The 249,403-nt window shown below is 44.9% G+C and overlaps 10 protein-coding genes across 18 annotated transcripts in view; 5 read left to right on the top strand and 5 right to left on the bottom strand.

Moving 5' to 3' along the window:
- The first annotated feature begins 6,359 nt into the window (after positions 1 to 6,359).
- On the top strand, positions 6,360 to 40,492 carry PHAF1 (phagophore assembly factor 1). 3 transcript variants are annotated; one of them, XR_015806306.1, is made up of 19 exons: positions 6,360 to 6,429; positions 6,798 to 6,925; positions 11,537 to 11,619; positions 15,408 to 15,491; positions 19,393 to 19,436; positions 19,728 to 19,807; positions 24,366 to 24,460; positions 26,807 to 26,904; positions 28,510 to 28,622; positions 30,634 to 30,767; positions 31,378 to 31,461; positions 32,154 to 32,236; positions 32,994 to 33,037; positions 34,952 to 34,995; positions 36,363 to 36,421; positions 37,962 to 38,034; positions 38,463 to 38,566; positions 38,670 to 38,928; positions 40,252 to 40,492. XR_015806306.1 is itself a non-coding variant. In XM_088171906.1 (18 exons), the coding sequence occupies exons 2-17, from the start codon at positions 6,862 to 6,864 to the stop codon at positions 38,550 to 38,552; spliced, it is 1,272 nt and encodes a 423-aa protein (XP_088028032.1). In that variant the 5' UTR covers positions 6,360 to 6,429; positions 6,798 to 6,861; the 3' UTR covers positions 38,553 to 38,566; positions 38,670 to 40,492. The 3 variants fall into 3 exon arrangements, 1 of the variants encoding a protein (XP_088028032.1); XR_015806307.1 differs by lacking the exons at positions 38,670 to 38,928; positions 40,252 to 40,492 and adding an exon at positions 37,215 to 37,310 and having other exon boundaries at positions 38,463 to 38,511; XM_088171906.1 differs by having other exon boundaries at positions 38,670 to 40,492.
- B3GNT9 (UDP-GlcNAc:betaGal beta-1,3-N-acetylglucosaminyltransferase 9) lies at positions 38,602 to 57,137 on the bottom strand. The gene is made up of 3 exons (XM_014880804.2): positions 56,797 to 57,137; positions 50,057 to 50,099; positions 38,602 to 49,243 (listed from the first exon to the last, which is right to left on the bottom strand). The coding sequence occupies exon 3, from the start codon at positions 49,177 to 49,179 to the stop codon at positions 47,932 to 47,934; it is 1,248 nt and encodes a 415-aa protein (XP_014736290.2). The 5' UTR covers positions 49,180 to 49,243; positions 50,057 to 50,099; positions 56,797 to 57,137; the 3' UTR covers positions 38,602 to 47,931.
- A 2,417-nt stretch (positions 57,138 to 59,554) lies between these two features.
- On the bottom strand, positions 59,555 to 71,689 carry TRADD (TNFRSF1A associated via death domain). The gene is made up of 5 exons (XM_014880828.2): positions 71,630 to 71,689; positions 70,115 to 70,266; positions 67,336 to 67,613; positions 64,895 to 65,087; positions 59,555 to 63,950 (listed from the first exon to the last, which is right to left on the bottom strand). Exons 2-5 carry the CDS (start codon positions 70,254 to 70,256, stop codon positions 63,643 to 63,645), a joined length of 921 nt encoding a protein of 306 aa, XP_014736314.2. The 5' UTR covers positions 70,257 to 70,266; positions 71,630 to 71,689; the 3' UTR covers positions 59,555 to 63,642.
- HSF4 (heat shock transcription factor 4) lies at positions 67,610 to 98,521 on the top strand. Of its 3 annotated transcripts, XM_088171905.1 has the most exons (16): positions 67,610 to 67,852; positions 68,407 to 68,515; positions 69,871 to 69,954; positions 75,201 to 75,427; positions 80,272 to 80,380; positions 81,450 to 81,577; positions 82,397 to 82,521; positions 84,343 to 84,418; positions 85,837 to 85,901; positions 87,546 to 87,645; positions 88,356 to 88,480; positions 90,259 to 90,483; positions 91,711 to 91,822; positions 93,116 to 93,181; positions 94,686 to 94,792; positions 95,852 to 95,988. In XM_088171905.1, exons 4-15 carry the CDS (start codon positions 75,350 to 75,352, stop codon positions 94,743 to 94,745), a joined length of 1,269 nt encoding a protein of 422 aa, XP_088028031.1. In that variant the 5' UTR covers positions 67,610 to 67,852; positions 68,407 to 68,515; positions 69,871 to 69,954; positions 75,201 to 75,349; the 3' UTR covers positions 94,746 to 94,792; positions 95,852 to 95,988. The 3 variants fall into 3 exon arrangements, with proteins under 3 accessions (XP_088028031.1, XP_088028030.1, XP_014736315.2); XM_088171904.1 differs by lacking the exons at positions 67,610 to 67,852; positions 68,407 to 68,515; positions 69,871 to 69,954; positions 75,201 to 75,427 and adding an exon at positions 75,438 to 76,273 and having other exon boundaries at positions 94,705 to 94,792; positions 95,852 to 98,521; XM_014880829.2 differs by lacking the exons at positions 67,610 to 67,852; positions 68,407 to 68,515; positions 69,871 to 69,954; positions 75,201 to 75,427 and adding an exon at positions 76,297 to 76,729 and having other exon boundaries at positions 94,705 to 94,792; positions 95,852 to 98,521.
- A 1,253-nt stretch (positions 98,522 to 99,774) lies between these two features.
- DNAAF1 (dynein axonemal assembly factor 1) lies at positions 99,775 to 111,580 on the bottom strand. 2 transcript variants are annotated; one of them, XM_088171901.1, is made up of 12 exons: positions 111,299 to 111,580; positions 110,062 to 110,182; positions 109,138 to 109,229; positions 108,085 to 108,306; positions 107,214 to 107,380; positions 106,839 to 106,960; positions 106,188 to 106,372; positions 105,455 to 105,712; positions 104,746 to 104,846; positions 101,994 to 102,062; positions 100,522 to 100,873; positions 99,775 to 100,244 (listed from the first exon to the last, which is right to left on the bottom strand). In XM_088171901.1, the coding sequence occupies exons 1-12, from the start codon at positions 111,426 to 111,428 to the stop codon at positions 100,147 to 100,149; spliced, it is 1,917 nt and encodes a 638-aa protein (XP_088028027.1). In that variant the 5' UTR covers positions 111,429 to 111,580; the 3' UTR covers positions 99,775 to 100,146. The 2 variants fall into 2 exon arrangements, with proteins under 2 accessions (XP_088028027.1, XP_088028028.1); XM_088171902.1 differs by having other exon boundaries at positions 100,522 to 100,870.
- On the top strand, positions 111,374 to 117,065 carry HSDL1 (hydroxysteroid dehydrogenase like 1). Of its 3 annotated transcripts, none has more exons than XM_088171903.1 (5): positions 111,374 to 111,446; positions 112,461 to 112,693; positions 113,315 to 113,760; positions 115,643 to 115,870; positions 116,783 to 117,065. In XM_088171903.1, exons 2-5 carry the CDS (start codon positions 112,465 to 112,467, stop codon positions 116,888 to 116,890), a joined length of 1,011 nt encoding a protein of 336 aa, XP_088028029.1. In that variant the 5' UTR covers positions 111,374 to 111,446; positions 112,461 to 112,464; the 3' UTR covers positions 116,891 to 117,065. The 3 variants fall into 3 exon arrangements, with proteins under 3 accessions (XP_088028029.1, XP_014736329.2, XP_014736328.2); XM_014880843.2 differs by lacking the exon at positions 111,374 to 111,446 and adding an exon at positions 111,609 to 111,678; XM_014880842.2 differs by lacking the exon at positions 111,374 to 111,446 and adding an exon at positions 112,024 to 112,141.
- Positions 117,066 to 117,604: 539 nt separating this feature from the next.
- On the top strand, positions 117,605 to 141,926 carry MBTPS1 (membrane bound transcription factor peptidase, site 1). The gene is made up of 23 exons (XM_014880818.2): positions 117,605 to 117,661; positions 119,401 to 119,893; positions 121,039 to 121,296; positions 121,723 to 121,926; positions 122,301 to 122,411; positions 123,645 to 123,754; positions 124,143 to 124,259; positions 125,195 to 125,262; positions 125,805 to 125,907; positions 126,600 to 126,751; positions 127,571 to 127,732; positions 128,227 to 128,371; positions 129,396 to 129,584; positions 130,163 to 130,335; positions 130,938 to 131,053; positions 132,983 to 133,139; positions 133,904 to 134,028; positions 134,431 to 134,508; positions 136,036 to 136,176; positions 138,577 to 138,708; positions 139,202 to 139,328; positions 139,988 to 140,118; positions 141,124 to 141,926. The coding sequence occupies exons 2-23, from the start codon at positions 119,707 to 119,709 to the stop codon at positions 141,318 to 141,320; spliced, it is 3,183 nt and encodes a 1,060-aa protein (XP_014736304.1). The 5' UTR covers positions 117,605 to 117,661; positions 119,401 to 119,706; the 3' UTR covers positions 141,321 to 141,926.
- Positions 141,927 to 144,585: 2,659 nt separating this feature from the next.
- Positions 144,586 to 148,951, top strand: SLC38A8 (solute carrier family 38 member 8). The gene is made up of 10 exons (XM_088172255.1): positions 144,586 to 144,925; positions 145,111 to 145,410; positions 145,625 to 145,778; positions 145,924 to 146,028; positions 146,316 to 146,373; positions 146,596 to 146,710; positions 146,842 to 146,989; positions 147,075 to 147,274; positions 147,432 to 147,486; positions 148,714 to 148,951. Exons 1-10 carry the CDS (start codon positions 144,586 to 144,588, stop codon positions 148,808 to 148,810), a joined length of 1,572 nt encoding a protein of 523 aa, XP_088028381.1. The 3' UTR covers positions 148,811 to 148,951.
- NECAB2 (N-terminal EF-hand calcium binding protein 2) lies at positions 148,881 to 222,100 on the bottom strand. The gene is made up of 13 exons (XM_014880770.2): positions 221,578 to 222,100; positions 212,898 to 212,922; positions 185,127 to 185,235; positions 166,543 to 166,568; positions 163,774 to 163,871; positions 153,785 to 153,921; positions 151,481 to 151,599; positions 151,284 to 151,363; positions 150,922 to 150,978; positions 150,693 to 150,805; positions 150,304 to 150,381; positions 149,858 to 149,949; positions 148,881 to 149,676 (listed from the first exon to the last, which is right to left on the bottom strand). The coding sequence occupies exons 1-13, from the start codon at positions 221,773 to 221,775 to the stop codon at positions 149,648 to 149,650; spliced, it is 1,161 nt and encodes a 386-aa protein (XP_014736256.1). The 5' UTR covers positions 221,776 to 222,100; the 3' UTR covers positions 148,881 to 149,647.
- An 18,845-nt stretch (positions 222,101 to 240,945) lies between these two features.
- Positions 240,946 to 249,403, bottom strand: part of OSGIN1 (oxidative stress induced growth inhibitor 1) — a 10,801-nt gene continuing 2,343 nt past the window's right edge. The window contains exons 2-6 of one of the 2 annotated variants that reach the window (XM_014880821.2): positions 247,435 to 247,540; positions 244,885 to 245,021; positions 244,372 to 244,563; positions 243,962 to 244,053; positions 240,946 to 243,312 (exon numbers count right to left, since the gene is read on the bottom strand). In XM_014880821.2, coding sequence (XP_014736307.1) covers positions 242,319 to 243,312; positions 243,962 to 244,053; positions 244,372 to 244,563; positions 244,885 to 245,021; positions 247,435 to 247,519 — 1,500 coding nt within the window. In that variant the 5' untranslated portion in view covers positions 247,520 to 247,540 and the 3' untranslated portion in view covers positions 240,946 to 242,318. The remainder of the gene's footprint in view (positions 243,313 to 243,961; positions 244,054 to 244,371; positions 244,564 to 244,884; positions 245,022 to 247,434; positions 247,541 to 249,403) is intronic. The other variant, XM_014880822.2, reaches the window with a different exon arrangement.

The following is a 249,403-nucleotide window of genomic DNA, read 5'->3' as shown; positions in this document are numbered from 1 at the left end:
GTTACTGAAGCAGATGACTGGGGTGGTTCTGCTGCTGCTGTTGCAGGATTTTGGAAGAATTTCAGGTCTTTGACCCCACAGCAGTGCTGCACAGGGGCAGTGACCTCCTGAGGAAACCCTGGGAGCTCTAAGCTCGGAGGAGAGCTGAGAGGTTGGTGAATGGAATGCGAGTTTGCTGCTGGATTGCAAACAAAGCGTGTGGGGGGACAGCTCTTACCAGAAGACAATTCTTAATAAAGAGGCAGCACTACCCAAAAATACCAGACTGGCCATCACCTGAGAGCCAGGAAGGCTGCTGACTATCTCACTTCCCAGAATGATGTGACATCTACCCAGAGGAAGCACCAGGTCCCCTCCTACCCCACCAAGAGCTGAACAGCCCTGTCCTTCACAGCACTCCAGCCCCTGCTCCTTGCTGGCCCCTGCACGGGGCAGCACCACAGTGAGACACCTGCCCTAGAGGTGAGACGCTAAAATTCCCTTCCAGTACCATCCAGCTCCTCACTGGCCTTCCCTAGTTGCCCCAGGCAACCAGAGGGTTGCCACCAGCCTGCAGACACCTGGGTAGCCTGTCCATGGAGCCAGGAGCCTGTGCCCACAGCTACTGCAGCCCAGGAGGAAGAGGATAGTTGGGATGCTCAGCCCTGCATGAGAGCCGGCTGTGATCCTGCTCCAGGTCACAGAATCATACAACGCTCAGGGCTGAAGAAATCTTAGAGAACATTTAGTGCAGCCCCCTGTGATGGGCAGGGAACCTTCCAGGTCATTTGCTCTGGCTGTGTTTCAGGTCTAGGGGCCAGGGTGAGGAGGGAAGGAAAGGTCAGGCAGAGTTGCATGCACACACTGTACCTGAGCTGCCCAGTGATTGCCTTCTGCTCAGGTCAGAGCTGCTGCTGAGGAAGCCCCAAACACTTTCTTGGCAGCGACAGCCCCGTCCCAGAACCACTTGGCGGATGCTCCCACACAGATGAGAGGACAGATCCTCTTTTTGGTTCTGCTTTCAGTTCTGCTCTGCAGAGTACATCTGGTGTATGACTGCTGGGACCTGGTGCTGGTGGTCCTGTGGGCTGCGTGACTTTCTGAAACCACTAACCCCAACAAGGTGCCTCATCACCAGCTCCTTCAAACCCGCTCCACATCCAGACCTCTGCATCCGGGGCAGGATGTGCCAGCGGGACCACGGGCACTGCAGTGGGAATGAGGCTCAAAGAGCATCTCTGTTGTTGTTTCTATTCATCACAGCCCATAAGATTCAAGTCACACCCCCGCTGCTCGTTCACCAGAAGTCAGTGACAAAATGAGCAGGGGTCTTCAGGGGCTCTGAGAGGGTCCCTGACGGAACCCCAAGCACTAGGTCTGGAGCGGGTTGGTGTAGGGGGCTGACACCCCTCCCTCCTCCTCACAGTATGCCCCATGGCCTTTTCTCATCATCAGCAATCAAACATCCCTTTTGGAAATATATCTGGAGATGAAACAGAGCCCAGTTGAAAGCCCTGCCACATGTGCAGCACTCCTGGATCCATGAAGCCTTGCAATAAGGGCTTTGGGGATTCTGTAGAACCCCCTAAATATTGCCTCCCCCCACAATAAAACCTGCGCTTAAAATTACTTCATTTTTACAGAATCCATGTGCTTTTCCCCAGGGTAAATTTCCCCACCAGTTTTCAAGGCATGATTAAAACCCCCAGTGCCTGGCTGGGCAGCAGCTGAAGGCAGGATGCAGCAGCCAGCGGCTCCTGGAAGGACAGATTCGCACCTCGCAGCAGCTGCTGCCCCTGGCTCAGCTGATCAGTGGTGACCGACCCGGGAAGGAGCGGGTGCCCATCCCCTGTGCCCGTGTCCATCCCCTGTGCCCGTGTCCCTGTCCTGCCTCATCCCTGCTCCTGCCCTGCACCGCGGCGAGCTGCGCTTTGCACCCTGCCCACGCCTGGCAGAAAGAGAAACCAACATCTGTTTCTAATGAAGCCGAAGCCAATTTAGATCAAGCCCTGCACGAATCAGAGCTTTTTAAATGTACCTGGAGATCTCTGAAATGCACATAAAGTGTGGCGGCCGCCGGGCGGGGGGCGCTGCCCTGGGGCGATGCAGGGGAGCTTGTGGTGAACAGCCCCTCCCGTGGCCAGATTTTACTGCTGCTCCCCTTCCTCCCCTGGAATGCTCCATTCCCATCCTCCTCCTCAGCCCTATGAAATGCCCTGTGTGGTCGGGCAGCGGCTGTGCCTCTGCTTGCTCAGGGTTTAAGGTACCATCTCATCAGCACCCTCGGGTGAGCGCTGGGACCCTCCCGTTCCTGCGCATCTCCACACACCAAGCACCGCGCAAAAATTCAGCAGAGCTTTTGCAGCTGCCAGAAGACCAAATGTGGGATGTGAGAAGTGATGCTGCTGATCACCGTGGTCCTGGCTGAGGGCGAGCTGTAGCCTTGCCATGCTCCCCGCAGCCCATGCCAGGCACGCATCACCTCCCTACCCATGGCCAAGCACAGAATCACCTCCAAAATCTTTATTGTCGTTGGGCTGCACAGCCGCCGGTCCAGCACACCCAGCAGGGAAGAGGATGCTGCCCTGGAGCATGTGAACCGCAGCTCAGGGAGGCTCAGGACAAGGCTCAGGGCAGGCTGGAGGCCGTGTGTGTGCACAGCCCGGTAGAAAAAGGCGCTTTGTGCCGCCCAGCCCTGCGGGGCAGAGCAGCGGGGCAGCTCCTCGCACCACGCTGGGATGCTGATGCTGCACATCCCGCCCGTGTTCACCTCGGCCGGCGCTCAGCGGGCTCCAGGGTGATTGCAAACCATCCCGGCAGGGCAGGGCAGGACATGCTCAGATCAGGCGAGGAGGGGAAAGTGCTGAGCCAGGGAAGAACGGGGCAGGGGGTCTCTCATGGAAGGTCCGGGCTCGGTGCTGCCGGCATCCCCTGCCCGGCACTGATGGCACTGCCCAGCTCGGTGGGAGACGAAACCCTCGGCTGTGGTTTAAATCCCCCTGAAGGGGTGGGATAATCCCCTCCTTAGAGAGCGCAAGTTCCCTCTTGGAGCTGCCAACCCTGCTTGGACCCATTCCTAAGTGCCAGCCTAGAGCCTCGCAGCAGGAAATGCACCTCCAAAAAAATCAGAGCAACTTCAGAGCTTCATAGCAAATATCTTTCCTCCAATTGAATCAGTGCTCCTAAGGCTGGGATCTGCTTCCAACCCCATTTTTACGAGCAGCCACAGGGCAGATTTCCTCACAGACCTGCTCTGTGCTGCTCTTGAATCCGATCGGGAGAGGGCAGCTCTCCTTCGCTCTGCGCACGGCTGCATCCCACGCTGCCAGCCCGGGGGAGTTTTTGTCTCTCCTGGTCAGGGAGGTGACTTTTGTAATTTTCTGCTTCCTTTTAACCGGCGGGATTGAAAAGCCCAGCTCTTCTCAACCAACATCTCCCCGCAGACGTGTAGAATTTAGAAAAAAAAAAAAAAAAAAAATCTGAACAATTTTAGAAAAAATCGGTAAAAAAAATTAACCCCCTATAGCTGCTGATCTCACTCCAAAATGTGATGCCGTCGCAAGGCTTTGGTAGAATCATCTCCGATGGATACACCCACTGCCATTCATTCAGTCAGGAACATTAACAACAGAGCCAGGCTTTAAAAACTGATCATAATTTTCAGAAAGCTGTGCATTGCTTCCTGAGCCCTGGGGCTGAATTTTCCAAGGAGTGCCCCATAATCTGGAGAGTAAGAAAGGTACTTTTATCCTTTTGAAATTTAAGTTTTGCCTGTCACGAGCAGTTGCCAAAATGATGGTGCTTTGCCCAATCTGCCTCAAAAGTGCCACCTTGCCTGGAGTCACTGGGGGGCTCCTCCAGTCACTCTGGGAGGTTTGATTTCAGCTGTCCACATCGGTCTCCACATGGGACCTTTGGCAGTCTGAGTTTATGGTGGAGACACACAAAGAACCTCCATCCTATCATCCCCATGTGGATACTGGCTGCTCCTGGCCCTTGTGTCCAAGGGAGAAAACATCCCCATGCCCATGAGCAGCTCACAGGTGCCTGCTGGGTTTGGGGAAAAAGAGGTGTTGGGGGAACTGGGAATTTTCAAAACTGGGAATTTTCATAATAGGAATTTTGATAACTGCTGGCTCAGCTGTGCAAGAAAAGAAAAGAAAAGAAAAGAAAAGAAAAGAAAAGAAAAGAAAAGAAAAGAAAAGAAAAGAAAAGAAAAGAAAAGAAAAGAAAAGAAAAGAAAAGAAAAGAAAAGAAAAGAAAAGAAAAGAAAATTACCTAACCCAGCTTGCAGCTGGATTTCCAGGTGGGAGAAGTTCTCCAGGAGACAGGAGCAAGCCAGTGCTCAGTGGAGATGGGGCTGACCCTGGGGGTTTCCACCCACTGCCACTGAAGCCGGGGTTCAAAAGCAACCCTGGAGCTGCTCTCCTTTTGCCCTCCTGGTAATGTCAGGGGTGTGTTTGGAGCTCGGGGAGGAGGTGACAGCTCCTTGTTAATGCATTGGCGAAAGTTTTAAAGAACAAAGCCCCAGACCTGGAAGCACCCGGCCCTTCTCCACTTAGCCTGGTGTTTGGGTTGATGTGTGAAAACGGGTGGCAGCAGAGAGGCACATTTAGAAATAATTTATTTTTTTCTGCCATTGTATTTGGCCTTTATTCCCCTCGTTGAATTCGGCTTGTACTCATAATATTTATATTCTGCTAAATGAATGAGGTATGTAAAGTATCTAGCTACATATTTATTCTCTCAAGTACATTCCTGATGGGTGTCGCAATATGAACTTACATATAAAAATACACTAATAATGTATATATACATATATTTATATATTTCATACATCTACAGTGAGCTGGAGAGAGGCAAGTGGCTCATAAGGATTAGCCCTGCTCCCAGGAGAGGAAAGGCTAATTTCTGTTTTTGAGCCAATAAAGATGTGTCAGAGGGCTGGAGTGAAGGGGAAACATTGGCAGCACCTCTGTGCTTTTCAGCATATTAAGATGTCACCATGCTTGGATTAAAAAAAAGAAAAAAAAAAGCAAGCAAGGCATGAATAATAAATAGAGCAACATGCAGCTGACTTCAAGGGAAAACTAATTTCCCTGGGGCTTGCTCCATACCATATACATTAAAATTTCACCTGCTTTGACAGCTCTGTGACCTGAAGAGAGATGCTGAGAAATGTGGTGTCCATAGCAGAGCCTGGCCAAGGTCCTGCTGCCAAACACAACTGAGATTTCCTCTCAATGCTTTGATCTCCCCTGCCAGCCATGGCTTGCTCTGCCTGTGGGAAGGAGCCACACTGCAAACCTAGCTGAAATTATGTTTGACTTTGTTTTTTAAAAAATATGCAGCCCTCAAATTTCTGTGCTGGGCTGCCTGAAGGGTGTGCTTTACTGATGTTTTCTGTCCTGCTATGGGACAGTCCATGTGATGGGGCTGCCCTGCTGCAGACCTTGCTGGGACATGGTGGGCACAGGGATGGGGTGTGAGGCCAGGCTAGGACTTGGAAGGATGCAGCAGAGGAGAGGGGATAGAAGATGGGTATCACCCAAAGAGAAGTTTTTCTGCTACCACTCTCAAACAAATATGGAAAAAATGCATCTCTTCCCACTCTCTGCCTCCCCTGAACCCTCAACCTGCCAGCAGAAGGAATTACAGCTGCTTCCACACCCTCTGCACCCTCTTGAATTTCCATCACTTGGAAATCACTCCAGAGGAGGTGTCACTTTTTGTGAGCATGGCACGGGTCCATATCCTTGGCTTTTCTCTTTTAGTTCTCTGCTTATTTGGGCAATGTTTGACCTGGTGCCTTTTATCTTGGATCAAGTTTCCACCATCAAAACAAGGGCAGGTCTGATGTGGGCTGTCCCAGGTGGTGGCACTTCAGTTTCCTCCCCAGCACTTGGGGTCCTTGGGTGTGACCAAAGCAGGTTCCTGCGTGGTGAGCCCCATCCCAAGGGAAATGTGGGCTTTCCTGGGGTCAGAGCTCTTGGGTGGCAGTACTCCAGTACTTGTTTTCTCAGACAACACTGCAAAGCCAATGACCTCGTTCCTCCTTTCTTCCTTACTGAGTCACTCCCGAGCTCGTTGCGGTTACTTTGCTCGTGCCACTGACGAACTTCGCCTTAACTCTTCTTTCCTCCACTCTGGCCTTTCAACTGGAAAAACTGGATGGCTCTGGGTTGTGGTTTGGGTTGGTTATTTTGTTTTGAATCTCGAGGTTATCGTAACTGGGTGTAACTGGGGCTGCTGCTGTAGGTCTGAACCTCGCCTGCCGACGAGGCCGGGGTGGGACTCGAACACGGGGCTCCCCCTCCCCGAGCCGACGCCTTCCCCGCTCGCCCACGGCCAGGGGGCGGGGCGAGGGCGGGGCCGGGGTGGTGAGCCCCGCCCCCGCGCGGGCGCGCCTGACGACAGCTGCAAAGCACTTTTTCAGCAGCCGCAAGTGAGGTGAGTCGCGGCCCCGCGGCGCGGGGGGGGTCGGAGCCCCCCCGGCCCCTCGGGCCGGGCCGGGGCCGCCGGGACGAGCGGCGGGGCCGCGGCCGCTCCCCCGTCCCGTCGGGACCGCGCCGCCCGCGCTCCGGGCGGGGCGAGCGGGCGGGGGGCGCGGGCGGCGGGGCCGCGGGGCGGGGAGGGGCGGCCGGTTGCTGTAGCGGCGGAGCCCGCGCCTCCCCCTTCGCAGCCCGGCGCGGGGGCCCCGCTGTGAGCCAGCGCTGCCCCCGGGGGTTGGGGGCGGCGAGTCCCCTCAGGGGGCGGTGGCGGGGCCGGGCTCGGGCTGCGAGCTTCCCTCCCGCTTCCCACCCGCGTCCCTCCCGCAGGGGTCCGGCGCAGCGACCCGGTGACCCGCCGTGCCAGCCCGCGGCCTCCGCGCTACCTGAGCCAATGCTAGATCTGGAGGTGGTGCCCGAGCGGTCTCTGGGGAACGAGCAATGGGAGTTCACCTTAGGTAAGTGTGGTCCTTCCTTTCCCCGGCCCTGGGCGTGAGCGGGGCCGTGCGGGTCCCCTGGGCATCCGGCGTCCATAAGGGCTCTCCCAGCGCTTTTGGGGAGTTGGACAGAGAAAGGGAGAGAGAGGCAAAGCTCATCTTTTGCTCTCGCTAAAAATGCTAAAGTACCAGCTTTAAGGATTTCCTTGTAGTTTATAGTTTCATCTTCAGCTTTTGCGTGCTAACTTGGGCTTTGTTTATCTGATTGTGTGCTTTCATCTGCTCGTTTGCTTTCTTTTGTCTTGCCATAGAAGACTTTTAAATAACTTCTGAAAGAGGAAGCATGAATGTGCTGATTGTCACCTGAATATGTGTCAGGTGATATTGGCAGCTTTAGCTGTGCACTGATACTTACTGTAAATGCTGTGCTTTTCTGTACAAACCCTTCATAAACATGACTCGAGTTTCACAATTTCTTTGTGTTACTGTTGGGTTGCGAAATAGTGGAGAAAGTAAACTTTAGAGATATTTTCTCAGGGTTAGATAACAAGTGTTTTTCTCCCCAATCATTTATATTTTTCGTCTTGCTGGGTAGTCCTTCCCTACCGGTTACTGCTGTACTTACTGTGATGAGAAAGAACTTTCCCCCAGCTGATGCAAATTTGGCTGGTGCTCAGGCAGGACATTTAAATGTGCAGTTGAAATGAGGTGATGTGGATTTTTTGGGTGACCTGTGTTTTGAAGCAGGTATTGGTAGTCCCTGAAACCCTGAGAAATTGCTGTCGATGTCACATCTCAGTGTTGGCCTCTTTTATTTCCGCTTTCCATCACTGCTGTAGCTCTGTGAGAAGTTAATGGTGGTAGGAGTTTGGTAGATGTAAACAAGGCACTGTGTGTCAGCCCTCCGTGCCTGCCTGCACTTGAGTTACACTTTGGGCTGCTGCTCTTGTCACCTGTGACAGCGAGGGGACAGACTGTTCCTAAAGACGTTGTTACACTGTTGCCCTGAGCTAGGTTGGACCTGAGGAGTGGTGCTGTGCCTTGGAGTTATTTATATGAAACCCATCAAACACAAAGGGCTGTTTATGCTGCTGTGACTTCAGTCAAGTACAACTTGATGGTTACAGACAGGGCTAAATGGCTTTTGGAGGCTAATTATAGCACCTCAGGTCCCACCCTTTGAAATCTTGGTGAACTCCTTGTACCTTAAATGTTCTGTGCTCTCAGCTTTGTGTGACCTTCTGCCATCCTTTAGAGCCTTTGTTACCTGGGGAAAAGCAGCCTCTAACTACATACCCTCCCTGTCTTCATAAATAGAGAATACCAGCTCCCCTCCATTCTCTGTATCAAAACAAGAAAAGGAAAGAGAAAATGCTTTTCCTTTTCCCAAGGAAAGCCTATTAATGCAGTCTCATGGTTCAAATCTTATGGTGTCTCTATGTGCATGCACACACCCATGCATATATGTGAGAGAGAGGAAACTCAGCTGAATTTCTTGGAGTAAACAGAGCCACCACGTGATGTGTCTAATATATAATTAGCATGACCTGCTGGTGTAGAGCAGGAGGCTGGCTAGGTATTAGGATACTTTGTCGTGCACCAGCGATGTTGTGTGAAGACTGTCCCTGCTGACAAAGCTGCTTCAGCTGTGTTAGTGGCAGCAAGGTTGGTGGTGCTGGTGTAAATGGGACTCTCACTGCCAGCACTGTTCTACTCATTATTTGTTTAGCTCTGCTCTTAGCAGAACTAATGGCAGTATTCCTGAACTGCTGCTGACTCTGGCTTCCAGTACTGTGCCCACAATGGAGATGACTGAGGGGAAATGCCAGGAAAATTTTGTACATGACTTTTTGGATTCTGTTTCTGGCTCCAGTATTGACTCACTATGTGACTAGAGCATAAAAAATTTAACCAAGACTGAGTTTAGATACCTGTGCCACTGCACCTCTTGGGCTACATTCCTGCTGTTTTAAGGGAGAACAATTAAATACTTATTCTGTAGTGCCTATAGCTATATTATTAGAGTTTGAGATGTGTAATTTCTAGGGCATACTTGCATTTCTCTTGTGCTTTATACTTTCTTTTCCTACCAAGTTTCATGTATCTTTATTTAATGCATTGTGGTTCATCTTAGGTTTTCTTGTGTTTTTCTCCTAATCTTTATTCACTTCTCTATCCCTATCCCTTCAAGCTACACAGTCTTAGCATAGGCTGATGCTTCAAGCCATGATGTTCCTGAGCAGTGTATGTGAGAGAACTGTACTGTGCTGCTTTTATCACTTCACTTTAGAAGAGGGAAAGGTCTGTGACAGGGGAGCCCTAGCACTGCTCTTTGTGGGCATTACTGCCATGGCTCAGTTTGGTCTGTGCTGGAAACCATGTTTGCTTCCCCATTCCCCCTGACTGATGAGCAAGGGAAAAAGAATTCTTTGTTTTCCTCTTTGACTGCAAAGGCTGACGAATGTTGAGGAAAAAAGGGATGTTGTGTGTGAGAAGACTGGAGAAAAATAACCCATTTTTGTACTCCTCCTTTGACGTTCTGCAAATGGAGGCAAAGGGAGGATACTGGCTGTTCAACACATTTTGGGTCCTGTAAACTGTTCCTGGAGAATTTGGGTTGCTCACTGTAGCTCTGCTAAGCAGCTGCATGGCCAGATCTGTTTGATTCTCAGTTACTGAAAACTGAACCAAGCCAGTCCATGTCCATTTGCTTGCAGCCTGAGAAAGCTGTGAGTAAGAGAGTCACATGAGCCATCTGTTTGCACACTTACCAGCCCAGGATTGCATCAGTTTACATCAAACTGCAGCCCCAGCTCAGTGTTTTTGCATTCCTTGAACCGGGTGCTTTTTGACTGAAGCCTCCCGGGCTGCTCCACCATGGGTGTATGGGCCCTGTCAGCTGGGCTTCAGCCTGTGCCACTGGCTCATTTTTTAAATGAGCTCATGGTCTTAACTCTGCAAGTCTTTTATGAATACTGACTTAGGACATGAGTTTTATACTCTTCCGTCAACCTTACATTTTTTTCTGGATTCATACTTTTTACTGGGTTGAGAAATGAGGAATTTTTACAGCAGCATCTTTGATCTTAGCTTCTTGCTGCTATTCATATTTCTGTTCCATTTTGAAAATATTACCTAATACATAATAACTGTCGTCTTCAACCTTTGCTGCCTAGACTACAAGGCAACTGCTATTTCCTAGATAATAGGAAACAGTGCTGCTTTATTGTGTGGCTCTGTATTTTAATTTCATTACTGTTATTAAAATAATAACTCTTCTTTTTTACTTAATATAATCTACTGATGTATAATTTCTAGCTGCAAACCAAAATGTCCCCAAGTTTATGGGCTAAGGTGAAAACCAGTTTTGCAGACATGTTTGTATATGGTATTTTCAAATTGAATCACTGTAGTTCTAATCTGTACATCTGTTTTGCCAAAACTTGATTTCATTATTTCACCAAAGCTGCAATATATGGGCACGACAATGAGAATGTTATTTTTGGGGGTTTTTTTTTAGTGTTATGCCATTATTACTTTAAAGCAGTACCCATGGTGAGCTAGGCGTGTATGTAAGCTCTATATGGAAAGAGATTTTTCTCATTTTGATACTGAAGATAATGTCTAAAAGGTGCTTTAAAACATGACATACTGTCTGAGTTTGAGAGGTATAACAAGTAACTAAAAGTTTTGAATATAATAAAAGTGGAGGTTCTGAGGTGAATTACCCCTAATCAGGCCAACTTTCTTAACATTTAAAAACTAGAAATAGAAAAGGACAGGGCAGTTAGTAGGAAAATAAAACTTCACAATTATGAGCTCATAACCCTGCTTTATAAATGCCTGCCTTGAATCCAGGAATGTGATCACATTTCATTTGGAAAGGCAACAAAGCTTTTTAGTGTGATAAATGATGAGATGGTGTGGTGCTATTTTTTTCTGCAGAATCAGCTGTTCCATTCTGCTTTCAAAAATTTATAGTTGTACAGATAAGATATACACTAAGGAAAGGAAAAAAGCCCTTGAAATCGCATGAGAGGCTGAGTGACTATAAGTGTATTGCCTCAACTGAACTAAACTTTTCATATGTATATCTTGTCCAAAATGAGAAGATAAAGTTTCTTCCTTGACACGAATAGAGCCGTATCAGCAGCTAATGTGGCCCCTTAGGTCTAAGGAGAATCATTGCACTGTTAGTATTTGCATGTGAATACCCAGTACTCCATCAAGGCTAACGAAGAATTGTTTCAGGAGCTTATTGAATGTGCCTAGGAGTGCTCTAGCCAGCTGTAGTGGGGTTTGATATGGGCTGTTTGACCAGTTATTGGACTGATGACCCCAAAAAGCTTTTATGCATAGGCTGTGGCAAGCTCTTTACTTTTTTCTGCTTGAATTTTGCTGTTTCATTTTGTGTCTAGAGGTACTTTTTTCATATATGCCTAACAACTGTTTCCAAACACCAGGTCTGTGCTGATACCATGACTCAAGTCAGCTTGTTTGTTGACCACATACCTTTCTGTTGTAACTCCGTGTTTGCTGATGGTGGTTTGGTTACCTCATGTGTAACCTTGCTGTTAAAAATCTCTGTTAGCTGGTCTCTGCACTGAAGAAATGCACCTTTTTTATTTCCAGGAATGCCGTTGGCTCAGGCTGTAGCAATTCTTCAGAAACACTGTCGCATTATCAAAAACGTCCAGGTTCTCTACAGTGAGCAGGTGAGTAGTGCATGGGCTGGCTAGGAAATGCACTCATGGTGAATTAAGACATATTTTGTGCTCATGTACACATTGTGTGAGTTGTGGGGCTACTTGAAATTGAACTACACCAATTTATTGCCACCACATGAGAGATGCAGCTTTTCCAGGTTTCATGTCAGATGAAATCACCCTCAGTGCAGCAATACAGTGATTTAACAGCTCTCATTTTTGTATATGCAATGGAAGAGTGGCATTGTTTTGCCTTTAAGAAGTGAAATGTTATGTAATTAGCCAGACATTTAATTCTAGTCTATTTACTTTATCATTGTGAAGTGGTGCAATTTGAAGAACTGAATCACTTGTTACTTTCTGCTTTTGTGTTTGGTCCAGTGGTGATGAACCCCACAAAAAAACCTTCCACACCTTTTCTCTGCGTGTGCAAGTTTGTCTGCAGAAAGTGGGTGCAGTGATTTAAACCAGCTATAAATGTTTTAATCATTCTTCATAACTCAACATTAAGTTCCTGATGTTTGACTTTCATCAAAAAGGGGACTAGAAGTAAAACCCTTCTGCTAGATCAAGTAGAATGTGTTATTCTGATGGAAGTGTAAGGGGAGATAGGACAAAGGAGTCTCAGATGTCTCAAAGGACTCTCCAGATGTTTTATGTGCAATGCACATTAATAAGAAGATGGTAGTCATATGTTGCAAATTACAGCTATTTGCATCAGGAAAAAGGCAGGGTCTGTACAATGTTACTTTGTATCAAAATAAGGATTCAGGCCTTGTGCATTTGCAGTGAATACTGAATGGCTAAGAACGACCTTGACTCTGGTGTTCAGTGCTGGATACATATTTCATATTATTAAAGGAATTATCTTTTTTTTTCACTTTATGTGGATTTATGGGTTGTATGATGGTTGAATTGCAAATCTGGCTCCTTGTGATTAATGCATGGGAGCATCCGTCTGGCAGTGAACATACTCCTTGTGTTTTGTATTCTTTGCAGGTTTTTAGCTTTCCTTACCACAGTGCATTTGAATTATTTCTAGGGTTGTTTAGATAAATGATGAGATTCCTGTTCCACTCAGATTGTAGAATCACAGAAGGATTAGTGGTTCAGTGCTAGCAAGCAGAGGTGTACCACTCCTTGGTTTTTTACACCTCTTGAAAAGTTGTATTGCTCTTGACAGTGTACACTGAACTTCTGACTGCAGAGGGCAGGGTTAGTGATTTGGGTTTTTTTCCTCAAAATGTAATAAATATAAAGATGTTCTAGCATCTGCCTAGTCTAACAAAAAATTCTTCCCAACTTTCTGGAATTGTTCTGATGATTTTTTTTTTCTGTCTATTATTGCAGTTCAGTGCCTGATATTTTTTTTCACACACCACTCAGGGCCTGCATTTGACTGTCTGGCTCTGTCCTCACCCGTGTGCAGAGTGTCATGCATTTCATTAGCAGCTGAGCACAAAGAGCTCAGTTTTTAGAAGATTCAAAGCTTTAAATTTGCCGTGCACAACTTCTCTCTAGAAAAACTGTACCTGAACAGCCTTCATGTTTTTCCTCTTTGCCTTGTAAAATAATGCCTTTGAGCACAGTGATCAAATGTTTAAAGCTGTTGAGTCTAAAGCACTGAATTTGTGATCCTGGAGCTCCAGCAGTGAGTATTTCCTTTCAAAAATTTATATGGCAATTAAATGCAATTAGATCTGCTCATGGTGCTCTCTTTAACTTGACATAAATGGGATGGCCAAACTGTGCCAAAAAAGCTTGATGAATCCTTTTCTGTCAATAAAAGAATTTTAACTCATTTTTGGTCAGTTTAAGTGGAGTACTAATTGCCTTTGTTTTCCTGAGCTTCTTCCACTGGATTTTTGGTTGATGGGATTGTTCAATGATACTGCATCTTCAAGTAGATTAGCAATATAAATGCACATCTGTGGTGCTTCCTTCAGGAAGATCTCTCCTGTTGCTTCTTGGCATCATCTTTCATACTTGAGGTTCTGTTTTGTGTTTTAAAAGTCACATGAACTAAATTTGTGCCCTTGAATCTTTCCATGTATTGGAAAATATGCCAGCATAGAACAGAAGCTATTTGCTGTGCTAATTATCAGGCTTTTCCTCAGATGTTTGGGGGTTATTTTCCACCCACTCAAAAGTACTTGTAATGCTCTCGTTAATTTTGGAATAACCTTATGAAAACTGTTTAGAAACCAATGAAATGCAGAGCACGTCCCATAGCAGAACAACTCTGCTGGTGTATTTGAATGCCAGATTACAAGGTTTTTTTGTCTATCTGTAGTCTTTCTAAATTAGATGTATAAGGGATTAGAAAATGACTGTCACGATCAGCATTAGGCCTTTTTATCTCTAGCTCATAGTTCTGTTGCAATGCTGCTTCAGTTCTACACAGAGCCATAAAAGCTTGTCAGCAAGAGAGAAGTATTGATGGCATTGTGTGAAATATTGTGAAAGTTTCATGTAGGAGAGGCTTGACACACCAGATCACTGGTGTTCAGGAAGGATGAGCTCAAACTGGACTAACTTCAGGAAAAGCTGCTGCAGTGATCCAGAGGAACAGGAGAGCTGCATCACAGGGGATGGAAAGCCCCAGGGCTTGTTTTGGCCTAGTGATGTGAAGTCTAGGATCTGATTATTTGGCTGTATGGTTTGGGAAGGGGTGGAACATACACATGAAAATGCTCAGAAAATATCAAGGCTAGAAGACAGTGCTGATGTGAGAAGATGGAGGATGAGAATTGGGCTTTTGACTGTCAAACCCCGGAGTTCCTCTCAATAGAACAAAGTAAGATAGCTTATGCTTAATTCATGAAAGGGCTGCATAGTGTGGCTGCACTTTAGATGCCTTTATTTGCCCCAGTTGTCCATCCCCATTCTGTCTTTTGCTAAAAAACTGCCTGGTGCAGTTCTCAGGCATGAATCTTACTGCCTGCCTGCCATTCAACCTTTTTTTTTCCTCTGAGGAGACAGCTGTGGGGGATAGAGCATTTTGAAGCAAATGTGCTTTAGATGGCACATGATCAAAAAGCTGAACTGGGGCCAAGTGACTGTGTGTGTGTGGATTGCACTGGTAGAGCAGAGAGGAGCTTCCCCCGTGGCCCAGCAGACTGGGAGGGCGTAGAGCCTATACAGACACCAGGAAAGGCAGTGGAATGTCTCCTATTGACTCCAGCAGACTGCAAATTAAGCCTTTAGTTGTTATGATTCACAGTAACTAAGGAAACCTAAATTCACAACATGAGAGTCTGAAGGCTTCCTTTTGAGGCATAAAAAAGACTGTGACAGTTTGATTTTTGAAGTGGAAAGCCATCTCTTTGTCAAGCACATGCTTGGTTCTGATGTGAGACTTGGTATTTTTGTGCACCAAGAATGCAACAGAGGCTGTCCCTAGACGATGTCTCTGATGCTAAACTGGGAATGTTAATTTTTGGGGTGGGGTTTTCTTGGTTTCTGTTTTGTTTGTTGTTTTTTTTAATGGAGTTGAGGGTTATATTGTTTTGAGGTTATTTTTTTTGTATTTTCCTCCACTTCCACTAATCCTTTTAGGGGTTTTTGCAGGGCTCAGGTATTATACAGGCACTTTTATTCTTTTCATAAGGAAGCTGAAGGCATTGAGAGGTTTGGCCAAATGTATTTTAGTTGTGCTTATTCATTGAACAAATGATTGTTTTCTGAGATGGTTACTTTAGGAAAACGAAACTAATTTATACTTTTACAGTGATGTATATCTTAACAAAGAAGTCTTGAAATTAGAAGCCTAACAGCTTTTTTTCTTTTGTTTACAGTCACCTCTTAGCCATGACCTCATCCTTAACCTGACTCAGGATGGAATCAAACTGCTGTTTGATGCTTTCAATCAGAGACTTAAGGTAATAAAACACCCCTCCTGCAAACAGCCAATGCACACCAAACCCCTGGGATGTATTGACACTTAACAGAGCATGAGTATGTGGCTCCTTTAGACACTTAATTTGTCTTACATAGAGTGCTCTCTTGAGATTATGAGCTGCATTTCTTCAGTTTGGGATTTAAATCTTTGTTGTTGGAAGTAAGGCACCCTTACCTGTGTTCTGGGGATGTACAAACACCACAGGAGTGTGATGGTGCAGTGTGGTCTCGCTTGCATTAATGCAAACCAGAGTGTTGTTTTCTGCCCATGCTGTTCCTTTATCTGGGCTGCCATTTTACTTATGAAGTTAAACTTCCTCCCATTCATAGTTTTCATTTAAGTTAGCTTTGCAGAGTACTTGAGTGGCTGTGAGTGTGTGATTCCCCCCAGAAAGCCACATCCAGGCCTCTTGTGAGTAGCTGGCTCCTGCACTGACTTCAGTTTGTTCTAGCTGAGTTTCGATTCTTGCATTTGATGCCTTCAATTCTGCTTTTGTGCTTTTAGGTGACCAAGAGTTGATCTGCATCTCTCAAGGATGCTTAGTGTAGTTTTTATGCAAAATAAAAGGCAGGCTGTTCACTGCCTTCCCATGGCATTTATCCTTGCAAAGTATCTGTAATGGAAGTGGTATTTTTTTATCCATACGAAGTGAGCAGCTGTGGGACTGTAGAGGTACAACTAGAAAATTTTGGAAACCTCATAACTGAAGCCTTTAAAATATCTGTGTGTAACTTCTTAGTTATTCAGAGTGATCCTTTCAGCCAGACCAGCTGTGCTGAACAATTGTCACTGCTTCTCACCTTGTGGGTGTAAATTTCTCTGTGACAGAAGTGTTTAGGTGTTGATTTGGCTAATTGGGAACTGCTCTGGCTGTGCTGCTTGACATTTGAAAGCAGAAGTGTGGTGTTATGTGTGATACTAAAAAATTGAATGCTTACAGTTTAGGTAAATCTGGAATATGGTGCTCACATCCATACTTGCAGGGTTTAGAACGGTGGTAGGTGGAGCCCTCTGCCCTTTACTCACATCTAAAATAAAACCAGCAGAAAAATACCACTCCCCAAAGTTCTTACAAGAGCTTTTCTTGCCTTTCTGTATTTCTTGCCTTTCTATATTTAAAAACTAGTTTTAAAGAAAAAATAGAAATCCCAAAGTCTTCTGGTATGTGTTTCTAGGTTTGTTTCAAAAATAAAAAAAAAATCCAGGAAAAACAATCTCTTCTGTTTTGTTGTGGTTCAGTGGTCTAGTGATACTTCTGTTTGTTTGTTTGAGCTATGAATAGTCAAGCTGTGTAAATGCATACAGTGCTATGAAAACTTATACTTGTAAAAGTGTTCAGGAAGCTTTCTACAAGAAATTCAATGGGATCAGTTCAGAAGTGAGCAACAGGACTTGTTAAAGGGTACAGTAGGTATAAAGTAAGTGGTGCCTGTTTTTAAGATAGTGTGACTCTGTTTTCAGTGTTGCTCAGCAGCAGCAAAACTGGAAAAATCAGGAGGCCTTTATTCTCTTTGTGTGTTGTTTTATTTTTTAATACACACTTGCTAATAAATTTGACTGCAAAAGAGGTTGAAATACAGGCTGCTAAGATGGAAAATCTTGGCAATTCCATGGAGGATGGTGCAGGAATAAAGTCAGCAGTATTTCTGAGAAATTTCCTCCCTTTTTTCAGGGAGAAGGGGGAAAGACTCACCATCAGTAGCCAAAGCATAGCAGGAGATATTGCTTTCAGAACCTGGTCCTGGATCTACCAATTCACATCAGCAATTTTAGCATTAAGGTCTCATGTGTGCTCCCTCTGAGATGGAGAAAGAGTTGTTTCATAGCATTGGTCTGTTATTGCTGGTAATAGACATCTGAACAGTTTTATAAGTCTTAGTAGTAATTATCAAAACAGTGAGTGTGAGGAAACATCAGCCTTTACTCATTTAAAGCAACTGTCTTCTGACTGTGTAGTAAACCCATCACTGAGCAGTCCTTGGTCTTCTCAGTTTATGTTCTCTGGACATGGAATCACACTGATCCTTTTGTCAGTGTAGCTGCTGTAATTTAGAAGAGAATTTTTTTTTCAAATGCTCTGGCCTGTTCTTCATTATGACTTTCATGACCTGAGATCCTTTGACTGCCATTAATTTTTGCTAAGTTGCACTCGTTTATTCCTTTGTTGGTAAAAAGAAATGTTGAGCTGAGTTGATCTGTTTGAGTTGTGGGAAGGGGATTGTTGGCAAACTGGTTCCTCTTGGCTGCTGTTTCTCTTGGGGGAACCACATTTGTGCCACTGCAATTCTTTGTGCACTGCTCCTAGTTGTTCAGCTCATCCTTTTGTCTGCACTGTGCAGTTTCAGCAGAACTTCAGGAGGGTGCCCAGTGCACACAGTAGTGGCTGCAAAACAAGATCTGGGGTGGGGCTGGTTCTCTCTATTTTCAGAAAAAATTTTGTGGAGGGAAAAGATGTGCAAGAGCACTGAAAAAATGCAAAATCACTCCTAGCTTTTCATAAAAGTAGCCTTTGTTTTTTAATAGACTTTAACAGTAAGGGAAATCTGGAGATGTCAACTGCACTTGAATTAAAATACTAGATAACTAGGTTTTTCCAAGAAGCATAATTCCAAGTGCATTTTATTAACAAGAAAAATATGTTTGTTCTCTTGTTGGTTCTGCCAGATTGTTAATTTGTTACTTGCTGTGTGCCCTACTTGTTGCTTGTATTCTGAAATGCCATTAAATGTTGATTTTGTTTTTTTCTAAATATATATATAGAGGTAGTGGTTTAAGCATTGCAAGTTGTTTTATTTAGGGTTATTTGCTGGGCATCTCCCAAAACCAAGACTTCCTTCTCAGCTGGTGATATTTTTAGGCTTTAAAGCCACACTTGGTAGCAAGCTCCCTGGGAAATTCTGCTTTATTCTCTTGCTGAAGAGTGTGTTCTGTCAGAATTTGCGAATGATTTGTTGAGGATTATACAAAACAAAAACTGTGTTTTACCTTTGCTTTACAGTGGTTATGGGCTGTATGTGTTTTCCTGCTGACACAGGAACACGTATGTAGGGTGGAAGAAGCTTGTGTTTGTCCGTGGCTACTTGCCAAAAATCATCTGCTTAAGGCACACTATAGCCTCAAAATCCAGTGACAGTCATAAAAATCATATGACATCAGTCTCAGATGTGTTTGCAGTAATGTATTCAGAAGAAAGCATCCGTATCAAATATTTTCTGCAGAGAGGAAAGCCTGGAATATCCAGTAAGGTCTAAAATATTTACTAAATATCAGAACTGGGTATTATGGCTTGCCCTGATTTCTTGTGGGCTGTTCTTCTGATTGTCTTCGGTAATGCTTAGCGAGGTTGCAAGATATCTTATGTATAATTGAAATGGGATATTACTGCTAAGTCTTGCTGTGTTCATCTTTGCCTTTAGAACAGCTAGAAAGTTACAGCAGTGCAGTCAGCATTAGGACTTTGTTCCCTGCACAGCCATTCTTCAGGGTAATAGGAGCAACCCAAGGACTGGCCCATTGACATTCATCAGAGGATTCCCTAATTAGCTAATCCTTGCTGTTGCTTTCCTTTGAATTTAAAAGTAAACTTTGTAGAAGTCAAGATCTCATGTGTCAGTGACAGTATTTCTTCCTGCAGGCAGTACTGATGTACATGGGATATGGGGGTTCTCTCCTGAACCCAGAGTTGTTCAGTCCTTATTTCAGATGTGCAGTTGCTGAGTCAGTTTTTGAACTTTGATGTCTGACACTGGCTTATCTTGGCAGAGTTCTGTAAGAAGGGGAGCAAGCAGCACTAGCTAGTCTTGCCTTTTGATAAGGATTTGCCTCTGTAATGTTTTGCAAGTGTCTGAACTATGGCAATGTTTCTATTTCCTGTGTTTCAGGTGATTGAAGTTTATGACTTGACTAAGGTGAAGTTAAAATATTGGTAAGTGATTTAAGACCTCCCATGATTTCCTCTTGGTTAGAGTGGCTGGTTTTACTAATTTTTTTTAAATCCCGAATAAATTTTTTCAATTGTTCATTTTGAAATCAAAAATAGCTGTCATAAAAGGGGGTGCATTATCATCCTTTCTTGAACATAGCACTCAGTTAAATTACCAGTTTACTCTTCTGTCTTGGAGACTTCTTAAAATTTAGATGTGATATTGCCATTAGTAAATGTTTGTAGCATCTGTTTGGTTTCCTTCAGGCAGATTAATTTTGTTTTCTTTTTCAGTGGTGTCCATTTTAACTCTCAGGCAATTGCTCCAACCATAGAACAAATTGATCAGTCGTTTGGAGCAACACATCCAGGAGGTAAGCCAAAAGATTTCTGGGAAGCATACCTAACCTGACAGACTTCTTTCTAGGAAACCTTTCCAGTATGTCTGCCTAGAGCAATGTGTAGGCAGTTCTGTTGTCATCTGATCTGGAGCTGTGTTCCAGAATGTTCATGTTCTTACAGCTGGGAAGTCATGTAAATGTATTGTCAGTTCAGTTGTGACTCTTTTTAAAAAGTGAAATGGTGAGGCAGAGAGTCACTGGCACCGAGTGGTGTGTTCAGATGCCATTAATGATCTGTTTTGAGCTGCCAGTACCAGAGAACTGTGAGCTTTGTTGTTGATGCTGTTGTTGTTACACGTCCTTATGCATGGTCAGCTCTCAAGCATCCTTGGGGATTGTGTATACCATGAGCACAGACATTTGAGCTGCTCTCTGTGCAGAGTCAGCCAGGGCTGTTTGCTCAGTCTCCATGCCCTGTGAATGTGGTTATACCCCTGCTGGGCAGCATCAAATCTGAGCTGTGTGTAGCTGCTTACGTGTCCCCGAGCCCCCCTCCTGTACTGGGAGCCATGGGGAGGTGTGAAGTCAGTCTACGTGCAGCATGAGCAGAACCAGGACAAGTTTGTTTAACCTGGCTGAACCCACTCTGACTCTTGCACAGCCACTTGGCTGTTCCCCATCTCTGCAGCAGGAAAAAGACTATCTTTAAGCTCCTTGTTTATATATGAAAACGAAGAGTGTATTTCAGGGGATTGTTGGGCTATGAAAATAAGCCAGTGCTGGAACTTTGAAGAGGATATTTATAATTAAACTGCTCGGGAACTTTCAAGAAATGGAGCCACAAACTGGCACAACAAGGAGGAGCATTAACTCCATATAGTCAAGATACCATTTTCAGAGCCTCATTTTCTATTTTTAACTTAAGCAGTCCATTTGTAGTAGTCAGGCAGATCCCAAACAGGCGAGTGTTCTTTGTGATGGATGGTGATTGCATACCCAGCCTTTGTCTCTGCTCTCTGCAGACAATCTCTTGCACATAACAGAACAGGATTTATTAACTGGGGAGGGTCATGTGGGTAGAGCAGTATCATTACATAAAAGCCTGCAGTAGTAGATGAATGTCAGATTGAGATAAATGAAGCTTGGAGCATTTCTAGCTGCAATACAGAAAGGACCAGAATTAACCTTCTAAAATTTTGGTCCTGACATTAACAGTTCCTGTTACACAGAAGCTCTGAAATCTATGGTTAGATCTATTATGGAAATGGTGTGTACAAGAGATTGTAGAAGAAAGGTAAAAGCAGTTCTATGTCCTGAGTGGCTTATCATTTTTATTTGTTCTGTAACTGTGGTTTATTTGCAAGTATGTAGAGGTGGAGCACTTCCAAAATTGTGATAATATGAACTGTAAAAATACATATCTAGCCATAAGCATTGCCTGTGGAAGTGATCACATGTTTTATTACTGCATAAAATCGTATGCAGACACTGAAAAACATAGTTTGGCACCACGTGTCCTTGTGCTGAATTTGCAGATCTTGTGCACCTGTCATATTCAATTAAGACAACTTATACACTTGCTTCATCTGGTGATAATTTTTCATAACATCTTTTCATCTAGTGACACATAGATAAGAAAATGTATTTATTAAAATGTTGGCCTCTATTACCATTTCACTAATGTGTTTGCTTATTCAAGTTTCCTCATTGGAAAAATACTTTTTCCATTACCAGCCTACTTAGCAGAGGTAAATGCTCTGTATTAAGCTGCCTGTCACAAACAGTTTGAACTGTATTATGCAACACAAGTTTTTGGTAACTCTTTTCTTCCTTTGTGTTTTCTGAAACAGAAAAGGTGAAGAACCAGAATGGTTTTCATCATGTGGGTGGGGATGGTGGTGTTTTCATGTCCCGCAAAAATTGCAGCTGGGGTGGGAGGAGAAGCCTTTCTCTTCATGTGACCAAGTCACCAAATGCTAGTTTTCATGAATGAAAGGAATATTATCATCCCTTTACTTCTCTATGCTAATACTCCAAATCCCCAATGCAAGCACTTTAAACATATTTTGTTTATCTCTGTTAACCTCCACTAGAATTTCAAAATGTTGTCTTTCTCTTAAAACCAAGGTGGTTGCAGCAGAACTTTTCTGCAACAGGATACAGTGGTAGTTTCAAAATAAATTTCAAAAGGTTAGTGACAGTTTTGTGTTGAAACCGCCCTTCAGTGAGCATTTTTGGTTTTGCCAGATCAGTGGTTTTAGAAAAGAAGAGTCATCAGAAAAAATCAACCAGCTTCATTACTTTTTGGCTAATGTTAGTTTGAAACATTGCAGTACCTTTGTCATGGGGCTTATTGAAATACAACCACTTTGGAGGTCAACAACTTCATCGAAGCCAAGATTTTTATCCCACATTTCCATGATTCTCTGACCTGACCTCCTGCTGGGAAGGGCCTTGCTTTTGCCAGTGGCTCTATTGAAACCACATCCTGTCCTGAGTCCTCATGGATGTGGCTTTGTGCCGAATGGCATTCAGCAAGGATCAGGGCTGTGGGGTTGAACTCAAGTCATAAGATAGAAGGAAAAGTCCTCCTTCCCTCCTACCACAGTGGCCTTGCAGGGATGGAGGGGGTTGCTGTGTTCTGGCTCTGTAATTCCTGGACTTCAGCAGGGGCCCAGCCTCCCCTAAGATTCCAGAAAAGTCTTGTGCTTGATACCAGTAAGAATTGACTTTTGGATCTGCCTCTGCTTTTACCAAAGCTCTGTCCGTGTTGCAGCCTTGCTGGTGTTGGTGGCTTTGTCCTGTCAGCTCTACAGAAATATTTCCCAGCTGGTCACACTCTGCTGCCTTCCTGAAAGGCAAACCTCCTCCCTTTCCCCGGAGGGCAGCAGCAAAGAAACAGTCTTTTTGCTTCTATCAGCAATTTTGAATGGAATTAGCAGGGTACCTGTCTGATAAAAAAAGTTTAAAAATCATAATAAAAAAAAATCCTTACCTAGTTCAGTCATGTGGTTGTCATCTATGGTTTTGAGGGAGACATGAGAGAACTTCCCAAGATTAAGAAAATTCCTTGCCCTTTAAACCTAAGCATCAACAAACATTGCAGGGGATGGGAACTGATGTGATTTGTATAATCAGATATCACGCTTGGCATGACTAGGGGAAAAATAGTTCTCCAGCTGGCTGTGGGCTTTGGAAAAGATGTATCATAATTTATCACATGAGAGAGATTTGTATAATTTTCCTGCCGATCAAAACATTTCCCTCTCTCCACACGTTTTCCTTTCAGTGACAAGCGTGGAAAAGACTCTTAGCCAGCACATTCTGTAGAAAAGGCAAATGAAGACTTTTGAAAGCTTAATGCTTATTGCTCAATTATTATTTTTCTGTCCTGGGTGGCCTGGCATTGTCCAGATACCTTGTGATATGTCTTTCAAGTTGAACATTTGAAAGACACTGTGGGAGGGAGGGAATAAAATTTTTCTTTATATGCATTTTCTCTCTGTGCTATGTCACTTTAAATTTAACATCGTAAGAAAAAAGGGAATATTGAGCCTTTGGTATTCCTTTGGTAAAATGGAAGAAAGCAACTTCTCTTGTTAGAGGGTTTCTTTATTGTTTTTAGCCTCTGGTGTTTTCAAGTTGTCAGCTCCTGTGTGTTACTAGAACGCTCTGTTCCCCCAGTGGCTGCTGGGCACAGGTTGAAGTTTGTAAAATCAATCCCAAAACAGTTCCCAAGCTCTCAGTCTTCTGGGATTGTTTTTTAATCTTTCCACAGTCTCAAAAAACAATATGTCAGAGTAACAGTATGTTAGAGTAAGTACTGGGAGGACATTTATTGTTGTTCGGAGTTGATGTTGTGCAATTGATTGCAGTGAATCAGGACATCTCGTGACGTGGTGACAGCTGGAAGTTCTGTGCGTGCTCTAATTTATTAGTGCTCTTTGTGGGAGCTGACTGGTTGGCTGCTGTTTCTGGTGAGGCTATTTTTAATTATCATTGTAAATGGCCTAGGACCTGGATGTCTGAAGCATTTCCTCCTTGGGCTGTTACCCGGGAACGCACGGAGCTGCTCCGGGCTCGGGAGCTCCTCTTGGGAGGAAAGGTGGAAGTGCAGGTCCCAGGGTGAGCTCTCCTTTGAACTCCCATTCTTGCTGCCCCATGGTGTGAAAGAGGGAATTACCAGTGTTCCGTGCACATCTCTCTCAAAGACGTCCTGGTTAATGCTCTACAATGTTTTACATAACAATGAACAGAACTGTTTTGTACTAATAGTGGCTATTTAAACTACTTCTAGAGATATTAAGGTATAATTGATTGTGTCATGTTGTATAATTGTATTGTTAAGAATAGGTTAGTGCCTGCAGGCTTGCAGAGGCAACTGTAATGAATCTATGGTTTCTCTTATTGCTGTATTTTTACTGCATCAAATTAAGAGCAAAACTGTTACAGTCCAGTGTAATTGTGTTCTTCCTGCATTCTGACTGAGATGTGACAAATTCATTGAGGTGATGAAGGTACTCTTAGATATGAACTGGAGAATTCTTAGATTATTTTGGTAACTCTGATTTTACTTTCTTTTCCCTTTTAGTATATAACTCAGCTGAGCAGCTCTTTCACCTCAATTTCAGAGGACTGTCGTTTTCTTTTCAGTTGGACTCCTGGACTGAAACCCCGAAGTACGAGGTCAGCAATCATTCTTAGTTCTTGGATGGTCTTTTTGCCTCTAAAATACTTGCAAAGTATCACATATGTTGTGTCTTGCTGTCTTTTGCAAGCAAAAGAAACCAGTAATATGGAAGGAATTGAATTCCTCAGTTGTGTTCTTATTAATGTTATGAACCCATCTCAAAGTTAAAATTTTACTTCCTGTTGACAAAAGGAGTTTTGCTTGCATCATGAACTGGAACTAGCAATTCTGTTGGTGAAAGGAGTCTTCTAAAAATATGAGTGCTGTCTATGCAAATGTATAAATATTAAGCAATCTACTGGGAGGCTGTTCTTTTATCAGATATTTTTGAATCTCATCAAAGTGATTATGCAACTAAAGTAGGATAGACTTCATAAAATACATTTTCATCTTAAATGTGCTTCATGATGAGTGCTTTTAGCAAGCCAAATGAATGAGTTTTATTTGTAATGCCTGTTTGCATATCCACCAAATGTTTGGATGAGTTACTGAATAATTAAATGCATTACTGCATTCTTTGAAATCTTTGGAAATCCCTGTCTAAAGTGGAAACAAGATCAGGTCCTGTGTGGTTTCTTTCTGTACTAACAAAAATGTATGTGTAACTTGTTTTGTGTGAAGCTGAAAATACTCTCAGTTGTATAATCTGCTTTTACCAGTTAAAAAGCATTAAAATAAAAGAGCATATAAAGAGCCAAAACAAAGAAGACATCAACCAACATGATGACACATGTTCTTTGTCACAGCCTAATGCTTTAGTGGTTGTGGTTGACATGTCACAGGGGGTAACTGGGGGAAGTTATTGTTTAGCAGTAGTGAAGGTCAGTTTGGTTTCACATTGGAAGGTGAATAGAAACCTAATAAGCTAAGCAAAAAGAATGCCTCAGCAAAGAATAGTTTCTTTTCATGCAAGAGTTCCCAGGGCATTGATGAATGAAATTGGTAAAACAACTGACTTCCTCAGTAGTTTGGCTAAGATTTGAGAAGATCATGAAACATCTTAAGTTGGAAGGAACCTGTAGGGATCGAGACTAACTCAGTTGTTCTAGTGAGGTTAGTAAAATGTTCTTTGCAGGGAGTGTAATGCCAAAGTCTCCCTAGGAACAGGTAGAAGGATTGTTTTGAAAACAGAATGATATGAAACAGTCCACAGGGAAGACAAGTATTTATGGAGATTTTTACAGAGGAACATTAGAAAAGATTGCAGAGTGAAGCCAAGTTTGAATCTGTCAGAATGTGTCAAGTTCGGGGAAGATCGTACAGGAATGCTAAGCTACTTAGCAGAGCAGTGTAATCTTCTGCTTATGGAAATGGAAGAACTATGAAGGAAACTTCAGAGTTTATTGTATAGCTGGAAACAAGCTGCAAGTGAAGAGAACATGAAAACCTTTTCTCACTTCAGTAATCTGAAGTCTGACTACTTTAAGAAGCAAAAGGTATTAATGTTCTTGGCAAATTCGGGAAGAGAATTGAAATTGGGACATCTCTAGAGTGGAGGTTTCCTTCCTAATTCCTACAGCAGTGAAAGTCATTGTTCTAAGTTAATTTTTTCCTAAGAACTTTGTGTGTGTTTACCTTATGTGATGTTCTGCTAAGGTAGACCAGGTAACAGTTTGCATATTGTGCATCCTGTTTTTGTTGACTGCTTGTGACAAAGGGTTTTTTCTGCCTGGTGACATCAAAATATGTTACTGGTCTTGAATGTCCTGTCATATTCAGAATTGAAAGGAATTCCTTCTTCTAGTGCAGTTAAGAGTCATTCTGACTTCCTTAGCATGCTTTCTATTTGATGAGAGCACTCAAATCCCTGTCAAAACAGTATGTCTAAGAATGTGGTGATAAGGAGAGTGGAAAATGTATTTAATGAACAAGTTTCTGTTAATCAGATAAGGCATCTTGCAAAACAGCAAAAATGTTAAAAGGTTGAAATTAATGCAGTGGGAGACAAAAAAGTGAAGTTTTCCTTTAAGACGGATGATTTTTATTTTTTAGACCTTAAATGCAATGTATCAGTACAAATACTTGGAAATTGCTAGCTGCCAGTGATCAAACCAAGGAAAAAATTGAATTCTCAGTGCACACAGCAGCTAATTGTCAGACTAATGGCATTTTTTGATGAATAAACATAGTGAGTATTTTGCCCCAGCTTGGGAATCTAGGAGTGGTGGAATATAAAGAAATACCACCTTGAAGGTTGGGTTTTTCTGTTATTTTGCCCCTTTGTCTTTTGCTGGAGACTTACTTGAATTGGTAAACGTATACTGTATCTCTAAAGCAATTTCTGACCTAGAGCTGCAATGTCTGCTGTGCTGTGTAACAAGAATGATTTTGTGTTTCCACAGCCTAACTTTGCCCATGGTCTGGCCTCGCTGCAAATTCCGCACGGCGCGACTGTGAAACGCATGTACATCTACAACGGGAACAGTCTGCAGGACACCAAGTGTGTACTCGAAAAAAAGAGCTGCTCGTGCTCTTCCCATCATTTATTTGGTGCTTTGCCATTGCTAAGTAGAACTGTATCTTTTTTTACTTCAGTTTGGGTCTTCTAGTAATTTGGTAATGTGCAGAATGCCTTTAAATGCCAGCCTCAGTCAGATTTCTGTAGGTGTTGTCTTCAGACCTTATAATCAAATGCTGGTTTGATTTATGTTGCTGTAAAATGAGCTTGGTTCAGCTGTAGTAGGCAAGTTCAATTGACCTGAAAATGAATTAATTAAATTAGGAAACATTATGAATTTAATAAGACATGTTTAGGCTATTCTGACTCTAGATTTTGTTTGTATGCTAATGACCTCTCCCTAAGGAAATCAAACTTGGTGTAGGCAGTCTGTAAGCTATTAGCATATTGATAATATTTATGTCATGGCAGGGCCCTATCAAGGGTCTTAAGCTCTCTTGCTATACAAAACTAATAAAATATGCCATATGCATAATCTGCCATATATTCAATGTATTTGGAGATACCTAACTGAGCTTACTATTTCAAAGGCCCAGCTGGATGGGGCTTTGAGCAACCTGGCCTAGTGGAAGGAGTCCCCACCCATGACAGAGAGGCTGGAATTAGGTGATCTTTAATGTCCCTTCCCAAAACCATCCTAGGATTCTGAGATACCTAATGTTAGAAATACCCAAACTGGTAAGATGGTATTTTTTTGCAGAGACAGTTGAGTTTTAAGACCAGGAGATAAACACATCCTTGGATTATTCTAAGGGAAGGACTCCTCCTTAGAAGGGGAGGGAGCGTTGTTTATGCAGACATTGTCTCCTAATTAGAAATAAGTGCACTTGAGATAAATGCTGTTGTCTGTGCCCATCTGTGACATGGGGAGCTTTAGTGAAAGCACTGATTGTTGCATGGGGCTCTGTTGTGTGTGTTAGAGAGAGCTCAAAGCCTGACTTTTAGCTCATCAGTCACCCAGAGGAGGAATTGACATAAGAACAGGGGATTTTAGGGAGCATATACAAGCTGATACACAGAAAATATGCCTTTCCATTAAAAATATCTCACTCGGGGCTGTTATTATTTTCTAAAATAATATTGTTGTTGAATTAAATTGAGAACTTTCCCCGTAAAGCAGCACAGTTGCATTTGGTGTACAGATGATTTCATGTTCTGGGTGTTGAGGTAGCCTCCCAAGAGCAGTGAGAGCATCATGGAAAAAGCTCTTCTGCTGCATTTGGGTGATATGCCTAGGTCAAGGATTCAGTTAGCTTTAAAAAAAACTCTGAGCTGACATTCCTCATAGGAGATATCCAAAGGCTAGATACAGTTTTGTAATTCTTTAATTCTTGGAGTCTTTGAAACTTGCTGGTTTTTTTTTTCATTAATGGTAAAGATCTTGCGTGTGAGTGCTGCCTTGTTCTTCTTCCTTTTCCCCCCACATTTCTGATCCTTCTGTTTGATACAACTTTTAATCTTCAGTCTCAGTTACACGCAGCTTTGTCAAAAACAATGTGCTCTGTTCTAGTGAGCCGGTACTAGCTTGTTACAGGAAAATTTGAAAGTGAAGCAAATCCCATGCCCATTTTGTATGATTGGTTTCAGGGCTCCCTTGATGCCTCTCAGCTGTTTCCTTGGGAATGTGTACGCTGAGAACGTCGATGTTCTGCGAGATGGAACTGGACCCTCAGGTTTACGGCTTCGCCTGCTCACTGCAGGTACTGGAGACACTCTGAACATTGCACTGCCTGTTCTCCTCAGGAAAAGAAGGGAAACCTGTGTAAATTAAGCACAGGTTATTTGTGATGATTTAATAAGTGATTTTAAAGTGTTTTATCTACCGTATTTTGAATTACTGGAAACAAAACCCAGTTAAATCCTTTTGAAAATGAACCTGCCTGCTGCTGCATTTTCCTGACCCTGGAGAAATCGCTGAGAGCTGGAGCCCTCACATGTTCCAAGTCCTTAGAATCTGTTTGCAGAAATGGAATTTGTCTCCAGGTGTATGTGTAGAAGAAAACATATACTGTTTCTAAACAGATCACTGTTCTCAGTACATCACTGAAAAAATGCATGACAAACCAAGAAACCTTGTGTATGTGAGCATTTTCTGAGATTTCAGGGAGCTGTATGATGTTGATATTCTTGTGATTAAATATGGAAGGCTTCTAAAAATGCCAGCAAGTGACTATGTTAATTCTGCAGCCTTAAACTGCACTTCCAATTCAGTTCTGTTTTAATTTACTGTAGGAGACAGTGGTGAAAGTGAAGAGAGGCTGATGAGTCCTTCTCCTTGTAGGGGCTTTCAGAAATTTTTTAGAAATTAGAAAGATATAACAGCTGCAAAGGAGAATTGTTCAGTCACCATAACTTGAGACTTGGCAATGTTTTTAAGAAAAAATACTGAAATCTTTTTAACAATTTTCATTACAAGGCTCAGCTTTTGACCTGTTCTGATTGTTAGCTTTATGTATATCGAGGAAACACTTGGAAGACATTCACAATATGCAAAAGTTGGAAAAGAGAAAATTATAGATGAAGAATGAAAAACTATTAATAAAAATGGAGCAGATATTTTCAAGCTACTTTGCTTCTCTCACTACAGAGGAAGATAAGGTAGAACTGTCTAGTGCAGAGAACATATATCCTCATTTACTGGGGAAGGAGTTAGCTATAGCATCATGAGTATGTAAATCATTTTGAGAAATTGGATACTTAGTGTCAAGTTTTAATAAAATGTCTATGCATATGGCTTAAAGAAAATGTTGTCAATGAGTAAAATAATGATTTTATGATGTTCAGACAAAGTTGCAGAGAGGCAATCTGAACATGTGCTGTTCTTATCTTGCAAGTTTGTAGAAACTCTTGCAGAACATAATACACACCTGTTCTAGCTCAAGTTTTTCTGCCCATGTATTAATTTGAAGTTACTGTTGCTTAAGAAATCCAGGATGACTGAATTAGTTTTTTCTGATTTGTTTTAGTGGGTAACTAGCTCCATAAATAATGCATAGGGAGGAAAGCTTAAGTGTGTATTTAGAGCACATCCTGTTTTTTGCAGTAACTGCTGCATATGTGTACTTGCAGTTCTTGTAAATGAAAGATGCTGCATTCCTGAAAGCAAATGAGCTCACAAACTGCAACATCTTTCCATTTCCTAACATCTAGTAACATATCAGCAATTCATCTGTAATGGCTGTTCAGATCTGGTTTTAATGTTGTTTGCACAGGGATGTACTTGCTATTGATTTAGTAAGTTATGGGAATCTTGAGTAAAGAATGTGTGTTCTGTGATACAGTTAATATGGATGAGGGATTTTACTTTATGTGCTTGACATTTTTAGCTGGAGATAAATCTCTAGCTGCTAAAGTAGAATATTCTAGGGGTAGAAATAATTCCTGGTATTTACTGCTAATAGCCACCTGATCAAATTGAGATGGGCTGGGAAACCAAGTCATGTCCATGTGAATGGCAAGGAAGTGAAGGTAGTATGGCTGAAACTGGACGTTAAAATGGAGAACCATGCAACAGTCAGCACATGCACTGCTCTGATAAGAAATGTTTACCCTGTTGCAAAATAAATGGTTAAATTTAGTTTGGCACTGTTGTCTGAGGGATGCAGCTGTTTGGTTTGTGATAAATAGAGGAGTGCTAACCCTTTGGTGTTGATTTACTGATGTATTGTGTGGTCAGGAAGGATGCATGTGGAGTTGTTTTCCATTCCTCAGGCTGTGGCCCAGGTGTTTTAGCCGATGCCAAGATGCGGGTATTCGAGCGCTGTGTGTACTTCGGTGATTCCTGCCAGGATGTGCTCAGCACCTTGGGCTCACCACACAAAGTCTTCTACAAGTCTGAAGACAAGGTGAGGGAATTCATTCAGGCACAGACTTCCTTCTGTGGGGTCTCAGTCTCATCGTAGTGCTTGTGTTTGGCAAGCTCAGTGAAGCTGGACTGCCATGTTGCACCAATCACAAGTGCTCGACATACTACTTGACATAGTAGATGAGGCTGAATCATTATATAATAGGTTTTTAAGAAGCTTTTTAAAAATCTAAGTTGGTGCAAATCTATTTAAGTTTATTTAAAAAATCGAATTGTGTAATGTTAACTGGTTTAAAAACTGTTACAAATGGGAGAACTTTTGTATCCAAATGTGCCTTACCAAGTGTGTGCTGCCTATTTTTTTCACTTATAGTGTATGTAAAATAACCTCAGCATATACTTTGATCTTTTCCTAATCTTTTTACACAGCATCATGTAAGGAGAACCTTTGAGTTCTGATAACTGAAAAAGCTGATGTGTCACTGTGCCTGCTGCAGGCAGGTGATAGTCCTGTCAGGAAGCACACTGTCTTACATAGTTGAACAAAGGCTTCAAATGAGATTATAGCCAATTGTTTGAATGTAGAGATTAATTAAAGGCATTTATCTTTGGGCATTACTGAATGCATCTGAAAAGTGTGTTTCTTGCAGATGAAAATCCATTCGCCCTCGCCCCATAAGCAGGTCCCATCGAAGTGCAATGACTACTTCTTCAATTATTTCACACTTGGAGTGGTGAGTGGAAAGCTTCCCTAAACAATTCATATAAACTTCTGATTTAGTCACACAGCAATCCTTTCAGAAGGCTAAAGGCTTTGGGAAGTGAGAGGCTGCAAAACTCTTGATTGCTGCCTTAGGAATCTCTGGATATGAAAAGCTACACTTGACTTTCCTTTAACACTTACAAATCTAATCAGCAGTATATTATCTCCACCAGTGGATGGAGAGCTCTTTGCACTTCTGCAATCTCTTAGGTTTTCTCCTTTTTCTGTCGTGCCTGAGCATAGGTAACTAGCTCTTGTTCCTGAAATCCATGCCCCTGTACCACTGAGGCAGGTATGCCAGAATATCAGTTGTGAAAGCTTGCTGAGCTGTGGAGTGTAGTTAAATCTTTGTGTTCCTTCTTGCAGCTGTTTTGCTTTAGTCTGCATTACTGTAAATAGTACGCAGAAAACAAGACTTCCTTAGAAAACTTGCCAGCATTAGCAAATGAAGCTGCAGTTGTGATTGAATGCTGGAGGAAATGTGTCATTTGAATTTACAAATAGTCTTATTTTCAAATACTACTTTTCATAATTTGATTCAGTTCCAGTGAGATAAGTATATGTCACTCTATACAAGTGCTATTTTAAAAAAATCTCAGGTTTGTTTAGGGAAAGCCATCTTCCTACCCAAATTGCTTCATCTGTCTTTTTTGTCTTCAACAGGATATTCTCTTTGATGCAAACACTCACAAGGTGAAGAAATTTGTCCTGCATACAAATTATCCTGGTCATTACAACTTTAACATGTGAGTGTACAGAACTCATCTATTAAAGAGTACATTAAAACAACTGAAAAGGAAATCTTATGTTCTCTATAGAATTACAAGATTTTTTCATAAGTCTCTTTGGTGTATCTAGTAACATGTGGAGGTTTCAGACATCATTAGTAACACTTTTTAGTAGTATTATCTTTTTACTTTTAAATGCCTTTATATCTACTGGCAAGTATGTCTTAAAGCAGTGAATGAGATAAGGTAGTTCTTGGTCCAGGTATGATGTGTGAACTTGGCAAACTTTGCATTAGCAGAAGTGCCCATTTACTGGTAGCTGTGTTGCTGTTTTTTTCCTAACATGATTTCAATTAGTGATTAAAAAATCTCATGCTTCTGAACATGTTTTCAGTACTTTCTAAGTGTAAAGTCTTTAGAAGGAGGAGTATGAGTCAGGGACGGGATGTCTGATTAAAGCAGTTAGTGACAGAGAAATCTATAGTGCTGTTTCATAGCTAAATATTTCTCCATCCACTCTGTGTAACAATAGAGTAATTTGTGCTGAAGGACTTCTTGTGTCCTCTAAAGAATTATATTAGGACATTCTCAGACTGCTGCCTTTTTTGATATGGAAAATCTAAGAGAACTTAATCTGCTGTCATAGATTCTCACTTTCATTTCATTATTGATGTGACTTTTCATTAAAGAGATTATTAAGAGCTGTAAGTCTGTGGCTGTGCAGTTTATCTTGGCTTCTCTGTTTTCTAATAGCTTTACGATTTGCACTTTCTAGTTACCATCGCTGTGAATTCAAGATTCCACTCGTCATTAAGAGAGGTGAGCATTTCCCTGCTGTCCTGCTTCAGGGGGCACAGAATACTCCAAGGAGAGCTGGGATCAGTTCTTGTCTCTGTCCTTCATTATCAGAGGATGCTAAAAGTGACAGTCATTGAGGCAGAGAAGAAGTGTTGGGATTAGGCTTCTATTTAAGTGGAAAAGACACTTCAGGGCAAGGTAGCAGTTCTCTGATTTTACTTACACTACCTCCTCACTTATTTGGATCTGCAACATCACAATATCCCTAATGCTACTGCTCTGCTAAAATCAATTACCTTGTGCCTTGAGGCTCAAAATCTGTAAGACAGTGTTAGTCTGACCTCATCTGTCCAGTCCACTGGTATTTAATATAATCTGGTTTATCTGGAAATGAAAATTAGCATCCAGAATATGTTGGCTCTGTGTGCTACAAAATACATCTGTCTGTGTTCACCTGAAAATCTACTTGAAAAAATAAATCTATAATGAGTAGTGCTGATTTGGCAAGGTACTAAGATATTCCCAGTTCTGTGCAAGTAACTAATCTCAGCAAAGTAGGGGGACCTTGTCTGAAGATCACAATGACTGAAATAGACTTCTTCAACATAGGAAAAAACGTGTACTGGGAAGGTATTTGGATAATCCCGAGAATGGCAGATGCTGCCTAGGTTTTGGCCAGGGATGATTTCCTCATTCTGATTGGTATTTACTACATGCACTTTGCTGTGTTAAGTGCAATCCTCCTGTGGCTGTCACAGTAGTTTGAGCATATGGAGGATTAAAAACCTGGAAAATAATGTTTGTGTATACAGGCTTATATGAAAGTTGATTTGTACTTAGAAGAGAATGAGCATGAAAATTCTCGCTTCTAAAATTATTTTCCCTTAGGTTATTTTAATTCAAAGCATTAATTTGCGATTAATTTTACTTACCTCAAGTAGCTTTATAAATTTATTCTTGAAGTGTCTGTTGTTTTTGTCTATTTGGCATTTCTAACCAGCTTTTCTGGGCTCTAGCTTATGTCCAAGACATGTAACAAGTTGTGAACAGATGTTATAACAGTTTTGAAGAGCCCATCTTCTTCCCTCTGGTGGCAGTGCCTGATGCAGTTTTATTAGTTCCCTTTTGTAGTTCAAGTTCAGATGATAAATTAAGATCCAGAGTTCAAGTTGCACAGACACTGAACTCTCAGCACAAAGAGAGCATGTTTAGAGATGAAAAAAATACAGAGGAGCAAATGGTCTTTAACTTGGCTGAAAGCTGTGTTTGACATGTTTAGTGTCTAGGTCCATTCCCACTGCTTTGGGAATATGCTTTCAATATTTAAAAGAACCCAAATAAATGTATATAAGATATGTATGAAAGTACTTGAAGCCACTAGCAAACAGTTTCTGTTTAAAGGCTGTAATTGTAAATGCAATGATGTCTTTCTATTATTTAATAGGTAGGCTGTAGTTCCCAAGCTCTCTGCCATCTTTATTTTGGAAGAGTTTTAACTGATTTCAGGCCTGCCAGCTCCTGAGTCTCCAGATGTCAATTTTAGCCAGCTTTCCTTCCAAGTGCAGTGGAGTGTTTTGGACTTAATGAGTGGCACATCATGTTACCTCCTCGAGTGGCTGTGCTAGTCCTGTTAGCTTAGTGCAAAGAGGTGGATTTTCTTTTACAGTGGTGTTCTATATAAGATTAAAGCTTAAACTTTTATAATCTTAAAGTTGGGACTTGCTGTAAATAGGGAGGTTCCCTTTATCACCTTAACTGGCATGTAGTCAGTGTTACTAACAATTCTGATTGCTAGAGAATGCTGATAAATTTGTATATGACCTGATCTAATGCTTCTGTGTCTCCTGCTATCTGAATTAACATGCCAAAACAAATGATTATGTAGGGAACTGTTCAAGCTTAAGCTATAAAAGCTTTTCTGTTTTTGTTCCTCAGATAGTGCTGATTCACAGACAGAAACATGTACAACATACAGCAAGGTAAGCCTGTGCAGAACTGAGTGTTTTCCTGATTTTCTTAAATCATCTAAATGATTCATGCCAACTTTACAATGCACTTCAAAGAAATTACAGCAGTGGTTTACTGTTGTTTTAAAGTGGAATAGTGGAAGTCCAAAAGTTAGTGTGAGTCTTGTGTTTTACATATTTTGGTGTGTTAAAAGATTGAATTCGTTCATAATAGCACACTTCAAGTAAACTAAATTACTACATTATGGCATGGCTTGCATTTTAACGCAGCTGCAGGTAGAAATAGTGAAATAAATGATAGGGGAAAAACAACAGCAGTAGTGGCTAAATGTTAGCTGGACACATGTTGCTAAACAAAAGTCTCACAGAGCTATTGTACTAAAGACAACTCTTGAAGACATGTACTATTTAACAACAGAGTCCAGTGCCCTTCCACTTTCTTCTGAAGGGCACCAGTAATGGGGATGTTTCTTAGGCAGCAGTCTTTCAAAAATGTCACTGCCAGTGTGGCACCTCCTGATGACAGCAGACTCCTTGAAGACTCTACAGCCTTACCACCTAAATGACCTTCCCAGCTGGGCAGTTGCTGCTGCATATTTAACAGCTGCATTAAGTTGGAGAACTTCTCAAGAACTGTTCATCAATGCCTCTGTAGTCAACATTCAGCCAGGATCAGTGCTACTCTCTTGGTCCCTGGGGTGCCCAAATGAAGGCTTTCCTTGGTGAATTTTGGACCCCATACTGGGAAGAAAAATTGGAGTCAGCAAGCTGGAAGATGCCATTCTGTGATTTTTGATTTGAATTAACTTACTCCCTTCAGTGCTTTGTCTTATTTCAGTCGTGTGTGTGAAACTGCAGCTTCTTGGAGTCTGGTTAAAGTGAGGAAAACTGTTGGACACTTCCCAATCATTAAATATTGCAGCTTTCCTCTTCCTCAATATTGTTGCTTAAATCAAGGAAAGACTTTTGGGAGAGGTAGCAGTGGGGCTATTTTTCCTCTCTGCAAAGGTATGTAAGAGGATATTTTGTTGAAGTTTCCCACAGCTGCTTTGGTCTCTGAGGTGTCCCTAGAATGCCACAAGACTTTCCAGCTACATTTTATCCATAAGACCAATAGAAATTTTTATATTAATAGCTCTAATTCTAAATTATTTTTAGACGAAAATGAGACTATACCTTAAGAGAATTTACTAGCTCTAGCAATGGATAATTCCATTACTGAGTATGGCTCCAGTCACAAAATACTTCTGTAAATACAACCTCAGGTTTATTCAACAAATAGGTTTGTCTCAAAGAAATGTGCATGGCACTCTTCCTAGATAAAAAGAAGAGTTTTCTTGTGCCTCATTTTAACACACATTTTATTGATGCATTTACAGTGGGACAGTATTCAGGACCTACTGGGGCACCCTGTAGAGAAGCCAGTGGTACTTCACAGGTAAAAACCTCTTGCTTGGAAAGGATTTGGATTTGCTTGGGTTGACAACAGAGGATGAGGAGGAGTGTTTATGACACTGGTTACTTTTGTACTGCTTTGCTGGTTGAAGTTTCAGGGTTTTTGGCCACTAACAGGACAAGATAGCTGCTCTCAGAAGAAATAAACTGACATGCTGAGTGAAAGCATTTCCAAAATTCCTTGAAATGCAAAATCCAGAGATGATATCAGAGAAAACAGTGTATTAAAAAGTCTTTCTTTATGAGTAATAAATAGTGTAGAGTTTTTATATATGAAGTATTCCAATAACATGACATTATATAGCACAGTATATATGTATATGATAACATATGTAACAGCAGTTTGTCTGAAGCTAGTCTTTTATGAACATATATGGTTTTAAAGTTTCCTTAGGCTGACTGAAGATCGAATAGCCCTTAAATTTGCTGTGTTACTGCAGCATTGAGGTGGATATGGGGTTAAATGGGCATGATCTGTTTGCAGAGTTATCATTTTATTATATGAAACCATGGGTTTTGTCTCAAGACGAGTGTAAGCAATGGGTACTGTGCAAATACCACAGCAATTTGAGATAAATTAATGTATTTTTATCAGACTTTCACATGATTTTGACTTTTTTTTTCTTTCCCCCCCCTTAATCATTGTGCCCTTTGTTCCACTTTACTCCTGTATTATGCCAGTGAGATGATTAGATCAGAAGCCATGTGAATGAAGTAAAGCTAAGGTGAAATAGTGATGACATAGAGCCCTTCTATTTTTTCCATCTGTGTTGTAGAGAGTAGTTCAACCAGAGAGCGCTTTACTGAGCACATCTCAAATGGCTCAGACATGCAATTTGAAAAACTGACCAGTTTACAAGAAAGGACAAAAGGTAAATATTCATTAGGGGTTTTTTTTGGCTGTAATCTAAAATCCATTGCAGTCAACAGACATTGTCAATGTACAATCCAAAAATACTAGAAATAACTGGAAGACAAGTGGTAAATAGTTATTGAAAAATACTGTTTAATAAAACTTGAATTATTCTAGTTCAGCATCATATAGGTTAATCTTCTTAACATGCTAAATTCAGTTGAATAATAGACAGTATATAGTAAATATAAATAATAGGCTATATATAATAAATATGTATGGTAGAGGTTGAGACACAAAGGGAAGGATCTTGCACAAAAGTAATGTGTAATAAGGAGCAGGGTGCTTCTCTCTTCCTGTGTATCTGGGGGTTTTTTAGGGTTCTTCCTGTTCAAGTTAAGTGCAGGAGAGTTTTCCTGTAGAGGTCACTAGTGGCTTTTTGATTACTTTATCCCCAAGTGTTATTAATGGCTCTGTGACATCAAGCAGAGTTTCTTTTGGCTCACTTGGAGTCTAGCAGTGGTGTTGCATAATATAGATATTTATTTTGATGAAAGCCATGATAAAGATGCTGCAATTCAACTTACGTTGCTGACTAGTTATTCTTCTTTAAGATGCTCCTGATCCTCACGTATCCATTTTAAAATGTTTTCCCCTCTTTGCTGTTCAGGTCATCATCTCCGAACAACACTAACCCATTTGGGTCAACCTTTTGCTTTGGACTGCAGCGAATGATCTTTGAGGTTAGGAAAAAACCCTTTTATTTTTGTCTGAGGATGGGAAGATGAGGAGTTTGCTATTGCTACTTCGTATTGCAATAAAAGCCATTGCTTGGGAGTGATGTAATTAGTGCCTGTTGGCAGAAAGAGGGAACTTTCCAACCTCTTCTCTGAGGTTGTACATTTGCATGTTAGAGCTGAAGCTTCAAGTTTGTCACCTGGAACTCACACTAGCAGGAGATACATTCACATGGCTGGTTGGAGCAGAGGATGTGTAATGGAAATCTAAGACCCTGTTTTTAGGAACTAGCCAAGAGCTTGTTGCTGTCATTTGTTGTTGGGATTTCTTTCTTCAGGCAGATCATTTCTGTATTCACCCTTTTAATACTTCTGATTTTCTGTTTAGTGTAGCACTTCTTTTAACGTCCCTTTTCCCTGCTGTGCTTTTGCAGGTGATGCAGAATAATCACATAGCTTCTGTTACTCTGTATGGCCCCACACGGCCCAGCAGCCAGTTGAGAACGTCGGACCTTCCCCAGTGAGCATCCCCTGCAAAGTCAGCTAATCTCAATGCTACAGAATTAGTACAGCGTGCCTTGATTTGCTGCCACTTATAATATGGAAAGCACGTTATGATTTTATTTTTTTTTTTCAATAAGCCTTTCCACCCAGGAGCGGTGTGGAGAGGAAATTCTCTCAACCCTTCATCATGGGGCATGGAACTGTTGATGGAGGAAAGCAGCTTAGGTGCCTGTGCCGTCATTTATTCCTCTCCGTTGCCCTCATCCTATGCAGCACAGACCTGAAGAGACTGTCCCTCCTTCTCAGCTGGCAGAAGGGGGAAATGGAAGAGGGGCACGTAATGACTGCAAGAATTAGAAGCACAAACTTTCTGAGCCTTGGAGCATCTGGAAGCAGGTATTGATTTTAGTCTGTTTGTGTTACTGTATTGATGTGGTGGTCACATTTTAAGAAAACGTGTGTGTATATATATATAGATCTAAACACCTCGGTATTTCTGTGGCTTAGGACATTGTACCAAGTGTGACAAGGATGTATATATGTCCATGATTTCAGGCACCACATCTTTGTGTAACTTTAAACCAAGCAAGTAGCATGTGCATAATACTTGGTTGTAACATTTGCACTACATACACTTTAATTACTTGATAAACGTTTATCTTCACTGAGGAGCATCTGTGTACTGGGTGTGAGTGGGGTGTGGTGGTTATTTAATGTACACTGCGCATAAAGCTTATTTATACAGTGGATCAAATTTATCCACCTTTCTGCACTAATATGTACTTGATATGCTGATACAATTTTTTTCTGTCATGGCTGGTTTACTAATTTTTTTCATATGCAATTTCGAAAGAAAAGAATTCTGGAAGTGGTTATTTCTATGATTGAATTATGTTTTAATGAAAAGATTTGATACAATTTTTCATACTCGTGAAAAATTTAACGAAGAAATAATGTTGCCTCATTTGCCTCTGTTCCAAAATCCTTTATCCCTACTCTATTTCCTCAGAGGAAGAAAAGCTGTATATAATGGTATCTCAGAAAGAAATTCTGGAATTCCGCCATCACCGAGATAACCTTTTCTGTAACTTTTGATGTATGATTTTAATTTATGCCAAAGGTTTAGCCAAAGACATCCTCGTTGTAGTTTCACCATTTCTGTACATACATGCTAACTGCACACCCCACCCCAGCAGACAGGATATAGGCTTCTTTCTAGTTGGGAGATGCTGCTCGCGACATTTTATCCCAGGAGGATACTTTAGGTTTCTAGTTCTCTTACCAGTCTTATTTGGGAGAAATAGGTGGTCTGTCTTTGAAATAATGAACCCTTTTTAAAAATGGACAAGAGAAATGTATAATTTTATCCCATTTTTAATATTTTGGTGTCGCAACTTGTGATACATAGATGACAATTTTGTGAGTTTTACTATGTGTGTACAGATTTTTGTAAATATGACATTTTTGTAATTTTAACTCCATGTACAGTGTAATCCTGTATAGTTTATCAATGAATGAGAGATAGGAAATCGAATGTTAACTGAAGTTTTGGATCCTGGACCAGTAGCAGGGATAAATGTGTGTGTGTGTGAGACATTCTTTGCCATTTAGTCTTCCTGTATACTGTGATACTCTAAACTGTTTTGCTAAAACAAACAAAAAAGCCCCATGGAGAATCTAATGGATAAGGAAAAAGTTACTGTTTACCTTTATCCCTAGGTGTCACTCCTGTTGAATCCCTGTTCAATCTGTGCTGTCTCCTGTGATCGTTGCTTGCTAAGAAAATTCTATGCCTCAATCTTCCTTTTTGTTTCCTCTCTAATTTTAATTTCATTTTACATAGCCCTTCTGTAAATTAAATGGAATAATAATGAGCATGTACACTGAAAGAAAAATAAAAAGAGACTCTCAGTTACTGTTTTTGTGTTAAATACAGTTGCTGGGTGTTTTTGTAATAAAAGTCATGGATGTTCTTGCTTTTTCTTTCTTATAAATTAGTTATTTTATTTTACTGGTTTTCAGACATTGTATTTGAAGTACCAGTGTATAGTGACTTTATAGCCAGTTCAGTATGTTTTCCAAAAAAACAGTAACTAACAACTTGATAGTTACATTAAAGCGTTTTGCAGGGTTTTGCCCTGAAGTGGAGAAGGGAAGTCTATTTAAACTGTGGTTGATAGCACCGTGGGCTTTGTATTGTGTTCAGAAATGAGATTGTTACGCTCCTGTGGGCCCTTGGGGATCGTGGAAATCGATGGAGCTTCAAAGAGGGGGAATATTGCACAGCAGGAGGGAGGAAATGCCTGCAGTGAAAGCAGCAAATGTGAATTCTCCTACTGTGCCCAAGGGACTTGACAGAAAATCTTTGGGAGTCTCTGCCCTGGAGCAGCTCAAAGGTTAATGCAGGGCACCAGGAATGGGACTCGTTTGTCCTGCCCGGGCTGTGTGGGGCAGGCAGAGCCCTTGGCCTCCCCCTGCAGCGTCCCTTGGTGCTGGAGTACAAACTGACCTTGCCTGCTGCTTGGCTCAGTGTGCTCTTGCAGAATTTTATGAACTGAGATGCTGTGCATGCTGATTCTTGTTACTAAAATGTGACAGCAATCCTGAAGCTAACTTCAATTGATTTTAATTCATCCTTTTTTAATAAAGGCTCCAAATAAGCTGCAAGAGGAGATAAATCCTTGATGGGATGATTTGAGTAATGGTATGCAGATGCCACCAATATCCTGCTCTCAAGCATACTGAGTTAAATTTCTTCAGAAGAGTGAGGTCAGGCCTGCTGCTGTAGCATGAACCCTGAGACTTAGGACAGGAGCAGCAGCTAACTGAAGGTATTTAATAAGTACAGTGGCTTCCAGCTTCACTTGTAATGCTCTGGTGAGTCCAAGTGACTAAAATAATATTGGTAATTAACAGTTCTCTCTTAACAACCCATATACTTTTCTAGGTCAGCCCTTTGATATTGAAAAATTCTCTGCACAAAGGCAGTTTTGCATCTTGGCTGTTGCTGCTGGCTGAGCTCAAAGCATTTGACTTTTGGGAGAGGCAGATCTGAAGAGGAGAGATAATGTATAAAGGAGCTGCTCTTATGGGTTTCCTCACCCACCCTTTGTGAATGCAGCTGTTCACAACTCTCTTGTCTGAGATGTTTTGATTTGTTTGCTCTTATCCAGACTAAGCCAAGCTGTTCCTGAACTGATGCATTAGAGAAGCACTGTGGAGCATTTAAGGACTTGCTGGCATGAGAAGTTTAGCAATGGGTAAAGGGGACTGATGCTGGGTTTGAATCAGAAAGAATAGAGGAAGGAGTAGAGGAGCTCTGGGGGACAGGGCAAGGCAGTGTAGCAAGAAGGGAGGCTGGGACAAGGCAGTTCATCTGAACCAAGAGCTGCTCTGTGCAAAGGGCTGCTCAGGGGGGAGCAAGGGGCCACCTCTGATCCCCTTCCCAAAGGAACTGAGTGATTTGGGCTGCATCAGATCCCATTTTGCCAGGTGGCCTTGTTCCTTGAAATAATCCTGTGTGGTTTGATATAGATCCTGCATGATGGCAACATGTGCATTGGTCCATCATTTTGGTTTCATATGATAAAACTGTTTGATATAAAGTTAAGTACAATTGCATTTTTAATAAAACATGTAGTGCATATGATCCCCTTCTGATGTGTGCTGTTTTCCTTTGTAAAGAAGTGAAGAGTTTGTGTGTGTCTGCTTAACTTGAATATTGCAGTACTGTCCACAATATTTCATTTGTTTACACTTAATAAAAGTGATGGTTGTGCCTTTCTTTGAGGAGATGAAGCTGGCATTTCTTCCTGTATTCTTCAGGCCTTCAAGTAATCTCTGGGCTCCTGTGATGGCTCCAGGCAGTGCCACAGATAAGTGCTCCTGTGTAATACTAGAACCCTCTGTTCCCCAAAATGCAGTTCCTGACAAGAAAAATCAATCTTCTGTTGCCAGGAACTGTCACATTTTTAATTCTAAACAGATTTTTTATTTTCCTGAAAGAGTAATCATATGGTGTGTGAGAACTGATTCATGTGATCATGATCGTTCATATTGCAGAGCTCCCATCCAACCTGTTTAAAACCAAATCCTTCAACACTGGAAGATGGTGATTCATCATTGCTGGAGGTTAGGGGCCAGCTGCTGTTTTCCCGAGGGAAATCAAGGGTGTTGCTGCCCCCTTCACACTTGACTTTCTACCTGCTCTTAGAACCTGTTTGTCACTTAACTACTCTAAGCCAGAAGTTCTGTTAGGTTTTTGTGTTTGGTGACTCAAAATGTACATTGACTCACACATGCAAATTTACTCTCAGTGGCTCTTACTTTGAAAGAAATGCTATTTTCCAGCCCTCTCTGCTTGCTTCTCCAGAGTATTTGGGCAAAGACCAAGTTGTCTGATTTGGCACAATTTCACGTGGGCTGTGTTCAGAATAATTTTTGATGTTATGATGCAAGAAACATTATTCTATGATAGTTACAATTATTCTGTGCCAACTTTTGCCCAATAAACACCTTTTTTAAAACCCTTGATTACACCAGTGTAAAGCTCCCTCCCCTCTGCCTGACTGTCAGACACAATCTGACACAGAACATGTAGCCAAATCAATACCTCACAGTGTGTCTGAGGAGTTAAAATACTGGTTAGTTCTGGTTGGTTCTTTTCATGGAAAGTGTGAACCAGGTTGCTTCAGAGGGAAGGTAAGGCTGAAGTAAAATAAGGGAAAATAAAAGATGGAGCTTACTAGAGATGTAACTCTTAAGCTTTAAAAATAGGCTCAGTGAAGCAGAGCCCATTAAAGATTTGTGTTACTTGGAGGGCTCAGGTGCAACCTAATACCATATTCTTTGCCTATGTGAATTTTTGCTGTAACTAATAAAGTCACTGTTAGCATGTTTATCTACCAAACCTTATATCACAAGCTCTTGTGGTGTTTATGGGGATGTCTGTTTTTTCAGCAGGTAGAATTATTTTTCCTTATGATCTGGAAAAAACAAGTGCTTGAAACAGCAGGAAAAGTAAGCTGGAGTTTGCAGAGTAGGGCACTCACTGTGGTGTAAGATTCCATTATTACAGTAACTCTGTTCTGGACTAGCTGTAATGGTTTAATGTAATATTTTCTATCTCATACATTACTGAATTCCCCTTTAAATTTTACTCCTTTAGTTATTTTAAAGTACTGCATATTGCAATTCTGGAAGCTAATTTTAAGTGCCTTAATGCTTTACACCCACACCATATATATATATATATATATATATATATTCCACTGAGTGCATAAGTTTCATTCTCATATTATTATCCTTCAGAGAGAATTTTAGTTTAAATACCAATCACAAAAAAACCTGTATGATTATGCAATGTGCAGTCTAATCAACTCAATAATCAAACCAGCCTGATTTGCTCTATTCCCTTTTCCCCTCTGCTCATCTCAGAAAAACTGCAGCCCAGAAATCCTGAATTTATCCTGTCCCTTGCTGAGTAGCTCTGCTGCATCCACAAGTAGGGAGGCTATAGAGATTATTCCACCCTTTTCTGCTTCTATGGCTGTAGACACCATTTGTCTTATTGTCACACCTTGATTGCCCAGCTCAGGCAGCCCCCCCGGGACAAGGTTACTGCAAACCTGTGTTATGTTTTTTCCAAGGTTTTAGCACATGGATTGTCAACAGATGGGCTGGGAAAGGGAGGGGGAGAGAGCAGATCCGTGAGCTGAGTCTGAATGGTTTGGAGAGAGCATTGGGCTGGCCAGGAATGTGGGGGAGCTGTTTGCCACTCCTGGAGGGGCTCGGTTGTGCTCCTCCTTTGGGTTCTTCTTCACTTTCCCCTCTCATTCCTCAGTATGTTTTTCTTACTGATCATAAGCCTAGAAAGTAATGAATTGCATTTAAAGGTTTTACTGGATTTTAAAATTGTGGCTGCAGTTAGTAGCATCATTAGGGAAATGTGGTGGACTGATTTTCTGGGCTGCTAGACCTGCAAGTCCAGCTGGAAGAGGTTCAACTCAGCAGATCAGCAGTTTTTCATGCTGGGCTTTGGGATATACTGTTTTTCTCTCTGATGTGATGGTCTTTCAGCACTCCCCAGGGAATGTTCTCAGTTCTGATATTTACTGAAGGTTCTCTGAGCCGTTTGATTATTTTGTACTGTTTGAGTTTGCAGTTGAGGTTTGCTTCTGAGAACCTGCTGTAGAAAGATGAATAATTAAGCTGCAGACAGGAAGCACAAGATTTTAATACTGAATTGCTTCAGAGTCCTCTTTGGCTTTCTTTTTTATGATGTCTGAGTCTGCAGTGGTTTGACCAAATGACGGATCTTGGCATTTGCTACCAGTTCTTGTGTCCAGAGATGCACTTGGAGGTGCTGAATGTGAGGCTCAAGCCAGCTCTGCTCATTAGAGTGACCAAATCTGGCTACTTTTGTACAGCAGGAACAAAACTTGACTTTGTATGGATCCTTAGGACTCAATAAAACTTACTGTACTATAATAATAAAACTACTAGTTTCAGAAATTTATACTGAGAAAGTCTGCTTGCCTTGTTTGCTACCGAACCCACTTTGGATGATTTTATGTTTTCCTAGGTTAGTCATAAAAAAAAATTGCCAAGCAAAGATTTATAGCAAGACTGGTGCACTCAATTAGCCAGTTAATAAAACCTACTCAGAATGTCATTATGAGAAGGATGGTTTTGGGTTTCTGCAGTACATCAGAAAGATCAGTAGAGGGTCCTTCCTGCCAGTTCTCATACACACCTGGAGCTTTAGGATTTTCTGAAAAGACTCTTCCTCAAGGAAACAATCTCCAGCTGGGGTGAAATCAAAGCCTTTGCCTTCTATAGCAGTAAGCAGAATGCAATAAACTGCAGGGGTTGCAGCACGGCTCTCAGCATTCCCCCAGAGCATTATGCTCACATATGGCATCTGTGAACTTCCAGCTCAGCTGCAGAGGCAAATGGAAACTTAAAGCCAGGTCAAACAGGCCATGCAGCAGAGGCTGGAGAACAAAAGCAGGTGGATCTTTCATCAAGAGAGACTCTGGTATTCAGTGGATAAAAGAAAAAAGCTATTCTATAGACTAAGATAATGGAGTGAACAGTTTAGTTCTGTTTCTGCCATCAGGGTATGTGCTGGCACAGGCTGTGTCAAAACAGATGTTGAACAAAATGCACTCGTTAATGCTGTGTTGTGGATAGATTGCAGATCTGAAGATATTATAGAGGGAGAAGCCAATCTCTGCATCTTCAAGTAAAAAAGGAAAACCTTAATAAGGACTGCTGAACCTGACTAGCTGCCTCATAGGAAATTGCAAAGTAAATTATGTTTATTTTTCTGTCATTGCCATTAAATCAAGTCCAGCATAAGGAAAGACTTACCATTTTATCTAAAATAATGAATAATGTATTTTTCATGTTACTATCTTCATGAAAAATCCCTGTGGTTTCAGTCTTACAACAGGTGTACAGGTGTACACATGTGTGCAGGTGTACTTGACAAAGTTACTTTGACAACTAGAGGCACGTCTGCATGCTGTTTTTTAATGATGGTATAAATAATTTCCCAAACTGTAAACTACTCACAGGTAATACATTTCTGTACAATCTCATAAATACACAAGTATCACACATTTTAGCAGACAGGGGCGACTTTGTCCTACCAGTGAGGCTTTGGCTTAGTCCCACAAACTCCTTGTGAAGTTCATGTGAACATTTTGTATTTCAGGATTGCATCCTGAAAATATCCCAAATGTAGAAATCTTTCCATTTCTATATAGCTGACCTTTTCTTGGAAATACATTATTGTAAGGCTTGACCTGTTGATAATTACTAATGTGTAAAGCTGTTATTCAGTCTGCCATAGACACTCCCAGGCTGCTGTTCTCTCTGTGCATTGTTAGTACCAGTACTGAGCCCAAACTGCTGCGGGGTGGGAGGGATCTTACACACGGATATGAAATGCAGCTGTGAAAGGAATTTTGGGCTTTTATGACTGGTTGTAGTTTCTTTTAAAGCTGTGTGGATGTGCCATCCCAAGGGGTTCTCTGATGGACGGGAGTTTTGTTGAGGGGGTAAAAACTTGTAAAAGAATTAACAAACATAGTATCAGAGGTGAATTCAGGCTCTTTGCCCCGTGAATTTCATAGCTTTTTAACCCTGATTTAGAGGAATTCAGTTCTGCTTTGATGTCTGATAAAAGTATAATCTTCTAAGGTGGTCTGCTTGTAGGCAAAACAAAATGTATTGAAGTCTGGACTATACTTTGAAAATTTGAGCAATTCAGTGTTCCTGTCTGATGCTTAAAATACATACAAAGTTCCCGACTGAGCCTTGGAAAGCTCAACAGAAAGATTGCTGCGTGGTTTTGATTTCTTGCAATAAATTTAGATGGACTTTTATTCTGAAATCCTTTTGTCTGAAAACTTTCTCCTTTCATGTGACACCCACAGCAATCTGAAAGTCCTGGCTGCTCTCTGCAGCTCACGGTGCTAAGCAAGAGCACCAAGATCTGTAGAAACCAGTCCACTCTTTGGTTTGAAGCAGCTCCCAAATGTGATGCAAGCAGCAGCTCTGTGTGGGGTTACATTTATAAGTAAAGGCCAAAGGATCTCTCCAGATGCAAACCTTCTGAAAATCTAGGTCAGATTGTGAGAGCATTTAAATACTGTTAATGACTTCTGAATTTTCCCTTAATCAGCCAGCATAGTGCAGAGAGCCTGAGCTCAGGGAAGTGCCAAAACCTGCTCCACTGCTCCCTGAATCATGTCAGTAGAGCAGGTATATGAACTGAGAAGAATGATGAAAAATTAAGACTCAAAGTGATCAACTCAAAGTTCTTGTCTTTTCTCTAAAGGCCCTTTGTAAGTCTACTCATTTCAGCAGCTGTTTGTTGTTGTCTTGTTAGGAGACCTGTGGAAAACCAACCAGGCAGCAGTGATGTGATTGGAGCAGACACTAAGGGGACTCGATTTCCTGTACCCTACTTATTGTCTGGTCATTTTTCAATGAGTCCAAGTCAAGTTGACAATGATCCCTGTGCTCCCCAGTGTCTGTTCTTGTCCTAGGTCTTGTTTCTTTCCTGACACTTCTAACCATGATGAAAAATCTCCACGGACTTCATTTTTCAATGTGCTTTTAAACATTGTCCCACTAAGCACTACTATAATCCTAATAAATAATAATAAATTATAGATATGTTATGATTATTTAGACTCTTTAGTACAGAAGGACCCACATGATATGTACGTGCAAATGTGGAATTTGGGCAAATTCCTGCAATTGTTGTCTTCTCTTAACATTGTAAATAAGCTGTGCTGAACTCCTCAGAAGCTGGTTTGTTGGGCTGTGTTGGTTCCAGGTTCCCTTTCTTAGCTGGTTTGCTGTGTGTGCTGCACTCTGCCTGCATTATCTGAGGGGTGACCCTGGTGTTGTTATCTGAGCTTTCTTCTTCCACTGGAAAGGCTTCTTCACCTGCTTCTTCTGAGTACAGGAAAGCCGTGGGCTGTGGAGCAGGTTCCACATTAGCCAGATCTCAGCAACTTTCAGGCTATGAACTACCATGAGATCTTTGTAAAAACAAGGATCAAACGTCTGTAGGTGTGGGGCAGCAGAAGGCTTGACAATGCCAAAGGTCTTGAATCCTTCGTGTAAAATGGGCTTGAGGTTGATTCTCTGTAAGCACATGCCCAAAAAGACATCATCAATGGGGAACAGCTCCACCTCTCTGCAAGCCCTAGAGAGCTTCCTCATGGTGCAGCTGGACAGCAGAAACCCTCCTCCTCCAGCGTAGGCAGGGTAGATGCTCAGCCCATACATGGTCTCTGGGATGTAGTATTTGCTCTTCTGCACACGGATGGGACGGGCATTGTAGATGATGTCCCCAACAAAGAGGTCTTCAGTGGGATCGTGTCTCTTGAGGAAATCAACAATGTTCTCAACATTGACAAAAACATCAGCGTCACCTTTAAAAATAAATTTCACGTTGTGGCAGAATTCAGCAGCCCAGCTCAGGAAGTGAATCTCCTTCAGGGTCAGGTTGAAGAAAGTGTCCATGAAGTCCCAGAGTAAAATGTCCCGGTATGTCTGACTCTCCTGGTGTATCAGGGTCTCCCATGTTGCCAGCACTGTCCTATTCTTTGGTGTTCCCAGCAGGAACACTCGCTGGATCTGCTCCCCATTCACCAAACCCTCCCTGCCCCATGTTTTCCGGACAATCTCACGCCTGTCAAAGTCTTCAACTACTGATTTGATAGCAATGAGCAGAAAGGGACCTCCTGCTGGTTTTCGGCATTTCCTGGGCTGGTTGATGAGGAGATTGAAGTTCCTTTTATCCTTGTTTAGGAGATAGAGCTTGAAGTTGAAGGCAGAACCAGTCAGTGAGGCTGGAGTTGTAGTTTGGACTCTGTTTTTGGCTACTTCTGTTTGTCTCATGACAGGAGTAACCTGGGGTCTGGGTGCAGTTGTCTCTGCTGGCATCAGCCTCCGAGGCTCTCTGGGACTGGAGGATATTTTTGGTGCTACTGGAGGCTTGTTCTGTGTTGGTTCCTTCTTTCCTGCCGGGACTAAATGTTCCAGTTGGGAGTAGAGCAAAGAACAAAGCGCTACCAGCAAGAAGAGGGTGCAGATCATATCCCCTTTGAGGCGAACTCTCATTGTCTCTCCGGTGTTCCTGGCACTGTTAAAAGCTGTGTTTGAGCTGCCTGGCACCACTGTCCATCTGTAAATAAACACACAGTGTGTCAGCAGTGAGGATTTGGCAGGTCTGAAGCCAGCAGGCAAGACTAACTGAAACATCATTTAAAAACCTAGCAGCAAAGCACATTTTACTCACAGAAGCACAGAGATGTTGAGGAACTTGTCAAAAGGCACACGGGGTTGCAAACGCACTGCTGATCCCATTGCCAGCTCTGTGACTTGGTTAGTTCAGTCACTCAGCAGCCATCCATCATCCTGAAAACCACTCTCTAAGCACAACCCAAAATCCTGCATCCCTTACCGCTGAGCATGTTTTGTCATTTCAGAGATTTCATTGGGAAAAGCGAAGTGAAAAATGATGAATGATGCCATTCTCCCATAAATAATTACTTTTTTTTTCCTAGGTTGGCAGCCATTACTTGCTGCTTTAACCCTTTTTGACTCAGACCAGGGAGGCCCAGAGCTGACTGCTGAAGGACAGATTCTTCATGGCAGTGTGCTGCTGGTGTTTCCCTGCACATGGAACCAACTTTTGTTAAACCAACTGTGATTTGTATTGAAAACCAATACATTGGTACAATCTAGAATTCATACAGGACCTTTCTCCTGCCAGTATTCTTTATAAACTATTAAATAATTTTAAGTAACTTCCATTAATAAGGTTAGAAGAGGCCATGGGTATTTTTCCTCTGCCAAATCACCCTAATCCCTAAGTGAGAGGTGGGGAAATAAATCTCAGTATGCAGAAGCAAGACAGAGCATGATGTTAGGAAAATTTTGTTCATGTATGATAGATGAAGCTGCCTTTTGAAATACAGGATTTTTCCTCACTTACACTTTTCCTGGAGATCTTCTGTCTTATTTGATCAGTTCTTCAACTGCAAACAAAATGAGAATGAAAGAGTAGTAAGAAGGCAGCAAGCAGCAGGGAACCACAGTTTAGGGAATGAGCTGTTCAGGTGTCTGTAGCTGCAGCAAAGGCAGAGCTGGACAGAGGGACCCCACAGCTGCTCCAGGAGGAGGTGAGTGACCATCACCCTTCCTACTGTCCTCAGCAAGAAGGAAGTTGAGCCCCAACCAAAACTTTTCCCACAGGTGCCCATATTTTATACACCCACTATAATGTATCATGTTCATACCATGTTCAATTTGTGGCTCTCTCTCGCCTGTGCTGTACTAATAGAAGCTAGCTGGGAAGGTATTACAATTCTCTGTCTTGAATTAGCTGAGATGATATCTAAAGATTACTTCTAGGATAAAAAAAACTGGAGAGGAACTTCTGACAAGGGCATACAGTGATAAGACAAGGTGCAAATGCTTGGTAAGAATTTGGTGACATCTGCTTTCAGCAAATCTCCTTTTTCTGTCCTGGATTGGATCACCTGCTGTTAATGATTGTTCATTAACCATCAATTTTGTATCAGCCATAAAGATAAGTTTTCAAACTCAAAATTAGATTGGTGGGTCTGTAATTATGAAGTAATAAAACTGTGGCACCAGGGGTACCTAAGCAATATTTCAAGACTTATGAGGAAGAAAAATTATTACACCAGTTGATTTCTTGGCCAGACCCTTTAAAATTCTTAGATGCACATTATTTTGACATCATTATTTAAATACTGTGCTTTTTCATTACTGGTTAACTTCACCTCCAAGTTACTGTTGAAATAGAGAGTATTTTATCATCATAGGCTATTGCATATCTTTTTCCTAAGTACAGCTCCAAAATGTTTACTGACCTCATTTGCTTTGTCTCCATTATTTATGAAATAATTATTTTGGAAAACAAATAATATCCATATATTATATCCAAGACATATCCATGTCTTGCTGTAAAGCTCTTTGCATTCCTGGTGGATTTAAAATCACTTTGGCTTTGTCCTGATGACCATGGGTTTTTTCCTTAGGCCTTTTTTCCTGCCTTTTTCTGCCCTTTGATAGAAGCTTTTCTTCATTTGTTCTTTTTTTGTTTTCCTTTCACTCCTCTCTTAGGCGAGGCAGATGTTTTCACTGGCAGAACTTTGATACTAATAGCAGGATTGAACAATTTTCTCAGATGTCTTGTAAACTGTTGTTCACATGTTTAGAATATTCAGGGTCTGTTTTCTGTTTATGTTCTTTCTGCCACGTGGCTTGGCTTATAACTATGTTCAGCCTCATGAAACAATCCCTCCTGACACGTATAGGATGTCGGTTTACATTTTATATCTGAAGGCTCATATCTTTCTTCACAGTAATAGCAAATTTCTTTTTCCTTTTCTATGCAAAAGTTTGATCTTATTTCAGTTGCCAGGTTCCAAATGGTAATTAAGGAGCTGGATGAAAGTCCTGACTTTTTCCTGTGTTTAATGTTATCGACAAGAGTTTGGAATAAAATGCGTGTGTCATGAAACTCGTAATTTCCATGGCTTCCAGATTTATACTGCCAGCATCTCAGAATCTGGAAATAAGTGCTCTTGGAAAAGCCAAAAAAAATCTTGAATTGTTACAAGCCTGGGCTGATAGCCCAGATTTTCCTCTGTGTATTTTTTTATTGAAAGTAAAGGATCCGAAAGAGTGATTTCCATGCTGAAATAAAACAGTTCAGTGCTCAAGATAGACCTCTCATTTTTAAAAGAAGTTGCCAGCCCTTGAAGTGATTCCTTCATCTAATTATATGGATTTTCCAGTCTTTGTTAGATATTTCCTTCTTTGGAAGGAAAATACCCTTGATTATTACAGTGGTGTAAGCTCTATCCACGGATGTCAGTGTGGGAAAAGCTGTTCTGCTCCAGAATACAGAGGGACTGATGATTCTGGCAGACACTCTGGTATGTCCTAAAGCCAAAAGGATTATTCATCCACCTTGACACCAGGGGAAAAGAATTACAGGGCTATCAAATTGAGCAGGAAATATTTGATGCCAAATAGAAGAGATGAGAGCACAGCAGAGTGTTTCTCAGCACAGCACATCCCTGAGTGTCTGTATCTGAGGCAGATCCACCTCTGCTGTGGGGAACCTCCATCCAACCTGGGAACTGGAGCTGGGCTTACAAACTTCTGCATCACTCAGTGCCTTGAGGAATGGCCTGGCTGCCAGCACTGCCTCCCGTGTCCTCCAAGCTTGGAAAAACAGGCAGCTGTGCCTCTTTGTGTTGGCTATCTGGGGATGGATACAGAGGAGTGTTGAGTCTGACTTGATGGGGTCTGACTGGGATCAGGGGATTTGTCTCCCCAGGACAGCGGGGTCCTGGGCAAGGCTGGGGATGTTGCAGCCAGGGCTGAGCACCAGCAATGTTGGAGTGCTGAGCTGGGCAGTAGGAGGAGGCTGGCAGGTCCCATATCCATGAGGTGGCAAGACGAGGAGCCATAAGTAAAGAATGAACTGGAAGAACCAAGGGGGCACAGCCTGCAGAGCCCAAGAGAAAACAAAAGGCTGGGAAGGTGGAAGTGGCCAGAGCTGGGCATGGCACCCTGATGAGCATCCAGGCAGGGAGTTTGACCTGCACTGTTGCACACTCGGGCAGAGGGCCCATTCCTCTGCCTGGTTTTCATTTATTTGAGAGGAGGATTCCAAAATATGGCCAAGAACAGCTGCAATAAAAGCAGTCAAGTGATGATAAAATAAAAATATATTGCTAGCCCTTCATTCCCAGTTGAATGATGTTAAACCTTGAGCTCATCCTGGAAATCTGTTTTCTTTGCAGCAGTCATCACATCTCCATCACTTGGTACTTCTGCTCAGGGCCAAAGCGGGAAAAAGTCCTCTGGATCCTGTCCCCAAATTCAGTCAAGAGTCCTTGGTAATTCTGGCACACTGCTTTGTGCCTTGAGGAATGGTTATTTGATCCAGCCCTGGGAAAAGCAGCTGAGATAATCAGGCTGAAAACATGGTGCACTGAGCACAGGGGCACAAAATCAGCAATGAGCTTTGCTGCCACTCATCCCAGCCTGGCTCACAGAAACATCCATCCCCACCAAACTCAGCTGTGGGGTGTCCTCAAATCACCCTGCTCCCTGCTGCAGGGGAAGTCCAGCTCCCTCCTCACTCCCCTCCTCACTGCCCGTGCTGGAGCTGCCACTGGAGGTTTGGGTTGGGCAGCAGAGGGACACTGTGACCATGCAGCATGCAGGGCTGTGGTTGCTGATGGAGGTGTCTTATCTGTCTCTCTGTAAGATGAGTGTGGGATCCAGCCTTGATGGGTTTGATGAGTTTTTTTTGTAATCACCAGAGAAGATTGTATAATTCTGGGTGGTGTGGATACTTTGAGGCAATGCTTCAGGTTTGGGATATTTGTTTTCATTTCATGTTGGCTGAATGCATTTTACAAGAACAAAGTCATCTTGTAGCAGCCAGTGCTGGATACTGAGACCTGCCCAGGCTCTGGCCTGCCAGGGGAGAAGTGTGTGAACGTGTCCCTCTCCTGCCTCGTTTACAGGAATTTTTCCATCCAGATTCTCTTGGCAAGAGCAAAGAAAACTCCCAGGACCCTCCTCACCTGGTTCCTCTGCCTCAGAAGAGGAACACAGAAGAAGGAACTCCTCTGCCTCACTCAGAAGAGTGCTGACACTGTTCAAGAAACAATAATGACACACCCTATGCCCATCCTGCAGCTGAGCTGTGTAAAATAGACATGTGCAGGTGAGCTTTCTCCCACCAGAGCAGGATGCTGACCCCAAGAAGTCTGCACTGCCTGAAGCCCTGGAGGCTGCATCTTCCCACTGACACCCTTAGTCCCATCCTCTGAGCCCGAGTGTTTGACTTGTGTCTGCACCAGTTTAGTTTAAAAGTCTTGCTGAACATGTGGACATGGTAAGCGTTGTCTGAGGTGAGGAATCACACGTTTTGTCCTCTTCAAGCTGCACTGAGCTGCCGTCCTTCTCCTACCCTTCTACAGGAACATGAAGTGCAAAGGCCAAGGCTTCAAGTTCTCAATCTTGTGCTTGGAAAACCTAATCTGGGTTCTTTAGGGCACCCACAGGGAAATGTGTCAGCTTCCAGCACTGACACATGTAGGTCATGTAGGTGGGGTTTGTTCTGCCCCACATACAAAAACTTGGGTGAAACAACTTGAGTTTCATCATATAAGCTGGGTTTGAATTGTTTGAAGAGGTAAAGTAGCTCTATGTGTTGGAGGAGGGGAAGAAACTGTGTTCCACTTCTGTGTTTGGGTGTCATGTAATAGCTTTTATTCCTGCATGATTTTGGGGCTTTGGGTTTGTTTGTTTCTTTCTTTCTTTTTCTATCCCCTCCCCCGGCAAAGTCAATAACCTCATCAAAGTTATTGCTTTAAGTGGCCCTGGTGTTCAACAACTCCTCTGCATTTCAGGGTGTTTGTGAAGAGGTCTCATTTGGAGTGACAGGATTATAAAGTGATGCTGAATTATTTGATCTTCTTGATTAGAAGACAGAGGTGGCTGAAATACAAAGACCCCTTATGGCGTGTTGGTAAGTGCAAAGCCCTAGAGAAATGAAGTAACCAAAACCCTCACTGTGCTGCCTTACCAGATAAAATCTCATTCAGCTGCTTACAAGTTCTGAAGTCCATAAACAGAGAGCAGGCTGTGGGGTTTAATTAGCTGAGTGTCTTGAGAGCTATCCCAGGAATTGGGTTCATGAACCAGAACCAAGGGAGCACAGTGAGAGGGGCAGAGGCTCAGTGCTCAGCTGCACACGATGGCACAGCTGGGACACTGCTGGCAGTGCCACAGTCACAGCACTGCAGCATCACTGCTGCTGTGACTTGCTGCAGCACCTGGAGGCAAAAGCTCTGTTGAGTCAAATACTGAGGAAGCAGGTAACAAAAATGCAGGCCCTGCTCCAAAGACAATTTCCAACTTTCCTGTCAGAGCTGCTTTTCAGGGCATTTTTGAATTTTTTTTCCAGGCCAGAGCAAACTAATGGATAAGTTCCATGCTGTTACAGGACAGGGTGCCTTATTTATCTGCTTGCCCCAGTCCTCAAATATGTAGTTTGATCAGCTTCCCAGTTTCTCCTGTTGGCACTGCCAGCCTTCCCTTTGCAATGCTGGTCACGTTGGATAACTGCTTGCAAACGGCTGCTGCAGTTGCCTCCTTTCACCTTCCACCCCAGTCACGAAGCTTTTATGAAGTGTACAAACCCAAACACAGAGGAGCTGCAGAGCTGCTGTGTGCAGGGGTCCCAGACAGGAACTTGTCTCTCCTCGCTGGGGACTGGTGTGGTCCCATGGGAGCCTTGCTGAGCCTGAGCAGGACCAGCTGCCTGCAGGACTGAGCTCCAGGGAAGGCTGGCTGCCAGCACCCTGCTCCCCTCGCCCTGCTGGCCCAGTGTCAGTCACTCAGGTACACGTGGCACAGTCTGGGGGCTGCAGCTCATTTGAGCACCGTGTGATGCTCTCCATCCCTTTAGGGACAGGACATGCCATGGGGGCAGTGCCTGTGCTGGGCTGTGCTGTGCCAGGCACCAGGGCTGGGCCCCAGCGACCTGGGGAAACTCCAGCAACCTGGGAAAACTCCAGCTCCCTCTGAGCACGACACCGCATCCCTAACGAGAGTGCTCAGCAGCCTGCGAGGTAGGAGAAGGCAATGCCCAATGACCTTCTGCAGGCTCAGCAGCCTCCAGAGGTACTTTCCTATATTCAGATGCAGTTTTGCTCATCCATAGTCTGATTTTCAGAAAGGCAAAGGGCTCCGCAGCTCAACTTACATCCTGAGTGCTTTGGAGAGACAAGGCCCCTCCTGAGTAGCCAAGGTGAGGAACCTGCCGTGTCTCTTCCAAACATTAATTATCTGGGCCCCAGGAGGGGAATAAAGCCTTGCAGGCTTGTGAAGGGGTAAGAAACAATCCTCCTGAAATGAACATCTTCCTTTGCCAGCCCTCCCCAGGCTGCAGAGCTCGCCACCTCTTCAGCTCCCAGACCCTCTTCTGATAAATAATTTGCCCAATGCACCCCAAACCCAAGCAATTGCAGTGCAGTAGCATGGCTGTATTGTTACACCCCGGCTCAGCTGGGAGAGGGAGTACCCCACTATTTTCAAGATGTACCCCACTAATGTCAAGATTATACCCGACACATAAATTTCTCAGAATCTGTTCAAAAGCTATTAAAAAATATGATCTGTAACTACATGTTTCATAGGGGCTAAATTATTTTCTGTCTTTGTGATGCCAGAGAGCTCGAAAATTCCCATGTTTTGCTCAAAGCATACCAGAGTGTAACATGGGGAAGATTCATATCCTTTTACTGATGAAGAATAGCTTGTAAATGTAAAGTGCCACCACTGGAACATGTTTGTGGTTGGGAGGAAACCCTGTCTCAGAGCACTGCAGGCATTGTCTGAAGAAGCCCCACAGTTCTGTAAAAACAAGCTAAACATTGAAAGTTTTTTGGAATGTAAAGAGTAGAGCAGATGTCTCAGGGCTGGAGCCTGCGTGCACAGAGCCTGCAGCCGACCCTGCTGCGTGTTAACCATCACGGTCCAGGCTGCTGCGTGTAACAACAAGACAGAAAAGCTGGGACCAAAGGGAAGCAGTAAGGACAGACTCCAGTCCCCGCTGCTCGCTGCACAACTCTCACCAACCCACCAGATCAAACACACTTAATAGATACTTACATCCCATTTGATAGCGCTGATCCTGTGTCCCCTCGGTACTGTCTGTGCAGGGCTGCCAAGGAGGCACATCTGGATGTAGTTAGGAGCGGCATTGCTCAGCCTTCCAGCGGAGCCGAGGGAGCCCTGGGGGCGCGGAGCAGCGCGGGCGGCTCGGGGCCGTTCGGTGCTGGCGGAGAGCGGGGCTGGGACCGGACTGGGACAGGACTGGGAACGGGGACTGGGAGCGAGTTTGAACAGGACCGGGAACGGGGATTGGGAGCAGAGCTGGGACGGGGCTGGGACAGGGCTGGGAACGGGGACTGGGAGCGGGGCTGGGACAGGGCTGGGAGCGGGGATTGGGAGCGGGGATTGGGAGCGGGACTGAGACAGGGCTGGGACGGGGCTGGGACAGAACTGGGAGCGGGGATTGGGAGCGGGATTGGACAGGACCTAGGAGCGGGATTGGGAGCGGGACTGGGAGCGGAGTGGGGCCGGGCTGGGGCCGGGCTGGGAGCGGCCCGGGCTCCGTGCACAGCCCCAGCTCGCAGCGAGGGGAGCTCGGCGGGCAGGGCGAGCAGCCGCGGCCCCGTCCAAGCCCTGACACGTGATGGGGCCGGGGAGCGCCGATGGCTCCGGCGGGACAGGGCGGAGGAGGCGACAGGGAGAACGCACGGCCAGGTCGGGGACTTTTCACCCATTCCGGAAAAAAGCTGGGTTTTTCTTTGCCTCCTCCCCCGCCCCCCGTAAGTTTTTTCAATAGGAAATGTACTAATTTTTCTGAGTTTCTTTTTCTTTTCCTTCTATACTTTGGCTTTTTTCTTTTAATTCCTTTGTGAGTATTTGCTTCTGCAAGTAGTCAAATTGAAAAACAGAGGTTGGATTCAGCTTAGAAATTAAATCCATGGGAGGATGTATGAGCCAAGCAGTGCAGAGGCTGAAAACAAATTTAAGGTTCCCTTCCAAAACCTGCAACAAAAAACCCCCCAAACCCCACTTATTTATTTATTTATTTGTTTGTTTGTTTGTTTATAAATACTTCAAAACAATTTTTATTTGGAGCCAAATCTAACGTGCCATCACTAGTGATCTGCCAGCTGAGTGCAGCCATAGCATTTCCCATCCCTGCGGCTGTTTCTTTGTCTCTCCATTGTAAACAATGACCCTTATTCCTCTAACAGAGGCCAAGTGTCTGGAGAGTGCCCAGACCACGGCCACTTTGGGAAGCAAAGTTTTTCATTTACTTGTCATAAAAGCAGGTTTGATCTACTTTGTTGTTTTCACCAACACCTCTTTTTAAAACAATATAAAAATCCCTTTTTGTAAGCATCTGTGCTTTTTTTGATGTATTTTTTATTTCAGCTGAAATGTTGTGCTTTACTGAACACTGTCTCATGAAGAGTGGGTTCTCGATGGGCCACCCTCGGGCCCTGCACTCAGGTGCTGCAGGCTGGGAAAGTCCTTTCCTCCTGAGCCACAGCGGGTCCCTGCTGAACAGCACAGCTCACCAGAAACCTCAGCTGTAAATGTTCCTTAGCTCCAGCCTTCCCTGTGCCAGCCCAAGGTACCTCTGCTCTTTTCTTCTGCAGCAGCAGCCCCGGGTTATTTATCATCCCTGCTCTGTAGGGAGGCAGCTGATGGTCACAGAGGCAAAGACCAGGTCCTGACTGCCCTGGCTGTGGAGGGAGGGAGGGAGACTGCTGGGACTGCTCTCTGAAACCACCAGGGACTCACAGCAGTTATTTCCACCGTGATGCCTCAACCAGGTTTGGGGACCTGCCACCCTGCCTCCTTTTTTTCTTGCTCCCATGGAGTGAGAGTGAACACAGAGGCTTTCATTGATGTGTGCTGCCTTTGTGACTGCTGTAGCTTGGAGAGTCAAGCAGGGAGCTTGGAGATGGAGGAGTTTCTCCATGGGTGCTTCTACTTGGTGGTTGTCTCACATGGACCATGGATCCAGGGCTGGTTTATTCTTCCCCCTGCCAGCAAAGGTGCCCTTGGTCCATCCTGTGTTGTGTCACTGTCTTAGAAGACTGGGTCAGTGACCTTCCTCAGTAGGTCAGCTCTGTTGACCCCTGTTGGTGTGTCCTTCCAGCTGCTGTAGGGCAGAGCCCTTCTCCCCTCACTGTTCCTGCAGGCATCAAGTCATGCAGTTGGGAATACAGCTTTGTGGTAGATAAAAAAGGGCTGATCTTGTGATTTTCAAACAGTAAGATTTAAAAGATTCAGGGTAAAATACATCTCTGCTCAAGTTCATGGCAAAAGCAATTTCCCTGGATTCAGCTGTGAGGTCAGTCCTGTGCAAAGCTGCTGGAGAATTTATATCCCAGCTCCTTGGCTCCCCACCTATGGGGCAGCCTTGTGAGAGAGCTCACTGGTAGTGAGGCACTTGGGATTACACTGGTGCTCAGTGGCCTCAGAGGATTCCCAGATATCCAACAGCACTGAAAGAAACACAGTGAGCTCCTCCAGGTGCCAGGGGTGGGATAAACCTCCCCTTCTTGCCATGCTGCCTGAAAAAGGCTCATCAAAGCAGTAACTGGAAACTGAACAAACACGGAGGAGGCTTGGCTTGGTTTTGTAATGAGAGCTGTTCCCTTGCAGGTGGGACACCAGCCTTGGCATGTCAGGAGAAACGTGTGACTTTGGGCAGAACCCTGCTGTGCATCCACCCTCAGGCTGGATGCTCCTCTGGAGCTGGTGATCACCAAATGTGGCCAGAACTTCAGTGACCTCTGTTCTTACTACTGCAGTTAAGTGTTCAATGAAAGACTCTGAGGCATTTTTCATCAAAAGTATATATTCATTTATAAAAAAGAACAGGGGGAAAATATATATATATATATACCAAAGAGCTTTTTCTGTAAAAAACAATTCCTTAGAGGCTGAATGTCCTAGACCCAACTATGCCTGGCATTGCAGTCCATTGCTGTAGATGGCTGGTCCAGATCTGATGCTGAATATCATGGGAATTTGGAATTAGAAGGTCAGCAACGGATTTTTCCACTGAAAACTAAGAGACATTAACCACACATCTCATACAGGTTTCTATTAGAGATGTACAGCCAGCTCTCTTCAGTGGGTTTAAAATTCAATCCAGAGAAGAATAAAATACATATTTTTTGACTCTAGGCCTTAAATCGCTTTACTATATGAGTCCATTTCCATACCAAAGACACATGGCCAGACCCCAGTCCCGTGTAAAGCACACACTCCAACATGTGGGTTAGACTCAAGAAACCCTCTTGATTCTTCTTCTTGTACCTCTTTGATTTAAGGATATCAGATACAATACCAGAGATTCACCAGAATTTTCAGTTAAAGAAAATCAGCAATTTAAGTGAATTTGAGGCTCCTCATTCTGCCCATACTCACTTCTGGTTTTAGAGCCTGTGGGCAACTGCCAGGATGTGGTTCCTTTGGGAACAGCAGAGGGGAGACAGTGACCCAGGCAGCAGGACAGCTCCTCAATGCTGAACCTGGCTTTGAAATGAATGGCAAAATAAACAGATCTTTTCCTTTGAGACCATTTTGTATCAGGGTATCCTGTCAGGTTTGCTTCTATCAGATGACTCATGTCAAAGTAGATCTGGTGAGCATTTTAACTTCACTCTTCTCTTTGTTATCATCTGTTTGAACACTGTAGGTCAGCTATGCCAAAACAGATCATTCGAATTCTCCTTTGGATGGATCTTTTATTCCTTCTGGCAGACTGAAGGGAGACTCCTTCAAATCTGAAACATGGTTAAAACTACAAAAATAATCTGTACCAAAAAAAAAAAAGCCCTCTTGGATCTCTTCCTGTAAGCACATTTTGGCCTGATTTCTGCAGCTTTTTTATGTTTTTTTTTTTCTGTTTTAGATTTTATATGTAACTGATTAGCACCTTTGTTTTTAATATTGCATTTAATTCTGAAACACTACCATCACCCCTGAATTTTTTGTTTTTCACAGATATATCTCAGTATATGGAGAAAAGCAGTTACTGTGATAAGGCAAATTTCTCCAGCAGCACCATGGGAGGTATGAAACAGCCACTGCTCTGTCCTAAACCATGCCATGTGCTCGAGACAATTTCACCATGGAATATCACTGAAAAACCCTTTTCCTTCAAGTCTCTGCAATGAAGGCACCTGTGAATGCTGTTAGATTATGATATTCCAGAAAGGCTGCCAGGGGCTCCAGCAGTTAATGGCATTTCTGACAGGGAATATGTGAGTAAGAGGAAATACACATGCCAGTTACTGGCAGAAAGAAAACGCACAACGTTTGCATTCAGAAGAAAGTATTCATGGTTAGTCCTCTGTAAAAGAGTAACAGCAGCAAAAAAGTTTTCTGGACTTGAAGTAGATGCTGAATTATAAGACTTTCTCATTTTGAGCATTAACAGCTGCTACAAAAACTAGTAATTCTCATTACTTAGTGGTTGCCTTGTAACTGTATGTGCAAGCTGTGCACATGAATAGCTGTTCTGAGAGCTTAGAAATATTCATTGCAAATGAGAGCAGGCTATGCAGATGACCTTGTTTTCTTAAAGAAGTAATTTCTACAAAATCAAGAGCAAACTCTCTTGCTCTTAAACTAATTTTCAAGTTTCTGATATTTTAAATTTTTTTAAAATACAACTTGTCAGGTGGGTTTCTGCCAAACAGAGTTCCCAGCTGAGATTCAGCAGGAAAGAGAAATCCTTTGAGGTATAGTTCCACAGCAGCCTAAATTAGCTAAGATCAGCACCACTGTGTTGGTCTCAAAAGCAAAACAGTTAGAGAAGTAATTGCTTCATTTTGGGAAGAGCACTGGTACTACTAGAGTGGAGCAGGAATTGAGGAGATGAAACGGCAATGGCACTGATATAAAATGGCTTAATAAAAGGTGGTGGAGCCAGTCTTTGCAGAGGTGGTGCCTGCATGAAGTCCTGCTTCTTTGGAAGCTAGGGGCAAGATGCAAGCAGATTCCCTCACACCCTGAAAACTCCCCATACTTAACCCCCTTCTTTTCCTTTCCTGGCTCCTTTCCCTCAGGGGTTCAAACTCTGCAGAAAACAATTCAGGTTTCTCTGGTTTACACTAAGGATGTTATACTCAGCTCATCTGAGGCATGTGGATCCCAGCTGGCTCAAAGCAGGCTACCTAAATCCTGCCCATCCAGGTCTCCAGGGACTGATGCTCAGGTGTTCCAGCAGAAGGTACAGGAATGTCTCCAGCCCCAGCAGCTTGGATCTGAGCCCACACCTGAATCTGAGGTTATGTTCCTCCTTACTGAATGACAGCTTTGACTCCAGGGAAGGAGTAGGATGTGAGTTGTGGTTTAAAAGGCCATCGGGCCCTGACTCAAAGTTGTTCCTACCATGATTGCTAAGAGCCTCATCTTTGCATGCACACACAGACTTTGTGTGTGTGGCCCTCTGCATCAGAAAACATTTCCACGGCCCACTGGCTATTCCCACAGATGGGAAGGGCAAGAAAGGATAGAATTAATGGAAAAGTATTAGTAAAAACCTATCAGGAAAGCACTGGGAATATGTCAAAGATAATTGAGCTGCTCTTGTGCTTCATGGGACCCATGTCATGCCAGACATTTGTTGCTCTGTGCTTTGTTATGGCAAAAATGCAACTTCTCTGTTGCAGTCTGCATCAGCTATACCAGGAGACATTCAGCTTCTCCCATGGGAACTGAAAGCAGGAGTCAGCCCTGGGGTTTGGGAGGTTTATCTCTTAAACTTTTTTTACCCTAAAATCAGTGCAGGTAAATCCAGGCACGGTGGCAGCTGATGCTCGATTGTCACACACTGACAGCAGTGCCAGGGAAAGGCTCTCTGTAGATCCTGACACCTGTGGGACACAGCAGGGTGAGCTGTCCCCTCCAGGAGCCCAGCAGGCTGAGGGTGGGTGGTTCGGAAATGAGTGAAGGCACGAGCAGCCAGCTGGGGCTGGTGATTGCTCAGCTCTGTGGTCTGAGGACAGCATTTGATGCTACAATGCACCTGAGAGCAGCAGTTCCAATCCTTGCTCCACAGGTAACTTGCTGATGAGGAGACTCTTTTCCTTCCAGCACTGTGTTTTGCCTTCCATAGCTGCAGGCTCCCCCAGGCTGGCAGACAAGAGCTAATCAACACATTACTGTCTACCACAGATGAGAAAACGTTGACAATCATTGTCGGAATTTGAGTTTGTCCATATTGTTTGTTCAGTGCCTGCCATTTGTTGTACAGCAGCGATCTTTTGCCCTGTGGAAGATTATGGCTGCCCCAGCTAGAAGGAAAGTCTTCAGGTGGTGAGAGGTGTGAAGGAGCATAGATAGAGCAGGGTAGAACAGACACTCTTGCCATGGATGTTCTTTGTTCTTCAAACAAAGAAGGAAAATAATGTAAAGTTGACTTTTCCTTACTTTCCCCTTTGTCTTTACTTGATGTCATGGCTGAGAGCAAAAATGTTTTCAATATAAAAATATATTTCAGCTCTCCAGGTGATGGCCCTGGACACAGCCCGAGAAGCAGTGGCATTGTCTGCTTCCCAGAGAAATTCTGAGAAGCCTTGCTTGCTTTTCTCCTCTGCCTCATTTTCCCCTAGGGCTCTCTGTCACAGTCCTGAAGGAAGTTACTTTCCCTTCCCTCAGTCCTGAAGGAAGTCAAGATGAAAGCCTCTCACCAGTTCACAGGAAGGTAGTACTCTATTTCTGGAAACACAATGAAATAAGGAAAGTCAGAGGTCCATACTGGCTTCTGCAAACACAGAACCTCTCCCCTGAGCATTTCCACCTAGATGGAAACCTGTGGTGACATTCAGGGCTTTACATTCCCAGACACTGGCAGCAGTTTCATAGAGTAGCTAAAGCAGGAAAGCCCTTAGCAATGGCACTGTCCTTTGGGCTCTAGGAGCAGTCTTCACTGGCATGGAGGCCCAAGAGCTCCTCAGCCAAGCTGACCAGACCGTTTTCTTCCAGGGCAGCGATCAGCCGCGCTATCGTGGCCTTCTTGCCCTCGGACTGGATGAACCTGAGGAGCATCTGGTAGGCTTGTTCATAGAGTCCCTCTCGGTCGTACTCCAGCGCCACGTTGTCAATGACAGGGTCACGCAGGGCCCGGCAGGATTTCTGCAGGGAGCGAGCCACCTGCTTCCACTTCTTGGACACGGACTTGGCAAACTTCTGGTGGTCGTCTGGTGTGATTGTTCTGTCGTCTGCAAGGGGCAGAGGCCAGGTAAGACACAGAAGTTTCATGGCTGATGTGATGCAGCGTGGGCTGGTTCAAGGTTTGGTCGATATTCTGTGGAGCAGGGAGTCTGAGCTCCCTGCCTTGCCCAGCTGTTCCCTTACAGAAATCCTCCCACAACAACAAAGCACCTGGGCTTGCCCCTGCCCTGCAAGCTTGGCAAGGCCTATTTTCTTTTTTTCTCCCTCAGAACTCTCCTGTGGTTTGCCAGAACTCTTTTTTTTTTTTATTTTTTTTTTTTTTATGGAAACGCTCTTCATTTGTTTTAGCCTTTCAAAAGCAACTTGGTAAGGCCTTTCTGAAAAAGTCCCCTGTTCCCTACCTAAACATCCTCAAAACACTGAAATGCTGACAGGAGCTCTCTCTTCAGCTGTTTAGCACTGGAGACTGTACACAGCTTAAGCAAGCTCAGAAATGATCCAGCTTAGCTCAAGCTGATACTGCTATATGAGACTCTCTGAAAGTTCTCTCTAGGGACAGACCCCAAAGCCAGCTGGTGAACTGAGGGAGCCTGGACAAATCAGTCCTGTCTGAAAGCAGGACTGAGGGTGTCCATGGCAACTTCCCCAGTCTGATCCAACCTACACTATTAACTCACTCAACCAAGTAACATGGAATAAGAGAAAAATACTCTGTATTTTTCCTTTCACTATTAATTTTAAAATGTGAGGAACCTGGAAGGGACACAGACTCTGAAACATCTGGTTCTGTGCCACCCCAGTAAAGAAAACAGGTTGAAGCCTGGTCTGAAGCCCCATGGCAATATCTTAGGACTACTGTAATTCCTTTCTTATGGGATGCTGTTAAAACCTCGGTTTATCTGAGGTAGACCCCAATATGTAGTCACGATAATTCTCCCTCCTGGGCTATGACACAGACCAAGGGCTCTGTTGGTCAGCTCTAGCTACTCACCAAACTGCTGTCCCTGAAAGATGAAGGTGAGTTGTGTGGGAAGGGAGCTGCCTTGAGGAGGATAAGGCTGAGGTGGGGACTTCAGAGGTGAGCAGTCTTTTCCAGCCACATTGTTGTTGGTGCTCTGGTGAAGCATCAGGCTCTTGAGGCATTCCTCCAGCTCCGTGATCTCCTCATCTGGCAGGCGGTCAGGCTGTAACACAGACAGCATCAGTGAGTCCTGCCAGGGCCACCACCCTGCAAAGCTGCAGCTGCTGGTGTCAAGAGAGGAGTAATGAGATATAGCATGAGCTGTCAACCAGCCAAATGAGGTGGTCTAATGGAGCTCTGGCTGTAAATGTGTGGATTTGAATCTGTAATGTGATATGAAATAGACAATCTCTCCTCCCTGGGTTTCTTACCTGCAGGAGTGAGTGCTTACAAGTTGCACAAAACTGCTACTAGCCCATGTTCATTTCCAGCAGCCCTCAGCAAGAACTGGGGTGCACTGCAGGCAGCAAGGCTTCTCCCAACTCTGTATGAGGCTCAGACCCACAGAACAGCGTGACCTGGTCCAACAGCTCATGGCCACCCAAGCAGGCAGCTCCTGTTACCCACCTTCTCTCTCTCTCTGCCTCTCTGCTCCATGAAGTTTGCTGTTCCTAGGTCCTCACCAAGCCAGTTTTTTCTCTATCCAAGAGAAAATTAGTCTGACCTCCAAAAAGCAGGTAATGAGAAAGGAGTAAAGAAAGCAAAGCACATGGGAAGAGTGAAACCTGGCAGTGCTGTACCTCAGTCAGAGGTAGACACTGGTTTAGGTCACTTACAGCAGGTACCCAGCACTGCTCTTAGCTGCTGAAGGCTGGCTGTGCCCCAGTGCCATCTTTCTGCCTGTTGCACTGTTAGGCTGAGTCACTTTTGGGGAACTGAGAATTAGCCCATTTCTTTTGTCCAATCAGTTAGTTCAGCACAGGGAGGGAGCAGCAAGCCATAGTTCACAGGGTAGGGATATCACATATTGTTTGTTTCAGGGATGAAAGGTTTCAGTTTCATTCTCTGTGCTTACAGAAAAGCAACCTGGCAAAACATGCTCTTGTGCCTAATATTCCTGAGTAGATATTGAGTGCCTGTTTCTCAGTACCATTTAGAGGAACCACAGCTAAAGTTCCAGATGGAAAAAAAAAGAGGAAGGGAACAAGTCAGTGAGTTTAATCACGTCAAGTGCCTTGTAGTGAGATGACAAGATCTCACTGTTCTTGCAAGCAGTGCCAGTGCCAAATTGTGCGATGTGCCAGATGTCAGATGAGAAAGTCTATCTTCAGAAGGGCAACCTACTCCTGCTGGCAGCAGATGCTGTGTGTCCCCACTCTGATACAAGTTTTTGGTTTGATGTGCAGTGTTTGCACTCACTTCCATTGCACATTTCCAGGTGCAGTTACCTTTGCCACTCTGGGAGGAGGTGGTGTACGAGGCAGGGGAGGGAGGTGCAGAGCAGTGATGGTTCCACCCAGGACTGCTCCTCTCTGCTTGCCTCACAGTTGTACTGAGGCACACTTGTGCTGTCAGCTGCACTGTCTAGAACTCCTTGTCTTAGTGGGGATAACAGCCACACTAGCTGTTATACACAGAAGGCACAGTGAATTAGCAGGATCTTTACAGCCTGCTTTAGGTAACTCTACTGCCCTTCCAGAAAAGTGCACAGGTCTTTTCTGAGGAAGGGCTGAGCTATTTCTCCACATTAGAGTTAGGAGCTGAAGGAGAGAGAAGTTTGTTAACCCAACATGCTGCACCAGAACAAGATATGCACCCACCTTTGCAAAGTCTGTGCCACCCCTCCTGATTGCTGCCCAGCCTCCCTCCTGAGACAGGGAATTGAAAAGTAAGGAATAGTTCATCAAAAACCAAGGCAATGAGGAATGCCTGACATTTACATGCTTGCAATAATGGGGAGGAGAGGCAGACTGCTTTGTGATAAATGGAGCCAGGACTTGCAAACAGGGTGAGGGGTGCAAGGCTACCAGTGATAAGTGATAAATCCAAAACCCTAAACCAGCAAGAACTAATCTCAAGGCCTGGAACGTGCTCAAAGGGCTAAGACGCATGCTCCAGAGACAAAGTTGAAAAGTCCAAGTGCGATGAAGAGTTTGGAAGCCTTCATCAGAGACCCCCGACGACCCCTGAATTGGGGAAGTGCAAGCACAAGCGGACTTTTGGTTCATTTGAATACGAAGCGAGAATAGGCGGGACTGGCGGGGCTAGGACATGAATATGTATTAGACGTACTGTGTAATCCTAAACTTTTAGGGAATAAATAGAGCAGTAGTTTGAAGTTTCGGTGTTCATGCTTTGGGAGGAATTATCCCCGTGCACCTCAGCGCTGAATAAATGCATACCTACTTTATAACTCTCATTTCCTGCCAGTCATAGAGTCTTTTCCGCGTATCACTCCCTCTCCTGCTCACCTTTTCTCTGTAGATGCATTCCAGGCAATGATCCTCATCCTTCAGCATCTTGTCAAGGTGCTCACTGCCAGCCTTCAGCTCCACTTGGAGAGGCACCGTGGTTGTGGCCAAGGAGAGCTGGAGGTGACTCTGGAGGGATTTCTGGAGCGCTCCTTCCCGGTAGCTGCGCAGGAACTGGCGGCAGTTCTCCCGCTTGCAGAACTTGAGCTGGACTATCAGGTGGGGGTGGCTGCAGTGCACTTTGAGCATGTCCACACCATTCACGCTGCCAGTGGAGTCTGGCAGGGAGAAGGGAGCACAGTCAGAATCCAGGCATGAGCCAGCCCACCCAGACCCACGCCCATCCACAACAAGCCTGCAATGGAGGAGGTTTTGAATTCACTTTGTGATAAAGTCCTCTGCGATGGAAAAGTGTGTTAAACCAAGAGGGAGGATCAAGTTCATGCTGCCCTCCCACCACTGATCTCCATGAAGCATGTATGGTGTCCAACTGAAGATGTATGGAATTACATCTCAGGTAATTATATCAACACTGCTTATTAGGGCAGGTTTTAAATTTGAGGTTCCATTTCCAGGGCAGAGATGATTATGATAAACTGGCAGCACAGCAAAGTCTTATAGATGGAAGTTCAGCTCAGGGCTCATTCAGCCTTCAGTCCTTGTGACTGGAGTCTTATGCAGTGATGAATGTCTTGGAAAGAAACCCAGTGTCTCCTCTCCAGCCTGTGCCTAGAGGTAACTTTTGTCTCTCTGAACATTTAAAATATCTCACAAACAGCAAATGACAGATCCAGCCACAGGGATTAAGCTGCTTGAGATTGGGCCTTGACTTGTTATTTTGCACAGAGAATTAATTAATAGTAAAATCTAATCAAGGAGAAGCCAGGGATGTACCCTTTAACATAAGTGTAGGAGGAGCATGACCGATGTAGAAACAGAAAGTGCCAGGACTTCATTCTTCCTTCTCCCAGAAGAATTTAATTTTTATTAGCTGTGCTCATTATCCTTATTGCCATAGGATTATATGCTGATGATGAATTCAAAGTATGTGTTTTTCTCTTTTTTTTGCAGCAGAGGCCTATGTGAGGCTGCTGTAGTGCTTCCAGACCTGACTGAACCTCGTGGGCTGTCACTGCATAGGGCTGTATGGAGGCACCAGCTCACACTGGCACTACATCAGGTATATCTAAACCACATGTCATGGCATGGAGGACAATATTAAGGCAAGGCAGACTTGTGTGCTCCACATTAAGCAGGACAAGTGACATTGCATTTAGAACTATAGTAGCTAACAGTGGCATTACATTATCCTGTTTGCATCTGGTCTAGTTTGGACCAGATGTGTAACTGACACATGGGTTTAGGCACCTCGAAAAGACATTTTAATTCACTGTGGATGATTTTTTAATCACTTCCTTAATGTTTTGCTTTTTATGAGTGCTTATTAAACAAAATTTCCATAGTAGGGGAAAAGGGCAGGGGAGGGAGAGCTGCACATACATGGAAACCTTTATGAAGAGTGTACAAGACAGCTGTAAAGCTGCCTCAAAAGATGGGACTTTGCAGGCATTTCTGCATGAAACCTCAGACAGCTTAAGATTTCATGTCCTTTTCAAGTCTGAATAAGCATGGTAGGATTCCAGTTTTGTGAGCTATCCTTTAATTGTGTGAGCAGATTCACATTCCAGTGCCACAAAGCAGCCACAAATCAAAGCTAAGTGGACAATGGTGTTAGGCTGCCTGCTTCCTGTTTCCCGTATTTGGAATGAGCTTCAAGACAGGCAGGCCTGTATGGGATAAAATGACTTGGCATGATCTCCAGAAGAAACTGAGAATAGTTAGATAAGCCAAATTAAACAATAGAGTCTCAGCTGTGTGACAGGTAAAGAACACCATGAGTCTTTCTAGATAAGTGTGATAAACTCCTCAAATTACTATCATCCTGCAGTGTGCTTGGTGCAAGGGTGGGTAGAGAAAATATAGTTCTATGGCTTTTTGCATCTCAAGTCATTTTTTGATGTAAACAGGGTTACATACACCTCAAGCTAATGTGTGTCTGTTCATATCAGAATTTGAATAGAAATGAATATATACTGGCTATCACTTCGTTTAAAAACCAGCTTCCCAAAGCAGAAATCATGTTTCTATGGTGGTATAAAGACAGCAATTAAATCTTCTTTCATAGCAATTGCAATCTTTTCCCCTCTTACATAAATGGGTTTAAACAAACATTCATAAAGTTGGATAATTTGTAGGATGGTTCAAGTTGGAAGGAAGCCCAGGAAGTGTCTAGCCCAACCTCCCATTCAAAGCAGGGTCAGCTCTTAGGTCAGAAGCAGTTGCTCAGGGCTTTATCCAGTCCTGTTTTGAAAGCCCTCAAGGATGGAGAATACACAGTCACTCTGGGCAACTGCCTGTCTTAATGGGGAAAACATTTATCCTATCTGCTGTCTACCTCTCATTTCAATTTGTGCCTGTTGCCTCATTCCCTGTGCACCACTATGAACAGTGTGGCTCCATTTCTCCCTCCCACAGGTATCAGCAGGCTGTTGGTAGATCCTCTGAAACCTTCTCTTCCCCAGGCTCAACAGGTCCAACTCCTTCAGCCTCTCCTCCCAGGTAAAGTACTCTAGCCCCTAACCATCCTGGTGAACTTCTGCTGAGCTTGCTCCACTTTACTGCCTTTCCTAAACAGAGTGACTATGAGCTTTCCTTACCCATGAGGGTAAGATTAAAGAAAAGCATGGCACTGCACACCAAGATACCAGAGGATGGGTACCTGCTAATGCCAGCTTCAGGGCCTTGAACACACAAGGCTTCTTCTGGGAGCTCTCGTAGAGGGCCGGCAGAGCGATGGTCTTGCAGGTCGACTGAAGGAAGAGGTAAGCGCTGCCAACCCAAGGAGCAGAGCTGCCTGCCATCTTCAGCACCCTACAAAATCACACAGGCAACTTTAGAGACCATAGGGGAAATGGCCTGAAGCCAGGGGAGTGCTACAGCACAAACACGACTTATGGGGATTTACTCTTATTTCTTAAGAGGAATGTGGATGTTGCTAAAGCAAGCGTAAGCTCTGAGGGGTTTGCTGTTACTCTGCAAAGCACACCACAGTAGGACACCGTATCCCAAAGACAGCAGCTCACAAAGCTTCGCTTTCATTTTCCACCGGAGTCCATTCATTTTATAGTCCAAAGATACTCGGAAGCAGAGTTTCAGTCCCTGTGCTTCTGACTGACTAGCCAAGCTGGCAAAATGTGAAATGACTGAAGTGCTCCAGGGACCTCCCAGCAGTCCGGTCTCTGGCATGTTCCCATGGACTGAAGCCCTATTGCAACCAGAGACGTTCTCCGTAAGTTCCTGGTCCCCTGAATGTTCACAGGACCCAGAGCATTTGTAACAGGACACTCTACACAGGCTGGACAAGGGTAATAGTTTTAAAGTAAAAGAGGGTAGATTTAGATTAGAATCAGGAAGAATTTTTTTACAGTGAGGGTGGCAAGGCACTGGCACAGAGAAGTGGTGGATGCCTCATCTCTGAAAATATTCAAGGCCAGGTTGGACTAGGCTCAGAGAGACCTAGTTGAAAATGTCCCTGGTCACCACAGAGGAGTGGAACCAGATGGGTTGGAAGGGTCCCTTCCATTCGGAGATTCTGTGACTCAGGGGGTTCCCCTGTGCTTTGTTTAAGCCCTTCGTTCTTGCGTCTCGGCAGCGTTAACCCAGAGGGTGAACCTTCCCGTCCAGCGAGCACTGCCCCAGCCCAGTCCCCGCTCGGCGGTCAAACCGCTGTGGGGTGCTTTAAACAACCAGCCCCGGACGGTAAAGTCACATTTGGTCACGGTTATTGCCTTTTCCCTGACTCCTGCGGGCGTCAGGCCGCTGGTGCTCAACTCCCGTCACAGTCTCGCTGGGAGGGGGCTGTCCCTAAGGGAAAGGCGCTGGAGCAGCCGCCAGCCCCGTCCCGCTGCGCAGTGCCGCCCGCGGGCCCGGCGGCTGCCCCCGCTGCCCGTGTCCGCTCGGTCCCGGTGTCCGCTCGGTGCCCGGTATCTGCTTGGTCTCGGTGTCCGCTCGGTGCCCGGTATCTGCTGGGTCCAGGTGCCCACTCGGTGCCCGGTATCTGCTCGGTGCCCGGTGCCCGCTCGGTACCCGCTGCCCGCTCGGTGCCCGGTGTCCCCCAGCCCGGCACCGCGCCGGTCCGGCCCTGCGCTATCCCGGCGGCCCCGCCCGGCCCCAGCCCCGCTCCCCCGGCCCCGTCCCGCGGCAGTCCCGGCCCGCCGGCCCCGGGCGGCTTTACCTCCTCAGCGCCGGCCTCGGCCCCGACACTTCCGCCCCGGGCCGCGCCGCTCGGCACCGCGCTGCGGGCGGGGAAACGGGAAGGCGAAAATAATCCCAACAGCCCCTTGGAATAGCCGGCGGCATCGCACTTCCCTTTAATCACTTCTGTTTGCCCAGGCCTGCCCCAGCTGGAGCCGGCCCGAGGCCTGCGCGGGGCAGGGGCTGCTGCAGGGGAGCTCCGGCCGGGGCTTGTCGGGCCTCGATGCCTCCGGTGTCCCCGCCGCAAGGCCGCCCACCCAGCTCGGTCTCTTGGTGTCTCGTGTGGATGAGGATATGACACCTGTCAGAAATACTCTGTTCAGGTGGCTCCAGAGCTGCCCAAGGGCTGGGATGTGTCTCTGCACCCTCAGGGATGGAGGCGAGTGCGGTGCCTTGAAGCCCCTGCATGGCTTGCGGCTGACACACGCGAGGCTGCCGGGCCCGGCGGGTGTTGTCAGCTTTTCCCCGTGGTGCTGCTAAGGAGGGCTTGGATAGGTAGAGACAATGAAGCAGCATTTCCCGAGGCCATGAGAGGTTCTGTGCCGGTCAAAGCATGGTTTGGGTCTCCACTGTGTTATAAATTTACTCATCCCAATGGGGTAGGTTAATCAATAAGGCAATTTATTAATTCGTTGATAAGGAACGGGCAAGCAGCGCTGGGGACGCGGGGTGTTTAGGCTCCGCCAGCACATCCACCCTACCCCTGGTCACTGTCCCTTTGATAGGCAGTTTCTGGTGGGGTCACGTCATGCCTACTGTGCTGGGGCACAAGCCTGAGCAAGCCCGAATACGTTAGCTAGCACTTTAAGCAGCAATGGCTACAAGCCCCCTCTAGGTCTGGATAAGGCTCCAACATGTTGTCAGGTTACATTCCTAGCAAGCAGGTAACAGCAGCAAGAAGTCTGTTCGTGTTCACACAAGCCCACGTTTTCTTTATACGTTAAAAGTGGATACAATTCATAATTATAGTGGCAAAATAATAAAAAATGCATGAAAACAAAAAGCCAACAATTTACAGCAAAATGATTTAAACAAATCTAATGAAATCATTAGATTTTCCTGTGTCTCGTGTCCATGCTTTACTTTGGATTTAGTATTTTTGTTTATATTGGTCTCACGGTGTATTTTCATAATGACACGAATCACTATGTGACATCTCACACACAACTGCTCGATCTCAGGTAGCAGCCTCTGCCCAGGCTGCATCTACCTTGCATAGGTGCCCTGGGAGCTGAAGGATGACAGCAGTTCCCTTGTTTGTCCTCAAATGGTGAAAAGCTGGCGTGGGCCTGGAGCCAGATTTTGGGCTCACGTGCAAGCTGCAGTCACTCTGCCTTGGCAGTGGTTTGTGCAAACTGGGGGACTGAACTGCAAAATAAAAAAAAAGCAGGAAGCATTTTAAAATGCTAAAAATACCTATATATCTGATGGTATTTTACAACAACAGTATTTTAACAATAAAAATTTAATTTCTTTCCTAAAGGAAAAATGTGATTTAAATAGATCTGTAAAGGGGTTAATCTGGGCTGGATCTCCTGGGAGCTCTGGATCACAGGGTGAGATCGAGGGGGGCAGGCAGTGCCCCCAGACCTCTTCAGGATCAGCAGACGTGATGGTGTCAACGCTTCTGGAAACAAAGCATTTACTTGCTAAGAGTTTAAGCAAGTGAGTTCATACATTTAAGGTCTCATGGGGCTAAATTAAACTGAACATCCCAACATTTTACTACAAAAGCCAAACCTGAAGCACTGCTGGCTCCCAGAACCAGGTGGGAACCATAGCATGATTACTGAGGGGAGCATCACCCACCCATGTCCTGGAAATGTTTTCTCCTTGAAGCTAATCTGCCTGCTGTATATTGTGGGGATTAAAAAAAAATGGGTAGCTGAGCCCCAAGTTTCTCCTCTGCTGACTCTTGCTGAATGTGTGTCTTTTGGGAGCATCCCATTGGCAAAATCAAAGTTCTTGATGAGCACTTGGAGTTTCATCTTGTTGTTTCCCACTTGGGAAATAAAGATGGCAGTGAGGGGAGGGGCTGGGGCTCAGCTGGCACAAAATTGGGGTGTTAAGATTCAGTGTCAAGTCTGCCTGGGAGGATGGGGCTGGGATAGGGCAGGCTGTCCTGAGCTGTTGGAAGGCTAAAAGCACACTCTCGCTGTCTATGAGGTTCACAACCTTCTTAATGACTCCAAAGGCTTCAAGGAAATCATAAAACAAAAGGAGCTGAACACACGAGATCTCATTTTGCCTTAACACTTTGGCAGATCTGTATTAGAGGCAGTATTAAAAGCAGTTCGAAGTAGAAAAACAATGTCCAAGGTGATTATCAGAGAAAATGGCAAAAGCTGCTGAGTTCCCAGGAAGGAAGCAGGACGGTGTCACTTATGTCTCTTGGTGGCTGTAGCCAGGCTGGGTGGGAAGGGGGTTGTTGCTGATATGATGGTAGATAAGATAGCACAGCTGCTGTGCTGCTGCCACCTCACACTCCAACTAAGGAGTCATGCTTCAAAGCAGCACATTCTAGAAAAATGTGCAGTTGTGTTTGCCTTTTTGCATGTCTGCTCCATACTTGCTTCATGGGTTTCACCTCTGACCCGTCTTTGAGGCTGTCTTGGTGCACAGGTTTTCATTTAAATGAAACCTGCACTGCTGAGGTAATGCTGTAACTCTGGGACCTGAGGCTTCAACAGCAAGAGGGCATGCCATGAAATTCAGAGTGAGATTGTGAGACTTGGCCCACACTGCAGTGCTGGCCTGGGAAGGGGAATGTTTGCTTTCAAAAATCTCTTACTTGGTTATGACAGGGCTGGAAAAACAGGTCGTGGTAGTTTTGTTTGTGCAGAAATCTAGAAGACAGGTGCAACACATTTTGCAAGAAGGCAAATGGAAAAGTTAGGTAATGATCTGATACTCTAAACCTTCTTCCCAGGCACTTATTCTTCTGCATTATAGGAAAGGTTGATTAAAATACATCTTTTCCCTTATTATGTCAGACATTGTAAGTGCAGTTTCTGCGAACTGGAGTCAAAGTCAAAAAATATTTTTTTTCCAAACTGCAGCATCTCATCACAGGCAAGGACCACTGTCATTAAGCTGCTGGTTTCTGCTCTAGGCCTTCTGTTGCACTATCAGTAAAAAATGGATATGTGAGGCAGTTTTCTGTGCAGAGCTTCTGCTTGCAAAGAGGTTTTTCCCCCACAGTTTGAGAAATCTGTCTCAGCTTTTTGAATACCAGTGCAGCAGTACCAGAAAATTCCCTTGCATTTTTTATTACTCAGAGTAGCAAAACCTCACTGTAGGAAAAAAGACCTTTTTTCCCAAAAAAGCTTTGATCTGACATTTTTAGCTCTTCAAAAGTATCACTCAGCTTCTTAGGTTTGATTGAAAAAACCTGTGAAACAACTGACCAAGAGATTTTCATAAAAATATGGTGAAATTTCAAGTTTGATTTTTTTTTTAACCTCCTCTGTAGTCCAGTTTGATTTGTTAGTTAAATCCTAATGTGTGTCTTTGTCCCTTTTTAGTTGATGTTGTTTTATTCTTCTCAACAGGGACTCTTGAGAATTAAATGCAGTTTTGGAAGTTTTCCCATGTTTAAATCTGACCGAATTGTCAAAATGCCTGCTCCAGTGCCAGAACTGTGGCAAGAACATCCAAGGAGAAATCCTTGTCTGAAAATTGTATTATCATTCTCTTTGAGATGGATACAGAGTTTTCCAGGTCTGCAGACAAAGGGCTGCAGCTGTTCCTTCCAGCTCTGGCACTTCACAGAGGTCAGGTAAGAGGAATGGGGTCCTCTGTCCAAGCACCTTTGCAGGAATAACCTGATCATTGCTTCCAGGGCATGTCAAACATCTGCTCCACTCTGCTACAGCCCTGCTGACCTTGTGACTTCTATGTGTGATGATGTTATCTGGCATGACCAGCACCTGCTTATGTAAAATTTGTGTTACTTGCTGGGTTTTGTCAGTTGCTAATGGTGATTTGGGTTTCAAGGGAAATACCACATTCTTAGATACACTGTTCTAAGCTGCCCTTTGAAAATGGCAAGAAAAAATTAATGCATTGTTATCCTTATCATGACACTTATCTTGTCTCTTCTCACCTCCTGACTCTTTCAGTATATTTGGCCTTAAAGGACTCTGTAGGCATCAGGTGAGAATTCTGCTTCATTATTTAGCAGGAATGTTGAGCTTTGCAAGTTTTTGCTAAGGACCTCAGGAAAATTTAATGTTGATTTTATATTTTATTATGTTATTTAAAGAGCAGTTTCTGAGTTGAAATGACCCTGGCATTAAGCCAGACATGTATTTAGAGCTATCTAAAGTTTTTATATTAATGATAAAACCATATTGTGCAATAGATTCTATGTGTAGCTGTTTTTAGCATCCTCTTTTCTCATGTAAGAGCTAAATAATTTCTGTTCACAAATAACATAATAGCTAAACCTGCTTACAATTTTGACTTTTCAAAGTCTTGCTGAAGGTGTCCAGCCCTGAGTCTGGCCAGCTCTCGTTCGTCTGTGCAAGCCAAAGTTTAGGACAAGAAAATTGTAAAATGAGAGCTCAAGTGCCTTCACAACCCTGGGATTTCTGTGCCTGGGTGTCCCCCAGACTCTGGGCAGGTGGGTTTGCTCTGGTGACTTTGCTCACCTCCCAGCATAAGGTGGGCAGCACGTGTTGCCTTTGCATGACGCTGCGTATTTATTCACAGCTCTGCGAGATCGGCTGCAGTGCATTTTCATTCTGTGTATTGTTCTCTGGGGCTGGTGATGCCATCCCATTGTGCTGAGTTTTTAAGAGTGCGAGCAGCAGTGCTGATGTGACTCCCTGGACGCCTACTTTCCACTGGCCTGGGATAAAATTGGGTGGTTCATTCTCTGTGGGACGCAGGCGCGTGCAGGGAAGCAGGCGCTCCCAGGGCAATGGGGTCAGTTTAGCTGGGACACTGCAAAGCTATGCAGGATTCACCCAGCTCTCTGGTGATGGATGGATACTCCAGCAATGTCCCAGCCTTCCTAACAAAACTCTGGACGCTGGTGGAAGACCCTGAAACAAACCATCTCATCTGCTGGAGTTCTGTAAGTACAACAGATACTGGGTGTCACTAATGCCTGCAACAACAGGGAAAAGCCAGGTGTGAGGCCTGAGAACTGCATGGCACTTTGCTTGGCAGGTGCTGCCCAGTTACTGGTAGAGTGCAAAAACCAGGATTCAAGTACAGGCACTTTTGGATATACTTGGTATTATTTATCTGAAATATTGTGGCTTCTCTGCTTCAGACAGGCAACTTTTGTGGGTGTTTTAGTTATAATATTTACACATTTCACTTGAAACATCCTAAAAAGTGTCTTATGTTCTAATTCTAAGAATTCCACATGCTTTGAGAGAAATGTTTTTCACCTTGCTTGAATCTGCAGTTCCTTAACATTTTCTAGGAAATGTGCAAAGCCCTTAAAAAGTTTCACTACTGTTTGGTATTATCTCACATGTGTTTCTTAGCAGCCTCTCACAAATGTCTAGGTAGAAGGCATCAGATAAACAGCACTCAGACTCAGACCTATAATTTAAATAGATCTCAGACTGGCACCCTAAATCATTTTGGAACAGTTTAACTTGATCTTTCGATGAATCTGTGTGATGATCATGGTGATATGGGTATATATTGTCTGTACAGTTTCATAGGGATAGATTGCTTTGCTTTGGCTTCTTATTTGTAGCAGAGGCATTAATATACTAAGTGCAATCATAGAAATAAAATTATTTGTCCCCTTTATACAACACTTTGATACCACATTGTGCTTTTGACCTAAGACTTGCTGCAAATAACATGATTTATTTTCAGCAGGGAGTTATTAGATAAACTGTGTGCATAAACTTGTTCTCCAAAGTCAAGAATCTGTAACACAAGCAAATTTAAAGGGGGGTGGTAAAAAAAGTCTAAAGCATCCTTTTTTATATATACGTTGTGTCCAGTAAAATTTTTATTCAAAACCTGAGACAGGATTGGAGCTGCAGTGATATCTGTGACCATGGTTGTTTGATGCTGGTATTACATGGCCATACCTCTGAGAACCACCAAGTTTGGTATCATGTGTTTTAAATAAGGATTTTAAGGCTAGAAATTATTTTCTAACCTGTGTAAGTAGTCCCCTCTCTGTTACGCTTAGAGCACTCTTATTTTTGACTGACCACCACCATGCTCTGCTTTCCTGCAAACTAACATAGGCTGCTACTACATCCTTGGAGGATTTAGTAAGGCTTTTAGGTATCTAAATTTCTCACTGTTGCAAGTACCCATGTTTCTCATATTCTTCAGCTTCTATACATTGATGATGTTGGAGCTGAGAGATTGTGTGCATACCTAAGATTTCTGGGTGTAATCAGTACTTCTAGAAAATAGGACCCATAAGGACCTGTGAACTGTTTCTTAGAATGAAGAAGAGATGAAGAGAAAATGCAGTAATGGTTTATATATACACTAAAGTCTGTTGTAAAGTGGAAAGGAAAAGTCTGCTCTCTGTATCCATGGTAGATTGGGCAAGAAGTAATTAAATTAATTTTTTAAATGGAAGATGCAGTAAGGGAGAACTGGCAAAGTCCTGGACTAGCACTCGACATGTCTGTCCTGGTGGTTCTGTCAAAAGCAGTTAAGATAAGCATCTGCCATGATTGTCGTGCTGCAGAGTCAGTTTTGCTTTGGGCAGAGAAGACACCCAGAGTTTCTCTGAGCTTGTGCTCCCGTGGTGTAAAGCAGCCAAGGCACAGCTGCAGTGTGGGAACAAACTGGCACATGCACAATTCTTCAGTGAACACACAGTAACCCCAAAGTCTCTTGTGTCTGTAGGAACCTTTCTGAGTGTGCCAGCTTCTGAGACCATTGTGGCCCTGAATTCAAAGGAATGGCCTCTCATGAGAGGCCATAAGGATTTGTTGAGGTATACAAAACTCTCGTGCTTGTCATTTTCCATCAGCGGGTCCAGCTTGGGACACACAGCTGTATCCCAGAGTAAGGGGGCAGAAGCACAAGGGAAGCAGAATAAACCAGCTCAAGGCAGTGCAAGGTAAACCCAAGGCAGCGTCTGCAGTGTTGGGAAACCCTGGTCCCTGCTGTCCTGTTGCAAACTCTATCTGTGAGGATAATTCCAGCATGCAGGTTGTCAGTGAATCTCTTAAGTGCTTGATCAGCTTTTGTTTCTGCTGCATGGGGTAAGGAATGATAGGAAAGACCCCAAAAATGTTCAAAGAGCACTGTTGAGGCACAGTCATGTTCAGTGTTTGCAGTAGTAAGCAAGAAGCAAGAAGTGCAGCTGCCCCAAGGTCCCATGTTTGTGGGTGTTAATTGTTAGAGCTGCTGAATGAGACTGAGCACAGAAGCAGCTGGCACCATATGGTGATGGAAATGTAGTGTATGGCAGCAGGGTTTGCCAGCTGGCCGGTTTCTGGTGGCCATGGGCAGGCTGTGGGCACACACCAGCCCCTCTTTAGTCACTGATTGCACTCCCTGTTTTAGAGACTTCCAGACTTCCCTGAGTGCACCCTTGCAGCTGCGCCCTGATGAGTGCGAGGTGGGACTCACAGCACTGGTACCCTCCTACTGCACACAGAGCCCGAGGGCTCTTACAAAACACTGTCCTGTGTCACCAAGCAGCCCCTGTGGGATACCCACCCAGGCTGACACACCTCTGACTGCTGGTAATAGCACTGAGCACTGCAGGAGGATGACTGTGGTGTACTACTCTCAGACCTCTCCCTGCCAGCATGGTGCAGGCTCTGCTGTCTTTAGCTCTTATCCCTTGAAACTCAGCTGCAGCTGAGGCAAGTCCCTAATATCTGCTGATGTCACTGCACTGATGTAGCTGTCAGCAGGTAGAAGGCCAGGCAGGGAAAGCACATGGCCTGCAGTGCATCTTCTCTGCCAGCAATCCCAGGCAGTTTGCCTTGTTTGGCAGTCATGGATCTTTGCAATGCAACCCCAGAAATGGAGGATTTATCTGAATAACATGTGTGTTGTTATCTTGGACTGCAAAGCGTGACCATCAACATTTTGTGGGTTGCCCTTGTGGCTGTTTACTATTGAAAATAATCAGTAAAAGGTGTGTAGAGCTTTTGGTGTCTCCAGAGATGATTTTCTTCTTGCCTTGCTGTGTTTCTGGTGCCATGTCTCAAGGCAGTGCTCCCTCCAGGACTGCTGTGCTCTGGAGCAGATGGATAGGGGTTAGATCTGAACAAGGAGGTGATAATGGCAGGGTTATAATGGCAGTTCCCACTTTCAGGGCCTTCTTAAGTCTTGAGTCTTTCTATGAAGTCCATGCAAGAGCGGATGATCACAGACTACCTACCAGCTATTTGGGTACAAAATTCAGTGGTTTGTTTCTCATGTCCAACACTCTCAACTAAGCAGTGACAAAAAGTAGAAAAGGATCAAACCTGCAGCCACAGAGGCCTGACTGTACTGAAACTGAAAGGAGCACATCTGTCATTGAGGCCTGTTTTCGCTCTTCTCAGCTTCAAGGTGACAATTCAGAGAGCAAGACTTCCCCTGCTGTGGGACTCCTCCTGGGCCCCACTCGTGGTCAGGGACACTCCCCTGACTTCGCCCTTGTCCTTATGTCCTTTGCAGAATGGCACCAGCTTCCATGTATTCGACCAAGGCCGCTTTGCCAAAGAGGTGCTGCCCAAGTATTTCAAGCACAACAACATGGCCAGCTTTGTCCGGCAGCTGAACATGTGTAAGTGCAGCTCCCAGGGCCAGGACATGTGGCCCCCACAGATATGGGGGGTGACAGGAGGCGTGGGAGAGAATTGTACAGAGAAAAGTTTGGGGTCTAATCACTTGTTGTGGCATTATTGATTTTGCCAGAGCATCTGCCTTTCAGATCCCAGAGCAGTGATCTCCTTGTGTTTATCTTAAATTCCAGCGTGGAATTTCTGTTAGATTACATTTCAGGGTGTGAGCTAAGAACTTCCACCTACCAGGTGTTCTGCTTTGTTTGCATTGATTTAATGATCTATTATTATTCATTTTCCATTTTATTCTACATGGAGCTATATCCGGCCACCAACTGTGACACCTCCCCTGAATGTGCTGCTCTTGTGGGTCGTGTGCCCTGAGCTTCTCCCTTTCACCAGGCATATCACTGAACTAGTAACAGACAGTTCTTCTCACTGCAAACCTTGCCTTGCTGATCAGACATTTTTACCCTTTAAAGGAAGTTTACATGTAATTTTCAGTCACTTCAACATGACTGTTCTGATAATTCTTGGAATTTTTTCAATGAGTAATTAAATTCCTTAGTCAAGTTTTAACTTTGCTATTTCACTCTATAGTAGAATTTTTGTAAATTTTAGGCCAATCCTTGAATACAGCTTAGAAACCTTTTGAGGACTTCTGAGAAGTACTCAAAGCAGATTTCCAAATGTGCACATGACCCTTTTTTTCCAAAAGCAGCACCTGCTGATGGTCTGTGCCTTTGAAAACCGTTCCCCTGAATCCCTGTGGCTTGCAAATTGAGACAGGAATTCCCTAGGAGCTGGCATTTCAGCTCCTGGCAGACCAATGTGCCCGTGGTGAAAAGGCTTTCATGGCATAGGCGGCAGCAGGGGTGGCCAGTGGGATGCACAGGGCTCTCCCTTGCCCTGGGTTTCTGGTAGATATGGCCCAAAAGCATGTCCAGATGTGAGCACTGGCAGCTCAAAAAGTGTGGAGGGTGATCAGAAATGGCCTCGAGCGTGATGAGGGTGGGAGGTGGAGGAAGTGCTGGGTCCTGTCAGCCCATCAGCTGTGTTCTCTCTGTGCAGACGGCTTCAGGAAGGTGGTGAACATCGAGCAGGGGGGGCTTGTCAAGCCTGAGCGGGACGACACTGAGTTCCAGCACCTCTGCTTCCTGCAGGGCCACGAGCACCTCCTGGAGCACATCAAGAGGAAGGTGAGGGGCACTGTGTGGACAAGGGGAACAGGCACCTGACAGGTCCTGCTCAGCAGAACTCCAGCATCACCCCGGTCTTGTTTCTGTCCTCCTCACACACACACCTGGGCTTGGCTTCTTGGTTTTCAGGGCTTGGCTTGCTTCAGTTTTGTCTGTGTTTCTCTGCTCTGTTGCTCTGTATCACAAGATGTTTGTGTAGTGCTGCAGGGTTTGCTTCCCACTCCTCTGCCTTTGAATTGTTACTGCTTTCCTGGAGAAACACCCTGCATAAGTCCTGCAGCCATCAGCTGTCCTCAACAGCCATCTCTTTTTCTTATACAAGAGACAACCTACTGCTGCCCTCTGTTTTCTGTCTTTTAACCTGTTATTAATACCCCCAAAGTGTTGTTCTCTTACTGAATTAGCATAGCAACTTCTAAAAAGGGACTTGAGCAAAACCCTTTTGGAAATCCAGATGTGGTATGTTAATTTGAAGCATTACGTCAGATTCATCCCTGTAAAACATGAGGTTTGATTGATCAATTCCTCCCTGATACTCAAAATACTTTTGTTTTCCCCCAGACTGATTTGAAATAGGTCCTCACTCTGATAAGGAATGTAATTCTGCCAGCAGACCCTCTGTATGAATAGATTAGTCCTGCGCTTTGCTATATTTGGCTCTTGCAACAGTACCCCTAGGATAGTTCAGACACTTTGGCATGTGGCCTGTCCTGGTATTTCAGCTGGTGACAGTCCTGCACCTGTGCCACCACAATGACTCTCTATGTCCATGGCCCTTCTTGCACAGGTAAAATCTACCTTTGATTTTTTTCTCCTCAGGTGTCAGTAGTGAAAAGTGAGGAGACCAAGATGCGCCAGGAGGATCTCAGCAGGTTGCTATACGAGGTACAGATACTGAGAAGTCAGCAGGAGAACATGGAGTGTCAAGTGCAGGACATGAAGCAGTGAGTTGAATCCTACTCAGGCTGCTTCTTATGGGCATTTGCTTCTCTGGAGTGGTGGCTCGTGGGGAATGGTTGAAAGGAGGAGCCTTGCACACTTCTCTTCCCAGGGAACCAGGGACTGACCAGAGATCTGTTGAGACAACAATATGTAGGATTTTATGCACACCTGATCTACAAAATATGGATTAATTCTCAGCCTCTCTATCTTGTTTGTTTTCCCTTCACAGATTAGGTAAGCAGAGAGAAGGTCAGACAGGAAATATGTGCATAACCTGGGGACTTAGATAACTGTTTCCTCCAGATGGTGGAAATGGTGGTAAAGATGTAACTCTCACGCATACAAGAGTCCTTGGCAGAAATGTGGTGGAGTCCACTCCAGCTATTAAGAAATTACCTTTCTGCCATCATTCACCTCCAAAATTCATGACTGGCCTAAAAAATATAGTATGTTATAATATATAACATAAGAAATTCTGTATTATTTAGTCCATGGGCTCATCTCCCTGAGGCTGTGTCATCTGACATGGCCAGAATTGTTGGGTAAGAGCAAACCAAGCTGATGCAATGCTTCCTGCATGTGGCTGCCTGACCTCCAGTTGTCTGAGACTCTGGAATTTTCTGACTCAGACATGGTCACTAAAAGATTAGGAAGTGGATATGGTTTTATAAATCATGTACTTGGAGAGGTTTTTTATTTGTCTCCAGAATTTTAATCTTTACTGAGAGCTTTGTTTAAAAAGCACTTGAATAATCATATAGACCCAAACCCTTTATTTTATAAAGAGAGCTGATATTCATAAGCCACCAGATGACACTGTCATTCTGGGCCTTGAGAGAGCACTGCATACTGGGAAACTTCATTCCAGACCAGCACCTTATGTTCAATGGATACATATTTTTATCCGACATAAATTTTTAATGACTCCCACACTTAGCACATGCATGAGTTTGCACTGTGAAATCCAGATACAGCAGCAATGAATTCCTGGGCTTGCATTTGATTTAATTTTTAAGGAGTTCCAGTATTAATGATTTGGCCTTGATTTTAATTTATTCTCCCTTTTGATTTGCTTGTTCCCACCCTCCGCCTGGCAAAATTGCATTCAACCGATGAAAAGAATATGATTTATATAAACTAAGACAGAAGAGAAATCCAAAGCTGGATCTATGTTAAGAAATTCACACTGGTGAAGAACAATTAGGACATAACTCTAGTACAAGCTGTCAGGAATGGTGCTTTGCTGAAAATCCTGTCAGTACCTGTGCAGAAAGTTCACTGCAGAGATTCTTGCTGTACAAGCTGTTCTACTGTGCTCTTCAGATCTCTGGACCTTACCTTCCCGGTTCTAGCATCCATCCACACTAGAAAGACTAAAAAGCAAAAGGATCTATCAGTTTCACCTGTATGGTAGGTTTTGCTGGCCTGACAGTTTAGGTACATCCATATACTCTAGAGATAAATTGGCTGGCAAAATGTTTTGCAGCATGGAAATAACTCACAGTCACAACCCAGGCCTTGCTGAAATTCTGAGTTTGGCCCTAATGTTCCACAAATACATGTGTCCTCTTGTTATCTTCCCCTATAGATGTTAGCTTCTCTTTATTTGTTTTTCCTCCATGCTTTGGTCTATAGTTCTTTTGAGGTCAAAGAAGAAGGAAGGCAATTGTGTGACCTTATTTGGGACACCTGAAAAGAGTTCAAACAGTGCAAGAGCCCGGAAGTGAGACAGACTTTGCACAGTTGAATCTGCTGTGCATCATGGCAGCACCAGGGGCTGTTGATGTTTCTGTTCTCATGGAAAATTTCTGTTTCACTTTCAGACAAAACGAAGTTCTTTGGAGGGAAGTTGTTTCTCTCCGGCAGAACCACTCACAGCAACAGAAAGTCATCAACAAGGTAGTGGTCATATGAACTCCAGACTTGTTTGTGCTGCTTGGTCTGTGACCTCCTCTGATTTTTTTTCTTGTCCCATAATCTCCACACTATGATATGGCAGTGTAATTATTTTCCCTTTCTTTTAAGTTGTGTGATGCTTTTATGTGTCCTATGGAAACAGGTCATTAACAAAGCACAGACTGCACCCTTAAGCAACAGATTTTAGTTTTCCTGGCAGTGCTTTCTGTGATGTTAGAAACCACTTTTCTATTGAAATCCTGAGCAAGAGAGCACAACTCTCACTAATTGCCCTGTGTTGGCTGATTCTGGTTGTACCAATGCCTTTGGGCTTCCCAAATCTTCCTCTTCCATTTGTTCATGAGGGGAACCCCACTCATGCCAGCACCAGTGGGAAGCTGCAGGTGTCAGAATTGGCCACCCATCGCACCACTGGGGGAATGTAACAGCAACTATTACATTTTCTGGTGTTACTGGTGTAGTTGGAATTACTGTACAATCTTTTAGACTGCAGAACCATCTCCCTTAAAATCTAGCATGACCAGTATAGAAAAGGCCTCTCCAGTGATTCCTGGATGGTGCTGACATGACTGAGCACGTCACATATCCCAGTCCCCATGTTCTGACCCTCACGTGGCATCACAGTCACAGGACTGGACAGAAATGCACGAGGCTATCAAGCCTTCCTCCAGCTCTGAGGCTGGACCAGCCACATGCTTCATTGTAGAGGCTTTTATGCAACTCTATTTTGTTATATTGAGCAATGAGTAAGAGCCAGCTGTGATATATAATAATAATGCTCTCTTTGTTTGGAGGTCAAAGCAGAGCATTAAGTTCAAGCTGACCTGGGAATATGTTGCTAAGTGATTCCTCTCCAAAGCTACTCTGCTTCCTTTTTAGTGTCCTGTTATATCAACACTGACATTCACAGAGCTGAAAAACTCAACTGGAGCTCAGACCTCCATCCAGGCTCTCTGTAGGGAGTTGCCTCTTTCACTTGCAAATTCTTTGTCAGACTTTACAGCATCTCTTTTAAATGTCTCTGAAAACTTTAAGGGATCCAGGTCTAACTCCAGGCCTAGGAATGTTTGCAGGTGCACTTCACAGGTCTGTTAGGACCAGCTGAAGTTCTTCATGCACGAAGTGGAAAAAGTGCTGAGCACATGCATCCAGGAACCTTTGCACAAAGCAGGCACCTGGCTGTGTCTCTTGAAATCCAGGCAGGCTGTTTGAGTTCTTGGACAGTTCATTTCTGTTTCAGGCTCCAATGTGTCACACAATTTGGCTCCTATATTCTATGGCTGCTCCCAGCTTTGGGGTGGTGTTGGGAGGGAGGAATGTGTGAGATAAGAATGGCTGCGAGAGCAGGGAGTGCTGAATCACTCTGCTGATTAACACCGGATTTTGATCTCTCCTGACAGCTGATTCAGTTTCTGTTTGGCCAGCTCCAATCAAGCCCCAGCAGCACTGGGATAAAGAGGAAGCTGTAAGTACCCGTGTGTGGTGCTCACGCTCACGGGTGCATAATGCTGCCCCCTCAGTAAAAGCACAAGCTCAGCTCGCCCAGGCAGGCGGTCACCGGACCAGGGCTCCATGGTGATGGGAAATGAATGGGCTGAAGTGCAGAGTCAGACCTGCTGACAGGCCCCATTCACTGCTCTTTAGAGAAGCACCATGTCAGCTCGTGATCTTTATTTGGGGAACACAGCACGCAGTGGGACATGGGAGTGCTAACTGGGGGGAGGCCAAAGGGCAGGACCCCACTGCTGGTCCTACAGGTTCCAGCTTTGCCACTTGTCATCAGTAGGAGCAGGGCTGGGCCCAGCTAGTCCACAGACACCTTCAGTTTGACCACAGTCACTGAATGTGGTGTGTATCTAACACCGGTTTGGTGGTGTTAACCTGCAGTCCTTACAAAGAGAAAGGTGGGGAAAAAATTTAGCTGAGAGGTATCTTTAGATAGGCTCTGCAAGGCAAGTGAATAGAGTGACTTGAATTAGGAAGCTTAGTGCCTTTCAGGAGAGCAGCTGTGCCTTTCTTGCCCTGTGGTGCTTGTGATTTAAAGAAAGGGAACAGACCATTGAGTGGAATTTGCTGAGGACAAGGACCTGCCTCCAGTTCCCACCTTTATTACCTTGTGGCCTTTGACAACTTAGAAAGTTCTCCATGCTGCAGAGAAAGGAGCCAGACCTCCCAGAAGCAGCTCAAAGCAGTCAATTTTCATTAAGTCAGTTCTTGACTGACTCCTCTTGTGAGGATTGTATAGGCAACACAGGATTGAATGAGCCCATAATCTGTACGAGCAGGGTTAAGTGCATCTCTGCCTACCCCCTCTGCTGAGCCTGTTGGAAGAGCTGAACACTGCAGATAGCAAAGAAAAGGGCTCAAGGAGAGAATAGCAGCTGCTGAGTTGCTGAGGTTCATGACTGGGGAAATTTTCCTCCAGTAGAGTGGGCAAGTGGAGAAATGAGATGCCAGATCTGATCTCTGATTTTCATGGTCAAGGGTGTGCCCTCCCTGTAAAAGCTTTGCAGCCCAAGAAATGTCTTATACCACTGGTGTTTTGTAAAAAGGCAAATAATTAGTGAGAAAAGGGCAGAAGAGCACATAACTACCTTCACAGCAACTGTATTGACCCCCCTATGATGAGGGATCACACTTCACACAAACAACTGCAATTTGCAAAGTAATTTGAGTTCCTGCTTCCTTGGAAACACAGAGGTCTGTCTTCCAGAAACCTCAGCTCTTGTGTGTATATCTACATCCTTAGTGTTTTACTTCCATGGTTGTCCTGCCTCTCTTCTAAATGGCTGCAGGAAAGGATGGTGTGCAGCCTGGAGCTATTTGGTGCAGAGCAGAGCACTGCCTGGGGACTCTGGGTAGATTTGGGCAGGATGGGCAGGTCAGCATCCTTCCCTTCTCTGTTTGGTTAATGCTCTTTTTTAATGGTGACCTCCTCTAAAACTGATTTGGCCTTCCTTGCCCATAACACCGGACAAGAAAAACTCTTATGGCTGAGGAAAACCAGAGCACAGAGGGGAGAAGGGCTCTTGGCTGAGGGATGTTTTGTATATGAGCAGCCAGGAGCCAGTCAATGCATGCTGGAAGACAAAACTGTTTCTCCTCACAGACCTCTGATGCTTGACAACGGGATCTCGGCTCCACCAGTGTCCAAGTTCAGCCGGCATTTGTCAGCAGAGCCCCTCCACGACCCCTATTTCATACAGTCGGTGGGTTCAGCCCAGCCTCTGAGCTCTGTGGGATGGCTTTGCCCAGGGGGGAATGTTTGAAGCAATAATAGAGATTATGGAGTAAGTAATCTGGCAGGAGTTTGTCAGTGAGGAAGAAAGGAGGTTTGCTAAGCTGGGTGACATTTAAAACTCCTTCAGCTCCCCAGTTTCATGGATGCCTTCGTGAGGGAGGCCATGGCTTTGGTGGGGAAAGGCAGACCCTGCACACTGAACTCTCCATGTTGTTACCCCAGCCTGGTTCACCTCGAGGGAAGAGAGGAAGAAGTGAGTTCTAAAAGTGGGATTTTTGTATCCTCTGAGGAATCCCCACCATCATCAGAGCAGACACCAGACATTTCTGTCACACAGTTAAAATATGTGAGCTGGCATGAGAGACTCACACAACCCTGTTGGGCTGTGTTGGATTGTTCCCTCCAGAGGAAGCTGAGCAGTCTTGGCAAAATGTCAGACATGGTAAAACCTCTTGGTTGCTGACACTTCACAGCGTTTATTTCACACCTGTACCTCTGTGCGGTTGGGGGAAAAGTGAGAGGAAATTATAATGTTGCACAGTAGGTAAAAGTTATCTTAGTTTCCATACAGGGCGGACTCAAAGTCACAGTGAATAAACCCTAACCATCTCATATAGGGCCTTGGACTTGTTTTGGGGTCAGAAGGACAAATCTATACGACTTTTGCTTTCCTCTTAGCCATCAACAGAGCCTGCCTCTTGCTTAAACAGCCCTGCAATCACTGGAGGACCCATCATATCTGATGTTACTGAAGCATCACCATCCAACATCATGAATATGCAATCCCCTCCTGAAAATGACAGGTAAACATATTTGTGATTAAAAATAGGGAGAGTTGGGTATAAACATGCTTATGCAACTCTTCTTAAGAGTTTTTGTGACTCTAATTCTGCCAAAGTTTCTGTCTGATGCACAAATCTCTATAGAGATATGTGATATATCTCCCTTTTCCAGTTTTGGAATACTTTTTTCCAAATACTTTTTTCCAGTTTGCAAAGTGGGTCAGATTTTCAGAATTAGAGGGGGATAATAACAGCATAACTTTCAAGACAAAGTCCTGAGTTTCATGCTGAGAACTTCCACTCTCCTCTTTGAGAAATATTCCATGTTTCTTTATATTTTGTCCTTAGACTTAATCAAATAATGAGATACTAACACTTGTTGGGTTTGTTGAGAGAGAGAAAGGAGGGTTTCCTTTTGGCTTTGGCAAAGAAGAAACAATCAAATTGTACATCTAAAAGCTAATGAGAACAGAAAGGTTGCATCACAACAACTTCCGATGTTTGACAACTTTTCTGTGAAAAGGCCCCAGTAACTTAAGAACTGAATGCAGAGGTATTTTAATGCTTATCTCTTCCTGCCACAGACATGCAGTGTATTTAGGGCTAGTAGCAAAATAGCTAAAGCTATGTCAGTGGAAAGTAAGTAGACAGATGAATCATGGAAACAGTTTCTCAGGCTTAGAGGCAAAGCAGTTATACTCTAGAAATTGCCTGTAAATCTGTTGCATAATTGAAACCACAGCCATAAAATTAACTAGAAGCATGTAAAGAGCTTCAGATTTAAAAAAAACAAACCTGGAAGCCATTTCTAAAGCAGAAAATCTTTAGTATAACCTTCAAGTTAAGTTGCTTATTTCTACTAATTACTGAGTGCCATCTGGTGGCTTCTGATCTGTGCTGTGTCTGCACGACTTCAGCATCTGAGCCAGCCATGCCCCCAGTCAGTTCAGGTGTGGTACCTCCTAAATCAGCTGTGCTTCTGGTGGGAATTTAGGCCCCACGAGGTGAGAAGATGATCTGAAAGGAGTGTTGAGGAAAGCTCTGTAGTGTCACATGCCATCCCTGTTATCTCCGTGCCTTTGTCACTTCGACTCCAGGTTGGCTCTGTGCAGGTTCACGGGGAGCTCTAAAGTCTCCTACAAGAAACACAGAGTAGGTTTTTACACACAAAATGTTTCTAAACAAAACTTCACTGTCATTTATCCATCTGGAAATAATGTAGAGTGCCTCTCCCATTGGAAAAGGCAAACCTGTGCCTCTAACCAAGTAAAACATCTGACTATGACTGTCAGATCTCAACAGCTTCTGTTCAAGTCCTGCAGGGCCACAGGATCCTGGCCTGTGTCATTGGGATCTCTAGAGTGCTTGCTGATCCAGTCCTAACTCCTGCATGGTCCTGATGGTCCTACCGATCCCATTCTTATCTCTAGCGTGGAGACTTTTCTTTTTCAGGGGAATCTCTCTAGCTCAGTGTCCCTTTAACCTGTCGCTAACACTCACCCAAGAAATGATTTGTACACAGAAATTTATGTTCTGTATTTGCCAAACAATTGAATGGAGCAAATTCATTATAGCTGTGACTGATGAAGTAACTGCAGATATTCCAGCTGAACATGTTTCTGGAACCTGCTGAAAACAAAAAGAGGCTGCTGGCTTCTTTTGCCCATCTGAGGAAATGCAAAGACCTTCTGGGGCAGTTTGATGCGAAGTGGAAGCAATGCCTTGTGCTCCTGCCCTTGCCAGTAGCACGAGACCTTTGCAGAGCAGCTGTGTGGTGCTCAGCCTTGTCTTTGATGCAGGGAGAAGTGCCTCATGCTGATCAAGGAAGAGCCAGTGAGCCCTGGAGTGAAAGCCAGCACGGAGCCCGAGGTGCCCCTGCCCGGCTGCCGGGGCTGCTCCGAGCCGCCGGTGCTGCCGGTGGCCATGGTCCAGTCTGTGCTGGAGGGCAAAGGCAGCTGCGGTGCCGCCCCGCCAGGGACCTCCCAGCCACCCGAGAGGAGAGGCAGGAGGGCACTGCTGGACAGGTGAGGGGAGCCTGGGAGAGCTGTGGCCCTGCCTGCTCATGGCCCTCTCCTCCCACTCCCATGGTGGGGAGGGAGGGGACTTCAAATAGCCAAGTGCAGCCTAGGGAGCTCCATCCCGTCCCTGTGGCACCTGCTAGAGAACCCCTGAATGCCAGGGGATGGCTCACAGAGGTAGGGGGCATAGGGATCACTTGCTTGAAGGACCCAGCAGAGGAAGAACTGTCAAGGATGTGTATCAGAGCTGTGGGAGTAGGAACAGGCTTTTTGCATTCAGAGGGATTTGCCCAAGGTCCAAGTGAAAGCTGGAGCCCAGAGCAGCATCTGTGGCTGCAGGCATGCACTGGACTGTGCTGCACCCCTGCCCAGGGGATTGGCACTGTGACATTAGGCTCAGCCCCAGGGGGATCCCCGTGAGCCACTTGTGGGGCTGTGCTCTGAGACTGAAATCCCAGCAGCACCCAAGCCATGGGTGGATGATGTGGAACTTAACTGCAGTTCATTCTTGATGGCAACTGCAGCAATGTAAGGAGGACCGTGAGGGAGTGGAACCCAAAACACTCAATAGGGTTATCAGAAAACTTCCATTTTCCTTTAAGTCCTTACAGAGAATCAAATTCCTCCTTCTGAACCCACTGTGTGCTTAAAAACATATTAATAGAAGAAAAATAATCCTTCTTTTAAAGACCTGATTTTAAGAGAAAATTTTTATAGCTTTTGGGGAGTTTAATCACAGCAGGGCCTCACTGTTGCTCATTTAGCTGAATGCCTCTAGTAAATGCAGCCTGCAGGGTAAATGCCTGCAGCTAAAAGTCACTCCTTTAAAGAGCATTAGTTAACAGTAATTCAGGCATCTTGGACCGAGGAGAATGGCAATGCAGCCTGTTCTGGTTCCAAGTGCATCTCTAAAAGGATTTTTTCTAATGAAAGCTTTAATTTTCCCAGTGCCCAGGAGAGGTGCACAGAGTATCCATCCCCAAACCATGTGTCACCCAGGGGAGGGATTATCTCATTTGTTTTACCATCTGCCCAGTCCCCTGAGTGCTCTGCTGAGTTGTACTCTGGGATTAAACCAAGTTTTATGGCATAAACCCAGGCTGATGGTGGGCTCTTGGTTTTCAGAATGAGATTTAAACATAAACACCCTTTCAGAAGGCTGCTCAGTCCTGTTTTCTGTAGGTATCCATGCAAGTTTCCTTTGTGGCAATATTTCCCGTTGTGTTTTCTCAGAACAGATATTTCAGACCCGTTGGAGGGCAGTGACTGGAGCCTGGAGGGGCTGCAGCTGCTGCTGAGGAGCCAGCACAGCCAGTACAGCCTGGAGCCTGCCAGCCTCTTGGATGTGAGTGTTGCTGGAAAGGATCAGGTCCTGCTGCTTGTCCTCGTGTGGCATTTTATCTGCCACATGTAGCCTGTGGAGTCACAGCTCTGTTTTTCCCTGCTCATAAAATTTCAGCTTGAAATTGTGCATTTTTTTTAATATATGCATATTTGAACTTCTCGGAGCACAAAACACTGCATTGGGTAAAGAAATCAACATGAGATCTGACACATTTATATAAAATAGGTTTAATGTGACTCTCCAGCTAGTTTGGTAACTGCTTGGTAGGGGTTAATTTATTTTCAACATATTCTACATCTTAGATATTCCTAGATTGTGTTTAACTTTTCCTACCTTCCCCTCTTCCTCGTATTCTATAAGTGTAGCCAATGTAAAATCCTCTCTCTGCTGAGGTATTTATTAGTCTCAGTTCTTAGATCACCTTTCTTTAGAAATGGATGGGGGCTTTTTCTTAAGCAGACATGCAGAAATAGGAAGGTTTGTTTATTTCTCTGTTGTACATATAATTGGTATATAAAAGATTTTTGCCAATAATCAAATAAATCTGTATGTAAGAAAAAAAATCTATATGTCAAATATATGCCCCCTTGAGGAAGTGCTTCAGATAAAGGCACGTTGTAAGCTTGCACAGATAAACAGAACGAAAAATAATTTAAAAAAAATCAATCTTATTCTCTTTAAGTCAGTTCCCAAGTGTCTGTGGTTGATTCTGGCTTTTCAGAGAGCTTTTCTAATGGCCTGCTCTATCACTGACCGTTGGTTTCTGTTTCTTGTTTCTCATTAGAAAGTGTTTTCCTATTACCGACACACTTCCCTCTTTGCAACTAATGTCACAAGAGTGAGAATGAATCATAAAATCGGCCCCAGATCAACACCTCCTTTTCCCAAGTTGCTCAGACTTCTCAAGAAATTGCCCCCAAAGCCCTGATGCAACAGTAACCTCCCCTCTCCTACTAAATTCTGGAACGCTTTTAAAAGTCATATGAATATGGGGGTGTCCTAGGACTCAAGAGCAGCAGAAAGGGCTTTGATTTGTATGTGCAGCTGCCCTGGTGTGTGACAGGAGAGTGGCATGGTGTGTCTGTGCTGTCCCTCCCCTGGCAGGCAGCAGGGCTCATGGATGATGAGCACAAGTGCCCACAGCCCAACCCAGCCGTGCCACAGATCAGCACAGGAGCCTTTGTCTGCAGCTTCAGGCAGTGCAGGGCTGCACCCTCCAGCAGGCACGGGAGGGCATGAGCATCTCAAACCATCACACCTTTCAGAGCTCTGCCTGTATTTTTGTCCCAACAGGTCTTTAATCCCAATTTATCTCTGAGTGAGTGGAATTTGACTGAAATGGAAGCCGGTCTGTCCCCGGTAAGAGCTGTGTATTTCTGAAATATGATAATAGCAGTCACAGAGCCCCAGAATGTCTGAGGTGGAAGTGACCTTAATGTTCATCCTGTTCCAAACACCCTGCCTACTGCAGGGACACCTCCCCTAGATCTCCTTGCCTGAATAATAGTGGAACTATGAAGCAGAGCTTGTGCATAACTGAGGAAGTTATTTCATAACTAGAGGGGAGAGTGGGCTAAAGCACAGCACGTAGGCATCTCCTGGGGGCAGCATGAGACTGCTGTATTATACTCTTGACCTGTTTTTCCCACTCAGCCAGGCTTTGTCTGGATAAAAGCTCTGACTGACTGTTGGTGTCCTGGAGTCTTTAATTGCAACTGGCTGCTTTAAACTTTTTTCAGTGAGAATGTCACATCCTACTAATACCATAGATTTATAAAGTTCCTTTGTGCCAAAGCTCTTTATAAAATATGTCTTTGCAAATTGCAGCCATCCCTGTGTGTTTCAGGAGCAGTGAAATACCATGCAATTAGAACAGAGGTTCCTGCATGAATAAACAAGGAGAAATTGTTTGGCAGTATTTGTTTGGAATTGATACTTACACAGACATTTCTGCAATGCAGAAAGAGCAGGTTTAATAAACAGTGAAGGAAACCATAGGCTCACATAAGCTTTAAGGTTGGAAGTGTATTGCATGGCTGGGTTCTTTTTCCTGTGTCATGGAGAGTGAATTTTCAGAGCCCTTGCTGGCAACCAAGTTGGATGAAGGCTTGAATGGTTCTGCCAGATATCTCTACAGATGCACAAATAGAGTGTTATCTACTCTAATGAAATGCAAAAGATCTCTAAGCCTTCTTCATGGTATCAACATCCTTTTGAGTTTTACTAAATTTGAATTTACTAGGCAATTCCACTTCCTGAGTGTTAGGAAGGAGAGTATCTAAGAAATAGTTAACATTAATTAGCAAGTGTTGGAAGCAAGGGCTGTAACCTTATAAAAAGAATTGCACGAGAGAAAAGTCCAGGAAAGGAGGCTGCAATGTTCAATAGTTCAGCTCTTGAGCCCACTAAATTTCCCAGGAGCTCTTGCTTGTCCTACAGAAAGTCATGAGCATGGAAAAGCCTGGAAGCAATATGTGCAGGAGCTCTATTAGGCAAAAACTGGTTTCACTTTAAAGACAGTCATAGGAAAATGGAAAGAAAATCTCTTTGTTACTGGCTGCAGAGGGCTGTGAATTTGCTTTGTATGGCAGCCACAGAGACACCAGCCTGGCCCCTTATGTGACATGAGCTTCACACCATATTAGCCAGTGCTGAATAGGGGATTGCACCCCCACAGCCAGATCTGCCCTGGAGCCCATGGTGTGGCTGTTTTAGTGAAGTGCAGTGAGGCTGGGAGGAGAGGCTGGGCAGGGAGGATGGCTGCTGTTACTGGTGGGGGTTGTGCAGTGGGGTGAACAGTGAGTGCTCAGACATGGCCTAGTTCTAACAAGCTCCCCTGTCTTTGTATGATTGTACATTGTAGTTTATATTTTTGCATCAAGATGCAGCGACTCACAGTGGATCTGGAGAAGAGTGCAACTGAGCTGCCCCCAAAAGCGTTCAACCCACCATTCAACAACACCTGCCCAGGTAGGAGCACCAGCAGCTCTGGGGACTTGGTAGTGGGATGTTTTTCAGGCAGCCACATATGAGGTCCAGCATTGATAGCTTGCCATTTGAGGGAGAAAACCACATCTGACATTTTGCTTTCATGATTGTCAGTCAACAATGCTTCCAGAGCAGCTGCTAAGCCAGTTCTGAGCTGTGGGAAGAGGGTAGAGGATAAACTGAGGTGTAAATGGAATTGAATTAGTTTTGCAATGGGTCTCCATCATACTGTCAGTGCTTCCATTGTTTCCTCTACTTGTTCATTGCCACCTCAGAACGTGATCTCAGTGGGTAGGGGTGGTAAGAGCTGTACAGTCCTGGGTTTCCTCTGGTTCCTGCTGCAAAGGAGGTGCCCCAGCCTGAGGCACAGCTTGTGTGTCTCTTTCTCCAGACCTTTTAGCAGACCTCAATGGAACAGTCCAGCTGAGCCACTTGCTGACTGATAAAGTGTGTCATTGACCTTGGATAGGAATCCAGGAGTGTTGCCTTGGTTGTGGAATCGTGATGTATGTTCATGTTTTGTTCAGCTGGGACAGACCTGAAAGAGAAGCTCTTGTGAGCCCCAGTTTGGTGCTGTAGCCACCTGAGCCCGCCCCAGTTTTGATTCATTGTGTGTCATTCAAGGACTTCCAGGCTCAGCCCCTTTCATGAGCACCTCAAAGGCATTAAAAGCCCGGGTACACTGAAGAGAGTCCTTGAGCATCCCTTGTTTGCAAAGCCTTTCTGGTCCTACAAAGAGGGAGAAAGACACATCTTGAGTGAAGGAGAAGAGCAGCTGCTCACATCCTGTTCTCAGTGTCTCCAGCATTCAGCCATCCCTTTTTCACTTTCGAAGCGTCTCAGTTTTCAGGCAGAACCCACCTGGTGACCTGAAAAGACTCCCCTTGATTTTAATGGGCTTTTGAGTGAGTCCAAGTGACTTTGCAGGAGTGAGGCTTCTCAGTTGCTGCTGCAGTTGGCATTTGTCACTTTTCAGTTCTACATGTGTAAAACCTAGCAACCTGCCTTCCAGAAGCTGAATTTTCTGCTGTCTATTCCTAGGGAAAGATGTCATTCCTGAAAGTGCCCAGCAGTTCCTCCTCGACCGTCAGTCCATCTTTGGGAACGACCTCATCAGCTTGCCTGAAAATTCATCACTTTATGTTCCTTCTGAAAATATAGCTTCCTACATGTCCTCTGTGGGTGTCCAAGGGGATATCCCTCTAAACCTGAGTTCTTCAATGGACAACAGCCAGTGATTTAGCTTCCAAGAAACAAAAACTCCCTCCCACCCATCCAAGCATCCACAGCTTTGAATGTAAAGAAACAAAACTGACTCAGAAATCTGCAAGAGAGTTTATTTTTGTGCCTTGTTTTGTTTTTGTTTTTTTTGAGTAGATGGAAATGGTCAGTAGCTGTTGCATTACCCTCCCTGCACTTGGATTTCAGTGTTTTTTAAAACAAAATACTACTTCTGGTGCTTCTCCGAGGGGGAGTAAGAACTTGCCAGGATTTTTTTTCCTTGAAAATGCTTTAAAAATTTCAAATATTTTAATGAAATTTAAGTGTAGAGTAACTTGAAAGTTCATCTGAGACTTCATAAAATAATGATCCTGACTAGTGCCTGCAATGGTAAACTGTTGGATTTTACTGGGGCAGCACAGATGAGCTAAGATGCCTGTTGTTGATTCTGGTTTTTTAATAGGAAAATAGTTCTACATGCCAGTCCAATGCTCTAAAAAGATTTTTTATCCATTCTCTGTGTTTGATGGGATGCACCTGTTCCTCCTAGGGTGAGTAGGAAAAAGATCTCTTGGGGTGTGTAGAAGCTTGTTTTCTGAGTGACTCCACCAAGAATGTGCCTCTGGCTCTTAGGGGAGCTATAGACCATCACAGGCTGCAAAACATCCCATGCTGAGTTGAGACATTTTGTTGTTTGGGATTTGTTTTGCCCCAAATTTATTTTCTCTTACATAAAGGTGGGGCACTCCATACTTTAAAAATAGAAAAGGGACAGACTTTTCTGCACACACAATTTTCCATGTGCAGAGAGGGCTGAGGGAGTGCACTCTGGGTTTTGGTGCTGGCTAAGTATTCCATGTCCAGTCCAACTTTTTTTTTTCCATGGCTTTGACCTGTTCTATTTCCCCTGTGGATGTGCCTGTTGGTTTATTGATGTATAGAATCTGATTAAACAGTTTAATTTATTGGATCCCCTTTTCAGAAGAACTCTCAGCTGCTCAGTGTAGGAGAGAGGCAGAATGGTTAGTCCACCATGTCCCACAAACTTTTCTTCTGTCCTTTGTGCATCTGAGACCAGCCTCACAGGCTGAACTAACCTTCCCCATCCATGTGGTTTCTGACAACTGAGTTTCTCAACAAAGCAGAGCTTTGTTTTTTATGCTGTAGTTCTAATGAGAACGTATTATTTATCTCAGTATCTTCTACCTGAGTTGCTTTTCCTTAGGAAGGTTACCCAAATGCAGTAGGACAGACCCAGGAAATTCAATTAACTCAGGCCTCCTAAGGGCTTAGACAGGGAGGTTTAAGCTGTGCCAGTATCATTTGAAGAAATGCTCTGCCTGCCTTCATTGCCAGTTCTTGGTTATGAACCACATTTCTGAGCATTGTGGTCAAGCAGTAGCCCACCCCAAAGTGTAGCTAATCAGTCAGACGAGTGCAGGCTCAAAATCTCCTCAATAAGATGAGCATTTTAAAAATGGACCTTCCTGTCACAGCCCTTTCCTCCATCCATTTATCACTATGTGAACAAATGTGTTAGTTCAGAAACATTCACTTTTGAGCACATTTTTGCCCAGCTGAATCCTGTGCTGGGAGCTGTCACTTGGTGGTGTGGTCTGTGCAGGAGCGAGGTTGTGAGAGCTCCTGAATTAATCCCGGCCACTGTTTTTATGTTCAGGACTAAGGGAAAATTCCAGCAGCCCCCACTGGCCTGGTATTTAGATGATGTGCTTGAGTGTATACTGGACAAGGTTTTTCTTTTTGACAGATTTGTGCTTAGAAATTTCATTTAGATCAGCCCATTTCCACCGTATTTTGCCCTTTCCGGTGATGGAAAGTCTTTGAGTTGCACTCTGTTTAATTCTTTTCTCATAGGGAATTGAAAACTGCCTGGTGTCTCCTGACACCAAGAGTGTATGTTCAAGATTTGCACCCTCCTCTGAACTTCCACACTCTAGGCTGCTGTCACGTTAACACTGAATGTACTGATGCAAAAAGGTATTTAAGCACATGCTTAACTTCAAGCTCCTGTAGTTTTGCTGTATTTTTATGGAGCCTGTCACATGCTTGAGGCTGGGCATACGCTTGTGTCTGACTGGATTGTCTGGTTGGGGTTGGGAAGTGAGCCCTGGGGAGAGCTGCCTGTGGGCACAGCCAGGTGCAGCTCAGCTCTGGCTCTGTCTCAGGCTGTGTCCTACAGGGCAAACTCCAGCCTGTGCTCGTGGGGAGCAGCCTCTCAGGAGGGGTCGTGGGGTTTTCTTTAGGCTTTTTGCTCTGCAATAAACATGAGATTGGAGCTTGATGGTGAGAGAGGAACCTCGAGGAAGAGCACTCAGGAGCCATTCCTGTGAAGGAAGCTTGTGTTCCTCAGCTTTTTACATTGTTAATTTTACTTGAAGGTGATGTGCTGAGACTGCGTTTTTGCACTATGCTGTACATTTGTAAAGTTTTACAGAAGACACTAATTAAACGTTTCCTTTTTCTCATTTAGTCCTGCTTTGGTGTTTCTCTCACTCCCTTCCTCTATCCCTTACTCCTTTTCTCCTTCCCAAGTCCTCAGTGACAAGTGCAAATCGTTTCTAAGCATTCAGAAATTCCCTTGTGAGGGCCCAGGGGTGGGTTGTGGTCACTGTGTGAACACACAGGCGCTGGGGAGGGAGACCTCCCATGTAGAATGTTGCCAAGGAAACATAGCTTGGAAAGCTGCTGAATTCTTCAAACTAAAATGCCACTCAGGGTGGATATAGCTGGTAAAATCAGGATCACACTAAAAGAATCTACAGTTCTTGAAACTATTTGCTGCTTTTTTTCCCCCCGTTTTTCTTGCATTCAGTGATAACAGAACTCAAACTTCACTCTTGGAATTATTTTTTTAAACCTTTTGTTTGCAAACATATTGTGATCCTTTCTGCTTACTTTTTTTTTAGTGTAGTAAGGGGATACCAGGACATGCATGAAAAAATGCAAAACTCAAAGTCTTCAAAATAGTCCTTATCCAGCTTTCTGTCAGAAAAGGAAGCAGCTACTTTTTTAGGATGGAGCTCACACAGGTTGGTGCTTTCTGAATCATTTGCAATTTTTTGAAGAGCAGATTCCTGCACTGATGCTTTCAGATAACCCTGTGCTCCACAGGCCTTTGGCTTACCCCCACCCTGTCCTGGAGGCCAAGGCTTTTGCCAGCATGTTTGAACTCGTGCAAGGTGGAAAATGGATGAAATTTAACACAATTGTGTTGTCCTCTCTGAGGGCTTTCACAATTATTTTGTGTTACTGTGAGGTCTGGTTCTCTTGCCACCAGATGGCACCTAAGACCAAGGTGATAGGAAATACATCTTTTCAACAAGCCCACGGTAATACTTTATTTCTTTAAATCTGCACACCTACAAGAACTGTTCTATTCTATTTATTCCAAATTATTAGGGATGTATAGAAACATGAAAAAAGACATTCACCTAAACTTGGCTATACTCAAAATCCAGATCCTGAGACACATCTCAATGAAAAACAATAAAAGCAGCAGATATAAGTGTATGTTTCGTTACAGATGTCCTAAAAGGTAAAACCAGATTTCCTGTGCATGGATGCTATTTCTGCATCTTTTAGGCATAAACAATCATAATGTCAAGGAATAGCAGATCAGTAAAATATCCCATCAAGAAATAATCTCCATTTGCTATTGGAGTCCATCTGCTATGATGCACACTGGTATGGACTTAAAATATAAAACACCAAGTGAAAATATATAGGGTTACAAATAGAATTTTTATTTAGTCAAATGACACACACACTGAGCTATGCTTGAAACTACATCTGTAATGAAACGTGTAATGAAATATAAACATGTAATGAAATATAAACATGCAATGAAACATAAACATGTAATGAAATATAAACATGTAACTAAGGCATTTCGAGAAGGATGCAAAGGCACAAATAACACAAGACTGGAATTTAACCTCCAAACAGTAGTTTTCAAAGTAGTGAACAGGCAGCTGCCCTGAGGAGCTTGGAGCCAAGCCAGTGAGTTTTGGTGTCACAGTGTTATGTCAATTTTAACAAATGGTCCCGTTGCAGGACAGACACTGTGCTCCAGATCTGGTCTTTTTTCAAAGTGATTAATCCAATTCATTCTCACCATCCTTGTCACCTTGTGCTTTATGAAGACATCCTTCCCCCACAGCCAGGCCCCGTGCTTCTCCATCACTGCCATTCCCTGTTAAAAGCACAAAGGCAAAGGGCAAATGAAACTCACTCGTGGTCTTTAATACTGAAAAAAGAAATATAGAGCCCAATTAAAAAAAAAAATTAAACTCAGTAAGAAATCTCTGTAGAAAAGAAAACATTTTAATTCCTAATTTATTAGGATTCCCACATAAACAAAAGGAAGAGGTTATTGTTACTAACAACCTTCAACAGGAGCTGAACAGATCCTTAGTGTGTCTGTGCCACCCCTGTTTTCTCTGTGATTAATAATGTCACTGTAATCTTACCATCCTCTTCCCACGAGCCTGGGTCATCTGGTTGATGGCAGACTGGTGACAACAGCAGATGATCCTTGGGTTCAGTGATTATCTCTTGTATCAAGGGCTTCAAATGAGCTACCTCTTTATCTTTGATCTCCAGGTATTTTTCTGAATTATCAGGCTCTGTAAAAAAGCTTTTGAGAAGGGGTCTTAAGCGCTCCTTTTCATGCTCTTTATGGTTCTGACACACATTTGAAAAAATTGCCATTGGAACTTCTTCTACTGAACTCTCAAGGATGCTTTTATTCTTTTCCTCTAATGCAGAATTGCTGTCATTTGTCACTTCAGAAATTAATTCAATCTTTGGGTGATAGTCCTGCTGTAAAGGTAGAAATGTAATTGAAAAATTTTTCTTAGGTATAAAAGCCAGAGGATGGGGACATATCTCTTGGATCTGTGTAACAGTTGTCAGCTTTAATGTGCTGTTCTTATAGAATACATGGAATATATTCCATATATGGAATATATGGAATATATGCTTCAGCCATAGCTCTGCTGCTTTGTGAATGAATCTTAGGTTAGCATTTTGTCAGGCATCACCAATGAACTGACCATAAGCCAATTAACAGTTGATAAAAAGAGCAGTGTGTGGGCTCTGTTCTAACAATTTACTCCAAACAGAAGAGGAACCTGACCAACATCTTCATGTGTCTTCAGCTGAGAACTGAGCAGCCTTTGGAGCAGTACAGCTGCTAACACATCCTCTTTCCTTGCCTTCTTTTCATTGGAGACTTTGTTGGCCAAGACATTTTGTAACCCTGTTATGAGTTTGTGATCAAAAGGGCAAATCAATTCCATGCTTTATGCTGACTGTAGGACAGTTGGCATTATCTTGGAAAGACTTGTAAGAGCATGTACTGTACCAGCCTCTGTCTGCAGCAAGGCAAATATGATTCTATGATCAGCATGAAAATCAAAACTGTGCTTTTAAATTTTGTCGTCTTCTTTTTTTTCTCTTCTGTTTCTTCTTCTAGGCTTATGCCTAGAAGATTAATTTGAGCAAAGCAAAACTCTAAGGTGGTCAAAGGACTGGCCTGCAGCAGAGAGGAGGAGTTTCAATTTCTCTGTGATTTCACTTGGAAAGTCAGATTCTATTCAGCAGCAGGCAATTTGCACCATATCAATACTGGTACAGTATATTTTAAGACTAATCTTCAGTATAACTTTACATCCCATTAAGAAATTAAACTTATGTAACTGTTGCATTACTGACCATAAGTTTTTATTCTATTTTTGCTACACCAGAATATAAAAAAGTCAGATTTAAACAAAGGAAGATTTACATGTAGATATCAACTGCTGAAACTACCCATTGTAGTTTGTAAATGCATAAGTGATTGCATATCCCAGCATTTCACAACTTAGATTATCCTCATTTTGCAAAACCTTTGTAAATATGTTTAGGGAAGTTTCATCATTGGAATTAATGAAAATTTTACCTTTTGAAGAAAGATTTCCTCTTCTAGGGGAAACTCACTTACAAGTACATCTTCTAAATCAGGCAGTTCCTGAAAACAATCACAGATCAATAATCAGTGGGAAGAGCTACTGTAACCCATGAAAAATGACATCTCTGGTTCATTGGACAACTTCTTCAAAGCAGTGCTCATCTGGGTGTGAGGCCACAGCCAGCAGGACCCCACTGACCCCCCTCTCACAGGCACAGTTTGCTGTTAAGCACATGTGGGAAAGGGAAAATTCATCTGTCTCCAGAAATAGCAAAGGGGAAAGCAATAGCTCTAATGCCAGACTGAATGCTGTTTCCTACTATGCTGTGTGATTATCAAGGAAGACAGCATAAAGAGTAAGGCATTACCAGCATTTTAAAAGCAAACATGGTTTATTCTCTTAGCTGTTTCCTGTCTATTCAATAGACTTAATCCCAACTGCAACCCATCTGTATGGGTAAGTGCTAAATCCAAACCTGCAGTCTTCCTGAAACTGCATATCCAGTAAACTCTGTTAACCTAAGTACACCTAATAAACCAATGTTTTAGTGTGAATGCCTCATAATTAAGACACAGAACAGCAAACTTGCTGAGAACTGTTTTTTCTCAGACAGGTCTGACAATTTCAGCTTTTCACTAGAAAATATTATCTCAAACAATTATAATTTCCTGACATGAAAGGAAACAGAGAAGGTGGGAATGCAAAAATCACAGGTAGAAACTAACACCTATTTGCCATTTTTTTACTGTAGGTCAATACTGGGATAAACATCTCCTTTTTTTTTTAGGTATTTTTAGCACTTAATGACTTTGTAGCAGACTGCTTGGCATGGTAGCATCAGGAACACCTGTATTGTCTCGTGTGGTGAAGAATATTACACAATTAAAATCAAGAAGGAAATTTCTCCCTCCTGATATGGTTGCAGCAAGTGCAGCATGTCCTGAAGTCACAGAGTTTTATAAAAATTGCATTAAAAATGTAAAATTAAGATCTGAGACTAATGTGGAGTTTGATGTCAATAGGGAGATGAAACAGCTGTTAGTCTTGTTTCAGCCATCAGGGAGCATTTGCAGATCAACTATGAGTTAACCCAGTGTTGGCACATGGGATGTGGTTCCACACTGCCAAGGCATGTGCAGCAACAGGAGCTTATTTCTGCTTGACACAGGGATGTCATCACTACCCACTGCTAATCCTCCCCCACTCTTCTCCCTTATATTCCTCCTGAGACCAACTGGAGACTCAGGATATGAATAAATACAGTGGTGCTGCTCCAGAGCCTCTCACCATCAGCATCTTCCCAGCCATTCCCTGCTATGTCAACACTAAGATTCTTTGGAATATCTGCAATAGGGTAAGTACTGGAGGCTGTTGGGAGAGGCTCTTTCTATGACTAAATGTCATTGGAGGACAAATAGCATAGAACACTGAAATGTGCATTAGTGTGTGATTTTGGTTTGGTTGTCCTTCTGTGAATTAAAATAGTCCCACTTTTTAATGTCTTTAAAACCCCACAGATGTGTGCTTAAGAGTTGCTTTTACACTGCCTTGAAGTTTGTGCACAGGATCTTCCTGTGGTGCCATAGAGCATCAAGGGAAAAACAAACACTGAATCAAGGTGATCTTCACATTGTGGGTACCCACAGTGTCACTACATATTTAAAACCTTTACTTCAGACACTGCAAGATCTACTTTTAAGAATAAGATTGTGCATACTTTAATTGCTGCCCATTCTCTCCACTACCTTTTTTAAACCTAGGATTAAAAACAGCTGAACAGGAGGAGGCAGCAGCAAACCCTCTACTGAAGCAGTGAGCTGAGCCCTTCAATAACAACATGGAATTTTTGCCTGGGAAATTAAGAGCATGGCAAAGATATGAGGCTTTTCTGCCAGTAGTTAACAATGGCAATATAGGGTATCACAGAGTGTATTAAGTGCTCTGGGAAATCATAAGCTCAGAAGTTTTTATTGCTGATTTTATCATAGTCTGACAGTGTCAGTTTATCAGCAGTGTCCTAATTAGGGCATACTGAACAATTCTCCTTTGAAGTGAGGTTGTATTTTTAGTGGTATCTATGTCTTCCTCATGGTTAAATGTGGTAAACATGTTTAAGTGTTGCATCAGATAGACATTTTAGATAACAGATATAGACATACTACAAATGTCAATCACTTATTATATATCTGAATAATGTATATTCTGTTCTTGGAAACAGACATCAGAGTTCTATTTTGAGAATTAGTTTATAGTATCTAACGCTGCTGGGTAACATTTACAATGATGGGGGTGCTATTTCTTCCCTATGGTTTTTCTGCAGTAGTTTACATTTTCAACTGCATATTTCATTTGTGCTTTGATTAAGAGGACAAATGTGTCTACTAGATTCTTTTCACTGTAATTCTGTTTTTAAAATGAGAGCCCTCATTAGCTTCTCCAGAGAAATCACAAAGACAGAAGGTCAACTTCAGATGATTTACAGCACAAAAGGATTTATAGGATAAAAAATTTTAGGACAAAATAAACTTTGGAAGTATTTTTCATAAATACTTCACTGGGGAGAATACCCCTGACACTTTACTTTTTGGAGTTTTTTTTCTTTCTTTCTTTATATTTTTCCTAACAGTAGACCTTTCTTTAAAACATGCCCATATAGTTTTATTAGCCAGAATGTTACAAGAATTAACTTGGAGAAGACAATACACACTTGTGAACTTCTCAAAGTCTGAATCCAATACATACTTCAAGAGAAAGTGTCTCCAGTGTCTCCAGTTTGAACTGTTCAATTTCAGCATATTCCTCCCCCTCAGGAAGCACGGCCTTGTCAGTAGCTGCCTCCTGTTCTGGTAGATGTACAGAATAATCAATAGTCAGTAACAGAATAAAAAATGTCTACATTGCAACAGTAAACACTGCAGAACCAGACTGCTGGGGACTGATGACCACTGCAGAATTCACAGCTCAATCCAATGCTTTTTTTTCTATTATATTCTGGGTCTTTTTTCTACGGCATAAATTAATATTTGCATTTTGCAATAATGTGTTCCACAAATCTATAAAAGCAATTCTCCATGTGTGAAGGTACAAAACCATCTCCAGAATGATGACCAGCTGCTGTTGGCAGACAGACTGCCCAGTTTATGTGGGAGCAAGGGAAGTCTGTAAACTCTCCTGGCCTTTCACTAAACCTGGCATGTTTGAGAAGTGGAGCTCCACCTTTAAGTTGCAGAAGTTGCAGGTTAAGCCTTCAGAATCACTATTTGTTGTATTTAAAGTATATTTTACCCAGTATTGCTTGATTTCACCTAGTCACTGTGGAAATCGAATGGAATGTTTTTATGTATGAATTAGTTGGCTTGAGCCACAGGAGAGGGAGTGCTTCACTAAGACAGAGGTTGGCTTATCACCTCTGCATGCTCAGTTTGGTTTGGCTCTTCACTGTGTACATTACCATCTGTCTCCTTGTTGAAATGTGCACATTTGTAAGAGTCTGGTTCCTGTGCATCCTCTTGAACATCATCAGGAATATTTCCAGATGTGAAATCTCTGCTATCTCCTCTATTTGGTAAAAGTGTTATCACTTCATTACAAACATCAAAACTCTCATTTTTAAACTTCTCAGTCTTTTCTTGATTTTCTTCTTCTGATCTATTTGAAGTTTCTGATGTATTATAATTTCCATCACCATCTTTTGAATTTGCAGGTGTTCCTACAGAAGAAATAATTTCATTAAAATTGCTGAGCTAATCTACCACTGCTCATTTTAAATATCCAAACACTACTACAATGGGATAGAATATGCATCAAAAGCTCCTACTTTGAGCAGTTATTCATGGATGAGTAGTCCTCCCAACACTGCAGCAATGCTGTTCTCCCATCTCAACTCCCCAGCAAACAGAAGTTCCCCAGAAAAAAAAAAATCTAGAGAAAATATTTAAACAATAAATGTCTGATATTTACAATACTTTGAAAAGGCTCACAAGTGACTACATATTTAAACACGTCCTTGAGGATTTTGATGGATCAGCAACAAGTTCTGGTTACCCCCTCCTTTGTGCAATACACTTGCTTGAAGAAAAATTTTTACTTGTTAGTCAATCCAAAAATGTATCAGATAAAATGATAAATTCTGCACATTCAAATTGAAATGGTCACAGACATCTTCCAAAACTGTAAACACAAACCTTCTTGGGTATCTGTTGCAACTCCTTCCATGCATTTTTGTCTCCTCTTTTCCTCTGCTCTTTGCCTAATTGCTGCTAACGCATCAATGCTATCTTGGATTTTTTTTCTCTCTCTGGTTTCCCATTTTTCCCTTTCTGCTTTCTCAGCTTCAAGCCCTCCAACAGCCCAGGCTTCTGCACAGGCTCTAACGAAAACACAAAAGCTCACTGTAATACAGCTATAAAAGTCCACCTTTGCAATGAGAGAGAAATTTAAAATAGCTTGCACCAGGGATGCTTATTTATCTCACAAAGAAGTAGAGATATCCAAATCTTGGTTGGTGATTACACCACCAGAGATTGGTCTGATCTTGGCTCAGCTGTTCCAGATACCTGCTCAGTTTCTGCTGAAATCAGGATTTGCCTCTAGTCTACAGACCTGGCATGAGACAATTCTGTTCAAGAACGAGTTTGTGAAAAAACACATTGCTTTTTTCTGGGTATGTTAGATGTAGAATTCTGTAGTACAATACTCTTCTCCTCAAAGTCATCCACCTTCAATAAATTATACTGGTCAATCTTCCTTCCATGACAGTATTGTCAAAAAATGGATGAGTGATTGTTAGCACTTGATTCTTACTGCTGTGCAAAGAAGATGGCTGTGCTTCTTACCTATCCTTTGGGAAAACTGGTCTGTCATCCAGGTATGTCAGCTGTTTTAGTCGAACAGTGAGTGTTTTTCTATAATTGGCAATTTTCTTTATCACCTCATTTCCCATCAAATTCAGCACATGCTAGAGAAGCAAAGGAAACAATTTTTAAGCTCAAGTAGCAAAAACTTCAGCCTGGATATGCATTTCCCCAGTCATTTCAAAAGCAAGAAATGAATAAAACATCCAATGTGTTACAGGTGATCTACCAGAAACAAAATAATGTTTAATAGTGTTTCTTTTAGACTGATACCTACTGTGCACTCAACTACCCAACAAAGCCACTTGATGGGGTTCACCCACACACGACACAAACCCTCAGCTATTTTGGGCTTACCAGATTGGGCATGGTCTCCAGAATAGCTACAATACTCGGATCACTTAGATTGTTGTGGGAGAGATCAAGTACAGAAATACTTGGGCATTCCTGCAAGTGCTGGATGTCTTCCACTGTTCGTAACTTATTGTGAGCGATCTGCAGAGTCTGCAGGACTTTCAGACAAGCTGCCAGACAAGAACAGTACAATGAAGGGAAAGGTAAGACTTGTCACTTCACAGAGGGTTTTTTTAACAAGTAACAAACTGTATTGTCAAACTAATAGTTTATATTGAATTTGGAGCTGTTTTCTAAATTTGTTATTCTGCTATATATGCTTTTTGGCTAGGCCTCCAAAGCTGCTTTCATCACCCCAGCGAAAAATAGGTGCTTGATTTTAGGATGGTGGTTGTTTTTAATACACATTTCAAAACATTCAGTTACACAAAAGCAAGAGCTTGTGTTTCAAAATTCTCCAATGTATGTAAGTAGTAACATATAGAAATAGTTTTTTTATTTTCTGCTGAAGACAGAATTAATCTTCTAGCAGATATAAAAGATTTGGTAATTGTGTCTGCAACTGCCAAAGCATATTTTAACTGTAAAGTAAATGGTGAAAACGGGATTGTCAGCCTGTCTGCAATACAGATAAATACTGAGATGGTATTAAGAAGTGAGGAAAAAATACTTAATTATCCTAGGTGTCCATGTGAAAGTAGTTTGTATGTATTTTCTGTTTCTCAACATAGAAGCCCTGTGGGCTTTAGTATGGATATTGTGCAAAATTCTAACACAATTTTAAAAATCCCTTTAAACTAGTGTCACTAACAGAAGCTTAGTCAGAGCTTAGGAAATATGGGCTTGCCAGGGCTGTTGCACCAACAGTTCTTACAGAGATTCTCAATGGTCCTAATGTAGTTGTTACTGATATTGAGGGAATCCAGCTTTTGTAAGGGCTCAAGGTTTTCAATTTTCTCAATTAAATTGAGTTGCAAGTAGAGGCAACGCAATTCTGTCTGAGCCTCCAAATTCTCAATTTTTCTTAAGCCATTGCATTGCAGCCACAAACACTTCAGTCCAGTATATTCTTCAAGGTTCTCCAGTCGGTCAAATCCTGCAGAGGAAAAAAAAAGATGTTTTAAAATGAAAAGGCATTGGCTGAAAATGGCTCTTTGGACAAGAGAATTCCATTAAACCAGAGCTGCTGAAACAGCCTCAGAGAACACTGGTACTGAAGTTACTGCAATATTTCCACTGAATTCATGGTACTGTTTCTGGCCCATAAAGGCAAAACCAGGTTGGTACATATTCTGGTCTGTATGTCAGCAGCCTTTTAGATACTAAATAATACATAGCAAACCCAATGCTGGATGTAGAAGGTAGGATATCTTATTTATTTGGAAGAATTCTTAGGCTAACTTGGACCAGGTAACTGTATCATGCAAAAACCTGCTCAGAGATCATCAGAGGATGAGAAATGTTCATTCTACCAATTTTTTTTCTTTCAGTAGTGTTTGCAAACATGCAGCAAGTCTTCACTGCTTATTTTCCTCTTGACCATTTTTATTTGGCAGTAAAAAAGTTCTAAAAGCTGGAAAAAGCTCATTATACAAACAATTTAAGGAAAAATAAGTATGTTTACCTCTGAGTGCAACCCGGGTATTTTAAGACATTTCTCAGAGGCTCATTTCAGTAAAAGAAACCAAAAATATGTCCCTTGATTCCTATTGATCCTTTGGATGGCTCCACAAAATGAGTTAGATGTACAGTTTACTCTTCTACCTTCATATTGACTCATTTTGTTTCCCAGATCCAGTATCACATAAAATTGTGTTTCTAATTTAGAAGAATGACTAGGCACCTTACTTCAGTGAGCCCTTAAGTACATTCTCTGCTAAAATGCTACTTAGATTGATCAAGCTAGGCAGTCATGTCCACATCTTACCTTTATAATGCAAGTACAGTGTATCATTTAAGTACGGGGTCCAGTATAATTTCTGCTGTTTACAGATGTCTAGCAGAATCTTTTTTGTCATTCTAAAATAGTATAGGAAGTAGAAGCAAAATAAAAAATGTATGTTAGTGCACATTCTGAGATCTTTGGTTTCCTTACAGATTCCATTGCAATACAATTAACAATTCTTTCATGCAAGAGAAATAGCTACAGCTCTCAAAATGATACTCGAAATTATATATTAAAAAAAAGTGCTGGATTTTTTAGTGTGGCTTTTAATTTCTACCTTTGAAGGAAGTTACCAGGCCCTTCCACTAAAAAGCAGAGGGTTCATAGGAAAATGGGCAAGGAATTACAAAGTCTATCTTCTTGGAAAAGTGCAGCATGATTTTATATTAGCTTCTGGTTCCAATGTTAACTTCCTCTCCAATTATTTCCCCTGTTCCTCGTTGGTACAGGACCTTTGGTGGCAGAGCCAAAATGCAGAATTTTTCTCAGACTAGAAAAATCAACAATAGTCAACCTAACATTTTATTGAAATGTTGACTCCAAAATAGCACTCAAAATTAAGTTTTGATATACAGCTGTTGGTTGGCTGGGAATGCCACTAGGAATTAACAGAATGCTTTGTCTGAAGTGATGCAGAGCATGGTTAAATCTACTGGCACATGACTTCCACAGGAGTTTGCACAATTTTCTCCAGATCCATTAAATGACTTCATCATGTGATCAGAATGTCATTTGCTACTGTGGCCATAAAACCCAAACATCTGTAGAGATGCTGGAAATGTCACTAATACCTGATTTATCCATTATTCTCAAGTTCATCTTCAAAATTGTTCTCCAGAACTGAGATGAATACACAGAATAGCAAAACTCCTGATGATGCCAACATATTCACAAACAATTTTTTACCTTACAGAGCCTCTCTTTTCTTCTGTCCTTTGACTGGATGAGCTGGCTCCAGACTTCTGATCAATACCTGATTTTTGTTCATTCTGTTGATCTGCTCTGGACATACAGTTGACTTCTTTATCTTGAGTTTTAACAGATTTATAAATAAGAAAATGAGTTGCAATTTAACAGCAAGAGTGGGGAAAATGTGTCACGTTGCCAATTACTTCAGAGAAATATTGAAGAGCACTTGAATATGAATTTCAAGAAGAGAGTGTTTTAACCAAGATTTCTGCTGACATTTTTAATGAAACTTAACTTTTTCTACACAGCATCATAAATAGTAGCAATTGAATTGTTGAAATCCGGATTTTTTTTTTTTGAGATCTGGAAGTCAGATAGGTACCCATTATTCTTAATATTCTTATAATGTACAGTGACACTAAAGTACTGATATTGATGTTCTTACGGTGTTAGATGTTTAATATATATTACATTAATTAACACCAATTTGAGTTTACTGTAAAGAGACTACAGCAACGGTGTATCAGTCATCCCAAGCACTGTTAGTCCAGCTCTTCTAAAAATTTACCCTCTTGCACTCCTTGGAAGGTGTCTTTACACTGCCTTTGATTAATTACAGTTTGAGCATTTGTCTCTTCAGATACTTGCCCTGAAACTTCTACTTGCACTTGTAGTTCATACATTGAAAGACAAAGTGCAAACAAGATGATTGTACCAGCTTACTTTAAAATGACTGAAATTAAAACATAATAATCAGACATATTCAGTAACACAAGAGGCAATGGGCTGAAACTGATGTGCAGAACTTCCACCTGAACACAAGGAAGAACTTTGCTGTGCAGGTGACCATGCACTGGCACTGCTGGCCCAGAGGGGCTGTGGAGTGTCCCTCACTGGAGATATTGCAGAAGCATCCGGGCACAATCCTGTGTCCTGCGCTCTGGGATGGCTCTGCCCGAGCAGGGAGGTTGGGCCAATGACCCGCTGTGGTCCCTTCAAACCTCACCCATCCTGTGACTGTGATTTAGAGATCAGACTAGCTGTGCGATTACCCGGCAACAGGAAAGTAAAGAAATGTCGGGAAGGGAAGACAGCAATCGATATGCCCCAGTTATGTCCGAATTTCCAGTGACTTTGCTGTCAGAAAGCACACACTCGTATTTCCATCCATAGAAGTGTGAACAGCCGTGATGCGCAGGCTTTGTGTGCTGGCGAGCGAGCCGGAGGGGCTCACCTGTGCTCCCAGCGCTGCCCTCACGCTCCGTGGGGGCACCTTCGCTGCCGGTGTCGCCCAGCGGCGCCTCAGGCGTCGGGGCCTCCCCTCTGCGGCCGCCGCCCGGGTCTCCAGCGGGGGCCGCCTGCATCCTAAACCCCCCGAGCCGGTACGGGATTTACGCTCTGTCTTTTTCAGACAAAATATCCCCAGGCTTTATTCGGCGGCAGGCGAGGGCGGCAGCGCAGCCCGAGCCCCGGCCGCCGCCTCAGCCGTGGCCATGGCGACGCCGCGCGCGGCCCCACAAGGCCCCGCGGCCGCTCCCGGCAGCCCCGCGCGGAGCGGGCGGCGAGCGCAGGCAGCGCGGCGGCCCGAGGGACCGGCCCGGCCCGGCCCGGCGGGTGAGGCGCCGGCGGGTCAGCGCCGCGGCGGGCGTGGGACAGCCCGGGGCAGGGAGGGCGCCGCGCCGGGGGTTCCAGGGCCGGGACTGGGCAAGGGGCAAAGCGCCGGGCCGGCTCGCTGGGGCTGAGCGGAGAGGGCGCGCCCGGAGTTCGCTGTCCCGTCCTGGGCGGGGTGTAGCAGTGGCGGGTCCTGCCGAGGAGAGGACGGATTTATGCTTGTTTGAAAAATATGTTTATTAGTAAAAGCCGTGTGGGGCACTGCAAGCGCGGTGTGCGGTGTGCCTGATGCGCTGCACCGTGCTGTGCTTCAAGGACAGCGGCACATGCGGTGCTTTTGGTGGCGCTGGGGACTGATGTTCTGTCTCTGAGCATGCTTTGTCTCTCATGTAGCCTTTTGTCCCTGAAAGAGCCCTTTGTTTCTTTGTATCTCGGCTCTCTCCTGCTGGTTATCCTTGCCTCTCTTGTAAGTAGTTTTTAATCTTCCAAAATTGGTTTTCACCTGTTCAGCTTCTGCTTGACTTGTTTTATTTACAGAATCGTTGGTCATTGTTGATACAGTATAACTGATTAATAGCTCAACCCTAAGAAAAGGGCTAAACAGTACCTAAATCAGTGGGGATAATAGTAGATGACACCCAAATTTGAGCAGACTGACTCGTGACTTTTCTGCATCAAAACTGTAAAACGCTGAATCACAAAGGTTATCTATACAGTCTGAAAACTTTACATGGCCCAAGAGGCAACTGTGATTACCTGATTGCCTGTGTATTTTCTTTTTTCAGGCTTATGATCACCATGGCTGCAGTGGATCGATTCTCCCTTTTGTACAGAGAAATCAGTCGCTCTTGCAGTTTCTATATGGAAGCCCTGGCTATTGTTGGAGCTTGGTACACAGTGAGAAAGTGTGTGTCTCTGGCGTTGGACACTTACGGCGTGCTCAGGCTGCACGTTATTCCAAAGCTGAGTGGGGAGACTGATCTTGTCAAGAAATACGGGAAATGGGCTGTGGTCACGGGTAAGAGATTAGGTAGTGAATTTGCTTGTGTTTGTGTAACATACTGTGCCAGTACTGTGAAACCTGGTGGCTTGTGGTGCTGAGATTTATGTCACAGGCTGGGGCCTGTATTATCTCTGGTTGCAGCTTAATCTGCCTGAGCAGTGGCTATTGTTTATTGCCTTTATAAATTAATTCCTTAAGAGGTGGGCAGGCTAAGTGAGTTGACTGACTGCTGAGAAAGAATTGCAGCAATTGTTGCCCAAATTTGCAAGGTGCATCTTGATCACCTGCAAGTGTCAACAGAGATGTAGACAAGATCCATTTTTGCTGTGGTGTGCTCATATGTGCCCTAGTTCTTCAGCAAGGTTTGAGTTGTGTACCTCTGACATCCCTGCCTTTCATTGAGGTTCTCCTTTAAGCTCTCTCTTGGTGTCATAGAAAATATGAAACTTATGAGGGGAGTTGCAGAAGGTGATTGATAGTGTTGTCTTTACTGTTTTGTCTTTGAATTCAATTTATTTAGTGCCACATGATCTCAGAAAAAAAAGAATAAAGCTATAATTGAAAGAACTGTCAAAGTAGAAGGCTGATGCTGCTCTGTTTTTCACAGGTGTGTTCTATTGCTGTTTTCTCTTGTAGGTAGCACAGATGGTATTGGAAAGGCTTATGCTGAACAACTGGCAAAGCGTGGTGTCAACATCATCTTAGTCAGCCGAAACAAAGAGAAGCTGGAGGCTGTATCCAGGAGCATATCTGAAACCTATAAAGTGGAAACAGATTTCATAGTAGTTGATTTCAGCAAGGGACGTGAGCTTTACCCAGCCATTAAGGAGGCTCTGAAAGACAGAGAAATTGGGATTTTGGTGAATAATGTAGGAATATTTTATGCCCACACAGACTATTTTACTAATCTATCTGAAGATACGCTATGGGACTTGATCCATGTAAATATTGCTTCTGCTACCATGATGACACACATCGTGCTGCCAGGCATGGTAAAGAAGAAGAAAGGGGCAATTGTGAACCTTTCTTCAGGATTCTGTTGTCAGCCAGCACCAATGTTGACAGTCTATGGAGCCTCTAAAGTAAGTTGGGGTGTAGTGTTAAATGGCATGCACTGGAAAGTACATTATAGGTTGGAGGGGTTTTTAGAACACATTCAGCAAGGATGTCAAAATACTTGAATGTTTTCTAGGGATTTGTTTAATATTGGAGGTGAATGATATATGTATTATGCAGTAAACTCTTCATCCTCAGCAGTGCTGGGCTTTGAACCAAAGTCAGTGCTGTTGGGTTTTATATGAACTGTGGCATGACAATCATTCTAGGAGAAATGTTGCCTTTCGCAGATGCACAAAGCAGAGAGACAATTCTGTGGGCCCCATTGAAAGGGTCAAGAATTTCATCTCTCTCTTCTGCAGCTGAACTGTGCACATGTACCTCAAGCCTCTTGCATACCATTATTTTGTAGCCAGAGGAGCTATAATCATGCTCAAGCCACCACTATGACACAGAATGTGGCCTAATCAAGCTACTTTAGGTAATCCCAAGGAGTGCTGTGGCATATTTAGGGACAAGTGAAAATTATCCTTCCTGAAGAAATCCAGCCAGTAATGAATAGGACTGGGCTGCTGGGTGATGCTGGAAGAATGAATGCTCACGGTGATGGTGGATTTACACTGGATGACATGCTGCTGAATCCAGCTGGGACTGTGGAAGGATCTCACCTAGATCCAGTGTCTAAACAGAAGTGGTTATTGCTCCCAGCTGTCTGTGGCTGCCCTCTGTTGCAGCCTTGCTCCTGACTTAGCTCTTTTGTTTCCTTTGGCCTGGAGCAAAACCAGCTCTTACTACTCCAAGGTGTAAAACTCCTTGCAGACTTCCTTCAGTGTGGAAACTGGCTTACAATTACTGTTTCTGTGCAGAGTGTCTGTCCCTTTTATTATGCTAAGTGCATGTAGAACTGCACCCTGAATTAAAACAATTAAAAGGCTTGAATGAAAGAGAAGAAACACAGATGTACCAAAGTTTCTTCATTTATTTGAGATAATTAATCTAAATCCTAGATCAGCGATCCAGCTTTAAGCCTGGCTTCAGAACACAGAAGTGAGAACAAGTTGTTGTAACATCCTAAGCCTCTTTGTGCAGTAACAGTGAATAATGTTTGAATTGGTTGCCTTAGTTTTCCTTAAGCATTTGTAAGAGCATTTGTACAAGATGCTTTCCCAACAAACTGTTGGGAAAATCTTTTGCAAGGCTGGTTGGGAGCAGAAGGATATTTGCTCACAAGTTGAGTCTAAAATTCTCTTTCTCAGGGAGAATTGGCTGTGTGGCACAGCAGTAGCTTCAGCAGGGAAGGCATCAGTGTTGCTGCCCTGATAAGACTGAGCCAGGCTCATTTTTCTCTCTGATTCCAGCAGTCTCAGTTATCAGCCTTGGGCTTTTCTTGTTCTGTGAAAGTAAAATGAGCTAAAGGAGGTAATGCAGATACACATTAACTTTTTTGTATAAGAGGGTCCCAGGAAATAACTAACCTGGCTTCTGGAGAACACAATTGAATGCAAAATTCACCTGCAAATATATTGAAGCATGGGACTTTATTTTCTTCTTCTTACAGTAGCAGGTAGAGCTGGCTGTAGAGTGTCCTTGCAATGTTCCCAGACCAAATAAGTGTTTGTTTTAGATTAAATAAATGTTTTTGTATTATTTTTAGGCAGAAATTTTCAGATTGTGATAAGCAGTCTCTGTCCTGCAAGTTACTGTACCATAGCAGGTTTATAGCAAATAACACATAGAAATGCTGATAGTATTTCAGAAAATCATATTTTTATACTATTTATTAATATTCATTGAGCTGGTGCATAAAATATGTTAAAACGTTTCTGTAATTTTAATAAAACTTTGCTCTCAAATTTAATTGTTAAAAAAAAAAGAAAAAAAAGTCTCTTTCTGCTTTTGTCTTTCTAGAGCTACTTGGACTATTTCAGTAGATCACTACATTATGAATATGCCTCTAAAGGAATTTTTATTCAGAGTCTAATACCATTTGTAACTTCTACAAATATGGTAGCATTCAGCAGCTCTATGTCGAAGAGCTCTATCTTTTTTCCTACTGCTGAAGAATATGCAAGTCATGCTGTTTCTACTCTTGGGTTATCCATAAGGACCACTGGTTATTGGAAGCATGGAATACAGGTAATGGAATTCATTAAACTATTTCATGTTTGTCAGTAGAAGTAAATCAGCTGCTTACTCTCTTAGGAGTCTGAATGAAAACTGTCTATTCTGAAAAAGTGTAATATGCGTTGTAGACTTTAAGGCATTGTGCCGTATTTTCTCACTAGTTCTGCTTTAGAAACTTATTCTTGGGCATACTTATTTTTAAGATCAGAGAGTGAATCTAATTCTCCCTTGAAATGTGCAGCAGAAATGGGAAACAGACAACTTTTTACTGAAAAACAGAATATCTCGTTTCTCTTGGGGTGTTGCTGACTGGGCAAGTGTTTCACTGCTTCTGTAAACAGAAATAGATTTTTTTCAGTCTTAATATATTGAGCCTATTTGTGCTTTGGGGAAGAGTGGGTAAGGAGGAATAATAGCAGGAAAAAAACCTATCTTTTTGTTTTAAGCTACCTGGAAGCAGGTCCTCCATTTGCTAGGGTTTTCATTTTTGGGGCAGACTGTTTTATGCACATTGGTCACATCTCGTGTATCCTACTAGTGACTTCCTGTAGCATTGGGTTGGGTAGATGGAAATGAAGAAGTGGGGATCAGTCTGAAAGGAATAAAAGAGCCAGGATACATTCTGGCAAAATGTGGCAATTAAAGGAAGTGGACAGAATTGCTGTTGCGAACTTGATCACATCAGGATTCAGGATTTATTTGCAGAACTTAACTGCTTAGCTGTGGGCACTACATCCAAAACAATTAAATATATGTGCTTCCAAGGGGCTGAATTTAAGGCTTACTTGATGATATTCAAGCACTTTTTGCCTTGCTTTAGTAGTGACTTGAGAAACTGTTTGTTTACTTTAATGGAATATATCTTAATTCCCTTATCCCTTCATTTTTTTTTCTGTTTTCTTGTCTTCCTGTGCCTCTCCACAGAGGACACTCAGCGAGTGTGTGCCTGAATGGATGTGGGCAAAGTTTGCACTGTATTTGGGCAGAATTCTACGCAAGGAAGCTTTGGCAGCCAAAGCAAAATCGGAGTAGCTCGATGTCCCATGAGACAATTCTGATGTCATTGTTGCAAAAATGTATAATGAACCTTGGAGCACTCAGTGTAATTTATCCATACCTTGTTAAGGAAGCTGCGTAACCTAGACAGCGGAACTCTGGATCCTCTCTGTATCCTTGTATTAAATAGCTCCTCTGCTGCTTTCCTTTATGACAGTGCTGATGTTCTTGATGTTAATCTCTATTCACTTTCTCATTGAGATAATTGGGCAGGAGCAGGTACAGTGTTATTTCTAACAGTAAGTGACAGTCCCTCACATAGTGCTACATGATGTCCATTTGTAAAGTTGAGAGAATTTGAGACTCCTCCAACTCCATCAGAAACGGGACCCCAGAAAAATCAAAACGACAGTGATGAAGCTGTGGAGAAGATGGGGAGCAGCTGGGGGGTGTCAGGGACCCCTGACAGGTCTGCCTACAGCTGACGCCAGCCTCCGCTGGCCCTCAAAGCCTTTTGCTTCAGTTATGCGGGGTAAAACTTGTGTTGCCAACAACGCCTTCCGCTCGCTGGCAAAGGGGCTTTAAACTCATACATTTATTTTAGGCAAGGCCTTAAATGCAGCTTGGTCACGGTGCGGGAGCCGTGCCGGCCCGGCGCTCTCCCTGCGGGCAGCGCGATCCTCGCACGGCCCTTCCCGGGGCCCGGCCCCGCCCGCGCATGCGCAGCGAGTCCCGCGGGGCTCTCGCGAGATCGCGGCAGTAAACAGCGCACAAGATGGCGGCGGGCCGGGCGGCGGCGGCGGCGCGGTGAGCACGGGGCGGACGGGACGGGCCGGGAGCGCCGCGGCTCCCTCAGAGTCTGGGGCGCGGGCGGGGCGGCGCTCGTTGCCGGGGCTGCGTCGCCCTCCGCCGCTGACTGTCACTTTGTCCCACCTGCCCGGGCCGGGAGCGGCGGCGCTGCCCCGCACGGTGCACGGCCGCGCGCGCTGCGGCTTTAGTCCGGCCGGGCCGGTACCGGGCCCGGGCTCGCTGGGCTCGCTCGTGGTGCTGGCAGAGCTCCCCGGACGGGCCGGTGCTGCTGCACTGCCGGCGATCCTTGCGGCGTGCCCAGTCCACGGGATACGGTGCCTTAGCTTCGGCAGAAGCGGAGAGTGAATCTAAGCGTAGCTCTTCTGGGACAGGGGCAAGTTGGCAAGTGGGAGTCCCGTCTATCCCCTCACGGTGTGGGTGTTAAACAGAATAAACCTGTGAGCATGTTGCTCCTTTCCTCTTAGTATCCATTGTACTTCGTTATCGTGCTTACATACAACCTGTTATGTTGCTCATTTATATGGTTGTTTTATTTTATTGCTATAGGGGTTATTAACCCCTATGCAGTGATAAGGCTCAGTCAAGGCCAGAAGCCAGTGCACTGTAACTATGTTGAGTTACGAATGAAGGGGAAACTATAATCACAAGCAGTGCCCAGTCTGTGGTGTTGTCAGTCAAATAAAAATAGAGGTAATTTCTGTCCATATTACAAGGAAATACTTTATAATGCTAAATAGAGCTAAATAAAAATGAAGCAAAAGCTGTCGCATTCAGACTTGAGTCATCTCTTGTGCTGTGAGGTCAGCCCATCAGTCTCCTGAATCATGTGAGTCCCCTAGTAAGGGGGGTCCTACTCTCCAGTCCTGGACACAGCTGCAATATACAGTTCTGTTCTGCTTCACCAGGTGCTGTGACAAACCAGACATAAATGTTTCTCTTTTCTTATCTTTTAATGGCCTTTTATGTCTCAGTTGCTGGTTGAGTGTTTGGAATTCAGACGACTACTAGCATTGAAATTTTATTTTAGTGTATTATGCACTTCAGAACATAAGGGGAAGGAGCTGTCCCTCCATGTGGAAAACACTTTCAACACCTTCCTTTAACTTCACATGCTGTAATCAGCTCTTATTTGTCGAGTGCCCATGTTTTTAGTAACACACACCCTAGGTCAAAAAATTTTTGAAAGACTTTTCATGCAGATTTTTAAGCACAGTTACTGCAGCTTTGTCCCTTGTGATATCTCTTGTCCTTACCTGGCTTCGGCATAGAGTTTGAATCTAATTCACCTTGTGTAAAATTAAGTTTTGTGCATTATTTCTATTTGCTATGTTTCTGATTTGGAAAAAAAAAGCATGCTTTTTAAAGTGTCCATGGACACTTTTATCACGTTAGTATTTTATTTTTCACTTTTTCCCTGCCAAGGGACTTGCATGTAGTTTTTAGCTCTTTGCTCCACTTGCATGAAGTGTGGTCGAGTTTGGTGGTCGTTGTTGCCTGTTCTCTTATCACATAAAATACCCAAGTGTTTCACATGTACTCTTGTCTGTACAAGGAAAAAACTTGAGTGTTGGTGAAAAATTGTAAATGAAATATGAGGCACTTTTTTTCACTATTATTTCTCAAACAAGACACAAAAAGTATCTTTTTTTTTTTTTTTGTGATTGTCAGACTATACAGTTGCACAGATTATTATTTTTAATGCATCTAATTATTTTCTGTATTGCCCTGCCTTATAGGTTGGCCTGCAATCAGCTTTGCTAATTCTTCTGGGGAGTTAACTTTGCCATCAGAAATGGAGTACAGGACTCAGCTGCCTCATCCTGAGTGACTGAATCATTTAATGCAAAATGGAGAAGAAGCGGAGAAAGAAATGAGCCTGATCACTAGGCTTCACCTGAAAAGACCATGAAATCTCTACTTATTTTGGATCCAGCTTTCAGAATATCCCATTGATCAGCACAGTGAAAGCAGCATTTACTGAAACAAAAATGAACTAGTTTATAAAGAAGAAAATTGTGATTTGAATATATGGAATTTTTGGAATGAAACCATTTTCTTCTATGACCATGAAGTTTGCAAACATCTGGCTTGTTCTGTTTGTTATTTTACTCTGTGGCAAAAAACACTTTGGTACCAGAGTGGTGAATTCCTCTCATGAGGCTCACATATGTCCTGGATGTTCTCGTCTTACTTTGAAAGTGGAGTTCACTTCGACGGTTGTGGAGCATGGTAATAAAGAGTTAAGCAGTAAAAAAAAAAAAAAAAAAAAAAAAAAAAAAAAAAAAAATCCATGTAATTTTCATGTGTATGTTACTGATTTGTGGTGTTTGTACAATTATAACACCCAGGGTTTCTGTAGAAGCACATCATCTGCTGAATTCTCTATATTCGAAAAGAGGAGTGCTTTTTCAAAGGTTTTTTGTTTAGCTGGAGACAGTGTTCCAACAGGAGAAGGGAGAGGGAAATCCAGAGGATTTTAAAAGTGAAAATGGAGTGTGAAGGCTCAGGTGTTGTGTTTAGTAGCCGTTTGTTTAGACCTGGCCAGTGGTATGCTTAAGGCTCTTTTATGAAATGTAACCACACAGATAGTCCTTGAAGGGGAGAGAAAAGCACGAAGTCTCTGGATTTGTTAAAGAAAAAGTTTGGATGAAGAAAGAAAGGAAAAGTTTGCAGAAGAAGGGAGCAGATGAAAGACAGAGTGAGGCAGATGCTGCTGCTGGAATGGCAGAGGAAAGCAGTAGGACACCTTGACCCTGCATCCACGTGTTACTTCAGGAAGCTGCAGGATTCCTGCAGTGAAGCTGTGCTGGGCCTGGGTGCTTGCAGGAGGGTGGCAGAAGTGACATTCCTGTGCACAGCTGGCCACAGCCTTAACGCAGTGAATGTGGTGTGAGCTGGGGCTGAGCCTGCTGACAAATCACTGGTGCAGATCAAGGACTGGACTGTGGAGTGTGACTTTGTTTTCTGAGCTTGTCATAGCTGGTGTCAATAATTTGCACTAAAGCTCAGTAGCAAATGTAGAATCTTTAGACCATACCTGTCAAGAAACACACTGAATTGGCATATCAGTTTGTAACAAATCTGTTTCCTCACGCCTGCTCCTCTCAGGTCATTTTGCCTTGCCCTGATATTTATAATTCTACCTTCCTTTCAAAGGCTTTTGTCATATTTCTTATGTTTTCTGATGCAACGCCCCCCACCCATTTACTTAGTGAAGAAATAAATTGCAGGCTTGTAAAAGCAATAAAAAAGGGCCTCAGATATTCCTGATTATTTTTTCTGTGTAAAGAAAAGAAAAATTTAGACTTTGCAGTGTGAATTCATGCATAAGCTGCTTAAACACCAGTTCTGATAAAGTTATGCTCTTGTTCCAGAGTACATTGTGGCTTTTAATGGATACTTCACAGCTAAAGCTCGAAGTAAATTCATTTCAAGTGCACTAAAAAATAGTGATATCGAGAACTGGAGGATTGTACCTCGCAACAACCCGGCCAGTGACTATCCCAGCGATTTTGAAGTTGTTCAGATCAACGAGAAGCAGAGGGATGGAGTCCTCACATTGGAAGATCATCCAAACATCAAGCGTGTGACACCTCAGAGAAAGGTCTTTCGGTCACTCAAGTATTCAGAGTGTAAGTTGTTTTCTGTGTGGCTGCATGGGATCTGCTTTGGAAAAGTGTTCTTAGCCTTATTTCAGACCATGAGATTAGCATTACACAAATGAGAAGTGCCCTGCGTTTTTTCTTTAATTAACAGAAATGTATTCTTTTAGTTATAAAATTATGAGGGTCTTGTAATACGTTTGCTGAAGCATGCTACATTTCCATCTACAACATAGAAACATTTCTTTTGCAGCACTTGGTTACCTGAGAGTAGGGACCTCTGCACCCATAGTAGATAAACCAGCAGCTTTTGCTGATTCTGATTTGAGAAAATCGATACTTAATAATCTAAAACTTTTGTTGTAAGAGTATGATGTCTTAAGTTCGCATGAGAATCAATTCTATTATGGTTTTCCTCATGCTGTTTTTAATTTTCTTCATCCTAATTCCACATAGCCGATCCAATGCTGCACTGCAATGAGACCAGGTGGACTCAGAAGTGGCAGTCATCTCGCCCCTTGAGGAGAGCAAGTCTTTCTTTGGGGTCTGGCTTCTGGCACGCCACAGGCCGACACTCGAGCAGGCGCTTGCTGAGAGCCATCCCTCGCCAGGTTGCCCAGACCTTGCAGGCAGATGTCCTCTGGCAGATGGGTTACACAGGTATGCTTTTGCTTGCTGCCTGAGAACAATAACCTTCTTGGAAAAACAAGTGAAGTGTAAGGAGAGGCTAATTGACTCGTGTGTGTTAACCTCTCTCTGGCTGCCAGGTTGCAAAGATTGAGAAATAATCTGGTTTGGAATGCTTTGTATATTTATGGAGTGTTTGTTTATATATGTATACTTTACTTAAGTGAAGTTGGTCACATTTATGATCTTAGATTGAATTTCTGAGTTGGAATATGAGTTTATTTATCATCTATGACTGACTTGGATTGTAAATTGCTTACTACATTAAACAAAAGCTCTTTTTTAATTTGATAGAATAGATTTGCTATGGAGCTGAATCAGAAAAAGCAATGGATTTCTCTTAATAGGTGCTGGTGTGAGAGTAGCAGTGTTTGACACTGGTCTGAGTGAGAAACATCCACATTTCAAAAATGTAAAGGAGAGAACAAACTGGACTAATGAGAGAACCTTGGATGATGGTGAGTTACTGTGCACTTTCCAACTGTTCCTGACATGTGTGTTTTGTGTTTGCTGCTGTGCTGCTAACCTCTGTTAAAACTGTGTATCTTGATATTTAAAGCTTAATTTTGCAGTGTCCCAAGCACTTAGTGCTCATACCAAATTCAGCAGGGAATATTGAGGTTCCAAGAAGGTGGTGCATGAGTTTCCTTGGAGTCATGTGTGGTACTTCATCATAGCTGTTGAAAAATGTCAGGGCAAAAAGTTACTGTGCACCTGTGAATACGTTGCCAGAGAAGGTGGCAGTTAGAGAAAACCCAACAAAGGTGTTTTCTTTCCTACTCCTTTTCATGATGCTATTTCACAGTAGTACATATTTCTATACTGATAAGGGACAACATTTTCCTTCCTTACTTTGCAGTCCTAAACTGATCAGAGTTTTGGCACTTTTCTGTAAAGTTTTTCTATTCTGTATAACTGAACCTTTTATTTTCTGCACTATGTTCATGTTCCTTTTTTGTATGTTGACCCTGACTTGCCCTGACCATGTACTTTCACAGATTATTAACTTCATACAGTTTGGGTCAGTGAGTCAGCTGGCCATTGAATCTCCCTAGAGTTCAAGATAGATGCTTGTATTGCTCAGTCTTGTGTGCACCTCCATAGTTTTGTTTACATAGTAATTACTTTACTTTGCAGCACTTGCTTTTGGGTAGCTCTTTCTGTAAGTTCTGTACCCAGAGGGTTGCTAGACAGATTTGGAGTACAAACATAAAATGTGAGCAATCCAATAAAGCAAAAGCTAAAGTATTTTTTGAGGAGAGTAGAAAAAAGTCTTTTCTTGTATCATTGCTCATGCTTAACAAAATTTGGTTATTGCAGACTCAGGATAAAAATCCTTTATGAAAACTGCATTAAAATACATTAAGTATGAAATGACCTGTATTTTCCAAAATACTGGTTTTTGTCATGATTTCATTGGTAGCAATCAGGAGTGGATAGACTGGAGAATGAATCACCCAAGTTTTGTCAGTGGCTGTCTGGCTACAGCGTGCTGCAAATACTGTCTCCACTGAACCTGGTAGCAAATTATGGTTCAGAAAGACCAGGACTGAACCCAGCACTTGTGTTTTGTTGTAAAGTCTGTTAAATTTATGGGATTTTTGCTATAGGTGATGTTCAGCGGTAAAAATCCTTGGCAATGAAATTGTTGTCTTCTAATGTCTTACTTTGTTTCCTTCTCATGCTGATAGGTTTAGGCCATGGGACTTTTGTAGCAGGTGTGATAGCCAGCATGAGGGAATGCCAGGGATTTGCTCCAAATGCTGAACTGCACATTTTCAGAGTGTTCACCAATAATCAGGTAGGTATTTTACATGTGTTTCAATTCTGGCCTTTCCAGATTAATACTGTAATAATCCTTTTCATTGGATTATTGCATGCACTCATAAATTCTTTGAATATTCAATGAATGGACATTGCTAAGTGGAAAGGTTACAGCTTTCTATTTATAAGAGACTTAATACAAGACTTCTGTCAGTTTCCAAATCTGGTATATTTTTCAGAAATAGTCTATGGAAGTCTTACATGTATAATGGAGCAGTCACTCATGTACTGAGAGCTAGAAATTTAAGACCATTGTCACTTCTTGTGTTTTATTTTGGTGTTGTTTTTCCTCTCTGTCTAAAGTCTATTGTCATGAAATCACTGGGTGTTTTTAATGGTAACTTTTTCCCCTCTTTCTTACATAGGTCTCATATACATCTTGGTTTCTGGATGCTTTTAATTATGCAATTTTAAAGAAGATAGATGTACTGAATCTAAGTATTGGTGGGCCAGACTTCATGGATCATCCGTTTGTTGACAAAGTTAGTATGAGGAAACAAAGTGGGCATAATGTTTGTGTCTCTCACACAAATGCTGGACTTGCAGAGCTACTTATTTGTGTCTGGTCCTGCTGACAGTTTCTGTGTTTCATTTGTGTGATAGAAATTTTGTACAGTGTACAGGCTTTTAGAAATACATATAAGGAATGGGTTAAAAAAACCCAAGCACAACCCAGATGTTCACAGAGTTATGGAAAATTTCCTTTAACAGAATGCTTGATGATCTGCTAGAAAATTACTCCCAAGCAGACAACTAAAAGGACCTTTAATAGGAAACACTTAACTGAAATCCACTCTTGGGGTTTTTTTAAAATCTCTGCATAGTTAATTTATTTAATGGAAAAAAATGTGTATGACATGGCTTTAGTGAATTCAAGAGCAAATAGGTAAAAAGTACAGGTAGTTGATTCAGCTGTGTGCCAAGAGATTTGGTTCAGGTTAAGATGGAATTAGGGTTTTGTCTTTGTAAATGTCATAGTTCCCTGAATTTTTGGCCTGGCCTTCAAAAGCATTAAGTGAATTAATTTACTTTTCTACTAAAGGATATAGTCGTTCTTTGTAAAGGCCAGTTAAGGGTATTTGAAGCATATAAATTCTTCCTTGTTTTTTTTATGATAACCTGCATTGAAATTTAGTTTGACAGTGACTTCACTGTACTCCCCAGATCACTACTGGAGGGGATTCATAATAACTCCTTGACTTTGTCATCTGCAGTGCTTCGTTACAGACAGGACTTTTTCCTATGGTATAAGTCAGCAGTGTTGCTGTCAAGGCTGAGTTATTGCTTTAATCACCTTAAGAAAGTTCAGAGCTTAATACTGGATACACAGTGAGATGTATCTTGTAAGGCTCAAAAAGCAGTTAGAAAAGTGTCATTTTTGGTGGCAGAGTCTTACTGTAAACATTGTTTTTTGTAGGTCTGGGAGCTGACTGCCAACAATGTCATCATGGTCTCCGCTATTGGCAACGACGGCCCTTTATATGGGTGAGTGTCAGCAACCGCTTCAGAGAAAACCAACTGGGTGGTTATGTGGGTTTGGAAGTAGTTGTGCTTGGTCAGGAAGTTTTCTCTCCTTTTTTTTCTCTAATCTTAGGAGGTGACTCAAGTTAAACTCTTTTCCCTGTCCTTGTTACTTGCATTTTGTGAAGTACTTAACTAAATGTTTTTCTTTGAAAGAGTGGAAAGTCAGCAAAAGAAGAATGGCAGTGCTTCCAGCTGACATTTCCCTGTTAGTGTGAGCAGACAGCTTTGGGTACTGATCTTGGACTTAAGGAATATAGAAGGGATCAACCCAGAACAATGTGTGGTGTAAAATAAATGTCTAAAAATAGATTTTGTTTTGTCTTCAAGGTACATAGTTTTATAGTTACTGAATTAGTAACTGCGTGATAAGTTGCTGTCACCTGTGAAGTATGTGACAAAAATCTGATGTCAGCACTTCTGTTACCAGCATAAACTTATGACTTTATCTTGTTTTTTTGGGTATTGTTTTAATTTTTTTATTCCTGTCTCCCAATTTATTCTAGGACTCTCAATAATCCTGCTGACCAGATGGATGTGATTGGAGTAGGTGGCATTGACTTTGAAGATAATATAGCTCGCTTTTCATCTAGGGGAATGACCACTTGGGTAAGATATTTTCATGGTGGCCGCTCAGATTTGCAGCCTTGGGAGGGCAACCTTTTCTGAATGGGCAATTTTGTGTACATGTGTGTCGGAGAAAAGATTTAATCGGAGATCAAAACAGTTAGCAATTGTAAGTCTTTAAGCAAGAAGCTTAATATTCTTTTCAGGGTTTCTCATTGTTAGTCCTGACTACTATTGACGTTTTTGATGACTTTATAAAACATCCACTTCCTTTTGATTGATGATGAAGCCTTGTCTATGTGGCAAAATCTACAAACCTCTCTACTCTTGTCCTTTTGTTGAGAAATCCTGGGATTTCCAGGTGCTACATGTGAAATTGCACTTGCTTGCCTGTGGAGCTGAGGTGGTGCTTGCTGCACACATATCAGATGAGCTTGCACAGCAATCTTGATCAAGAGGACTGTCACATGTTTCTGTTTGTGCAGCCAGTAGCAGTGTGGTTCTCATTTTGTCAGTGGTTTCCTGCTTAGCAGAAATGCTAATCAGCAGTAACCTTGAAAAGCTGGGAACTTGTCCTAAACAGCTTGAGTCCTTTGGCTTAGTTGCTATTCTGTTATGCTGAACCTTAGGTGATTTGGTTGCTAATTTTACTTCTGAATGACCTGCAGTTAATTTAAATGCTCAAATGAAGCTATTTTACATTAGGGCAATAATCCATTTGTTTTCTTCCACAGGAGCTGCCTGGAGGTTATGGCAGAGTGAAGCCTGATATTGTTACTTATGGCTCTGGAGTGAGAGGGTCTGGTATGAAAGGTGGATGCCGCTCCCTCTCTGGGACAAGTGTGGCATCTCCTGTGGTGGCAGGTGCTGTCACTCTCTTAGTGAGGTAAGTCTTAAATAAGAATCTCTAGAAAGATATCAATCAGGAGAGTCTTAAAATTCTCTGTAAAGGAATCCATCAAATAAAACTAAATTTTAGATGTAGGAAAACACACTTGGAGAATAATCACTCTTCTGCTTGAGACATCTTATCTGGCTATCTCTGTATTTCATGAAAAAAACTGAGAACTGTTTTGAATAATAGTTAGGTCTTTGAGAATGTAGTTAGGGTGAACAGTACTGTGAGACAATTTTGTCATATTTTTTAATCATTTGGAATTGCTGCACTTCTGTCAACTGTCATAAAAGAGCAGCTGGTGCAAAGTAGGCACCTTTAGTAGGTAGTTAACTATGTACTTGTAAATTTTATAGGATACAAAATTTTATGGCCATTATCCTGTTGCATAACTCAGTTGTTGCACACTGAAGAATTTGGAAGTGGGAACTGTAAGTCTCTATCCTGTGTTTGTCATACCTACTCCATGAGACAAACCTTTATTTGAGATACATGCAAAAAAATCAAAATCACCATCATATTTCCTAAAAAAAATGGTGCATTTTAGTTTGAACAGCAGAGGTATTTTTCCCCCCTTGGAAGAGAGGTATTTTATTTAGCATATAAAGATACTGCCCTGATTGTAATGACTGCTGGGCCTGGAGCACATTGTAAGGAGATAAATTCATGTATTATTAGTTTTTAAGAGAAATATATCAGAAACTTGTCCCTCCTCTACATTTGTATCATGGGAAATCAAGCAATAATAGACAAATATGAAGAGAGAATGTTAGAGCAGGCTGATTTTGCAGTCTGTTTTTTCTGTTTCAGCACAGTTCAGAAGCGTGAAATGGTGAATCCAGCCAGTATGAAGCAGGCCCTTATTGCCTCAGCACGGAGACTTCCTGGAGTCAACATGTTTGAACAAGGACATGGCAAATTGGATCTTCTAAGAGCTTATCAGATCCTCAACAGCTATAAACCACAGGCCAGGTTAATTTTAATCCTTAATTAATCAATGGTACAATAGAATTTGCTCTTTTGTTGAGGAAAGCAGGTGGTGCCTGTGTAGCTCAGTTGAGCAATCTGTGCTTGTGCAACAGTGAGGACTTGACCAGATCTTGCGTAATCTCAAGCCTGAATTTTGACCAGAGGATGGATGAAAAGTCACACAGCAATGCAAGGGATGATCTTTTCTCTTATAGCCTTAGACGTTATGAGTAATGTAAGAACACAGTGGACAAGCTCTTAAATTTTAACTTTTGAGAATAAGGACCTTCTCCCTGTACTGAGATATTTCCTTTTTGTGTGTCAAAACCTTAAAAAAAAGGAAGATTTTGGGGCGTATTTGGGAAATGAGGTGAGAGCTTGAACTATGAGTGGCATGGTTTATCTGAAACTTTTTTGTAGTTATGTGTAGTGGCACGTTCTTCTGTTTATTGTTCATGTTTTCCTCTTTATATTTTCCCTCCTCTGTCCTGCTGTAGTTTGAGTCCAAGCTATATTGACTTGACCGAATGTCCCTACATGTGGCCCTATTGTTCTCAGCCCATATATTATGGAGGGATGCCAACTATTGTAAATGTTACTATCCTTAATGGCATGGGAGTCACTGGGAGAATTGTAGACAAGGTAAGTATTAACATTGTTCCAAATTCTGACTGGTACTGTTGCTATAACCGTCCCAGAAAATGCTACTTTAGTGTAGATCAAACTTCACTGCTGGGAGCAAGAGATACAAAATGTTTGATTAAAGGGTGCACCCAGATTGGAGGCTTTGTCAACAGGAGCTGTCTGCAAGTTTTCGAGCAATGCATTGGTTTCAGGGCGTGTAACATTTTATCTTTGCAGTTGGAATTAAGATGTATTTAGAGATTTCTTTGTGTTCTCTAATAGCATTTAAAATCTTCTGAACGGACCTTCTTAATGTGTTTGTGTTTTCATCCTGGAGCATAAATGATCTCAGTAAAGAGTCCTGATGCTAAATTAAGCCTTTTCCATGGGTCAGAGCGACCTGAATGTATCAGCTTAACCAGGCTCTGCTGTCAGATTTGTTCTTTCACACCAGTGATGTTGAGCGTGTTGGTTGGCGAGGGAGGCTTTTAATTAAGTTGAAATGTAGAATAGATTTGCGAATTGATGCAAGTTTAAAAAGACACCTGTCCTGTAACTCCAGCCAATGTAAATGAGCCTAATTTCAACATTTTAGTGTGGCTCCTGAGGTCTGTTTTAGATTCAAACTTACATTAAAGGGCATTGAAGCTCTTATCCAAGGTTATTAGCTCATGGTAATACACACAGCTGATGTAGTTGGCCTGTGTCTATTCCACTATTAGCTCGCCTTGTTATCAAAGGGGAATCTTGTGTTCTCACCAATAAATTTTTGCACGTGATCTCAGAATGTTAAAGCAGTTTTACTTGGGCAGCTTCTCACAGTCCTGCCTCTCAAAAGCGTCTGGTCTGGGTCATTGAGGCTGTCACGTTGAATCACTTGACACAACACCAAACTTTTGGGCTTGGAGGGCATTTTTAAATTTGATATAATCTTCAGAAGACCTAATATTTGTTACTTCATGCAGAGGAAAAGGGCAGTGTGTGCAGAAAGTAGTGATTGCAAGTACTGTGTTACCAGTGTTCTGTATTCTTCATTTCACAGCCAGACTGGCAGCCCTATCTCCCCCAGAATGGGGATAACATCGAAGTGGCTTTCTCCTATTCCCCAGTCTTGTGGCCCTGGTCTGGATACTTGGCAATTTCCATCTCTGTAGCAAAGAAAGCAGCATCTTGGGAAGGCATTGCTCAGGGTCATGTTATGATCACAGTATCATCCCCTGCAGAAAATGAAGTAAGTTCTGTGCATTTTGGATTTTCTGGGTGAAGAGTTATCAAAACTGCTTTCTGATATACAAAACAAATACCTTGGTTTTAAGGGTTTGCTCTCTGTCATTTGAAGCATAAGTTAAATTTGGGTCAGGAAATTAAAGAGTACAAATAATATTCTTTATAATTGAGAGCAAATTGCATATAATTTAGAATCAGCAAACCTCTCTTTGGGACCACCATCATAATTTCATTTGTTTATTGTGGGTTTTAAGTAATGTATTTTGAAAAAGCTTGCCTAAATGTTTCTTCTAGAACCATGCTTAATTGTTCCAGAGAAACTTTTAAGATTTTGAGCAATTGAACCATATCACAGTTGTAACATATGTTAAGTATTTTACATTCTGAGCATAATTATAAACTGTTGAGTGCAGAAAAAATTACTGCTGCAATTTAGGGCAAAAGTAATCTCTTGGTCTCTGGAGCTTGTACTGGTGACAAAAAGTAGATTTGGTACCTCCAGTTTTTTAGTCTTTTACAATCCATGGTTAACTGATTCCTGTGGGGAGAAAGGATTTCACTGTAGTTTGTTCTGTCCTTTAGTCTAAGAATGGTGCAGAGCAGACTTCAACGGTGAAGCTTCCAATAAAAGTGAAGATTATTCCTACTCCACCTCGCAGTAAGCGAGTCCTTTGGGATCAGTATCATAACCTCCGTTATCCACCAGGATACTTCCCCAGGGATAATTTGAGGATGAAGAATGATCCATTAGATTGGTATTTATCTCAGGTTCTATTAAATCAGTATTTCTTGATTGTGTTAATGATATGATATATCTTTACTGAACAGTTCTGGCCTTTTTTGGAGGGACATGGGATTGTCTTTTGTAAGAAATCCATGAAAAGCACTTGGACTCTATGCTTTTGGTGCAGGATTGTTTTTTGAGCTCTATGGTTTTATTCACATGAAATGAAAAGCTTTTAAAATGCTCATTTAAGATACTGAGATTTTAGATTGGCTTTTTTCTTCTGGCCTAATTTCTCACAGGAAGTTAAAGGGGACACTTTATTAACTGCTTCAGCATTCATTTATCAAACAAACTTGACAATTTAAAAGATGAGACCTCTAGTCTCTTAAGGGAGACTGTCTTCAGAGCTGGGAAAAACCTTGCTGACCTTTCGTAGATGGAGCAGGGAAGCATCCATAGGAAAAATCGTGCAACAGTATCTCAGGATTAATTGGGTCAGTCACCAGGACACAAGCTTTTGGAAAGCTTCTTGGAGTATGCAAGTGGACAGGATTTCAGAAAATCAAAAAGGTGGAAATCAGATTTCTACATGCCAGATCTAAATGTCTTCAACACTCTTCTCTTTCTAAGGAATGGTGACCATATCCACACAAACTTCAGGGATATGTACCAGCACCTCAGGAGCATGGGATACTTTGTTGAGGTTCTTGGTTCCCCATTTACATGTTTTGATGCAAGTCAGTATGGTAAGCATGAGTTAATTGCCTTGTTTTCCATACTGTTAACTTTTTCCTGAAATGACCTTTTGTTGGAAGTTTTGAGGGTACAAATAAAAATTCTGGTGGTAGTAGAAAAATATTTTGACTTCGGGAATATTTATTATTTACGTGCTGATATTTAGTTGTGTGGAGTATTGCTAGAGAAGCTTACTTGGGAGTTTAGTAGAATTAGTGCAGTTCTCTGTCCTTACCATGAAAAAAAGAGAGGGAAAGACAGCCTCTGAGTGGGTTAAAAGCCCTACAGTATCCAGTCCCACAAAGGCAGAATTGTATTTGCCAGAAGATTTTGGCACAGTCAGAATGAAGCATGACCTGTTTAACAGGCTAAAATCAAAGGTGTCCATCCTGGTTCTTTTTTGTGTTTAGTGATCTTTGATTAGATAAGAGAGTGGGTAAAGTGTTCATCCAACCATATGCAATAGCAAAGCAGTATGTGGTTTGTGTCTGTGTTCATCAGGAAGGAAATTGGATAGGTTGGCCAGGGAGGGGACAGAGCAAGTTGTTTGTGCTCTTTTCTGCTCCCATATGCCCCTTGTTTAACCATGGCATGCTCCAAAAACCCTCTTATGTTTTGGGTTGGGATGTTTTTCAGTGCACTGTAAGGTGAGGGTGCATTCTCCTGAGTTTGCCAGTTCTGGAACTGTTGCCAGTAGTAATCTTTTGTTTATCTTGATTCTTCAGTGAATATCTCACCACTGCTTCTAGAGTTCAGTGGATGTACACATGGATATGTAAATGTTAGCACTTAAAAAGTAGCAAAACAGTATTTCTTCTGAGATCACTAGTTGTATAATTGATAGAGAGCAGCATTAGGGGACTTCTCTCTCCTCTGATTCACCACTGTGTTGTGCCTCGTTTGATTGTAGTTTGTTGGGCTTCCAGAATTTACTGAGGAAGAAAGCGAGGAGGATAAAACTCAATGATCTGTGGTCCATCTGCCATTTGTCCCTAGCTTGTATTGTTTTCACACTTGGTGAGGATGCACTCTGCCCCATTTCTACAGGATCTTTATCAGAAGGCTTTCTGAATGCAGACTGCCTGGTCTTGTGGAATTGGTGTGGTTGCAAGGAACTGTGAGACATAGGGCTCACAGTGCTTTATCAGGTTGCTCAGGGTATCATCCTGTCAAGATTTGTGTTGTCTCTCAGATGGAAATTTCACCACCTCACTGGACAATCAGAAAGGGAAGAAGAAAAAGGGCTTGGTATTTAGAAGCAGTCTAAAAGCTTAAGCATGTTTTCAGGGAATAAAAGTGTATTTTTCTGATGTGGTTTCTTTTTGGTGATGCATGGGAGGTTGTGCTTGCTTGTTAACAGGAGTGGGAGAGGGTTATGTGAAAGTGGCAGTGGCACTTTAGTCAAGCCTACCAGAATGCAGCTGTAGTTTCCAAGGGTGACTCAAACCACGTTTCAGAGTAATTGCTGTCTACCCGGCTGCCAATCTGCAGTAGTGAGGGGAGTACTGTTAGAGCTGGAGCAGTGTAAAACCTCCTGACCAGACTACATCTGCATTAGCACTCTGCTTTGGATCAGTGGTGAATCCCCTCATTGTCCAGCCGTGCCACAGTTTGGCTCAATTTTTGGAACATTTGGGTGACACCAAACTGCAAAACACACACCTGACACATGTGGGCATTCAGTTCTTGAGGCCACACAAGCAGGAGTCATACATAACACCCTAAAAAACTTCCTGTGCTGCCAAACTAATTCTGGGATACATTTGTCTTATATTTACCATCCTGAAATATGGCTTCATTAGGTGAGCTGCCAGAGCAGGGTACATGGACCAGATAATGGGAAAATGTACACTTGTGTTGACTTCTGTGTGGGATGTGTGAATAGTGGTAACATCACAGTGACCAGCCTGGAGAACTCCTATTTCTGCTTTTACACACAGGGACTTTACTGATGGTGGACAGTGAGGAAGAGTATTTCCCTGAAGAGATCACCAAGTTGAGGAGGGATGTTGATAATGGACTCTCACTGATAGTCTTTAGTGACTGGTACAACACATCTGTGATGAGAAAAGTCAAGTTTTATGATGAAAACACAAGGTACTGACTTATTTCCAAATGCTTTGGGAAATAAAATGCCATAGAATTGAACATATTACCCTAAAAATCCCAAATTTGATGCACTGTACTTCAGCACTTGAATGTTACCTGTAAGAAGGTGCTACCTTAAGTAGCAGAACTGACCTTAGGCTACAGCTTAAGGAGCATAGCTACCCATTTTATCATGATTGTGGAGGCCTCTTTGGTACTGTGTTCTACTTTTAATGCCAAGAAAAACATTTACAATGAAAAGAAATAAGAAATTGGAGACGAGACCAACATATAAAAATGGACATATTTTTACTTTAGGGGAGCAGAATAGAAAGAAAATGTGCATTGCAAGAGTATCACCAGGTCATGTACCCATTACTGAAATTATTGCATGTTTATATTGTATATAAAGAAAAAACACATGACATTTGCTTCATTATAAAAATGAGAAGCAAGGTACATGATTGTTACTTTTACCTTAGACAAACAAAGAGCATAAGACTGAATTTCTTTCTAGTAAATTGAAAATTTTAATGCAGCTGAATTGTACTGAGAACTTTACATCAGTATTATTTAACTTTAACTGAAAAACAGTGTTGTCAGAGACAGCTGCTCAGATACCTGTGGAGTTAAAGAAGGCTTTAAGATGCAGTTCATTATTTAATTGGCTTTGGAAAAGTCTGTATGCAGGAAGTCATGTGACTCTCTGTTATCCAAACTCTAGGAGTATATTCTGTATACTAATAAAGAGTGTTACACTGTAATTTTTACAGGCAGTGGTGGATGCCTGATACTGGAGGTGCTAATATACCAGCTCTCAATGACCTGCTTTCTGTCTGGAATATGGCCTTTAGTGATGGGCTGTATGAAGGAGATTTTACCATGGCAAGTCATGAAAGTGAGTACTGGAGTCCATTGCCTACACAGGCTATAGTGGGGTGCTTGGAAAATGGTTTTCTGCAAGTTTGAGGTTGAGCAAGTCAAGGCAACCGCTCAAATTCAGTGAAAAGAGTCTCGTAAATGATTTCTTAAATTATTTCTTCCTTTGTAGACTTTTTCATGGTATTTGATTTAGCTTTTCTGTTTAAAAGAGCTCCTAAATTGAAAGATATGGAAAGTGTGTAAAGGTGCATCTGTGAAAGCTGTGCTTAGCAATGCTTTCTCTGCAATTTTGACACATTGGTCAAAATGTGAAAATACAGTGCAGTGTTCCTGGGAATGTTTTCTCCTGGGCTTGTTGGGTAGGGAAGGGAGTGAGTTTCATTTTTGGTCTAAACAGCAGTTTTATGGTGTCTTCCAGTGAATTATGCATCGGGGTGCAGTATTGCAAAGTTCCCAGAAGATGGCATCGTCATTGCACAGACTTTCAAGGATCAAGGTACGAGCTTCCAGGTCCTTTTTTCCGTGTTTTGAGTAGAACTTTGGGGTCAGTGCACAAGCCAAGTTGCAAAGTCTAAAGGTCTATAAACACCAAATGTGAAACCACATTGACAGGGTAGGTATTCTTACATTTTCTCATTTTGCCTAGAGCATGTAGGTGATGCCTAATAGGCAGCTGCAGTGTTACTCTGTATACAATTATTAAATAATACAATATCCAAGTGTTATTATATGCAGCCCTGTATAGTGGTTGCTGTATGGAAGCACATCTGCATGTACGTGTGTCTCTGGAAGGGGAGGAATTGTGTTGTAATTGTGTTACTTGTTCACTTTTCTCATGAATTTCAAATGCTGCTGAAATATATTCCCTGATCATTGCCATATTTAGCATGACTGTTGTGGTAGCTGTGGTGATCTAAGGATATAAATAAGGAAAATTTCAGTAGACAAAATGTCACCAGCGAAACTCTCTTAAGGGAAAATTTTATGCATACAGGACGCCTGTGGTCTCAGACTTGAGTGCTCTGTTCTCTATGAATTTCCATTCTCTTTTATCATAATATCTTTTCATTTGTGAGGAAATAATTCAGAATTATAATGGCAGGAGGCAGTTTAAAAACTAAACCTTGTATTTGATGAGCTTTTAGGAAGTGCTGTGCAGGAGCAAATGACCAGCACTCTTAGGGTGTTGCAGGTCAGGTTTGTGCAGATGGGTGTGAAAGCAGGAGCACATTCAGTGCTTCTGATACAACTCAGCAACTGCCAGAGAAGATCAGTGAGTTCACTGTATTTTTGACTTAGGCTGTGCAGCAGAGGTGATTACCTAGTGAGACATTTTCTGGAACAGTAGAGCTCATCTGTGTGAGCCTTTTGGAGGAAAGCCAGTATCCCTTTATGCCGATGATTTATGTATTTCCTTATGCGAGAGACAGAAAGACAGTGTCAGTTTGACAAGTAGCATTCTGGACCTGCTTTTCCTGTTGAATCCTTTTCACTGCAATTCCTGAGGCAGAAGAGCTCTCTGGTTTGCTCCTGCTGTCTAAACAGTGTCTCAAGTAAAGGGGGTAAATTTAAAATACGAGTATGAAATTTGTCTTTTTTTTTTCTAATGGGTATAATTTTAGGAAGGAAAGGTAGGAAACCTTTAACCTAAAACCAGCTTTCTGTAGAATTCTGCAGAAAGATGGAAACAACATATAGAGCAGAACGTTTTGATTTTAAACCTTTTGCTGAAGATACTAGAATTTTTTTATTCAAGGTTGTTAAAGATTATCTGGATTGTGAGGTCTTTTCTTCTCCACCAAAGGAAAAAAAATTATTATCAGTAGGAAACTTTACAATCAGGATCTTGGAGCAGTTTTATTTTTATCATAAACATCATGGGAGTTTTGAAAATTTCTTACAAAAATGTGTGACATGGTGTGGGGCATTGTTGCATTTGTCAGCTGGAAACGTAGGCTGTGTTGTTTCATGGGTAAATTGATACTGATTGCAGGCTATGAAATTTATTTGTGCTTTGCTTTAGGTCTTGAAGTTTTAAAACAGGAGACCGCTATAATTGAAAACGTCCCTATTTTGGGGCTTTACCAAGTTCCTTCAGAAGGTGGTGGCAGAATAGTTCTGTACGGTGACTCCAACTGCCTGGATGACAGCCACCGGCAGAAAGGTGAGCCTGGCACGCAGGGACAGTCACAGTCCTGCAGGGACGGTCACTGTCCTGCACTGACAGCTGTCCTCTGGGGCTTTCACTGCCCCCACCAGAAGCAGATGGCTTTTAGGGACTCTAAATGTTCCTTACTGGGGATTAATCTCAGTTCTGCAGTGCTCTGCTGAAATGCTGTGAGGTGCATTGATAGCAAAAGAGCACCCCACGGTAAATAGCTCTCTGATAAATGGAGCTGTTTCCCACACACACTTGTTTTTTTAATGTTCCACAAGTCTGGGGGTCTGATTTTTGTGGTGGGCTGTTTTGCAAGGGGGTTTGGTTTGTGGGTGTTGTTTTTGGGTTTTTTTGGGGGGTGTTTTTGTTTACAGAAGGCAAAAAAACCACATTCGTGAACAGTTACACATTCTTAGCTGAAGTTGTGAAGAGGTCATTAGGAGATCCTTCCACTTTTTCCCTAATTACATCTATAGAACCTTTATATAGAACATCTGTATATCTTTTGAGTTTGCACCTCAGCCTACCTTATTCCCTTTGCAGTATTTCCTGTGAGGATTTTTGATAATACTCAGTTATTCAGTGTTTCAATTGTGCATTGCTATTTTCAGGTTATCTTATTTTGACACAAACCAGCTGGTGTAAACATCAGAAAGTGGGAACTTCCATTTGTTGTCAAAGCATTTGTTTGCAACTCTAGGTAGCAGTTGTGTGAGTTTTGTGTGTGTATGTTTTCTGTGGCTCCCAGAGAAGTCATGATCTCTGCCTACACACTCTGGCTTATTTTTAATATCTTTTTTCTAGCAGTTAGTCTGATCTGACTTTGCAAATTTTTAAGAGGTTGCTTAGGTTTCTCATGACATGTAAAGCACAAGCTGGTAGATCTGTGGCTTGAAGCGGGGAAGATAACCCAGTATGTGAAGTCTTTTTCTGCATTTCCACTGAACAGAACTGCATTTTCCTTTTGTGATGAAAAGTACATCTATCATTTTTTAAGCTTTTGTCCCTGACATTTTAAAATACTATGTTATGTAATCCATCCCTTGCCTAATTTATTTAAGTTTAAAGGAACTTGCTGCCTAAAGGAGCTCTCCATCTGTAGCTCATTTCTTTCTCTACCATACATTTTGGGGTTTTGTAGGTTTTCTCTGATTTTTCCTTATCTGCCTTTGGGTTGCTTCCTGTGAGTTGCCCTAACACCTGCACATTGGTGCCTTAGTGCTTGCTGCAGGTTATTGAAAGCACATAACAAAAGAGAAGATACATATCTTTAAATTAAGTAATACAAAATAATGTTCCGTGACCTCCCTAATGCTGTTAAATTCATTGTGACATCTGAAGCAAGAAAGAGTGGAATGCTTTAAAGAAATCCTTTAAAATTAGCTTTTAAAATGTGAACCAGCAGCTATGTCTCCTGCAGAGACATCGGCGGCTTTAACTGAGGAAAATTCCTAACATTTGTGAATATAAATCCTTAAAATCTGTTTGACCTCTTTGAAAAATCAAAGGTGAGGGTTTAAGGGACACTGGGATTACGAAGATTAACTCCCATTCCCAGCCGACTTCCTGGGGGTAGAAGTTCTGAGAAAAATGCTTTGCTGTGTGGTGGAAACAGCTGATAAGGCATTGTCCTACTCTTGCAAAGGGAAGCCTTAGAGTTGTGGTGTGAACTAGCTTGTTCATTAGGGGTGGCTCTGGATTAAGGTGGTAGTAATTCAGGAGAGAATCAAAGTGAGGGATCATGAGCTTTTGAAGTACAAAGGAAAACCATGATCGTGTGTATTGTGGTGTTGATTCCCAGCCTGGTCTGTACCACAGCTGCTGTAGGTTATGCTTGTACCTTCAGCTGGGGTGTAGCCAGAATGTTTCTCCTTTGTTTATTTATTTTTTTTAAGCTTGAGAAAGCAAATGAGTCATATCCTTGCACTATAAACACTACCTTGTTCTTACTTTTCTTTGCAAGGTATTCATTTTGTCCTTTCAAAAAAACAGTTGGTTCTCCATTTCCCTGTTAAGAAATATACCAGAAATTCAGAACTTTCTTTGCTTCCGCTGAAGAGCCTCATGGTTTTTGTCAGAACTTGGATAGCCTTGTGCAACCTGGATTTTCTGCATTCAAAGCCTGTTTTTTTGTGTTCTGCTTCCCAAAAGATCCTGGTTTGGTACACAAGGGATGATATTTTAAGACTGAACAGTTTAGCGTTGTGTTTGTGTGTTGCAGGGGAATGTAGGGTGTGTGTTGAAAGTTGCATCTCTCTGAAAGTGAGCCTAGAACTTCAGGAGAAAAGCAAAAGCCAGCAAAAGGGATTGTAATTCTAAATGTCATTAAAGCCTTCTTAGCAAAAAGATAAGCCATTTTAAATGTGGCATAATGCATATCCTGTTTTGGGGCTGTGAAATCCACAGATTGCTTTTGGCTCCTGGATTCCCTGCTGCAGTACACATCCTACGGGGTGATGCCGCCGAGCCTCAGCCATTCCGAGAACCGGCAGCGGCCGCCGTCGGGAGCCGGCTCCGCCCTCCCCGAGCGCATGGAAGGTGAGACACAGCCTGAGAGCCAAGCACAGCCCGCAGCTCAGGGACTGCCCGGCCGCCAAGGCTGGGACTGACCCCTTGAGCTGTGAGCTCTGCAATGTTCTGCTGTTTTACTGCAAGGCTGCACATTTTGCAGGGTTTTGTTGTGGTAATACAGTTGTGATTAGACTGAAGAAAACGTTCTTTTCATAGAGTAGGAATGTTCAGATGCCTGGCTCTGCAGAGGGGCATTCTAGTTACTAGCTGCAGAGCATTATAAAGCATTCAGTCTTATCCCACATGCTGCCAAGAAAAACTTGGATTAACTGCTGTGGTAGGTGCTGACTCTTACTGTTTTGTAAGGTGCTCTTGCATTAATTCTGATATTTAGCTATGAGTCCTCGTTACTGTAAACAGCTCCTGGGTTTACAGCAGCACTGTTTAGCACAGGGTCAGTGTTGGTAACTTTTATCTTGCCTGTCTTTGGGTAAGCCAGTGTCTCTGCTGTGAGTTGCAGGTAACCATTTGCATAGATACTCAAAGGTGCTCGAGGCTCATTTGGGAGACCCTAAACCCCGGTCCCTTCCTGCTTGTCCTCACCTGTCCTGGGCCAAACCACAGCCTTTGAATGAAACTGCCCCCAGGTTAGTATATGTCTTTCTTATACAAGTCTCACTTTTGAGTTCAGCTGAAAAATTACTTGTTCTATCTGCTTTTGAAAGGGGTAGCTGCAATGCCTTTCCCTAGAAAAATACCAGATTGTGAAGAGGAAATAATGATTAATGCCTCTTGAGTGAATAACTCTGACTCACCTAATAGCTACACTATGAAACTCGGGGATTTTAAAAATAACTTCACAAGTCACTGTTGTGATTGAGTGATTCCAGCTTCGAGTGAACAGTCTTGATGAAACTCATCATCATCGTGTGCCTTGGAAAGAGTTTTCTGAAACGTTTCCTTGGGCAGCTCCCCTAGTGCTGCTTTCTCTTGTGCCATTTGTCAGTCCCTTGAAGGAAAGGGCTCAGCACACCACCTTGCTTGTCTGCTGGTGGTTACTTTTGGAAGTCTATGTGCAAGAAAGAGACAGTTGCTAGTCTAGGTTGTGTCCCTGTGGTGTCTGCATTTAAATTTGTAGGCCTGCAAACTTCAGAACCTAAAGAATGGATTGGGTCATCTTTGGGTCCAAGGTAGTGAGTTATACATAGCTTGTATATGTACTGTCACTTCTTCTATATGTTCCTGTAAAATTCCTTACATTAATGAAGTAAGTGGGCAAACACCTCTGTCTTTGAATTTTCTCTAGCAACCTTTGGAAACATCAGAAATTACTGTCAATTGACCTTGATAAAGTGGCACTGCCCAGTTTTCGACAGAACCGACCCCAAGTGAGACCATTGTCCCCCGGAGAAAGTGGAGCATGGGACATTCCTGGCGGTAAATACTGAAAAGTTTGAAAGTTGCTGTTTTGGTTTTGATTTTTGCATAAGCTTTGAAAAAAACCCAAAACACAGCGCAGTCATTTGAGAGGCCACTGTTTATTTTCAGTTGTGAAAAACATGCATATAATAGTAGGGCTGTGTTATAAGAGGCTGTCTGATGAAGATTTGGTTTTGCATATGAATAGTCTATTCAATAGAAAGTGTGCAGGACATACTGGGAGGAAGATCTTAGTGGGTGCATTTTGTTAGTTGAGATTTGCTTGGATGCTATTCAGACTGATGGGTCAGCAGCAGCCCGCCCTCGGGAGCTGTGACCACATACCCACTACTAATTAAAATTCCTTCTGTGAGTGCACAAAAGCAGAGTCCAGAAGAGCTTGTCAGAATGGTGCCTTGGGCAAGCTGTTACACTAACAAGTGATGTCTAGCACTCAGAACAGCTTTCAGGTGGGCAGCTCTCTTGTACAAGCTTGGCACTGCAGGCCTAGCTGGAAGCAGCTGGAACACCTCATATGTGCTCTTTTCCCAGTCTGAGCTGCTAGGCCAGAGACACCTGTAAAATTAAGGGTTTGTTTTTCTAGCTCATCCTCACTGTATGCACAGTCTCTGGAGCAAGCAAGCATGAAATCACTTTCCTTGTTCCATCAGGATTTGAATTACAGCAATTACTTAGTAGTAAGATTATGGTCAAGTGTCTGCATCTCTCTTCTAACACAAAACAGAAGACTGTTGTTACAGGGGAAATCTGGGCTATGCTTTCATGTGCCCAAATAGGTCAAGGTGGAAATGCTGTTGCTTTTCTGTAGTTAGCATCCCATCTGATTTTCACTAATCGGTCTGCAGCTGTTAATCTTCCTGTCTGAAATGTAATCTGATTAATGGCTGCCTGGGCTTTGAACAAGAGTTAGCGGCAGATCCTTTTGGTAGTGGCATTAGCACCACAAAGCCGTCGTGGCTCACGTGGTAACTGCTGCCTTCCAAACCTCTTTGCCTTTTCTAGGTATCATGCCGGGCCGGTACAACCAGGATGTGGGACAGACCATTCCTGTCTTTGCCTTTCTCGGTGCCATGGTGGTCCTGGCGTTCTTTGTGGTGCAGATCAACAAAGCCAAGAGCAGGCCAAAGAGACGGAAACCACGTGTGAAACGACCGCAGCTGATGCAGCAGGTTCACCCACCAAAGACACCTTCAGTGTGAGAGCTCTGCCTTGCCAAAGATGACCTCCTTGGACTGCTTGCTTTCCAGGGCGATGCATCGCTCCCAGTGGAGGTGCAGCGAATGTGCACCTGACATCATCTCACAGTCTTTGGTTTGTGGAGAGAAAAAAAGAACCTCAGTTGATCATCTGTACATAAAACTGCAGCTTTAAGCAGCTGAAGCCACCAAAGACTTGAATACTGTTTAAATGGCTGCTTAGTCACTACATATCCCAACAGGGGGAAAATGGACCTTTTTTTTAAGCTGACCAAACTAAAATTTATTTGTTTAGAGGCTATTTTCTATATTTATTGTTGGGGAGGGCGGGGGAAAAGTCACTTTAAGGACCTCTGCTAAGGAAAAACAAGTGCATTTTTTTGGATGGAATGCAATTTTCTAGAATGGTATTACGCTGAAGAGTATAACATGCACCATTAAAGGAGGAAGGGACTGAGAGAGACCAGTACAAATCAGTGAGGCATACTCCTGCAGTTTATTTTTATAAAGCCAACTACCATGATGTTTTGTAATTTTTGGTCACGATTTCACCGTTGTTGGTGAAGCAGATTTTTCAATAAATATGTTATCTATATGAAGCAAAGACAACATGCTAAGTGGCTCTTCTTTCCACTTTCAGTCAAAGAGAGTAAATTGTTGGATAGAGACGATTTTCATGGCACCTCTCTTCCCATCGTATCTTTGTCCTTAACAGCAGTATCCCAAGCTGCAGACTTTCCTTTGGAGCACTAACTGGGCAGTCATACAAACAGTGCTTGCTTTGAGTGAGCACAAAGTTCTGGAAACCTGCAAAACTCAGCAGCACATGATAAGGAGAGAGCTCTCAAAGAGCTGTATAGAAAACTGTCATGGGAGTAGCACCTAACAGCACTATGTGGTGAGATGAAAACCCAGTCTCCTCTGGTTTGTCCTGCTTGAAAGCCCGTGAATTGTCACTGGCTTAAGTGAGGGTGCAGGCACAAGTTTTCCCTGTCTGTTCAGTGCCAGTTAATGTTGCCATAATTGAAATAGCTTCTCTCTTTTGTAGTGAAGCTGTGAGTTTTTCCCTGCCAAACGAGCTTTTTTTTCATTGCTCCAAACGAGCACCTTTTTCTAGGAAGAGCCAGGAGCTGGTGGCTGCCTGTATTTGTGAATGGACAGGTAAGCAGTGTGCACTGGTGAACACTCCTGGGTGAGTTCATGGTCAGCTCTGGGCATTGCTGGAGCAAGAGGAGGCAGCTGGCTGCACCCATCCTCTTAGGGCTTACCAGCATGGTTGGGGGTGGGCTGTGGAAAGTGCACTGCAGGAGAGAGCTTTGCTCCATGTAGTGTGGGACAAGCCTATCCAGGCAGCCATGGATAGGGTTTGGCAGTGCATGAGTGTCCTGCAAAAAAGATTGGGCAAACCAGTTTTCCCTAACATGAAGAGTGGTTGCCTTTTTCCAACATTTCTCTTCTGGAGGGTTCACTAGAACAGGCAAGATCCTGTTGCCATGGCAGAGAAGGTTCTGAGCTTTTGCTTTGGAGACATTAGTGGAAGCTTGTTAGGGCTGAGAAGATGGTTTCATGGTTGAGCTGCTTGTGCCATCCCAGTGGTGCTGGAGCCTGTTGCTCCTCCCTTTCTGAGCATAGATCCATAATGATAAGGGAGGGGGTTTTCAGCAGCTCAGCTATGGCATTAGGATCTCTCATAGGAACAGCCAGCAGAAGCTGTGCAACTTGTCCAGACTAAAAAAATCTATCAGTAAAGGTGTGAAATCTCAAGGGCCAGACCTCAGAAAGGATTGCAGGTAGCAAAGTGTAACTGTGATTAGTGTTTTTATTTGTATGAAACAAGGACTGTCCATTTGCATTTTTTTACCTTCTAGTCTTCAGAGATAATAATGTAGAAAACATTAACAGCCCTTTTTCCACGTGCCAAGGGAACACAGCTGGAGCACCCAGATAAATGGGAGAAAGGGAGGAGAATATAAGGGATAGAGCCCAGAGCCACTGAGCAGAGCAATTGTCTGAGGCTGCTGTGTTGGTGTGGGAGATGAGTTGCCCTTCTTTGGTTTGAGATTCTTCCATCAGAGGGAGACTGGAAGGCTTTGGTGACACTTTCTCAGGTCGATGCTAATGAGGAGACTTGCTCCTCATCACAGGACTAATGAGAGATTAGAGCTCTCCTATAGCCTTGAAACCAGAATCAAGCTGTATCAAAGCACCAGTCTGAATTAAGAACCTTTCCCAGTGGCTGGTATTTTACAGCCCAGTGGCCAATTTCTAAGTCATAGAGGCCAATTATTTCTGAAGCCTTTGGTGTGCAGCTAATGAAGGCTTGGAAGGGCCCTTCTAAGTGTTTATAAGCCCTGCAGGCGGCAGAGATGTAATGGAGGTGGCAGGCACAATTAGCCATCCATAATTCCTCCTAGCAGCTGATTAAAGTCTCTTTATCCGTCTTACCAAGATCAGAAGGGCACATATTTGGGAAATCAAAAATGCATTAGAGGCTGTCAGCCAACGCCAGGGCCTGGGGCAGTGGCATGTGCCAGGAGTGGCACGAGCTGCTGTGTGTCCCCCATGTAGGGAATGGGCCCCTCATTCCTGTGGGGTGCAGCCTTCTCTGTGCAGGTCCTCTGCAGCATCAGTCACCCCATCCTGTTATCCTGGCATCCCCTTTGCTCGTGTGGAGCAGGGAGTGGGATGGGATGGGATGGGATGGGATGGGATGGGATGGGATGGGATGGGATGGGATGGGATGGGATGGGATGGCTCCTCTCCAAAGTCTCCCAGTGCAGAAGAGCACCAGTGGGCTTTTTGCTGCGGAGACACGCAGGGGTGCTGGCCTCATCCTGCACCCAGCAAGTTATGAGGGGTGTGAGCTGTAGCTGCCTTCCATCACTCTGTTATTGCCCCTTGGTGGCAATTTCATGCCTGGGTCAACAGAGCAGGATGAGGAAGGCCCTGTGGTGATAATTTCGGTGACAGTGAGAGGACGAGCCCCCAGCCCGCCTGCCCGGCCCCGCGCTGGGAGCCGAAGGTGCTGCTGTGTTCTTTAGGAGCGCTCAGAGCGCCGGGGATGCCGCGGGGCTGTGAGCTGTGAGCAGGACTGGGCTGGCCCCGGCTGAGCTCCTGCCGGGGGTTTCCCACGGCGCCTCCCGCCCGTCCCCCGGCGCCCCCTCCCCACGGTCCCCAGGGGGGCGGGGGGTCCGCGCAGCCCCGCGCCGCCCCCGGGGCCCTGCGGAGGGGCCGCGCTCCGCCGCCCGCCCGGCACAGCCGTGCCGCGATGGAGCGGGCGGCGGCCGAGGCCCGGCCGCTGCTGCCGCCCGCGGGGCGCTCCGCCGGGCTCTCCCCGCCCGGGCTCTCCTCCGCCGGCGCCGTCTTCATCCTGCTCAAGTCTGCGCTGGGCGCGGGGCTGCTGAGCTTCCCCTGGGCTTTCGGCAGGGCCGGCGGGGCCGTCCCCGCCCTGCTGGTGGAGCTGGTAAGGGCGGATCGGGCGGCGAGGGGCTGCGGCAGAGGGAGCCGACGGGGAAGGCGCGGTCCGGGGAGGGACGGGACGCACCTGCTCGGGTACCTGGGGAGCTTGGCGGGGACCCCCTTGGCACGGCACCCCCGGCTCGACCCCCGCAATCCTTGGGTTTATTGTTGCGCTGCCACTTTCGGGATGCTCTTTGCAGCTGGCTTGTAGCTCAACACAAAGTAAATGGGTGTCTGCTCCCGTACGCCCCCCAAAACCCCAAATCTAAAGCCAAGATATCACATAAGGCTGTGTCTCCATCCTTCTGCTGACCTTTGGTACCCAGGCCATAAGGTGATCTGGCCGGTAACCTGGCCGTGGGCCTGCTGGGTCCCCTTGTGCTCTGGGGGTGCTGGAGGCTCGGCGCGGTGCTTCCTGCTGGCTCTGTCGCGCAGGGCTCGCTGGTGTTCCTGGTGAGCGGGCTGGCCGTGCTGGGCTATGCCGCGGCGCTCAGCGCCCAGCCCACCTACCAGGGCGTGGTCCGGGCCGTGTGCGGGGCGGCCGTGGGGAAGCTCTGTGAGGTCTGCTTCCTCCTCAACCTCTTCATGATCTCCGTGGCCCTCCTCAGGGTGGTGGGCGACCAGCTGGAGAAACGTGAGTTGTTTCTCCTCACTGTGTTTGGGGCTTGCTTGGGCCCTGCAGCTCTCAGGAGTGAGGGCAAGGTGGTTCCACGTGGGCTGGGGTCACCCCCAGAGTTTTCCTGGAAATTCTGAGGACATGGGGCTCCCTGGTTCTGCCATGGTGTGATGCTTCCGACCTCCTTGGGGCATCTTTCAGGGCGCAGCTGACCCTCTGCTGCCCCCCACAGTGTGTGACTCCCTGTACCCCAATGGGACACTGAGTGGGGCCCCCCAGCTGCCCCCCTGGTACGTGGACCAGCGCTTCACCCTCTCAGCTCTCTGTGTCCTCGTCATCTTCCCGCTCTCAGTTCCCAGGGAGATCGGCTTCCAGAAGTACTCCAGGTACCACCTGGGCTATCCCTGTGATGGCCCACCCCTAAGTACCCTGTACCCCAGGTTACCTCCTCCCAGGACCCTGTGGGGCCATGAGAGCCTCCTTCTTCCCTTCCTCCCGGCTGTATGCTGATGCTTTCCCATGCCCTGACAGCATCCTGGGCACACTGGCTGCCTGCTACCTCACTCTGGTCATCGTCCTGAAGTACTACCTGCAGGGAGAGAGCCTGCGTTTGACTGAGCCCCCCCAGCCCTCCAGGTAGGAGGGTCAGCCCCATGTCTCTCCTGCCCTGAGCTCCATGGCATGAGCAGTGACATGGGACAGGGCTGGAGGCAGGGCAGGGGTGGCACTGGGTGCTGTGTGTGGTGGGGGTGAGCTGGGGACAACTCACAGTGGATGGTAGCTCCCAGCCCCAGCTTTCACCCCAGCAATACCCCTTTCTCCCGGAATCATTGCACAAGAGATTCCGTGTTTATGACATAAAGGTTTCTTCTCCATGAGAGCCTCATGCCCTTTGCTCTGTGCTTCCTCTCCGCATGCCACAGGTCCTCCTCCTGGACCTCTATCTTCAGTGTCATTCCCACCATCTGCTTTGGCTTCCAGGTAGGTCACCCTCTGGTCCCAGCTGCCAGGGCAGTGCTGGCAGCCTCCCATGGCATCAAGGGCAGGTTGCAGGGAAGGGGACCTGTAGTTGTCACCAGAGGTGTCTGTGGGGCCTGGGAATGGGGCAGAGTGGGACAGGGCACTCATAGGTGGGAGAGAGGATGCTGGGGGTGGGGGCTGTCCCTGCATGGGGCCCCAGCACCATCCCCCCTTGCCTTGCAGTGCCACGAGGCATGTGTGGCCATCTACAGCAGCATGCGCAACCAGAGCTTCTCCCACTGGGTCACCGTCTCTGTGCTCTCCATGCTCATTTGCCTGCTCATCTACTCCCTCACTGGTAACCCCAGCGCCAAACCCTTCACTCCTCCTTGCCCTGGGGGTCTCCTCTCCCTTTGGCTCATCCATCCTCCTCAGAATTCCCCTGTCCTGCTCGATGCACGGCCACCCACCCCCACTCCCTGTCAGCAGGGCTCTACGGCTACCTGACCTTTGGCGAGGCTGCAGCGTCCGATGTCCTGATGTCCTACCCAGGGAATGACCCGCTTGTCATCGTTGCCCGCCTGCTCTTTGGTGTCTCCATCGTCACCATTTACCCCATTGTGGTGCTGCTGGGCAGGTGAGGGGAGTGGTGACAAACTGGGTGTCCCCCCAGCCAATGCAGCTCCCCTGGGTGCCATCAGCCCCCCAATCCTCCCTCCCAGATCCGTGGTGAAGGACTTGTGGGCAGCTCCAAAGCACGGGTCCGTGGCAGTGTCTGAGGCACACGAGCGGAGGAGCAGGGTGGCCCTGACGGTCACCTGGATGGCTGCCACCCTGGGCATCGCCCTGTTCGTCCCCGACATCGGCAAAGTCATCGAACTCATCGGCGGCATCAGCGCCTTCTTCATCTTCATCTTCCCAGGCAAGAGGAGGCACGGGGAGGGAGGAAAGCCATGGGGGGTCACTGGTGCATCACTGTCCTGGCCCCATTTTGGGGGTGCAGGGCTGTGCTTGTGGGGGACAATGCTGGGGGGCTGGGTGAGGGGTGCTGGTTTGGGGCTGAGCTTCTGCACTGACAGCAGGGCTGTGCCTCGTGTGCATGACTGGGACCCACAGCCTCGGGCCACGCAAAAAGTGAGTGTTCAACAGTGGTGGGGGAAAGGGAAGGGGCAGGGCGTGGTATCCCATGGGCTGTGGCCCAGGCAGATCCCTGAGGGTCATCGTGGTCAAGGTGGGACCCCTGCAAGGAGGGGGATTTGGGTGTGGAGGGAAGTGCTCTACTGGGACAGTGCCTGGGAATGACTGTGTCCAGGCATCAAAGAAGTGCCCAGGTACTCGAGTGACTTTAGGGGCAGAAGAGATTTTGGTGGCACTGGGGTACCCAGTGGGAGCTGGGGTGGGGTCAGGTTGGGGGTCAGAGGGGCAGGGTGCCCCAAGGCAGGAGTTCATCGGGTGTTGGGTGTCTGTTGTGCCAGGGTGGTGTGTCCCCATCACCACTCAGGGTGACCTGACATGGTGCTGGTGAGTTTTGGGATAAGTATGTGCTTAAGTGTGTCTGTGGTGCCTCTGGGGGAGCAGCAGAGTCTGAGGGATGATGGAGGTTATGTGGTGGGTAGCACCCCAGGATATTGGGGTCTTGGTCAGGAGGGTGCTCTGGGGAACTGTGAACATCTGGGGAGGGGTGAGGGTGCCAAAGTGCTGGAGGGGCCAGGGCAGAAGGTCAGCAGGGACACCCAGGTGGGTGACAAAGGCTTGGAGAGGTCCCTTGGGGAGACCTGCCAGAACATGAGCCCATCATGAGGAGAGGGGACAACACGAGCTGGGGCGATGGAGACTGCAAGGAGACAGTCTGGGAAGGAGCACGGTGCTGAGAACCCTGCGACAGAGCAGCAGCCGGGTTTGGGGTGAGTGCTGCATCCCAGGGGCTTAGCATGGGGGGCTGCGTGCCTGGGGAGGAGGGAACAGGGAGGTACTGACCCAGGGGATTGGGGCTGGAGCCAGGGAGGGGACAGGGCTGGAAGGTTGTGGTGATGGGATGGAGCTGGGGGTGTGTGGGAGTGGCCGTGCCCGAGCACTGGGTGGGTGGGTGGGGGTCTCTGCTCCTTCGGCAGGGCCACTGGGCACAGGCAGAACTGGGAGTGATCTCGTGGTGGCCTCTGCTGGCTTTTTGACCAAGGTTTGTGTGTCATTGCAGTGGAGACTGGGGGTGGCCCAGAGGGGCTGCTGGGCTCTTCAGCCATCGACTGGGAGCGATGCAGAGGAGCAAGGCAGAGGAGGCTGACCCTGCAGAGAGCTGGGGTACAGGGCTGGCCTGGTTCTGAGGTCAGCTCTACCCCCCAGCCTCTGCTCGTGTCGCTGCAGGGCTGCTCTCATCGCCTGGGGCGTTCTCTCCGTTCTTGGTGGTGCCTTTGTGTGCGGGCAGAGCGCTGCCCTGGCCGTGCTGGGGCTGCTGCACTGAGGGACCACAGAGCCCCACCGTGACCCCACCGTGACCCCCCGCCATCCTGGCCCGAACACAGCCACACCACTGATCCCATGGTGGTTTTATTTGGCATCACCGTCGCCGTTGTACAGTGGCTAATAAAGACAGGAGAGGGTATTGGCAAGGGTCCTGTGCCACACACCCTGAGGGACCCCCACACACGGCGGGGTGGGTGTGGGATTAGCACAGACAGACAGACACACAGACAAAGTACAGACCCCAGGAAGGAGGGGAGGCAGCCACCCTCACGTCTGCAAGGCACCAGCTGCAGCTGTGCACATGCAAAGGAAACCCCTTGGGACGCCCACAGCTGGAAAGGACTAAGGGGCGACTTGGGAACAGGGAAACCCCCCCCTCTGCCACCACCCTGACTCTCCTCTAGTCCCCATCCCTGCAGGCACACACACACTGCACCTGGCACAGCCTCAAGCTCCCCTCTCTCCTCCCTGGGTGGCCCCTGGGGACTTGCACAGACCCCCAAACTACTCCCTGCTTTCAGGGGGGCTTCAGCCTCCCACCTCCCACTCCCATTCCTCCTTCCTAGTGCCTGCCTGCACCCATTGCCCCCCTCCCTATGTCTGGGGGATGTCCCCCTGCCCAAACCCTGCCAGCCCCTCCCTGGCAGTCTTTCCCCCGAGACCACCCCACACGAGGGAGAGATGACCCAGGTGATGGGGTGGCTGAGGGAGGACTCTGGGGTGGGGGACACACACATGAGGGTTTCCTTCACTGCAGCCAGGTCACACTGACACCTCCCGAAGTCACAGCCACCCTGCAGAGGGGACAGGTGCTGGTGGGCTCCAGCACTGACGGTCACTCTCGGCTCAGGGTGCACCAGGCAGCTGCAGGGGAACATCACTGGAGGTCACACCTGCCCAGCCCCACGTCACCCTCACCCCCAGCGAGCCCAGCCAGCTCAGCCCGTGCTGTGCCACCTGCCCACCCTTGCTCTCCAACAACTGGAGAGGTGCTGGCTGCCCAGGGGTCCCTGTCCCCCGCCCTCTGAGGTGGCTGTCCTCCTACCTGGCACGGCCACGCTGGAGATGGCCTCAGGCTGGCTGAGCGTGTCCACCTTGACATGCTGGAAGCTCTTGCAGGTGGCACTCTGCAGGTGTCTGTGCCCCGGTGGGAGAGAACGGGTGACACCCAGCCCCCCAGAAACACCTTCCCAGCCCCCACAGCACCACGGACTCTGGCAGGGCTGAGTGCCAGCAATCCTGCTTGTGCAGAGCACCCTGCCTTGGTTCAGGACACTGACCCCTCCCATTACCACATCCAAAGGCACTTCCAGGTGGGAGATGTAGAGAGACCCACCCCAACCCACCTGTCCTGTTTACAGGGACAGCCCTAGGACAGACAGACAGCTCCTCAGTCCTGCCATCAGACAGGGACAGAGCTTGGGGTTCAGCTGCCCTAACAACCCTCCACACCCAAGCATCCAAAAATAGGATTTTCATCCCCTCCCCTACCTCTTCCAGTCCTCCTCGGTCTCCCAGAACTCGTAGACGATGAAGGTGACCCCATCAGGCAGCTTCACTGCAGTGACACTGACAGAAATGGGGAGAGGGGGTGAGCCCCCAACATGGGGCATCCCTCCCCCCTCTGCAGCCACAGGTGTGCTCTAGGGTGGGCTACTGAGGGGGGACCCAGCCCCAGCAGCTCAGGTAGGGGTAGCCCACCCCCAACCCCCACCCCATCCCAGCACTTCCCAGCCATGCAAAACTCTGTTGGTGGCTGAGCATGACTACATCCCAAATCCTGGCTGTTTTGCCTCAGTCCTTCACTTGGTCCTCACTCCAGCCCCCTCCAAGCCCCCCACCTCCCCAGCCCCTGGCATGCAGCTGCTGGTGGTACCCACTGGAAACAGTCCCGCTCCCCGGCCACGCTCTTCAGGTACTGCTTCAGGGAGCTGCAGAACTCGCCCAGGTGCTTGTGTGACACTGTCATCTCATTCCTCACCAGGAGCAGGTACTGCCAGGCCCCAAACACAGCATGAGAGACCCACAGAAACACAGTGACCTCCCCAAGAGTGGCTCTGTGCTGCAGGGGCACCCCAGCACCCAGGGGTGGTGGTCGGGCACACTCACCGTGCAAGCCGTGCTCTCGCTGTCCGACAGCCGCTGGTGCAGGTCAAACCACAGCGTCTGGGGAAAGGGGAATGAGCAGCAGAGGGGGTGGTGCATTGGCTGAGGCTGCCTGTCCCTCTCTGCTTGGTGGGTGTCTGTCCCCAGCATTTGCAATGACAGCGTCCCCTTCTCTACAGGGAATGGGCTCCAAGAGCTGCTTGCACCTCCAGTCAGGACCCTTTGCAAAAGTTCCCTGTGCTCCCATTGCAGCCAACATCCCCAACACCACACGCTCATCCCTGCCCCAAAACAGCTGGGGCGAGGTCCCTGAATTGTCCCTGGGATGGCAGGAGAGCCCCACGCAGGAAAATGCTGGCTCTTACCTTGTCCTCCAGCTTGCCAATCAGCTTGGCCAGCCTGTTGATCTGCCCCTCCAGCCCCTCTGCCTTGGTGTCAGGGGAACCTGCACAGAGCCAGGAGGCAGTGATGGAGTGAGGGGCGCCTGCAGGCACCCCCTGAGAGCCCTGTGCTGCTGCTGGGACTTGAGTGCTCCAAGCCACCGCACGCAGCCAGCACTTACCAGCCTGGAAGCTCTTTCCTTGCTCCCTGGGGACCATCCAGGTGGTGGGAGGGTAGCTGGGCACAGGGTTGTCATACCAGGTGTCACTCAGGCCATGACCATCCTTGCTGGGGTAGTGCCTGCAACCAGAGAGCACACAGGGTGTCAGGACAGCAGAGCTGGGCACACACGGAGTGGCAGGAGCCAGCCCTGGGGAGCCAGCCCTGGGCCGTCCTTTCTGGCAGCTCTGCCAATGATGCCAGACTCCTTGGAGAGCAACAGTGCCCACACTGTCCCCAGGCAGTGCATCTTCCTTCCTGCACCATCCTTTGGCATCAGCCAGTGTGGGGGGCAGGTCAGAAACTGAAGAATGTCAGTGGGCTGCTCCCAGCAGCCATCACTTTTTCTTTCCTGCTTATGGAACAGCAAAGCCCTCCCGGCACCACCAGCAGCCTTCAGGGACTTTTTCTGTCCTAGACAGACACCTGCAATGTGAGCAGGGGGGATTCAGACCCCTCTCTCTTTTCTCCTCCACCAAGAGGAAGCCTGCACCACAAAGGGAGAGGCTGAGCAGCTCAAAGGATTTGCAGTGTTTCCTTCCAGAAAAAGCAGCTCTGTGCCAGCTGTTGACAGAGGTGCCTGGGAGCCCCAGCTCCTCTTGGCATCTTTTGCTAGTCAAGCAGCTCCCAGCTGGAAACAACATTCTGATTGTCCTGGAGCCAGTGGCCACCACACCAGCCAGCATCTCCCTGCCCTCCTGTCCCTCCCCTGGCACCTGGCTCCTCCAAAGCACAGTTGCTGGGTTCTCTTTCCCCAGCTACCCCAAAAATCAGCCAGTGTGGGCTCCACCATATACACAGGAACACAATGTGCAGATCCCGTCCCAAAGAACATCTCCAAGAAAAGGAAGCAGGAACAAAATAAAGGCTGCAGGAGCATCCCTTTGCTACAGGCCGTGCAATTATACCACTGCTGGGCCTGGACAATCCCCTGGCAATAGACAGGAAATTAGGCAAACCCAGAGATTTATTTTAATCACAATTTAATGAGGTGTCTCCATCTTGGACCTCTGCCTTCACACTTTGTTCTACAGCCTTTTATTTTCTTGCTTTTTAGGCCACCTCTTTGTCTTCATGTAGATGCAGAAGATAATTTTTTGTGGGATTTATTTTTCTTTTTAGCTGTTATCTTCATGAGAAAACAACTACAATACTCCCTATTATGATCTGGGCCCACACATCAGCAAATAAAACCCAGAAAAGTCTTTCATGGGCTCTAATTGCTCTGTTTGATGTTGGGTTTGTTTCCTCTTCATTGTTTTTCAGGAGCTCCTACTTCTTTTTGTATCAGGTTTGCCATAAAACAAGAGAAGAAAGAGATGTGAGATGATGAAACCCACAGCATTCTTGCTAGAAAAGCTGGTGGGATGGTGGCAGAGCTGCCCAGGTCTCACTGTGCTCCACAGAGTCTGTCTTAGGAGGGAGCTGGGATTTTCACTCTCCACGTGCCCCTCTGCCTGCCCAAGGCTCGGGGAAACCAAAACATCCCCGTGCAAGCCCGGTTTGAAGGAGTGGCAGGAGAAGGGCTCGTTCTGTGAGCATGTGATAAACAGACGGGTTTCCATGGCAGCCTGTCCTGGCTCCAGCTGGTGACAGTGGCACCGAGGGGGCTGTGCTGAGGTTTCACCTCTGCTGCTGGGAACGCCTTGCAGCTCAGCCCTGGCAGCACTCAGGAAATCTTGAAAGGGTCTCCTCTGCATTGCCCGAGCTCAGTGGCACATGCTGGGCTGCTGGGCTGCTGGGATGGGGACAGCTCCTCATGAGGCCAGGGGACAGCATCGCCTGTGCTCAGACAGGTGTCCTCAGACAGGTGTCCTCAGTGCACACGCACCTTTTTCCTCGGGATGACTGCACTCGCTGAGTGCTCTGGCAGGACGGGCACGTCCCTGCCTCGGGAAGCTGCCCCTGTGGGCTGTCCCCAGCTCAGCTCAGGCACAGCCACCCCTCTGCAGGTGTCTGTGTTTTGCCCTGGGTGGGTTTGCCCAGAGAGGCAGCCCCATGCACCCAGAGCTGCCCAGCCCCGTGCCAAGGTTTGGGGTTTGCATCCCCCCACACCTCTCTGGTTAACGGGACCCTGGGGACGGCAGGAGAAAAGCCCCCAGAGTTCAGGAAGCCGGGAAGGGAGGCAAAGAGAAAGGCAGCCACTCTCGCAGCTCCCCTTTGCTCCTGCACAATGCCTGCTGCGTTTCCCTCACCCCACAAAAGCATCCTCCTCCTCCTCCCCCTCCACCCTCCTGTACCAGAGGACAGCGGGAGTGCTGCAGACCTGGCGGGGTTGGTTTGCTCGTCGATGGCATCCACAGCACTCTCCACGGAGCTCAGCAGGGACTGGGTCTGGTTCGCCGTCTCCTTCAGCAGGAAGCGAGTCACGAACTGGTCCACGTTGCTGCCGCTCTCGTACACCTGCAGGGACACGGTGAGGGCTGGGGTGAGCACACAGCATCACCAGCCCCTGGGCAGTGCAGCACCTGCCCAGCATCCCACGGACAGGCTGCTCCCCTCCACTCCCTGCCATTTAAAGACCCAAAGCCCGCAGTTGCTCCCTTCAGCATGATCTTAAATTACTTTGCTGTATCCTTGCAGCCAATAAAAGTGCATCCTGTGCTTTGGAGATCCCCACTCAGAGTTCAGCATGTTATACAGTGCTCTAGTCCACAACAGTATGGCCAACCCAGCACTAAAGTTAAAGGGGTTTGGGGTGATTTACAGGGCTCAATGTGCTGTTTGACTGACAGAAGCTCCCAGGATAATATGAATTTTTTCGAAACAAATAACACTTAAAATATTTTAATAGAACAACTGATCTGCATGAAGCACCCAGGGTCCCTTTCCCAACACAGCCTTGTTGAGCCCAGCCCATGGCACAGTCCTGCTCCTACATCTCCTGACAGTCACCAGAAGAAGTGGGACACAACCAGATGGACACTGGCACAGCCTGTCCAACACTGACCCAACCAATCCAGCATTGGTTCAACACCACTCTAAGCAGTTCAGCATCAGCCCAAGCAGCCCAAGGCCAGCCCAGTGGCCACTGAGCTCACCAGCTCTGGCTGAAGCCAACCACTCAGCATCAGAGCTGAAAATAAAGGCTCCTCTAAAGCCAAGCTCATCAGCACCACTTTCCCACCCATCAGTGCCTGCTGGGACAGCACATTTCCCAGGAAAAACCCTGCTGGGCAGTCTGTCCCTGTGTGCTCACACCTCCTGGCATGGGACTCCTCTGGGAGGAGTTCATGAATTTTTGGAGCCATGAGACACGGGTGGATGCTCCTGGCTCCCTGCATTCCATCAGCAATGACCACACTCAGGGGACTGGAGTGGTCCCAGCACCACTGGTTATCTGAGCATGCAGCAGCACAGCATGAGCACCCCAAGCTCCCCAAAGCAAATTATTCCTGTTTTATGGTGAAGTTATTACCAAGGGTTATTTCCATGGCAACTGGAGCAGCTCTGCAAGAACCCAGAAGGCCTTTATCTCAGCCTTTATCTCCCATATTAAATCATAAAAGAAGAATGAGCTGATAGAAAAAACCCTTTGGGAAAACTGATCACAGAGCTGATTTCTCACCCCTGGTTTGGTATGGAAGCACTAGCACTAGAACTGGCACTAGTTCTTGACGGCTTCTTGAGCATCCAATTAGCAGCAGTTAATGACTTCTGCCTAACACAAGACAACTTGCTCCTCTTCCTATTGCAGCCACAGTGTTTCTGGGGGACAGGCACCACATGGGGATCCTCGGCAGATGATGGTGCACAGTGAGGTGATGGTGATGCTGAAGCTGTGAGAGTTTGTGTAGTTAAATGTTGGATTTTTTATTACCTAACCACAGCCTATAATCTTGGTTCAGCTTCATGAAAAATCAAACAGGTGATTCCCACATTCATTTAAATCAGTTTAACTCCCTACATACAGATTCAATGGATGGATGGATGGATGGATGTCTGGTACAAAGCTATTCCAGCCAGTGCAGAGAAAATTGGAGTGTTTGTGAAGATCTGATGCTTTTTGACAGGCCAGTAAGTCAAATAGATCTGAAACCAAAACAATAGTGATTTTTTTTCTTCCAGTTAACAAACAGGCCATTTGCCAACTCAGCTGTGACATTTGCTCTCAGGAGCTGAATCAGAAATGCATGTTCTTATAGGTTTTCTCAGCAACTCCTCACACTCCCCTCTACCTCTCTTCTCTCCTCGTGTCTTCTTCAAGGTTGCAAAAACAAACATTAAAAAGACCAGCTACAAAGGGATCCTTCCCATTCTCTTATTAAAACATTTGTCATAATATCCTAGTGAGATTTAATGAGGTTTGGTCTTATTAATTCCACCTTGAAGAGTTATTTCCTCCTTGCTTAGCTTGAAAAGTAAAAATATTTATGGAGATCGTATAATCATTTCTACTCAATGAAGATGCTTTGTGCCAGAAACTCTTTTACATCTCCAAGCCTGCTCTTTTCCATCCATCATTTCCAGACAAGCTCTTTGCTGAACTGCCTGGCCTTGACCTCTGCTGCTGCAAACAGGTGGCTGTGCGTGTTTGCAATGAGCAGAAAGTGTAAAAACATCATTGAAAGGATGATATTTGTGTGTTGATGGCTCTCAGCAGAGCCTCAGAAAGCGTCGTGATTTCACAAAGCAGGAAACGAAAGAGAGACATTCAGAAATGAGAGAAGAGAGGGAAAATGACAGCTTGCATTATGGGGGAAGTATTGCCCAGGCTGGGTCTCTGGTCAGTGGGCTGAGGTCCAAGCCCCAAATCCACCCTCCTCCTTCACATCCCAGGCTTTTCACGTGCCTGTAAGGCACCTTCCCACACACGGTGGCAGCCAACATAGAGGCACAGTCTGCTCAAAGCCCCACCACAGCTCTTCCAGCTTTTCATTTCCACATGCACCCACCCAAAACTGCCCGAATTCTGGCACAGATTTATGAAAACACCCCTGGGATGTGTTACTTGTGCAAAGCATAACTGGGATTTTGATGCTGTTGAGTGCTTGGATTTGCCAAGCAAGTGCCAAGTTTCCCTCAGCAGACACTGCAAATGGATGCCTAAAAATGGGCTCTCATGGCCATGTCCTTGTGGGTATCAAATACTGGGGAAGGAGAGCTTTAATGCTGTTGAACATCTCAAAGCTTCTTTGCTGGCATTTTTAAAGGTCACTATTCGGCTCATTAAGACTACAGGATGTAAAATATAGATTATTTTGCACCACCCACGAACTTGGAGACCCACTGTGACCTCTCCACATCTTCCTTTTGCCTCACAGGGTTACAACCTGACCAAGGAGGCTTCCCAGCGCTGCCGTTCAGCAGGACTGCCCAAATTGGCTGACAATTACCATGCCTGGGGACATTGGTGACTTCTCCAACTGTTCATAACCACAGTCCAAGCCCACCCACAGAGTGATGCTGCCGAACTGAGAAGGCTTTTCAGCTGGAAACCAAAGGCAACTCTGTTTCACCCACACTTTTCCTCCAGTTAAAAAAACAAAACCTGACAACAAACCTATTGCCATGCCATAAAACACCCATCAAGCCTCATCCTGGGATGATGGAGAGGTTATCTTCCACCCACCCAGCCCTTTAAAAACCAGGCATGTGTTGCACTGTAATCTCTGAGTGGCTGATTTAAATTCGTTGCTCATAATTGCCTGTTTGCTTCCAAGAGATATTTTCTTATAATTAAAATAACACTCAGACCTGCCTCTTTCTCCTTTCCCTCCCCCCCGACTTTTAAATCCCTTCCAAAGCAGAGACCCAAAAGTGATTGCCTGGCACATAATCAGTAGGAGAAACCTGAAGAGAACAGGCATTTAAATAGTTGATAAATGAAAGCATTACCATATGAAAGACCCTCAGCCTTCCCGAAACAGCTCTAAAAACTAAAATGAGACACCTGTTCTGATTTTAAAAATGACAACAGCATCATATGGATTTGAAAAGTGTTTTGCTATAAAATCCTCCTTTTGCAAATCTCAATGTTGGACTCATCTCAAGCTTACCTTGTGTGGTCCTGAAGATCTCCTGCCATGGACCCTTCCCAAGCAATTCACCACAGGACTTCTCTATTCTCTATTAGAGAGCCTCCCTGCTGCACTGGAATCCCATCATTTCAGGGATGTGAAGGGCAAGTATCTGCTGTGCTGCACATCCCCGAGGTCACCTGTGGACCCAGAGTGGTCCCTTTTTACACCCTGTCCTCTCACCCAGCAGGCAAAGAACAGCGTGGCCTCCTGCTCCTCAACACCCTGCTCTAATCAGCCTTTTGCTCCACACATGTTCCTAATTAGCTGTGTTTAGTACCCACAAAGCAGCATTTCATACATATTTTATTTCAGTTTTCCAAGGAAAGTGCAGATTTTGTTTTCCAAACAGGACCTGCTCAAAGGACCCTGCAGATGTAGCAGTGTGGGAGGGTCAAGCTGCTGAAGGCTCAGCCTGGCTCTGCCTTTCCCTCTGGTGGCTCCTTCAAAGCTGCTCTCGGACTACTTGGCAAAACAACAGCACTGACACCTGCACCATACAACCCACCTAAATTCCAGGAGCAAAATGGGAGAGAAGAGGAGGAAAACTACGTCCTACAGGAGGTCCGTGAGAGCTGGAGCCGGGACAGCACAAGCAAGACCTCCAGAGAAGATGTTCTTCCTTTTCAGAGAAAATGCAGGGCATGAACTTTGTAGTGACAGACAAACAGAAGAGCAGCAAATGAGGATCTTAATCTAAAAATAAATTCCAAGACAGACCTTAAGATTCATCTCCCTGCCAGCCCCTCTCCCCACAGTCTGGCAGCCCAGCTGGATCTCATGCACAGCCCTGCAGAGCTGGCAGGAAAGTGGCTCCGGATGGCATCACATGGAGAAGAGGCTTTCTGGTCTGGAGTCTGACCAGAAAAGATGGGGAAAATCCAGTTCTTGCAGAACTGAAGCAGCACATTTCGTTTTAATTTGTGGTGCAATATTTTCTTAAATTAGTTTCAGAGAAGAGTTGCAGAAATATTTTCAGAGAAGCTAAACAAGAGCACCTCGTTTCTTTTCAGATTGTTCTTCAACTATGAAGTTCCACAACTTTCCTAGAGATCAGCATCTGTTTTTTTGCTATAGAAATTGATACAGAAATTGTTCAGAAATGTGTCATTCAAAACACATGGAGAGTTGACTCATCCTTTACCAATCCACTGACCCATCACCACGCTTTTCTTTTTTCAGCCACAGCCATTCACCATGATTGCTTCTTTAACTGCATCACAGGAGTGTTTCAGACCTGGCTGTGCTGCACTGCAGTGACATCCCTCAGGCTTCAAACCCAGACCAGAGATCTTCAACTCTTGTTCATTTTACCACCATGAGGCAAGGCCAGAACATGAGCTCGCATTTTCTAGGCTGGACACAACCCAGAAGTGCCACCACTGTGCTGCTGTTCCACCCTGCCACGGGTCCATCACCTGACAGGGCACAGCCCTGCCCCAGGACCCTGATACCCTCAGGGTGAGCACCAAGTCCATTCAGCAGAGCAGGAGAAAACCTGCTCAAGTTAAATGAAAGGCTGAGATAAAGGATTAGCTGGAGGATGTGAGGAAAAGGTTCTTTTTGAGGATTATTTCTAGCTACTATTTTATCTCGAGGTGTCATCGTTCAAAAAAGAGCAATATCACTTTTGGCAAGCTTAAGTTTGGCAGGTAAGAATGCAAATAAGAACACTCTATATTGCTGATCTGGGCTGTGCTGTAAAACAAAAAATACCATCCACCATTTTTAGCATCCAAGACTGCTGGCAGATGGTTCCTGCTCTGGGGCTGTAGCTGAGCTGCTCAAACAAGCACAGTTTGCTGCTGGGGGCTGAAAACTGGGGGAGCCCCATGGCCAGCCTGGCACCTGCAGCAGGGAGAGGACATTTGCTGCAGCACCTCCACTGAGCTCCAGGAGCCCAGCATCTCCTGTTCACTGCAATTACATCTCATAAGGCAGAGACAAGAAGGATGGATTGCTGCAGGAACAATTCAACTCAAAAATAACATGAAAACCTATTCAACTGTACCTAGATACCTCTGGGGTCCCTACTGCTGCTGGAGCAGCTGCAGCTGGTGTTGAAGGTCACTGCACTCAGTTTTCCCTTTATGATTTGCATATTCTCACATCCGAGTAATGAATTTTAAGGGGAAAATGCATTTGCAGCTGCTTTGGGTACACTGCCAGCCTATATGACACATGTGGTGTTTGGCACTCTGACAGAGAAGGCTCTCAGGGAGTGTGTGTTGTGTCACCTCTTGGTCATATTTCCTCTCCAGGTCCATAAATGAGATAACAGAGACTGGCAGCAGAGCAACCAGTGAGCAGGCAAGGAGTAAAACACTGTCTTTCACATCTCTGCTCTCCAGGACCAAAGGTGATGCTGAACACCAGCAGTGGCTGGTCCAGGCCCACCCTCAGATCCTCAGGGCAGCCCCATAAATCCTTCCTGCTATACCCTACTCTTCCCTGCAGCCAGTCTCATTCTGGCATGTGCATGGGCAGTTGCAATTTCAGCTCCAGTTTTGGGTAATTTTGTTTTCCAAGTGCTCTCCTTCCATCTGGGACAGGGCACACCAAGGTCAGTCTCCAGTGCTTCTTGGACTCATCTGCTGCCAACAGGAGCATCCCCAGGAAGGAATGATTTGACTTTAAATCTGAGCTGCTTCATCCTTAAAAATGTTCATCACTCAGCATTTTTTTGGATTTCTTTGCAGCTTGCTTTTAAAGTTTGCCTCACCACTTAAGGTCACTTTGCTGATGCTTCCGTGGTCTGTCCTGCAAAATGCTTAATTGGCAGAAGCTGGAAGCAGGAGCAATCCCAGTGCAGCTGGCAGTGGAAACTGGACCTGTCAGGAACAAGGCTAATTGAGCCTCTCAGGCTCAAAACCCCACGCTGTTTTTTAACCAAGCTAAATCACATTTCCCAGGCTGTCTGGGTGAGGGTGGGCAGTGGTAACCACCACCTCTGCCATCCCCAGGCACTTCCCCTGTCACCCCCAAAGCTGACAGGGGTGGTGGAAGCGCTGGGTGGGCACTGTCCCCTGAGGAAGGGGACTCGGTGACCCAGGGGGAGGGACAGCACCAACCTGGCTCTGCTGGCCCAGCTCCCACCACACCCCACACCCTCTGACACCGGACACAAACCACGTCCTGCCCACTCATGTCGGTTTTGGTGTTTGCTGACTGCACTGTACAACACTACAAGAGAATTATAGAGGAACATCTCCTGCTGTCAGCTTTATTTAGAACCCAAAAGTTCATTTCCTTTCTCTCCAATTTAACTTTGCATTTCCAATTGCCACCAGCAGTCATTTCAATGTGGCACGGACATCACTGTATTGGAAAATAATTACAATGACAGATTTTGTTTTGCTGTGTGAGACCTTCCACTACTGAATCTAATTACTGCTGATACTTTATGAGCTCCTCCAGCACGAGATAATTGCTGCTTTCTCTTTTTATGAATAAGAAGTAATCAGTTGTCTTTTAAGGTGAGAAATATAAACAGCAATTAAATACCATGGTTCTCCATGCCCTCTCATCAGCTGGCACCTCTCAGAAAGACAACACAGAAAAAGGTTAGACTTCATTTATTGTTTGCCCTAAATACATTGTTTGAAAAGGAGGAAATAGGAACACTCCTAAACCATCAAAAGCTTCCTCCAGCTTAGGAAATGTGTATTTTATTATGGAGAAGCAGGAGCAGCTCACCAGCAAAGCACTTTGCTCACAACTCACAATGCTCAGCATCATCACCCAGCCCTTTGCAGGATCTGGCCACAAGAAAAGGTGTAAGGACAGCAACAGGCTTGAGCATCAGGGGGCACAAAACCACACTTAACTCTACCAAAGCCTGCTGCTTTGGCCACCTTTCACCTCTCCCAGTGTTTCTAAAAATGTATATTAAATGGACGAATCTTTTAAACATCCTGCTACCCCATCAGCAGGGGACCCCTGGTTACAGCATCACATCATGGGGAGAAGACAGAGCAGAAGGAAACTCCCCATCCCTGAAAGTGCCCAGGGCCAGGCTGGATGGGGCTCTGTATTCCACTGGTCTAGTGGAAGGTGTCCCTGCCCATGGCAAAGTGGTGGAATTTGATGAGGTTTAAATTCCTTCCAAACCGAATGTATCCTGTTTGAACACCAGAGACAGGTTTCTCCACCACCCACAACAGCTTCTTTTCTGTTGGGTTTTCTTTTCCCCTGCTTCTTTACCTGAACAAAGTGTCTACCTTTGAATAATTCATTGGTGAGGTTTGTACCACTTTGTTCACAAAATCACAGTGGGGAACTTTGTTTTTCATTAAATATTTCTCTGCCAGCTCCTCTGTGTGACGGAGTCTTGCTCTGCTTGCTCCCTTGCCAAAAATCTGCCAGGCAGAGAAGAGCAGCACACCCCACGGGCTGATAAAATGAGGGGATGGGAGGATGCTGGGGCAACACTCCCTCACCTGGCTTGGGAAATGTCTGAGATGAATTTGAGATGAAGTGGTGTGACCCTTCAGTGTCACAGCAGGAAGGTGCCTCCAGTGCTCCAGACCTCCCTGCTTCTCTCCACAAAATCATGGTGGAGGTAACCTGCTCAGGTTTAGGTAATAACCTTGACCTGTGGCAATTAAGGCAGGTGAATTCTGCCACAATTTGCTGAATCAAGGGGGGAGAAAGTTGTTCTTCCTTAATGAGTGGGTTGGGATAATGAATAACCATCCTGCTTCTGATGTAGATGTCTCATGCAAGGTAATACTCAAATGCTTAGATGCCTAATTTATAAGCAGGGAATAGACCATTTTCCTCTTGCAAAATATTAGCAAGAATTAGTCATATATATTCACATCACGTTGGAAAAGCAGTGGTGGAAGGCATCACGAACAGCAAACTAGAATGAATTACTAAGATCTCTATTAGCATGTTAACATTTATTTAAAATACATAGTTGGCAAACCTGATGGTCGTGAAAATTGCTAATAATGAATATAAATAGACATGAACAGGCACAGATAGTTAATAATAAAAAATGAACTATTGGTGTTGTCCTGATTTTTTTAACTCTTTCATAATGTTGATAAAAAATCACTAACACTTCAGATAGATCAGTGCTTGGCCAAGACTTTTGCCTTTAATTTATTATGGCAAGACATCAACATGTTAAATACGTGCCTTCACTTTCCCTGCTGCCTTCCTCAGAAACATCAAAATGGATGGATTTTGATCAAGCAAGGAAATCAAGCCCTTTACTCAGCAGCAAGAGGGGAGAGAAATTTGCCATTTCCTGTTCTAACTCCTGAAATTTCTTATCATTGTCACTTCTTTAATGTGGAGTAATTTGAGTTTCTCTTTCAGCTTCAAAGATAGATGAAAGGGAGATTTCAATTTGGATTGCTTGCAGGAGGGCTGTAGTTGGGATTGGGAAGTACTTACAACTTCTTGGAATAAGCAAAACCTCCCTCCCTGGCTCGGCCCTCAGCACACTACCTTAGTGCTCACCAGTGAAAAGGAAAACTTTTTATTCATCGTGGCACAAAATAACGATGCAAATGTGGTTAAAGGTGGAAGTGGGAGAAGGAATTGATTATCCTGAGGCAATAAAAATCACTGGCACAGCCTAGTTGCACTATTAATTGGTGTGGAAGGACAGAAAATAATTTCAAAGGAACTAAAGCTCTATAAACACTTCTCTCAGCCTGGAAAGACAACAAAGTGCTGAGTGGTGCACTTCTCAGCAGGGATGTTTATGTGGTTCATCAGCTCAGATTTTATAGGTATTCATAAATGAACTTCAATATGCTTCTTGATCAGTGCCACTGTCTAGAATAATCCAGTATCATTAACATACATGATGGATTTTTAAGGACTTAGGGCTACTTTGCACATATAAATCAGGTCATTATGTCTTGGTTTTGGTGCTTGCATGATTCCTCTGCAGTCCTTCAAACACACAGCCCTCTGGTTTCTAATATAGCAGCCTCACACATGAGCAGCTGTATTTGGAAAGCAGGATGCCTTCCAAGGTGGAAGCTGGATTTAAAGGCAGCTTTATAAGATGAAGTTTCCAAAAGCCCCCTCAGTGATGCTGACAACAATCATGCATTCAAAATCCCACCTGAGGGACCCAGTGTTGCCTGCAGAGCTGGAGGACACAGCACTGCTGAAGAGGATGGGCACCTTTCAGATTTATGTGCTCTGCTAATGCAACTTTTATGCCACTCACTCTGAGCCTGTGAAAGCTGAGGAAGGAGCACTCACTCACCCTTTTGGTGTAGTCCATGGCCTTCAGGATGGAGAGGTTCAGCATCTCCAGGGAGGCCAAAACATCTTCATAGTCTCCCATATGGTCAGCAAAGTAGTCTGGGGAAACCAAGAGAAGCTTGATGGGAACATGTTAATGTAACTTGAGGCTAATTGGCACAGCAGGATCTATTATTGGTGGTAACATAAACCTGGGAGGATGGTTCCAGGGGTATTTTTATAGTCTGTGTCCTCAGCCAAAGTCACAATTTGTCCTGCAGGGATGGGAAGTGGTGTGATTCCCATGAAATTTGGGACCATTGCAAAAGGGAGATGTAAGACCCAGCAGCTCCCATTGAAAATAACTCCTCAGGTTCTTTATTTCTGTGCCTATTTCTGCATTTGATTGTAAATGGTTCCTCTCCCTCCTATTGCTGTCATGGAGGAAGAGGTCTCAAAAGGAATTCCCTTTCCATTCCTTTGACATTCTTTGCCACTCAAAGCATCCAAATACCTTCCAATTCACCCCAATTCGTATGAGCTGACACTGGCCTTACATTTTTCCCTACATTCCTATCACATTTACACCTCAGCCCATAATCACAGGTTGAACAAGCTTTTGAAAGTAAAATATGCCTTGAAAGGAAGAGAACAGAGCTGCAAGCTGGGCCCAAAATCACATGTTCTCCACAGAGAAGGAGCCACGTTTTCTCTGTGCCATCCTTGTCCTTTCCCTGTTTCTGATGATTGACACAGAGTACAGCAAAAAGCTGTTCCTTAAAAGCCACCAGTGCTGTTCCTCAGCACTAGGACATGGAGTTTCACACTGAGGTGACATCTCTGTGAAGTGCAGCAAGACATAAACTCCAGGAAACAATCCCACTAATTAGGTTTTCTTGGCTTAATTAGAAGTGCCTATAGCTATTTACAGTCTGAGAACATATCCAAAGGGAAGAAGATTTTGGCAGAAACCCGAATGTCACAGCATGACTGACAGCAGCTGTTCCACGATAAGTAAACAGCTTATTCTCATTGCAGTGTGTTTGTTTGGTTTTTCCTTCCTACTTGGGAAAGAAAAATGGAGCAGATCTGATAGGTAAAGATTTTTTCTAAGTCCTGAAATAAAAAGCCCATCCATTTCAGGAGAAATGAGCTGTTGTGGGCACAGCACAGCCCTTGAGACTGACCGAGACATGGGAGGAGAGCAGAGCTGACTTTAACAAAGTATTCAGCTCTGCTGCTTTAGCGTTTTTTATTCATGTGAAGCTGCAGGGCTCAATAAATAACTTTTAAGATGCTCTCAACATTTTGTAACACACAATCCATTTCAAGAGAGAAACCATAGCTCCCATTTAGACAAACTGAGGGTTTATGTTTAATACTTAGAAGTGAAGCAAGCAAATAAATCAGAGGCAAGGGCAGGTATTCAGCAGATAACAGATCTAGGCAGGAACTTGTGCTGATTGATCCTTTCTCTGGCTTCCCCTCGCTCTCCCCAGGAGGTGATGGGTTTATCTCCCTTCTCTCCTGGCAGCTTCAACCCTGGGAGAAGCAGAGAGATGGGATCACACTGGGTGACAGCCATGTAATTTCCTGATTTTATCAGAGTGATGGAGAAAGCTGTGTGGGGTCAAACAATGCCATTGTTACTCCTGGGTTTCCTGGCATAGCTGATGGCTCAAGCTGTAGGGATTTGATTTCTTGGGTCAGCTGGCAGTAAGAATGGAGGGATGGGAACAAGCCCATCATATCCTCAAACCAAAAGGATTTTATGGAAATCTTCATTTCTTGCATACCAAAACAAGGACAAGCAGGAATAACCACTGGAAAGAGGAAATGTTGCTGCTTTTGCTGCCAGCTCAGATGCTCTGAATGTGTGGGCAGGGGTTGGGTACATCAGGAGGAGAGGAACCCTGGACAATGTCGTGGTGCAGGCACACCCATGGACAGAGAAGTCTTTAGGGTATCAGGAATAAGAAGCAGCTGCCTGCTGCTGGCACAGGCACCCAGAAACCCCATCTGTGTCTGCACAACCCACTCCCAGCCACACTTCCAAAGGCTGTAATTGGTGGGAAAGGGATGAAGGGAAATGGTGAAGACCTGCTGAGGTGGCTTCACATGCTCGTCTGCATCCTGGCACAGGAGGGGAGGAGAGGACATGGATGAGCTTTCTGCAGGGCCACACTCTTCTCTTGCCATCTCCTGCCAAAAAGCTGGGGTGCAGGAAACATTTCCCAATATCAAGCATCCATAGAAAAATACACCTGATTTAGCAGCTTGAGTCACCTTCATTGAAGCAAAGCCCTTCAGAAATCCCAGCAGGGAACATTCCCTTTCTGGTCAAGGTGTGGGACAAAATATTATCACAGATTTTCTGTTCAGCCTTTAATTTTGGCAAGCTATGGGAGGTACAGCAGAGCCAGTGCACTCCTCAGGCAGCCTGCTGGGAAACATGAAGGCTGGCCTAGGGAGAAACATGTCACAGGTATTGCAGAGGGATTTGGGTTTATTGAACTTCAGAGCAAAGCTGGAAGCCACGACACCTCCAGAAATTAAACTCCAGCTTGTTATTGAACGGGATCCACGTGCTTTGCTTAGCTCTGACCCCATTTGTGTTGCAAGAAAATGAAAAAAGTTCTGCCAATTTTCCAGTGGAGTAAGGAGCAGAGCAGCAGCAGGGCTGAGATCCCCCAGCTCCACAGCACTGCAGTCTGTACTGGGTTTCATGCAACCTTTGAAGGGCCTCATGCACACAATGATTGCTTTTGCCCAAAAGGAGGGATGCACTCACCACACAGCTCCTTGGTGTCCACATTGCTGGAAGAGGGGGAGAACGAGGCATGGGAGGAAGCAGGAAGAAAGAAAGAGAAAAGAAGAAAGAAAGACAACTTTAATGTAAAGGACAGATGAAAGCTACAGTTAGAATTCTCACAGGCTTAACTCCAGATGCCCTCCTGCCACATCACCCATCCCCTCAGCATCCCTCAGCCACCAGTGGGGACAGCCTGTGGAGAAGAGTTGGTGTCACTCGGGCATCTTCAGCATCTGTGCAGCTGGAACAGGTTCACAAGTTATTCTGGATATTCCCTGAGAGGGAAATAGGTACTTGTACATCCCCCCTGAGGGGACCTTTGCCCAAGGGGACCCAGCACACCTGGCACATCAACTCCTCTGACTTCCTTACAGACATCCAGCCTGGCAACATCCTGGTGAGACACTCGATACGGCACAGGAATGTGTTTGTTCCCATTTACTCTGAATAAAAATTTGCAAAATACACTTTTCTCGACGGACCAATTCTCCTAATTCTGCCCTTATGAAGCAGCTCTTGCCCGGGACTCCCTCCAGACAAAACTGCACAATTACTTCTCAACACATGAACATTTAGTTTATGTAACAACATCTCAACAGACAACCTGCTTGGGAAATAAAGATTGCTGCTAATCTCTTTGTGCCTGCTATTCCCACACAATCATTAGTGCCATTCAAGGACTGGAACGATCCCTTAATAGAATTTTATTGCATCCATTCATTTATATCCTGGAAAGTTATTTCTTTAACTAAACTCATCCCTGCTCTGTCTAACCTGCCAGCACAAGTGGATTAGGGCTTTCACTGCAGCATCCTCCTGCAGCCCTGCCTTGATGCCCAGATCAAGGCAAACACAAATGCCTGGAGCTCCTGAGGTGCTGCCTGACAGAAATGAGCCACCTGCCCCGTCTCCTGCAGAAAAAGCACGTGGTACTGGATCGCACCCCTTTTGGGTAAGTGTGCCTGCCACGGTGGGAAGGAGTCACCTCTTGTCCGGTGCCCTGGTGCTGCAGGGCACACCTGAGTGCAGGGGTGGCTGCTGTGGCTGCACTCACCTCCCCCTGCACCATCAACCTCTGTTCCACTCATCTCCATTCTCTTGGAGACTTCCTCAAACCCTGGAATGACTTCCCTGAATCCCCCAAAACCCCCGGGGGATGCCGTGGGCTCAGCTTCCCTGACAAGCTGTTCTCATGCCAAATGCCTGAACGCAGGGGTAACAAAGCACTGTGAACAGAGCCAGCCCTGATCCCGGAGCTCTGGCAGTGCTCAGCACTTTGGCAGAGTGTTTGCCACCACGGAGCCTCAGCAATGCAGCAGCAGAGAACTTCAGGTGAGACCCCCAGAATTCCCAACCCCGGCACTGCCCTGTGCCAGCCCAGGACCAGGGCTGGTTGTCACCAAAGCTCTCTCCAGCACACAGCCTGGCAAGTCAAATGCTGCTTCCAGGCACATGCACAAGAGCAGTTTTGACATCAGCATCACCCACAAAGTGTTTCAATAATATTTTTTAGGAGACAGTTATTGTTTATAAACACCTACTGACGTGGTTATAGGTTTGCAGCTAGGGCATGTTACTGGGGAAAAAAACCCCTATTATTGTATTCCATGTGATTCTGCATTGTAATAATTCATCTGCTGCTGCCAAAATTGGTCTTTTATTTCCTCACATCTTGCCGTTGTATGATTTAACTTAATTGTGCTTGAATGTTAACTCGGCTGAGAAGTTGCTTTTAATTTTAAGCCATCTTGCCTTCAGAATAAGCCTAATGAAAGAAATTACTGAAGTCACAAGCTGACTTAATAAAAAAATATGATAATGTTCAGATGAAAAACTGTAAGGAGAAATCAATGGGTACTTGAGTAGGCTGTTTCCATCCCCCAGGAGTTTTCCTGCTGGGAACATCGCTGACACAGAGCCACGTTCCCATCACTCTTCCAGGGGGGGTCTGGCCCAGCTTGAGATCTGTACAGCAAAAGCCATGTGCAGTACCCAGCTACAAAACAATTTACAAGCTGATCTGGTGGTTTAATACTTTAATAACTAAGCCCCACCATGGGTTATGCCAGTTGGGATTTTTATAATGCAAATATTCAGGATCTGGGGTTCAGGCTGGTGAAATGGGAGGTGGCAGCTCCTGAGGAGCTCCCTTGTCATCCCTAACCCTTCATCCCAGAGCTTCCCTTCAGAAGATGCTTTTGGAGCAATCATGTATCACAAATCCTTTCAGCAGAAAAGCATTTAGGTGAGCATTAGTTACCTTTTTTTTTTTTTTCAGATGCCACACATTTAACACTCCTGCACACAACAATAAGCTTAAAAAAAATCGCGACAAGTTGTATTCAGGAAAAAAATTGAAAACGTCTTTCAAGTACCAGAACACTCGGCTGTGAATTAGCTTTCGATTTTTATTACATTAATAATATGACTAATTCAAGAGCTTATTGAAGTCATAAGCCAACTAACTAACAGAATATAATGAAGTTTAAGTAGAAATGAAAGAATAATTAAAGATTTCTGTGTCATACAATTTTTTCTGCATAGCAGAGACCACATCTATTTGATCTTGTTCCAAAACAAAAGCCTTTCTTTCAAAGGAGAAATAAAAAATCAAGAAAATCCAAGGCTATTTGAAAATCCAGGCCTTTTCTCTGTTTTCCAGCCAATGAGGCTGTAGCATGGAGCAGCACAGCCCTGCATCCCCAGGCGTGCTGGGGCTGTGCACCCTCTGAGGTTACTTTCCAAGGCAAAGATGTACTTTGGAGCTCCTCCATTTCCTATCTGGGGCATAACTTGCTCCAGCAGAAGTAGAAGGCAAACACAAGAGCTCAGATTTCAACCCATACCACCTTCTGAAAAATCAGAGCCCCAGCCATGAACTACTTTGGCCACAAAAAAAGAGATTGTTTATTGCTCACCACTGCCTCCCATTTAAAGACACTGGGATCATTTGACCAGATAAACATAATGGCAATAGGGAAATAGTTTTCTGTCCTGGTTCACATCCAGCTGTTTCACAGAAAAGACCTCTAAGCATGGTAGTCCTCCTGTGTATGTGGGAGTTTAAAGAGCAATGACCACGCTGTGAGAGCATCCCCTCAGTGGGCTTAATTAAGTGAATTTGTCCAGAGAGTAATTACTGATGCAGGACTTGTAGGAGCAAGAGGCCGCTTACCAGAGTAATGGCTGTGCCTCCTGCATACTCCAGAAAGAAAAACATTTCTCCCCACAAAGCCCCACCCAGCGTTAAATTGTGGTTTGATGAGCACCTGAGCTAATGAGGATCCCTGGGAAGCCACATCTCGGTCCTTGATTGCGAATTGTCCTTGGACAGGCTTTTATCAGAGCTGTCCTGTGCTGACTCTGCTGCTTTTCCATCAGTTTATGAGCCTTTTCTGTTTCTCTACGTGCCTTTCTTGAAGCATGCTGCCCTCTTAGAGACTTTATCCCAGGAACAAGGCACCATCAGACACAAGATGTTACATCAGGGTGTCCAGCAGCCCGGGGATTATGGCTCAAACTGAGCACCCCAGCAGCCACTCTGGGGGGTGATGGTACCATGCAACCCCCAGCTCACTGATCCAGACCAGCCTAACTCTTTGTTAAAGCAAATCAGTGTTTTCCACCAGGGGAAAAAAAAAATCTGGAAATTCCCTGTGATGCTTCTTTTCATTAGCTCTTAATAAGCAAGCCCAGTGGAGCACAGCACAGGAGGGGTTACCCAGAGAACATCCCAGGAGGTCTCAGCAGGGCAAAGTCGGGGATGTCCTGGTCCAGGGCTGCAATCCAGCCTCTCTCCCTCTCTTTCCCAGCATCTCCCTGCCTCCCTAAGGCAAGGCTGGTGGCCTCTGTCTTGCTGTCATTAAAATATTTTCCAGACATCAGCTGAAGAGAGGAGAGGAAAAGTTATCTCAGAATGAAAAAGATAATGTGGAGGACTGGAGCATGAAATTCCCTTCCTGAGTTTCAGCTTAGCCAAAGGAAAGGTGTCCCAGGCACTCCCAAGGGGCAGTACAATCAAAATCATAATGGGAATTCAGATGTTGCAAATACATCAAAGTCTCATCTTCACGTTTCTCATGCAAATATCTGCCTGGATGTGCTGCTCAAATGCTGCTCAGTGCCCGATCAGCTTCAGCTGAAGATAATAACCCTTTTCCTTGGGCAGATGAAAGGTTTGCATCAGCAGCCACACGGCTTAGTCACTTCACCAGCACAGAAAATGCAGGGTCTTTTTTCCCCGAAATCACGTTTTACTTTTATTTCCATCTTTTATTCACAGCCTTGGGTTTGCTACAAGGCTTCAAACGAGCACGGAAACAAATTATCCTCTAGCATTAGCCACCTGCAGAACTCATTTTCATTTAGGAAAGACTAAAAAACAACAAGTGCAGCTGGAAAGTATTATTATATCTGATGATAAGGCTTCTGGTCCCATCAGCAATAGCGCTGTGTTATCTCAACACCTCAGAAGTGGCAAATATGCATCCAGATGCCTACTAAGGGGTCACAGATGGTCACTTCTGATCATTAGTTTCTGAACTCAATTAAACATTTTTTACACAAATCCCAGAGTGAGAGAATTTTTCCCAGGCAGAGCAAGAGAAATACCAAATACTGGATGCCAGTCAGGAGCTGAATAATTCTAAAGAATCACACAGCTTTCCAAGCCCATCATTGTATCTTCTGGTGAATCCTGGTAAATCCTTCCTAAGACTTGTCCAAGTACCTCCCCTTTACCCACCTGCTTGTTTAAGAAAAAAACTCAAATCACTCTTATGGTATTACTTTAAAAAGGACTTCCAAAATCTGGTGTGCCACATGCAAAGAAGCAGCAGAAACCAGATGCCAAGGCTGTCCACAGCCAGGAGAACATCCAGCCACCTGCAGCTTCAAATGACAAAGGCACAGAAGGGTTCAGAACAGTTCTTGCTTTAATTTCTTTAGCTGTGGCAAGCTGGCAGTATAGGGCTCTGGTGTTCACCTGGCTTTACTTTAAGGGATGGTAAATCCAAATGTCCCTGTTTCTTGCATGACATCAATTTGGGGTGTGCTTCACAGGAATAATTCTAAGGTGCACACACTGGTGCAGGCACAATAGCCCTGCTCCCTATTCTGGACAACAGTGAGCCTGGAATAACCCAGCAGGTATTTGCTTTTCCCAGTGGGGCAGAAAGCCCATGAGGCATGAGCTGACACAGGACTCATCATTCCCCCCGACAGAGATTTCTCCCCAAATCTGTATTATATGAAAGAGGAAAACTTTTGCAGAGTGCATATGGATCACCACCTAACTGGGTCATGTCCAGCACTGAAACACAATGATTTAGATTAAAATACCTATGGAGAACAGCTCCCATGGGGGCTCCTGAAGGGGACAAAATTGCTGCCTTCTCCAAAGCAAAACTAATAACTTTCTCCTTCCCTTGGCATGTGCTCCATCACTGAGCACCTGGTGAGCACAGTAAGGGCCTCTGAAAGCCCAGCAACAAAATATGTTTTTGTCCAAATCCCTGGTAACAGAGCAAAAAAATAGGGACAAAGAATTGCCCAGAAATAGCGAGAAGCAAAAGAAGGATTTTGTGTGAAGTTTTCACATATTGATTTTGTATTACAGTCTCATCACCTGTGGTGCAGGATTGGGGTTTATAACACATTCTATGTACTTTGAGAGATGGTTTCTTTCCTCCTAGTTGCCCTTGCACTCACCAGTGGCAGGCTGAAGTCTGGTGCCTCCCAAGGATGCTCTGCTCATCTAAACCTGGGGTTTGGCTTCTCCCTGCTCCTTGCACATCTTCCCTTGGGATTTAGGCAGATGATGGCCAGGGCAGGGGCAATTTTGGTTCTTTCCACACCATGTGACAGGTGTGGCTCTCTGCTCAGCAGGATGGAAGGTGAGCAGCCCTGGGGCTGCACAGCACACCTGCACTCAGGCCCACTGGATAATCATGTTTCAGTATTTAATATACTTTAATAGTAATATTTTCACATGGTTTTCTCTACAGCTTCTTGCCTTTTAAAGCCACCTGAGTTCTCATTAGCTCAGATGCTGCCCAGTTTCCAAGCACACCCACCCACATTCACTGGAAATGCTGGTGTACAAAGCTGTGAGCTCTGCACTCTGTGCTTTCCTCTGGAGCACTGGGGCAGCAGAGTCCTCATTAAAAGCCAGTAATCTGGAAAACACTGATTTTTCAAGGTAAACTGAGCTGACCTTCTATACAAACACAGTAAATCTGGTAGGCTCAGGATAAAACACACTCCTTTATTCATCCTGCTTCGAGGCTGTTTCCTCCCAGCAGAACAAACCCTGTGAAGCTGCTGCAGTCACACAGGGGGTCCACAGTGGACTTGCTCTGCCTGGAGAAGCACAGAGAGAAGCCAAGAGGTCTCAGTTCCATGCAGGCTGGGCTCCCCCTGCCCAAGCCACACAAAAAGCATCTCAGATATCCACCTCTGTGCTTTCAGCATCACCAAAGACGCTCTTTTAGGTGACCTGTTACCATGGGGAAGATCAGCAGAAGACCTTTACTCCCTTCTCCTCCTCCTTGATGTGGAAGCCCCTGGCAGATCCCTGAGTGTGTGTGGTGGCTCTCCTGGGGACAGTCACACCCTCAGCACCCTACAGCCACTGCCCAGCCCAGCCTGCAGGGTTTACAGGCAGAGCTGCCCACTGGCATCCTTCCCACCGTGCCAGAGCCTGATCTTAGCTCTGAACAGCTTTCATACACCCACTGGAAGGTGCCTGTGTTACAATTCCTATTCCAGATCTGATTGCAAAAGAAGAGAGGGAAAAAAAGGGTGGTTACCACTGAACACTGACTCCTAATTGATATGTCATGAGGCTGAACACCCCCCAGATGGGTGGCACACATCCAAAAAAGCGTGGACTTGCTCCAAGAAGCCTGTGATACTGGAGTGCAGATGCCCTGCAAAAAGGCAGTTGCCATAGCACTCCACACGAGCAGTAATTAGGGATGTGATGGGAAGATGTCTCTTCTCTAGCCAGTGACCTGCAATACAGTTGTATTCATCTTGTAGCAGTAATAAACATTATAAAAATGACATGAGGAGGCTATTGAACCTGATAAATACAAGCCTTAAAGTCCCAAACCATCCAAGTGCAGCTATGGGTGCAGCAGCTGAAGGATCCTCTGTGACCTCATTACTCAGCTGCTCTGAGGTGCTGACAGCACCAAACCTGTGAGTTTGATCCCCAGAGGGGCCATTCACACAGGAGTTGGACTCAGGAATCCTTGTGGAACCCTTCCAGTGCAGAATACCCTGTGAAATCTCAGGTGCTGCTCTTCTGTTGGATTCATCCCCACCTCTCGTGGCAGAGCCCCTTACCTCCACCACCGTTTTACACTCATCACAGTCTTCAAAGAAAGGGTTTTGGTTTGGGTTTTCCTGGCTATGAAAAATGGGGAAACTCTCCTGCAATGACAGCTCAGGCTCTGTCAGAAGATCCCAGGAGTGACCCTGCTGGCCCCATGGAACATGGACCATGTCCCTGCTCCTGTCCCCATGGGGAGGGCAGGGCTGTGCAGGGGGTGAGCAGCAATGAGCACCAGGTCCCTACACTAACAGGAACACTCCTGCTTTTGCTTGTGCAGCTGATACAACCAGCATGGGCACTTTGTCAGGGGGAGGGGGGAGGATTAAACACTGCTTTTTGCAGCACAGCTAATTTAATTTCCTTTCAGAGACTTCATATTTACCATAAAGATGAAGACCATCACCACGTAACACGTTATTTGCTAGTTTCTCATTTTCAAAGACTGCTGCTATATTTCAAGGCTGCTTCAGCTCCTCACTCCCTTGGCATACTGATGCATTCTGCAGCCACAGACACTTGTGAAACACTGGTCATAGCTAAGCCAAGCCCCCACGTAACCCAATTTCCTCTGTACAGCCACAGGTAGGTGTCAGAAATAGCACAATGAAGACCCCAGCTGCCTCTAGACTATCCTCAGAAAGTCCCAAGCTTCAAACCATCCCTGACACAGACCATATGCTTTCTTTCATCAGTAGCTTCAAGACAACCAAAACAACATTTTCTATATGGTGAAGTGTTTGACAGAACAAAACACCCAACTCTAATTACCAGGGGCAGCAGGAAAAGTGACTGAATATGGCTAAAAATGAAATAACGGTCTGGATGCTGTTGAAAAACATGCTCAAAGCTCTCACTAGTTAAAAGAGAAATAAATGTCACTTTAAAAAAAGGCAGGAGCAGTAAACTGGCACTTGTGAAGTACCAGACATGTGTTAGTGCATCTATCAGCAGCTGCAGTATGGCACTGCAGGCTGCCAGTGGGTGTCACACCCTCCTGCTCTTCCCCACAGTTCCAGAACTGGAATTTGGGAACTGCAATGGACCAGACTCAGCGTCCGTGAGGCTCTGCCCTTCCTGCCCTATGGCTTCTAGAGAATATCATCCAAAATGCAGCTTAAAGGGGCAATTTTCCACAAAGAGCTGATGATGAACAGATGCCCTGGGGAGTGCAGGAGAAGCCCAAGGCAGAGCAGCCCCTCCACAAAGCCCTGCAGCTCGCTGCCCATGGCTGGGGCACCACAGCCTTCTGCAGCTCCACTGTGGGCAAGGGGAGGGTTTTCCCCCTTCCAAATCCAGTCAGGGCCACCCAGGATCTGTATGCTATGAGCAAAGATTGGTGGAGCTGTTTCTGCCCTAGGAAGAAAATTTTGGGTGATTAAGGCAATGTTCTCTTGGATCATTTCTTGCACCTTGTAAAACCATTTCATGGTTTATTGTCACAGTTGGCCAGAACCTCTAACCACTCAATCACAAAAGCTCACAAAAACTCTGAACAAGATGATAACACAAAAAAACTCCTGCTAACAGCACAGTTAGTATCCTGAAAAATATATCAATGCAGCACACTAATTTACTAAGCTTAATCCAACAGTTTCTAAGCAGAGTCACCACTTTAAGTAAAACAGACATTTAGTACAGTATGAAACATTTTCAAATCTCAGCATATGCCAAATTCCTAATAAATTACATCAAACCCCTCCTTTTTTTTTTTTTAATGGATGACTTTTCTTGAAAAAATGCATCAAAGGAAAGAGAAGGCAGGTTTAATTACAGCCTGCAAGTAACCTAGCTGCTAGGAGAGACGGCACTTTCAAATTTATTAAATTGATGATTTCTGTACTGATTATATTCATTGCCTGGCAGTGCCAGGCAAAACTGGGGCTGTAGTCCTTGGAAAGATGGGCTGGACACATCACGGTCAGCACAGAGGCAGCCCAGGCGACGTCTTTGCTCTCAGGGTCCCCAGCAGCTCCACTTTGGAAACGCAGCGTGATTTTCTGTGATATTATCATCAGGGTTCATTGAGATAGCTGATTATTTAGTTTTGTCACCCTGGTCCCATGCAGTACACACATCCTGCAGCACAGCCTGCTTGCAAACCCGGCTCTCCATCTCTCACATGCATTTCAGGAGCAGTAAATACAGCAGTTAACAGCGCATCAGTTTTGCTGTCAGGCTTGTTCAAAGTGATCAGCCTCGAGACAGATTTTAAATGCCAGCTGTTTGCCGTGCACTTGGACTGCTGTGAATGTAAACTCTTTTACAGGGATGGTTGCAACAACTATTTTAGTTTTGTGAAATATGGATTCCCTATTTGCAGAAAAATATAAAATAAGTAACAGGAAGGGAAAGAATGGTTTCAGCCTGTGATGCTCATTCACAAAACCATGACGCAGCTGTGGAGTGCTCAGTGATGTGCTTCAAAAACCAAAGAAAGAAAATTGTCCGGAAGGGCTCAGCAACCCACAGAGAGCTTTTTCCAGCCTGGCCAGCTAAAGGACAGCAGCGCGCTGTTATAAATTACTTGCCACAATTGGGTAGATTAATCAATAAGGCAATTTATTAATTTGTTGATAAGGAACGGGCAAGCAGCGCTGGGGACCCGGGGAGTTTGCTCTCCACCAACACATCCATCCTACCCCTGGCCACTGCTCCTTTTATTGGCAGTTTCTTGCTGGGCTGTGTCATGCCTACTGTGCTGGGGTACGAGCCTGAGCAAGCCCGAACATGTTGGCTACCATTCAAGCAGCAGTGGCTACAAGCCCCCACCAGGTCTGGACAAGGTTCACACGTATTGTCAGGTTACACTGCCAGCAAGCAGATAACAGCAGTGACAAGTCTGCTCATGTTCGCACAAGCCAGTATTTCCTTATACATAAAAAGTGGATACAATCAATAATTATAGTGGCAAAATAATAAAAAAAAATACATAGAAACACAAGCCAACAATTCACAGCAAAGTGATTTAAACAAATATAATGAAATTGTTATGTTTTCCTGTGAATCATGTCCATGCTTTACTTTGAGTTCGCTATTCGGATTTATACTGATCCCACGGTGTGTTTCTATAAGGACACCAATCTCTGTGCAACATTTCACAAAGCCAAGGATGCCGGAGCTCGGTCGGGGTTCGGGCATCGCTGCTGAGCCCCGCACACCGGGAACGATCCCGCCGATCCCGGCAGAGCCCGAGCATCGCCCGTGAGAGGAATGTCGGATTTGTCTTTACAAACCAGCTGTGGATCTGCTGGTAGATAAGACCAGCACTGAGAGATAAGCAATGGGATGGATTCCCATTGATTCCCATTCCCACTGCTTGATGAATTGAAAAAAGATATTTGCCTTTATAAACAAACTAGGCTTGCTGATAAATGAAATTGGATATTGAAAGACGCAAGAAGCAATGGGGACAAACTATGAATTCTATAAGAATTAAAAACTGAAAGGGAGGGTTATACATTAGAGGGGAATTTCAGGTATCAGGCGTTCCGGGAAGTCTGGATCTCTCAAGTACCTCAGCCAATGGGGAAAGAGAGAGGGAAAAGCGGCCGGGAAATCAGGATAAAAAGGAGGCTGCGTCCTCCAAAAATTTGAGAGATCCCAGGGGAATGTCCCACGGCCTCTTCCTTTATTCGAATAAAGCAAAAAGGACTCCTCTGTCTCCTTTTCTGGACATAAACCTCTGGTGTTTGTGGATTAATTTTCCTGACACCCACATCACGTTGGGATGCTGGGACCTTGGGGACACCGCAGAGCCAGGGCGGTGTGCCAGCCCCTACCACTGCAGGGACAGGAGCCAGACGGGCTCTGAATGCCGGGATGGGCCAGCCTCAAAGGCGGAAAGGTGTCGGTGCTCTCAGCACGGACTGGGAATCGCTGCCGCGGTTTCAGAGAGGCTCGATGCTGGAGCCTGCAGGGCTGAGTTACCCAGAAAAGAGCCATGGCCACCAGCCTGGCTGACCTGGCTCACCCCCAGTGCCGGGTGCTGCTGTCCTGCCCCTCCCTGGGCCAGAATCCACAGCCAAGGGATGCTGAGATTTTTTTATTGTGATTTTTTCACCTTCATGGGGGCACCACAATGGCACAAACACCTCTGGCTTGCAGCGAAGATACACTTCAGCTGTTTTTTCACACACTTTCCTCCACTTGTTGGCCCTCTCCTTTACATCAAAAGAAGTCATCTATCCACGTTTTTAAGCTCTCATTATTTCTTTTAGCTCAGTTTTGAAAGCAAACCACTAAAATAAATGAATACGCTTTTTGGAGAGAGGAGAGGATCTCTTATGTTCTTATGTCAACAGTATGAAACAGTCAGAAATGGCCTTTTTTCATGAGTGAATATTTTACATTTTACCTATTTACTTGATATGGAAGCCTGGGCTAATCCAATTTCTATTTGTAATCTCTGTAATATTGAACTGCAAAAGAGAGAGGGATTGTTCAGAGCTCAGCTGAATGGGTTGCTAATTGCCAGAAGGAAATAACAAGATATTGAGAGGATGAGGTAAAATTAAATCAGCCTTCTCCTCCTTTTAGATTTTGCAGGTATCTTGTTTATTATCAAAGCTGTATGTAGGAGAGGAAGAAATCAGACCAGCAAATGTGCAGATTTTGATATGTAACAAAAAACTGGCAGGGAACAAGTAAAAGAATAGTAAAGCAAGAAATACCTGGACCCTGTTGCTGTATTTTTCCCCAATATCTTTGTTTCTCATTAATGCTTTTCTTCTGCCACTGAAAAATTAACTAAAAACCTCCTCCCAAACCCAGTCCCAAGGCAGACAGCTTGCTCTGCCCACCAAAGTGCAGCTGGACATATCTGCTGCTTGATGCTGGTGCCCTAAGCACATTTATCCAGAAAAAAAAACCATAAGCTTGCATGATTGGAGCTGCAAGCAAAGTCTACAATCTCCTTGAATGCCTCAAACATGATTCAAACACAAGTGGCTGGTTAGAAATAAATATCTCAGTCACTTTTATGGCCTTAACACAAGATCTTGGTATCTTTCCATTCCCTAGAATGGAAAACGTGGTGATGCAGAATGGCCCTGCAGCACAAGCCAAAAAAGAAGTTGCTGAGCCCCTTTCCCAGCTAGAAGTCTCTGATGTGACAGTTCTTCACTCCATTTGCACAGATAAACCCTCCCCAGTCCTTGCACTCTGCAGTAAACACCAGCCTGTGCTCCCAGAGCCAATCTGCCTCAGCACAAGACAGCCTCTCCCCAGGGACCCAGCAGAGAGCCTGACTGGGAAAGCACCTGGGAAATAGGATTAGAAATAGAAAAATATTCTCAAATGTTAGTTCAAACAAGATTCTGTGCAGTTTTTCAGCTTTGTGTTTCTTGCAGTGACCTTCCCACTGGGTGATTTGTTTTTAAGGCTCCTTTTCTTTAGTGAGCCTGAGACATTCTGTATCTCTATCAGCACACAGATGCTGAGCACCAGCCTTGGCACCAAGGATTTCTTCACTTAAATGAAAAATAGATCACAATATAGTTTAAATTACATGTTTGGAGAAGAATAAGCTAGAACTCAAAAACATCTTCCACATAAACAAAATCCACCAAATGCCCATGCTCTTGAGAGCCAGAAATTAGAGCAAGACATGTAATTTTTGTGCAATCATTTTGTCCCTTTCAGAAGAGACAAGAACTGTCTCTTGAATCAGTTAATCAAAATCTTGGCTGATTAAACCATCCATAGTTTATTTCCCAGGGAGTTAATTGAGAACATTCCATATTCAGAAATGAAGCTGGTTTCAATGGGCACAGCCATCTCTGTAGTGCAGGCTTCAGACAAACCCGGCACTCCACTTGCAATGCAAATAGCCAAGATTAGGGAGAGGGAGAAAAAAAAAAACAGGAAAAAAAAAATTCAATCATAATAATCATTGTTCTTCCTCAAGAAGTGGAAGCATTTTCTGCTCTAATTTGAGAGGACTGGACTGCAGAATCTCAGAGAAAAGCAGACAGCAGAGCACTGCTCCTGAAGTCTCCCTATACATGGGGGATTCTCTCAGGTGGAGCTGTCTCACAGCAGAGACACCAGGCCTGGGGTGGGGAGTGGGAAGGCAAAGCACCCCACAGTAGTGCCTGGAGGGGCTGTGGCAACCAAACAAAGCAGAACAACAGAGCTTTTCCACCAGAGGAAAATAAGGACTGGGGCAGAAGGACAGCAGGCTGCTGTGCAGAAAGTACTGGAGGTGTCCAGGTCTGGAGCAGGACTGTGTGCTGGAAGGAGGGTGCTGAGAAACTCATCTTCCCCTTTGGGTATTGATGCATTCAAAGTAACAGAGAATCACAATCAACCTGTGGAAATATAAGATCCATTTTGGGAGCTTCTGGCCCCACAACTGGTGATGTCAGTAAAAGCAGGGGCAGTCCAGAGCTTCCACCCTGTCCTCACTGGCACTGTGGGTCCCTCAAAGTGCTGCAGCTGGATGCACTGCTGGGAGCAGCAGGGCTGTGTCAGCAGAGTGCTCTCGGTCCTGACATGCTCTGCCCCATTGTGGGACTCATTAGTGCGGGCAGAGAAGCTCATCAGGATCATTACCTGCTTCTGAGGTGGCCCTGCACCTGTCCCCCAGCTCTGGAACCGAACAGGCTGGGAGCTGCCCTGACCATTCCCTGCATCTCTGCACCCTAAGGTGACCCCGGATCACTGTGGTTTGTTTCCCTGTGGTAGCTGAGCACCTGAGGGGTCAGAGGACGAAGGTGGCTCTCTATTCTCAGGAAGGATCTTGTTCAGCATCCCCAAGGCAGGTGATCAGTTTTCCTCTCCATCCCCTGCAATCTCCCCTCTGGACCACACCTTGTGCCAGGTCAGTGCCTCCAAGGATGGGAGCTGGCACTGCCAGGGGCAGGACAGGCTGCAGAACTCAAGGAGGAGAGGATTCAGTTCTTCATTTGCCACAATTCTCTGGAAAAAATGACTGGGGAAGCTGCAAAGGCTTCTGAGAAGTTTCTGTTAATTATCCTACGTGAACACTCCAGCCTTTTCTAGTGTTTGCCACTGGAGAAAAGAGCTCATTTAGACCGGGGAGAGGGGGAGAACAAAGCCATTAAAAGAATAGCGGTAAGCCTAGCGAAGAGATAACAAATGACAGAGCTGCAGAATGCTAATGCCATGTCCTTGTCTCCTTGTGAATGGACCTGTGCAGCTCATCTGAGCAGCCCTGCTCCAGCGAGCAGATCTCTCCCCAAAGGATTGTCCCTCTGCAGCTATGAAAAATGTACGAGGTAGAAAAGGAATTTTTAAAATCCCCTGCAAGGACTACACTTGTTCAGTCAACAGCCACGTCTGACATCCCTGTGCTTTCCCAAGGGCTGAGAGGGGCTTCTTCCTTCCAAGGGGATGCAGGGTGGGAGTTAGTGCCAGCCCAGAGAGCTGGCAGATGATGTGAGCCAGACAAAGCAAGCTTTGTTCAGTATCACAGTAACACCTTTAAGGGGTTTCATCTGTTCATTTGTGACCCTAAAACACGTCTGCAATGATTTTTCCTTTTGAAATTGATACATCTTGTTAAAAAAAATAAGAAAGTGCAAAGACAACTCTGCAAATATAACTGGATTTCCCAGGTAACCATTAATCCAATGGTATCTAAAGCATATTTCTACCACTAAACAAAAAGTATATATTTAGTTATGTGTGTCCATACATCACATGCACATATATTGCACATTATTTATGCTGGTGCAGTAGCCTTGGTATTAATAGTAACATATCAGTATCTCTCCAGTAATCTTCAGGCAGCTCCCCAAAGAGCACTGCTGAAATCTCCTGAAATAACAGCTAAAACCAGTGGTGAAAAACTACCCAGCAATGTCTTGTTCTTGTCCCCCAGCTGTAGCTGGGTGAAGAGAAGGAGGGCAGACAGTGTGAGCAACAGAGGGCAAAATGCTACTTTTTTGTGGTTTTTAAGTACCAGCAGCTTCATGAATATAATTTTGTCAAAAAATGCCAAGAGAAATACATGACACATTTTGAATGTTCCTGCTGCCAGATGAATTATTTGGTGATGATGGGATCTACAGCATGGTTCTTGCATGGAGGTACCTGGTAATAAAACCCAGGGTGGGTGTTTGAATCCCAGCACCCCACACCATTAATGCCCTAGAGACACTTCCCAGGCAGTCAAGAACAGTGGAAAATGCTCATAAATGCCACTGGGTTTTTTTTTTATTCTCCCTTTTCAGTTCAGCATCCTCCTAAGTGCACCCTGCTGCCAGTGGGGTCTCTCTGGGCTCTGGGATAGAAGCACAGACTCCTCCAGCCACAGCAGCTCAGGACTGACTCTCCAGGGCAGCACAGCTACTCCTTCATCCACAACCCTCCTCATCCTCCCACTCCTCTGCCCAGCTTTGCTTTTTTCCACTGTCTCCCCAGCCAATCCCAGTCAAGAAACTGGTACAGACATTCATTTTATCTACTCCAGTAAGGCAGCTCTCTGGTTCTAAAAATACCCCAGGAAATTAAATCAACATTTTGTAATTTGCTGGTAGCAGCAATTACTAATAATCAGCAGGGACATAATTTTCTTCGTTTTCTACTCTTGCTGTAATGTAATCTCTATGGCAAACTTGGTTTTGCACACTAAACAAACAAAATGGCCAATATGGAAAAAATGGGGAGACAAAGCAGAGTTTAAAAAAAATTTTAAAATAAATAAACTTCTATCAAATAGCAAAAAAAACCTGTAATTCAAACAGCCTTTGGGAAAGATAAAGATGATATTGTTCCTACATTCCCCTGTGAAATGGAAAAATGAAAGCTCCACTCCTCTTCCTCAGTGGCAGCAGCACTCAGTGTAGCAGCCCCAGTGCCTGGAGGCAGCATCGCCCCTGCCCAGGCTCCCCCAGAGCTGCCAGTGCACTGTGAGGGCAACAAAAGACACAGCAAGGTTAGGAGCACACATGACTTGGACTTGAAGGACTGCAGTCAAGCAAACCACTCAGTTCATAGTGAAAAACATTTTTGCAGAAGGGAGCCTGATTCTGAATAGGTTTTCTGGAGACTGAGACAGCTCTTGCAGATAAAAAAAAAGGAATATTTTCCTTCCCTAGCTTGATAAATTTGCTGTAGATGTCTATGCTTTCTAAATCAATAAACAAGTGCCAATTCATGCAAGGATTTAACTTGGAAGCATGACCAACTCATTGCTTTTCCTTCAGCCAAGAACAGCAGATGCTCTGCTGCTCTCTGCAAGTACCAGTCCCTAACAGGTATTGATGACTGTATCAAGCCAGCTTGGCTAAAGACAAATCCTCCTGAATTGTGGGAGCTCTTGTCACGCTTGGGAACTGCTCAGCAAGGCTCCTGCCAGCAGCAGTGCTGCATGGCATTTCCAAATGGCACATTCTCTCTCTGTCCAGTTTAGAAGACATCCCTTATGAAGGCTTGGAGAAGCTGCAAATTCCCCACGATCCCCAAGCAAAAATGAGCTGCAATCCAAACTCCTGTTCCAAAGAAATCAGAAGAAACATCCCCACACTCACCCCCAGGTGCCCTGGATTGCACAGGAACCATCTGCATCCTTCCAAAGGCCAGGTGGGTACTGATAAGCTCAGGCAATATTATAAATTATTTCAGAACAGAGGCAGGTGAGCACCTGGCGCTCAATAAATAGACCCACAAAGCATGAGGCAGCACCTATGCAGTGCCTGTGGAAGAAAAGCCTTTAGAAAGGATGGATCACTCCCAGATAGTTTAAGTAATTAGATCACTAAACTTTCTTTGGTTCAGGGAAAGGTAAATATCAATCTGGTCTTTGGTATTTTTAACCTTGGAATAAACTTTGGGAAGTACACATATTGGAAAGACATGATTTGGAGAAACTTCACATTTACTTTGCTCTTGGAAATTCTGCAGCAGTCCCTGTACTGTGTTGATGAGTTTACAGCTGCTGCTTTGGTGCCAGTGCCCTCCAGCACAATCACTGCTTTCCAGGGGATCTTCTGGATGGGTGGCAAAACTCCATCTCCCAGCTGCCAGAAGGCTTTATAATTAACCAGATTATCATTTTTCAATCACTTGCTTCAAGACTTCTCATTTGAAACTGGATTCTCTTTTCTTCAGCTTTTTGGACAGATTTTTTCTCTCCAGAGGAACAGGAGTCACACTGGAATATGACTCAAAGCTGGTTTTCTTTGTATTTTCAAATAGACAAAACCACTCAGGCTTTTGGAGACAGATTCCTCTTGGAAAGGGAAAACCCATCAGTGGCTGTGTTCTTTGTGCTGGTGCCCAGTGCTGCTGTTACCTGCTGATGGGGGGCTCCTACTGGAAAACCAAATGGCTTTGGGCTGATCCCAAATGCTGCTGGCACCAGCCACTGTCAGGGGACTCACAAACCCCTCAGACCCCACCAAAGGCAGAGGGAGCACTGAGGGAGAGACAGCAAACACAGAGGGGGAAGGAAACATCAGCTGCTAACGAGTCTGTCAGCTTAATTTGATAGCCTGGCACAGCCTGCAGGTGCTTGATGCCCAGGGAGAGCAGTCAGGTGCCCTCTTTAGCTTCAACTTTGATGTTATGTCAAACTAAAGGCACACCTTTAATTCTTCTGCCATCATTTTTCCCTGCTGCTGTTGTGGCCACGATGCTGACAGTGCAGGGCTGCTCCTGGGTCCAGCCCTCGCTGCCTTGGCCAGGCTTTGTGTGGCCAGAAGGGTCACTTTGAGCTGTGGGGACCAGAGCAGAGGCAAAGCATCCACAGCAGTGGCTGCAGGGCTTGGGAAGAGCCTCACCTTGATGATAAAGGGGCTTGTTTCCTTAAGTGCTAGTACAATCACTGCTTTCCAGGAGATTTTTTGGATGGGGGGTGAAGTAGGCATGGTCCAGGTGCAGGGGATACAGACACATCACAAAGAGACAGGCTAGGTCTATCCTTAGAGAGATTCACACTTTTATAGCACAGCAAAGCTTTTAGATAAAGTGAAAAAGTTAAAGAGGTATTAAAATGCCCACATTAAACTAAGCCTCGTTTCAGATGCTGTAAAGGCCAGGTTGCACTACTGGAAATGGCCTGAAAAAAACATCAGGAGAAAAGAAGTCATAATGACTGTCAGGATGAGACACAAACCAAGCAGAAATGGAGGTTTTGCAAAGTTTTGCAAAGCAGGTTGCACTGCTGCAGGCTGTGCAGAGGTGCAGCACTGCTGCTGCACAGCCCTGCCTTCATCCAAAGGCTCTGTCAAGTGGAAGGGTGTCAGCACACAGGACTTACTTAGTGTTGTCTGAGTCAATGGTATGAAAGAGCTTCTCCAGTTCTTCTTCATTGAGTGTTCCATCAGAAAAGAAGGCCTGGAACTCCTCCAGGGACAGCTTCCCATCATCTGCAAACAGCAACACAGCTGCCATTAGGGAACAGCAAACTGAGGGGACAACACTGAAAATCAAGAGTTATTTACAAATTTAAAGATTCACACCAAAATTACCTCCAAGTGCTTCTGCAAAGCTGGCTCTCAACCAGTGCAGAGCTCAGGGGCCTCAGGGTGGGACCCTGCAGCTCTGGCTGACCCAGGAGCAGAGGAAGATGCTCAGGGGTGTGGGTGCACTGGTCATTGGCAACTAATTGGGCTGTTAACCCAAAGCATGGCTCAAACACAAAGAGGAAAAACTGGTGAGCTTCATCCTAAAACTGAGCTACATTTAAGAAATTATGGAGGGTTTTGTCTGCCCTATGTTCAAATTATGCAGGATGCTCATTAAGGGATATTTACTTGATAGGAAACAACCCTGGGCTGGAATTAGAACAGACCCAGAGAATCTTCTTCCATCTCCATCCAGCTGCATCCTCTCCAGCACAGTCCATCTCCCTGCTCTGGACAGAAATGTTAAATGGAAGCTATTTCACTGATGTGGGAATCTGGCCATACACTTTCTGTGTTCTGTTATATATTGGTCCCAGTGTTCATTTAATACTGAGGCTACTAGGGCCTCCTTAAATGACCAAGAAGGAAAAGAAATTATCAAATTTATATACAAGGGGCTAAAAGAAGGACTCTCACAAGTTTGACTGATAAGGTGACAAAGGCTTACATTTCACTGATGGATCTGGAGCCTTTCTCTGTGCTCTGCAGACAGGAACAGAGCTGGCTGTGACAAAGCTCCTGTGGAGTTCAGCAACAGGAGAGAGACAAAAGAAACTCTAAAGAAACTTTAATTTACCATTTCTTGTCCAAGCTGCTGACACCATACTCTGGTGTGCAGCAGTGCCTGGGAGGGAATAACTACCCCAGGTCACACGTTAATTAAAATCTTTCCATTCATATCCACAGAAGAGTCACAGACTGGAAATGCTGCCTACTTTGTGATAGAAGAATGTATCATTTATTATTTAATCAAATCAATAATAAACCCTGTTGTTTCTTTTTCAGGAAATGATGCTAGAGGACAAAATTAGCCAACTCTCCACACACACGTCAATATTTCTTCCCCAAAGTAAGTCTGCTGCTCATAAAACATACCTGCATTGCCAAATGCTAACCCAGTTTCCCTTGCCTGGCATAGACAAATTTAGAACAGTGATAAACTGAGTCTAAGATGCCCATTTAATAATTGGCAATTATGAAAGGAACACAGCAGGAGAAGAGTCTGCAGCAACGCTGGGTGAAGAGGGCACCATTTCCAGAGCACCACAATGGCTGCAGGGAGGGTCCAGCTGCCTTTATTGTTTTCCTGCATTCCTCCCCCAAAATGTGGCCTTTCTGCAGCAGGCAGGGTGCAGAACAGCAATGCACAGCTTAGGGGATGGGTCCCAAATCTGCTCTCCATTTCTGATTACAGAACACTAAAGCACCTGTACTTCAGCAAGAACCTATTGCTTGAAGCATCCCTCCAGTGTCACCTGGAGCTTCACCCAGTGGTGCCATTCTGTCACTGAAGGGGACAAAAAGAAGAGTCCAGAGCCCCGTGCACACCATCACCTCCATCTCTCCATATTACACAAGAGGATGAGAAGCTTTTCCCCCCTCAGTGCTCCTATTTGTGCAGTATCCTAGCCAAGATCAAGGTTTGGTTTCTTCTGATCCTGACTGGCAATGAATGCACATCTTCAAGCGCCAAGATCAAAAGGATGACAGCATTTCTATCCCACAAGGGCTAAACAATTCTTTATATATAGAACACTTTACCTGTAAACCATAAATCAGTGCTTGTTCACCTTCAAACTGTCCTTCCACACAGAGGGCAGCAGAAATAAATTCCCAGGAAAGTCACATAAATCAACTTACTGGGAAAGAGAAACTGTAAAGTGAAGTGGTTTTTTTTTTCAGGAGAGTACTTTGATCTGAATTTACAATTTGCTTAACTCTGAAAATCACAAAGGTATTTCTAAGTTTAAGGCAAAAATTCACACCCTATATCTGGTTTACATCTTACAACTTCTATCTTTCATTTTACTCTTGCTTGTTTTGCTCTGGGTTTTTTTAAAGTTTTTTTTTAGTAATGTGCTCCAGGATTCATTTTTGCTGCAGCCTCTGAAATATCTGTGTTTCACATCTGTGCCAAAACACTGCTCTGACTCCTGCCTCAGAGTCCCCAGAGAGAGCAGGTAGACAGACACCAACTACCACGACAGGTCAGATCAATGGAAACCTACATGCACTGAATTTTTGTTGGCATTTAGCAGCCTGAAGTAATGAAAAAACAGGAATATTTAAGGATCTAGAGGAAGAAGGAAGTGACAGTGTTTTGTTTAAATTTTATTGTCTGGAGACCCCACAGAACTGCTTGAATAAAAGTATTCTGACGCCACAGAATTTGAATAAAAGTACCAATTTTATTTGCAAGCAGTGCTCAGGTCCTTCATCTCCCCCCCAGCCACCAGCACCAAGTACCAGTCAGCTTAAAGCTGATGGTTATTTAATATAAACTGGAATACTTGTCTGCAAACACACAAAGCAAAAGCCTTTCTGAGTAACAAGATAATCCTTGAGCTGCATATCTATAATTGTGGAACAGCCTGAGAGCCTGGGCTTCTGGAGCCCAGCAGGCAAAGATGCCTTCAGGGAACTTTGGGGTGATAAGAGGAAGCAGTCTGGGCTGGGATTTGCCGTTTCAAATTAAAGTGTTAGAAAACCCCGGGTGAGGAGGATTGACCACGATGGTACCAACACCAGGTCCCCGGGCTGGCAGTGCTGTGATAAGTAAGAGCTGATGGGACACTGTGGTCCAGGAGGAGCTTTATCAGGATAGTCCCAGCTTTTTCTGCCAGCAGGAATGTCTACACTCAGTAGAGAATGGATAAGACTTTCAGAAAGCAGATTTTTGCAGAAAGCTGCAGGGTTCAAGAGGTACAAATTCTCCAAAGGGACAGGCAGAGCCTCAGTGGGCTCAGCCTCACCCATCCCCTGCCCTGTGGAGCTGCTCTGGGATCTTTCAGACCTTGGGACTTACTTTTGACAAGAAGCATAATGGAAAAATTGAGATTCTTTACCAAACCTTACTAAACCAAATAAAGTTTCTATCATTTTTAGGATCTAGATCATAAAGATCTTAAGATCTAGAGATCTAGATCTACACAAATATTTGTGATTTTTTTTATCTGGGCAACCATACTAAAGGCAGACAGACTATTTCCATGGACTCCCTCCCTCCCCTTAAAACCCAGCACTTGAAGTTAACATCTAGCTGCCAGCAAGGACAGGAGCCACTAACTAGAAATTGCCTCCCTTGCACTGATCGGCTGAAAAGAGATAATCAGGCCACAGCTATCCTGCCATCATTTCTTCCTGAGGGAGCAATCTTCATTTTACTCTAGCTTTTCAGAATAATTCAATCACAGGCAAAGACCAAAGCAAATTACCAGCCCAACAGAGTTATCAAAGTTAAAGGTAACTGAAGAGAGAAGGACATAAGAGAGAGCATCAGAAAGCCCCAGCTGGGATGTTATTATATCTCCATTTGCCATCATGAAAATGTGAGGAGTCCAGAAGTGGCTTTTACACCTTCTAACTCACACAATCAAGCTGTTCTCACCCACTAACATAGCCCAGGGAAAAATCAAACTGAGATCATAAATCGTCCAAAGTATAGGAAATCTGATGGCCGAGTTTCTGGAAATTCACTCAGTGACACAAAGCTGCTTAAAGCAGCTACAAAATAAGGTCACTGTTCTGAGCCTGAGTTTGCTAAATCTGTTTTCAATTACATGAAGGTGAGACTGCTCATATATTTTCCAGATATATTATGAATATATTTTCTAGCTATTATTATGACTATACTTCATTACTTACTTTTATTACTCTGCGAGTTCTAAAATGCTCTAAGCTCTGCTTACTTGCAAGTGCCCAACAGCTATGGGTAAGTAAATTGGATTTTATTGGGGCCTGTGAATAAAAATGATAACTCTATTTTTTACTTCTTTCTTGGGGATAAGCATGTGCAGATACATGAGCCAGCAAGAACAGACTGGCTTCCACCCTGAACCCTTCATCCAGCCCCTTTGGAAGCCAGGAGCAGCGAATTTGTTTATTAATTTAAACCAAAGGGAATATGGGCTTGAGCTTTCCATCCTGGGCTGTTAGGGAAAATTACCTCCAGGCCCACAGATCTGATCTGTGATGAACCTTTCCACTGGGCAAAGAAGGGCTGTGTCCTCTGCATCCCCAGCCCACACTGAAAATCATCTGCAGCTCCTCACCAGTGACTCAGGCACGTAGCAGCCAGCAAAAAATGATCCACCCACTTCAATTCCATCCTCACAGTGCTCTGCTGGGGGCAGTTGCATTTATTGGAAGCAGGGCTGGTGATTCACCTGCAGACCTGGCTGAAGGTGCAGAGCCACAGGAGCTCTGCAGGAGCACAGCCCACGTTTGGTGGCTCTGCACAAGGACAGTGCCATTGCCACTGCAACACAGCCCCTGCAAATGCCTTTGTTAATGAGATGTAACACACATCGTTACAAGGAAATTACTACAATTACAGTAATTTTCCAGTGAAAGAAATTTACAGAATGACTCCAAAATGTTGAAACTTAACTAATGCCCAGCACAGCTGTTTTCACAAGGGTCAGTACCACACCAAGCAATCTGTGCAGATAACCTAAGAGAGAGATTGATGTTTCCAATCTAGGGAATAATCTCTGTTTGAAACACTCCTGTGCATTTCTAATGCCAGCTGGGAACGCTGCTGGGACCTACTGGGTGATGCTGGCACGAGAATGCAAAGGCTGGCACAGAAAAGTTTCACACACAAAGCGAGGGATTGAACTTCAAGATCTGGGGTTTTGCTTACTCATCTCATTGAAAACCACTTGATGAATGCTCTGCTGTGTTCTGGGCATGATCCCCTCCTTTTCCTTCTTGCCATGAGCACAGTTTTGAGGTGGTGTTTTCCATCTTCTGCCAGTGCCCCCATGACAGCTCCTGTGGGCACAGCACTCCTCACTCAGGGCAGGCTGGGCACACACACAAAGGTCACTGGCAAATGCCACACACAGCTCCCCTTCCAGCATCACCATCTTCTTTGTGCCATGTGGTACTGAAAACCTTTGGGATTTTAATCTTCCCAGAAAGTCTTTCCTTCCTGTGCCTGGATGAGGCCTTGGAGGAACATTGGATGCACAAAGCAAATGAAAGAACATCCCTTAAGAATTCAGCCAATTCCTCTCCCTAGTTATTCACCCCAGGAATAAAGATCATCTCTTCTTTGGGAATTTGGCTAATTTTTTTGTCTTCATCAAACACAGTATTTAGCCAATTTTACACTTCTCCTTTCTTCTCTGCAGCATAGGATGAAGTTTTGTACAAATGAAACTGGAACATACCTAAAATCTGTGATTGGCACTTGACAGAAGGACTGAGGATCCTTTTTGTGACTGGATTAGCCTTTTCATTCTCTTTAAAATAGGGGAAAAGTGACTTTCATTTCAAAATTACCACATCAGTCAGTATAAGATATTGAGGAATGACTTAAAGCCTGGTTCTTGTTTAGGGTGATGGGGAATGCTACATGCACCAAGCAGACAGTGGCTGGGAATCTTCCCTATAGGACTTGGACTGGAGAAAAATGGGATTTCCATTGTAGTCAGAAAACTGCACCTCATTCCCATCAGAAATAGCCTGGGCATTAAGCAGTGTCCATTAGCATGCCAGAATTTCCCCCAAGCTGCTCAGCTTTTATCATGAAATCGAGCCTTTTGTCATCCTAGAGTTAGAAGCAATTTTGAAATTATTTTTAATGGCAGCTATAGATAGTTATCAAATGTGAGCTGGTAGGTAGGGAGACAGGCAGAACTGATATAACACATTTTCTCTCACTATCTTTAGTGAATACTCTACTTTTTTTCCCACATAGTTCTCACCCTGCTGTAATGACCTGATTTAAAGGGGTGGGGGGGATTTGGTGGTTTCTGTGCTTGGCCCATTATATTGAATTTGGACTTTTTATCACAAGTATCTAGGAATATCTTCCAAAAAAATTCCTAGTTGTTTATCAATTAAGTGCTGGAATTAGACTTCCCCAGGGTGTAAATAGCCTGGCTAGGTTCAATGCAATTGCTGCTTAATAGAGGTTATAGCAAAATCACCCAGTTAGAAGAGGATTCAGCCAGAAATGCTTGGAGTCCACAAAGTTTTCCCCAACCACCATTTTCCTCCAGAAAACAGGAGGTAACCTGTCCAGTTTTCCTCTCACTATCCAAGTTATTTGCTCTCAGTTTAAAAAGAAAATGAACGTCAATAGCAGATTTCAATAAATTTCCTTCACATCTGTAGCAGCACAAGGAAAGCACTGAGTCAGCCCCTCCATGTGCTTCAGCTCTGCAGTCATTGATGGAAACTGCAGGTGATCTGAGCCCTGGGACCCTGGGTACATGAACATATTGGTCTGGCTGGGGGCAGAGCAGTGGGGAAACACTTGGGAAAAGAAACCAGAGCTTGCAGGAAGCCACCACCTGGCAAAGAATTCATTTTAAGAGGCAGTAGGTGAATTCTCCATGGGTTCCTTGGGCTCCAGCCTGGGCAGCAAAGAGGGGCTGGAGGGGAGGCACCCTGGATGGCAGTGCACCAAGGTCAGTGTCATAGCACAGGGCAGACCTCTGGGCTAAATGCCACAGATTTATAGTATTTAATAAATAAATAAATAAATAAATAAAGGGTTCTGGTTTTAGTTAGGATAGAGTTAATTTTATTCCTAGACACTGGTATAGGGCTGTGCTTTGGATGCAGTGTGAGAATAATTCTGATAACACACTGCTATTCTAGTGGCTGCTGAAGAGATTGGGGCCTTACCTTCACCTCTGTCCCTTCACCCTCCCCATCAGGAAATCTCTGTTTCCAAGCTGTTGCAGCCATCAGCAGACCCAGCTTAGCTCCAGACATACAAACTGCCACTGCCTCTCAGTTATTTTTCATCTTACTTGACCTGAGACTGCCTTTTTATATTGGGTGCTATTAAATGGATGACTGACTTTGAGCAACCATAGCTTTTTTAGCACCTTTGATTTATTCACTCATTTAAAGTCTCTGCCCTGTGAGTTGCACAAGCACAGGCCAGCACAGCAAAGCAGAAGGTTCTTGTGCAGAGCTTGCAGCCTCCTGACCCAAACAGCCTCATTCTCTCTCCCAAAGGCTTTGGTTCTCCACATATCCAAACACCTCTCTTGCTCTTTCCATTATTACTAATTCTCATCCCACTCTGTCATCCTGAACTTCCTGAACTTCCTTCTTCATTAAAGTGCCTTCAGTATCTCCCCTCCACGTGTCCCACCTTCTTTTTTTATTTGAACTCTTGAACATGTGACATTGTAGTCATAGCTATACAAAATTAGAATTTCTGTTTTAGAGGAGATTGTGCAGAGAGTAGAGGTTGCAACATCATCAACCTTTGGTTTCTACTGCTTGATCCCCAAAATTTCTATTTATGGCCCAGGCAGCCTTGTTGCAGACCCTTTCTTGATTCACCTTCCTGAAACACGTTGCACAGATTGGATATTAGGAAAAATTTCTTTACTGAAAGGGTGGTCAAGCATTGGAACAGACTGTCCAGGAAGGTGGTGGGATCACCATCTGTGAAGGGATTTAAGAGACTTGTAGATGTGGCACTTGGGGACACAGTGATAGGGCACTCTATGATCTTAGAAGGTTTTTCCAACCCTATTCATTCTGTGATTTAAAAAACATTAGCAAATTTTCTTCTACCAAACCCCTGTCAAAGCCCATGAGCTACTAGCAGCCTCTCTAAATATTTGATCTAAAGTGAAAATGAAACACAAAGACAGCACAGCTTGTTGTTAATATGAGATCACTCAGTACTTCAACCATCCCAAAGTGGTAAATCCTGACTTCAAAACTTCCTCCTTGCACTTAAGGCAAAATTCTTACAAGGAGACCTTACTAAAAGACAGCAGAACCTGTCTCCTGCAGTGCCCTAAAAACAACTATTCTGGACAGGAATTACTACAGACAATGAAAAATACAATAAAATAAATAGTAGGAGGAAAAACTGATATTTGGATACTTATATTAAATTATTAAATAGCATAGCTGCTATTTTCCTGTGCAAAAAAATAGTCAATTTTTATGCATCAGCAAACTGCAGTATGATACATAATTCCCTGCAAGGTTGAGCATTTCTTTGTGTGCAGAATAGAGATGGCCTGGGAATCACAGGGATATTTAAATCTGCTCCTGAGCCCTGCCACATCAAAGCAGAGCAATGGGTTTATTTGAGAGACTTTTTTGCAATTCCCCACTCACACATCAAAAGCTACACGTGGTTTCAAGCTGTTGCAAGGCTCTTACTCCTGCCATGCCAGGGTGATCCTCCAGGTGCTTCCCACTGGATGAGATTTCTGCTGAGAGGCAGAAGTCTCGGGGTGATGGGCAGAGATGTAGAACCACTGCAGCACCTGGTGTGCTCTCCTTAAGGCCTCCTATAAGAATAATATGGGATCTGAGGGAGCTCCTGCCTTTCTGAACTCCAAGGGAACTTCACTATCCCTGAAGAAAAAGCCTCTAAGAGCAGCCATGGGTAACATCTCCCAGAGCCCCCCTGCCCAGGCTGGCTGAGGACAGGTCACACCCACACACCAGTGCCTGGCCTTCAGCAGCAAGGAGGGAAACCTGGGTTTCTCTGTAGGGACAAGTCAAAATATCACTTCTGAAGCTTATCAGGTCACTTCCCATCCCTGGAAGTGTTCAGTGCAAGGCTGGATGGGGATTTGAGTAGCCTGGTCCAGTGGAAGGTGGCCCTGCCTGTGCCAGGGGATTGGAACTAGATGAGCTTTAAGGTACCAACCCAAACCATTCTATGATTTACTTTATTTCCATCTCTAGGTGGGCAGCCAAAAGCTTCATTTTGCTGGAAATCAGTCCCTGAAGCTACAGCTCCCTCCTGTACCCAGACAGACCAGGAGAGCAGGACTGATATTCCCAGGAAATTGCTGGAACAGCCACAGCAAGGACACAGCTGCTCTGGTGCTGGAGCAGAGGTCGGATGTTCTGTGTACCCCATTGAGTTTAAGGAGCAGCTCAGTGCTTTGACAGCAGCAAACTCAGACCATGGGGCTCACACAGCTCTCAGAGTCCTTGAAAAGCAGCAGTGGATGCATGTCCATGGCAAACAGGAAAGAGAGAAAGAAGAAAATTCTAGACTGCAGGTGCTCCAGCTTAAGACATGGGTAAACACCATTACTTACTGACAGTAACCTCATGCATTCTTAGAGCACACTCGAGCCTATCAGGGCCCTCACACTGTCCCCTGCCAAATTAATGCCCCCACTTCTGATTGAGGACAGCTCAGATCCCAGATTTAGAAAGGCAAGGTATGCAATTCTACGCTGTGCCCGAGTGGGAATGTGCTAGCTGAAACATTTGTGAACTATCAGCTCCAGGCAGACCGCCAGTTCCAAAGTTTTCAAACTTTATCATTAAAATTTGGCAGAAATATCAAAAGGAAAAGTAAACTTGGGATGACTGATCAGGAAGTTTCAATCAAGCCAAGGCAGAAGCCAGCATTCCAGACTCCAGTACACCCTAGCTCTGCAAAAGCCCATTAAATCCAGATTTCTTGGAAAGCTCAGAAACAGGCACCAAACAGCCCTAATTCCCCTCTGCTCCTCATTAACCAGACTTTTCGCTTGCTTTTTTTAACATGCAGATAGATGAATATTTCAGAGGGCCGAGGCAGGGTTTACACTATTTTCAGCTCATTATACCCAGCACTCAGCTTCAAAATGAGGAAGAGGCAAGCGTTTGAGCACAAGAGAAAAAGTTTATGAAAATGCATGGTGTTGCTTCTCAAAAGTGTGGTCCTGGTGTGGCCAGGGCATGACAGGGAGAGAATCTCCCTGAGCTGAGGCTGCTCTTGGCTGGGCTTGTAGCACCACATTGGACCTGGGCACAGCCTGGTGATGCTGCCAAAGGCTGCTCCATGAGCAGCTCAACTGGGATCACTGCTGCCAGCTCCCTGTGAGCTGCTGTTCATGGGGATCACTGCTGCCAGCTCCCTGTGAGCTGCTGTTCATGGGGATCACTGCTGCCAGCTCCCTGTGAGCTGCTGTTCATGGGGATCACTGCTGCCAGCTCCCTGGGTGCAATGACCGTGCTGGGTCCCTGTGTGATGTTGGCATGTCAGGAATGAGCTGTGGGCAAGTTTGAAAACTCATCTGGACTCTGTCACTGCAACAGTTCCCCTGTGATTTTGTTTCTCCCTTGTAAAACAAGCATTATTCTGTGCTCAGTAAAACCCTTGCAGAGGGTGAGAAGCAGTGCTCTAAGTGACCTTTCACTAACACCAGCCAGAGGAAGGCACTGGGGCTGTTTCCCTGTGGTAGCCACTGGAGGTGTTGACTGTTGACAAATTAGCAGCAAATTACTGCAGATTAGAGAGCTACAAACTCATCTCTTTCTGCAGTCCCATGGAACAATATCCAGATTGCATTGGCAGCATCAACAGTTTTCCATTCAGCTAACAAGCTGCGCAGAGATGAAGACAGAAAATTAAACTAACATGAAAAGCAGATTCCTCATTTGCATTCTCAGAAGGCAGAAGAAGTTTCCCTACTGCTTTATCATCTGCAGCATACAGGACATCCAGCTCCCTGTGCCAGGGCTCAATAGGTGCTTGAATATCGAATGCAGTACTTGCATAATTAATTACTTGTTTCCTCACGTTAACTCCTGAACCGTGAAGTCCACGTATAAGCCTGCAACACTGATCTCCTGCAACCCTAATGCTTCATTTCTTGAAACTAAGTGGTCTCAAAATCCCTGTAAAAGAAAGTTTCAGTCTCTAAACAAAACAAGTCCTCGTGTTTGATGGTCCCTCTCTGAGAAACCTCTTTGCCAAAAGCTAATTTTTTGGGGTAGTCTCTGCTTCAGTATAAATGAGAGTCAAAGTGGTTCCTCCCCACGGGATGCCCTTGCAGGTCTCCAGCGTGGTCTGTCCTGGCTCCCCATGGCTGCCTGGGGAGAGCAGCCAAGACAAACTTTACTCAATCCACCACAATTGCTCTTATTTTTTATGCTTTCACGTAATAAGCTTCTGCATTTCCCGTTTATTTTCACAGTGAAAATGTAAGCCCTATACTCAGTGTCTCCTGCTATTTGTCCAGGGCAGGATGGGTGTCTCAGCCCTGTCAGAGATATTTAACATCTCTAAGGCAAACAATGCAGATCTTTTCTACACTTTCATCCTTTTACTCCAGCAAAGCATCTGAGCAGCACAGAGCAATCCTGCAGGGAAGGCACATCTGCTCTGAAAAGATTGTAAAGAAAAAACAAAACCTAAATATGTTTTCCTGCTCCAGCAAATTAAACTAGCACCTCTTTAATCACAGATTTCTACTTTCAACAGAGCTGCAGCATGAATATCTTCTCTGTTTATTTTGTTAGTTTGTTCATTTCAAAAGTAGGTTATAAAGCCCCCAGAACTCTCGTCCAGCTTTTCGGTTAAGGGAGGGGAAATAAAAGGTATTTTGCTGTCTTTTCTGCAATGACCCATGTAGTACAGAATAAAGTACAAATGAAAACCCACAAATTTAAACAAACAATGAAAACAATAAGAACAAGAACCACTGCAGCAGGAACAGAAACCTCCCCCTGACCCACAGCCCAGGGGCACGGCTTTCACAAGTAGGTCACGGCTCACACAAGGCAGAGCATCCCCAGAGCTCCTCTCCATGAGAACTGCAAAAGCAGGCAAACCCCACTGGAACCAGCACCAAAGGCAGAGGGAAATTGTGTGCCAACTCAAATTCCTGTTGGGAAGCCCCCCCTGGTCCCCTTCCCATCTCAGCATCTCCCATCAGTTTCTTCCATCCTCAGCATCCCAGCCTGACCTGGAGTTTCAACCCAGCCTGCTTTAATTTGGCTAAAGCTAAGATGAGGAATAAAAGGGTATCTGAAGGACAAAGTCACTGGAAAAATGCCTACAAGTTTGTTTTGGTTTTGTTTGTTTTACGTCCTTAGGGAAAAATGGGGTCATCTGGCTTCTCTTCTTAAAGAAAGCTTTCAGAGGAACATTTGAAAATCCCTGACCTGAAGTATTTCAAGTTTTGTTTCAGTTTAATCCTTAAAGCTTCCCCTGAACACTGACAACAGTGTTTCAGTTTACTTTTCCACAGCAAACCTGAACAAATTGTCACTGACTTCCTAAACAGGAAAAGAAGAGAAAAAGCCCTCTGCTGCAGTTTTACATTGAAAATTGAGAACCACAAATGCACAAACCAGTGGGGTGAGCTGTGCATGGGACTGTTTCCTAACACAGTGCTGGGGAAGGGTTTCCCTACTCCCTCACCCAGCCCTGCTGCAGCTCATCAAAATGCTTCTTTGGGAGACTGTGTTTCAGAGAAGTCTTTGTGAATTTTTAATGCAGCGTGCTACTTTAGCGTTTGCTGAATTCACAATTTTTCCACCATCTCAGCAGCATCTGCTGCAGCCATGCGACCTGGAGCAGCACACAGCCATTCCCAGCTTAGCTGAGAACCTGGGATCACACAGATCCCAAGGAGAGGCCCATGGGCAGTGCAGGGAGAGGCTTCCAGACCCTTCTGCAGAATCTTGTGATGCAAAACTTCCCCAAGGCACCACGCAGGTTTAAGCTGGATTCAAGTGGTTCACTCATGGGAGCACAGAGCAACCCTGCTCACATTGGCGTGTGAAACCCAGCAGAACAGCACTGACTGCAGCCTCTGCACAGGGAACCGTGCTCTCATTTCTTCTTCTCTCCTTCAGGTCTTACAAAGCCCAAAGGTGAGGTCTGGAGAGCAGAGGGGGGAAGTGCTGGATGCTGGTGTGAAAATCAGCTGGGAAAGCAATGCATTGTGCAGAAGGAGAAGGAAAAGGGGGATGTGGTCCATGAAAGTCAAGGCACACAAGCTGTCTGACACAAGGGTGAAGCTTTCTGCTTTTGGCAGAACTGAATTTACACAGGAGAGCAGTGGCACTGAGGGCCTCCAGCCCTTGGGGTGATGCTTAACAGTTTCCAAGATAAACCACACTCACATGAGCTCTCTTCTGCTTCCCCAGGCTCTCGTAAGAAAATCACTGAAATCCTTTCATAGTTTTTATCATCAAAAAACCTTCCACCAGAACCCAACAGTATCTAGATTTCACAGGAGTGCCATGCCAGGGAATGCTATACAAGGTAGTCATAGGAAATCCAAATTGCTAATACCCTTTCTTCCCCACGAAAGCTGAGGAGCCCTAAGTTGGGACCCTGCTTTATTCTGCTCAGGACTAGAGAGGTACTTCAGCAGGAGTAAAGATAAACCAGCAACCAAGAAAGAAAACTCAGAAGTCACTCTGCACATGGACAACTCACTGCAGGCTGCCTGCTTGGTGATAGAAACACTTGAGGGAACTCTGTACTGCTTTGATACACTGAGCATTATGAGCTTTAGGGAATGGAACAGAAAATGGTGGGTTTAGCCCTTGATGATGTCTCCTGTGATGTTTGATCAAACCCTCTTCGTGTGGAGGAGGTGATTTATTAGCAGAGATTGGACCCATGTGAAGAAAGAAGCATCGTGGTGCAGAAGGCTCATCTGAGAGCTTCATCAAAGCAGCAATTTACAGAGAGGTTTTCTGTCTCCCAACACTACCAGCTCACATGTCAGTGCCAAACCTGCCATGAAAAAGCTTTCCAGAAAGCAGATAAGCATCATCACAGCCTTGGAGGAGCACAGCTCTCTGCAGGGTCTCCTTTGCCTGCAGGAAACCCACTAGAATTTCCTGCCCTCCCAAACTAATATGGATTTCTACACTGCTTCAATGCCCAAAGCCATGGGTGAATTCAGCAAGATTTAGCACTCCTCTCATGAAGGACCTGTTTGCCTCTCTGCACACATGTGAGTCTGAAATATTTGTGTTTCATTTACATACAGAAAAGAAAGGATCTAATAAGCTAGGATAGGATAGATAGGAAACAAAATAGCCCTTGCAAAAGCAGTGGAGTTGGTGAGGGCCAGGGTGCTGGTCAGGCCATGCTGTGGAGCCTGCTCAGAGGATATATCTGACTGAGAGCTTGGTGACATTTGGTGTGGGAGATGACACAACATTTGCTGTTTCCTTCTATGTCCACCCTAATTAAGGAGAAGCTAATTCCAAACCTTGCCTGTCTCTCTCATGGAGCACACTGCTGTGCTTCTGCAGAGAGAAGGAAGCTCACAATCAGTTCTGTGGTTTCTTACCTGCCCAAATCCCATGGGAAGTCTGTGCTGAAGAACAACGTGATTCCTGATGCCAAATCTGCCTCTGTGAATCTGCACTGAGTGCTGCTCCAATAGCCATGCAGTGAGAAACATTTAATCCCCATTCTTGTTTTATAAAAGGATCAAAATGCTCAGCATGCTGACAATTCAAAGGTTTAGCAGTCCAGCATAGAAATACGTACTGCAGCCTTAAAACCTGAATGCTAAAATTCTAGAAGACAGACAGTAAAAAGAAAAATACCCCTACTCATGCTGTACTGCAATGGCCCAGTCCATAAATCTGTACTGACTTATGAATAGAAGAAAACTGCTCTCTTTTACAGTGCCTTGCTTATCCAGTCACTTGCTGCATGAATACATTTGCTCAGGTTGGTGCTGCCTTTCAGAAAAGCACCCAGGAAGGCAGTGAGTGGACAGAGTGGGCAGAGTTTAAGGCTCTTGTTAATGAAAAAAAAAAGTGGATTTGTTTGCCCTGTTAAATCTTTCCTTCAGCTGCAGCCAGCCCCCAGCCAGGTTCTGCTGTGAGCAGCCAGGGAATGCTGTGTCTGGAGAGGGCTCACCCTGCCAGGAGGGAGCAGGGACATGCTGAGGTGTCACCTGTGACACCCCACAGCCCCAGCTGTGAGCAGGGCAGGTGTCTCTGCTCTTAAATGCTGCCTTGGTCTGCCAACAGACACTTTCTTCTTCCACCTCCTCCACCAAACCCACCCTCAACCTCCCATCCATCTTTCTTTGTCTACTTACCCCCTTATTAGACCCCTAGAGGGAAGAGAATTGGAAATGGGAAAAGTATCAGGTGTCCTTCCTCGTTTGGGTACTGCAAATTCAGCTTTTTGGGAATCATCTACAGAATTTGTCTTGCCAGGCAATGAGGCAGCCCCAGCCCTGATGTGAAGGACATGGCAAGGCAGCAGCACAGTCAGATTGCATTTGCTGAACAGCAGTCTCCCTCTCCCTGGCTGCTGGCCTTTAAAATGTCAGGCATCTCATTTAGAAAGCAACAATTGGGACTGAAAAGTTTTTAAGGCTCTGTGTCCTGCTCTAGCCAATTTTGCAGGCAGTGCTCTGCAAGAACGTCTCCCACTGCTTGGCTTTTCCTTTCCCCTTCATCTCCCCAGGATTTCAGCATTCAGCACCTTGTTCTCTCATGCTGCTCTTGTTATAGGAGGATTTAATATTCCTGACTATGGACAGCCCCACTTTTATAACTTCTTTTCAGTTAATTCTTCCTCCAGTTAAACGCTAAAAAAACATTTCCCCATCTGATTTCCAGCTTAGGAAAACCTTTTGCAAGATCTGAACTCTGCTGTTTTCCTACAACTAGATTACAGGATGTAGGAGAGAGGAAACAAGTTTAGTTCCTTTCTTTGAAAAATATAAATATTTTATCTTGTTTTTACAGTCTTATGCAAGTACTTCCATTTATAGCACACACTTTTTTTCCCCACTGTTTGACACATACCAAGTGTATTAATTGATACCACTATCACTCCAGCTACAAAAGGACAAGACAATTCTGCACACGGCTGTGTTTGCAGAAAGCCAAAGCCTGAGCTTCATAAAGCCCAGGGACAGTCATGCATTCCCCATTCCCCTCCTCTGGTCTCCAGTTTGAAACCCAGCCAGGAAAGCTGTGTCTTCCTATCACTCAGTTTTGCAGGCAGAAATATTTCAAATTAATTTATGGTCCTTTCCTGCCCCTCTGTCCTTCCTTTCCTCTTATCCCACCCCATGGGGATGCCACAGGGGTGGCAGATAACAGGGCTTAATCAGCGTTGCACATTTGCTCTCTGCAGATGGTGCTGGTGCCAAGGAAGGTGGCAGCATGGTGCCAGCTCTGCAGCTGCTCCTGCCTGCCAGGGTGCAGACTGCCCCATTTATTATTATTATTATTATTATTATTATTATTATTATTATTATTATTATTATTATTATTATTATTATACTACACTGCAGAGCCTATTGATGTGAATACACTGATAAAGACTATGGTAAGTCTTAGACATTTTGCCAGTATTAATTCAACCTTTTTTAGGAGGTGGAGAGGGATGTATAAAGAAAAAAAGAAGGCAACTGATGGTACTACAAAGGCGAGGAAGGAAAAGCAGCCTTGCTTAACAAAGTGTAGCATGTTCAAAAGCCAGCAAACCAGCCAGCTGGAAAAGTAACATCTCCACAATGAACAGAAAATCCTTTGGAAAGGAAAATAAGCCTCAGTGCACTTATTTTTATTAGCAGACCAGGCAGCAGGCTGTGGTTTGGTGCTGGCACAGCAGAACAGTCAGTACACAGCCAGAGCTCTGTGTGCCTGAAGCAGGGGTCTGTGTGCTCCTGGAGTCAATACTGAGGCTTAGGGAAAAGAACCCCCACGTGTGTGTGCAAAGCACCAGCAGCACCCAAAACCACACCCAGCAAAGCCCTGAAGTCCTGCTGCTCTTGCAGACTGAGGTTGGAGAGCCATGGGTGACAGGGGACCAAAGCCACTCACATCTGCACCCTGTCAGGCTGGGGCCTCAATGCCAGCACCCAGCTAAGGCAGAGACTTGGCAGCAGGAACTGATCTGCATCCAAACCCTAAGTCCAGGCTGTCACCTCCTGAACCCAAGCCCAGCTGTTCCAGCCCTTTAAAGTTCTGCTGAGGGGCAGCAGGAGCATGGCCAGGGCACCTCCCTGTGCAGCTGGCACACAGCTCTGCTGTGGCACCTCTGCACCGAGGCTGCAGCAGGGTCACAGAAAAGAATGTTCCACTCAAAAAAAAAAAAAAAAATTAAAATGATCTCCACCTCTAAAACTTTCTGAAAGCGTTGCAGACTTTTTCCAGAGCAGTACACCACCTTCCCATGGTGCAGCCAGCCATGAAACCAAAGACACTCAGGCTCCTGCTTCTCAGCCCATCAGCATCCATTTCACTCCTTGCTAACATATCCTCCCATGAAAAAAGATGAGCTGTTCCTGCCCCTCAGATTATCCTTGCTGGGAGTTACAGATGTGGATGTATCATTGTTTCAGCTTCACATATGCCTTTCCCACTGCAAGTCAGTAAGATACACTCTTCTCTCACACATATGCTATCTGCTGTTTTAAGTGAGTGAGAAAGATAAGAGGAAGAAAAAGAAATTACACATGATTTATAGCTGTTCCTGGCCAATTGCCTGAACACAGGCTGCCAGAACATATTTTCTCACAATTGTCTGGCAAAAAAATTGCTAGCACATTATGAGGATAACTTGCAGCAGTGTATTTGTTCTGGATTCAATTTTTGCCTTATTTAATTTTAATAGCTATAATAAAAAATCTTCAATAAATACTGCTGATCTGCAGAAGATACCTAATTAAAAAGAATGCCAGAGCCCAGTGCTGTCCCTCGTTCCCACAGCAACAAGAGCAGAGGAGAGCAAGCAAGCAAAGAGGCAGAAGGAGTGCTTTTCCTCCACTAAGGATCTGCTCCACTTCTCCTGGGGGAATTCCCAGGGATTAAACTTAAAATCAAACATAGGATAGCCCTGCTTCAGAGAAAGAGAAGTAGCTACAGAAGTTCTTAGTGAGACTTAGGTGGTGCAGCAAGAGAAATAATGTGAGCTGAGAGTCACACAAGAAGCTTGTGGTGGTGGCAAAGGCATTTTAGGGAGTCCCCACATGTCACCTCTGGCTGTCATTCTGCACCCTGTCCCTCCTTAGTAACACACAAACCACTGCTCCAGGTCAAAACAGGGTAAAACATCCAGGCTGGAGCATCTCTCCACCAAAGGCAGCATGGAGCAGCAGCCCTCCTAAGGGAGATTCATTGAACACTGATTGAACCTTTGCATAAAGTCATCCAACAGCCCCTCCGTGCCTTTGAATGCAGTTTGGGAAACACTTGTGACACTGACATGCTCCCACCAAGGGAGCAGGACAAAACCAGGCCTTTTTTACTCTCAGTAATGGCACATGTTTAATCTGCCAGGATACTATATCCAGTCAAGTTGTGAAAGTCCTTTCCAAGTACTTTAAAACTGTGAATCTGTAAAAAAACCCCATAAAACCCCCACCAAACAAAAAACAACAACAAAATCAGCAGGAGAAATATTGATTTGCTGTATCTACTTTGAAAAATTCCCCAGATACAGCAAGAGGAGATATTAATGAGATGGATCAAAAATCATTAAATCCTCAATGTCCCTGAGTTGCTGCTATAGCCAGAGCCTTCCCTTTCCCTTGTGCAGCCATTTCCATGCAGAACAGACCTTCCTGCAGATACCCTCCCCTGCTGAAACAGGAGCCAGGCTGGGCCAACACTCACAGCTACATCTCATCTCCACAAGCTCCTGGCTTCCCTGTGGCAGGAGAAGTGCCCCATTCCCCACCAAACCTGCAGAGTTTTTGTCCCTGTCCCCAGGTATCAGGTGCTCCTGGTGCAGCCAAACCTTGGCAGACCACAAAGTGCTCGTGGCTGTCACCCCCAGGTGTGCCCAGACACTTGGCCTTTATCTCCCCTTTGATGTTTGCTACCCACCAACCTGAGCCAGGCCACAGGGACATTCCCAGCACCTGGCCCAGACAAGGAGCTGGAATCTGTTCAGGGCTTGTGTTACGAACTCAGAAGAGATGCCAGACTCCCATCAACAAGGAAAATACATGAAATATAATGTTTCAACTAAAATTGCTGTCAGGATACCTACAGCCATGTCTCTCCAGGTCAACAATCCTCATGCTCCAGAAAAACCAGGGCAGGAACCACTACTTTTAAGGCACTATCAATAAAGCTTACATTTTTGGGGTGGGTTTACAAGAAGGTAATAACTGCATAAGTGTTTTATCATGCCCTTTGCTGGCTGTCATTGTGCTATGTACACACATTTGCTGTGCAGCCCCCAATTAAATCTCTCAATTTTGGCTCTGGAAAGAAATATCTTTAGAAATCCTCTCAGCTAATTGAGCAGCTTTTCAAAGTCTCCTTGGTAAACCACAATTCCTTATTCCCACTCTCCACAAATTGCAACACGGTCATTAAATCTTTTACAATAATATATCCCATTTACTCCTGTCCACCTGAAGCCTCTAATGAGGCTTGCAGAAGAAAATCCCCATCTCCCAGTCCACAAAGAGAAGAAGGAAATAAACTCCATCTCCTTTGGGTTGCATTTCATGTCAGACCTTGATGGGCACACTTCAAGGCCGAGAGGAGCCTTTGGAAGCTCTGCCCTCTGGATCAAATGCTGAGCCCCAAATTGCCAGGCTAAGGCAGTGACCCCTGCTCCACATCCCCTCCCTGCATCTCTCAGGGACACTCACAGCTGCTGTTTGCCTCCAACCCTCTGAACCAAAGGAATTGAAAGCAGGAGCTGAGAGGGAGGATGGATAGGGCAGAGAAAGAGCATTGCCTGTGAAAATGCACCCACAGAAGGCACCCCAGAGGCTGAACACAGCTGCCCTGCCCGGGCCATGGGGCAGAGCCCAAACACGGGCATCTCTTTGCCCTGCCAGATCAGCACTTACTGAGCACGGGAGCAGCAGCTCCTGAGGGCAAGAGGTTTGATGAACCACAGGAAGAGCTCGTGGGCAGGCAGCTTTGAACCTCTAACAGGGCAAACACAGACATCCAGCTGATGGATCAGATTGGAAATCCATGTGTGGGGCAGACTGGTGGGTGGTTTCCAATGCAAAAGCTCTGATCTAGTCTGCTCCTCCACCTGAGCACTGTGAGTGTGGTCCAGCAGAGAGCACAGGTCAGCAGTGGCCCAAGGGATGACACTTGTGCCCAAACAGTGCTCACAGGAAGATGAACCTTCAGGTCAGCAGCATCATCTGAGTTTTTAATGGACTGAGGTGTATTTGGGTGTATTTGGGTGTCTGACTGACTCTGAGGTTCAAATCCATTTATTGCCAATGCAGAAATGTCAGGAAACCTTAAAGGTTACAGCAGTTAAAGGTTTTTACCATGTGTTTCACTCAGCAGCTGAATTTTTGAGAAAGGGTGGAAAGAAAGGCTCAGCAGCCACGGAAAGGGATGGTGCTGGGCACAAAGGGCAGCCAGGAGCTGCCAGCACAGCCCTGGAGTGGAGCAATGTGTGGTTGAATGTGTTTTACAGACACAAGGCAGCAAACACCACAGGCAGCAAGCACACCTGAAAGAGGCCAAATATTAGGTAAAGCTGATTTTCTTTAAGTTAGGTTTGATATTCTAGCTGCAGGTTTTAGAGCAAAAGGGCAAGGACACGGGAGGTGGCCACCTGCACTGCAAAGTACCTTGAATAATGAGGAAAGGGCATTCTGCACAAGATCAGTCCCTGGGCTAGCAGAGATCAGCTGAAGTATCAGCAAGCCAGCTGCACTTTGTTTAAACAGAGAAATATTCCCAGCTCCTTATAACCCCACCAATCCCATTCCCTGCTCATGGTGGTCACACTGAGACCAACAGTGTCCTGCCCATGAAGGATGTCACAGTAATTTCTGTTTTGGCTGCCTGTTCTCTCAGCAGGAAAAGGCTTTAGGAAGAGGACAACAGAAATAACAGTTTTGGACAGTAATAGGCCATAAATTGATGCTGTGCAGAAATAGGTGGAATATGGGCATTTCTGTTGGGGAAATAAAAGTTTATGTACTGTCGCATCATTGACTTGAGCTCTTGGGGGAGTTTCTGAGCTGAATCCAAACCTTTCCCAGCTCAAATCTTCTCTGGCTTAAGCCTGGCATTAAGCAAACCATGTGTGGGCCCTGATTAAAGCCAGGCTGCTGCATAACTCAGCCTGTAGCACATGAGGGTGCAATCGTTAACAAAGTCCTAACCTAGTGCACCCAATTCGAGGTCTTCTCTGCAGAATTAAGGTAATCCAGAAAAAAAGAAAAATCCACCCCTTGATTCTAACATGAATCTGCTTACAAGAAATGACACGAGAAGAAAAACAGGTCCTAAAAATCTCCCAGCTCTTCACTTCTGCTGCACACAGAAGTAGGCACCAGACACCCTCACATCTTTGAAGAATGAAAAAGGCAGCCCTGGAGGGGCATGAGCAGCTGAGAAGTGCCCTTTCAAGCCAGTCAATGATGAAAATCAAATCACAGAATCTTTTCCCAGGTTCATAGTGGTAAAGGGTGGATAAAAGTACTGGACACATCTAATGACAGTCTGTAGAGCATGGCCAGCAGCCACCTTTTACAATTCCTACATTATCTCAAAATTCATCATCTTGTGGATAGGTTTGTTTATTACTTTGGAACAACACGTCCCAGTTTAAACAGATGTCATTCCTTCCAAACCATGTGCTGTGAACTTTGCAAGGACTTGGAAGGGTAACTGAGAGAGCTTGGGAATGATACAGGAGTCCAAATAACTGAAAACAGATTCAAACTTTCTCCTTGTAAATAAAGGTCATTGCACAGTCTTACAAGGTGCTTTTTGATTGTCACATGAAATCCAGACTATCTAAATGCAAATCTTTTCTTATTTACTTAAAAGACAAAGATAAATACATTTAGACTGGTCATCTGGTCATGGAAGAACCTATCAGATTTATCCGTAGTTACAAAGCCTGATTCATCACTGAATTTTTCTACTTATATGTGGGTGGCTGCTAATACTGGTTTTGTTATGCAAGAATTATAAATATTCTCACTGAGAACTAATGACTTAATTTAGATGCACCAGCAGGATACGAATAGCTCAAGGTTTTCCCAGCACATGAGGAGCAGTAGCCTTGCAGAAGGTAATTACCTGGGTCTAGAACGAAGTGGTTTTGAAGAGTGATAGCCCATTAAGGCAGGGACTGCAAAACACCCAAGAGCTCACAGTTAAAGCACAACTCACCACAGAGAACTTGTGAGTGTGGAAGGAAAGGTTATGTGTGCAACAAGAAGCTTATTAGGTGTTCAGGGTCTTTTTGTTCTGATATTATTTACATATATATGGAGTTATCAGTGCCCTAACTTGGCATCTTTTTAAGATCCAATAAAAGCACCCAAAGTTACAATGCCTTAGTTTTTCTTCCTTGATGCCTTGAAAGCCATGTTATTGAAGTCCAAGTTGCTCACTACCATTCAAGTCCTGTGCAAGTGTATTTTCTAAAAGGACCTCAGATTCATGGGGAAATGGGGGAAGATAACTTGTGGACATTTACCAGGCTAAAAATGGGGTCTTTGGATCATCTATCACCAGTGATAATTTTCTCCATTCCTGTCTCTGTGAATTTCTCTGTGCTCCTGCACTACCAGAACTGAAGAGGCATTTTCACTCCATTTTGCCTCAGTTTCTGAACTAATAACTCAAGATCAGCAAGGGGCACTCTCAGAGTGAAAGGAAGAAAAGGAAGCATTTGCACAGTAACCTGTGTCTGGTTGCATTTGTGAATTTGAGCTCTAAGCACGTCCACAGACAAACACACATTTCTTCCTACTTTAGGCTCACTAAAGGGGATCAAAATAATTTCTCCAAGCGGGGTCTGGGAAAGGTGGGTGAGACTTTGAGAGTTATTACCACTAAACATCCTGCAAATTCCCCAGGTCCATAAAGTCCTCAGAGGAACTGTCTCTGCCTACAAACACGACATGAGGACAGGCACACAGCATTTCTGAATGGCTGGAAATTGCTGGTAGCTTCACCCATGTGTTCCTTTGGAGACCCACTACACCTCAGCCTTCTCCCTTTGCTGCAGGCCCAGGACTGTCCCTGCTCTCCCACCACCATTCCTTCAGCAAGAAACACGATCCATGGGAGAAATCTCACTCTCTTCCTTTGTGTGCTGGTGTTTAACAAGACAGATTTCTGCTCAGCTGACACTTAGCACATGCCTTCTTGAACATTATGAAGGACTTGAGTTTTGAACATCTCAAACTGGGGCTGAGAGACGTGCCTGAAGCTTTTCATTTGCTTGGTTTTGTTTTTCTGCCCTTTCCCAGCTTTTGGAGCCTGTGAGGTCCCCGTGGAATCACAGCCACAAAGCCACCAGGCAGAGCAGCCAATTTATGGGCAAGCAGCAGACAAGGGCACAACCCCACCCACTGGCTTCTTGGCCACTTTGTTGTGATGCTGATGTGCAAAGCTATTTATGTTCCCTGCTTGTCAGGAGCTCTCTGTGTGCCTCCATGGTTTGTAGTGTAATTTGCTGTAAGACTTGTAACGCTGGGGTGTGTAGACCTTTCCTTACACAGAATAGCAGCATAAATCTCATTTAATGAGCTCTTAAGTGACTAACAGATATTTGTGAGCAGCTATTTAAAGGACGAGCCCTACTGGGATAGGAATGGGCACAATGCCATTGCCCTCATGGCTCTTAACCAAAAAGCCCTTTCCAAACACCAATTCCTGCTTCATTCATGCTTCCTTTTTTTCCTTTATTAGCTCTGCTACGTCCTCTACAGGCCTTCAGCTGATCATTCAGAGCAACTGAAAACTGAAACCTCCTCTCAGCATTTGTACTCTGGATTTCTCCACACTTCATAGCATTTCATTTTTGATAACAGAAGTTGTTCAGGACAGCATGCTCTGAATGGCTTTGTTCCCATCCACACCTTCTCTAGATATAATTTGAAGGGAGAACCAGAGCAGTTTGGGCTCATTCTTGGTACAGAAATCACAAGGGCAGCAGCAATAGGAAGATGCCAGGTCGACTAAACCACAACACTAACTCATCACAGGTCACTATCAGGTGAGATACTGCACCACTGCCAGCTCCCCTTGCCATCTTCTGTAGGTGTTTTATAACCAAATGCAAAGTTCTTGGCATATTTCCTTTTGCACCTCTCCTCTTCCAGGGCAGAGGTCACCTAAAGCCCATTGCTGGGATGGTGCAGACTGATGGCCTTTTCCATGAGCAGGATCTAATAATTACAGCAAAACCCACCAAATTAAACCATGGATGGAAGCTGCACTTTGCATTTAGTTACACTCGAGCCATGGGGGTTGGGTAGTTGCAGTGAGTTGGAGATTTCCAGATAAAACATCAGTTTGTGGGAAGATGCATATCTAAAATGAATTGTTAGCAGTTAGGCTGTTCTGTCAAAATAAAACTCTTTTAATCTTTCAAAGAGAATCCTGGGCTATTTAATTGATTAGCAGCTTTCTAATGAGAGGATTAAGTACACAGTAGATAACTCAGAAGATTGACAGCTCTACTGCACCAGCCTAAAGCAAGATGCCTCCGTTTTCCCAGCACATGCCAATTAAATGATTAAGTATTGTTTACTGGATCTGGGAGGATTACAAGACAGTAGGTGGATTTATTAGCAGAGAAAGGAAAAACACTCCTACACAAAAGAAAAAGATTATTTTGAATGACTAACAGCCATGCCCCTGCAAAGCATGACTAGAGCTGAGTTATTCACTCTCAGGTTACACTCCAGCCCTGCTCCCTTTTTCAGACCATTTGTCAGTTTATCCAGTTATCTCCAATGTGCTCATCATTTCCAGATGTCTTATGCAGACCATTTTCTGAGTTTATCATGTAGATAGTTATAAAACTACTTGATATTATCACTGAGGAAAATGTTGGGAGCTTAGTTCACATTATAGACAGAATCCCATTTCTCTGTTAAAAGATGTATTTTAACAAGCAGGAGCTACTTCATTAGCAGCATTTTAGTACATGTAGGCACTGAATAAAATCACCTCAATACAAGTACCTGAACATGGCAGCAACAATAACGTGGTTTAGCATCTTGCAGCAAGAACACCCAATTTTACATGAATTAACAATTTATGTGAGAAGGTTTGGAAGAAAGGGGTAGGAGGGAGATGCTCTTAAATTGAAACTATCAGGCTCCATAGTTACCATGTCAGAAACAGCCACTCTGCTTTAACACAGTATGTGCCATTTTTACCAGGCTAAGGGGGGAAAAAATCAAGATGCTGCAAAGATTTCCAAATTTATGACCCCTTGACTGCCCATCAAATGAGACTACTCCTTAATCTTACAATCCCTTCCTTTGCCTTTTAGGTAACCCTCTACCCATCTGACCTCTGCATGGAAAAAGTTACATGAGATGTTGTAGTTGAAGCAGATGCCAAACGCTGAAGTTTTGTTCAGATTTTCCCTGCCCTATTTCCGTAGGTTCCTGCACAGGTCTGTAAGAGTGGCTTTAGCACAGCTGAGGAAAGCAAAGATTGCCAGTTCTGGGTACAGCTGCCAGCACTCCCTGCCCTGGGAGCTCTCTCCCAGTATGCCACCATCACACAGCACTGGATAATGATCCGTCTCAGCTGGTTAATTAGAAGAGCAAAGTCCCTGCCAGACAGGAACCTCTGCAGGTGTGGAGACCATAGAAGCATGTTAACAGAGTAAAATATTTTGGGAATCTGTGGATGTGTGTTTTTAGCAGTCTGTCCGTGGCTCAGGGCCCCATCCTGGGATTCTGACAAAAATGAAAAGTGTAAGATTTTCATTTTTCCTCAGAAGGCTGTGCACAGCACCTGCTGTGAGGCATAAAAGCAGCAGGCTGACACTTCCACTGTTCCTTGGTGCTGTAACAGGTAAAGCCATGAATAGGCTGAATTTCAACAAATCAATAAATAAAGTCCAGAAAGTCAAAGAGAAAATTGTGAAAAAGAGATCCCCAGGGATATGAAATACAAAGATATTACCTCTGGCTCTGGAAACCTCTGAGCCCTAGTTTTCAGAGAGGCTGTACTAATGGAAATATTCTTGCACATCTCCAGCAGCTGCTGCTGTGAGCTGCAGGAGGCTGGAGAGGGGCTGTGGGGAGCTGTGATCCCAAAAGGCTGCAGAGGAACACACTGAGATAATTATAATGAGTGGCAAAATCTGTTATCCAGAGTTCATAAAAAATGAATGGCTGGTGACACTGGTCACCGTGGCTAGCAAGTGTTGCATCAATAAAAAAGCAGCATCTCAGTAACTGTAAGGACAACCATTGGAGGATGAACAAGCCTTCAAGGATGAACAAATCCTTCAGAGGACAGCCCCAGGATCACAGACAGCCCTGCTCCATGGGACTGGAGAGTAGGGATGCCCAGGCTGACACGTGCCCCAGTGTGTCACCTTGCAGGAGCCAGCCTGGGGGGAGAGGTGGCCCTGAACTCCAGACTGCCTTTGCCAGCCTGTCCAGGTTCCACGAAAAGGGAAGGGCAGCTTTAGTCCTGTGGACAGCACCCTTTGTGCTGCCCAAACACTGCAGCTGTAGGAACCTTGCAGTGCAAGCAGCAAGAGTGGAAGCAGAGATGGAGATTGCTCCTTCATCAAAGAGCACCTGGCCTTCCTTAGGAGATCCAGCTATTCTCCCTGCAGTGCCCACTGAGGCTTAGGAGAGGCAGGACAGATCCCCTTCTCTGTGCTCAGTGGCACTGGGCTCCTCATCCCCTGCAAGAGCAGCCCCTGCTCTCACCCTTGGCAGCTCCAGCACCATCTCTGCAGTCACTCTGGTGCCAAGAGCATCAATGCATTTTTCCTCTCCACTCTCCTTGCATCACACAACTGCTCAGCTTTTCTAAGCAGCAAACTTCAATATCTCATTATTCTATCAGTTGCCATTACCAAGTGCCCACAGTTACATGGCATTTACTGCTTATTTGTGAGCCAGCTGACAGCACCCTCCTTACCCAGGGACAGTGAGGATACACATCTATGAGCACCAGCAGAAATCAGGTATCTCCCTTTTAGAGCTGGAAGAGAACAACCAAACTCTCCCCTGTGCTCCTGCACAGCCCTCCCACATGTCCCTCTGCAAACACACAGGGTTTTGATGCACTTTTAATTTTCTTCTTGTACGACAGGGAGAGAATAGATACTAGTTCTTGGGATTTTATCTAGGAGCTAAAATAAAACTGTTTTTCAGGGTGTGGAAAGATCCTGGGGTTGGGCCCACTGACTCTTCTTTCCTTAAGCTTGTTATCTTATCAGTTCTCTCTTTCCAAGTCATTTAATGAAGACTCATCCATGTTATTCCAAATGAAAGGACTTGGCTGGGCTCAGTGCAGGTGTTCAGCTTTCCACAGGCACAGATTAACAACACACATCAACGTGTGTTGCTCTTTGACATGTGGGCCCAGTCCCTCAGGAGCCAAACTACTAATATTCACAAATTAGGTCTGTTTTCTAAAGATACTTCAAGATTACCAAGGATGGATCCTCCTTTATCACTTACCTGTGATTGATTTTTATGTTCTTTTTGTGAAATTGCTCTTAATCTGGTGGATTCTGCTATGCCAACTTGCATACCAGTATCACTTCTGCTCTAAGAATATCTCTTCAAAAAAAAAACCAAAACCTTTTCTGATGTTTTGGGTGTATCAGTGTCAGACCCAGCACACTGAATGACATTTAAACACTTGCATGTTACTATCAGGAAAGATGGTAATACTGACAATAGTCCAATCAAGAAATGTGAAGTATGAATGCACAGACTTACCATTTTTGTCGGCTCTTCTGAAAATCTAGAATTGAAAGAGAGAGAAAGAAATGTGTTTATTATGTTGTCCAACATGGGGGGGTGAAGCCCTTTGCACCAGGACCACGTTCAGGGCACACACACAGGGCAGGTTCGAGTGCTCCAGCCCCTCAAGACACAATTCAGGAACTTTACTGAGCCCACCCACCCCCAGACTCAGCTCATCTCCCCCAGAGAAACATAACTGGAAAAACTGGTGGAAATGCTTTCAGCACTTCCAGGACCTCCCTCACTTAAGAAAGCTGAAATCATGAATCTAACACCAGAAAAATCCACACTAAAAAAAAATTACAACAGCCGTGCAGCCAGTCCAGACAATTTTTCTGGAGTCAATAAAATCTCTTAAACTAAGTTTTACAGCTCTGCACTTCTGAAAAAAAAAATATTTACAACTTTTTTTTTTTTTAATCAAGTCTCCTGCGTGGGAAGGAGATTATATTTAGACTTAAAACTACAGTGTGGAGGAACAGCCCACAGAGAGGAATCAAATAGCCATTTCAGAAGAAAAAACTTGCAATAATGTGTAGTACTATAGAATTTGCCAGGGAGAACGAGAGCAGAAACAACTGATGTTTTTCTCACCAGTTTCATTTAAGGAATAGTCCTTAATATTGATACCAAAATCAGCTGGTCACTTGGAGGGCCCTTGCTCTAATTGAGTTTTTAACCACACACTCTGATTACACATTCATTAGCTATCCCCACTTACTTGATGCATATGTATTACTTTATTTTACATAGTCACTCCCCTTATCAGAAATCTTCTTATGGATCTTTGGGGTCCATCTTCAACATCAGGTGTCCCTTTTAGGGGGCTGTTCCTCGACGCCCACTTTTGAGTAGCTCCAATATCTTTATTTTCCATAACTTCTACTTTGTCACCCCTGCACAGCTGAGCTGGCATCCTGCTTGTGTTTTGCATGACTTCTGCATCCCTAAGTTCCATCCTTCATCTGCTTCTCCAGCAGTGCTGTTCTGCTCTATTGTCCTTGCCAAGAAAATGCAATTAATAGCAAAAGGTTCGTGCAAAGGCTGGAAACTTACAGGTTCCTGCTGAAAATGGCCACTAGCCCAGGTTGGCCATAAACTACCAAAAACTTAACATAGGCAGAAAAGGTAAAATATTCTCATCTTCATTCTTCAGGCCTGACCCTATTAATTTGAGCAAAAGCAGAGATTTTAGTTGTACAAAGAAATTTCCCTGAGGAGGGAATAAAAGCAGCAGCAAGACAGATCAGAGTCAGCTGTAAAATAGAATCTCATATTTTCTGGGTCACAAAACCATAAAAGAAAATAAAATATCAGAAGAGAAACTGCTGCACAAAACAAGAACCCCAAGAGAAAAATTGAATTGCAGAATATGCTATTTCACAGAATATGGCTTAATTAAGGAACATTAATCATTCTTTTGTCCAAAGTCCTTGTGAGGCTCTGCAGCCTGGGGCAGAGTCCAAGCAGGACTTTCTGGTGTAGTTTAGCAGAGGCAAAATCCTGAGCCAAACCAAAGTGTTGGGAGTCACAGCATCTGCCTACAAGGATTATGGCTCATGACATCAGAACTCCTCTTGTGCTGACCTCCATTTTTTAGAGCAATTAGAAGCTTTGGGAAGGAAAATCCTACCACTCTCCACGCTCGCAGATTTCATTGAAGTTAAAGATGGGTTTTGAAAGCCAGCCAGTCATGGCTTGTCTATGGGAAGAAGGAATAAATCCCAGCAGGACCCCAGCAAGCTGCATGGCTTCAGCTCACATCCCTCACCCGTGCTCTGTGTGCCCTGCCCACTGTATGAAATATTCCTCTTCTCATGGCTTGGACACCCCAAATCCTCACTCCCCATGAGCACCTCCAGATGAGGCACTTCTCTTCCTGGATGCTGATTATTTCTGTGGTTTTTTTTTTTTTTTTTTCATCAGTACATCCTTCTGCTGCTCTTCCTACTGCTTTGAAACCAAGGTATTACAGCCAGTCTAACACAGAAGGAGCAATGCATGTCTTAAGGTCCCATGGGAGATCACCATCCCACTAAGCACAGCTGGCAGAGGGAGAATGGGAAGACAAAACCAATAGGTAAAATGTAGATTAAAACGGGAGAAAGGCTCAACCTGCAGTGCTCTGCTCCATGGAGATGTTTACCTTGCAAGGATCAACAGGAAAAAAAATTAAGAAATAGAAGAAATGTTTAGAAATTGAGGTATTTATATCCAGCTTTAGTAAGTGAATATTTTAGGGCTTTAAGACTGTCAGATACTCCCTAAAGTATGGCTATTTGTAAACGAACGTGTTGATGAAAGATCACATCAGCTGTGCTACTTATCAAAGTTTATTCTACAGGACCAAGCTGCTTGGCTTTTTTATTGCTAATGAGCAGGATTTATTCTTTCAACTTAATTGAACCACCTAAAATTTGCACACATAAAAAAAAAAATTAAACTGGGACACCTGAAGGGAAAAAACAATTTAAGACAAAGTAATCTGTCAGCACAGGCAGGCACTGCATCAAGGTATGAACACTGGAATGAGCATTGGGAGGCTGATAAAGATGTAATACATTCTGTGATAGCTTGGCAGTGCTGCCAAAAATGCTGCTGCTGTGAAGACCCAGAATTTATGTCCCAGCTCAGCAGTGCCCTCCCCCACACAGCCCAAAGATTTGGATTAGTTGTTCCACTGTGGGAAGGAGGTGCTGGGCTTTCCATAAGAGAAAGGTGCAAGGTCGGGGGATGGAAGGGAAACCACAGCCCCTCACAGCTTCCCTATGGACCAGGGAGCAAAGCCATAATGGAAGCAGGCTCCCAGGGAGCTGGGGACAATGGCAGCTCCCACCAGCTCCAGAAGGAGGGAACAGAAGTGGGGATGCTGTGTCATCTCCAAGGCAGAGGCTGCAAAGCCCATCCACCCTCAGCTGCTCTGAGGCTCCCAGTGCTCCATCCTCACTCAGCAGCAAAGGCACTCAGTCAAGGCAGCAGCCCTGGAGGTCAGCAAGAGAGGAGGCAATGAAATATGGATGGAGAAGTGTGCTGTCCTGCCAGGCCCTCAGCAGCAATTGGCTTCCTGTGCCTGCTCCCAGCCAAGCACCATCCCATGGGCTCCAGGAGCTGCAGCCCAGCTCAGCCTGACCAGGGATGCTCTTTCCACTCCATCACCCCCTGTTCTCCAGCATCAGGGCAATGCACGAATCTCAGATGGTAAATGAGAAATTATCCACTTCAAGTGCCACAGCAGCCATCTCCCCCATCAGCTGGGCTTTGGAGCCATTAAGCAAAATTCCTGAAGCACAGGCTAAGTCACACCGTGAGCCCACAGGGTGCTCACAATATGGGCATTAACCCATTTTATAGGATTTATACAGGCAATGCATGCAGTTTGCTGTCTGTGGCATACTGAACCCATTTACCAGCAGTTTAGATGAATATAAACAATATTTTCTCTAGAGCAAAGAACTTTTGTCAAGATTTCCAATAGGTTTTCTCTAAATATATGTTTTTGCTATACTCTCAAATGGCTACTACAGATATTTGACTGCCAGAAGTAAGCAATTCAAAACCCTGGTGGTAATAACAAACTTGAAAAAAAATGATGGCTTCAAATTTAAACATTTAGTTCTGCCTTCTCAAAGCTCCTGGATGAGAACATGCCACACTGGAGGCTGCTTAATGAAGGTTTTCTCACGAATTTTATTAAATTCACAATACTACTCCCCTAAGAAGCCTAAGAATTATTACAGGTTTGTGGAGTTTATAATCCCTTCACCAGGTTAATATGATGTTGATTTAAAACAGAATGCAGCTGAGCTGAAATTTTGTTTTCCATCACAATCTGGGTGCAGAATTGAGGACAAAATATAATCATGTCTCATGCATGAGGAAAGCCTATGGTTGAGAAGGCATCCAGAGACCCACATAGATGTAAAAAAATTATTAATCCTCATAGTATGTTTCTGCATTCCTGTTCTGCCTTTCTGTTCCTCTCCCTACAAGTCTTGACCCTTCCTTCGGAGTCGAGACAAGGTTTTGTATCAGGTATGGCCCTTAGTCCTCAAACCTGAGGCACCAGTAGGAATCTCCTCTCCTACAGCCTCTCTCTGTTGCTCTTCCTGGTGAAAATGTGAGAAAATAATGACCTGAAGCTTTGTCACTTTGGACTATGTCTTTAGACATCCTCAGGCTAATGAGCATTCCCCATGCAAGGAAAGAGGGTTTATTTTGGTGCTTCAGTAAGGAATATGCCATTGGTGTAGAAATGCTGTCCCATCTGCAGTGGTTCCCCACAAAACAAGGCTGCTGCAGAGCTCCAGATCTCTGATCCAGATCCCACTTCAAAGCAGATCCTTTTTCTTTTTCCCTTCCTCCCCAAGAGAAGAGCAGCTGACACCATGTTCCAACCTCTGCTTTCACTCTTACCTTCTCTTTGGACTTTACCTAGCTGTCCTAAATTAAAGTTGCATGAGAAAGGTAAGAGTTGCATCTGATGTTCTGACCTGCTGACGTTCAGCACTAGAAGTTACTTTTCTGTTCAGCTTCATTTCAAGCACCCACTTCCAAAGCCCTGAAGATCAGAGGAGACTGGATGGCCTCTCCTGTGTGACTGCACCTTGCAGTGAGCAGCTCCTGAAGGAAGAGAGCCTGGCCTGTCCTGGCCCTCCTCTCCAGCTGTGCCTGCAGGTACAGCTCAAGGGAATGATATCAAACCATGGATTTCACAAAGGGAGGGTTGAGGAGGAGGAAAATAGCCCTCGAAGTTCACTCACAGTGAGAAGGTAAACAAGGACAAAGGAAGGGGAATGAACCAACCTTGGTAAATGAAAACAAAGAAAAAGGTCAAAACAGAAGAGGAGTGAGAAGGGATTCCTGGGATTCTTGTGGCTGCAAGAGCCTTGCAATTAGGGGCTGTACTGGAAATCATGTCACTGACAGAATGGTTGGAAAACTGGCAGTTCTGGATCTGCATTTGGAAATGCACCATGGTCACAAACCGAATTCTCTGTATCTTCTATCCAGACACCTCACTCAGTCCCATGGGGCTGAAGAAGTGAAGACCAGACTGGGCCATGTAAGTGAGGTTGCAAGAGGAGCCATAAGAATGAGAGATGGATTTGAAATTATCTTCCTGTCAAAGAATAAAAAAGTCAGATAAGGGTTATCAAAATTAGTTTTCAGCAAAAGACAGGGCAGATAAAAGAGAACGCTTCATCTAACCTGAAATGAACGGAACTGTGTTCTTCAGAAGTGTTTAAAATAAAGCCCAAATCAATGCATTTAGTCCCCATTAGCAAGAAAAGAGGAGGAGAGGCCAGTGCTGCTTGGGGCTCACAGTCCTGCCATGGGGATGCTCATTCCTAACCAAGGCTGATCCTTATTTTAGATGCCAAGCAGCAGGTGAGCCATGAGCCAGATGGATTTTCTGCTGCAGCTGCTGTGACTGACCAGGTCTCATGTGCTCTGGAGTTCACACCTCTGCTGCCAACACAGGCTCCTGGCTGTGACAGCAAGGCAGGAAGAGATGAGCAAGGACAGGACATCAGCCAGCTCTGAAGTACTCCCAGACAGAACAACACCTGCCTAGACATTCCCTAACCTCGAGAGCCAAACACAATCTCACATTGGCTCACCCACAGAGAATAGACACCCACGTAATATATCCTCCTTTCCATAAGCATTGTGGCATTGAGGATTTGCTCCTGACTGGAAATGCCACCATGTCCTCTTGTGGATTGGAGCAGCACTGTGGCAGTTTTTAATAAAGGGGGTTTGTCCTTGTGGGTGCAGAAAGAATTAGATATCCTGTGTCCATCCACAGCTTGTGGTGTGAGTGGGAATAGCTGCTGCAGATTGCACACTCTGCCAGCCCTGAGCCTTGGGCTCTTGCAGCTGGAGCAGACCCAGGGATGGCACCTGAGGGCAGGCACAGGGTGGGCACAGACCCCTTGCTCAACCTCAACCCCTTGTGATGATTTGACCAATGTTGTAAGAGCCGACCATTCTTTCATTCGAGCTGAATTAGTAAACATTATTCAACCTTTTTTAATCCTTTACCTAAAAGGTAAAGGATTAAAAAGGAGGAAAAATAAAAGAAAAACACTGAAGCCAGCCCAAAGTTAAGATTCATTCTCCAAGTAGCCAGGTTGATGGCAGAAGACATCTTACTCCCTTGTTGTGTTTTGTTCCCCTTCAGCCCTCACCTTTGTCCCACAAAGCACAGTTGTATTCCTCTGGTGGAAAGAGCACAGGGAAGTTTGTTCTGACACACCAGCCACCCTCATGGAGGAGTCAGAACAGGAACACTGGGGATGGATGAATTAAAAGAAAGCCAGAAGAGGAAGAAGTGACTAAGGTACTATTAGTGTCAGAGCCATTTTATCTAATTCATAACCAAGCCCAAGCTTTCCCTTCCTCCCCCAAACCCCAAGAAACTGCCTACATAGCACACCAGCTCCTGAAAACGTGTTAGCTAAACATAAAATCTTACAGGTCTTTTACTTCATCCTCCCCCATGGAGAAGCCGTGCTGCATGGCTGGGACTCACTGCTTCCCCAGCACATCCATCAGCAAAAATGTGAAGGAGTTAAATGGAAAACAGGTTATCATCCCTCAGCATTCAGTGGGATGCTTGTTACTTTCATGCTAATGTGTGAAAATTAAGCTAAATACGTGTTCCCTGTTTAAACCCTTTGTATGAAAGGGGGGTCTCGCAGTGCACTTGAAGAGCCCATTACAGTGAAGCCACAGCTTCAATTGGCTTTGCTATTGTGCCTGGAGAAAAAGGAGAAAATCAAGTTCTAAGGAAGGAGGGAAAAAAACCCCTAAGCGCTCCAATCTTACATTTCCAGAATCCATTTCTACTTTCAGCAGGTGAGAAAGGGCTCCCAGTACCATTGTGAAAAGAAAAAATGATCAGGAGCTGCACACCCAGGTCTATTGTACTTCCCACTGAAATAATACAATGCTCTACTGTGCTACCGATTCTGAAAGTTCATGGCTCTTTTCCTAAGCTCAAACCTCAAAGTGGGGAAAAAAAATTACTTAAAGATAGTAAAATTGAATGCATAAGATACTATTTTGGTGGCAAAACACTCCTAAATCGAGAAACTTCTTACATAAATTTAATGTTGCTTCCTAATTGCATTTGTGCTCTGAAACTCAGATCCCAAATTATTGTACAATTTTCGTAATTTCAGGACAGATTAAAAAACAAAAAAAGTCAAACCCAAAACAATCAAGGAAAAATAGGAAAAAAACCCCACAACAACCCAGGAATTCTCTCCCTAAACAAATTAACTTTAGAGACATAAGATGAGTGGCACTTGTCCTTTCTGTTCCCCCCAGCCTGCAGGTGCCCACCCTTCCACCGGGCAGCATCATCCATCAGCTCTGCTCTCTGAGCTGCTTTTGGCAACCCACTAGAGACAGCAGTTCCTCAGAGAACCAAAACACCTTTCAGCTCAGGGTGCTCAGAGTGGAATGAGTTTTGAACTCTCCAGCCCACGCCAAAGCCCACGGGTTCAGCAAATTATTTACAGAATGTAAGGGCTTGCCTTGAAGAGCTACTACTGCCTATCCTATCTCCAAGGAGAGCATGAGTTATCCTTTACTACAGCCAATGCCTCAGTAGTTTATTTTTGAATTCACTACTTTTTTTTTTTTTTTTTTTTTTTTTTAAGCTAAGAGATAGCAAAACAGAGGATCTATGTGTTTAATTACTGGATGCTGCAGAAAGACTGTAATTACACCATTTGCACTCGGGCTGATTCCGCCCCATTCTCCCAATTCATTTAAGTGCAAACAGCCTCGTTATCTCCCTAATCAGAAAGTCTATAAATACAGCAATCGAGGCACACTGAGCACATCCCTACCAGCCACCCCAAACCAGGATTAAGGACCTACAGTGCATCCTCATCCCGACAGATCGAGAGGATGCAGGACCTGGGAAGCAGGCTGCAGAACCTGGGGTGCACACCCATACTCAGCCCTCCCAGAGGGTGCAGGAACCAGGGCACCCCAATGCCCAGCCAGCCCAGAGAGTTCAGAATCCTGGCCAGGAGAAGGATACAAGTTACATCTCCTGCCCATCCCGTAACAAAAAGGTGCAGGGCTCTGGAGAGGAGGTGCGGTACCCGGAGTGCGCCCCATGCCCAGCCCAGTCCAGAAGATGCAGGACCAAGTGAATCTTTTCCCAGCTGTTCCAAAGAGTGCAAGGCAAGGGGACAGGGGACGAGTGGGGGCAAGACCCGGGCTGCAACTCCATTCCCCAGCAGCCCAGGGGCACAGGGTCTGGACAGGGGATGTTAAATCTGGGCACCCTTACACCCATCAGCCCGGGGATGCAGAACCCGAGGAATACCCTCGATGCCCGGGCTCAGGGTCCGGGGTGCTCCCCGTGCAGGCTGTGCGTGCAGGATCCAGGCGAGCTGAGGAGCCGGGCTGCAGCCTCTTGCCCAGCTGGTCCAGCAGATGCTGGACCCGGGAGATAACGGAGATCCCGAGGGGCTGGAGTGGGTGCGGGACACGAGCAAGAGGATGCGGGACACCCATTCCCACCCAGCTGGGGATTGCAGACCCGGCTCCAGCCCGTGCCCGGCCGGTGCGGGGAGCGCAGGACGAGAGGAGAGGCAGGAGCGGGGTGCGGGATGCAGGGAGCACTCACATCGAGGATGACGGAGGTGCCCTTCCTCTGGGCAGCGGCGGCTCCCGGGGCCAGCAGCTCCCTGTCGGCGAGGCCCTTGTCGCCCATCCTGCCCGCCGCCCAGCGCAGCAGCCCGTCCAGCCCGCGCAGCGCCGGCGCCGGCTTCCGCAGCAGCTTCTGCACCCCGGCCCGGCAGTACCGCGCTGCCTGCTCGCACATCGCTCAGCCCGGCCTCATCCCGCCGCCGGGACTCCCCCTCCTTCTCCTCCTCCTCCTCCTCCTCCTCCTCCTCCTCCTCCTCCCACAGCCGCTCGGCGGGCAGCGGGCGGGTCCGCGGGGGACGCTGCCCCAAGAGCAAGGGGGAGCTTTGGGGTGGGGTAGGTCAGCCCCCCGACACAAACCACCCTTAGAGGGGTTTTATGTGTAAAAAGACTATATCCGTGTTCTCTCCTCTCCACAGCCTCTCTACACTCTCAGCAGATTTTAGCAGCTCTTTGTGAAGGCAGAGGAGAACGAATTTGTTGCTAGTTAATAAAACTTGCCCCTGAATCCCTATTACTCCTCAATAAAGTCCCTATTCAATGAATAGTCAGCGGTTCCAGGTGGGGAATTGCAGCATCTGTAGCTACAGCATTGACCACAGTGCTCAGCTGGAAAATATTCCTGACCGTGTAATTCTGTATTGTGAGGTTATTTCTCTGAGATACTCTCGTGCTCAGCTTCATAGGTCAAGATTTAGACTTGCAGTAGAGGCAATGAGTCTTCTGGACAAAATGGCACAAAATTTCATTTCCCACTCTACACCTCAGGAGCTGCTCCCAGTTTGAGTTCAAACCCAGAAAGGCACCAAAGCAGGAGAGCTCAGCCCCAGAAACTTGGAAGTTTCCCCAGAGTTCTGGAGTAGCCACAGGCTCCAAATATCCTTTCCCACATGCAGCAGCCAGACTCTCTCAGAGGCAGCTCTAGAGGATTTTGTGACCCACCAGGGCCATGTCCCCAGGAGCCAGCACACCCAGCACCCCACACAAGCATTGCACACTTCCCACACTGGGTCCTGTGCCTGACCAGCAGTGATGGCTCCAAAAGGCCTGACCAGCCTCTGCTTTAGGTGAAACAAACAGCAGTAAATTATTTCTTTCACATTGCAGTTCACCACTACTCAGATCCTCAGAAAAGCCTACCTGGAGGAATTATTTAGCTGCTTCTTCTAATCACCCATCTTTATTCAGATAAATTAGGGTGAATTCTCTGTATTTGAGGTGACACGTGAGGATATATTTGAGGGGAATGCACATTTTCCTCTCAGCTGCTGCTCAAAGAAAAGAAAGTGGGAGCCCAGTTCTTTCTGCTGGAGTACATGGAAAATAGCTGGAAGCTCTTAAAAGCCTTTTAAATAAATGAGGCACAGAGAAGCCTAGCAGTAGGTCAGGACACCCAAAGGCTGAGCCCCTCTTTCACCAAGCTCTTGCCTTTCAGGGTTTCCCCCTCCAGCAATGCAAAACTCATGGGGGAAAACAGAGAAACTTCAGGGGTTTATATGGCTTGTGGGAGCACTTCAACGGCTCTGTGCTCGTTCACAGGGATGCTCAGAGCAGGCTGGGGTACAAACCAACCTCCACTCAATTCCCAATCATCTCACAGCAAAGCCAAGCCAAGCCACACCTTGTCCTCCTTGCCATGAGCAGGTGTCAATCTCCTGTGCCCCTCATGGTCAGAGCTAGTTTGCTCTTTTGTATTTGTACAATGCTCAGATTATTCACGTACTTCTTTCTCCTTTAGACATCCCTCCACTAAATGGCTGGTTCAGAGTGCATTGATCACACACAGGTTAGGATTACTGTACATGCTTGCTAATTAAAACTATTGACTGAATAAATTTAGAAATAAGGTTCTTGGAATTTTCCTTTCTATTTGCCATGAAGATTCATTACTTGAATTTTGATTTGAAGTTTGGGGTTCTTTCTCTGCTTTTGTCAAAACCAGTTCTTGCTAATATCGAAACCAGCTCTGTGACATTTAAATACTCATTTTTCCTACTAAACAGATTCAAATAGAAAAAAAATTCTGCCATTCAGATATCAGGAAGAAGCCAACCATTTTTACTGGGCTGTGTTACTTGGGGCTATTCTCTAGTTCCTGTGAGGCTGAAGTATCTCTTTGAGGAAAAAGTGGGAAGATTGTTTCTACTTATCTGAGCCAGGTGAGGAAACCAAGGAACTCTGAAGGCATGTTCTGGTGCCAGCCCATGTCCACCACAGCCAAGGGTGGAGGCAGAGGAACAGACCTCACGTTGAGCTATGTGTCCCAAATTCATCCCCTGCTTCCTGCCAAGGGAGGTGGGACACTGCCTGTCCTGTGCAAATGAACACAACTGCAGCCAAGGTGTCAGGGCTCTGCCAGCCGCTCCCAGCACCCTGTGCTGCTCATCATGGCACCAACCCCAGCAAGCAGCCATCCACCAGGGCCAGGAGAAGAACCCAAGAACCCAACTAGTGATGGACAGGTGGAGACAGCAGGGTTTGCTTGCCTCTTCAGCTGCAGCTGCTGGGCATCCAGCACACTTACTGCATTTCATTAAAGGTGGAGAGAGCAGGACCACCAGCAGCCACTGAAAGCTTTATCCATAATGCAGGTGCTGAGTGCCGTAGGAATAAACAGCAGAGAAGAGAGAGAATGCAACTAAAAAGCACAGTAAATGCAGGCAAAGTGCATCCCTGGGAAAGCAGCAAGCATTAATTACAGGCTCAGCGTGGTCAGGCCGTGAAGTGCCCAAGGGCAGCAGAGCCCAGCGTGCAGCACAGCCACTGACCCGCTGGCATTTTGCTTCCCACACTGTGCTGCAGGCACAGAGCTCCAGCCCTGCCCAGCAGAGCAAGGGAGAGCTGCAGGGAAAGGCAGCAGCTGCTGCTCCACCTTCTCCACCCTGACATTTAACACTGAGCCTCCCCACTGCTGCGCTGACTGGGCACACACCTTGTTCCAGACCTCCACAGGGTTATAAATGATGGATCAGTTGGACAGGAAGGTTGTTGAAGGCTGTTAGAGATGAGACCCATTCTCTCTCACTCCCAGCTCCAAGTTCAGGAACTCTGAGATCTCAGAAGAGAGTATTTCCAGTACAGTTTCAAGTCGGATCTTGACCTGACAATGTTTTTTACCTGGTGCATTTGGAGCTCCGAATGAAGCACAGGTTTACATCTGCCACTGACCAATGTTTGCTCTACCAGCTTTCACATGGGGTTTATTCAGGTGCTACATGCAGTATTTTCCAGAAAGACACAGAGTAGGAGCACAAGTCATGTGCTGTAATTTCAGATGACAGGCCATCTGAAAAATGCAAGGGCTTCTCTGAAGGAAAGGTCCAAGAGGAGCAGAAGTCCTGCCCACACCCTGGCCTGGCAGGCAGAGGCAGTGGCTTTCATCTCCCCTTTGAGTTCTGCCTTCTCCCCCACCCATCTGCACACAGCAGGCAGCTTTATTTAATTAAAAACTTCCAACAGGCAGGACCTGCAGCTTTTGCTTGGTGCAAAATGTCACATATGACTTAATAATATTTACTAATGACTGAGGGATTGAGGTTAATGCAACAGTTCAATGGCAGGAAGAGGAAATGGCAACCCTGTCACAGAGATGAGAATGTGGCAGAACAACTTTGCTTGCCCAGCCTGGAAGCAGAAATGACACTTTAGTCCCTCTATTAACTTTTGTTTATTATAATGCAGCACCAAGTGACTCTATCAAAAAATGTATATTCCAGCTTGAAAATGCCACACTGCCAACAGCACCATGGTAACTCACCAGTCTGAGCAGAAGAAGATCCAGGGAATTTGTGTCCATGTGAAGTGTGTTAACTCCTAAAAACACAACAAACCCCCTCCCCTCTGCAAGCTGAGGGAGCAGAACTCATGGTTTGGTATCACAGCTTGCCCACACCACTAATGAAGTGTCAAGTCCACTTCAGTCACTGGGATCACAGGTTTCTGATCCAGGCCCTGCAATCAGGGATAGTAAAACTTCAAATGCACCATTTTATGTCGAGTTGAACTTAAAGAGCTGAATCCTTCTTTAAGACAAGGTGTAGACTTGCACTTCGAGTGTCCTGAGTGTCTTCCAACTATAGTTACTCTAACGAGACAGAAACTTCTCTTTTCAAGCACTCCTGCATCCACACATCCCTCCTGCTCCAGGACCAGCACTGCAGCCAAGGGAGGAGCGGGCAGGTCCAGCACAAGGCGAGAGAGCCTGAGCTCTCCTGAGGAATTACTCAGCTCCCCCAGTGCATCCAATTGCTGCAAGCAGAGACCACGCACAGTTTGAGAGTTCTGGCTATAAAGGCACAGATATCCAGGAAACCTGATAAAGGGGAATTATAGGGACTAACCTCACCATTAAATAAAACTTATACAGTATTAGAGATGTCATAGCTCTCAGAGGTCCAGACTTCCCCAGAGCTCTGAGATGGTTCTCCAGAGAAACAGGGGAAACTGTCACTGTAAGAAAAGATTCATTAAAAAAAATAAAATAAAAATCAAAGCTCTTCGTAAGAGACTCACCTTCCAAGACATACACAGGCTCATCCTGGAGAGGGTCTGGGAGCTGTGTGGCTTCTCCAAACCTCTCAGCACAGCCCCTGCCTGGGCAGCCTGTAAAGTTCACCTGGGCTGGGGCCTCCACATTAGCTCCAGATATGGCCTTCAGTCCCCAGGGATCCTGCCACCATTCAGTGGAAACCTCAAAACCCAGAGAATATTGCCTTTTAGTTATTCTGAGGTGCAGGATTGTAGGCAAACAGTGTGTCAAATCCTGCTGATGGCTGCGAAACAAATTCAGAGGGTGGTGTTTTTTGTTTAGGTGTTGGCCATTAAGGGACATTATCTAGCTCTGTTGTTTTGGTAATTGAGGAAATTAACATTTAACACCCAAACTAACACTCCCTTGATTAAAGTTAAAGGTCACTGACTCCATAGACCTGGTGATTGTGGATTTGTAAGGAAGAGCTACAGTAACGTTTTCCTTGCCTGTTTATTACTTAAAATAGTGATCAGGTAAAGCAGACCAAAATATTTTTCCCTTCAACATGCAACTGAGGTCAGAACTATTAAGGACCCTGGAACAAGCTAATCCACTTCTGATGACCTTTCAAAATTACCTTTTTTATCTTGTACCCAGTATACCTCATTTCAGATCACGTGTAACAGTATGAAAACCATGGAAATGGAGAATTACAGACTTTCAGATCTCTAAGCCTGTGTATGAGCATGATCACCAATTAAAAAATTTTAAGTTATTACACCTAAATAAAATATTACCTCTTCATAACTGACCTCCCCAATTACAACATAAAAATGATAATTTGCACTGACTTAATAGTCAAAATGTTCCTGAGAATGTGTTGAGATCAGAGCTATCAAGCTTCTTCATAACAAGGGTGGGGAGGGAGGGACTGGCACTTTTCCCATTGCGTGTACCCTTTGTAATTAATTTCTAAAGTAATTTCCTCCTTTGCTAGGCAGATATCATCTCTGACTGCATTTGTGGGAGGAAAGAAGATCTCCCCGGTTTGTTACTGACAATAAATACAGTTAATTAGCGCTCAGTAAGTAAAATCTGACAGCTTTCAAAGGAAGCAGGGCTCTCTCTGGGGCTCCCAGTACAGGCACGGTGTCAAAGCCCAGGCAGGGGAAAGGCACAGGGGCAGCCAGGGCATGGGCAGGACACTGGCCAAGACGGACTTTGGAGACATAAAATACAAACATTTCTTATTCTTAACATGTTTAGCCTGTGGCTAAAGCTGTGAACACCTGGAGGCTGTTCAGAAGGGCACGGAGCTTGCCAGAGGATTCCTTTGCCTGAGGCACTGCTCTCTGTCCTCAAAGTGATGCTGAAACCACAGGACAGGAGCGATTTTGGCACAAACCCCGTGCCCAGAGGGACTGAATTTAAAAGCCAGGCTTGCTTCCAGCAACCCAGCACCCACTGGAGCTGAGTGGGAGCTCTGAGCTGCCCTGCAGGTGAGAGGAGGATGAGTGTGAAGGCTTGGGTGTGAAAACGCTCTGCTGGCACTGGGGGAACATTCTGGAGTGCTCTGACACTCAGAGAAAGCTCTGCTGACCCTCGGGCACTGCTTGAGTGGCTGTGATCTGCCCTCAGGGGACACCCAGTGCCAGGAATTTCTCGTGGTTCCAGGGACTGCTGGTGGGTACCCATCCTGGTACCCCTGGATGGGATCCCCGGGGCACAGGGTCACTGCCACAAGCACGAGTGGTGAGTGAGACTCAGGACAAGCACAGTGACAGGCAGGGGGACAGATCTGTCCCCAGGGGACACTCATTGCCCCAGCAGTGAGCTGGTCTTCAGGTGCACACCTTCACCTTAGCAGCACACTCAGGGCTGCTCCACACTGCTCAAGCACCAGGTACATTCATTTTCCCTCCAGCATTTTATTTGTCCCTATTTGCTGTCCTCAAAGTGGCAGACCTGGGGAAATTATTTATATCTTACACTGCTCCCATAACTATTCTCCGAGAATTTGAGAGACTCACTGCTGGACACACACACACACACAGAATCACTTCAGGAGCATGTTATTGGGTTTCCTGGCTGTGGAGCTATTTTAAAATGCTGCTGTGTTTGCCACTTTGGGATCAAACTCCTGTAATTTAATGGGTTTCACTGAGACATCAACAGGCCCTCAAGACAGATATCGATTTCCCACAACAAAGGGCTGCTCTTGAAATAATTTAATGAGATCACCAAGAAGTGACTTTGAGCTGCAGGTGCTGGGATGCTTATGGATGTGAGCTTTGCTGGGATGTCATGGAAAATGATGCCCAAAAGCATGGCAGCCCCTGATCCAGCATTCCCAGGGGAGCATGAAGATGGGCAATGAAGCCAGTGCCTTTCCTCCATAAGTTCCCTTCTGTCCCATTAAACCAGAGCTGGAAAAGGGGCACCTTCATCCAGTGGTTGTCACCCTCGTGGAAATGTCCCACCTGCAACGTGTGCAGCAGCAGAGGCTGCACATCCAGAGCATGGCATGCAAGGACATCTAGTGCCTGATGCTGAGGCTGCAGGGAGGCTCTGGGCTACAGCAGGGTGTGCTTTTCTGGTGCCTTATCTCCCTCACAGAAACAAAAAGCCCCCATGGGGCCAGTACTAGCAGTGCTCTGGAGGATGGGATGCCAGCAGGAGGGTCACTGTGAGGCTCTGACATGAGTCTCAGCTGTCTGCAGCATCCTGGGCTTTGTCTCTGAGCTGCAGCTCCCCAGCAGCCCTGTCCCCATGCCTGGGACAGCTCCTCTGACCTGTCCAGTCTGGGCAGCTTTGGGTGTTTTCCAGTCAGGTTTTGGCACACACAGCTCCCAGGGGAGTGCAGGGAATGCAGCAGCTGATGAGCATGGGACAGCTGTGTCTTCATCTACTAACAGTGCCCACCCTCCTCTTCCTCTGCCAGTTCTGTGACCTTCTCTAAGTCTGGCACAGATGCAGCATCCTACCTGACTGCTGCACTTGGGGATGGAGCTGGCCACGCAGTTTGCAGTGGGAGAAACCAATCTTGTTTCCAAAGGGCATACTCCTGTGCAAAGCTGTCCATAGACAAGCTGGAGAATTAAAGCTTGGGCAACACAGACAGGGCTTGTCAAGCCCGTGTACAAGCAGAAATACCAAATATCTGAGGATAATCTGAGCTGCTGACAGTTAAGGAAGGTGGACAATCAAGATGTCAAGACAATCTCACGGGGACAAAAGGTCAGATCACTGCAGGCTGCCACAGGGGTGTGTCAGCAGTTTGGGCACAGAATATTTGCATGGAACCTGCACTGCTGCTGTCCCTGCAGAGCCCTGGGACACGGGATGGCAGCAGGGAGGGCAGGCACCCAGCTGAGCCCTGCCACATGCTGTGGCCAAGGACAGAAACTCCTCACACCAAGGTGCTGCCAGCAGATGCTCCTACCCACTACCCCCTCCTTAGGCAGCAGCCCTCACTCTGGAAAATAGACATTTCTTTAAATGAGAATTGGAGAAGACAGCTGGAGATAGGGAAGGTCCCACTGGGCCATGCACTTCAACAGAGAACCTGAAATAATTATGGATTTAAGATGTCTGAATCTAGCCCATCCCCACAGGCAGGGATGGATCTTTTTGTGCTTTCAATTACATTTACACTGCAGAAACGAACCTGTCTCCCAGAGAGCACAGTAACCCCTCATCTTGGGGATGCTGAGCTCGGCAGTCAGGAGAGGGAGCTGTGCTGCTGTGGGATGGACACAGAGTCACCTCAGGGAGGGCTGCAAGCCTGTTTCCAACCAGTCCTTGCAGCATGATGTTCTTTGAATATTGCTTTAAAGAGATCTTAATTAATGTATTTTTTTTGTTGTTTGTTTTTTTTAGTAGTTGTCTTCCCCTCTCTCTTTGGAAGTTTACAAATCCATAGCGATTCACAAAATTGGTGTAAGTATGTGAATAACTTCACGTCCCCTGAAAAATCACGTTTTTAACTAGCTTGCTACCCCTGTCTCAGTGCTGCCCTGCTTGCACGAAGCCTCGATGAGACATCCCAACATCCCTGACAACCCACTGGTCCTTCCCATCCCACCTGTCATCTTTTCACCAAAATGTAAGATCCCAGCTCTGACCTTCCCACTTCCAGCTTCATCTTGAATCACACACACACACACACACACACACACACACACACACACACACACATTTTATCCTTTCGGTTGGAGTTTAAACACATTTTCAGAAGCCTGAAACATTTTCCCCAGCAAAGCCTATCCCAGCAGCTTTACCACCCTGTGCAAGCCCAGATCAGGGTTCTGGGAGTGACATGACAGCCAAATCCCTTCCCTGAAAACATGTCTGTACAGTCCATGGCCAGCTAATTACATAACACCATGTCCAAGTTATCCTGATGGAGATGATCTCCACGTCATTTCTGTGCAAATGCTCTGAGCATCGTGGGCAAAGCCTGGGCTGGCTGTCCCTGCTGCCACAGGAAAAAGACCCAAAGCAAATCTCAAATTTAAGTGATCAAGAGCTATCAGGTCTTTTACCAATTTAGGTGTATCTGATAAACCATATATTTTTCTAGGAGACGATGCTGTATAAGACATTTAGCAGAAATATGAAGCCAATTATTTATAACTTTTTCCCATGAAAATGTCAGAAATAGAGATATTGAATGAAACCATGCTAAAGTTATAAGTGCAAAGGACTCATAGGTCACCCAGATTGTCCGAGTTCATTGCAGTTCATTCAGTTTCAAAAGGAGAGATTTCTTCATGGGGTTCCTCTGTCCCAGCTCTCACGTGGTGGCAGCCCATTTCTCCTGACAGACACCAGCAGAGTGAGCACTGGGCAGACGCCTGGCACCAGGACACAAGGCTCCCTGCTGAGAGATCTGACAGCAGTTTTCTTCAGGGGTCACTTCAGATTCGTGAAGAATGGCTTTATTAAATAGCAGCTTGCTTCCAGGGCTTCAGAAATAGAGAAACTTAAATTGCAATGAGATTAACTATCTAAATCTCTCCCTGGTTTTCTTTGTGGCAGAGAAAAAAATGCTTATGGGTTGCATCCATGGATTGTTTTGGCTGCTCATTTGGGTTCTCCTTTTTTCCTGAGAAATTTTAGAGGCAGAAATTTACAGCAGGCACCTCACCTGCTGTATCCAGGTCAAATCTTGTAAATCAGTAATGTTTCTGAAGGTTTCTCTGTCAGGTGCACACTCTGAGTCACAGCAGATTTACTGCTTCACTTTTGCCTCCAGGATTATGGCAAGTGATTCCAGGAGCCTGCTCTTTATTTGAAAACCATTTCAGCAGGCAGACTACCAGTTCAGTGCTCCTGTCCTGCTAGATATCCTTTATGGCTGTGGAGCACTCCCAGCTGTTAGTACCAAACCTGTAAAAAAAAAATCTGAGCTGTTTGTTTTATAGCATTCCAGGGCACACTTTAATGGCCCATTGTAAACACCAAGGACATAAAGAATTTGATTGCAGCAGAGAGACAAGTCTCCCAACAACCATTCCTGAGAGCAGCAGGCATGTCTGGTCCCAAAGAACCAGCAGGCTGGAGGAGTGTTGATTTGGGGAGAGGTAAAGTGGGACTGGGAGAGGCCACAGAGACTGGAGAAAAGCACCCAGGCACCTGTGGGGCCCCTGAGCCAGGCCAGCTGGGCTGGCCAGCAATGCTCTCCCTGTGTGTTGCTGGGACTAATCTCGTTGCTAGGAAATTCAGGGCTTGGGGAGATAAATTATCAATAGGTGCTGGAGACATTTGGTTCCAAATGGGGCCAGTTGTGCCCTCAGTCGTTAAGGAGGATGTGGAGCTGCTGGAGCCAGTCCAGAGGAGACAGCAATGATCAGAGGCTGGAGCACCTCTGCCATGAGACAGACTGAGAGGGTTGGGGCTGTACAGCCTGGAGAAGGGGAGGCTCCAGGGAGACCTTATAGCCCCTTCCAGTTTCTAAAGAGGGTCTAAGAGAGTTGGAGAAGGGTTTTGGACAAGAGCCTGGAGTGACAAGATAAGGGGGAATGGCTTCAAACTGACAGAGGGAAGGGTCAGACTGGACACTCAAAAGAAACTCGCCCCTGTGAGGGTGGTGAGGCCCTGGCACAGGTTGGCCAGAGAAGCTGGGGATGTCTCATCCCTGGAAGAGTTTAAGGCCAGGTTTGATGGGACTTTGAGCAAACTGGTCCAATGGAAGGTGCCACTGCCCAAGGATGTGCTTTGGTACTAGATGATCTTTAAGTTCCCTTCCAATCCAAGCCATTCAAGGATTTTGTGGTGATTCTGTAGTTTTGTAAAATGGCTATATGGATGTTGCTGGGTTATTGACCCATCCCCTTCCTAACTACTATTCTAGAACATATTCTGTTGTGCTGGCAAGATCTGTGCTGGCAATCACATCCTGGCAGCAGAGCTGCCTCCTACACCCCACAAAGCAGACACCAGTGCTCATGTCCCCTTGCAGGCTGCAAAAAAGCATTGGATGTTCCATTTTTAAGGTAAAATACCAAAGCTTTGGCTAACAGAATAGTCCCATATGTCTCTGAGTGTGCCTGCCAAGGGAGGTTTGCTCAAAGACTTTTGGGGATGGGCTTTTGACAATGTAATGCCTCATTGTTCCATCCTCCTCCTGAACTGCAAGCTGTCCATGCCCAATCTTGTGGTGCTTCACATGCCAACATCATAAACAGCCCTCACAATATCATCTGCTTGGGTGACAGCCTTGCCCAGGATCAACCACAAAATGTTGAGCCCAGCTCTGACAGCAGATTAGGTACTGCCAGGAGGCCGGATTTGGGGCTGTTCCTTACACAAATAAACAGGGATTGCCTTTAATATTCACTGAAATGCAAGCACCAGCTTGCACCAGGCCACCTTCACATTTGCAGTCAGGGAAGGAGGTGAGCTGGCCAGGGGCTGGGGCTCAGTAGTCCCTGGGCAAGCAGGCTGCCATAAATACCATCCTGTGCTTCCTAACCCAGCACAAAGATGCTCACCTGTGCCCTGCACTGAGGGTTCCTGGTGTACCAGAGCCTTACAATAGCTGACAACAGAGAGAAGATAAAGGCACCTGTGCCTTGCACAAAGGCCTCTTTGAACCCAGCACCTTCACATGCCAGTGAAGCACTGCTCTTCCTGCAAGTATTTCCCAAAATATCTGCCCTTCCCAAACTAGCAACACAGCAGGGAGCAGCTTCATCTAAGGGCCATATGGCATTGGTGGAGGGCAGTGAACATCCCTAGAACATGTCCACCTTTCATTAAAAGCAACATCATTTCCCAGCACCCTGTAATAATATCTCTCCTCTGCCTCCATGTATGTGCTGCATTTCTCATCCAAAGGAGAGCAAGAAAAACGCAGTCCATGTCCAGCTGGCTTCTGCCTCAGCAGCAGCAGAGCTGTACATGGAAGCAGCCTCCAAAGAGCCTTCAGCAGCTGCAGGGCTGCTCAGCCTAAACCCAAGGAAGTCTCTTCAAATATTCATTTTCTTCAGGCTTGTCCTCTTTTGGCCTCTTATGTCTTTACTGCTCTGTTACAGATTTTCCTTCAGTTCTCTGCTCTGGACAACCCTCTTTGCTAAACCAGGCACTGCCCATCCCTAGGACACATTGAGTCCTAGTTGGGGTGCCTGCCTTGGCCACTGCAAGGATTTCTAAGTCAATCTTGACTGTGAGTCAGGTTTCCTAGGATGGACTGTTTATTGAGAATATTGTTGATTGTTATTGTAAGAGCTGACAGAAAAGAAAAAATCCCCAACACATCCAGGTGAGTTTCAGTGGACTGAGCCTTCCCTATGTGATATAAGCTTCAAAATAAGAGATAATTAGTAAAATATCATCCTGACAAATCTGAGTATTAGGGGATCAGAGGAATATGAAAATTATATTTCTGTAGTGAAAATGCTTAGTATTAGTTCTTTCACCAAGCAGGGGCCATTGGGACCTTCCAGGCTCACTGAAAGTGTGGGGATCAGTCATAAAAATGAACATTTTTATCCTATCCATTTCTGCTTCCCTTCCCAGTGCAGCATTCAAAGGTTATTGGAACCACACACGTGAGGGAAGGGGAAAGGTGTTTCATCTGTGATGATATTTGACCAGAGCCAGACTTTATTGTTTTAGCTGTGGGATTGCTTTTAAATTCCTGCAGTTTTCCTGACCTGACACTGGTAAAGTGTCACAGGCTCCAGTTGCAAATGGGGATCTGCTCCAGCAGAGCTGCATCAATTCCTCTGCAATGAGCCTTTTCCCAGTGGGACAGAGGGATATCCACGACATTGTTTAAAGGAAGAGGAAATTTTTGGTGGAAATGGACGTAACAGAGCTCAAGGAAGGTCACAGGGAAGGCTGGGAATAGGAAATTCTACCTCCCTTTGATTTATTTTCCGTTGTTTCAGGATGAGAACAATTCACTTGGCTTGCTCTCATCCAGCTCCCCTGTTATGTCATATCCAGATTACTCAGTGGAGGAGGTATTTGGAATGTTACATCAGACAGAAAATATTTGTTTATATAACTCGATCTTTTTCTCAGACTCCTGCTTCTCCAACTCCCTGAAATATATTTATATTAATATTTATGTTTTCAGGAATGAGAACTTATATTAACTTCAGGATGGCACTTGTCTTCACTATAAATCAATACAAGGGGTTGCTGCAGAGCCACACACGTAGTCTGGCAACCTCTTTTGTTTCTTATAAACTTCAGTTCACCAAACATAGAATTATGCAGAGGAAGAAATCAGTTCTGCTGTAAGATAATTCTGAAATTTCTCCCAGCCTTCAGATGGAGCACTAGCCCAAAAGGGGACCAGAAATCCACCATAAAATGCCAAAGATTACAGCATTGCCTGCAATGTCTGAGGCTCTGCTGTAAGTCCCTGATTGAATGCTGCTTTCTGACTCTGCTTTTAGTGAAACTTTTCCAAACCTCTTACTTCCCTCTCCATGTAAAACAGAAGAAGGATTTTAAAGATTTTCTTTAAAAAAGAGGAGACAACCTTCTTATTATTACATGTTTTATCAGGCCAATATATTGCAGAAGTTGCATCCTGCATGCTTTAACGTGCTGCCCCAAGCCATCCTAGTTCTGCTCCAGCCAGCAAAAACAATGCCAGTTTTTCACCCTCCTGAGAAATCTCTTGCTCAAGCTTCATGAAAGTGTAATAATATGGGGCATGAAGGATGTTTTCCTTTACATTTCACCCTTCCCTCTCACTGCTCCTGTGTCTTTCTGTTTATTATCACCCTGCTTTCCTGGGCAGAGATTCTGTGACAAGAGCAGCATTTACAGAAAAGCTGCTCCAGCAACTTCAAAGGGATTTTGGCAAACGGGTGCTGGAAAGGGCTCAGGGAAAACCTCAATTGCAACATGTGAGCTTGGAATCATGCTCCCATCACAGTGCCCAGGGCTGGCTCTCCCTTCCTGGCCGTGCTGACACCATCCTTCCCAACCAGCTGCAGGAAAACTGCTGAGGAGTGGGTACCCCGTAGATCCAGTTTCCCTTTCCTTGGATTTTCTATTTCCAGAGTCAGACCCTGCCAAACCTCTCCCACCTGCGCTGCCCCCCGTCCCAGGCAGGCACCCACAGGTGCCCTGGTGAGGGCTGGCAGCACCAGGCAGGGCTGTCACCCCTGGTGGGAGTGAGCCCACAGCATGTGCCACCCTCTGAGCTGCTCAGCAGCATCAGCTGTGAAATCCCTGCAGCCCCCAGCCACGACACGTCAGCATCTGCCAGCACTGCTGCTTTTCCCAGGCTGTGGTTTGATAAAACAGCCAACCCACCCCTGGCACCCCAGCAACCAGATTAGGGGAAAAAAAAAAAAAAAAAAAAAAAAGAAGCAAAAGAAAACTCAGCTGCACAGCACGAGGGATTCACATGGCATAAACTTTCCAGCAATTCAGATTTGCTTAGGAACAACACTGCTACGTTAACCTTTGCAACTTGACTCATCCCTTTTTGCAGCCACTCTTGCAGCTTGGCAAGACAAAGATGTCATCCGTCTCTGTGTCACAATGTCCATCACACATTCCCTGCTCCTCCCAGCTGGACAAGGCCTGGCAGGCCCTGTGTCCCTGTTGGTCCCCAAGTAGGATGTTTGGGGATGAGCCTGGCATAGACCAGGGTGTTTTCAGGGCACTGCAGCCCCTGGGGCATCTGCACTCAGTGTCCACCACTTTGCCATTCACTTCGTTTTGCTAGACCTTGACGTTTAAAATGAAAAGTCCATTTATTACCCCAGGAAAATACAAAAGATTTTTTTTTTCTGGCATAAAAATTCCTTGTCTTTTTCAGTAGAAAGATCTATTGGTTGGTTTATTAGCTTTGAAAGCTCTCAATGCCTCTGAGACCTCTGCTGACTCCGAGTTACGGTAATGCTGGATAACTCGGGTGTTAATGCCAAGTTGCAAATGAGGTTTGCTCTACTGGGCTGGCTCTCGAGAAGAATGAATGTTTTAGGCCTAAAACTGCCTGTGGTCTCATAAAAAATCTCCACAGCTCTCCTGATTTTCTATTTATTTGCCATTATGGGTATGATTCCACCCTGCCCTTTGCTTGTCCTCTGGTTAAAGTTTGTCTCTCTGGCAAAAGGTTCAGTGGGTTACAAAAGCACAACTCGAATTTGGAAATTTACCCAATACAAAATCCCCAGATCCACACTTCGTCATCAGCAGTAACTTTCCACGCCCACAAGCCCTGGTGAACTTCATTCCAGGTTTGCATGAGCAGCTCTGTCACGGGGCAGAGCCCCTCTGAGCTGGCCCTGCTGTGATGCTGTGCCAGCCTGGCTCTACCCCTGGGCTGTGCTCCAAGCCCAGCCTGGCCCTATCCCTGGGCTGTGCTCCAAGCCCAGCCTGGCCAGGGCACCACAGCAGCTGCAGCCCGGTCCCCAAAGGAGCTTCCTACCCTGAATGTCCCTGCCCCTTCACTTCCAGTGAGACTGAGACATGGAAATTCACCTGCAGGGTAAATATCTTGAGTAAACAGCCCTGTCACCTTCCAGAGCAGCTTTCCCAGCTGGCAGTGATGCTGGATGTGGAGCAGGACCACGCTGCCTGTGCGTGGTTGCTGCCTGGCTCAGGATTCCCCTCCTTTCCCTTGTTCCCAGCCTGCTGTGGTGCAGACGTAAAACAAAACAGAACTGTTGACAGTGCTTCCAAGAAATGAATGCAACCAGAAAAAATTGGCCTGGAAAACAAAACCCAATCTGCTTCCTTTGCAAAAAGTTCACGAGGGCTGCCTGCTCTGCTCCTGTAAATTGATACACTTGTATATCCTTCTTCCTAAGCCTGGGTAACGTGGGTGCCCATTTGGAGCAGAAGGGCACATTCATACAGTGGCAGAACACCTGTGAGATGTTTTCCTTCTCATGCCAGAGCAGAATCTCTCAGAATCACTCTGATCTGCACATCAAAAAACCCAGGTTTTGTCCTGGCCCTAAGGGCTTGTCCCCAGGAATGTCAAAGGAAACTCTTCCTGGACAGAGGATCCTGCAGCTTTCCAGGCTCTGGCAGAAGGCAGGAGCCAGCCAACAATAGCAACAGAATTTGTGCTTTTTTTTCTTCCTTCCCACTTAGCTTCTCTCTAGCCAGAAGCTTTCTTCCACCTTCATGGCTTGCATAAGAGCCCTGCAAGTCAGATATTTTTCCCTGGAGCCTGCAGGGTTGGTTCCACCTTGAAGCCTCTTCTGCTAAAAGACTCTCCCACACCACCCACTCCCCAGGTGCCCCCAGTTACAAACAGCTTAGCCTGACCCCAGGAGCTGTCAGTCAGCAGTGATGGGCTGGCTGCTGGCCTGCCCACAAATATCTGTGTTTCACAAATAAAGCAGGTTAATTTAAACCACTACATCTGCAGCAGCCTGACAGCTCCCTAAGGGCCCTTCTAAAGCTAAGACTTAGGCAATCATTGGACTTGCAATATATCATAATGCTCTGTCGAGCTTTTAAATAAAGTGGTCTGGCCAAGATGTGGCTGGATTTAGTCCTATGCTCAAAGACAGAAGTGCTGCCAAAAAAGTGAAGGCTGAACAATCAAAGGAGTTCCCAAGACTATTTTACTGAAATTATTTCAATTCAGGTGATACATAAAAGATGGGTCCTTTTAAAAAGAGGCCACCCTTCCTTTCATTTAAGAAGCAAAAGCTCCCCATGAACATGCTCTTACATTTCACAAGACCTTCACCAAAGCAAAAATCAGAAGCAGTAGGTTTGTCTTTTAATTGCATAATAAATGTACCTGAGTTCAGACTTGTACACTCAGTTCTGCCACACCCACAGGTGAGTTTAGAATACGTCAGCCCGGACTGCAAGGACTCACAAACACAATAAAATCATAAAACCACAATTCTGCTTTTTGTCTTGTTGGTAGACTTCAAATTTTCATTTGGGTTCTGAAGGCATAATTTTCCCTTGCTCCTGGCAAGTACCAGCAGGTCTCAGGAGCCTGCTCTGCAAGGATACAACAGGGCACCAAAGGAGGCTGGGGAGCCCTGAAGAAGGAGAAATGAGTCCTGACATGGAGCCCTTGCTGTGGTGAGATGAGCATCACTTCTTAGCTGCAGCCAGAGCTCTGTATGAAAAAACCAATCTCCTCCCTCCAAACTGAGCTGAGCAGGGAGCTGCTGGAGGCTTCCCTGATGGACCTGCTCTGGTCTCTGTGGTGTGGAGGTTTCCCAGTGGGCAGCAGGGAGAGGACACCAAATGACTTGCAGGGGACAGAAGAGAGGCAGAGTGGCCTCTGGTGTCATTTACCCAGCTGGCTCACCAGGGTGGCTCCAGGCTGGCCTGGCCAGCAGCAGTGGAGATGGGGCTGGAGCATTTACAGTGTCACCTGATGGAGCTGTGTCACCACTGCAGGCTGTGCAGAGGGCCAGGAGCAGACTGGTTTTATTCCTGGTCCTGTCACATGCTGCAGGTCAAGGTTATAATGCTTGGGTGAATTCCACTCATAACAAAGCCGGTATCTGTTGACTCTCACAGCTGATTGTTTTGGAACAATAATTCATGGTTGCCTCCCTGGATACAGAGAACCGAATGACAACTTGGATTAGAAGTTCATGGCCTTGCCCTGAGGACCTGCAGTTGATGACTAAACCATCAATTCTGCTACTGAGATCCTCTACTTTGACATTCCTTGGGGGCAGAATGTAGGATATTCTCTAAGCATCAATTGTGGAAAAACACTTCCCTTTCCTGTCCTGCACGGGGTAGGCAATTAGCTGGTCGCTCTTGGGCAGGAAAGGAGGTTATTTAAAACAGACACACGAGCTCCCCTGATGGAGGCTCAGGCTGCTGACCTAGTTAGGAGCTCTCCCGTGCAGGGCAAATTAGCTCAGCATAATGCAATATGGGATGCAGGAATGATCAGCATGAACACTGTGACTTTGATCTCGGTGATATGAAGAGCAGCATTTCACTTGACACCAATCTTATGACCTTATTCCCAGCACACTCCAATGCCCCTTGGTTTTTAAGCACTCTTTGGCTTTTGTTCTCGTTTGCTTTTGAGACAGGAAGACGTAGCCAAAACCAGCATTTTCAGAGAGGTGAGCATTGATCACTGAACTTTTTTTCTAGTAAAGGTTACCTGCAGAAGATCACAGAACCACATTATCCCTTCTTTGGCATGCCCACATTGCAAGGATAACAGAATCAGAGGAAAGTACCAGCTCTCGTGGAGTAATGCTGCCAAAGAGAGCCCTGGGGGCATTGCCACCATTCTGGCCAGTGAGCAAGGACACAGACCAGGAAACCCATTCCCTCCATTCTTCTGTGTTCACAAAATACAGTCTCAGTTGTGGACACACACATTTAGAGAGCTAGGGAATTACAGCTTGGAAATTCCTTTTCAGGCCTGGATTTCTCCTGACTCTCAGGTCCATTCCCAGGCTGATAAGCTGAATATAGCTTCAGTTAGGGAGGAAGTCTCCCAAGGTGATAATATGGTGAAAAACAGTTAATCCATAATAAAGATTAACACCAGGTGTCTTTCCCGTGGGATACTGAGGTGCTGATCCAAGGATGTTTTTCCCAATTGTCCAATGAACTACTGTCCTGTCCTAGCTGCATGTAACACACTTTAAATACAGGCTGTCCATACAATAAAGTTGGCCTTTTTTCCCCAAAGAGCTCTGTGTGTGTTGCTGTCTTTTCTCTCTCTTTGCAGAGCAGTAACCACACTCAGTCTGCAGAGAACAGCGAGTGTTGATATATTAACACAAACCAGATTCCTCTCAGAGCTGTGCTGAAAAAAGCCCAAATCACCAAACCTAGAGGCAGTAGATAAGCTGCAATAGGAACAATTCAACTCTTCAGAAAATACCTTAAAAACTCTCAACAACAAAGGTGGTAAAATGTTAAATGGGGTAATCAAATGTTGACAGTGCAATCTCTGTCCTGGAAATATTCAAAGCTTTACCCAACGAGGCATTGAGCAACCAGGTCCAAATGAGCAACTTCTAATTTTAGTGGTGTTGGACCAGAGACCTTCAAATGTCCCTTCTGATCTAAACTCTCTTAACTGACTTACTGGTCTAGGCTGTAATCTGGGGTTATTCTGCAGACAGGAGGAGAGAGCAGGTGAACAGGAAAGAGATGTAAGATCCACCAGGCAAGAACAAGCTTGGCAAAGAGCCTGGTTTGGCTTTGCCTGAGTGTCACAAGAGATAGGCATGGCATTTTACACGGTTCTTCATCCTACTGGAGAGCCAAAGATACTGGAGAGCAAATTCACAGTAGGGTCCTCCTAGGGAACAGAGGGATAAAGGATTTAGCAGGCACAAACCATGCCCTGGTATTCACCAGGAAGATGATGGTGATGAACAGTTCATTAGGTCTTCTCTGGGTCAGAGATTCAGAGTTAAAACAAACACAATGTAAGTCTGAAATCACTTTATTGGAAAATTCCATACAAGAATAATCAGTCAGAAAAATGATTCAAGTGTGATACAGTAACATCACAGACAAGCCCCTCCCACATCACAAATTCAGGCCAATTCATTTACAGATGTCTCATCCCACTCAGTTTTTCAGAGACTTGTGATGTCAGTGAGTTTCAGTGCAGGACAGGGAGCAGAGTCTGTCTTTACATCAAATTAAATTAGCTTTGACTGCAATTTTTCCTGTGAGAGGATGAAAGCCCCTGTAGGTCTATTGAGAATGCTGCTTACAACATAAGGCATCATTCAGAACAGACTGAAACTGTTACAAAATACTCTGCCAATAAAAATCTTTTAGAAAAACAGTATAAAAAGTTGATATATATATATATATATAGATAGATAGATATAGCATAAAGCTACCAAAAAAGTGACCGTGCCATTTTCCCTCTTATACAAATAATATTATTTTTAGAAAAACCACAATACGTTAGTAATTCACCCAGCATATAATATATTGCACCTTTCCAGAGTACTCCATGCAGCAGAAGCCCCATACAGTATGTGGGCAGTTCCAAGACAGACCTGCAGCTCCCCTTTAGTTCTGCTTGACTCTACAGCAGATGCCAAGAGTTTGGCTGTCACAGGTTTAGGATTTAGAAAGCAGGAAGCTACAAGATGGCAAACCAAGTGTTTGCAAATCAGTACCATTTCTTCTCAGGAAGGAGAAGAACCCACCACAGGAATCCCTCGATTTTTTTTTTTTTTTTAAGTCATATATTACTCGTTGCCGGTATCAGTGAGACAAAATAGTTTTGAATGTTTGTATGTCAGTTTTTACTTGCAGAGTACCCCTCCACGTGCCAAAGAGGTACCTGCAGTACCTGGCAGCGATTTCTGGCCTGACAAGAACATACAGCCAAACCACAGGAGTGAATAAAACCAGGTCAGTTTACTTTGTTTCATGACAAAACACTGTAAGACACCAACAGACACAGTGTTGTGGGCCTGCTATCTGAAAATAATTAACACTAATTCCTCAATCCAATTTTCAGTCACCTGGAGGGTTTCAGATAGAAGAGCAATTCCTATCTTGCCCTTGCTTCCCCAGACACAAGCTTCAGTCCCAGTAACTCTGCACAGCTATGCAGAAGAGGAGTTGGATTCTCAGGAATTGAAGATACTGCTGTGTGTGGGACTCACCCTGCATTAATCTTCTCAAATAACTCAGCAAGAACTTACTGACTCTCCATAAAACCTTGAAGAACACCAGGAATGGCCTTTAGATTTGAGGATATACAAATCAGATGATTTGCTGCTTCATGGAAAGATCACCAACCCATCCAGGTAGTACAGGGCTGGGGGTTTTTGTTAGGGGGGATTTTTGTTGGCTTTCTTTAACAGAGAGCTGGCAACAGCCAGAGCCCCTCCCTGCACAAAGCGTACAAAGTTATCTCCTGCTAGAGGTCCCAGAGCATAGAGCCCTTTCTCCTGAGTGCATTCATAGGTGAATGGATCAACATCTATGGGATTCCTCTTTGGATTGACTGGCTGCTCATTGTCCACTGCCAAGTCAATGCCATCATTTGGCAGAAAGGAGAGGTTGGGGTTTGAGCCAGTTAGAACTAGAGCCATGGAAATTTTATAAGCTTTCTGACAGCCATTCTTGTCTTGAAAGATGCATTTCTTGTCCTTGCCAAAGGAGAGCACGTGGTGCTCAGGGAGGCTGATGTAGCGCTCATAGGGCCCAGCACAGGCAGCTGTCTGCTCCTTCATCATCTGGTGCACTTTGTGGTATTCAGGATACATCATTTTGGGGAGCTGGTTAAAAATAAGGCCCGGATCAGTGACTCGTCTCCGAAAAACGTGGATTACTGGAATATTGCAATGGTGAGCAAAGAGAATCGCATCAGCAGCTGTCAGACCAGCACCTACAATCAAGACTGGATCTGACATGATGCCAACACTGTTGTTCTTCACTGCTTCTTCTAGGGCAGACAGCTGGTGGTGGACATAGGAAAGGTTTTCTCCCTTGACCCCAAGCCAGGTAGGATTGTCGTATGTTCCTGTAGCCAAAACCACATTCTCTGCATAGATGGAGAAGGGCTCTTTATCACCTTCCATAGTTTTGAAAAATCCATCCACCTGAAAGACCTCTGTACTTTTCTCATTAGAGTTCCAGAGTGAGCCACTGTCGTCCTGCAGATCTTTCTGGGTGTGGTTGGAGATGCTCTCTGCACTCACTTTCCTCACAGAGGTCACAACAGTGCCACATCTGAAATTCTTCTGCAGTCCTTTCTTCATCACATAGTGTTGGTAATATTGAGCAATGTCCTCTGCTGTGGCTCTATTGTTTCTGAGGCCTCTGTAATAAAGTACAAACAAAGGTCAAGCAGCAGTTAAGTAAGAGACTGGAATTTGTCCCCCCTTGCACTGAATGTATCCTAGAGCCATCTATCCTGGCACTACCAGAGAAGTCTGATCTAGTTTCTCCAACTTCAGCAAAGTTATTCCTGACATATAGAGCTAACAGAAGCTGTTGGACAGAGGCGTTCTCTAGCATTAATCCCAACCCCAAGAACATGGTTGGTTATTAAAGCCTTCCTCTAATATCTTGCTTCCATTCCATTTTTAACTCCTGGACTTCTTAGGATCAATTGTGACACATGTCAAGAGAACCAGCACCTCAGAGAATGCACAGCAGCTGAACTGATTGTCCTTGTCATCAGGGGCAGCAGCAGTAGAAGCCAGGTGACCAGGCTTTCAAGCTTTACTCAGAACTCACGGTCACGGATTCATCTCCCCAGTGGGTGTGGAGAAGGACACATTCCAAGCAGCACTGCAACTTTATCTGAATCCCTCAATGTAGAATGGACTGGTTTTGGGGTGTAGGAGGGTGTCCTTTCTCTCACTAAAATCATCCATAACAGATAGGTAGCTACATTCAAGAAGTCCATTCCATGTTCTCTAAAAACCTCCAGATGTTTGCAAATGATCCCACATGGATATCTCACCTTCTCTTTTGCTTTAACCAGTCCTTGAAAGGGAGATCTGGGAGTCCCATCCATTCTCCTCTGCTCAGGGTAATCATAGAGCCCTCTATAGACTGAAACAAGAGTAAAATGACTTTTTAAATGTAAAAAGCAAAAGGCAACTTTTCCATGTTTCAATACGGCACAGATGATGAAATCAGTAATTTCCTCTGATCTGCTCTCATGGACTAAACCATCCATGTTCTCCAAAAAGAAAAAGATATGGGGAATATAAAGGCCTCTCATGCTTGCTTTCCTTTTAAACTTTCACTAGACTATACACATAAAATCTAACACGGCTGACTGGCACTTTAGAGGAGCTTTTCTCTCTCCAGTCAACACATTTGGCTATTACACAACACCCAGACCCCAGCTGGCTCCAATTCACTTACGTGCCAGGCACCTCCAGGAGCATTTCTGCCAAGGACCAGGTGGGGGATGGCTCTGTCAGGCTCATGCCACCAAGTGAGCACAGATTCTGCTGTCCCACCAAAGTCTGTGTCTGGACGCTGCAGAGTATCAAACAGAAGAGCCACAGGGCTCTGGGATCGTCCCTCCAAGCCTTCAGACAGATACTCCAAATCCTAGAGAGAGAAAGACCACATGTTCAAAGAGCATGTACTGCCAGGCAGCAGACTGCTTGTTACTCCAGCATCTCTGATCAGTGGGTTTGGTGTGCTTGGGAAGATCATTTACAGGCACACAGACCTGCTCCTGCCCAAGGGCTGCCTCGAGGATCTTAGCAGCAGTGCTGGCATTTCATACAAGGGACATCTGGATTACAAAGCAAAATTTGCTTAAGGCTCATTCTGTCTGTGTACTTTGAAAATCCAAACAAGGTAATCGCTTATGATACACCCTTAGGATGTTTTATGGGATGTCATACTGTTTATCTTTTCACAAACCTGATCCAAAACAGAGACTTCTGGTGCCTCTTCCAGTTTTCTCTGAAGAATAGGATGAGGATGAAGAGAGTGTCTTTTGAAGTAAGGGGTGTAACCTGACAGCAAATATGAGAGACAGATTCCTGATGGTCCATTCCCTGAAAAAACAATGGAGAAGAATTTATAGTTCTGGAGAAGGAGCAGTTTTTGAGAAGTATTTTTAAGATGCAGACCAATACAAAAGATATGCCACTGCTATGGATACAGGGGATTTCCTGTTCCAGCATGGACCTATTGGATGGAGTTGGGGAAGTCATTTTACCCCTCACCTCACTTGCTCCTATTTGCATTGCAAGGCCCTTAGAACTTGCTGAAAAGACACAGGGTTAAGTCATGGTAACCTGGCCCTCACCTGAAGCTTGAAGTCTCTAGCATGGTGATGAATTATTTGTCTAAAATTAGAGGTTTAGAAGCTGATCAGTGATTTCACACCATGCAGAGTAGTTCACTGTGCACAGCATATAAGATCCAGAAAAGAGAGTGACTATTGAAGTGAAGGGGAACCAGTTCTTCTCAGCAAGAAATTCCATCTTTTAAGGGATATTTGGCAATAGCAGCTTTGACTAATGGGTCTTGAGGACACTTTCAAATGGGAACCAGCTCTACTCTGGAACTGCAGGGTGTTAAGGAAAAAGTCTGTCTGCCATGCCAAGCCCTCAGAATACAGCACTCTGAACAGGCTGCTGCATGGCTGAGCTCATTTGCTGACCACCCAACAGCCAGTGGAAAAACTAGATATATATGACTCCAAAGCCCAGTGAGAGCAGCCTGTGGAAAGTTTGCACATGGCTGTTCTCCAGCATGTTCAACATTTTACAGTGAATATATTTATAATTGTCACTCTGTCTGGCTGCCCAGGCTTTGCTGCTGTGTGGCCAACAACCATGACAGTACAGTGACAAAGAGGGGAGGAGAGCCCAAGTGACAGCAGCCTGCTGACACAGTGCCAATGCTGCAAGGGGGACTGGAGGTGACTGCAGCAAAGGCTGATCCTTGAGGACCCCAGAAAGAGGGAGGTCAGGTCTGTAAAGCCAGCAGTGAGCTGTGTGAAGGGCAGTACATGTCACAGCTGGGGACAAAGGCTGCTGTGCTGAGCACGGACCAGCAGCTGCAGGTCAGTGTTTGGAATATTCCACTTGCAGGAAAGTTAGCCAAAACCAACAGCAACAGACACCAAAAACAAACTAAACTGCAGCTATAGTAAAATGTAACAAATTCCAGGTTACCACTTTGCTTTTGGAAGTACGAGGAGGTACCCAAGCCAAACTTCACCACCTGAGTGCACAACACTCAGTGACTACACACAGAGGATTTATTCTGAACCATGTCTGAGTTTGATATGGATGGTCACAAGAACATCTGGGGCTCAAGCTATTTTACAATGCAACTGCTTCCAAGAGGCTGCCAGCACAGCTGAGGGAGTCTTCTGGAGCAGGGCCTGGGGGAGTAGCTGGAACCTTCATGCAGTGTTGTCCAGCTGCAGTGAAACAGCTGGGCTGCCTCAGTCCAGCAGCCTGCTCAGTGCATATCTTCACACTGCTTCTCTGAGGTTCAGTGGCATCTCCACCCTGGGTCCCTGCACAGGTGCACTGGGGAGGTACCAAAATATCCCCCTTCCCACCCAGAGACTTGTACAACTGAGCAGCACAAAGTGATTCTCAGACAAGAACTTGCTGGTAGGAGTATCCCTGTCAAACTTGCTGTTAGCCACGATTAGGGGTGATTTATGCAGTGCTCTAACTTTGGAGCAGCTCCCTCAGCTGCTTTGAATTCTATGCCAGATAAGGAGGGAACCCAGCTCTGCAAGGCATGAAACAGGCTCAGATGAACAAAGTCCAACACCTGCACAGCTCATGGCTGGTCAGAGGGGAAGGCACTGACATCATTCCTTTGCTCCAAGAATCACCTCCCACTGCAAAGCTCCCTCTTGCATGGGAGGCAAGACAGTTACTATATAACTTGGGGTTTTTAACTGGTAGAAAACTGCATTTTATAAGTCTACTAAATCTGTACAAAATCAGTGTAGCTCACTCATGTTTTAAAAGAAATTGGTGAAAAGTGTCAAGAAATCTTAACAGCATCTGGAGTACTCTCTAAACAGACTTAATGGTGAAAAACTCACACAAATCTACTTTCAATTCCAGCACTACAGATAATCACAGCAAGCTGATTAACTATCTGTACTTAAAAGGTTTCAAATCTTTCCAAATATCCAACAGAGAAAAAGCAGGCTCAGATGAAATGATGCTCAAAAGGTTACCAATTTTACCATTAAAAATAGGTATGTGTTTTAATTTGTCAAATATCTTGTTCCTTACTTCTCATAACTCTTAGAGGTCTCTGTCTTTGTACTATAAGAAGTTTGGCTGTCTGGGAAATGATGCAGAAACAGTAGTCAGGCATTTCTGGTTTGAGTGAGAACATGTGGAACTGGAACAGAAGTTTAAGGTAGCAAGTCCAAAGCAACAACAGCACAAGAGAACACAGCAGTGCTGGCAGGAGAAGGCTTACCTATGATCACAACAGGCAGTGTCTTGAGCCCACTCTTATTTGAGTGTCTGGTCACTAATGGATACATCTTCCCATCTGGAAGCATTTATGCTCTGGTATCTACCTGCTGAAACAAATATGTTTTGAATTATTTGCATTTCTTAACAAAAAACCCACAAGAAAACAAACCAGAAAAACCCCACAAGATTTTCTCCAGCCCACAAACTCAGGCCAATCTAAAATATTACCCTTGCATTGCAGACTGTCACATTGCACTTGCACCCTCAGGACAGACCTCCTTATCTTTTTCTCCTCCTGACCCCAAAATCAAAGGATGATTCTCTGATTATGCATCACAAAAGGGGGAGAGAACAGTTATCTTTCTCTTTCAGGCATGAATTCCAGTCATGCTAGGACAGCTGGCAATTTTAGTAACCCTCTGACTACATTAAATGAAGTATTTCAGGTTGTTAATAAAAACTTCACTTCTGACCATACTCTATTAAAAAACATGTCATTATCATAAGCACTTTTTAAAGCAACTTGTGCATTTACTGATAAGTAAAGTAAACCTCACTCAAGACTTCTGCCCAAAGGCTGGAAATCTCCTGGCTGCATATTCAAATAGGTACCATTCTATCACTATAGGGTTTTTTGAGAAGTGCTAGTTTAGTTCTGGAACTTTCTGTCTTAATTTTACAGAAAATGAAGAGTTCTAGGTCTGAACAAGTAAGTAACAAGTCTTTGAACAAAGTATGCCTCATAGTTATCTTGGAGATAAGGTGTCATTAGAGTGGAATCTACAAAACTAATCTAATCATTATTCAGACATCAATGAACAGTGAATGCTTTTGCCATTCCTGCAGGAATCCTACCACGTCAAACAATGACTTCTTTAGTTTTCCATGGAATTCAACTCTACTGTGACTAACCTAGAGAAGTTATTTTTACCACAATAAACGTGACATTTCTGAAATTCATCAAAAGCTTTTAAGTTATCCTACAGAAAATACTCCCTTTTATTAAAAAAATCTTATTCTCATTTTGGAAAGCTAATCAAAACTCCACGGAATGGCACGACTTTGACCAGTAGGGCATGCTCTCCACACCCTGGCCAAGTGCACTCCACAGTTCCATAAGGGCTGGCACATCAGTGCTTTGACACAGATATTGCAGCAGATGCCTTCCTACGAGTGTAATGCCCCTCTTTAAGCCTGGCATTTACGTCACAGCAACTCCAGTGAAGCGTGGGACCCTGGTGACTGAATGGGCAGCCAGGAAACCACCAGTGAGTTTACAATTTGCAAATTCCAGGCTTGAGCAGGAGTGTTCTGAATGCGTTTGCTTGCTAGGATGTGACAGCTCTCACACACACCAATGTACAGCCATGGCTGGGCTCCACAGCTCTGCTCCAAGGGCTCATCACATAAAGATTACAAGATGAATTCAAAACTAGCAGCCTTGTCCAAATTTTGGATTGCAGTTTAGCAACACTTACTGGGTGCCTGTTAGCACTTAACTAAGCATTAGTCTAAGACTCTCATGCCTGACAGGGCATGAACCACTTAAAATATACTATAGTTGTGCTTTCTAATTTAAGTAATTTGAAGCCTTTAGCTTTGAAGAGAGCTGGATCTCAATGAAGCTTATGTTGCCAATTTAATTGAGACTCAAAGGTAGCTGCATTCACTGCAGGAGATGAAGTCCCCTTAAGGCATCCCCACAGCCCTGGAAGCTGTGGGAGCACAGCACAACCACCCAAGGATCTCCCCAGCCTTTTGGATAGGTTCTGCCACATTAACCAAAACCTGCACCACCTTCAGCAGACTGTGGTGTAAGTTTACCCTCAAATAATTCCTTCCCACAAAGCTTCAGAGCTGCAATTGGTAGAATTCAGCACTAGCACCTGGGACTGCCAAAGAAGCAGGACACGGTGTGACTGGTCAGGTATTCCCCTCAAACCAGTAAACTACAGCATCCAGCTGCAGCT

Source organism: Sturnus vulgaris, chromosome 12 (assembly GCF_052056855.1).
Source record: "Sturnus vulgaris isolate bStuVul1 chromosome 12, bStuVul1.hap1, whole genome shotgun sequence".
Taxonomy (NCBI): domain Eukaryota; kingdom Metazoa; phylum Chordata; class Aves; order Passeriformes; family Sturnidae; genus Sturnus; species Sturnus vulgaris.
Note: the sequence above shows the minus strand (reverse complement) of the source record. Positions and strands in the feature narration are given on the sequence as shown.

Excerpts from the sequence above, each read along its gene's own strand:
- PHAF1 (XM_088171906.1), top strand. The coding sequence starts at position 6,862 with ATGCTAGATCTGGAGGTGGTGCCCGAGCGGTCTCTGGGGAACGAGCAA. Across the intron at positions 15,492-19,392 it reads CTTTCAATCAGAGACTTAAG|GTGATTGAAGTTTATGACTT; the intron begins GTAATAAAACAC and ends CCTGTGTTTCAG. Across the intron at positions 28,623-30,633 it reads GCTTCGCCTGCTCACTGCAG|GCTGTGGCCCAGGTGTTTTA; the intron begins GTACTGGAGACA and ends TCCATTCCTCAG.
- B3GNT9 (XM_014880804.2), bottom strand. The coding sequence starts at position 49,179 with ATGAGAGTTCGCCTCAAAGGGGATATGATCTGCACCCTCTTCTTGCTG.
- TRADD (XM_014880828.2), bottom strand. The coding sequence starts at position 70,256 with ATGGCAGGCAGCTCTGCTCCTTGGGTTGGCAGCGCTTACCTCTTCCTT. Across the intron at positions 65,088-67,335 it reads AATGCATCTACAGAGAAAAG|CCTGACCGCCTGCCAGATGA; the intron begins GTGAGCAGGAGA and ends TCTGTGTTACAG. Across the intron at positions 63,951-64,894 it reads CTTTCAGGGACAGCAGTTTG|ACGACAGAACAATCACACCA; the intron begins GTGAGTAGCTAG and ends TGCCCCTTGCAG.
- HSF4 (XM_014880829.2), top strand. The coding sequence starts at position 76,607 with ATGCAGGATTCACCCAGCTCTCTGGTGATGGATGGATACTCCAGCAAT. Across the intron at positions 84,419-85,836 it reads AACAGAAAGTCATCAACAAG|CTGATTCAGTTTCTGTTTGG; the intron begins GTAGTGGTCATA and ends CTCTCCTGACAG. Across the intron at positions 85,902-87,545 it reads ACTGGGATAAAGAGGAAGCT|ACCTCTGATGCTTGACAACG; the intron begins GTAAGTACCCGT and ends TTCTCCTCACAG.
- DNAAF1 (XM_088171901.1), bottom strand. The coding sequence starts at position 111,428 with ATGCAGGCGGCCCCCGCTGGAGACCCGGGCGGCGGCCGCAGAGGGGAG. Across the intron at positions 107,381-108,084 it reads TAGGACCATTGAGAATCTCT|CTTGTCTGAAAGTCCTGCAG; the intron begins GTAAGAACTGTT and ends CTTGTCTGGCAG. Across the intron at positions 104,847-105,454 it reads TTTCAACAAGGAGACAGATG|AACAGGAGGCAGCTACTGAC; the intron begins GTAATGTACACA and ends TACATCTACCAG.
- HSDL1 (XM_088171903.1), top strand. The coding sequence starts at position 112,465 with ATGATCACCATGGCTGCAGTGGATCGATTCTCCCTTTTGTACAGAGAA. Across the intron at positions 112,694-113,314 it reads GAAATGGGCTGTGGTCACGG|GTAGCACAGATGGTATTGGA; the intron begins GTAAGAGATTAG and ends TTTCTCTTGTAG. Across the intron at positions 113,761-115,642 it reads CAGTCTATGGAGCCTCTAAA|AGCTACTTGGACTATTTCAG; the intron begins GTAAGTTGGGGT and ends TTGTCTTTCTAG.
- MBTPS1 (XM_014880818.2), top strand. The coding sequence starts at position 119,707 with ATGAAACCATTTTCTTCTATGACCATGAAGTTTGCAAACATCTGGCTT. Across the intron at positions 125,908-126,599 it reads CTAGGGGAATGACCACTTGG|GAGCTGCCTGGAGGTTATGG; the intron begins GTAAGATATTTT and ends TTTCTTCCACAG. Across the intron at positions 133,140-133,903 it reads TTTTATGATGAAAACACAAG|GCAGTGGTGGATGCCTGATA; the intron begins GTACTGACTTAT and ends TAATTTTTACAG.
- SLC38A8 (XM_088172255.1), top strand. The coding sequence starts at position 144,586 with ATGGAGCGGGCGGCGGCCGAGGCCCGGCCGCTGCTGCCGCCCGCGGGG. Across the intron at positions 146,029-146,315 it reads GAGCCCCCCCAGCCCTCCAG|GTCCTCCTCCTGGACCTCTA; the intron begins GTAGGAGGGTCA and ends CGCATGCCACAG. Across the intron at positions 147,275-147,431 it reads CTTCATCTTCATCTTCCCAG|CAGGGCTGTGCCTCGTGTGC; the intron begins GCAAGAGGAGGC and ends CTGCACTGACAG.
- NECAB2 (XM_014880770.2), bottom strand. The coding sequence starts at position 221,775 with ATGTGCGAGCAGGCAGCGCGGTACTGCCGGGCCGGGGTGCAGAAGCTG. Across the intron at positions 163,872-166,542 it reads GGACACCAAGGAGCTGTGTG|ACTACTTTGCTGACCATATG; the intron begins GTGAGTGCATCC and ends TGGTTTCCCCAG. Across the intron at positions 150,806-150,921 it reads GCGAGAGCACGGCTTGCACG|TACCTGCTCCTGGTGAGGAA; the intron begins GTGAGTGTGCCC and ends GGGGCCTGGCAG.